Raw genomic sequence first — 253,525 nt, 5'->3', positions numbered from 1 at the left:
CAGATGATCAAAACACAGAAATCCCCTCTATTAAAGTATTCCTTTCAAAAGCAGACAGGAAACTGCTGGCTCCAAGGCACTTTCTCTTCAAGGCTTTTTGAATGTTTAGCCCAGATCATCCCTCATGGAACTGACAGCTCATTGAAAACTTAACCCAAGTAAAACACAATTAGCCAAATTGGTAAAAATTGGCTTATCCCAAGTGAGACTATATTCCAAATTGCATTAAACTGAGTGAAGAGGAGGCAGTTTTCCTCTGATGAAAACTATCTGCAGTGGAATTGCTCCTGATGGAAAGTGTCCACATGCAGAGGAGCCCTCAGAACTGCATCAGGAATTAATGCTGCACCCTCTGTCACAGAGGTTCTTCCCAGGACCCAAGGAATGAGAACATTATCTGAAGAGCTCCTCAGTTCACAGGTGCCTCGTGTTCTCTCAGCTGCTCACACACCTTTTCACATGTGCTTTCTTTGAGCAGAGCCAGCACAACTCTGCAGCCTGCAAAGGACCCACTCAGCTCTCACTTCAGCCAACCAAAGTGGGCTCATACATTTCTGGTTTTCTCTTTGATAGAATCATGGGATCCCCAAATGGCTTGGGCTGGGAGGGACCTTCAAGGTCAAGCCATTCCAAAAGCCTGCCATGGCCACACCTTCCACCAGAACAGGTTGCTCAGTGAGAATTTTTAAATTCTATGTGAAGTCATTTCCGAAAACTAATTGGATTTCTCTTTCTGGCTGAGAAATCACCAGGCCCAACAGCAGAAGAGCTGAACCAGTCTGGCCCCCCAGCTGAAATGCAGTGTCACCAAGGTGCTCATTCCTCAGCCAAGTGCTGGAACCCTCCGGTGAGCTCCAACACAGCCCACACACCATTCAGAGAGAGGTCAAACGTGTTCATGGATTCAATCTCATCACTCCATTCTCTTTATCTTTCCCCTCCCTGATATTTTCCTTGATGTTTGTTTCCAGTATTTTTCCACCCCAAAGCCTTATCAGCCCTTTGTTTCTTTTTTTGAATATTCCATTCTGGCTCTCCTTTGCCACCGGTGACACTCTCAGTTTCCTTCCTTTGTTATCACAGATCGACTGGGTAAACTACAGAGACTCAGCTTTGTGGCCCATTTGGAATGGGCATTCAGGTTTTCCAAAGTCTGGCAAAGGTCTCTGCCTGTCTGGGAGTCCTGATAATGACCCTCCAGTGCTGTTTTTGAACACTTGACCATATGAGGGTATTTTAAAGCATCATTATGGCTTGATAGTTCCTCTCCAGGTCAGGAGATTTTCTTGCTCTACAAATTGTCTTCTTCTGGACTATGGATGTTTCTGCTTAGAGCCATCTCAGGAGGCTGAAGTCATCCATCCCTGGGGGTGTTTGAGGCCAGGCTGGATGGGGTTTGGAGCAGCCTGAGCTAGTGGAAGGTGTCCCTGCCCAGGGCCAGGGCTGGCATGAGATGAGCTTTAAGGTCCCTTCCAGCCCAAACCATCCTGTGGTTCTATGATTGAAAAGTAGCTTTAGTCACCAAACTGGCTGTTACCTGTGCCTTGCCCTTCCTGACAGCCACTCTCCTGTTAAAATGGTGTGTCAGATCCAGTGGCTCCTGGTTTGTGTTTGAAAATCATTTGTTGTGAATGGCCATTTGTGGGTTCTAACACAGGTTGCTCCTTTTTGTTTTTGTGACTGGAAATGGTCCCTTAAAGTGATTCTGAGCACATGAATTCAAAACCCTTGTGGGAGTAAGGACTCCAAGCAATGTTTCATGGCATTTGTGCAAGTTGCCCTCCCCTCAGTGTTTCTCAGAGTACAACCTCTTTTCCTTTCTTACATTAATCAGTAATCCTTGACTTTTTCATTTTAATTTCCATTTCCATTGCCTGAATGAGGCCTTTCTGGGGCCTTCCTATCCTGATGGGATTCATGTACAAGAGATTCTTAATGGTTCCAATTTATTCCTTTACTTACTTGTTAAAAATTAAAAAATATCCAAACCCAACATCCTCTGAAAACAGTTAAATTTGAAACTCATTATTTGGATTAAGTCCAAGCAAATCTCAACCCTACAGCAGCTTTAGCTGCAGGTTTCCAAAGGATTACTTAATTTATAAGCTTTGCAGGGTCTCTCAGATCTGAGTTATTATTTTGGCTTTTGAAAGTTCCTTGGCAGATGCCCAACTGTTGGGAAGTGTCATTCTGAATTCTGTTTAATTCATTTGTTTGTCTAAATCATTTCTGAGAAGTTTATCTCATGGATCTAAGCATTCCACAGAGAAAAATCCAGCTGCGATAGAAATCATTAGGATAATGAAAGAAATCTTGTTGGTCCAGTGGAAGTTCTTCTCTGTAATCACCTTCAGGTGGAGCAACCAGCTGCCTCCCAGGGCTTTGGAGCTTCAAGGCATTGCTATGGAGAAAAACTGAGAGGGAGGAGGTTTAGAGTAGATATTAGCAAGAAATTTTTAATTATAAGGGTGGGGAGGCCCTGCCACAGATTTCCCGGAGAAGTTGTGGCTGCTCCATCCCTGGAAGTGTCCAAGCACAGATTTCCCAGAGAAGTTGTGGCTGCTCCATCCCTGGAAGTGTCCAAGGCCAGGTTGGAGCAACCTGGGCTAGTGGAAGGTGTCCCTGTCCATGGCAGGGGGTTGGAATGAGATGGTCTTTAAGGCCCCTTCCAACCCAAACCATTCTGTGAGTCTGTGAAACCTGTACCCAAGAAGCTGCACTGTCAGACCCATCTTTGTTGCCCTTGAGCACTGTGCAGCAGGAGTGGATTCACAGAAACCCTTTGCCTTTGTAAGATGTGTTCAGAGGGTAAAGCAGCAGGGCCTGACACAAAATGCAGTTTATTCTTCTGTTCTGGCAAATATTCACGAGACAATTTTTACACATTACTCTAAGTCTTGCTCATCAGGGTACCATCTGCCAGCAACTCATACACTGGGGTTTTGCAGCCCTCTAAGCTGCAAGGATAAGTTCCCACCTCCCAGACACTGCAGACTAAACAGCAGATAAGAGCCTGTGGATGGACTTCCCGAGGGGAGCACCGGGAACCGATGACACAGCGTGGCTGGCTCGTGCTGGAGCTCAGCAGCAGCCTGGCCCTGATAACAGCCAGCTCTGCAGGAGGCTGTGGACAAGGGCAAGGCTCACGTCAGGGCTCATGGAAAGGTCACAACACGTTCAAATCATTACAAGCAAAAAATAGGGTTTTTTTTAATATATTCCCTTCTTCCTATCAGTTTTGCTGGAGAATGAATTGGTTCCATGCTCACCGTATTATCAGCCCCACTTTCCATCTCAGGAGTCAGAGCAAACAGATGCCTGGTGGGTCAGGTCTGACCTTACTCACAGCCTTAATCCCTAGACTAACTCAATGACCAGCCTGGGCAGCACAAGGGAGGCAGGTGGTGACTGTCCCTCCTCCCTGCCACTCTCTGCTGTCACACTGGAGCAGATCCCTGGGCCTTTTTCATCTCACCTGTGCAGCTGCAAGCCTGGACTATATGGACCATTTGCAAGGAGCTGCTCTGTTTGCTTTGGGGGCACATGAGCTCCTCCCCACGGGCTCAGCTGCTGCTGCCAACGAGGGCAGGATTAACCCTGGCTCTGGCCCTGTGAGAGCTGTAACCTCTTTGTGGCACCGTGACCGATGGGCGGCAGTTGAGAAAATAAAAAGGAATATTGGCATAATATTGTAAGCAGAAGATGAGATTACAAGCCATCTGCCTTTTCTGTAAGCCTAATTGTTCCCATTATGGGATTAAACTGATTGATTTCCCGTCAGAAACGGTGCCTGGAAGAACAAAGTTGAAACCTCTGGTCTAGTGTGAGTCACGTCACTGAGCAGCTAAACACTGGGATTTTGTTGCTTTTTTTTCTTGTGAAATCATGACAGATGTCAGCTGTTGGTACAAACAGATTTGGCACATTTTTAGTGTTGTTATTTCACACAGTAGAGTCCAAGTGATTGTACCTATCCAGCAGAGGAGGTCCCCAGCCTTTCTTGGGGATTTCAATATTCAGTGTTCATCCCTACTCTTGACCCTGTTTATAGTGATACTTCCTTTTTTGGGTGTTGTACAGCTCCAGAATGCAGATAACTGGAGAAAATTAAGCTGAATGTTCTCAATTTCTGCAGGTCAAGGAGAGTTTGCCTTTTATCATTCAGAGATAAGTACAAAAAACTAAGTCTTTTTGAAAGGCTGAGTTCCACAGATGCTGATTAGGGCTCAGTCATCACGAAGGTTTCTGTAGGTGGGTTTCACAGAAGCTTTCCCATCCACTTTAGCCTTAAACTGATAGGGACAGAGGGACAACAGTACAGTAAAAAATGGGGCTAAGCCTTGTGATATCCTATCCCAGTATGTTCTGCCAGGATTGGTGCAGCCCAATCCATCAGCTGCTGTCCCACCCCGTGCTAAGGCATTCCTGCTGTGCTGAGGGTGTCCCACACACTGCCTGGGGAGAATCCAGAGGGAGCAGCCCTTTCCCAGGATGAGCCTGCACTCTGCACAGCGTGAACTGCCTGGGAAGAACACAGCAAAGCTGAGGGAACCTCTCAGGGTGTGAGAGCAGGACTGAGGCACAGAGCTCAGCTCTGGGGGCAGATACTTTCTCCCTCAACTCAGGCCATTCTGCATCAATTCCAGGACTTTTGCAGAAGTGTTACAGAGGCACAAGCATCTGCTCCCACCCAGTGATGCACAGTCATGTCAGTTCTCAGGAAAGGAAGGGAACACCCCCTGCAATGACATGGAAAACGCAGTACATGTTTGGGGGTGTTTATGCTGCAGGAGACAGTTGTGTTTAACAATCTGACCTCTCCCAATTTCCTGAGTTCATCTGGTTGCCAGAGAAGGATTTCCAAGAATCTTTTGAAAAATATTGTGCTTGAACTTTGAGGTGAATGACTATGAGGAGTAAGAAATGAAGAAACTCAGTAATACCAAATAAAGAAACTCCCTCCTGATGTCATGGGCTTTAGCTCAGCCCTTATTTTTTGGTTACTGTACAGAAACAAACAGTCTAAGACTTCCTCTCACTGCTTACAGGCCAAAATTAAGATGCTTTGGTGTCCAAATCCTACTGTTTCTGAGAGTGAGTCTCACAGGCACCAAGTGAGACCAAAAGCAGACAAATAACATACAAATATAATTTTAAAGATTACCATAACAATTCAAGATTGGTCTTTTGGATTAATCTGTCTTGTCTTAGTTGTCTCTTAATATTCCCAAAGTTTGCACTTGTGCTCCCGGATTACAGAAATGTAACAGCACAAATTCCAAACCCTGAACACGGGCAGGGACTTTACTGAGGAGGCAAAAAAAATCAATGTCACTGCCAATATTTATATTCTAGCACATAAGCAGGAATTCATAAATGCTTGCAGGAATGTAACATATCAACCTCCTCAAACAGCCATATCCTGTTTCTTTGTTTCCTTTTCTGCCTTTGCAGTGACTGTTGCTACAACACCATCCATCACTGCTCCTCCATGTGCCAGGCCCTGCGGCTGCTGCTCCACACCTGCCCCCTCAGCTCTGGGCTGGCTGCGTCTCCCCGGGGTTGGCATTGCAGGGTGTGGGTGCCCATCCTTGGGAGCTGCAGCTGTGTGGGTGAGGAGGTGATGCCCTCCTGTTCCCCAGCACCCCTCCCGTGCCTGCTGGGCTGGTTGCATGAATAGCTTCCAGTCATGAGAGATGGGTTGTAACAGGTTTGGTCGCAGGGCATTTGTGCCAATGGTTAAATGGGCACGGTCTGGGCTGAGCCTGAGAACAGGATGGCTGCAGCCAGAGGGTGGCACACAATGACATCCTCTTATCACTCTCTGTAACTCCCTGAAAAGAGGTTGTAGCCAGGTGGGGATTGGTCTCTCTCTCAGATAAGCAGCAGTAGGACAAGAGGGCACAGGCTTAAGCTCTGCCAGGGGAGGTTTAGGTTGGATATCAGAAAGAAATTCTTTACAGAGAGAGTGCTCAGGCATTGGCATGGGCTGCCCAGAGAGGGGGTGGATTCCCCATCCCTGGAGGTGTTTGAGACTGGATGTGGCACTGAGTGCCCTGGGCTGGTGATCACAGTGGGGCTGGATCAAGGGCTGGACTTGATGATGTCAGAGGTCTCTTCCAACCCAGCTGACTCTATGATTCTGTGATTCTATAATCCCTGCTCAGAGAAGTTCAAGCACATCTTTTCACTGGCATTATTATGTTTCTGACATGTAATTATGTGGCTCATCAGCTGCAGACTCCTGATGCTGAAGAAGCTCCTCTGATCTCTCCAGAACATTGCCCCAAGATATTTCCTGGAGTGTATTCCTTGAAAAAACTCATTCCCCACAAATGGTGGTTGAATTTTCCTTTTCCCCTCATTCCAAGCTTGGAGTTACAGGGATGTGGAAAAGCTGAGTTTGAAATAAACCTTTAAAGTATTTTGAAGGATTTGTCATTACTCAGAGAAATAGATCTGACATTCACTGGAGTGCAAGGAAGTGGAGAGAATGAAACAGGTTAATCAGAAGCTTCATTGGCCAGGCCAAAGTTCTGCCTTTGGCTGCATCTGGGCAACTCATTTAGGCTGAGGGTGTGTCACATGATCTGGAGTTTAAATAACATGAATGATATTTAAGAACCTGCAAGGCTGTTAGGGACTTTTTTTACAAAACCTTATTAACAGCATTGAAAACTTCAGTCCAAGATTCAGTGATGTCAAAAGAAAAGCTCCCACCAGTGATGACAGGAAGGTTGATTCAATTAACAGCTTGGATATTACCCCAAGTGTCCAGTGAGCATTAGGATAACCAGGGATTCCACCTGAAAAAGAGTCAGATCTCACTATTTCTTTTTCAACATGCAGCCTGCTGTGTTCTTCAGCCTTTTTCTGCCTTTCTTAGGAAAGGGTGTGACCTGACTATGGAAGAAAATGCCTTATGTTTGAAAAAAAACCCAAAAATCACTTAAAATCCAAGGAGCACGGAAAGCAAATGTTATTAACATTGAAGTATTTGTCTGACTCAAGCACAGTATTACCTTGTGATAATAAATATGTCTGTACTTTAATTTATTATTAAGAAAATAGTTCCCATCTGCTTCTCCAACCAAGACATTTAAGGGCCTTCTGCAAACCCCAGCTCGGAATTTGTCCTCACACACGGGATGAAGGATGTTTAACAAATAAGTGAGACTGTGGCATCAAAGGGTTAAACAACCAACTCCAAGACAAACAGTCATGCTAGAAATTGTACCCAACCTTCCAAACTGCTCTCCTGTGGTTTGTGCAAAAGATGGATGTGTCTGAAAAACCCATTGGGGTCTGAGAGTCCCCTTCTGGCCCATCAATTGTCCTGTAGTCCACCTGGATGCAGAAGTTAATGGTATTCCACAAAAAATGTTTCTTCTATTAAAGATACCACCAAAATAACACTTGCTTGCTGAAGAATATGATATTTTATGAATGTTTAGGCTTGCAAGGTGAGGTGTCACCAGATCAAACAGATCCAAGCAATTCTGATGCTCATAAAATGGGCAGGAAGGATGAATCATTCAGGCTTTTTAATTCCTTCATGTCTCTTTGAAGATTTAATGTGAGGGGGGTTGGACTGGCTTTAAATCTTCCCAGTACTCATTATTTTTTCTCAGCAACCCCCTGTCCTTGTGTGGATGGTCCTGCTGAGCCTGGGCAGTGGGTGCCCTGCCCTGCAGCCCCATGCCATGGCCTCAGCCTGCCTGGCCCCAGGAAAACCTCCCCAGGCCCAAGTCCCATCATTTTTCTTTAGTTCACCCCAGGAACCACTCACTGCTTCCTTCAATATCTTCATTTCAGCACTACTTTTAAAACCATCAGTGTCACTGCTGAGGGAGAGAGAACACAAATAGTTGGCCCAGGTGGATATTTACTTTTCTGTTTTCAGGGATGTGGAGTGAGTTGTGCCTGTTTGGAATGTCTCAGGAGAAGCATGAATTGTTTAAACATGTGTTCAAGGAAGCTTTTTAGTTTATGGGTCCCCAGGTATTTTTCCAAGTTGTGCTTTTGTAGAATTTCCCTAATAGGTGCACTATTGTTCTTCTAAAAGAGACTGAAAAAATAATTCAGGGCAGAAGGAGTATTGCAGACCACACTTTTGAGAGGAAGTGAAATTGCTGAGTTAGAGCAGGGGCAGCCCAGCCCAGCTCCAGCCCCGGCCCTGCCTGGCTCCTGGGCAGGCTCAGACCAGCCATGCTGCAGACACAGACATCCCTCCAGGACAGGGTCAGGTTAGATTAGGTACAAGGAAGGAATCCTTCCCTGGGAGGGTGGGCAGGCCCTGGCACAGGTGCCCAGAGCAGCTGTGGCTGCCCCAGCCCTGGGAGTGTCCCAGGCCAGGTTGGACGGGGCTTGGAGCACCCTGGGCTGGTGGGAGGTGTCCCTGCCCATGGCAGGGGTGTTGGACCTTTAAAAGTCCCTTCCAACCCAAATCATTCCATGATTCCATGAAGAAGAGATGTATAATGCACTTGAAATGCCACAGAAACCTCGAGTGTCTTGGTGGTTCCTAAACTGAAGCTGGGATGGAGCAGACACGTAGCTGAGTGAACAGCAGAGGTTTCTCTGCATCCTGCAGTCAGGGAGCATCAACTGCTGGTGACTCATTTGGAAATGATTTGTTGGCAGCTTGTCCCCAGCCAGCACTCAGCCTCCATCCCACTGCTCCCACAGACCCCCAGCTGTGTGGGGCAGGGATGAAATCCAGCTGACAGGAACAGATACCGGGGGAAACATCCCTAAGAGTTTCTGATTCTGTGAGGGTTTGACAACGGAAATAGTGGAAGTCCCTTTGCTGAACTTGGCAAAATCTTTGGACTGTGCTGTCAGGAAAATACTCTTCACTGAATGAGTGATGCAGCTTATTAAGTTTTTTCTCTATTTTTGTGACTCTGAAGACAGAAACAATGAGTAAGAGGCCCTTACAGCCGGTGTCCAACTCAACAGTTACATCATGCTGAGGGAAGCACGTTTTTTCATTCCCTTTGGACAACCAAACGTGGTATTTTTAGTCCTGAGTTTTCTCCTCTGTAATGATGTGAGGTTCCTGTGAGCTCATCCATTGGGTCACCCACTGTACAAAGCTAAAAAGAGACAAAATTGCACATCACATCATGTCTGAGCCTCTGCTTGAGGCAGGAGGAGACTTTGGCTGCTGAATCCATTACACCCCAGCAGAGGAGCAGGAAGGACACAGAACCCAAACAAACCACAGAGCCTGATTCTGGTTTGAACTGAACTCCTGTTAATTTATCTCCATTTATGGAGTATTTGTAGTTAGACAGAATATTAAGCTACTTTATGGCTGCTTCATTTGAGAGGAAATATGTGATCACCTAAACAAATACCAAACCCCACAAATTACACCCAGGTGGCACATTTATTGTCCATGTTTTTAGAAGCCTTTTTTCCATAATCCTCCTCGTGGGCAGCTGATCAGCCAGGCTGGACCCCTGGCTGGTGTCAGCCTGCCTGGCTGTGCCCGATGTGTTCATCTCTGCTGTTTTGTGCCAACCAGTTTTTCGTCATCTCTTTTCATGTTCTGGTGTCCAAGACCAGCTTGGAGCAACCTGGGCTAGTGAAAGGTGTCCCTGCTCATGGCAGGGAGTTGGAATGAGGTGAGCTTTGAAGCTCCTTCCCACCCAAACCATCCTATGATTCTCTGTAGCCGAATATCTCCACTTCTCCCAGTTCCCATTCCCAGAGTTATGTAACTCCGCTATAAGGCTTTATCAGGAGAATTTTTTCTGTCTCCTGTTTTTTCCTCTCATAAGCAGCCAAATCACATTCACCTAAAGCTTTCTATGCAAGAAACTTAAGTAATTTCCTTTGAACATTCATGTGAGGCTTGCTAGTGTAAAAAGAAATCTGGTTCTCTCCCATTGCCCTTCCGAGGCACTTCCTGCACATTCCTGGCTGGAGTGTCAGGGGGAAATGCAGGTGCCTCAACCTTTGGCTCCTGGCACCCATCACCGTGGGAGAACACAAGGGTGAAGCTGTGGGCCTTCCCAGCATGGAAAGCTTGAAGCTTCTAATTATAGATGCTAAACACTCTAAAGTAAATTATTGTTTTATATAGATCTATAAAACGTGTATGTTCAATGCCTGATGCACAGTGAACCAGCATCGCCTTGGGGACTTCCCAAATGACTGCTGTGCCCTGTCATGCAGGGGGACACTTCCATGGTGCTTTGTCTAAAACTTGGGGTTTCCTTGCTGGACGTGTGGCCCCCCATCAGCTGATCCAGTCACTGAAGGCAACAGGATGTTTTCGGTGGATGTGCACAGGCAGACACGAGTTCCAGGTGGTTTGTCCTGCACAGATGCCCCCAGTTAGTTTTGGGGGGCAGGAAAGACCTTTCTGCACTTTTGGAGGTTCCTGAGAGGGAGGTTTCTAAGTGAGGCTGGAGCCTAAATGGGATTTACTATTGCTGACTGCACTGAGGGGCCCCTGAAGACTTTGTGTATTGGCTCCAGTCCCAGCCACGTGAGCGCTGCCGTCAGTGTGGCTTTTCGGGGCTGGCCAGGAGGAGGAATGGGCTGCTGGCGATATTTCCCAGGCATTTGCTTTATAGTCACTGAAGACAGAGTGTATTTGGTTTCTAATGAAACAGGGATGTTTCTCAGCACAATGAAGTTCTTGCCCTTGTTTTGCTTTCTGTAGTCCAGCACTACGTGACATATAAAACCACCCCATTTGTTTTCTATTGCCTGGAAGTAAATTCCCCAGTCAGACCTCCACTGAGCAGATACTATCAGGGAGGCCAGCCCTGCTCCCACATTCCTGTGTCCCTGGACCCCCAGCCCTGCTTTATCTTGCTGCAGAGTGTTAGAACTGGGGTGATGTGGGTGCACTCATGCAGCATCCACCCTTGCAGGCACAGCACACAGATCCTGACATGGTGTATCCACAGGAATGTGTCACTGTTGTGTCACAGCACGTGTTTAGTCCTAATTTCCATGGGCCTTTTTCAGCCAGATACTCCCTGCACTCCATCCCTCAGTACAGCTGGATGTGTAAATGCCTTTAACAGTTCTGAGTGAGTGCAAATGCATTTGCTTTGCTGAAAATGGTGCTTCATCTCCTCCAGAAGCAAAACATACCTATATCATAAACCAGGATATAATAAATAGTAAATCATGTGGTGGGGGTGTGCAGGATACTGTGGGTTGGACCTTTTAGTGTAAGGAGATGTTTTTGTGGCAGTAGTTCCTGTTTCTGTAGCTCAGAGACCTGGGGTTGTTCAGTTTGGAGAAGAGAAAGCTCCAGGGAAAGCCCATTGAGGCCTGACAGTACTTAAAGGATGTTTAATAAGGAGAGGTAGAGTGACTCTTTATGCAGGCAGATAATGGTAGGACAAGGGGGAATGGTTTAAAATTAAAAGAGGAGAGATTTAAACTAGACATTAGGAAGAAATCCTTCCCTGTGAGGGTGGGCAGTCCCTGGCACAGGGTGCCCAGAGAAGCTGTGGCTGCCCCAGCCCTGGGAGTGTCCAAGGCCAGGGTGGAGCAACCAGGAACAGTGAAAGGTGTCCCTGCCCATGGCAGGGGGTGGGACTGTACGATCTTTAAGGTCCCTTCCACCCCAAACCATTCCATGATTCAATAACTGTCCATCTGTGGGGCTGGGCTGATGGTGGAGCTGTAGGTTGTGTTTTGTCCCTGGGACAGCTCTGTGGCCCCTGGTCTGCCCCTCTGATCCAGTTGCAGTCCTGACCTGTCTTCCTGCCCTCCTGGGTTGTCCCTCCAGCCAGCACAGAGCTGGTCCCAGGTAGGAACTGCCATGTCCCCCCTCCTGGTGTCTCCAGGGCTAATGGGTGCAGTCTGGAAATCCTGCTGTGAGATGCAAAGAACTGTTTTCCAGGTTGCAAAGCCGAGATGTGCAGAAGTGAAGTGAGCTGATAGAGGTCTTTGGGAACAAAAGCACAGTCCATGCCTTTCAGATTGCAACCCTGTGAGTTCACCCAAACCCACCCTCCTGCTCCCCCCCTCCCTCCGATGGTAGCGGTGCCCCGGGGAGCTGGCACTGCCACAGGAGGAGCAGCAGGAGCCAGCCCAGGAGGGCACTGCCGCAGGAGGAGCAGCAGGAGCCAGCCCAGGAGGGCACTGCCACAGGAGGAGCAGCAGGAGCCAGCCCAGGAGGGCACTGCCACAGGAGGAGCAGCAGGAGCCAGCCCAGGAGGGCACTGCCGCAGGAGGAGCAGCAGGAGCCAGCCCAGGAGGGCACTGTCACAGGAGGAGCAGCAGGAGCCAGCCCAGGAGGGCACTGCCACAGGAGGAGCAGCAGGAGCCAGCCCAGGAGGGCACTGCCACAGGAGGAGCAGCAGGAGCCAGCCCAGGAGGGCACTGCCACAGGAGGAGCAGCAGGAGCCAGCCCAGGAGGGCACCCCTGCAGGGGCTGGAGGCTCTCGCTGCTCTCCCAGCTGGGTGTTTCCCAAGCACACAGGGAATCCAGCCCACCAGGGTGGGTGTTTCCACGTCAATCCTGCTGGCCAGAGCTCAGGCTGTGCTGGGTCTCCATCTCCTTCGGTGTCTGGAAGTCACGTTAGGAGCACCTGCTTCTCTTCACGGACAATAACTAGCACAGCCCCACATTTCTGCTGCATTTAATGAAGGAATTACTCCCTACAGGACTGAGTACAAAATTCCTGTGTTGTTAAAGATGTGCCAACATTTTATTCACAAGTCTTTGGTTCCCACTGAAGTGAGTGGAAAGATGGCTTTTAACTTGCTGTGGCTGTGCTGGGGCCCAAAACTGAGTTCACTTCAGGATAACCTCGAGGAAACCTGTTGTTTTCTAAATATGGAAGAAATTATATATTCCATTTGCTGTGATTTCCAGGGGAAAAAAAATATAAAGATTTTTTTTTTAGCTTTAGGCTTTTTGCTTTTATGCTCTAGGACCAGAGGCTCACAAATGCTGGTCTTCACTGTTGGTGTAGTGCTACTATTAATAGCAACCTGACCAGGAACAAGAATTTGATCCTGTTAAGAAAATGTGTTACACAACTCTGTGTATTTTGTGTATCTCGAGTTGAACCCAGCCAGTCTTGATAAACTTGAGTTTGACTACTGAATATACTGTTGTAATTGAATTCTCAGGGCAGCAGCAAAGCTCTACAGAATCTGGGTTCCTAATAGATTTAAATAAATGTTTCATTAAAATGAATGGATCTTCACCTTGGATGTATTTTATTTTACTTTTGAAATAGGCTCTGAGTATCATAAGAATTTACTCTTCATTTATTTATTCCTTGAGCCCAACCTCAAATTTCCCCCCTTTTGTCTGTGTGACTGTAGCCAAAAGGGACATTACAAATCTCAGGCTGCAGCATTTTGGGAGTCAGTCTGTTTTTACGACAGAAGACAAGTTAGGGTTACCACTGGGGTTGTTTATATGGAATCCTGTTAATTAATTGCCAAAGATATGCTTTACAGCACTTGGTTGTTACGGGCTGTGCTTGCCCTGGCTACACAGGGTTATTTCCAGCTGCTGCCTCTCCTTCCCTTCCAGCTGTTCCCAGCGCTGTGTCCTGGCATGAAATGCATGGAGGCATTTTAGCCAGACCCCAAATTCCTGTCAGCACCTTCACGGTGGTTGCAGCTGTGAGTCCTGGATGGGAGAACAGCCCTGGGGGGCTGGAGCCAGCGGTGCCCTCCTGGGCTGCTCCTGCCTGGGGGCACCACGGGGAGCTGCCCCTCTGCTGCCCTTCCCTGATGCTGCAAAGGGAGTCCCTCCAGCTCCTGGGAGCAGCCTCTCTGCTTGCCTCAGTCTGGAGAGCACCTCTGCTAATGAAGCTCTGCCAATTTGTCTCAGCTCGGCTGCTGCCCCACACGTTGACTCATTGCTAATTGTTTATTTGAGGAAATCAGTGGTGGTTCTTAAATGGGGATTTTTAGTGACACAGACAATGCAGGAGTGGATTCTTGAGAGTGTATCCATTTCACCCAGCACTCCAGCCACAGCAGAGAGGAGAGGCCCAGACAAGGACCACGATCAAAGAGCATGTCCATCTGCAGGGAACACAAGCAGGTTCCTAAAAGGAGCCCAATGGGTGCACCAGTGTGGATGGGATGGGCTGGGGAGGGCAAAGGTGCAGTGGGTCCTGGCTGCTTGTTGTGAGAGAGCAGGGAACACATCCTCACTTGTCACCACCTCCCTCCAGGCTTACCATCCCTGTCTGAACATCCCTGCAGTTTGATTGCTGGCTCTGCTGCAAATATGCCCCTCTACAAACAGCTCCACACAGCCAGGCTGCCCCGTGCTGTGCCAAGAGCAGGGTGGTAGAGCAGGAGCTGGGGCAAGTCACAGCCCCTGGCCCTGCCTACTCCTCCATCCCCCTGTGGGACACGAGGCTTCCTCCTCACAGAGTCATGGAATGATTGGGATTGGAAGGGACCTTAAAGACAATCTTGTTCCAAACCCCGTGCCATGGGCAGGAACACCTTCCACCAGCCCAGGTTACTCCAAGCCCCATCCAACCTGGCCTTGGACACTTCCAGCAATGGGGCAGCCACAGCTTCTCTGGGGACCCTGTGCCAGGGCCTGCCCACCCTTACAAGGAAGTGTTTATTTCCAGTATTTAATCTAAACCCACCCTCCATCAGCCAATTCCTCTTGTCCTGTCACTCCAGGCCCTTGTCCACAGTCCCTCTCCAGCTCTCTTGGAGCCCCTTTAGGCACTGGCAGAGCCTTCTCTTCTCCAGGCTGAACAACCCCAGTTGTCTCAGCCTGACCCCACAACAGGGGTGTTGCAGCCCTCTGAGCACCTTTGTAGCCTCCTCTGGACCTGCTCAACAGGTCCATGTCCCTCTCATGCTGGAATGATCAACATATGTGTTCTTGACTTCATCCTCTGCAGGAGCAGGGTGAGGTTTTCCCTTCTTCAGCCCTGCACCCCAGTAATCCCCAGCAGCTCTCCCTGGGGCTGCTCCCTGCTTTGTTTTCCAAACTTCTCTTTAATAAATTCAGGAGAATTTATAGAGGCAGAAATGCACTTGACTCTCCCTCCAGGCAATTCATGCAAACTTAGGAGTGCTGGGACCTTATTTCTGGTCTCTGGGGTGGACAGCAGATGTGAGCAGGGACTTCAAGCTCTCCTGATAATTTAGTGTAATAATGGGGTTAGCAAGGACCAAATGGCTAACTTGGTTGTGATTGAAAATAATCATCCTGCCAGATCATTGCCATGAAAACTCTAAGAGCAGTGAAAACAGACTGGTCTGGAATGAAACCCACTCATTGTATCAGAATGACCATAACATCTTGTGCCTATTCACTGCCAAGTATGTTGGCTTTGGGGTTATTCGACAGAAGATGGCCTCAACTGCTCTCTGCTGCTTGGCACCATGTCAAGAGGACATGGAAAACAGGGAATCCTCCCTATTCCACAGGCTTTTAGAAAGGATGTGAAAAAAAGGAAAAGAAAGTCAGCATAGGATACTTATTATAATAGTACTAATTACACAAGCAAGAAATTTGATGGATTTTGTGTGATTTTTGTTTCCTGGCCACAAAGGGGAATTTTTTTTTTGTGGGATAGTGTGTTCATAAAACCTCTCTGCTGTTTAACCCTTTGACCTCTGCATTACCCCAGCTGTGGCTGGGATGACAGATGTACATCCATGCACTCAAAGTTGTGAGGTTAAAAGGAAAAGTGACTCATCCAATATGAAACCCCCAGGCAAAAAATCCCTTCAGATGGAGAGAGGTGTCAGAGCAGCAGCTGAATTTTGGCCATTTGCTGAACTGACTGAGGCTCAGTGCTGTGCATCCAGGGCTGCTTTGGGGTGCACTCCCTGGACTAACTCCTCAGAAACACAAGTGCTCACCTCTGTTGAGAATAGCTGGGGGCAAATGAATCAGCAGCTGCACAAGTCCTGCCAGGACACACAGCATGGCACTGGAGCAGGAGCAGAGCTTGATGTGAGAGGACTGAAGGAACCCTTCTGCTGTGCCTGCTGGGGGAGAGGCCCCAGCTGGTGAGGATGTGAGTCATGCAAGCCATTCCATTTTAGTGCAGAGACATGAAGTAAATGGCCTTTGACAGCCTGTCACTGGCAATTCTACTTTTTGGCACACTGGGCATAATCTCTTCATTTCTGTGGTTTGTAACTAATGTTTGAAATCAGGCTTTTCCTGTGCTTTTGGTTTAAAAAAGATCCTCCTTTATTTTTGGAGAGCAAGAGTGGCATTTATGACTCTCTCTGTGTAAATCAGTTTTACAATAGCCACTCTGAGTACATCTTCATCCTCTGGGTCACAGTCCTGTGCTGGGGATATGTCATGTAATAACCCATCCACAAGGATGCCTGTGGTGGAGGGAGCAGCTTGAACTGCAGAACTATCCCAGGACAGGTATTTGGCATTTTGGATGCTGTAATGAACAGACTGGAAACAGAACTGTAACAGTAGAGCTGACCACCATCACTTCCATCTGGTTTACACCCTTTAATCCCTTGCTTTTGGTGCTCTTTCCTGACGTCAGGCAGTTCTCAGCTGCCTGAGCAGCCTTGAGTGACTCTGGGCTTTGGTACCACTGCACGAGAAGTCAAATGGGTCCATCCAGCTTCGTGTTGGTTGTTGGATCTAAAGCTGATCCTTCAATTTGGTGCTGTGTTTGCTCCAACACTCTCAGAATTCTTGCCTGCCCCCGTGCTTGGATCCCCTCTTTGGTCACAGAGCCCTCTGTTCCAGGCAGAGGGGAAATTGCATGATCATATGGAAAATACCAATAATGTTGTTGAGTTTTGTTGCCATGGGAACGGGAGCTGGAACCAGAATTCCAGCACATGGGAGGGCGGAAGGGCTGCCTGTTGTGAAGGATGCCCAGAATTCTGCCTTTGAACAATGACATGGAAAAAGAATGAGACACAAAAGGCCAAGAGCTGCTCTGTGGGTTAGTCTTCTGTTTCTTTTGACCTTTAACTATAAATTGTCCCTCTCATGACTGTCTCATAAGATAATCTTACATTGTATGTGAATTTTCATGTGCTTGCTCTAATAAACGGGGCGATGTATTCCACTCTTTCTGTGTGACTTCCTGTGAGTAGAACACTTCACTGAGAGATGAAAGATTCCATTTGCCTTCAGCCCAAATAAATATCTTGTGTTAACATACGAATGCACGAGTGTCTGCAGGCTGCACCCAGATGTCAGCCAGGATGGCTTTTCATCTCCCAGTCTGATCACTGGGCTGTTTTTATTTAGGAATAAGTAGGAGTCAAAGAGGAGCTGAATAATTCTGTGGTTAGTGAGCACATCTGGAGCTGTAAAAAGGCCAGGTCACAGAGGAGCAGGAAGGTCAAAGTGCACTGTATGTGTCCTGCAGACAGCAGGAATCTGCTGAGCTCGTGGTGCTGGTGCAGGTACTTGAAATAACCAGTGCTGGCAGAACTGGGCTCAGTGTCACACCCAGCTCCAGATCCAATGTCTTTCGTTCCCAAAGTCCTTTTCCACCACTGTTATTCTGATGTAATTAGAACAAAATTATGGACTTCTGCAGCTTTGCAGTGAGGCCACAATGAGGAGCCAATTCCCATAATTTCTTTCTTGTGTCATTTCCACCTGCACAAGTGAGAGGCAGGAGACAGCAAGGACTTCATGCTCCAGTTCAGCTGCCATTCCAGCTGTGCCAAGGCACAGGAAACACCCAGCATGAACTGGGCTCCCAACAAGGCCCTGACGAACCCTCAAAATTACTGCTTCCTCAAAGCTGGTGGGAATTTGGTCTTCTTCTGGTGTACAACATGCACATCTGTGATGTGTCACCAGAGTGCACAGCCAAACATATCCACGGAGCAGGAGGAACACGGAGAGAGCAGGAGGAGCAGAGTCCAAGGCAGGGTGGGCTGAGCACACCGTGGCTCCCTCAGGTCTGAGTGGGCAGCCCTGACGGTGGCACTGGGCAAGTGCCAGCCTGGCTGGGTCAGGTTATCACCATGGCAGCCCCAGGGAGCAGGTTATGGATGGGCAGCTGGGCAGTGTCACGTGCAGGCCACTGTCCACAGGAGCCCTGAGAATGTTTGAAAAAATGGTGTAGGGAGGTTGTGTTAAACACATTGCCCAGCTGACAGTGTCTGCTCAGGACTGGCTGCATTCCTGCTGTGTGTTTAACCTGTTCATTGCCCTTTGCACTGTGTGCATGTGCTGGCTTTCAGGAGCTGGCTTAAATTTCTTCTTGCCTTTGTCTCTCAAGAAGGTTTTCATCCCTGGAGGTTCTGCCCTCTCCCAAGGGATGGAGGTTGTGTGCAGAGTGTGTGTTTCAGGCTCTGCTGGTGTTGTGCAGGTGGCCAGTGGTGGCCACGCTCCACGAGGGGAGGGAAGGTCTGACCCAGGGCAGGGAGCAGAGGGTCCCCCAGGCTCAGACAGCTCCAGGATGCACACAGAGGGTTTGTAGGCAATCCCATTCCTTCTCCCTTTGCATTATTCCTCCCTACTTCCTTCACAACCTCCTCCCACAGCCAACCCAAACCCAAGGGCAGGAGGAGGAGGGAGAGGGGCTGGTGGTCAATTCACAGTCAAAAGAGGGACAGGGACACAGAGGAATGTCCAGGCTCTAAAAGGATGAACTTTGGTGTCTATTCACTTTGCCTTCCTTGAGAAACTGTCTCTAAGACTATGAAAAGAAATAGTCCTGCTGTGTCTTAATTGTTTTTTCAGTCAGCACAGTCTGTGATGCAACTCCTGGCTGGGTGGTGTGACTAATGCTGACTTCCTGCTCACCTGAGTTCCTACCCAGAAAACGACTATGCTAATTTAAGTAAATTAATCTAGAAACAGGCTCTTTCAGGCCGCACAGTTTCTGTAGGTCCCTGGGGAGTGAGTGCCAAGTGGGAGCTCATTCTTTCCTGCTCCTTGTTTCTTGGCCACCCTGTTAGAGTGGTGACAAAGGCTGCATTTAGCAGGAGCTGTGGCAGCATCTGATGCCATCCAGATACCACTCTGCTTGTGCCAGTGAGTCCCAGAGGCTGTCACAAACCCTCCCTTCATGGCCAGCAGATTTCCCTTTCAGCTAAATCAGATTAATCCAAAATAATTCTGCCAAGATGAGAATAACCCTGGCATTACCCACTGTTATTGATCCCATCAATTCCATGTTTCACCATCAAGATGCCAAGTCAGTCACTGGCCTGTACGTGTGAATGTTTAATGCTTTTAAGGATAAACCCAAGATCCTCAGGTTTTGCAGAACACAATTCCATTCTTTTACTTTAAAATAAGCATGGCACACATCCTAAGTACAAAAAATACCTATTGATTTCCAGCTGGGCTATAACAGAACTTTTGGAACTGTTAAATCCTCTTTCTAAATTTTGGGCCAGTTACTTTGGTAGTGCCCAACCAAGTGCTGGTATCAGGTTAAAAATCCATCAGATAAAGCTTTGTGAAATACATTTCCTACATGAGTAGCCACAACATGCTGGCAGAATGTGAATTTTTATTTCAGTCTGATGTGAGGCAACAAGTACTTGAGTGTTACCCAGTTCTGCTTCCTTGGCTGGCCCAGACTCATCCCTTCGAGGGAACAGCCGTGTTACCACAGCCCTGCGGAGCCGGCACAGCTGCGGGGAAATGGGGCTATTCTGAGCACCTACAGCGAGGACAATGTTCATTATTTTAATGTTAATTTTCATCCATGGAGGCTTTTAGGCTGGAAATGGGCATGAAGGGCTAGAGAAAGCATCCAGCCCCTGCAGGGAGCGAACGATCCGGTTCATCCCGGCTCTGTGCATCCCTGTCCGGGCTCGGCGTGCTCCCTCCCGGCCGCTCCGGGAAGCGCAGCCCGGCGGGGCGCGGGCAGGGCGGGCACACGGGCTGGGCATCGTTAATTAAAGCTGCCCGAAGGGAAAAACGGCGGTTTATTGCCCTGGGGAGAGGGTGGGTGGGCAGCTGGGCAGCAGCCAGGGCCTGGGGGAGAACAGCTACAACACCTTCCTGCTGGGGAGTGAACGCAGCTGGAACACGGGGGGAGGACAATGCCCAGGGGTGCCAGGGGAGCTGGGCAGCAGAACAGGTGAGGACAATTCCCAGGGATGCCAGGGGAGCTGGGCAGCAGCACTGGGTGAGGACAATGCCCAAGGGTGCCAGGGGAGCTGGGCAGCAGGACAGGTGAGGACAATTCCCAGGGATGCCAGGGGAGCTGGGCAGCAGGACAGGTGAGGACAATGCCCAGGGGTGCCAGGGGAGCTGGGCAGCAGCACTGGGTGAGGACAATGCCCAGGGGTGCCAGGGGAGCTGGGCAGCAGCACTGGGTGAGGACAATGCCCAGGGGTGCCAGGGGAGCTGGGCAGCAGGACAGGTGAGGACAATGCCCAGGGATGCCAGGGGAGCTGTGCAGCAATGTTGGTACAACACAACACCAGTCACCTTAGAAGCCACATGCTTGCCTTCAGAAATAAACTCCTGTGAAATAAACAGGTAAACCTGCCCCAGTGAGGCATGAGAAGTCACTTTGCACAAACTGCTCAGAGTTCCAGAAGGGATTGGGCAATGCCCTCAGGCACACGGTGGGATTGTTGGGGTGCCCCGTGCAGGGTCAGCAGTTGGACTCAATCAGCCCTGTGGGTCCTTTCCAGCTCAGGATATTCTATGACTCTAAGGGAATGTCCCAACAGCCCAAGAGTGTCCTTTAATTTTCTGCAGCAAAATGATGCCAGGAAGTGATGTGGAAAGGGCAGCTCGAGGCATGTGAGGCCCTGCTGGGAGCTGGGCAGCTGTGCCCACACTGCCAGCCTGCCCTGGCCACCAGCTGCCCATGGGCAGAGTGTGCACTGGGGTTAAACCCACAGCAGCAGAGCTGGGCCACAGGCTGCATCCTGCCCAAAAACCAAGCACAAAAACTATCTTTGCCCAGGGTAAGACATTTCATTTTGGGCTTCTCGAAGTCATTACAGGGACAGCTTGTTAGGCCACAATACCAGGGTCATCTCCACAGCTAATTAAAAAGAGCTTCATCTCTTGGAGCCTGAAACTTTGCTAATTAGAGTCTTTCTTCTGAATTTTTAGAGGGTTGTAATTTGTGTGATTACCTTGTGACAAGTTTGCTCTGTCACACCCACACATCCAATATAAACAAGATTGAGCAGGCTGGGAAGGTGAAAGAAGACTTATTTTATGGTCTTTTAATGTGTTTCTTGAACTAGAAATGAGAAAATATAGTGTAATTTTCTTCTGAATTTCCATCCAGCTCTAGACAAGTGAGAAAGCCAAGGGGTATTTTTTATGTTTATAACAGGTATTGTTATCAGCCTTTTGGTTGTATCAATACACATTTTCAAAACATATTATTTATGAAGCTTTAAGTCTTCATTAACCAGAATAACTCAGCTCACTAATAGCTAAATAGAGCTGAAGCAAAGACATTTAACAAAGAATAGACTAGGAAATAAAACCACACATTTATAGCATTGCAAGAATATCAGGCATTATGAAAATGCCTATGTAGAACCCTGGAACCTGTTCAAATGTCAGAAGTTGTTAAATGCATATACTCTTTACAGACATGCAATTGCATTTCTTGCAGTCACAGTTTAAATCTCTTGCCTGTCTACTTGTTTTCCTCTTTTTGTTGATGACTTTCTAATGTAAGGGAAGAGCCCAGCTCATCCTGATTGATGCTCTTGGGTTTATTCACATGTGCTTAGGAAATGAGGAGCTGAGTGGTGCTTCCACACGTGCTATTTACTGTAGGACCAGTCACTGTGGGAGAAGTCTCTGCCTCCTGCCCCTCCCTGGGTCACACCAGGAATGGACTGCCTTGTGTGTCCTGTCACAGGCACAGCAAGGGAAGGTGTTTGCTCTGGAATAACCCCAGCAAGTGAATGGTGTGACTTGACCTATGGAATTGGAGCATGAGCCTATGTAGAGGATGTGTTTTCCCCTTCCAGCAATTGCAGTGAAAATAGTTCACTGCCTTATTTAATACTTCTACATAATGTCCATGCTCAGGCATTCACTGTTTACTTCTGCTGAGTATACAGTGCACACACTGTGCCTCTTCTTCTGCCTGGGAAGGAATAAAGATCTACTGTTCAAGTCAGCCAAATATTTTTCAAATGGAGTGATGTGCCAGAAAGGATTTCAGGAACTCCAGAAGTTAACAATTCCACCACTGCATTTTGCTGGGCAGATGTTGCTGCTCAGATGAAGGATCAGGACTGACACTGCCAGGGCTGCCCTGCTCCAGCACTGAAATGGGAATTCAGGGAAGATCCTTTGCAGGAGCAGCTCCAGAACAGACAGGAAAGGAGGGACCTCTGGGAAAAAGACTGACCCTGTTCCCTTCTGGCCTGGGTCTCTGTGCATGAACCACAAATGATACAAAACACAAATGAAGGGATGTTCTGGGAGAATGATGAGAAGTTAAAGGACTAAGTGCTCTGCAGTTGAAGAAAAACATGTTCCCTTTGCTTGCTGGCAGGCCTGGAGGTCGTGAGTCTGTCAGAGCAGAGCTTACACCTGTGATGGGTCAAATCCAGGAAGGTGCTGCCATCCTCCCTAGGACCTCAGTTCTGAGGTTGCAGAATCTCAGCACAAAGCTAATAATGAGCCCCCTGCATGAGCATTTTCCATCAGCTGCATTTCCCTTCCCAGGTGTCTATAAAACAAGTTTTGTGCAAAGACAGGATGTGACAAGCCAGCACAGGCTGATGCTGGATGAGCAAGGACGTGGGGCTGAGAGTGCTGGAGCCAGTCAGAAGTGAAACCACAGAGCCTGCAGCAGGATTGGCCCAGGCTGGTGTCTCTACTAGAAAAAAACCAACCAACCAAACAAACAGATGTGGTCACCCTTTCCTCATTTGAGGAATCTCTTCTGGATAAATAAACCTCAGTTCCATGTGGAAAACCCACACACATAGCAGGAGCTATGCCCAGCAGATGATTGCACCTAAAGTTTAGTGACTGCAAATTACCCTCTCTCCAGAGAGAAAGATTTCATCCAGATCTGACTTCAGCCTGGTCCAATATGGAGGTTTTTTTAAGGTCTGTTTCTTCATCCACTAATTAGTAGCCTAAATAAAATAAAAGTTGAGGGGGTTTTGTGGGTTTTTTTCATGGTTTTGTAATGCCTTTCCCCCATATTTCTTAACTACATATTTCCCTAAACCTAAAAAGACTAATGTGACTGGCTGGCCTTTCCTATTTCTGGATTTGATTTACACTGGAGTCTGTGAAGGAATGACTCACAGGGCCCTTACATTGGCTGCTCAGCCTTGTACAGAATCTGTGTTCAAATCCAGGGCATGCAGAGCAAGGGCCCCCAGTGCAGCGTGGGATGACCCAGTCCTCTTCCACATTCCCTCCTGGACTTTATTCCACACCAAAATGTGCTTCTCCTCCACAAACCTGAGTTACAGGTGTCTCAAGGTTAAATCCCTTGCAGGTTGCTCTCTGAGCTTCAGCAGGGCTGATCTGGCTGTGCCACTTCAAAGCTTGTACTTCTGTCAGTTGGCACTGAGAATCTCTGCTGTGTGGGGAACTCCGAGGTCTGAAGGGCAGTGCTGGCAGGTGCCTGCTTGCCATCCACCCAGGTACATTCCACATCACTCCCACACTGTGACACAGGGAGGAGGGAATGTGTCTTTCTGCAGAAATCAGCATCTTCCTCAGGCTCCAGCCACTTGCAGAATTTCCTTCTTAGTTCAAGCAGAGAACACAGGGTGATTCATCATTCCTGCCAGCCAAGTTTACAAAAGGGTTTATTCAGTTGCTGAGGCAGGGGACAAATTTTGATTAAAAAGCATAAAACGTGGATATGTTTTAAAAATGTTTCAGCCTGCACAGTGCCTTTGCATCCAAATGACAGAGTCCACAGTCCCTCAGAGGTGTCCACACCAACTGCCCATGGGCAGATTTCAGAGCAGAATATCAGAACATCATTTACAAAACCTGCCTCGCTCCCTACAAGCCCCTCAGATGCAATTCACATCCCTACATCCCCTGGCTCTTTTGGGCATCCCTGAACAATTTGGCAAATCTAATTAAAACGTGCAGTGTCATTTTAAATAAGAAGGGGAGAATGTGTATCTTTTCCCCTCCCTGCAGTCAGACACCTCTAATTCAGTATGGATGCACTTGAACAGTTTGAAATCAGCCACTCAGGCAAGTACTAGTTATTTCTGTGTTTGCAGAAGTTTAAATGACCTTGTGAACGTGCAGCTGGGCACGGCTCAGGGTGGTGCCAGACCAGCCTCCACCGCACCATAATTGCGTTGAACAGGAACACGAACCGTCGGGTTCCTCCCCGGGCTGATCCTCCCAGCGCTCCCGGTGAATGCAGGTTCAGTCACCCAGCCCTGGCACAGGCACAGCTGGAGGTCCCCTGGCACAGACACAGACACACTCGGTGTGACAGACCTTCTCCCTCTGAATCCTGTGCGTTTATCTCACGCTGAGTCTCGTCGAGATTATCAGCAGCAGAATTTAAGGCATAAATTTCATCCTTTCACTTCTCTGGTTGCACTTTAGTGTCCTCAAGGGGCGCAGCCTTGAATAACACTGAGTTATTCATGACTGCCCCCAGCTCCCAGTGCTCTCAGCTCAGCTGCACAAGCACCAGGGTGGCTCAGGGCCCCACAGGACTGAGCTCCCAAACCAGGATAAGGGCTAAGAGCCTTTTGCCCATCCAGAAAAACCCTGGCACAAGTCAGACTGCTCAGGAGACCTTCAGAGCAGGAGTTTGCAGCCAAGGTCTTCTCTGAGTTTTGCCAGAGGACAAAGAGTGGTACAGCTGACACCTCAGTGTTTCACACACTGTGGGATTTTAGCCTGTGCAGGGCAGCTCTGTGCAGAGACACCTGAGCCAGCCTGAGCTGACAGCTGGACAAATTTACCTACAATCCAGAGAGCAGACACCCAGCAGAGAGCAGGGGGAGCTTGTGGAGCTGTGGGTGGGCTGTGTGTGTGCAGCTGCTCTGTGGATGTGCAGTGACCTGGTGCAGCTTCTGGTTGCCACTGTGCACAGTGTGTTATTCCAAAAGGAAACTGCAGCCAACTCTGTGGTGATCTGTGCATGTCCAGCCTTGCAGCCTTTTCCCAGTGTTTGGCCAGTCTTGCATCTTGGTCCCACCTTCTCCTTATAATGGAGACGTTTCTCTGATGCTCAGAGGGTTTGATTCAGGATGGCTTCCTGACAAATGCTCAGGGATTCTGCTATCAGGAAATGCTCTGTGATGTTGCTGTCAGCTGGGTGTCAGACAGTGCCAAGCCCAGGGCTGCAGCTGGGGCAGAAGACTCAATCCCCCTCCATACCTCATTTTCCCACCTCAAACCCCCCCCTGCTTTGTATTTCCTTTGGTACACCGAATCCTCAGCTTGTGAGATCCATCTGTGCACATGCTAAAGGAAGACTGATTATTAAATGATGCTTCATCAGACAGCATCTCCACAGCCTGGCAGCATCTTTTAGCTATGGCTGAAGTAAAGACACCAGTCAGATTTTTGGCTGGATCCTTGCACAGCAGACTGGATGCTGGCATGCCTTGGCTTTTGGCTTCTATCCTTGCTCTTCTAGGATCTCATGTGATTATTTTTTCATTCATGAAAAACAAAGGAAGAGCAACAGACACACAGCTAAATTTAGAATTTGTTCATGTACGAGGCCTTTTTACACATGTACTTCTTAGCTACAGTTTCAGGGAGAAACCTGAGCTATGCTGAGGTCAGAAAGAGTTCTGTTATCCAGACACATCCCTGACTCCTCCGTTCTGACTCAGTGCTTTGTTTTATGGGAAACACTATATGGCACAATGTAAGTGCTCTTTAGATAGTTGTAATATTTCCTTTGCTACAGTCTCAGACAAACCCTTGTAATGTGAGAGACTAGAGGGCATCCAAAAATACTTGTGTGTGCATCCAGCAGCCAAGCTCTCTGCAAAGGGACTTTTACTCCACTTTTAAGCAACATAAGGGCGTGAAACACGCACAGGATGTTTGATTCTCCTGGTTTTAAAGCAGATCTTCATGTCATAGCTCTCCAGGCTGAGTTGTTCCTCTCACATATTCTCAGTCCTCTCTCTGCCTGCAGTTGTGCAGGTTTGGTTTTGCCCTTCTTGAATACATCAACACTGTCACCATTGCCAATGGGCTCAGACTTGTCCAGCAGTGGGTCCCTCTTGGCCCCACTGGCACTGCCTCCACTGAACATGGGGGAAGCTTCCAGAAGCTTCTCACAGAAGCCACCCCTGTAGCTTCCCACTTCCAAAACCTTACCATGCAAACCCAACACACTTCTACAAACATATTGTCAGTCCTTTTCACTAAAACACAGGAAAAAGAAATCTATTTCTCCATAACATAAGAGCAAAAACTCTATAATAAAAATAGGTTTAAAAAGAAGCATCAGAACTAAGGAATCTGGCTCTGAATCATGTCATTGTCTCTGAAGACTTAATGGTGCTTTTACAGTCTCTAAAATGTGCTAATATCTTCAGTGCCATCCCAGCTTGCTTCTCTCATTGACAGTAATGAAATCTTTTCTAAATATGTGATGGAAATTAACCTCGCCCTGATAAATGGTGTTGTACAAAGTGTATGTACTTGTAACATATGGAGCTGTGTTAGGATGTTTCACTGACAGGACAGCTGGACCCTTTTATTTTGGTTTATGATATTAGCAGTTGCTAAAAGCATCACTGAAATTACACCCTTATGTTAGATATTTATTTCCATATTTTCCACTTTCCTTATGGATTCTGGTATGGTGAGTCATCCCCCAAAACTTGCTTTTTCAGTTGTGTTTTGCTAGATCTCTGTCTGGGGAATGGACTTGTGATGGAGTCAATTCAGAAGGCAAGAGCTTGCTCTTGGTGTCTTGCATGTCTGATTCGCTTTCTGGTTGCATTTATTATTGCAAAGATGTTGTTTTTGGCAAAGGCACCCACGGTGATTGGGGATGCGGATGGTCGCTCCGTGTTGGTGTGAACGCTGGTTTGTGGAGGGGAAACACTGGGAATGCTGATGGTCGCTCTGTATTGGTGTGAATACTGATGTGTGGAGAGGAAGCACAATAGGTCAGACGTTCTGGAGAGCTGGGCTGGGGAATGTTCTTCTCCAGCACCGGCTCCACGCCCCGAGCTGTGCCGTGACCGCGGCGGGTCCGGCTGCTCTGCCCTCGGCGGAGCCCACGGGGAGCCCCCCGCTGGCACGGCCCCGTCACCCTCCGTCACTCCCTTCATTTCCATCCTTTTCCTCCTCCCACGAGCCCCCTGGGGCTCACCAGGAGCTGCGGACCCCGCCGTGGTGTGCGCGGTGCCGGGGCCGCCGGAGCAGCGAGCCCGCCGGGAGGGCGCCCAGCCCGGGCGGGCCGTGCCAGCGCTCGGGCAGGGGCTCCTGCGGCGTTCGGTGCCTTCTGGATGCGCTTCCAGCGGGGAACAGCCACGGTCACCGCCGTGCGGGGTGCTCGGGGTGCGCCGGCACCGCGGCGGGCGGGGCTTCGGACGGGGCGGCCGCTCAACTGGGGCGGGGCCGGGGCGGCTGGAAGGGCCGGGCAGCTTCTAGAAACGGGACTGACCGGCAGCGTCTGGAAACGGGACCGGCGGCGGCACCGGGGGACAGGGGTGAGCGCAGCGGGGACGAGACAGGAGCGGAGCGGGGGCGAGACAGGAGCGCAGCGGGGACGGGCTGAGCCGCGGGGATGGGGGGACCCGCGCGGGGCTGAGGGGAGTGGGACAGGAGGCTGAGCGGGGACAGGGTGCTGAGCCGTGGGGACAGGGTGCTGAGCCGGGCTGGGTCGAGCCCATACCGGCGCTGAGGGGCGCGAACCCCCCTGGGGGCAGTGCCCGGTCCCGCAGCCCCCCAGAGGCCGTGCCCGGGGCAGGCTCGGGGCTGCCGAGCGGGTCCAGCCGTGCGGAGGCGCCGTCAGTGCCCATCGGGCCCCGGGGAGCGCCCGCTCCGGTGGGTCCGGCCCCAGGGGGGAAGGGGCATCGCGGAGCGGCGCGGGGTGTTTGTGAGCGTGTTGGCCGTCCCGCGGTTACAAACCCCGTGGAAGGGCTGGTTCCCCCCTCCCTGCCCCCTGGGTTTGACAGGGCTGGTGTGCCCAGCTGGGTGTGCCAGCTGCGGTAGCTCTGGTTGACCCCTGCCTGCCGCAGGCTCGCACAGCCCAAGCGGTGCCTGGAGCTCCGTGAAGGTGTTCAAACCCCACCTGTGCTGCTCACGTCTCCTTTGGTTGTACTCTGATCCCGCTTTCCTAAAAGCCCGTCCCGGTGTTCGGCAGAGCTGGGGACGAGCCGCGGAGCGCCCCGTGCGGTGCAGCCACCCCAGGCTGTGCCACCCCAGGCTGTGCCACCCCAGGCTGTGCCAGGGCAGCGGGCTGAGGACAGAGATGAAGGCACTGCCTCCGTGTTAGCGCAGCTCAGCTGGGGCACAGCAGCCCGTTATGTCACGGTAATGCAAAACATGCCTTTGACCAGACAGGAGTGATTTTATTTCAGGCAGCAAAGAATGTCCTTGTAACCTGGAAGCAGGGAGGGTGTGTAAATAGACTATTTTTGGAGCTGTCTGACTTTGTGATGTTTGGTGTTCGTAGCCCGTAATCCCTCCTCTTCCTCAGTAGTAAATACTTAAGGTGGGCTTCCCCAGAAGACATTTTTTAACAAAACCTCTTTCTCTTTAATTTCATAGGTGCTCTGGGAGGGTGGAGCTGAGCTGAAAGGCCACTGCAGCCATCTTTGCCAGGGTAATACTTCATCTTTCTGGCATTAAGGACTTGGAAATAATCCCACAGGTATGCTGTGGATATACATAGCAACCAAGAAGTGCCCCTCACATTTCACAAGCAGAGCATTATTCTGTGTTTGTGAACTGGCTTTGCTGTGACACCAACAGACGCCAATGTGGCTTCTTGCTAATGCCATAATTCCTTGAGATTCAGTTTTTTAATGTGGCTAATCATCCTTTGGGAAGCAGTGCAGGAATTGTGTACTTCGAAGGCAGTAACAGCAGAGGGAGCAGGGTTTACCAGTCAGTATAAGAAGTTTTTCAGTCGAGGTTTAAGTCAGGAATTCAATCTGTTTATAATTTTCATGTTGTGCACATTGGCAAACTTCCAAAGAAGCAAGCTGTAAACATAGATGTTTTTCCTATGACTAGTTCTGATGTCTGTGTATGGTTTTCTATATGTCAGAGACATGGGAATGTGGAGTGTGGAAAGGGGGCACGTTAGAACAGAGTCAACCCCCACACCTCTGAGGCAATGTCTGATTTTAATTAAATTGCTGATATTAACTGGAAGAAACAGTTCAATGACAGTAGACCTTTTAATATTAAAAACTCCTCAACCTTATTTCTGAACAGGAAGATATTTTTAATGCTATGTGGGATCAAGTGGCAGTTTATGTTGAGTATGATGATATACTAAAGTTCTGGGCTTTGCACAGTAAAATACTAATGTGGGAAAAATAAGCTGTACTGGAAAAAGAGCATGGAGTCTCACTGTCTTCATTGACAGTGTGGGATTTGACTCCAGGCTGCTTCATATGGGCAGAGCTTGCAGAGTAAGAGGAAGGTGGATTTGCTGTGCCATAGACTGGCATCAATTTTATGGTCTACTGGAGTGTGGAAGAAACACTGTGTGCTATGGCATTAAAAACTATGGGGAGCTAATCAAGATGATTATGGCTCCTAAGACTGTTGTAATTTATTTTATGTTAGAAGAAATGCCTGCTGTTGTGCATGAATGTGCTTAATGTGAATGTCCTTAATGCTTGCAAATGAGCAACTTTTCCTCGTTTTCTTATACTTGCCTTGAAAAACACAAGGCAATTGTAATGTATTATTTGCCAGGCAATTGTAATTGTTTTCAGACACACATTAAATCCTGTGTAAAGAAAGGTGGTGATGTTGGCCCAAGCTGCTGCTTTGAGCAGTAAAGCCAATGTGCAGTGGGAGAAGGAGCTGGGAAGCAATTACTGTATGAGGAAGAGAGAACTCACTTGTGAGGAGGTTCCCACTATTGCAAGGAGCAATGCCTGGTGTGTCCCTGGGTAGGACTGAGGGCTGAGTGTGTGCTGCTCTGACAGGGAGGTGACTCCTGACCTGAGGTCCAAACTACAACAGCAGGGTCTTGGTGGGGCTCTGGGAGGTGTTTAAATCAAGAGCTCTTTGGGTCACAGGAGGGGTTGAACACTGGAGTGAGTTCATGTGGATAATGAATTTCAGCTCTGAGTTACTTGTCTCAGAGTCTTCAGGCAATGGTGTAGGGTTTTTTCTTAGCATAAAATTAATCTTTTCTTAGTATTTAATAATTTCTAAATAGTTTTATAGCTGCTATTATGTGTCAGGCTAAATCTGCAAGACTTGAAATACTGCTACAAGCTGGATGGTTTTATGGCTACTTTTCTTGATTGGTATTGAGAGAAGCTCTTCATTGACATCATCTTGGAAATCTGTTTACAATTAAGCCTGTCCTTTGGCTCTGTGTAAGCAGTCTTGAAGTTTTTTGTCTGTACCATTTCCCACTCTGATTAGCCTTATCTGCAGCCACCAATACTGATAGCAGGTTTTTGCCTACTTTTGAAGCTCCACTGTTTGTGGAGGGAGAAGGGATGGATCCATCTGTGCCACCAGCTCACTCCTCCTTGCTGTGTCTGCAGGCAGTAACACAGGGTGGAACACACTGGTGTTTGGAGGAGCCCCAAACAGACCTGTCTTCTCCAAGAGTCTGACCTCAAATTACTGTTTGAGGATGGCCCATATTCAGAGCCTGGCGTGTGGGCTTCAGTTGTGTGTGCACCAGGAACTCTTCTGTGGCCTGAGGTGACCCTGAAGTGGTGATTTGCTTGTTAGATTTCACTGTGATATTTTAAATTTAGATACATGTGGAAGCAGCTGGGTTTGGAGTGATTTTCCAGGTGTCTTTAATAGCACAGGCAAGCACAGAGGAAGAGACAGGCTGTAACCTTTACTTGTGCCATCAGGTTGTACATTGTATTCTGGTAGTGTGGGAAAAGGACATTTTAATCATATTTTGATGGTATCTAGCTGTGATACTTTGTGTCACAAGCTTTTACTCTGTACCACCCTCTCGGTCTGTAAGAATGGAAGCAAACCAGGGAACAGTAGTCTGCCTTAATTTCTTGCAAGAAACCAGTGCTGTGTGCTCTGAAGAAAAAATTCCCTTCACCTGGCCCTTGGAGAGAGAGGTGACTTTGGTGGTCGCAGTTTGGAGCAGCTTCATCACATTCCAGTTCCACAGCTTCCCTAGGGAAGCCCCACAACAAAGGGAGTGCTGTCACCTCTAAATGTGGAGGAGAAGACTGTGGGTTTTATTCTGTAATTCATGTGATCAAAATGTGTTTTCATATACAGTACAGGTCACACTCTGGCCTGATTTACCTCAATAAAGAGTGTTATTTTTATTCTTTACATTAGACAGACTGATCTTATGTTGGTTCCATTTAATTTCATTCTTCTGCATGAGAAGTCTGCAAGTTGGGAGCCCGGATGAAGGACTTGCTTCTCTAGTCCCTGTTCTTAGTTATGCTGTCAGGCTACTGGAGGACTCTTGTTCTATGGTGAATAAAGGAGGCTGCAGCATATCAGGTTGATCAGAAGTTGAGTTCTAAAGGCACTGGATGGGTAATAGGTATTTGTTTCCCCTTCTGACCTGAAAAAAGTCCTCCCTTCTGGCTCCTGGGAGCTGGATTGAGTCTCCTATGACTGGGTATTGAATTCCAGGTGGTAAGAACTGATAACCCTGGTACATGTGCAAGCAGCTTTCCTTTTATAGGTGACATCTTTGCTTTTGTATCATATTCATTACGAGTTTTTAGAGAGCTTATTTAATAAAGAATTCAGTCTGACTTGTGAAGAAAAATCCATCCTGGTCTATTTTGTCTAGAAGAACCTTTTTTCTTCTGCCAGTGCTCCCTGGAGCCTGACAGCACTCTTCCCAGTGGGAGCAATGATTCATTAGGGTACTGCACTGTACAGAAGTGAGGAAAAAACCCAGGGACATAGGCAGTAATTGTCCTACACAGGCTTATTATTATTGAATAAAACAGACTGGCTTTATAAACATTTGTCTGCATTACTGAGGCAGGGGCTGCTCATGCCCCCTGTGCCCCTCTTGCCCTCTCTGTTGGCAGCTGGCTCAGCTGGGGTGGGGTGGGCAGGGCAGGCATACGTGTGTCTGTGCACACACACTCCTGCTGTCCAAGACTGCGGTTATTCAGCCTCCTGTAATTCATTATTTGTGCTGGTTTTCCCAGGAACAGCTGTGAAAAGAATGTGTACAAACAATCTGCAAAGCCTGCAGCCAGGTGTCCTGCTTGTTCAGCAAGAGCTGCTTTCTATGTTTACTGAAGTTTCTGTTTATTGACTCAAGTACAACTGAGTAGGATGGTAAAGCTGTTAAATATCTGCTATAAAGACAAGCTGCTAGCTGGAGTAAGTGCACTTCTTGGCAGATATCCCCAGCCATGAGAGAACATGGTGGGGAGGTGCAGCAGAGTGTAGACTTGTGTTGTTTTAACTGGAAAATTCCCTTGTAATTGTTCTTCCAGGCTTTCTGTTGTGCATCCAAAAACCCTCTCCATTAAATGATGACAGGCAATGCAGATGGACAGACAAGGCTTAATATATCCAAATTAATGTACTTCCCAAGTGTTCCTGACTTGCTGGGCTTTCTGCTACATCACTTATTGTGGCTTGTAGTATTGGCAGAGCTCTGCATGGTACTATTCTCTCAGCTTTACTCAGTTCTCAGATTACCCATGTACCAGTTCTGAACTAACTTAAACAAGCAGTTTGGGAATATGTGGTTTGCAGTGGGGTGAGAAACAGAAGAGAGAAAGGAGAAACTTATTATGATGCTGTGAGACACTTTCCTGCTTACTCATGCTTGCAAACTGTTGTGGTGAATGTTTGATGCCTTGTGTAGTCTTGTAAAGCAATCAAAAGAATAATTTAACAACAATCATCTTGCCATGTGGTAATACACAGCAGAGGACAGAGCTACTTCTGATGTTCTTGGTGATGGTGGTGTCACTGCTGGTGTGTTTGGTGTTTGTGTCCCTGGCCCTGGTGAGCTCAGCTGAGGGTGAGGGTTTCTGCTGTGCTGTGGGCTTTAAAATCCCAGAAGGAAAAAGCAATATCCACTTTTCATCTTTTGCCTCATGTCATGCAGGCAGATGCCTGGACCCCAAGGGAACAACGAGCTGGAGTATTCCAGAATTATTTTAATGTGTTTGTATTTGCTGCATTGCTTGAAATTTTAGGATATTCCATGTATTTTCCCTCCTCACCTTCATTCCCCATTCTCATCAGATGTGATTCTATTTTGGCCCAAATAGCTGCATTTTTGCTGCATTTGATTGAAGTTTGTGAGGGGTCTTTTCCAGCCACATTTACCTGGTTACATTGGGTAGGAAAAAGGACAAATTGCTTCTTGAATGAAGCTGAGGAGTTGTCACCCTTCCCTTGGGCACTGTGCAGGGTGTTCCCAGGGTGTGGAGTGGGACAGCTGAGCTCCTGCACGAGGCTGTGCTGCTGTTCCTGCTCTGTGAACAGGCAGCTCTGCAGGGAGCTGTGGGCACATCTGAGGGCAGTGCCAGCACCTCACCATGTCCCTGGGAATGGTGATCCTGGCCATCAGGTCTCCCAGGAGGCTCCTCTGTGCACCCCTGGCATCCCTTGCTTCGCTTGCCCCTGCCTGCTCAGACTGGCTCTCCCTCCCAGCTCCCTCAGGCTGTGCTTTTGGAAGCAGAACACTCTGCTTTCAGCCTCCATCTCCAGGGGCTGGGTTTCTAAACTGGCACAGCCTTTGAAATACAGAAGTCATCAGGGCTGTGCCCAGAGGCCAATATGCTGAGATGATGCATCTTGAATAAACAGAGCTGGAAATTTCACTTTTAATGTTTCCAACCATTGCTGTCACTTCTATGCTACAAAACACTCTGTTTCTCTGTTTGGCTTTCTGACTGTTTGTGTTTCTAGACAGGTTTTATATAACTGAGTTTTATAGCATGCTGTAAGTCTGACCATTTAATTTAGACTTATTATTATTGGAATATAATACGATTTTGTGAGTCTCATATTTTCCAGCTTTAGTTATGTGTGACATGGAAGACATTGAGCTGCTCTTGCAAAATAGCTTGTTCTCACTGTCCCAGTGGACAATATATTGCTTCCATGACTTCTCTCATGTGGGCTTTCCAGTGCCTTTCATGTAAATCCCAAAGAGTATACACGATAGCATTTGAGACTGTTAAGTAACAGCTTCTGTGGCTGAAGACTTTTTTTAAGCCTCACTAATTAGAGTTCAGTCTTTCAAGGACATAAATAATTTTCATGAGGGTAAAATGGCTGAAGATTGTTTTCTCACAAGTTAGTTAATTATTTTTATTCTTCCTTTTAATTTGTTACAGGTTTGAGCTCTCTGGAAGATGAAGCCCTGGCTGCAGTTGTTCTTCACCTGTGCTTTGATGTGGCCCACAGGAGCAGAGTTCTTCACCTCCATAGGTAAGCAAAGAACCAGTGCTTGATGTTGTGATGTAGTTAATTGATTTGCCTGCACTGTTAAAATTGACAGTTTAAGCAGTTTTCTTCCTGTGGCTCTGCCAAACACTGTCTGCATTAGGAAAAGCTGCTCTTCTGCAACATCAGGGCAATTTGTTTGCAGTTGGGTAACTTAGCACACTGTGACCAACAGGGTACAAGTTTCTCTGGGGCCTCTGTCAGTAAAACAAAATGGGGCCTGTATTCTATTAGGAATTGTTGGGTATCTTGAACATAGCACCACTTTATGAGAAAAAGCTTAGTCCTGAATTTGATTTATGAAAAGAATTTAAGTGATAAATATGTGAAATATGTTTTTTCACAGGAGCTGAAATCTCCTGTTTTCTCAAAAAGATGGAGTTGGGTGTCAGGAGGAAAAATTAATAACCCCCTTACCTTGTGTGTTTTGTTAGGGCTGAGTAAATCCTGGGGAATTCACGCTATTTTAAATCCTAAAAATAAATCGATTTTAATGACAATTTAGTTCCTCTGTTCTAATAGCTGTGATACAATCATGTGTGATTATGGTAGAGCCTCAAAATAAGCTCAGACTGAGTTTTCTGCTGTTACTTGGTCTAATGTGTTCCCTTGGAGCCGTCTGGGGACTTCCTGTGCACTGGGGCATTAGAGGCTGATTAACCACCCCTGGCTGTTCTCCAGAGGATTCTTTGAGCCAGTGGAGCTGTGCTGCTGAATGGCAGAGCTCAGGACTCCTGGTGGGTTATTCTGCCCCACTGTGGAGCTGCTCAGCCAGAGCCAGAGCTGGGGTTCAGTGCCAGCCTCCTCATGTGCCCCTGCCTGGCTGAACATTTAACTACATGTGTTCATTTGCTTCTCATTAAATAGCCTTCTATATACAAAGTTTCCATGAAGGATCACCTTTTCTTTACTCCTACCTGTTTCTGAACCTTTCCTAACTCTGCAAATAGCACAGCCTGCTGCCTGGTATCTGCTTAATCATGCCTCATTAATAATTACCCTGGAATGCTGAAGCTAAAGCTGTGGCTGCATTTATAAATCTCAGCCAAGTTTGTCATAGCAATTAGGACAGACATGTTAGCAATTTCCACTAATACTTATCAGGAGAGAGTGTGTGTGTCAGTCTATGAACATTAGTCTGGAATTCCTCTGTACTTAATGTTAGGTTGTGTTTCCACAGTTACCCATCTTGTAAAGCTGTAAGTTTAAATGATGCCAGTGTTAGCTTAATAATTAGGGTGACCTAATCTGTATCCATGTGTAGAACAGATGCTTTGGCAACTATTTGGATCTTTTGTTGCTTTGACTCAATAGCTGTATGAATATCAAACCTTTATTTTGATTATCTTGCACACACTTGTAGTACTAAAAGGCAATGGGAGGGTCAGGCAAAGCCACGTGAGCCACTGAAACTGGGATTTTACAAGCCCTGGAAGGATTTGAATGCCAAACCTGCATGTCTGAGAGCTTTTGTGGTTTACAGTCATTGAAGTGCACACCCTCAATTTGTCTGTTCTTTGTGGTGGTTTTCATAGCCCTAGAGCATTAAAGTTTTGTCTTCTGTGCACTTGGAACTCATTGCTTTTTTAGGCCTGATGAACCTTTGCTCCTGCTCTCTTTTTAGGTCAAATGACAGACCTGATTTATGCAGAGAAAGACTTGGTACAGTCTCTAAAGGAATATATCCGAGCAGAAGAGAACAAGCTCTCCCAGATTAGAAGGTAGGGGAGCAGGTTTGTATAGTGAAGGGTGACACAATGGCTCATCTGTGTTCAATCACACCCCACCTTTCTGTCACTGCTCTCTGCTGTTGGTATTTCCTCAGTAGATGGTCACAGTGAGACCACAGGTGCTAACTTGGTTTCATTTATGCCCATAAACCTGCAAGGAGGGATTCCTGCTGCAGAGATCATTTGGAATTTGCTTCTTTAGAAGCAGTGGTTTGCTGGGCTCCTGCTTTGCTGGGTCCTTGTGCCATCACAGAGCTGCTGTGGAGAGGACACAGGTCACATCAGAGGAGTTTGTCACATGAGCTGAATGCCTCTGTGTGCCAGTGCTCTGTGCCACCCATTTCATGCCACCAGCCCTGCTTACAACAGCACAGTGTGCCAGTGGCTGTGTAGTGGTGCATACTGAGCCCTTGGATTCATTCTCATGTTGGCTCTGCCCTCAGACACCTCTCAGGGGCACCTCTCCTGCCTTGTTCTCTGCAGTTGTTGACCTGCCTGTGGCACATCTCTGACCTCGTCCTGATTGCTTCGATCACTTGAAAGGCTTTTGCTGACAACTGATATTTTCTGTGTCCCTTAGGAAAATTGTTAATGCTTATCTAGCCAAAACCAATGTGTAGTAGGGTGTGACACTAGGATAGGCTAAATGAGGTCCAGGTCCAGAAGAGCTGAGTGCTTTCCAAAGAATTTTGGAATTCCAGGCTGTATGTGTCAATCTGATCTCCCTTTAGGAGTGTAGGGTGAGGATGGGGCAATGGAGCAGTGAAATGAAAGGAATTCTGGTTGCATATACACAAAATGTTCTTTTCTTGAAAAGCTGCCCTTTGGAGGAAAAGCAGACTCCTCTTTAAGTGCTGATAAAAACAGTGTCTTTTTGTTCTCTATATAAACTGGTGTTTTTAAGACTCATTGCAAGTGAGATGCTTACCTGCTGTAGGAAGGTTTAAAATGGTAAGCAGGGGAATAATTTCCTTTTAAAAGGGACTATTCTAATTTTTAAAAATCCACTTTATGCTTCTGGAGTTGAAAGGTTGAAAGCTGGTTTTGATCTGGGTGTGTAATTAGAATGACTTCAGAAGAAAGATGTGCATTCATGAATTGTTCTCAGGCTGAAGTGCACACTTCTCATTCCAGTTGGGCTGAAAAAATGGATGTACTGACCAGCAAATCAACGTCTGACCCAGAGGGGTACCTGGCACACCCTGTGAATGCGTACAAGCTCGTCAAGCGTTTGAATACTGACTGGCTGCAATTGGAAAACCTGGTTCTGCAGGACACAACCAACGGTAGGGAGGTCCAGGGAGGCAGCCCTGGGACAGCTGCATATCCCCTGCTCTGCTGGAAAACCACAAGCTCAGCTGGGGTTTAAATATTATTGCCAAGTTTGTTTGGAACAAACTGGTGACTGGCCTTTTGTGTACTGGTAGCCAAAGGAGTGGAAGTTGCCACTGAAACACATCTCAGTGAAGACTCAAAGAAACTTTTGCCTGTTTTATTTGGGGAAAAGAGAGAACAGGATATGTGAAAGTTGTCAGCTGTGGTGGCAACTGTTGAGCACTGTGTTCCTTTATTTATAAACTACTTCATCTGCTTTCCCAGTCTGTTCCTTCTTTTGTTGATCACCGTTTTTTGACCATGTTGATCAATAGATAAGATTAAGAATCAAATAAGTCCCATACTGAATTGGTGAAGGAATTTTTATCATTAGGAGCTGCAGGTACCATAGTCAGTCTGTTGATAACAGAGCAATTGTATATTATCCTGTTAACTTACCCTTCTGAATCAAGTGCTTGCAATACTAATCCTTGAGTTTGCATCATATTGTCAGTGTCTGGCTGAATTTGCTTCTATAGCTTTTTGGGGATTTTAAGAGGTTTATTTTTCCTGGACTCCTTGAAAGTGAGGGAGAGGTGGCAATGTTTTTCAGGCAGGACATTGCATGTTTTCCCTTTCTGCTCAGCATATGCTAAAGTTTAGGTGCTTGGAAGTTTTTCCAGCCAAGACTTTTATTGCCTTTTGGAATAGTCATCCTTGATGGAAATAAAAGACTCAATTCTTTTGAGTACTTCTGCCACTAATTCTTATTCTAAAGGCTTCCTTTTATAGTTTTTCTTGCTGCATGAGTGGAAATGGTTGGGTGGTTTTCCTTCAGCTGATGGCTCCCAGTTCTGCCCAACCAACCTGCTGTGTAACCTTGATATGTAGTGCAGTTAATTGGTTTATTTCTGAATGTCACCTGGTTTTACTTGTCAGGTTTAAGCCTCTCACTGGGTAAGGTCCTACCCTGCTGAGGGGATCCTGGATCAGTGTGTCTGTCCCTTGAACTGAGATCTGAAAAGCTCTGATGGCTTTACAGGTTGGAGTACAGAATTGGAGGTCATTGACCTTCTACAATCTACAATTGCCTCTGTGGATACTGCAAGAGAACTAATGAAAACCATTAAGCCTACAGGAAAATTAAGGACATTAGATGCACATTGTACTTCAGTAATTCTGTAACACAAGAAAACTGATGGGTTTAGTTACTTATCTCTTATCTTTTGTTCATTAACTGTATTTCTTAAAATGGGGCAGAAAACAATGTGTTTATAACTCGTGAGCCTAATAAGAGGCTTTAAATCTGGGTTATTTGAATCTCTATTCCCAAGCCCAAGCAGATGTTTCCTCTTCTGTGTTAATCTGGTACTGATACTTATTCAAGCTGTGCAAGTAACATCTTTCCCTTTTACTGCAAAGGCTTTATTGCAAATCTTACAATTCAGCGTCAGTTTTTCCCCACTGAGGAAGATGAGACTGGAGCTGCCAAGGCTCTGATGCGTCTGCAGGACACCTACAAACTGGATGCTGAAACTCTCTCTCGAGGCAACTTGCCAGGTAAGGGCACCACAGTCTCCTCTGCTTTAACAAAGTGGTAACATCCTCAAATTCTCTCCAAAAACCCTTTAGGAAATGGGGATTAGCAGTTTTTACCACAGATGTTTTAGAAGGAATAGTGAGACAGTGGGATGTCTTGGTAGCTGAGACCTGATAAGTGTTTGTTGCTGCTGCTAATGAGAGACTTACTGAAACAGGTTTTGGTTACTCCCAACATGCTGTTTGCAAACTGAATAGGCTTTGTTAGAGGGTGGGTACATGAGCTGACACTGCTTTTAGTTATTATATGTCAGTTTTTAATAAACTTAGTTTTAAGTCTTATTTGTACACCTGCTGAGCTGGAGCAACTGGAAATCAGTGCAGTTACAGTCAAATGGATACCCAGTTTGTCTAAATAACCATCAGCTTCTTATGCACAAATGCAGATCTCCAGTAAAGAGGAACAAGCTGACTCTGTGTAGTGAGGCTTCTCTGACCTCCTAACAGTGTTAATCTGCAGGTTTGGTGAACTCTCTTAAGATGTTAGTCTGCTCTGCCTCTGTCTGTAACACAAAACACAACAGCTGAGCACTGTAATTTTGTTAAACTTTTCTTGGTTTCCAAAGGAATCAATTAGAATAGAATTAGGGTAGAATTTTCTCTTTAATTCTGAAGGTGATCATTTTCTTACTGAACCTAAAATATTGCCAAAGCCTTTTTTTAGAAGCATTTTTGGGTGATAAAAGTATGTATTTACAGACATTCCTCAATGTGCCCCATGCCTTTGAAGGCACAGGTGTTTCTGTGTGGATTGCTCAAAGCTGTCTTTTTGTTTTTAGGAACAAAGTACAGATCCACGTTGACAGTGGGGGACTGCTTTGGGATGGGCAGGACAGCCTACAACGATGGGGACTATTATCACACCGTGCTGTGGATGGAGCAGGCCTTGAAACAGCACGACGAGGGCGAGGACACGGCGGTCAGCAAGGTGGAGATCCTGGACTATCTCAGCTATGCTGTGTTCCAGTTTGGGGACCTGCACAGAGCCATGGAGCTCACCAGGCGCCTGATATCCCTCGGTGAGAACAAAAGGCACCTTTTCTGGCTGGGGAGTGTTGCCAGCAGCAGAGCTGAGAACTGTTGGGCCCAAACACGTGGGTGAGCTGACTGGAAGGAGACCCTGGCAGGTGACTGAGGATAAATGTGGGTCCTGGAAAAACAACGGTGTATTTATACATGAAGGATCCTTAACAAGCTGTCTCCTGGTCCGTGTTGTTGTTACCCAAAGCCCCAGAGTGTCTGACTGCAGTACCTGTGTGCTCAGACACTGTGCTTGGTAATGCTTAAAGCCTTGCTTGTCTCAAGAGGACATTGAGGCTACCACAGGCTTGGGCACAGTGCTGCACCTTCTCTAAAGTCCTGCTGATTTCACATACTCCTTTTTATTCCTCAGTGCAGGTGCTTTTTCATGCCAGAAGAATACTTTGCCTGAGATCTTGTTTATTTCTGAATACTCAGGACAGATTGAGTTTCTTAAAACCTGCTTTTATTTCTGGGCTGTTTCTAGCTTTCCCTTGAGTAAACCAATAATCATTGCTTCCTATCCAGCTTTGCCTGCTTCCTGCATTGGAAAGGTCTGTCCTCCTCAATTAGTCCTAACATTCACTGTGTTATGTATTTGTTGGGTTTTCTAATGAGCTGTGGCTCTTAGTTTCAATGTCAGCAGCATCCTGAGCGTGGGTGAAACCTTCCTATTGAAAAAGATGTACTAGCCTAATTTCTGCAGACATTAGAATCCTTAGATTAAAGCTTATGAGAATGTGGATATATGTTGAGTGTAGCTCCCTCTGCAGTGGGGTTCAGCACTGACAGCAGACTGCAAATCCTTATCAGCAGCAAACAGTGGAGCAGATTTGGCATTCCTGCTTGGGAGCAGCAGCTGCCTCTGCTCTGGGCTCAGCTGCCACTGTCAGCCTGTGCTCTAATGAGTGGTGACTGCAGTGACCTTTGGGGTTGGGGCCACTACATAAACACAGTAAGCCTGGGAGGGTGAGAAGGGAAGGAATCTGTTCCAGTGTCCAGAAACATCCCTGAACAGGTTCCTTCTCAGTTCTGGGGGGTAAAGATCTGTTGATGTCTGATTCATCCCAACATCATTCATAAATCACTAATGATGTGTCCAGAGATGCTGGTGATCCAGGATACCTCCCAGATAAACCTGGGGCAGCCAGAAATGGATGCTGTAGGTGGGCTGTAAGGTGGTAACACCTCAGAGCTTCCCAAGCTGGGGGAAGTCTCTGGGGCTGAAGGGTGGCTGGACCCCAGCAGAGTCCCTGGTTAAAGTGTGCCTGTGCAGTGTGGGTGAGGAGGGCTGGCCTGATCCCTGCTGGTGAGCTCTGTGATCTGCTTATCTGGGGTAGAATTGGGCAGAAAAGTCGAGAGAAAAGAAGGAATGTGAAGACCAAACACTTCTAATCTTTTTTTCTTGGAATACAAGTTTTGTGATGGGTTCTTCCAGAAAAGATTCTTTTGCACACTGTGCCTGCCTTTCCTCTGCAATGACAAGCTTCCCAGTGCTGACTTTCAGAGCAGGCTGGAGCCTGATAATTAGTTTAGGAAGGGAAGAATTGTTGCTGCTGTCTTGATTCAAAGACTTGTATGTGCTGACAGTTCCTGAGGCTGCAAAACTCAGTGGTTCTCTCTGCTTTTCTCCCACTGAAGACAGCACTCACGAGAGAGCAGGCAGCAACCTGCGGTACTTTGAGAAGCTGCTGGAGAAGGAAAGAGAGGAGGAGGAGAAGGAAAAGTCAGTAAACAACACTGGGACAACGACAGAAGCAGTGGTGCAAAGTGGAGCCTATGAGAGGCCCCTTGACTACTTGCCAGAGCGTGATATCTATGAGGCCCTTTGCAGAGGTGAAGGGGTGAAAATGGTAAGAGAAAGACAAGAATTTCCTGCCTGTGCTGCCTTTGCATAAGGCTGGTCAAGCTTGGTGGGACAAGTTAAGTTTTTCCTTCTGTAAAGATGCTTTTAGAAAAAATGAAATGTAGTTTGTCCAGGGTGAGATTTGTGCCTTATGTTTTGATTTCTCCATCTTTAGCTCTTAATCCTAGACACACAAACAGCTCTCAGCTGTACCTCTTAAAGGTGTGGAAAATTGATTCTCCTCAGGCTGCTCAGCTCTTTCAAAGCCAGGTGTACAGATACACAAGGAGGCTTTTTCCCCTGAGAGCTGGTTATGCTTTGCCACATATATGGAATCACATTATTCCTTCTCTTTTGCAGCTTTAGGACAAGTCCTTCTGTGGTGACTCTTTTGACGAGCCAGTCTTCTGTGCCTCACAACAAACACAACTTTAATTCTTGGTGCAGGGAAAAGAATCAATTTATTCAATCTGCACAGTCTAAATTAAAAGAACCAGGGGTTTTTTTACAGCTGGCTGTTTTTGTAGTTCTTTCTCAATCTCTGACCTCTTAGGATTTAATTCCCCTAAAGGTTGGTGTTTCAGAGGTTGCTCAGTGGTACCTTGAGTGGAATATCTTGGGTTTTATTTGCAGTAAATTGCAGAATCACTCCTGCTTACCTCATACCTGCTGGTCAGCTGGTGGCTTTTACAGTGTTTGTGAAATGAAGCTCATTTTTCTTGTCTTGTCTTACCTGTTTTAACTTCATGAAGTGTTTGAGCAAACAGTGCTTTGTTTGGCGTTTTGTTTCAGACTCCTCGAAGGCAAAAAAGGCTGTTTTGTAGGTACCATGATGGAAACAGGAACCCTCATCTGCTCATAGCTCCCTTCAAGGAGGAAGATGAGTGGGACAGCCCTCATATTGTAAGATACTATGATGTCATGTCTGATGAAGAAATTGAGAAAATCAAAGAACTAGCTAAGCCAAGGGTAAGTTTCCCTTTTTCCATCTCACTGATGGCTGCTAATTCCATGCTTTAATCTCTGTTAGCAAAGCCTAGGCAAAGGATTTGAAAGCTCTGGTTTCACACTACAGATGGTACACTGCAGCTGTGAGCCTCAGGGGAACCATTCCCAAAGTGCCTGGTGATGTAGGACCAGAAAGCCCAGGCTCCTGCAGGTATTTATGCATTGTTGCACTTCATTATGCAAAGCTCTCAGTAAATGGCTTAGAAAGCTTTTAAGAAATGAAGGACTGGACCTGAAAAGGTGGATGGCAAAGTGACTTAGTGATAACAGTAGATGTGCAATATGCCTCAAGTCTGCCTTTTGAGATGGAGCCAGACTTGAGTGGAATTTGGAAAGCCCAATCCTCAACAGAAGTGGGAAGGAAAAATAGGGATTTTTTTAACTTGTCCTGGAAAAATATGTAGAAGTTGTTCTTTTGCTTAGAGTGTCCTGGAATCCACTGCTTCTGTTCTAAGCCATTACCTGTCATGCAGTGTGAGTTCTGGTGACTCTGTGTACAATAAAGAAGCAGTTACCTGGTACAAGGCTAGTAATTATCTCATCTGGTTTTTCTGAAGGTGAACTTTCCTCCCTGTCACCTGTCTGGCAGCAGAAGGTTGGCAGTGTGACATCAGCAGTAGTTGCTACACCTTAGTTTTTCTGTCAGGTGTCAGAAGCAAGTAAAGCTGAACACTTCTTGGGTTATACAGGAATGGTTCAGTTTTGCACTCCTTAGGTTACTGCTTTGAAATATGCTACTAAAATTCCAGTGAAGAATTAGCCTCCTATATGTATTTCTCAGTGCAAGCCTAAAGAGTTAGATTGAGAAACTGATGCTTCCCAAGAACATAAATAATTTGGGATGTTTGTGAAGCTGAACTCCTGTGACTCCCAGCCAGCTCTGGGAGTGTTGGCAGAACACTCCTGTCCCGGGGAGGACTCTCACCTCCATAAATGGAGACTTTTTCCTATTACATCATACTATAAAACTTCAAGAGCTTCAGATAAAATGGAAGCATTCACACTGAGCATATCACTTAATCTATTTTATCAAATAAAGAGCTTTCTACAGACAGCTTTGTTTTTCCTTTTTATTCAGAGTTTTATGGGAAATCTTAAGTCTTGCTCACTGAGTTTTGCTTGTATTACTAATGTCAGAGGAATTTTTCATATAATCTATATAGTGTAGAACTAGGATCAGTCCCTGTAAGAGCAGGTAAATACTACAGTCTTAATTGTCAGAAACTTTTCAATTAAAAAAGCAATCATTTCATGAGGGTTTTTTTTGAGTCTGTTTATAGCTCAGCTGCAGGAGTAGCTTTAAATTCTGTGATACTGCTGAAAAAATGGAAAGTGCAGGTCCTGTGATGAGATGGCCCTTAATAAACACAGCTTAATTTTTGCCAGGAGATTTTAGTTAGTAATTATGGAAGCTTTCAGACAGAACTCTGAAGTGGTATTTTAGTTTTAGGCTCAGAAAGATGAGCATTTTCTTTATTCTAAAATGCATTTGCAAGAAATTTCTACTTTTGAGTCGCAGCAGTTTAACATTATCTGCACTTCACACTTGCCAATCCTTTTTGTAGAGAAACATCTGTATGTGATTGGGAGTAGCTGCAGTCAAGTGAGGTTTGCATGCTTGCTTTGCAAAATGCAATCACTGTTACTCCTCTTCCAAAAACTGGTTCCAGCTTTTCAGGCAATCCATCAGAGCTGACTGGGGAGGGTCAAGAAAATTCTTCACTGTGTTATAGCACTGAGACAGGTCTGCCATCAAAGTATGAGGACCTTATTCCCAAAATTCTGAATGTCACCTGCAACCCAGGCATGTCTGAAAAGACAAAAATATGGCCTGGAGAGGAGGGGGGGACATGAATATCTTGGTGCTGTGGAGTTCCAGCAATGCAGAATTTCAGCAGGAAAAGCCAAGGGAATTCTTGCTAAACTAAACACAGACTCTGACAGGAAAACTGGATGAGGCTTCTGACCAATGCAATGTGTTCAAAGCCCAGCAAATAAATGCCTGGAGTAAGCTGATTTCTCCACCCTGAGAGAGGAAGCCTCACATTTATCACATTTATACCAACTGAGGTATAGATTGGATGTCTTAAATGAAGGAGCTTTCCTATCAGAGCAAATAGGGAATAGTATCAGTGTAGTCAGGCTTATTTTAGTTCTGACCTATTTAGATCAAATGTGAGGTGCAGAAATCAAGCAAGTGTATACAAGCTTGAAAATGGCAGCAAAATGAAAAGTTTGGGAAGCAAAATTATATCCCCAAAGCTGTGCTTCACTGTACAAGGGAAGAACAACATGCAGGCAGCCTGGCTCATCTGTTATGATTTATGGAGGAGAAATCTGGAACAAAATAACAGTGAGTCAGAGTTACAGCAGCAGCTGTGCCAAGAACTCTTGTATAGGGACAGGACAGCTGACATGGATTGTAAAGCTGGCTGCAGACTTACTTGAGGAAAAATGAAGGAAATAATGACTGCATGCTCCAAAGAAGATGCAAATAAAAAGGCTTTCTGTGACCTATAATTGAGTGGAAGGAAGGAGGCATGATTGAGGGTGTTTGTGGTTTGCAGGAGTTAAATTTAAATGTGGTCTGAGCTTACAGTCAAAGAAAGGAGAGTCTCAGTTCTTGTTCTCAGCTGCAAGTATGAAACCAAAGTGACTGGGGTGTTGTTAGCAGTCCTCTGTCACTGACACCACAGCACCAAACCTCAGCAATTTTGCCAAGTTCCAGATTTTTCCTACAAATCTGGTGATGTGGCCTAAATGTGATGATAAACTCAGTGTATAAAATGTGCTGGTGAGCTGTGCTTGTGCAGAGGTGTCTTCATCATGTACTAACACATCTCCAGCTGTCTCTGAACTGGATGTTCCAGGCATCTTCAGCTGGAAAATCTGAGCATGGGAATGTTGAGAGTTGCCCTCAGGAGTTTTCTACCACTGTGGGTTTGCCTGCCCCATAATTTGTAACTCATTCTGTAAAAGTTTTCACTTGTTATTTTTCACTTGAGGATGAGTTTGGGTATTTAGTCCACATGAGGATGAGGCTGATTAAAGTGATGGAGTCTCCAGTGGTGTTCTCTTTGCCAGGAACTTGGGCTGTATGTGTTGTTAGCATTTGTTGTTGCCTCTTGCTGATATTGACTCCAGCTGTTTTAAAAAGTGCCTTCAGAACCTGCTCAGCAACAGCTCATGGATTTAATGGATTCATGGCCTGTGCAGTCAGCCAGACTCTTTTTCCAGGATCAAATGCAGGTGCTGGATTGCACTTGTGTTTCTGCATGAACTGTTTGAGCATGAAATCAGAGCAAACTCTGGGCTGGAGCTCTAACTTTCATCCAGTGACATATTGAAGTTGGACAAATCAGGGTTTGATTTTGGTTGAGATGAGGTTAAAACAAATTTCCATCCTGTAGTTGATGTGTTTCTTCCCCCTTGGGATTTTTTTTGGCACAGCTGGCACGAGCCACAGTACGTGATCCCAAAACTGGTGTCCTTACAGTGGCAAGCTACAGGGTGTCCAAGAGGTAAGAGAAGAGTTCAGCTTTAAGGTTTTTGTGCTTAACAGCTGAAAACTCGAACTGCTTTGCATGTAACCAAAGCTTCCCCAAGAAATGCATGGAAAATGCCCCTTTTGGCCATCTAACTGAGGGCAGGAGACTCCTTCTGCCTTGGGAAATGTGTTCTTGTGGTTGCTATTCCAAAATGATGTTTCTGTCCTTTCCTTGTCCTAGCTCCTGGCTGGAGGAAGATGATGATCCTGTTGTGGCCAAGGTGAATCAAAGGATGCAGCAGATCACGGGGTTAACAGTGAAAACAGCTGAGCTGCTGCAGGTGGGTACAGTGGCCTCATCCTGGTGGAATGAGCTGCTGGTCAGGGAGCTCTGGGGCAGGTGGATGTTTCCCCTGTGTGTGCTCGGCAGAGAAGGGCAGAGATAGCAAAGAAATGGAAGATAACTTTGTGAAGGGATCTGGGATTTGCCAGTTTGCTTTGAGGAAAATGCCTGTTGTTTGTTTTCAATGCTGTAAAAGCTGAACCTCCTTCCTCTTGGAACCTTTCAAAGACCCAAGTATTTGTCCCAGTCCTGCTGTAGTCTCACAGGAACTCTGATCACTGGCTGTTGGGGAGAGGAAGGAGAGTAACAGTGGTACAGCAGTGCCAGAACAGCTGTGCCCTGTTTGCTGCTCATCTCCCTCCAAGCCATGTGAGTTCCTTTCTCAGAGATGATTAAAGTACTGTTGATTACAGGCTATCCACAGGAACCAGGGAATTTGTAAGGATCTGGGAGATGTTCAGTGCAGCCTCAGAGCAGTTAAATAATTTGTTGTGTGAAGGTCAGTTAAAGTAAGCAAGGGGATGCTTTTAAGCTGCTTTGAGCCTTCTGTGCTCCTGGAGGGGCACGTGTTGTAACAGATCATCCAGGAGTGCCACAGAATCTAATTCTCAGCTGCCTTCTCTTCAGGGGAGGGAAGCAAGAATGTGGTGAAACTATTGCTGCTAATTCAGGATAAACAGGCTGCTTTAGTGATAAGTAGAAACCCTTAAACTACGAAAGGGAAAAAGCACTTCAGTTGTTTCTCACTTTCGGCAATCTAGAAAGAGATGAAGTGTGCTATAGATAACCATCTTGCCACAAAGTGCTTTTTCTCATGAGCATGTTTTGGATTTCTGAGAGCAAATGCATTCAGCAGCAGTGCCTTGCAGTTCAGTGCATGTTTGTGCTTCCTTCCATGCTGTAGGTTGCCAACTATGGAATGGGAGGGCAGTACGAGCCACACTTTGATTTTTCCAGGGTAAGATCACACATACAATTATTTCTTAGAGACATGGGGAAGGGGAAACTGTTTGGTTTGGGCAAAAACTGTTGAAACAGTTTTTTGTTAAAGCATTTAATGTGTAGGCCTGTGCATGGATGGATTCTAACTTCTGAAAAGCCTTTGTGCTGCCTTCTCTGCTCAGAGTTCAAGGGAACAATGAACAGATCCTGCTGCATATCTTTGTGACCTGGATTCCTTGCACAGTATAGACAGGAAAAGAGTCATGCAGCACTTGAATGTGCTCTTTCCATTGCTTCATTTGTAAACTGAGGTCTGTGAGCCCTGGGTTCCCAGTTTGCCTTGTTCCATGAGGCTCCTGAGCTCAACAGGGTTGTCCAAATCCTGTTTTGCTGGATGTTTTAAAACATTCTGCAGGGGTTGGTTGAGGAGGAGAGATCCTTCCCCTTCCTTCCAAACAAGTGGCCATTATGGAAATCCTCATGGGTTGTACAGCCTTTCTGGCAAAAGCCTTATTGTGACTGCAGTTCTGGGGTCTGAAGAGGGTATTATGATCCTAGTTTTTAGCATTTGGACTCTGTCCTGATGGACACCAGGAGGGATTTCTTCACAGAAAGGGTGATTAAACATTGGGAAGGGTGTGGACTCACTGTCCCTGGAGCTGTTCAACGATGTGGCACTCAGTGCCTTGGTCTGGTTGACAAGGTGGTGTTGGGTCAAAGGTTGGACTTGATGATCTCAGGTCTTTTCTAACCTCACTGATTCGGAGTTTATGGGTTGGTGTTGAGGACAGTGCTCCAGGAGCAGGTGGATGTGCTGGATCCACACCAGGCACTAGAGGGCTCTACCTGGCAGAGAACAGCTCTGGTTTGCTCCAAGTAGGGAGAAAAGAACAGATTAGTAATTACTCTGAACCAGTTCATGAACTTGCTGATCAGACTGCAGCACTGTGGTGACTGGTAGATTCCAATATATACCCATCTGATGCCTTGGTTTCTGTGGCATTTCAATGGAATTCAGACTGTCCCGGTGGCTGCACCTGGTAGAAGGGATTGCTGCAGCCAGAGCACAGAACCCAGTCACTGAGTGCAGAACTGAAGCCACCCAACTTAGCACTGTTTAAAAACTAAAAATTAAACAATCCTGGGTTTCAGCAGTGTGGAAGCTCAGATTCGTTAGCTTTGGCTCAGAGAGAGAATGTTCCTGTTAACGCGACTGCTTCGTTTCCTGAGTCAGGCAAATGCTCTTAAATTCTCTTCAAAGCCTTTGAACTCCAGGACCTCAGGCATCAAGTTGGCCAGTGTGGACTTCACTGCTGGAACAGGGAGCTGGGGCAGAGCTCCACTTGGCCCATGACCTTGGCTGCCTTGTCAGCTGAGATGAGGCAGAGCCGGATGGGTCCTGCAGGCTCTCTGTGCATCACAGATTCTCAGTGTTGAAACAGAGGGGCTGCTGTGTGTGCCCAGCTCCTGGGCACCCCTGCAGCTTTTTGTTCCCTCACAGTCCTCAAATAGGGGCATTTCAATAGTTGCATATTGCAACTCAAAGATTTTATTAATTGTTCAAGTTAGAGATTTTTTTTTTTTTTGTATCTCAGTGCTCCTACATTGTCTCTTTTGGGTTGACTTTGCATGTACAAGAGTCTTGGGGATTTTATGAATCCACTTCAGGAAAGACCTCTTATTTCTTAAAATATGCTTCAAGTAAATTGAAATATCTTGGAGACAGTGGCTGCTGTTTTCCTTGCTGTTTGTCCTTTTAAATACTGATTTTTTTTCTTTTCTTTAAAAGTTAAATATTGTTTTTCTGTGTAAGAATTCACTTTAAGGTCTCCTGACTGAAATGACTTCCTGACTATTAGCAATGTAAATGTACTTTTAATTTAGAGAGACACTGGTAGTCTAGATGTTCCTTCTGCTTCTAAACGGCACCAGTGAGATCTCCTCCTTCAACAAATGAAACTCAATGTTTCTTACAGATTAAAGACAGTTTGATCTTTTTGATGTGGTCCTTAATGCTAGAGAGGCAACCACCTGAAAGAAGTTCTTTATTGCTCCTCTACAGTCTGGTCTGCTGGCAAAAAATGCACTTTCTCTTCTCATGGCACTATTTCTTTTGAGTTGCTGCATTTGAGAGAACCTTTGTTATCTAGAGCCCACTGAAGATTAGTTTTTGCATTCAGCAGAGTTGCTGACTTTGGATCAGTGCCCAGAACAGTGGCCTGTTGTTAACCTGACTTGGGTACCATCTGTGCCACTGAAGGCGTTGCTGCTCCTCTGCCCTCGAACTGCTCCAGTGCAGCTTCTCCTTGTGGCCTCTGTGCATGCAGCTGTGTGCCCTGGCTGCAGCTTGGGATGGCTTCCTGTTGCCCTGTGTGAACTGTCCCCTTTCTACTCCAGCTGTGAACTGGGCTGAAGGATGTGTGCAGCTCTCCCTGCAGCTCGGGGTGAGCCTGTGTGGAACTGGGGTTAAAGTTGTTGTCTGTTGCAGCGCCCCTTTGACAGCACACTCAAATCGGAAGGAAATAGGCTAGCGACGTTTCTTAACTATGTAAGTACCTCTGTCTGTCTGCTGGCTGGGAGCTTGAAATTTGCAGTTATTCTCATTTAATTTTATAGAAAGATGAGCCAGATGCTTTCAAGCGGTTAGGGACTGGAAATCGTGTGGCCACTTTTTTAAACTATGTAAGTATGATGATCCTTTTTGCCTTGAGCATCACTTTAGCAGCATCTTGTTTGCAGCTTGTGCAGTTGGGTGTTTGTAGAGAAATCCTGGCATCTGGAAGTGGGGGGTTCATTATTCTTGCAGCATCAGGTGCTGTCCCATCTGAATTGATAGAATTCAGGGGAGTATTTATCCTCAGAGCAGAAAATTTGAATGTAGGACCCATCTTCCCCTTTTGGCCACTCTCCTGTGGAATCCTTTACTTAGTTTGGTTCCATGGGGAAGAGGAGAATTGGGCTTATTTCTCTGAGGCAAATGTATGGGCTCCTCATGTGGGGTGCTGCTGGAGAACTGGACAATCAGCCACATAATGTGGGACAGTCCAGCTCTTGCCCCACTGTTTGATGCCATGGTCTGTCACCTCCTCAGCTGCACAGCAAAGCCACAGTGGCTCTGGCACAGCAGCTGCTCCAACAAGGGCAGGAGACAGAGCTGATAAACTGGGTGACAAGTGCAGAATGGACAGCTCCCTGTTGCCTGCATTATCCAGCCCACAGACCATGTACACTGGCATCCTAAACATCACTGCTCACGGTGGCCTCAGGTCTTCACAGCAGTCTCCTGACTGTATTTTATCTATCCACATAAACTCACTATATGATTTGCATCATCCAGTCTTCTGTGTTTAACTTCTGAGTGATACAACTTTAAATTTAAAAGTCTGTGATGATAAATTTATGGCAGAGCTGGTGTTTTGAGTGTGAAATACTGCTCAAAACAGAACAGAAATTAGATTTGTTGAGGGGAGGAAATCTCTGAAACAAGAATTGGAGAAAGGTCTCTGTGAAATCTGCCACAAAGAGGTTTTCATTTTAAAGTTGACTGCATCTGTATTTTGTTTGCTTCTCAGAATTCTGGACAAGCCTTGATTTACAGGGATTTATACACCCTTTATTCTCTGCCAGTTGTACATGGTCAGAGGCACTTTGCCCTTGTTTGCCCCATGTCAAACCCATCATACAGGTACCAACACCCTGACTAAAGAGAGTGGTTGTGTTGCTAAGACACAGGTGTGAACTTGTAAAGTTACATACACACACTTTCTGGTTGGAAGGGACAAAAACCTGTGTACCTGTGGCATCTTGTGCCCTTTTATTGTAGGTACCAGCCAGGAGGACACCAGAGTGATAATAACATCTGCTGTAAACAGAAATCCAAGTTACAATAGAGAGGCTGGGGGCTTGGGGAGTGTATTGATAGGAGTTTTTAAATTTAATGAGAGCTGGATCTGACTCATTTGTTTCTTTTAGTCAGAATGTGACCCAAAACTTACTGAAATCAATGGGAAGATTTTCTGTTTTTAATGGGAGTGTTTCCAGGAACTTCAGTGGGGTTTGGGTCAAGTCTAGAATTTATAGTGCATCCATTGCTAGTGATGGATTCAGTACAGTTAAATTCATGCCAGTGTGGAAGGGCAAAGCATGAAGATAAATGCTTTTCTTTAGAGTCTCAACACTGTAGGTGTTAAAGCTTGAGCTGCATAAAGCAGTTGTGGCATAACATTGCTGGTGAACAGCATAGAAACAGTGCAGAAAGTGAGGTTTTCTAATAGTTTGTGTAGTTTCTGAAGTGGTTGACCAAGATGCATAACTAAATAATGAAAATGAGTTCCAAAGGCATGGTTTCAATTTATGAGGAAACATGTGGTTTAACAGACACTTGTTTTCCTAATTGGGTCATAAACTGCAGTGAAATTCTTGAAACCAACTTACTCTGGAGTCCTCTCCTTTGTTCTGGAGTATTCTGAGCTTATTTACTCTGCAGGCACACAACTGCTAGGGGCTGGTTGAAACAGATTATGTATTATCTAGACATATATAATCTGTACAGAAATCTTCAGCTGAAATAAAATTCTTCAGTAACAGGTGCTGCTCCCTCTGGAGCTGGTGCTGGTGGAAGCTCATCCTTTCTCACCAGTGTTCCTTTTAGGGGTGCAAGTGGAAATCTCAGGCCTTGGGGTGAGCAGCTTGTGGGACTGCACGTGTAAAAAGCCTTTAAATGGACAGTTTGTGGGTTTGTTTTCTCAGATGAGTGATGTAGAAGCTGGAGGAGCTACAGTATTCCCAGATTTTGGGGCAGCAATATGGCCCAAGAAGGTAAAGCCTGTTTGTGTTTTGGTTGGTTTCTTCTCTCTCCAGTTACTGTCTCTCCCTCCCGTGTTGAACTCAGGTGATGTGACAAAGTGCTCTTTGCTGCTGATCTTGCAGACTAAAGGGCATCTCCCTTTCTTTGTAATGTGTAAAGGGAACAGTTTCTCTGTACAGCTGTTTTTAACTAAATAAACCTGTGTTCAGGTGGAACTCCTCTGTACTCTGAGCACAGCTGAGTTGGAGTGGTGGGACCAAGGGTTTGCATGTGCTGTTGGTGGTGACCTGTTAAGGTGCTCCCTAAGAGCCTGTAGCTGAATTCAGAGCCATCCCCCTCCCCTGACTGTGACCTGCCTTGTTACATTCACTGGGTTCTGATTAATCCACCTCTGATTTCACTTTGCAGGGCACAGCAGTGTTTTGGTACAACCTGTACAGAAGTGGTGAGGGGGATTACAGAACAAGGCATGCAGCTTGTCCAGTACTAGTGGGGTGCAAATGGGGTAAGTGATTCTCCTTTAGAAACAAAACCTGAGAGAAGACTCATGTGTTTGCAAAGCTGGGGATATACTGACCCCTTATAACAGCAGTTAATAACTACCAGAGTCATTTGGCCATAATGAAATTTCCCACCATAATCTCAGTGTTATGCAGCTGCATCATTCAGCTGTAGCTTTTCTAGGGAGTTTGTTTTGTGTCAATGACAGCACAAAGTGTAAGGATGTCCCTGGCTTTGTGTAGTGTGTCAGCATCAAGATAACTTGAATAATCATTTAGACAGAATCAGGTCTGTTCTTACAAAATTTGTGCATAGTTTTAACTGCCAAAGGGTGAGAGCTCCTTGTAAGGTGGATGGGAATGTCTGAACACTGCTAAGAATTTCTGCTTACTGCTGAAAGCTTCTCAAGGTCCATGTCCTCCATCCCCATCCCTGCCTTCCCCAGGCCCCAAGGTGTCCATGCTGCCCTGTCAGTGATACCAGACACAGAATGCTCTGGTACTCTTGGCTTGGGCAGTTGGGAAGATCCTTTCTGCCCTCTGCATCTTTCTGTGTCTTTCCCCTGGGGTGATTAGAGAACTCCAAGCATGATCCTCAGACTGAGAGATGAGATTTTACTTTGTGGAACCATCTGGGTTGTGGTGATACTCACACCATGTATGTGGTGACAACTAATTCCACTTCCTTATTTCCACAGTTTCAAACAAATGGTTTCACGAACGAGGAAATGAATTCTTAAGACCTTGTGGGAGAACAGAAGTTGACTGAACCCCAGCCTGCTGCAGGCCTTTCCCTCCTTTTCTACTGTTTTGTTTCAATTCATTTCTAAGAAATGATCCATCTTTTTTCTCCAAGAGTCCTGGCACTTTACACATAAAGGACAACAAAATATGTAACACCTGTGAAAGAAAGTAAATGGCATTGTACACATCCTTGTGTTTTGGGTGCTGTTGTTTCCATGTCCCCCTGCCTTCCTCCCCCCAGTCTTCCTCTGCAGTGGTGCAAACAGTGCTGTGGGCAATTCAGCATATTTGGGTGCTTGGTCTTGTGCCTTTTGTACCTCAGAAGATTTAGGTGTTAAATATTTCTTCAAACCAAAGTTGTTTGGGTTTTTTTTAAAGTTTTGTGTACATGTTAATTTTATTGTATTTCTATGGATCACAAGTTTTGAAACAAAAATAAATGTTCTTTCCATAAAGTGATTCTCTGTCTGGTGTCCTTAATGTGCTTCAGTGCTTGGTTTTGGGGAACAGTGGGCCTCTACTTTTTGCTTCGTTGCCCTTTCCCTATAGAAAATACATCTTGACTTTGGTCAGTTTTTTATTTACACTCCAGCATGCAAGACAGAACTCTGAAGCTGGAAAGGTTCAATTTGTGTATTGAAATTAAAATGTGTCCTGGGAGCAGGAGAGCTGCACATTTTGTCCCAAAGCAACTGTGGCCTCAGTATTTTACACTTATGAGAAGCCTTTTCCTGTTGTGTTAATTCTGTTGTTGGGTACATCTATTTTTAATGCCATGCAACAGTCTGAAGCTTTTCAAGATAGTTGACTGACAATCCTTGATTGTAAAATCAGAAATCTGATGCTCAAATAGTGCTTTTTTAGCACAGGAGCAGCTGAACTCAACCCCTCTGGAAGTCAGGAGGATGAGCTGCCAGCAAGTCTTGATCTGCTTTTGTAGGCTGGAGGGAGGTTTTGGTCTTGCCCTTCAGACAGGCTGGGAACAATCCTGCCCTTTGCTTCTCCTTTGCCTGTTTGCTCTTCTACCATGTGAGAAATGGCCACAAGCCAACACGTGGAGGACAGAAAGGAAGTTCCGTTCCTGGATTACTTCAGAAGAAAAGACAGTTAATTGCTGGGGGGTGGGGAAAAAGAAGGAAAATGATGGAGAAATAGGCAAGTGTTTCAGAAAGGTCGTTGATACCAGACTGTTGTACTGATGTGTGGCTGTGCAGGTGCATTGCCTTTGGATCTCTCCCTGGCCATGTGTGGGTTAGGGATGATTCCATGGGAATATGGGTGACTGCAGGAGAACTGAAAGCCAAAATTGGTGATGGTTTTACAGCCTTAAATTACTCCTTAAAGATGAGCTTGGGCATTAGTTAATACACCAACACATGTAATTGGTTTGAGAAAATGAAAGGAACTTTAATTGCACTGAAACATCCAGTTGCAATCAGGATTGTCATATCCCAGTGTTTGCCTTGTTCTTCACTGCCCTGTGTTGTGCAAAGGCTGAAGGAGGAAAGGCTGGGGCAGGGCTGGGCAGGGTTAGAGGCAGAGCACCTGCTGCCCTCCCAGGAGAGCCCTGTGGAACAGAGCCCTTGTACATGGTAGGTATGAGAGATGTCATCAATTTATTCTGTCAGTAATAAAGCAATGGAAGTCAGCAATATTGTTTTATGTGCCCCTGAACTTTATATGAATTTAAGGGTTATTGCTTCATTGAGATGCAACATGCAATTGTCTGTGTTCACTCAAGTTTTAATTTTTCCCCAACTTATTGAAGAGAGAGGTCTTGGATTGTCCAGGCAGAGACTTGCTGAGCTTCACTTACTGAAATGAGAATTTAATCTTGTAGATAAGCTCTGTGTGAATAGTTACAGCAGGTGGCTATAGGAATTGCAATGTTTTTTCCTAAAATCTGTAATGAGCTGGCACAGCAGAGCTCAATAGCTGCTCTCAAACCTCCCCAGGCACTCCTTTGCTTGCCATGAATTTTGTGGTTGCTGGCTGGCTGCTCAGAATATTTCACTATTGACCTCCAGTTTTCTTAGTAAAATCTCTCAGCATAACAGGAACTTGGGAAATAAGGAGCTTTGCTTATAACAAGGCATTCAATCTATGACAGTCTTAGGGATGTGAAGAAGAGCTGATGGTGAGCCAAAGCCACACTCTGGTTGGAACAGTTTGGGTTTCAGGGCGAGGAAGAGGAACCTACTTAGACTTTCTGTCAACGTGGTGTGTTGACCCATAAAGTTCACACTGGGACTCTGGCCAAGCACTGCACATCCCACTGCTGAAACAGCCCAGTTGGCTGGGAACTACTGTTGTTAACTGTGTGTTATCATGCTGAACTTTTAAAGATAATCTGGGTTTTGCTTGTTTTCTCTGGGAAAAATCCAATCCTATTTTCTGAGTTCTCTTCCACCTTGCTCCCATCTAAAGTAGGGGGTGATGAGAGTGAATGCAGAACTGTTTGAATTCTAAACTGCTTGCAGTGCTGTGAGAAGGATTTGCTTACTGCTAGTCTGAGCTGAAGAGTAATAGATAGTAAAACCAGTAATTGGAGAGAAAAGAGCATATGTGGCTCGTGGGATTCAGGAACCTCCCAGGCGTGTTTGTCTCGTCTGGCAGATGATTATCCCTATTCTGCCTCCTCTCATTTGTGGAAGATGACAAGAATATGGCAGTTAGCTTAAAATTGAGCCTATGGGATAGTCCTTAGACCTAAAAGAAAGCCTGATTTGTTCCAGCATTTGAAACTTCTTTCTCTGTGTGGGCACAGGGAACTCCTGCCAGTGTAAGGCAAGTACTTCAGTCTTGTGGAGAATGAATTGGTTTGTCTCCTGACCTCCTGTGGACTGTTCTTTATTTCACAGGGGTTAAGCACCAAGCACAGATCCAGGCACTGCAAAGGCTGACTGGGCCAGTGGCTGCCAGACACTTTGAAGAGCTTTGGGCCTTTTCAGAGCCCAGCTGATGGAGTTTGATGGAAAGGAGATCTGCAAGGCCCTGCCCTGCCCGACAGGTACTGGAGGAGGCAGACCCCATGTGAGATCTCATGGATAGATGGGCTCTTATCATGGCTTGTGTAGTCATAAACAGAATAACTACCCCCAGCCCATGCCAGTAATCCACATCCAGCTCAAGTATGTGGTTTCTTCACCCCTGGCCTGAATGCTGCTGTGTGGATATGGGCTGTGTCACTGAGCTGTTACACAGCCCTCCAGAGGGCTGAGGAACTGACCCAAAATACTCATGTTCAGCTGCAAGACTCAGTGAAGTGCTTATCATTTTGTCTGCATTAGAAGTGACTTCTCTTTCCTGATATAGTGAAAAAACATGTGAAAATCAATAATCTAATCACCTTGGAGGGGAAAACTGGCATCCAGGCTGAAATGTGGAGAAAGGGTCTGCCTGAGATGGGTGTGGGAGGCTGTGCAAGCCAGGGCAGAGAACAACTGGGATCCTCTGCTTACACAGGGGCTCTGTTTATAAGACATGAGACAGTTCTGTATCTTGGCTGGCCTATAAAACTCCTAATGTGGGTCCTTTCTCAGTGATGCCAAGTTTTATGAGATGATGGTGATGGATGTGTGTGTCAAAGGCAGCCTAGGACAGAGCTGTCCTCCAAACCTCTTCCTTCTGCTTTTCTGTACCCAGGGGTGGTGCTGGGGGTGGCCCAGCACAGCAAGAGTTCCTCTGGCCCAGGTGACAGGAATCCCTGTCAGGGATTCCAGAAAGGGCCACAGCCTGACAGCTGTGAGCTCTAGTGATGGGAATTTAAAGAGACCAATTTCACATGTTTAGTCTTGAGTGTGTCTCATCCTGAAGGGAAAGGGATGCCTGGGCTGGTGAGGATGTGTTTGTTTAACCAGAACTTGTCCTCGTAGTGGTTCAGATAATCCCTTCCCAACTCCTGTGGTTACTGCTGCTATTCTCCCTTCAGGGAGGGTTGTCTCCTGTCCCTCTGAGGTGGAGATGAAACTTTGTGTGGTTGCTGATTATTTAGGGCCTCGGGACACTCCATCACTCCTTACAGATGCAGATAATGCTGTCAGTGTCTATATCTGAATAGACTGATGTACCACATTGCACATAGAGACATAATGGGACCTGATGAACTCTCTGAATCTTCTCTGCTTGTCTGGGCAGGGGTGGGGTGACTCACCCAGCCATGGTCCCTGAGGTTCAGCAATCCTCTGACCACGTCCATGTGCAGACCTGGACAAAGTCTCCGAAGTGACTCATCGCCTGGAAGAGGAGGTGGCTGAGCCTGGTACTCATCCCACCTTCTGGAGAAGATGAGTTGGGCCCATGGGACTTGTTCCTCTGGCCACAGAGCAGTTGTGAGTGGTTTGGTTTGAGCGTGGCAGCCACAGCCAGGTGTGAGCATCCACCACGTGTGCTCCAGGTGCATACCAGCCCTGGTGGCACCACTGAGCTCTCTGCAGAGGGTGCAGCCACTGCTGCTGCAGCACAGGCTGGCAGGGAGGGCTCACCCAGCCACAGTATGGCCTTGCCCATTTCTGCATTGATTTCTTCCACTTCAGTCTTGAGTGAGTGCAGACAAATGAAATGTTTCTGACTCAGTGAGGTGTGTGAGTCTGTGAGCCCTAACATGATGTGTGGCCTCAGGCTGTCACGTCCTTACAACTGTTAATTTATTCATGCTCTCAGCTCTCACTTTTCTCCCACAAAACACACGTGTGGGGGCAATACTACAAAACATGCCACCCACCCCTGCCAGCAGGAGGCAGGGGGTTGCTGGGGAATATCACCCTGCCCATACAGAGACAAGTCTGGCTCTTGCAGGTGTCCTCTTTTCCCTTGCAGAGGTTTCATCTGCTTCCAGCATGGCTTTCCCTGTCTCCTCTAGCAGCTGGGAACACGTGCTCTTGTGCTGGATGTTCTGGCTGCAATTGGGTTCCACCCCCTCTGCAGCTCAGCCTTTCCTGGTGGTTGCTCCAGCTCAGCATTAGGAGGAGGGAGCTGTTTCAAATTAGCAGACAGAGTCTGAGATCATCGAGCTCTTATTCATGTAGTTTTACCCTTGGCAAAATAAATGATGGAAAGCTCTTACCAAGCCCATTGGCCCAGTTGAGGCTCTGCTCACTGACCAACCTCCCCCATGGACACCCCGCAGAAGAGCCAGCTGGGCACAGCAGCCTGGTCTGTTACACTCCTGGACACGGTCACTGAGTGGAAATGTCCTCCTGTGTAACTTTCAGGCAAGAAAAGGTTTGTCCTCCTGTGTCACATTCAAGCAAGAAAGGGTTTGTCCATCACACAGATCATAAAGAAACAATTTCTATATTAATGTGTTGCCTAGAAATTCAGTTTGCTCCGTGACTCAGGTTTGTACCTGAGTAAGACTCCACCATGTGACTTGTTACACGCTCCCAGCTTTGAATCTTCCCTCCTGCAAGAGCCCCTCTGCCTGTGGCAGAAAAGCACCTTGAGTCAGAAGCTTTGCACAGGCTGCATTGCTGCGGTTTTCATCTCTGTGTTTGCTCTGAGTAAATGATATCTTGGATTTTCAAGACAACCAGCGTGGGTTTATTCACAGGAAAGAGGAAATGGCGGGCTGGAGTTGGTTTTGAAGCCGTGCACAGGAAACCTCTGTACAACTCTGGGTGCATGTCAGGGTGCAGGGGAGCAGCGAGTGCCGCGGGCTGGGCTGGCTGAGCACAGACACCTCTCACAGCAGTGAGTGGTGAGAGGGGCTCTGAGCTGCTGAGCACTCCCCAGAACCCTCAGCAGCACCCTCAGGAGCAGAGTCAGTGCCAGTGGGAGCTTTTCCATGAGCTCAGAGTAATATTCACATCTCCCAGTGGCCCCAGACAGCTGAAGCAAACAAAAGCATTGAGGAGAATCAGCCCAGTGAGTACCAGACCTGTTCCTGCAATAACTTTGTAAGGAGAAGAGCTCAGCACATCCTCTCCCAACTCTCCTTGCCCTGTTTCCTCTGCCCACCTCGATGGCTGCTGCTGGTGCTGGTCATGTTTGTGTCTTGGGCTCTGAGCCACTAGAGTTGATCTTTCTGGCAATTCATGAGCCTTTTGCAAAGGCAGGAGGAGGAAAAGCATTTAATTATCTCAATGATTCTGTGAATAACACCAGACTGTGGGAAATCTGGGGGCCAACAGTGGCACGTCCCTTCTGGGTTGGAATGCAGAATGGTAGACCTGCAAGACACAATGTGGGCAAAGAGAAATGGGGTCAGGGTGTTTGCATGCCCAACTCACCCAAAATACACAGCCAGGCTGCTCAAGCAGGGAGCTGCTGGCCTTGGGAGTGCACCAGCAATCAGACCCTGCTTGGCTCTCACCTGATGCTCCCTGAACTGCTGGGACAACCCCACACTGATGCCTTCAACAGTGGGATTTCTTTTGGTGGTAAACCCCTTTTTGTCCTATTTACTCCTTATCTTGTGAACTCACCAAACCAATGAGCAGACCCCAGATTTGCTCAGGTGCTTGCATGGTGAAGCCTTGGCTTTGTTGGTCGACAAAAGAATAGGAAAGCTCTTAGGAGGAAGTGATTTAATGACAAAATGCCATTTTTAACTCATGTCTGGGAAACCACAAACTTGAAGCTTCAAAGGGATCAGCAGCTCCTCACTAACCCTCACATGATCAGTGCCTCTTTTGACACTTGGCATTCACGTCTGCCAAGGTGCTGCTCTGACTGTGGTTGCACTTTCATGTCTTTCAGAAACAGCAGCTCCAAGTTCAGGAAATCAGAGGCATTTCTTGTACCCAGCTGGGAGGTTGGATTTTACAGCCCCAAATCTGGAGTAGGATTGGTGTTCTCAGGCTCTGCTGGATATTTTACCCCAAGGTTTGGCTTCACCTTCCAGCACTGCCCTGCTCTTGCATTCCTGGTGGGATGCTGCCAGGTGGGGTTTGCCTCACCCAGTGCCTCCTCAGGGACAGAGGAGGGATGCAGACACTGATGAGCTGTAGGGAACAGCCAAAAGCTTGGAAAACACCCTTCCCTCAATTAGATCAGAAAAGGCACCACCAGGATGGGATGAACAAATGCATAATAGTCCACCTAGTAATGAATAAACTCTTTCCTACCTTTTCATGGCTATTCAGTGGCACCCATCTGGTGGTTTTTACTGAAACAGCACAAAATTAATTGCAAGAGCTGAAAACAGAAAAAACAGGCCAGAGAGATTTTGTTTCTAAGAAACCACCACCAGGCACTAAATATTCTCTAAGAAAGAGCCAAGTACAACTCTGGGGATCAAGATACAGATAAAGGCAATTGCATCTCCCAGCCCATCAGTTCCGAGTGGGACAACTCAGCTCTTCTGAGTGTCAAGACCCAGGTGTGGGGCCAGTTGTGCAGCTGAGGGGACTGTGGGCTTGGACCACACCTGTGACCCAGCACCAAGCCCAGCAGGGCTGAGCAGCTGCACCCAAAGGCTCTGAAGGACTTGGGGGCTCAGTCCTGTGGACATGCCCAGAGTTATCCCAGCAGCATTTTGCTAATCCCACTTTTCTTCTAAATACTTGTCAGGTCCAGCCCCTCACGTGTCCTAGACACAGAGATGGCCAAGAAATCCCTTTCTCAAGGAAAGGATTTACCCAGACACACTTGTGTTGTCAGGAAAACTTCCTGAGCTGTTAATGCTTGACAGCCCCTGTTAGTTGGACACTTGAGTTTGCAATTTGGGTTTAATCCTATGGGAAATATTAATTTGAGAAATTCTGCCAAGACAGCACAGTCAAACACTTCCTCTTTGCCCAGGCTTGGCCCAAGCCATCTCTGGAGCCCCCCTCGTGTGTAGAGTGTCCCCTGCTCAGGGTCCTTTCTAAGTGCCACTGGGCTGTGCTCAGGCTGCCACGTTGCCACCAGCGTGGCCTGAGAGCTGGGCAGGGAACAGGGGGCTGATCCCATCCAGCTGGGCCAGCTGCTGGCCAGAGAGACTGGGGAGTGTGAGAAGGAACACTTGGAGCTTGGGAGGGAGGAATTAATGGAATTGTTCAGCTGGAAGGACCTGTAGAAATCATCGGGTCCAACTGCATGGCCACTCCAGGGCTGAATTGTTTCCTGGAAGCCAGCGTGGCTTTGTTTAAAGTACTTTCATCAAAACAAAACAGAATAAACAAACAAAAAAAAATACACCAAAAAACCACCACAACCCCCTCAAAACCAAACCAAACAACTTTAAAATATGCCAAGTATTATTAAAAACAAATTCCTTGTTACTATAATGCTAAGTTCTCTCTTGTGAGTGATGCTCATCCCTTGAGTGCCTTGGAGGAGCCTGAGCAGTGCTTGGCAGCAGGAGCAGTGGCCAGGACATCTTGGTGGCCCCAAACCATGTCCAGGGGAAAGGACAAAGTGACTGGTGTGAACTGCACAACTGATAAAGTTGTATTTCCACAGAACAAGCTGAAGTACCAAATAGTTGGGCTCAGTCTACACAGTAAGTTGATGCAATATCCCTGGGAGAGGGGCAGGTATGTCCAGGGCAAAGGGACAGAGGATGGAGAAGGAGCTTTCCAAGAAGCTGGCAAAGGAAGCTCTGATTTTCTCCAAGGGTTTGGTCCTGTCATTTCCCAGTCCTGCTGTTTGCTACAGACCAGCAGCTGTATTTCTAAGCTGGGCCAGGGTTTACATGTAGAAAATGGTACTAATATTCCATCAAAATCTGGTGGAAATTAAAATGGAATTTTATCATCAGGAGTTACTCTTCTGTTAACATGAAAGAAATCTGTGCCAGGTGTGAAACAGCACTTGTAGAAACTTCTGGGAACCAGCCTCAGTGTTTGCTGGAGTTGTGTGTGATGGTGGTGGTGTTTTAATGGGGGGCAGCTGTGCAGCTTCAGCAAGTGCCAATCAGGGGCAAAGCTTTTCCCCTGGCATGGATGAGCTCCAGCTGTGTGACCACTTGGCATGAGTTCAAATTGATCAACCAGAGCTTGAAGTGCCTTGCAAATAAAGAGTGCTGGCTGTGGGGTTAATGGTTAGAGCTCAGAGTTGTATCTTACTGCCTCTTCTCTCAAATAAAGAGATGCTGCTCTAACTGGAAAGCCACAGAAGCAGAAAGGCTGCTGGGTAGGGATGTGTTCTCTAGAACTGAGAGGCTCAGTGAGTAACAACTGGATAAAGGATGTTTCTGATGATTGATTTGAACCCTGATAACATTGCAAAATGAGAAGTGCATTTGAGCTTCTGGAAATGGGGTTACACTTTCTGCTGGATTGTCAGCCTGCAAACCAGACCTGAGCCTGCCCACCTGAGCCTGCCCTGTGTTTGCAGGGGATGGGAACCAGCTGGGCCCTGCATGACGCTGGGGGAGGCAGGACCCATCCTTGGGGTGCAGAGTCCCTCATCCAGGGGTATCCATCTCCAACCTTCCTTCATCTCAAGACCTGAAGTAAGCCCATTTGAATTTCACTTTGTGCTTTTGGGGAGTGAATTCTGGAGGGAGCAGGAAGCAGGGAGGGGGGCAGAGATGACCATGGCCTGTGCTCAGCCCCCACTGAGTCAACCACAGCCTTATCTCACCCCTCCATCTCAGGGAGGGAGGGAGGTCTCTCTCGGTCTATCACACCTCTCTCTGTTTTGCTTTCTAGCTTCCTCTATAACTTCTCTAAAGCTAAAATACTTTTAAAACCTCTCCCATCATAGGCAGCCAATGATCACAGGTGACAGTTCTGTGTAGCATCTTGGCAAGAAGAAAGAAGCAGTAAGGTAAGCTCGTTCCCCTGGTGTACTTTGGAAATCACCAGATGCATTCAGTGTCCTTCTGGCCACCAGGAAAACTGTTTGTACCTCTGGCTCCAGCTGTTGTATTTTTTCCACAATACATTTGAAATATGCAGTTTTGGGGAAGGGATATTTAAGTTCAGGAAGAGCAACCGTTATAGTGATAGGTCTGAATTTGCCAGCAGGTTCTGGAGTGGCTGTGGCTTTTCAGGGATCATGGGTGTGGATTTATGGAGAGTGGCTGCAAGTGGGCTGTGTCCCAAGGAGTGGGTCTGTGCTGGCTCAGCAGGGAGGTGGAGGGGCTGTGCCTCCTGCTTGTCTCTCTCCAGTCAGAGAGAACAGGGGTGATGCTGTCCCTGATAGGGGTGGGAGGCAGCGACGGGGCTTTCCCATTCCTTCTGTTGATTCATCTGCTCATGGGAGGTGGTTAAAGCACACTCAGACCCCTACAGAGTTCTGTCCTGGGCCCAAACCTTAGACCCTGCCATGAGGACAGAGTAGGAATGTTTAATTGCAAGTAATAAAAATTAAAAGCCGTTGCATTGAAGTGTAGCACAGACAAAATGTGCTCTGAGACACGCGAGCCCCGGTGCTTATGGAAGTTATTAGAGCTCAGATTGTGCTGCTGCCAAGAACATCAGATTCAGATTCCTTTTTTTTCCATTGCCTTTGAGAATACTCAGAGCATTGCACTTTAAAAGCTTCAGAGTCTGGATGAAGATTCAAATAACTTTGGAAATTGGATATAGAGAATTAGAGTTGGTTCAGGATTGTTTCTGACCAGACTTAGGTTGGGTTTCTGTAGGTCTTACATCTTTGGAAAAGAAATTCTTTTATACTTTTTACATAATGTTACTGTCTATGATAACCAGACTTACAGTCTAGAGATTACTGATGCATTGTTAACTCAAATGAATGATTTAATAATTGCCATTTCTTTCACTGACTTTTTTAATATTTTTAAAAATTATTTTCCATTCTGTCCTGTAATTAGGGCTATTATTATTAGAGAAGGTTATGGTTGGTTTCAATAGGAGTGGATTCTCTGCCCGCTACAGCTCACAGCATTTGTGACTCAAGGATGTGGCTAACAGCTCTTTGTGTCTCCATACACAACAAAAGAGAGTTTAAAATAGTTCAGCTATGACAGACAGACACTGTAGCCTCAGTGCCTGTTGTATTTCTCCACTCTGATAAAGTCATGGGAAGAATTTACATGCTGGAGGTCTCTGACCGTGTTTCCTTTGGGTCAAATCCTGTGTATGAGACTTGTGTGAGTCTTCTCTCTGATATAACTGAGAGCAGGAGGGCTCTGACAAGCAGCTTCAGTTGCTGGATGGTGTCAGGAGTCATCCTAAGTGATGTCTCTTCTGGTTTCTGTAGAAGTACTGGCATTAAGTACAACCTCCATCAGAGGATTTTTAAGTTTTGCCCAGCTTTGGTTGTTTTATCACAATCCATATGCCAATATCTTAAAAGACACAAGGGCACTGGGGTAGTATTTGGTTTTTTTGTTTGTAAGGTTCATTTGGTTGTTTCACCCTATAGAACTATGAGAAATAACTGGGCATGGCTTTGACCTTGAAGACTTTGTGTGAAAGGGAATTGTGTGTGTGTGAAACAAGTATGGAAAATGCTGTAAATGCAAAGTAAATGCCTTCACAAAGTTGGTGAGGAAAATGCTGCTTCCTACTCAATTGGAAAGGTCAAAATTTAATTCTAAACTGATTTCCTTTTCTGCATTTCCTTGATGCAAGGGCTGAAGGTAGATGTATGGAAAAGGAACATCTGTACAGAGGGAATGACCTGGACTTCAGAGTGGCTGTAGGAGGAGTGCAAGTAGGTGTTTGGGGGGTTTTCCCCCTCATTATGAACTTAAAAAATCAGATATGAGTCATGCTGGGGGTGCTACAGGACTTTCTCATCAAGTCATTGGGATACTAAGCCCAAATGTCATGGTCAGGATAGTGAAAGCTAAACTGAATTGCATTAAAGTGAAGCCTTGGAGGAGCTGCTGGAAACCCAACTGTGCCTCAGCCAACCTGACCACAGGTGGTGACAAAAAGATGTTCTCTAACAAGAACTCCTTAAAACAATGGACTCCTGCAGAATAAATGTCCTTCTGATGATAACACGACTCCTCTGCTGCCCATCCCAGTTCAAACACTGACTGGAGTAGCATCTCTGACCCTGTGAGATTCTGCAAAGTCCTTGCAGGGCTGTTTGAACAGGGCCAGGGCCAGTAAATGGTGCTGTTTGATCTCTCCTTTCCCACAGGGCTGGGCAGGAGCACTTTGTTCATCTCTAGGGTTTGTGAAACTAAACAAAGTGCACTTCAATTTCTCTCTTTTTTTTTTTTTGAACTGAGTTTTCCTCTGAAATGGGTGGGGCAGGGAGGTGCATCCCCTCAAAGAAAACCCTGGCACTGAGATCACAGATACACAACATCAAACAGTGACATCAAGAATGAAAACCATTGGAAGATACACAGTTTAAAAGTGGTTTGTTTAAGCTCAGTGTGTTTCAAAGTCCTCTGGAAGATAAGGTGGGGCTGAGTATATGAGCAAATTCAGGTATTACTCAGCAGCTGCTCTGAGTGGAAGGACAGTAGTTGGGTGCATTTACTGGATGTGCTGTGAATAATTCCAGGCCAGCAATTCAGCAGGTTTGGTTCTTTGTGTAGGTCCCATCCTTTCATGCACCCCCATGGAAACTCATCCTTCACCTGGCTGTGGAAACACAGCCCTGCAGGGCTCTGCTGCAATTCAGATCATGCCAGCTGGGACTTCAGTTGTTTTCATAGGCTTTGAGCTTTGCCCATTTGTCATTTCATTTCACTTTTCAAAGATCACGGCAATGTGAGGGTTTCCAAAGTGCTTATCTTGCTTAGGATGCAGAAAAATGCAGACAGCTACACCCAGACCTCTGCCACTGCCTCCACTGCTGCTTTTGCCTGGAGATGCCTGTTGGTTCAGGGCCTGCTGAGCATGACAAAAAACTCCTTATGTTTGGACTGAAGCATGAAAATATGCCAGAATTCTTTCTCCATGTGACTTATAAATGTTGTATCTCTTTCTTCCTCTTACCGCCATTTTATCAGCTGCAAAAATTGGTTCTGATGTTTCACTCTAGACTGGATTTTGATTAGTGATCAAATGATGATGGGGAAATGGTGCAAACCTTCTGGCTTGTGTGTCTCTATGAATTATGTCTGGTTTACATGTGTGATAAGTTGTATTTCCATGACAAGTCATTTCCATGATTGTCAGTGGCTTCAACACCAATCCTTGTCCAAAACTCACTGACCTGGGGTAGGCTGTGAGTAAAGTGTGGTGAAGTGTTTTAGCAGCAGCAAAGGTTTAAGCACCAAGATAAGACTCATCTTGCAGAGATATCTGCAATATTTCAGAGTTAAAAGAGGAACTGACAAGTCCATCGTGTTCCATCACCCAGTTCAAAGTCATGTCTCAGCCTTTTGCTGGGCTTAGAAAAACTAGAGATTCTTAACTGATATCAGCCAGATTGTGATACAGCTGGATTCTGATACATGCCAATCATCTTTTGACTCAATTTTATGGCAAATTTTAGTTCTGTCTGTATTTAGAGCAGTCTGGGTTCCCCCATCCACTCTAAGTCGTGTGGGCAAAACCCCTGAAGTCTGTGGTGCCTGGGAATGCTGTGATACCCCTGGGGATACAGTGGTACCCCTGGGTTGCTGCTGCCTGCACACCTGGAAACAGCATCAGCAACCCTTGGGAGACCCTCACCCGTGACCTCTTCCATCTGTTACACTGGTGGTGCTGGTGCAGACTGGGAGTACTGGTAAACCTGTGACCAGAATTGCCCTTAATCACTGCATTTGAAAAAAAACTTCCCTTTCAAATCTCAGCCTGAAGCTTTCACAAAAATAAAAAATATATACGAGAAAAACAGCAACTGACACCCAGTAGTGATTCACACAGAGATACAAGTTTTGTGCAAGGAATATTATGCCCTGTGTCTTTTTTAGAGCACATGATTCAGCACTGGTTTGGATCCAGGCAAAACCTGTATAAATGCTGAAAAACGTGTGAAAAAGGTAAAGCCAAAGCTATGCAATACAATGGGAGAGGACACAGAGTTTCAAGGTTTATTTGGTCAGGTTCATGTTAAAGCCCATTGTAAAGCACTAGAAACTAAAAGCAAGGACTGAGTGCTGGGGGTTGAAGCAGGGGGTGGGAATGGTGGGTGTCGGGGCTCTTCCATCCCCTGGGATTGTGCTGGAGCTCCCTGTCTGTGGCTCAGGGTTGGGGGTTCTGTCCCTTTGTGCAAAGCCCCCCCAGACATCCAGCCTTGCTACGAATTTCTGGTGACATAACACTTCAGACGTGATGAAAGCATGAAATAAGTGACAATACTTGGCCATGCTTGTTACACAAAGCTTTAATCGCTGTCTACAGTTTAAATTTGCCTGCTTGCATTAGCCAGCAAAGATTAGCATTAATTGGCATCAGAATATTTGCATTAATTAGCAAAGACACTGCCTTGTAACAGCCATATCTCCCCACCCAGCCCCACCTTCCTGGGCAGCTCTTCCCTAGCCCAAGCCTTGCTGGGATTTCCAGGAATTTTCACCGCAGTTGCATTTGCCACCCAGGTACAAACCCGGCTGGCTCCTCCCGGCACTGCCGCAGTCCAGCTTCTGGTTGACCCATCTCAAGAATTCTTTCAAACTCTCTTTAAATCGTGAGAACCTTCTTTTTGCCTTCTCTAAGCATTTTTGGTCTTTGGATGGAGATTTCTGTGAGAGAAGAGCAGATACTGATGTATGAGATAGAGAGGAATCCTGCCCAAACCAATCTTCTGTCCCCTTAATTTCTCTCTTTGTCTCTTCTGGATTCAAAAGGCAGATTTCTCTGTAGTATTCCTGGTCTGTGTGTTTTCTGCTATTAATTGTTCCTGAAGGACAAGCTGTGCAGATCATTATTAATTGCAGCTAATAATTAGTATTCATTACTGCAGGTCTACATGAACTATATCAATATGGTCTTCATAAGACCGAATTTGTGCATATCCTCCCTTGGGGCTGCAGCTGGTTAAAAATTAAAAATAAGCAATAATTTCTTTACTAAAAAATTTAAATGGTAGATCCCTGTTGTTAAAACCTCTGGATAAATTGATAATTACAAGAAAATATTGGACATTCAAATCAAAGGTAGAAGTTTACCTTCAAAATGTAGCAGGTTTTTTCCAGCCTTTTCATCCCTTGCTGCACTTTCTTCACACACTTCCATACAGGAATCTTTTGTAGCTCATGAATAAATATTTCGGTGTTATTATGTGCACAGCTCAGTCTCTAGGAGAAAAGGGGAAAATAAATAGTTCTAGTTTGCAACCAGAAAGCTTTTCTGTCTGAAAAGAACTGCTGGTAAATGATGCCAAGTATACCAGCTGCCATTTTTCTCTGGAAATACCTTCCTCTACGAAGTCATGTTGTAAGGACAGTCTTCATAACTATTATAGATGGAAACTTTGAAATAAAAGTGGTCCAGTTTCTGCCAATGGTGAATGTGACCACCTTGGGAATTTGATTCAGTTCCATGTAAATCAAAGAGTGATTCACTTGGTCTTTGCATTGGAAGTAGGACACTTAGAGAAAGCTACTTTAACCATTTTCTTTCTATTGCCAGTCATTTGGAGACCAGGCTTTGCAATCACAACAGAAACCTCTCTGGAAAAGCATTGAAAAGAACAGATAAAAACTGAGGTAAAATACTGTTTGTCTTTGGTAGCAGTTTGAATGGTTATGAGCCATATTCTCATAATCACTTAAAAATATGATATTGCATTGGTATTTTGGGTCAGCAATTACATCTACAGCAATTACAGGCTGCCTTTAATTGTCCTTGTACTTGCTGTGACAGGTTGTGCTCCAAGTTCCCTTTGGAGACTCTGACTGACAATAATAGAATGGCAAACAATGGGGTCTTACCTGTATGTGGAGTGGTGTGAAGTACTTCTCCTGGAAACAACAGAAATCCATTAGTCACAAATTAGAAATCATCTCAAAAAGTCAATCAGGTGTGAGGGAAGTGGAAAACTATTTACATAGATGGTCTCATTTTCAGCCTCAAGCAAACAAAGCATTTCATCAATTAGGGTGTATTTGGCCTCGTTCTGCAGATGAGGCACTTCCTTCAGAGGAAGAAAGTAGCTGGACACCCCAGAGCTCAGTAGCAGGAAGAACAAGTGAGAATGCATTTTAAAAGTGTTAATTTGGGAGCTTGACCCCTGTAACAGGCTTTGAATTCAAGCTCATCTCTCTTGGCGGGTACTAACCTGGCTTATATAGAAAAGCTGAGCAAGTGCAGGATGCGATTACCATCTTATCTCATTCATAAATCATTGAACTAGGAAAGCAACAACAACCTCATAAGTTGAATTAGCAGCATATCTGACTTGAGAAACTTTTCTGATTAAAGTTCTGGTGAACTTTCTAAAGCTGTAACTTCAGAGCAAAGCTTTGATGCCAAAGCCTCATGGGAGGGCACGGATGGGGCGTGAGAGAGTGGAAAAGGAGAACATTTTAATCATAAAATTGTAGAATCACAGACTGGTTTGGGTTGGAAGGAACCTTAAAGCTCATCTTGTTCCGACCCCCTGCCATGGACAGGGACACCTTCCACCAGCCCAGGTTGCTCAGAGCCCCATTCAACTTTGGACACTTCCAGGAATGGGGCAGTCACAGCTTCTCTGGGCAACCTGTGCCAGGGCCTGCCCACCCTCCCAGCCAAGAATTTCTTCCTAGCTCCTAATTTAACCCTACTCTCTGTGAGTTTGAAGCCATTGCCTATTGTCCTATCAGGTAAAACATCTGAGGAAACTTGAAGCAAGGCAGCCGAGATAAGAGCACATCTTATATTGCTGTAAATTTTTGCAGTTTAAAGATGTCAGCATGTCTGGAGGTGATGTCAGCATGTCTGAAGGTGATGTCAGCATGTCTGGAGGTGATGTCAGCATGTCTGGAGGTGATGTCAGCTGAGGATGGAGCCCACAGGACCCAACCACCCATCCCTGTGCACCTGCAGCCTGATGGGGGTGGGCACAAACATGTATGGCAGTGTTGCAAAACTGTGCTTTTCTTTACAAATATCTTTGACCTGAAAAGAAACAAAAGGCTGTTTGTTCATCGTAATTAGTAAGTGTGAGAGCTGACTCTTACCCTGGTATAATTAATTTGTACGACAGTGCTGTGCAAATGTGTGATCCCCGTTGGCAACTGCAGCTTCTCCTTCTTGGGGTGGAGGGAATGTTTGCTCCTCCATTAATGGTACCTGGGCCCTTATGGGACACTTCACAGAGGTAGTGAGGCAATTTTACACGGGGACAGCTTGGTACATGAGAAGGGCTGCAAGGACAGGGGCATGTTGTGTGGTGGTGTGTCAGGAGTGCTTTGGAGTGGCACCCCGGCATCCCCCGGGAGGGGAGCCAGGTGGCACCCCGGCATGCCCCGGGAGGGGAGCCAGGTGTCCCCCCGGCATCCCCCGGGAGGGGAGCCAGGTGTCCCCCCGGCATCCCCCGGGAGGGGAGCCAGGTGTCCCCCCGGCATCCCCCGGGAGGGGAGCCAGGTGTCCCCCCGGCATCCCCCGGGAGGGGAGCCAGGTGGGATCTCAGCATCCCACAGGAGGGGAGCCAAGGCTTCCCCAACTTTCAGAGCACTGTGGCTCTCCCAGCAAAATCAGCTCAGAGCAGAATAAACACACAAGTTCTCTCCCTTGCAGAGAACTCTCCGTTCAAAAGGGCGATTGCCAGAGCAGTTGCAGAGCCAGGACTATGCTAATGTGAAGGTAATGCACCTCTAAAGAAAAAAAGGCTAATTTGTTCCGTGCTAGGTGGCAATTAATATTTCAGTTAATGAAGTGTCATCAAGGGAGTTCTCAGAGAGAAGGTATTTCTGGCCACCAAGAAAAGGGAAATCACTAATCACCAGCCTCGGTGCCAACCATGGCTGGCAGTGCTGGGGGAGGTTTCATAACCTGCCCTGGGACCCCTGGGCTGCCTCCCCTGGCCCTGTGCTCAGAACAGCCCTGGCTCCAGCAGAGAGCTGGGAGGAAGTCCCTGTACAGTGCCAGAAGAAACATGCTTGGCAAGTGCTGTTTGGGAAGGGTGAGGGAAGGGTCAGACTCTCAGCTGGATCATGCCAGGACTGAGCTTTGCCAATACCCCCATCGAAGGGGGTCTGCTGCTCTGAGGGTCTCACCCTAAATATTTCCAGTATGGCCCAGTTCCTATTCTAAATCTGTATTTGATTTTTAGATATGGTATTTCGTAGAAAAGGTCTGATGAAGGGCAGAAGTGGCAGATGGGTTTTTCCAGGTTTGATGAGGGAAATTCTGTGTTGAGTCAGGGATATATTTCCCTCTACATAGTCTTCTAAATAATAATAATATAAATATTTGAGACTGGATGATGTTCTAAGTTCTTTGTCTGCATATGTTTTGGGTTGTCCCTACTTTAAAATACAAGTCTGTATGTTAACCATGGCCACTTTATTCACTGTTCATTTACTTGCTTTGCATATTAAAGAGGTTATTTATATTTTCTATACTACGTGAAAGGTTCTTGTAGCTCTTTCCAGCCCTCCTTTGGTTCTGCCCTCTGAGGAGAAGCCTGAATCATTCTCTCAAAGGGCAAAATTTTACTATGAAGCTGCTCTTGGTCCCTTGGTGTCCAAGCCCCCTCATTTCCCAACCAGGCTGTTAGGAGACCAAATAGCTTTAGGCTTTTGCAAGGTCTTTTCAACTGCCAATCTGAGGTAGATTGGATTACAATGAGTCACCGAGATCACAGATTACATGTACTGAACTAGTACACTGAAAGATGCACAACAGAAGGAAAAAACTAGCAAAGATATCTCTGTACTTTCTCCTGTGCAGATTTCAATACCTCTTAACACAAAGAAGCCCATTCTGCTCCCCATCCCTGGAGGTGGGAAAGATGAGGGAAGGACAGTGTCCTTTACCTTCTTCCACTTCTCTCTGGATCATTTGCCCCATAGAAAGCTGCTACCCAGAGGTTCAACCACCATAGAATCATAGAGTCAGCTGGGTTGGAAGAGACCTCTGAGATCATCAAGTCCAGCCCTTGATCCCATCTTACTCTGCAAGGGGATTTAATAACCAAACCCCTGAGCTGCAAAACACCATGTAGGGTCTATGTTCATCCAAGCCATTGGGCAAATTCTGACACCTCCTAAATCCATTTATTGAATCATTTTCACACCAGACACCATTTGGAACAGCGTGGCTCCTTTCAATCCTCTCCCCGCTGGAAAACATACCCTGACTTAATGTCAAGTAGGTTTAAAGCTGCTGGAGAGAAGCAGCGAGATGTTATCGATGGGTGATGCTCAGAGAGAGCAGCTCTCCGTGCACAGGATGCACCCTGGGGTGATGCTGCAGGGCCGGATGTCGGTACCGAGCCCCGGTGTCTGCACTGACTCCTGCTCAGGGCCAGCACTGTCTCACAAACTGTGGGGTATGACAGTTGTTTGACTTTTAACTCTTTCTGCAATGAGAGGAACATTCACTGTACTGTATTAAACCCTTTCAGTCTGTAGGTTTTTGGTAACAAAAAGTTGTTTCATGCCAAAGGTGCTCTAAACAGGACTGCTCATGTTTGTAAGCAGCTGAAGGATTTCCAAGTGAGTTGGCAGAGGCAGTTTGATAAGCTGGGATTAGCAGGCAGCACTCCAAATCCCCCAAAGTGTGAACATCCTGGGCATTAAAGCCTGGGAGCTGTACCCAAGGGGTGCCTTGTCAGTGGGTTAACAGGGCGCTGCGGGGGAACCTGAGAACCCAACCCTTTTTCAGGCTTGTTCGGAAAACAGCTGATCTGAGATCTTCCTTCACCTTTCTGTGACACTTCGGAGCTCTTTGATGTGATATTGAGAAATGATGATTAAAAGCCGGAGCGAATAAGCCGCAGGCAGCCCTCGCTCCTTTCCCCCCCGCCGCCTCCGGGTGCTGCAGGACGTGCCGCGGGCTGGGGCTGCCACCTACAGAGCAGTGACAGGCATGTCTTGGTCCCGTTCCTGGAGAAGAGGCACTTGCTCAACCTCAGCACATCCCGAGTGCGTGCAGTATCGGGAACAAGGTGGGGCTGCCCGCTCTGGGGCTCAGCCAAGCCCACGAGGTAAAAAAGTTGGCTGAGGAAGATGACTTGGATAGTAGAGATAGTGATTTTATTTGAATTTGAGCAAACAATTAGGAAGGCAGTGTCTGGGAGTAGCTGTGTCTGCTGTTCCCCAGGGATGGTGGTGGCTCAGTCTGTGCTCAGAGAACCATCATCACAGGGTCACAGAACCACAGACTGGTTGGGCTGGAAGGGACATTAAAGCCCATTTCCTTCCAACCCCCTGCCATGGGCAGGGACACCTTCCACCAGCCCGGGTTGCCCCAAGCCCTGTCCAACCTGGCCTTGGACATTTCCAGGGTGGGGCAACCAGAGCTTTTCAGAGCAGCCTGGCCACTGTCTCACTGTATTCCAACCTTCCTTCCTCACCATGACGGAGATCCACAGCATCTGCCCACAGTCCTGCCCACTGCTCTGCCTCCCTCTTAGAACACTTGTGCTAAGAAATATAAAACTTTATTTGGAAGGACACTGAGGCTTTTGCTGTGCTTTCCTCTCACATTCCCACGGGGTCATGGCCCTTCCCTCCTTGGAAGTTTGTTACTGTTCCTCTCTTTTGCCCCCAGTTCCAGAGGAGAGACTGGCTTTGGATTCAGCGTGTGGGATTGTGCTCCTGCTCTCCAAAGGGCTTTCAGCCCTTGAGCTGGAGGTCAATACCAACCCTTTCAGACCAGCTTTTCAGCTGGCTGCGTGCCAGTCTTGGGCTGATGGGACTAGAAGGTTCTCTCAGGTCCCTCACAAGGCTTGTCCTAATGGGCATTACAAGCTCCATCCCAAGGCACAGACACACCCAGTGTCACCCTCCTCCTGCCCTCTCACCACTTGCAGGATGAGCTGCTTTGACCTAAACCCACTGAAAGTGTTGAACCTCATTGTTTGGGGGTTTTTTTTTGCACTCTGTGTTTTTGTAGGTATTGTTTAACTTTTTTCTTCCTGACTATTTGGGGCAACAGAGAGAGAATGACTGAACTTATTGTTGGGTTGTGGTTTTTTTCATGTTCATGCAATGACTACTGTGCCTGCCTTCCCCCACACTCAAGAAACTCCTCTTCAGGTGTTGTTAAAAATATTGGCCAGTTTTTCAAACATGTGAGTTGCCTTAATCCCTGCAGATTCCAGCATGGATTTCCCTCCTCCCCAGCCTGCCCTTTCCTGCAGGCAGTGTGGGGTTTGGGGGATCCCACAGGCACACCATGACTTGCACAACCTCTGCACTCTGCTGAACTCTCCATGAATCATGGGCTTTAGGGAAATTCTTTGCAGGTGCCCAGTGATGCCTGCAAAAGTAGGTAGATGTGATGGGCTAGGCTTGGATTGCTTCCTAGAGGTGAAATTCCAGTGGGAGAAGCCCCTGGGAGGGAAAGGTGTGTGTCCAGCAATCCTGATGGTCCCTGAGAGTGCTGCTCCCTCATCCCAGCCCCAAAGAGAAAATTTTGCATTTTTCTGTAAGGGTGAATCTTCCTGAAATTAGAATATCCATTTGGGTGGAAAAGGGGCAATGCTGGAGGAAAATGCCCACTGTGAAGTGAGAGCAAAGAAAGCAACAAAATCCTGATGCATTATTGAAGTGCTACTTTTACTCAGATTTGGAAACACTACTGGTCTTAGGTGGTATCTGGACCTAAGGATGGTGATCCTTTACACAGCCTTGTCAACCACCTTTAGATTGTATAATCAACTTAGAGATTTCTGAATACAATACCCTGCCAACACTGTCCAGACCTCACTGGTAGGAGACATTGGTTGAATCAATCTAAATTGGTTTTTTTAGACAGACTATTTCTTAAATCATCATCAGCATTATGTTTGCATTATAAAGTGTAATCTATATATAATATATTGAAGAATATATTATACAATTTATAATTTTGTATCTAAAACATATCTCATAGATTTATTCTATATAATGCAATATATCTTTATATAAAAATATCTACAACTTTGAGGGATAGATGCCATTAAATAAAAAACACTTAGACTTACATCTTTGTGCAAGAAATTTATTTTGCATAGATTCTGTTAGAGTTTGGATACATTTCATAGAGTTCTGCACACAAATTTCCCACATATTTAACTGTGAAAGATGTCCAAGTCCTGTGCCAGCAGCACAGAGCTTTCAGGAGAACAGTCATGTTAACACAATTTGCACTTCACATTTTTCACATTTTATAATGATTGGCACTGCATTTGTGGCATAGTAACAGTCTCCAATTAAAAACTTAGGCAGAATTGGCAGAATTGCATCCTTTTACAAGGCTGACCCCTGGAAATGCCCTGGCAATGCCTCAGCCTCCCAAGGGGGGTGGCACTGATGGGCTGCCCCATGGGCTGGCCTTGCTCTGGCTCAGAGGGCACTTGGGTGATGCAACCCTGGGGCTCTGTGTGAGGGAAATAGTGAGAGCAGAGCCCAGACTGGATCCCCAGAGCAGCTCTTCACACACCACTACACAGCAGTCTCCTAAAGCAAATAGTTATTGCATTTAGTCATTTTAAAAATAAATAATTTGAGGTTTCTATAAATAAATAGAATAAATAAATAATAATAGAAATCTGAATAAATAACAGCTCCCAGTAGCCTTGATTGAAAGAGGATGTGCTGAGTTCAGGTCTCCTGGAAGGCTGGATGGGTGACTTGAACTTCTTTGAAGCTTACACTATGTCCTTTGGAAGGCCATTGTGACTCAGGAACCTTATGATATACTCCAAATTATCAAAAAATTTATATTCTTTCACTGCATTCCAGTGATGTTCCTTGAGGGCAGCCTGAAAGAAAAGGAGTTAAAAGAATCAGGACATTTGGTTCCTTGACTAGGTTTTTTTTCTTAATTATTAATTTAAAACTATGAAGACTCTGAGGAAGACATTGGGGTAGGAATTCCTGAGGAATGGGTTAGAAGTTGCACCTTGTGCAGCTGTTTCTCAGCAAGGGCAGCCTCAGGCTGGAGCACAGCTCTGGTGCCCACCTGCACTGGGGCATCTCTGCCAGGTGCTGGACCTTCTCTTGGCAAAGAGACACTGGGAAGACTGAGCAGAGCATCAGGGCCATGGCCAAGTGCCAGCTGCTGGCTGGAAGCTGCTCCCATTGCCATGGGACCAGGAGGTCTGGTCAGACACCTGTTTTCAGTGCCACCAGGACAACCCCCAGGATCCTCCATGGTCATCTGATCACCAAAAACTGAGCAGAGAATCAGCCCAACTCACCATCCACCCGGTGCACGACTGTTCATAAGTCTGGATTTTCTGCAGGTTCCCAATGAGCCGTTTCTGCTCCGCGCTCTCTTTGCTGCCTTTTAGGGTGCCAATGAATCCTTGCAGGAGGATGGTTACGTTCCCTCCCACCTCCGACATGTTGTTCTGGAATAACAAAGTTCAGCAATTTTGCCTTTTCTGTGCATTGTTGCTGGCACAGATTCCATCACATTACTCTAAACAAAATGCCTGCTATGAGAAATAATGTTGCACAGTAATGTGAAGCTGAAGTTATATAGTAAATTTGGCACTTCAGAGTAGGAAACCAACTCTGAGGCCACTGCTGAAGGCAGATGTTACCTTTAGAAGCTACGGAGGGAGCTTGTGGAGGTGGAACTGGGCAGGATTGGGCACTATTTGCTTTTTTATTGCCTCCTTAGTGCACTCAGGCAGTGATTCTGAGAAGCATCTCCATTCCCCAGCCCTGCTACCGTGCTTTGCTTCTCCTGAGCTTCCCCAGGAGATGTGCTGCTGATACCATTGCTGGGATTGGTCTCTTAACAACAAAAATTTTGTTCCCAAAAAGGCAGGGAAACAGCCTGTCCCTCGCTTTCCAATGGCAGTGAGGCACCTGCCTCCACCTGACTCTGGAAGATTTTCAGTTCTGGCTATCACCCTTGAAAAGGGACATAAGCAGTGCTGGCTGGGAGCCAGCTGTCCTACACCCTGCACTGGAGCCAGAGCCCCAAGCAGTGGGGTTTTGGGGAGATCTTTGCTTGGTAACTACGGGGGAGGACTCAGACTCGTCCTGGGGAGCAGAGCCTGGCACATCACCTGTCAGCACACACAAACCCAGCACAGTGCTCCCAAAGAGCCCATGGGTGGCTTGGCTGCCATCGGAGACCTGGCTTAAGAGCATAAGAGCTTGCAGCATCCTGAATGGGCTGCAACAGCTGCTTTCCCCATCCCTCTCAAATAGCAACCCTCCACCCCACAAGCACCCAGCACTGCCATGTGAGCCACAAGGGGAACTTACCAGAGGCATCGCTTCGTTGCTGGCCTGAAAGAGATTGATAAAATTCACATTAGCAGGTTCCCCACTAACACAAAAAGTCAGGCACGGGGCACAGAGAAAATGGACCAACCTTAGAGCGGAGGGTCTGCAGGTCGTGCATGGCCTCCCTGAAGAGGCCTATGCCAGGGCAGGCTGTTGGTGGTGGGAGGGCCATGGGGGACACCAGGCACAGCCCTGCACAGGACAGCACAACCCCGAGTAGGCACAGCATCGTGGCAAAGGGGCTGCTCTCCCCAACTTGGGCTGCCCGTGTCAGGCTCCAGGCTGCCTCTTATAGTGCTCTGGTGCAAGGAAATGATTAATGCCTTCCCACTAATCTGCCTAAACTGAAGGCGAGTAGTCACCTGTAGAATGGAAGCTGTTAGTTTCTTATCTGATTGAGGAAACTACATGTTTCTAAAATAAGGGCTCCCCCAGAAAAGTTCAGTGAGAGCTACGTAATTCGGATGTTTGAGCCCATTAAATGCTGAAGCATTTCAGTGAACTGATGTTGTCTAAAGATTGGTGCAAGTTAACCAAATATCTCTCCATGTTTGGCATATTTGATATTGCAATTGCACTAAATAATACCCTGACTTTGCTTAACTATTTCTCTGCCCTTTTTCTGTGTGCTTGTCATTAGAACCCCATGAATTACTCAATGGTACCATACTCAGCCATAAATGACAAATTTGAGAGCCCTCTCAGGACTGTGCAGTGCCAGTGCTGGAAAGAGGGACCAGCCAAGGGCTGCTGGGTCAGCTCAGCATTTTGGGAGGGGGGAGCAGTGCATGCCAGCTGTTCCTTTGCTGTTTTTTAAGGAGCATTTGTCCAGTTCCTGTGCTCTCCTGAGAAGGTTTAAACCATTTGGCTGGTATCTCATTGGACTTCATCTGGGGGAAGTTTGGGTGATGGGGTGCATCCCACTGATGGCAGAATTGCTCCTCAAGCTGTGAGTGGGCTCTGGGGACACCACGGTGGGTGCAGAGCATGCAGAGCCCTCTCCTACCCCCCAGCCCCACAGAGCCTGCTGGGGAGGAGAGTGGGGCTGCCCTGGTCCCTGCTGCACAGCTCCTCTGTGCTCACCCCAAGGAGAATGAACCCCGTGCCAGGATCACACCCGTAGGATGTTGGGTCTTTACTATCCCAAACCTCAGAATGTTTTGTTTGCATGTTTTTGTGCTAATTTAAATTTTGCTGTTTCAATACTGCAGGAGTTTTATTATGTATTTGACATTCTTTAGGTGCATTGGGTTTTCTTGCCCTTAAAGAATCCCAAGTGGTACATAGATCCGTTGACTTCTTTGTGCCCTTCCCCTGAGACAAGGGCAGGTGACCCACACATGCAGGTGCCATTCAAGCCCAGTTGCTGCTTTTCCCACTCTCGTGGCATTTTCCTACTGGTCCCTGAGCTGAAGTCTTACGGAAACACACATAACAACTCCACTGGTTTCCTTGAATGATATTATTTAAATCAGAAGACACTGTCATGTTAGCTACAAACCAAGTCTTGGAGATGCTGCTGGACACCCCTCTCCCCTGAGGAGGTTGTTTGATGAGCGAGGCATCTGCTGTTCCCCACAGCTCAGCCCTTGGGAGCCCTTGCTGGATGAGCTGCCCTGGAGCAGCAACCAGGAGAAGAGCAGACTGTGCTCCCTTGTCTGTGTGCCCCAGATCTGCTGGAATGGGAACTGGGGTGGTTCTCCTGTCTGGCTGGAGCCACACTGATATTCCCAATATTACCCTGTAAACAACAGATTGGTTTTACTCCAGAGCTGAGGTTAACCCACTGTGTGTTACCTTGGTGGAGCAGCATCCACTGGAATGGTGTCTTGTGATTTGCATCAATTTTGGTGGTGGGTAGTACCAGTCTCTGTGGTACACACATGGTCTCCTAGGAAAACCCTGTGATCCTTTAAGGAGTTCAAGGACAGTGTGGAGCCTTCCAGTGACACATCCTGGGAAGCAGAATTGCACTTGAGACTCAGGTGCTCACTCCCGTCTCTGCTGCCTTCCAGGGAATGGGTGGTGCCAGGACTTTGTGCATCCCTGACACTGCTGTGGCTGGGGAGGTCAAGTATGGTTCAAAGGGAAAGAATGGATTCTATGTATTGAATTATAGAACCACAGAATGGATTGGGCTGAAAGGCCCCTTAAAGGTCATTTCATTCCAACTCCCTGCACTGGGCTGGGTTGCTCAGAGCCCATCTAACCTTACCCTGCATGGGTGACTGTGTCTGGGGGTACCAGATATTGCAGCCAGATTCAAATGGCAGGGAGGAATTTCTTCCCTTGGAAGAGGCAGTTTGAGTTAGGGCTGCAGGTAAATGTATCAGTGAGCACTAAGGATTTTGCTTTTACCTTCAAAATCTCTAAAGACACGAGAGTCCCTGCAGAGAGGCCGGAAAGGAAAGGAGTGGGCAGGAAGGACTTTTACTGCTGGAAAAAACAGAATTGTGAAGTTGGGACTCCACCTTTTTCTTTTTATTCTTTTTATAGCCACTAATGACATGCAAATGCATTCTTAGATTGCAGCCAGGGTGGAAAAAAAAAGAAGAGGTGATAAAATCAGAAAGGAAGATGGAACTTGCGGTCACCTTGTGTGCGCACATCGATCACTGGTCTCGCACACTGACTCACTTGCAAATACTCACTCTGAGGTGAAACCACTGTGGCCACCCTGCTCCCCTCCTGGTCAGATCAGCATTTACCTTTTTTCCTGCTCTCTACTGAGGGGATGGATGCTACAGGAATCTGACAGGGACTTTCCAGCCAAGGCTCACGCAGCAAAACCTCTGTCCAACACCACCTCCACCGAAAAATCCGAGGAGAATTAGCGCTGATGAGACGGAAATCACTGGTATGATTTCACCTCTAGGCAGAGCCTTCTGAAACACTGTCATCACACATGGAATGAAATTAATGAACAGAAAATGGCCTGGCCCATTAGGAATTAACAAAGAGCTTAATACAAAATTAACTGAGAAACTGAAAAGATAACAGAAAATTAACTGAAAATTAACAGAAATGTTCATTTTTCTAAGCCTGGAGAGATGGTGGGCTTCAGTTTTATGAGCTGGGCTCTGTAACTAGAGTAGAAATCCTGGTGAGAAGTCTCAGGATAGCAATGGTACAGAGACTGCTCTTTCCCCATGAAGATTTGGAAACCTTCTGGTTCATCACCACCATAAGTGACCATTATATGATCATCACACCTGTAGAACTCCCTGGAGTGGAAGTTCAGGCAGCTGAAGGGTGACAGGAACATCTCTTGGGAGGCTTCCTGTTCTATCAGGGGAAAGCCAACAGTTTTGGCAATAGTTTTACTTATGACACTTCATCTCAAAGCTTTCTTCTTGCTGTCATTCTCTGTGAAAAGATTGATCAGTGCCTCTTTCCACTCCTCTGAATATTCTCACCACACACATGCCAAGTTCATCTCTGTGTTTTCTCACAACTTCGAAGTGTTTTGATTCCTCCCCAGGCATTTCCTCTGCCACATTTCTTGCTGGCAGCGGCATTTGCCCACCTCTGGGCAGACCAAACCATAAGGCTGCTCAGCCTCAATGGGCTCCCTCTCCCCTCCTTGTGTCTCTTCCACTTTGAATTGATCCTGAATGGGGAGGCTGAAATGATTTGAGGCTCCTTTACAGCACAGCAACGGCAGCAGCTCCCTTGGCACTGGAAGGAGTTAAGTGGTGTGGTACCTCTGTGGTCTGCCTCTGCAGAAAGGAGGAAGCCATGCCTGTCCCTGCTCTGCAAAGTGGCTTTAAATGCTGTTCAGAATCAGCAGAAACTGAGATCCTTGTCACTGGTGACTGTGCTTGGTTGGGCCATCTGCAGCAGATGTGCAGCTCTGCTCCCCAGCCCAAGGACATTCCTTTTGCATTTCGTGCTCTGGCTGTGGTTGCTGGCCTGGGAGCAGCTGTCTGGCCAGTGGGCTGTCATCCTTGGAGAGTGGCCCTTGGAGCAGGGGCCAAGTCAGGCTAATTGAAAAGCAGAGGCTGCACATTTTGAAATGGGCTCTGGAGGTGGAAAGGGTTTTTTTAATTAATCAAAAGGTATTCCCCATGGTTTGTATGACTTCCCCTGCAGCTCCTCACAAAAAAAAAATCCTGTGAGTCACAGAAGCCAACTCATTCTGCACATCCCTGGCCACCTGCCCTCTGATGCAGTCCCCTCATCTGTTGAGGCTCTGCCAAGGCCTCCCTGTCTGATGGGGGTCAGCAGGGCCTACCCTGTCTCCTTTCCCCTGCAAAGGGGAGCTTTAGGATTCATAGATAGAACTTTTGTAGCTACCCAGCTCTGGGAAAGCAAGATAAATCTCTCTGCTTGCTCTGAGACATGTCCTGGAGATCTACAGCAAATTACTTACGTTTCAGGCAAAATTAGAGATGTGTTAAGTTGTGGATTTCCATGTTGAATTCTAAGAACTGAGATGCCTGTTTGATCAGAAAAGGTTTCACAGGCAGTCTTGGTACCTCTCCAGCCCCAGCAATGGCAGGTTGGTGCTCATGGGACAATGTACAGAGAAAATAAAAGTCTTCCCTTATTTTTTGAAAGAAATTATGGTTACAGTTTTGTTTATCTTCCCATCCAGAGAGAGTAATTGCAAGACATTTCTGGATTGAGTTTATGTTGTAAACCCCATTCAAGCTCCCTCAGGACCTGGAAGCAGCCACCACTTTGCACCTCTCACATCTTCAAGCTGGAGCTTGTCACCCATGTGTGGTGGCCTTGGCAGTGGTTGAAAAGCATCCAAAGGACAACTATATTTAATGATGAGTCACTGCATTCTCAGTCACTCGTCTGAAACCAAGTGACACTGAGAGAAACACAAATGATCCATCCAAACAGTCTGTAATGGGTGTTTCAAAGCCTCACTCACTGACCTGATGAAATTTGGCTCTAGAGAGGTGGTAGCCAGAGAGAGACACTTAATTTTTCAGTTGCAAAGACATCATGTACTCATGAGGTAAAATAAAAGAGTGTTCCAAAGCCTATAAATGTGGGATCATATTCTGCAGAAAACAGAAACCGTTTGTGAATCCTGACAAGTGACTAAGAGAACTGGAGATGAAGAAGGAAGTAAAGTATCAACAGAAAATGAGTAATCGAATGTTTAACAAAAAAAGACAACAGGGGAATTACCCTTGTAGAGTATAAGCCCAGATTTAGCAGCTGATTGCTCCTTGGTGGAGTGATGCCACGGCTGATCTCTGTTTCCCTCATCCTCAGGGCCAGGCAGCGATGGCAAGGGAAGCAGTGCTGGGTCAGCAGGGCAAGAAGGATGGAGCATGGGACCAGCATTTCTGTGCCCAGGCTGCCTCCTGTCAGCTGTGTCCTGGTGTCCATGAAGGGGATCCTCTGGCAGGGAGCTCCCCTGCAGGCTGGGGCACAGCTGCCTCCCTTGTGGCTGCCCCACCACATCCCTCTGTGCAGGAGGAGCTCTCCCTGACCCTGTGGGGCTCTAGGACAGACACCCCTGGACCAAGCTGCAAAACACGGCCTCAAGATGTTGCTGTCTGTGCCAGAGTGGGGTGTGTTGTGTGTTCCACAAGTTTCCAGAGCCCTGTGTGTCTTGGCAAACCTTCCCCCAGCCTTGCTTAGGGTTGTGGCATGGGGCAACCATTAAGGATTTGGAGAGCATGTAGAAAAGTGTGGCTGGTCCTGCACAGGATGGACAGGCTTTTCCCACCTTGGAGAGCTCATCATGGAGCCCATGGGCAGGTATAGGCATGGGTTGTGCAGCCCAAAGGAGTTGGGCAAACCAGAGAGGCTCTGCTCTCCTGTCACTGTGTTGGGGAGATGGGTTTTACCAAGAGTAATTTCTTGCTTATCAAACGGGGAATGCTAAATATAACTCACACCTACAACTTCTAAAAGTAGAACAGGCCTTTGTGAACAGACCTTCCCTCACTGTGCCATCAGCTCCCTTGCCTTGTCCCCACAGAGCTGCTTTTCCTGCTGTGGTGTAAGAAATGCAACCATTTTTAATAAAAAGTCTACTTCCTATTGGATCAAGTCTGCAGCAGCCCTTGAGAGTCAAAGTCAGAGCTGAGACATCAAGGCATGTGTGCTTTGTTGTGCTGTGGTGATGCAAGATGCTTATCAGGGCTGTTCAGGCAGTGATGCAGCACTGAGGTCACCTGCTCAGACAGCAGTGCTTGGCACACCTGTGGTACTACTGCACTGCCTGCTCGAAACCAGGCATTCCCTGTCGCCTGTCTGGGGACAGCTTCTGGTCAGCTTAATGCCATCAGGTCATTCTGGAGCCTGTGAGGGAGCAGAGGTGGCGTCAGGACTCTTGGAAGCTCCAGCCAAATGGACTTTGCCCCTCACCAGGGCAAGGCTGTGAGGAGGAAGGGCTGTGCCATGAGGAGAGTGGGGCAGGGTGTTGCTGGCAACAGGGCTGGGAGGCTCCATCTGGAGCTGGAACCCCACTGTCTGCATCCCTCTGTCTGCATCCCCCTGTCTGCATCCCCCTGCCTGCATCCCCCTGTCTGCATCCCCCTGCCTGCATCCCCCTGTCTGCATCCCCCTGCCTGCATCCCCCTGCCTGCATCCCCCTGCCTACATCCCCCTGCCTGCATCCCCCTGCCTGCATCCCTCTGCCTGCATCCCTCTGCCTGCATCCCCGTCTTCATCCCTCTGCCTGCATCCCCCTGCCTGCATCCCTCTGCCTGCATCCCTCTGTCTGCATCCCTCTGCCTGCATCCCTCTGCCTGCCCCCTGTCAGGCACCAGAGCTCCCATCCCGTCCCGTCCCGTCCCGTCCCGTCCCGTCCCGTCCCGTCCCGTCCCGTCCCGTCCCGCCGCTCCGGTGCTTTCCCCACAGTCTGCTGCCCCGGCAACAGCTCCGGCTGCCTTTGCCCACGGCCAGCCCAGTGTTGACTTTGAGTTATTTCATGCTTCACTTTTCCCTCCTGTCTGTTTGTCAGAGTTTCCTGGACTGCCATGCCAAAAATGCTGAACCAGATTAATGTTTTCTACTTAAAACCCTGACATTCTTCTCCTTTCTGTATACCTGTGATTCAGAGACTTCTCATTTATCTGAAGTGTGAATTTAAAATTTAATGTAGAATATTTAAATGTAATTTAAAAGAATGTACCTGAAATATTAAACATCTCATTGCTAATACAAACTTTGAAATTCCATGGCAAGAAGGGTTTCTTCAGAGTGGTTCTTATTATTTCTTAAACTCTTACAAGACTGAACAAGCCAGAGCTCAGGAGCAGAGATTTTCCTGACTGTTTCAGCTGGACATTCACTCATTTCTCTGATTTCAGTAAACAGATTCAAGGTATGGTTTAATTTACAGGTTTCATAGTCCCTACAAAACTCAATACAAAGTGATGCACAGTGACCTTGCCCGTGGGGCCTGGGCACTCTGTGGTACCCAGGTATGGTTGTGGTGCCCGCCCCTGTCCAGGGCTGGTGGCTGTGCCCCTACTGGGAGGGGTTTGGGACTGCTGCCCCTGTGGCAGGGGATGAAGTCTGTCTGTCCAGCCTGCCTGGACTCTGTTACACACACACCATGTGCACAAGGGAGATGCTGTTTGAATGCAAAGCCACTGCTTTTATTTTGACCACTGGAAGTGTGAACCTGAAAACTGGGATGTCCTCTGCAGCGTGGGAGGGATGGGATGCCCACAGGAGCCAATCCCCCCTGCAGTGAGCTCTGTCCAGGGCCATCACACCATCAGCAGGACAAACCACATTTCTGGAGGTGTCTGCAAGGCATTCTGTGGTTGGATCCAGCAGTGCTTGCCATGGTGGCTGCATGTCTCTGGCTCTCTGGGCACTCATTCCTGCCCCAGCTGGGCTGCCCCCCATGCCCATCCTCTTGGCCAACACAGCTGCTTTTCAATTTCTCTGCGCTGGGAGCTCCTCACACCAGTGGAGGTGAGGGAACATTTCTCAGCTGTGACAAGTGAAAGCTCTTCTGCTTTTGCTGCACTGCAAATGGGGCAGCAACATGAGTCACCCCAGCTGGCAAGAGGGCACTTTGTCTCAAAAGCTCAAGCATGGCGTGACTCAATAAGGATGAGCTCAGGGCCAGGCTGGAGTGTGGGGCTCTGGTCCTTGGGAAGGGGCTGGGATAGGTGAGTGCAGGTGTAGGATGCTCGCCCTTATCTCCCCCATTCCTGGCATCATCCATATGTCTGTCCCACCTGGAAATCACACTCAACTCCTCTAAACAGCAGTAAACCCACTCACCCTTCACAAATAAAGCGCTCTTAATTCTGGAGGAATATTTGTTTATTTTCGTAAAGGTCCATTTACATTAACAGAGGGTTGCAAACATTTAGTAATGGATACGTAAGTACAGGTGGCATATGGCAGGTGTCCTTCCAAATCAGCCCATACAGGGACATTCTCCTTCATACTCTTTTATTAAACATTAACTTTTGGAATCTCAGCTGATAGCTTTACATCAGCACACACTTTGTGAGTAACTGCCATAGGAATGGCTACTTAAATATTTGGAACAACAAGAGTTGTCTGATTCAGTTCAATAGAATTCAGCTCACGTGGTAAAGGAAACACCTCGTATCAGCTGAGAAACTTGGAGGAAAAATAAACAAAGTCTCTTTGCTTTGTATTACCCAGTTTGGCTTGACTGGCATGGCATGGCTCTGCTTCCTCAAAAATAAAAGATGTAGTGGTTGAAGTTATCCTGGATCTGACGCTCGGAGAAGGAACGGAGGTGGGAGTTTGTAACTCAGATAAATCTTCCTCAGCCCAGGGATGGTCCAGGAGCCAAGGAGAAGGGAAGGTGCTGGGTGGCACCAATGGCCCCATCACTGTCCCACAGAGTGGCTTTGCCACAGCTCTGAGAGCCCTGGGACTGTGGCTTGTGACAGTGACAGAGAAATAGCGAGAGAGAAATAGCAAACCCCAAAGTCGACCCCCAGAGCTCCTCCTCACGCAGCATCACACAGCAGATTCCTAAAGCAAATACTTAAACACAGCAGCATCACAATAAATAAATCAAAATCTCCATAAACAAAATAAATACATAAATAAATAAATATTACATTTCCTTTCTGGTAAAAGGACATAAGTTAAAATAGTAAAACTATATAAAATATTTAGATATTTGTCTTTTAAAAAGCAGCATGTTTCAATCATTGTAGAGAACATGGCTGCTGTCATAACATCACTTTTTACACACATATATATATTTAAATTACTTATATATACACAAAGTGTCTCTCTCTATATAAATATTTTATGGTCATATTCCTGAGGATAAGTTAATTAAATCACATTTTGGGTGCAGTAGAGTTCAGGTTCTCCTGAGTTCTTCTTGAGTTTGCTGTAGTTGTTCTATTTAAGTGTCTTGAATTTTCTCTGAGAGCAACCTCAGGAACCTCTCCAGTGTGTTCAGGAAGTCATCCCAGGTCACATGTGCAGTCTCACATTCCTCATCCAGATCCTTCCAAAAAAAAGAGAACATAATTCAGCCATGCAACTTGAATGTCATATTTAAGCTTATGTGTATTTGATACATCCATTTTCTGAAGAATGCGCCATGTGAGCTGTGATATCCACAGTGTGTTTTGGGGAGCTGCTCCCTGGGCTCTCCAGGGCAGGGTGATGGGTGGTGGTGGGTGGTGTGTGCTGGTGGTTGATCACCTGGCAGCACCCAGAGCATGCCCTGAGCGCCTCTGCTGTCCCAGCTCACATTTGGGGGTTTTTCATACAATTATCTTTCTTGCAATTGAGATTACCACAGGAAAATGGGTCAGAGAGAGCTCCAGGAAAGCAAGAGGATGTATTTGCACCCTCCTTAATCATGCAGATTTTCAGAAGAGATTTGTAGTGCCCGCTGCAGGCAGCTCAGTGCCCTCCCAGCTGCCATGTCCTGTCACTGAACAGCCTGTGGGGAATGCTCTGCACAAAACCCAACTTACTTTGGGGAGGATGCTTTTGTAGATGCCAACTCTGGTCAGCTTTCTGGAGATGACTCTGCTGGGAGTGTTGAGAGTTGCCAAGGTGCTGGCAAAGGTTTTCAGGTGGCTGTGCATGCATCTCTCCAGCTGCAAAGATAGTGAGGGGTTATTGCAACACTAATCCCTGATAGCACATAAATAAAACATCATATCCCAGGAATTTTCAGACCCATGAAAAATAACAACCCACTGGAATTGTGTTTTTCCAAACAAAATCCCTCATTCTGCATTCAGCAATTTCTTGGATACCAAATTTAGGAAATCATGGGACAACCTATAATTTTCACTTAGAAACATGCCAGGGCCCAAAACCTCCCAACTGCTTCAGGTGGAAGTTGCAGGTGCCACTAGAAACTGGACATATAAAATTTGGTGGAGTTCAATACTGGAGACATTTGTTCCTTGAGGAAAAGGAAGACCAACCCTGCATTAAGGTTTCATGTCTTGCTATCATGTCTCCCTTGAAAATAGATCAGAATTGTCTTAGTGAAATACAAGTAATTATTGGTGCTGGTGTGAATTTTCAACTTTTCTCCCTGAAACTACGAGTGGCTGATGCCACTTGTCTTCTGTTCATTTTTAATAGTAGACTGGCTCCTATTCTTCACTGGTTCTCCTCAGTAGTGCATTTTTTTTTCACTGAACTGCAGGAAAACACAGCTCAGGGTATGAATGGGTCTGGATGGGACACTGACCAAATAGCCTGTTCTAAAACTAAGGCATCAGAGTGGATTTGTGAGGCTTCCAAGAAGATGCTGGTGCACACAGAAGACCTTTGCATACTGAAAGATCCATCAAAGGATTTTAGCATTGGCTTTCTGTAGGTTCTTGCTATAACTTTGCCTTTGCCTGAGTTTGTAGAGAACTGTTAGTGCTATCAGAGTTCTGAAGTGGGAGAGGAATTTGGGGACTTGAGACAATAATTTGGAATAGAAGAGTCTGGTCTCTTACCGTAGCATTCACGGTTACAACGCTGGGAACCTGCTCAAGAGAAAAGGAAGTCAGAAACTTCAGAACACAACCTGGAAAAGGAAGGCAGCCAGGGGGAAACTGCTGAAAATAAAGGAACTTACTGCATTAAAGTTTAGTCTCTTCATGTCTTGGAGAAGTTCTCGAATGATCAGTCCCACCAGGGTCCTGGCGCGCTCCTCCTGTGCCGAGCCCGCCCTGGGGCTGGCAGGGCTGGCGGGGCTGGGTGCCCGCAGCGGGGCTGAGCTGCCCAGCACCAGCACCCCCAGCCCCAGCAGAGCCACCACCTGCACCAGCATCGCTCCTCAGCTCTGCTCCTCAGCTGCTCAAGTGTGTGTGGCTCTGCCTCGGGCTCCTCTTATATACACAGTGCTGCAGGAAATGATTAATATCTCACCACAAACTCTTGCTGAGGAGGAGGCGGGGAAGAGTTACCTGAGCAATGGAATCTGCCCGTGATTTCAGTGAGTTAGTCTGTGTACTTTCTGCATCAAGAGCAGTTTTATAGACTCCATCTGAACCCCTTTGCAGTATGTTTCCAAGGTGAGCTGTACAAGGCTTTAGTGAGGGTAGACAGATAACCTGTATCCACCTGTGAAGTTACCAGAGCAGGTATTCACAGACTACACATGGGCTTATAAAGACAAGTGTGCTCATGGTTGTGGATTCTGGAGAACTCAATAGGGATTTATATGAGTTTGTCAGCACTTCCTAAAACTTAAATGTTGTTTAAAGAAAATGTATAGGTTTCCTCAGAAAACCAGGGTTATAGTGCTCAACACTGGAATATTTAAATTTTTTGAGAACTAGAACTACCTGAAATACCAGAACTATCCTGTAAAGTTTCTACAGTGAATTCTGTGCCTAACTCTGGAAATACATTGCAACTTGACTGAGTCAGGCCAGAGGTTCCATTGTGTTGGTCTTCTTAGGAAAAGCACTGTAGTCCCAGGGTAGGTTTCTCAGCTGTCTGTGGAGAAAACAACTTGAGTAGCAACTGAGAAAGTTTGTAACCAAACTCCATTTAATATCTGTGAAGCTACACAAGACACATTAATTATGAATATCAAGTGGAGAAATTTGGTAAAGAGTGATTCAGAAGTCTGGTGACCTGTGAATATAAAAAAGTCAGATTTCTCAAGAACAGCTGACCTCTGGGTTGCCTTAGAGGGATTACTATGGATGCTGAAGCCCTGGAAAAGAGAGTTAGATCAGCTTTACCCTGGAGAGAATGGCTGTGTCATCTCTCACTGATTTGGTCTTGGGCTACAAGTGGAGATGGGAACCAAGCAGTAGTTTTCCATGTTTTATTTAATGTTTGAATATTAACTCCTGGATTACTGAGGATGTGTTTGTGGGTGCTGGATCAGGTTATAGCCATCTCCTGGGAAGGCACAGGAACCCTCTGCTCAGTAATTTCCCCATGCCTGGCATACTCCAAGGGCCAGCAGTAGGAATACAAACTCTGCCACCCAGAAATTCTGTTAGGGTGTATTTTGGTCTTTAATGCAATATCACTAATGAAAATCCTGCCTATTGCTGGATGCAGACCAGATCCTTACAGCCAGGGCTGGGCATGACCTTGCAAGCTGATAATGAATTGTTTTGTGCCTGCTTGTTTGAGCAGTGATAGACTTTATACAGCAATTTCAGTTCTTTTCCCCTTGTTTGTTTATGCAAACACGCTCCAGTCTTGGGCAAAAAAATGTCAATAAATGTTTTTCTATTAACCAAAGCAGAATTCCAAAGGGCAAATTATTTTTTCAAAAAATATGTTATGTTTGACATGATCTGCTTTTGCTTTGCCCTCTGTATGTTTGTTATTGCTTTCTGGAAATGAAAGAGGTTATTAAATCAGGTTGTCCCTTGAGAAGGCTGTGCCATTATTCTGGATGGACCATGCTGAGTGATCTTCAAGGGAGGACAACACTCCCTTGCCCATGTGCAGGTGCTTTATCACCCACAGCTCCTTCTCAGTTTAGTTCCTGTATGATCAAGTATGTTTAAGTCACACTCAGTTTTGCATTTTTCCATCCCTCAGATGCATTTTTTTTAAATTCACTGAGCACATTCATCTCCTGAAAAGCCAATTCTATGATAACAATCTGCTTTTCTCCTGTTGTATTATCTGACCCTGCACCGTGACAAGCACTTTTGACACTGTGGATAGTCTTTAAGCAACGTGAAATAAGAGAGGAAAGGAGAAAGCAGATCTCAGAAGTCAGTGTTTTATCAGATCACACCATCAGTGAGCTTTCCTCCAGCCACCTCTTCCCCCGTATCTCTATGGTTCATCTCAGGGGTAGTTTCCAGCAATGAGCTATAGTTTCCTCATCATTTTACTAATTTTTCAGCCATGATTAATAATTCCTTCCACATTCCTTCAATAATCTATGACACTTGTGTGGTAATTCCCAGGAGTTTTAGCGCAGCTGTCAGGGTCACACATATTTCAGGATGAATTTTTCAGCCTCCTGGACATACTTTCACACCAAGGCAGGGGACAGGGTGTGCAGCGAGAGCTCAAGACTGGCTGAAAGCCAACCAACAAGTGTAAAATGGATTAGTAAGAACACTCCAAACACAGCAAGTGATTTACAACAGGCCAGAATAAAGCAGTTACTCACACAATCAGCTCCATCCTGCTGTCAGGGCACTTGCCAGAAACAACAGAAACCGGTGTTAAAATCTGAGATGATAATCTGAGATAAATGCCAGGACTATGACTTTTACAATTGCTTTATTGGATTCAGTCTAGAGCATCGGAGTGAGCAAATAGCTGTGCTGAGGAGGTGATGGAAAAACAGCGTTGCTGTCTGGTGGCAGCACCTCTGGTGGCAGCATCGCTGCGCTGAGGGGGCGGCACCGGGGAGAGGCTCCTGCGAGATGCTCAGCAGTGTTTCCAGGGATGTGCAGGGCAGGATAAACATCTGTCATGTCTCATATCTCCACAGCCTGCTAGTAGGTCCCACAGGGAGTGTGCACATTTATAAAATGGGAAGCAGGAAGAAAAAGAAATTGAAGAGAAAAAAAGCCAGAACTCTGCACCAGGCAAACGTAGCTGGTGTTTGTGATCCTCCAGTGCTGCTTGGGCACCTTGTGGGTGTGTTTGGCCATTTGCCTCCCTAAGTGCTGCACTTCATGCCTTGTCTTCCCAAGAATACGTCACACTCAATTCTCATCAGGATTGTCCCTGGTTAATGATTCAAGCAATTTATTGTTTCTTTTTTTTAATATATCATATCTGGGTCAGGAAACTGCCTGTGCAAACCACAGTGTGTTCCTTCTGTTTGATAGGAAATTGTCCACAATGATGAGACATTTCATCCTCTGCAGAGAATGTTTCAGACATTTCAACATTTCAGTCTCCAGCCCATCATGCCAGGCCCTGCCAGAGCCCAGCAATGCCTTCACCCTCACCCACATCCAGGAACAGTGTGAGGAACAGATTGTGTCAGCCCAAATCCATGTTGGCTATTTCAGAATGCCCCATCCCTGCAAACATTCCAGGCCAGGTTGGATGGGGCTCTGAGATACCTGTTCTGGTTGAAGATATCTCTGCTCATTACAGGGGGTTTGGACTAGATGACCTTTAAAGGTCCCTTCCAATGCAAACTGTTCTGTGCTGAATGAAAACTCATCAATCACCTCATTTTTAGCAGGAGACTGATGGAGAACTGGTTCCCAAATCCTCCCACAGCTCAAGCTGAACTGGTTGCTCTATAAGCTCTTCAGCTTTCTGTTAGTCCCAGGCTGTGTTTACCTTTTTCCACTCCCAGAAATTCCCACAGTCCTCTGGGTTTTCCAGGTTTGTCAGCAGTCATCCATGGCCACGCTGCAGAGAGCCTTAGGAGCTCAAAAACTTAATTGCATCATGTCCTGCAGACTCAGCTATGGTTGTCTTATTCAAATAGTTTCAGGGGGGGGATTTTTTCTGAAGACACCTCATGTGTTTTGTTGACCAGATCACCTACATACATCCTGGTTTACAGCAGCTTTGCTCCAAAGTTCTGCAATCGATGAGTAATAACAGCTGTGTGTTGGTGGCAAAGGAAGGGCCTCAGAAAGACAACCCAGTGACATGGTCAGCACAAAGGTTGTGCTCTACCAACACAGCTCAGAGTTTGGCCCATTTGATGTTTAGAATCTGTAGTTCAAGAACATCTCCCCAAAGCCTTAAACTTCAAACTGAACAGTGCTTTGCAAACCCATGAGCATCCAACCACTGTCCCAGCTGTGGCAATGTGTTAAACTACAGATTCCTTCCAAAAAATGTACAAGTCTGTTCTGAGAAACCTGCAAAAGCCTTTCTAGGAAACAGGGCACCTGTGGCAAGTGAGCTGTGCTGACCTATATTGGAGAGTGGTGCAGAGGAAGATTTCTGCACAGTCACTGGTGCCAGTGGCATCAGGGCAGGGGCTATTTCTGAGTGCTCAGGGTGGCCTGAAGGGGTGCCAAGGCCAAGAGGTTCTTTTGGCCATGGAGAACAGGGCTGGAGGCCACAGCCTGGGTCTTCTGCTATCCAACCATCCACTGCATTTAGACATGTCTGGGCAGGTTCACTCAGACAGTAACAACACAAACCACAACATCAGGTGTGTTGCATGGGTCAGGCTGGGTCTTCCCAGTGGGAGTCTGTCCTACTGGCACATAACCTTGAATCCTGTTGGGATCCCACTGCACCAGAACTGAGCCCCAAACAGGTTTGGCTCTTGCATGATTTGCACCCATGTGGACAAGAAGTAACTCAAGATATTTTGTGATAATCTGTGCAGTGACTGGAACAACTCATTTATTATCTCTGCTTTTCTTTTATTTTTTTCCTTTTTCTTTTTTTTTTTTTTCATTTTCAGCCTGACAATGAATTTGGTGCATTTGGCAGTGGCTGCAGAGAATGGGGAGTAGAGTGGGAGCTGTAAAAATATTTTCATGACATCAGTTGGAAATGCTGCACTGGCACTACGTGAATGAGAGACATCATCAATAGCACCAGGGGAGGAAAATGAGCCAACAATCATGATCTGGCCAGAAACACAGATCAGGGAATGTCCAGGAGGTCCACCTGGCAGACAAGAATGATTTAAGTACAACAAGTAGTTTGGGATTTTTGCACAGTAAACACAAAACATTTGAAATAGTTCATGACAGGCTGATGATCATCAGGCCATGGTCAACAAGGAGTGTAAAAATCAGCCCATTTTCCTCCCAGCCCCCTGTGATGTGTGACAGCCTCAGGCACTTGGGACTCAGGTGGTGGGAAGGGAGTGGAAACTCCTCGTTCCCAGTGGTAGAGAGCTGATGGTGCTCAGAAAACATGTGGTGGTTTCCATTTCAGAGGGAAACTGCCACCCATGCACAGTGACTGCAGAGAGAATGGAAAGGGAATTTTTACCAGTACTTGTGGATTTATATACAAATACCTTCAATGCAATGATCTTTCAAAGCCCAAGAAAGGAACTATCAGCATAAAACCACGGCTGCTGGCAAGGTCCTTGTAGCCAAGGGCTTTACCTGAGCATTTTTAGGGGTTTGTCTGGGATAAAAGGGACCTGGTGACAGATTTCAAAAATCCTGGTGACAGATTTCTCTTCTTGTCCGTGTAATGGATCCTTTCACCACTATTTGTTCCTATTGCTAAGAACTCCAAAGTTGAACACTCAAAAGCTTATCTGAAGGATGTTTTCCAAACTAAATAATTCTATAATTCCTAAGCAAGACAATCCCAAAATGAAGCCTGCTTATGTGACCATCCATCAGTGTCCTGTGCTGGGCTTTCAAACATTCTTTATTTATTTTGGTCTATTTTTCCCAAGAAATTTTGTTTAGGGTGGACCTTTCTTGGGCAGCAGTTTTCTTGTTGTAGCATTTTCTACATTTTAAGTGGTTGCTTTGCAACTTTAATAAACATTTCAGGTCATCTTTTCCTATGCAATGTTGGGGTTTTTTTCATCAAATAAACCAAACCCCAAAATCCCAAACAAAGTACCTTGAGGAGCTGCAGTGACACCGGAACTCAGTGAAGGCTCTATATAAGGCCACAGAGATTTCAAACAACAAGTCATTTCATGTTTTCAGTCTTACTAAGCAACTTTTTGAACTTGGTCCTAGTTTTAGAACCTACAGAACTGCCAACTTGAAGACGAGCTCCCAGTGAGAATGGAAAAGTTTGTCCTGGTGATTAAACATTGATAAGTCTGATGGGAAAAGAAAATGACAGGCAACACATGAGGCTTCCCAGGAAAGGTGAAAAGATGCAGGTTTTGGAAGTGCATTAGGAGAGGGCATCACCTCCAGCTTGGTAAAACCAACGGGATTCAGCACGATGGAAAAACCCCCTGTGGCTGTGTGGGAGCTGCTGATGAACCCCAACATCTTCCCAACAAAAACCTCAGAGGTTAAAGAGCCCCACATGGAGCTTGTGCAGCAAAGTGGCCGCAGGAAGCTCTGCTTGGAAGATTAATCACATCCTTTGGAAGTCTCTGACGTCTCCAAATCAGCTGAGAGGAACATCAGTGTTTAGAATTGCTATGTCATTTTTAAACAAACAAAAAGAGAGCCCATTTATTTCCAGGCCATTTCAAACAACCAGGGTATTTTTGCCTCTGTGTCTTGCAGAGTGCTTTTCCCACAGAGCCGTGGAGATGGCAGCACACAGTCCTGGTGGCATCCCCAAGGCTGCAGCAAAACTGTTGTGAAAACACAGAGCTGGGAAATCAAACGTGTCTCAGAGTCAGTTTATTCAGTGGAGAAAAACCCCCTGAGAGATTTCAGGTTGCTGTGAGAATTTCAGTCTGGTTTTCCACACCTGAGAACTGAGAAATAGGTTTCTAGATCTCATTTGATTGTCTAATAAACTCCTGCATTTCAATACCTCTTGGCCTTGGGAAAAGAGAAGTAGGTTGTGGGAGTCAGAGTGTTATTTTAAAGCAATCAGCAGACAGTGCCTGTACATTGTTAGCCAGAAGTGTCACAGGCAGCACAACTTGCTTTTTGCTCCTGTGCTGCTGCCTGGCAGCTCCAGCTGCTCCCTCTCTGCTCCTCTGCAAGGCAGCAGCAAACACAGCTCTCCAGGGAACAGCCTGACCTGCCTTTGGAGAAGATCCTGTGGCCTCTTGTGTGCTTAAAGGCAGCTGCTTTAACATTCAGAGGTGCTTTTAAAACACTGACATAAATGGAAAATAAAAGCCCCCTGGAAAGCAGAGCGTTGTGCCATGGAAAGCGGCACACTCAGCAGTGACTGAGCTGAGTTACCATCTCTCCTCCTGGGTGTAAAGAGTACAGCTCTGCAGAAATATTCCTCATGGCATTAATGGCATTAATTCTCTCTCTGCTGTACCTGGTGATGTGACATTTCCTGGGTGTGTGTCTGTGCTTGCCAACCACAGATTCCTGTGCCATCTTCTCCACCATCCACTCACCTTTGTGAGATCCTCCTCCAACGCCTCGTGCTCGGCTTCAGAGAGAACTTGGCTTCACTCCACACTTTCCTACACGACATCCACCTCCTTTCCCAGAGGATATTAAGCAATCCAGGTACTTGCTACTGCTAATTCTGGTTTTAAATGCTGAAACATGCTCTTATGAGTAATTAATTGTTTTATGTAATGGTTTTTCCCTTTGACTGAAGTGATCCTAACCTCTTATCTCTTTATTTGTGCATTCAGTTCTTAATCCATTCCTTCCAGCTAGGATTTGTTTCCATTACATCCATTTCATTAGATCATAGTGTGTATTTCACTCCCTTGCAAGAAATACTCTTTAATTCAAAGTATCAATGAAAAATCTACTATTTCACAGCTACTTTTGCTGTTACTCCAGTAAACTGAGTTTTCCACATGGAACAAACTTGGTGTTGATGCTTCTACAGCACTTCTGTGGTACCTGCCACATTCAGGTTCAGCTCTGGTGTTCATGCCTCTCATATCTCTTGGACTGGTTTTGGGGGGAGGTTTTTGAACAGTTTTCTAAAATCTTAACGTTAGTACTCTAAAATTTCCATGATTCATCAATTCTATCTCTTACTTAAGCCAATAGGCAGCTGGCAGCTGATCACAGCAAGGAGGCAAATGTCACCAAAAGCCCTGATAGGGCAGCTTAGAGAGATCCTTGTCTGCAGTGGAAGTGCTTGTTTAAAAGATGCTCCATTTGAGTACAAGCTAAGGATGGAAAATCATGAATAAATGTGTGAGATGATAGGCAGTAATGAGAAGTCACATAAAAAGCATCTCAGCCTGCACTCTCAGTGGGGCAAATTCTGCAGCTCTTTGACTTGTGATGCTTTTACTGGAGTTGACTCTGTCCCAGTTGTCTGAATGAGCTTCTGACAGCAGATGGCACCTTCCTCAAAACCAGGGGGCCGAAAGGGATGGCTACAGCAGAAACCAAGGCAGAAATCTCCCTGCCCTGCCCTGCCCTGCCCTGCCCTGCCCTGCCCTGCCCTGCTCTCCAGTCTGCTATCACTGACAAGGTCACATCGAGGATCAATGGCAAAATGTGGCCGTGAGGACATCTGTGCCCTCACACAGGCTGGGGAAGCAGAGTGCTTTACTGGAGCACTGACAGCCCCAAAGAGCTTGGATGCTTTATAAACAATAGGATTGACACTTCACTGGCTCAGGGAACAGTCTGGAGCTTTGCAGCCACTGCATAGCCCCAGTGCCCACACAGCACTGCCACGACCAGGCCAGCAACAGGTTCCCACTCAGCTGGTCCTGACACCCATCCCCAGGCTGGGCACGAAGGGAAGGGGAAGCACAGGTGGTTTAACAGCTGGTATAGAAACCATCATATTCTGGTGAATCCTCCAGCCAAAATCTGCATCAAAATTACTTCATATGCACAAGTTATCCTTTAAAACTGCACTGAAAGTTGAGGAATTCTGAGTTTTCATATGTGCCCAAGGTACTGGCTTTGTCCTTTACTTAAGTTAGAGGTTTGGCTCATGAGCCCCAAGCTGAGCACGATACTTGTACTTGTCCATTATCCGAATCCAAAGAGAAGAACTTCTGCCTAAGGAAAGCACAAAGGTCATTACAGTGTATATTTCTATTTATAGTTATAGGTTGAAGCTTTACTCCCAGTCTGATAAAAGTGTAACATAACTCCCTTCAACAGCATTAAGCTCTTCTGACCACAGCAGGAGTGTGACCAGAGCTTGCTGCCCTTTGTTGTCAGGATCCTTTTGGATCTGAGCTGTGTGTGCCCTCTGAGCCAGGAGAGGTTGAGCTGAATATCCCTTATTTGCTTTATGTGGTTTCAGCATAGCTGGCATGAAGAGTTATGGGATTAAGTGACTTCTGTCCAACTCTGATATTTTAATTTGTTCCAAAACAATTATAATAGAACTACTTTTTTCTTCTTTCTTGCTGTAACATGGGAAGAGTGGGTCTGGGATTTGGTTTTTTTCTCCAAAAAATCTCTTTTGCTTTGTTTTTACAGCTGGAGCCTCTGACTGGGCAGCAGCAGAGCAGCAGTGGCACTTGTGCTCTCCTCAGATAACCCAGACAGAGGGAGTTCAGAGAGTTCATGGTGATGAAAGGGCGTGAACAGAAACCAAAAGAACAAACTAGGTCATTATACCCCTTCTACTGTAATGTCTGTTGGTATTTTTGTATTCCCAAAATGAAATATGCTGGGTTTCCTAGTTGTTTTTTTTTCATAGTCAATCCATTGATTTTTCCTGTGAATACTTAAGTAGAGGTTTTGTCTCCAGTCTTTTCCTTATAGCCAGGATGGTTTTTGGTACTAAAGTCATTGATCTTAACCAATAGTCATGCTTAGCTTAAAATTTATGAAATTAATGAAACATATAAAAACTAGGCAGATTACTTGGTAGTCCAAAATTAAATTTTTTTTGTGTGTAGATATGTATTTATTGTGAAAGTTTAACAGATAAAAGACAGTTAATTAGTGCTATTACAGGACCATGTGAGCCCTTCCTTATGCCAGGTGTCTGGAGTCAAACATTAAGAGACAGCTCTTGAGGCAGAAAGTTTGGAACTGTCAGAGTCCTGAGGGCTCTAACAGGCTTTGATGGTCCCACCCAGCCTCACCTGGGCTCCTGCCCACACCCTTCCCGTGGGCACAGGAGACCATTTAAGCCCAGTCCCAGAGGTTTTTCCTTCCCCCTGTACTGCAGGAATGCAGATCTCCAGCTCAGCCACAGCCATGTCTGTGCTTGGTCGTGGTACTTATTGGCTGGTCACAGCCCCGAGGCTGACAGAGCTCAGGGACTGTTTGGATGATCCTCTGGGGCACAGGGTGTAGCTCTTGGGGTGTCCTGTGCAGGGCTGAGGGTTGGACTCGATGCTGCTTCTTAGTCCCTTCCAGCTCAGCATAATCTCTGATTCTGTGACTTGGGTCCCGATCTGTGGATGGACTCCCTGACATTGGATCTACCTCCTCCCCACACAGGTAACCCCTGATGGTCTGGGATCTTGGCTGACCCCAGTTGCCTCCTGGAGGCCTGTCCTGCTTGGCTGTGCCTGAATTCCATGGGACTGTCCTGGCTGAGAGGTGTGTTACTGTCCTTGACTCCAGCTCCCCGTGCCCTGGGGCTGTCAGCCCTCCCTGTGCCCTGACTGTAGCTGGACACTTGGCACTAAGGCAAGAGCATCCTGGTGGAGACACAGCTGAACTGAGAGCTGCTAGCAAATCAAAAGGCTCTGCCAGCTGATAGGAATAATATAAAAAGCTCGGAATGCTTTAGGCAACTTGGTAGTGATCAGAACTGTTTCTGCTGGCTTAAGGAATTGTTTATCTTTGACTTCAAAGGGTTGATTTTGTCCCTTTGCTTAGCCAAAGTATGTTTCTGTAAATCTTCAGGGTCAGGCAGGTATGGAGAGCTGGCACCCTGCAGCATGTCTGTGTGGCCATGAGCAATTAGCTGTGAGATGCAAAATGGATTTATTGTAATTGCAGTCCCACCTCTTCATCCTGATTTGGGCTGCCAGAGAGTGCTGGCCTGTGTGCTGCCCCTCTGGCAAATAAATCCTGAGCACACACACTGCTCAGGCAGAGGCCCAGGTTCATCTCTGTGAGATGGGAAGTATGAAGAGCAGCTGAGGGAGCGGGGAGGTTCAGCCTGGAGAAGAGGAGGGTCAGAGGGGACCTTTTCTCTCTACAGCTCTCTGAAGGGAAGCTGGAGTCAGTGAGGTTGGCCTCTTCTCCCACAGAATAAGTAGCAGGAAAAGGGGAAATGTTCTCAGGTTGCACGAGAGGAGACTTATATTGGATATAAGAAAAAATTTCTGCACTGGAAGGGTGGTCAGACACTGGCACAGCTGCCCAGGACAGTGGTGGAATTGTGATCCCTGGAGGGATTTAACAGATGTGTGGAGGTGGCACTTGGCGACATGGTTTAGTGGTGGCCTTGATGATTTTAGAGGCATTTACCACCTTAGAGGAGTCTGTGGTTCCAAGTGCAGGATGGATTTAATTATCTTCTCTTCCACAGGCAATAAAAATGAAATGGCAAAAGAAGAGGTTGGCGCTGAAGCAGAAGACAGGGAAGGAACAACTGCAGCTTCTGGGGTAACACATTAGTCACTGTCGCTATCTGTAATCCTGGTGGTGACACGGGATGCAGTGGGGAACCCATCACACCCGTCAGCCATTTCACGGGCCAAGGGACGGGCTGTTAATTAACGTAGGTAATTGCCGGGCCGCCGCTGTCCGTGGTGCTGGAGGCGCCGCGGGCAGTCCCGGCCAAGTGCTCTGGAACAGCCGAGCAGGGGCTCACCCGGTGGGAAGGACCTGGAGCCTCCCGGGGGATGTCAGGATAGGGAGGGCTCGGAATAGCTCAGAGAAAAGTGAAAGAAATCTGCAGGGCTCGATGGAAAAATAAATTGTTCTTCCTCAGGCAGGTTTTTTTAAATTTCAGGTTTAAAAAAAACTACCTTAATGTTTGTGAATTGCACTGGAAAAGTACCTTAACTCTTCCAACAGATATTTGCTCTGTCATAAATCTGTCAGATAAAATTTTAGAAAGTTAAAGTTAAGAAATGAACTCAGCTGAGATCCCCAGCCAGCCAATTCAGACTCACTTTCTTCCAGAATGTCATAATACAGGTAAAACAATGACCTCAACTGCAGGAAAAGCCATGACGAGAGAGTTCACACCCTCCCAGCTGTGGGGAAATCCAACTATCAGATGAGAAACCACAAACTTTGCATGTTTCACTCTTATCAAAAGACCTATTTCTAAACTGATAAGTTGCCAAAACCTTTTCATGCTCTTAGAACTGACAAACTGGGTGACTGCAGTGCATAAGGAACTGGCTGGATGGTCACACTCAGAGCTGTGGTCAATGGCTTGATGTCTGGGTGGAGACCAGTGGCGAGTGGTGTTCCTGAGGCTTCGGAAGGACAGCAGGGTTAGATGGGATACTGGGAAGAAATCCTTCCCTGTGAGGGTAGGCAGGCCCTGGCACAGGTGCCCAGAGAAGCTGTGGCTGCCCCAGCCCTGGGAGTGTCCCAGGCCAGGCTGGACAGGGCTTGGAGCAACCTGGGACAGTGAGAGGTGTCCCTGACCATGGCAGGGGGTTGGAACTGGGTGAGCTTTGAGGTCCCTTCCAACTCAAACCAGTCTGTGATTCCTGTTCTCCACAACTTGCTTTAAGGTAGATATAAAGGTCTGGGGCCTCTCTCTGCTGCTGGAAACAATGGGAGCTGGTTGAGCAGTCACCTCTGGGCTGAACTGAAATCCAAAGAAAAGATAAAGAAAACTCAAGCTGTAAATCAGCCTTCAAAACAAGGTAAATTTAAAAAAATAATCCTGTCAAGGTACAGAAAGGTAAAAGGTAGAGAAATCAAAAACCTTTGAATAATAACAAAAGGAAAAGGGGTTTCTTCTGACAAACAGAATGGGATATTTTGGAGCTGGGCATGCTGTGGTTTGATATGAAATGAACTCACCCGACCATGGGTAACATAAAGCTACAAAGAAACACTGAGAGATGATGGAAACAACTCAGACATCTTTGTGATTCACACAAAAGAAAAGCTGAAATATCATCCTGAATAGATATGGTTTTTACTTAGCAGATTCTTGCATTGATTCCATCAATAAATGCTGAATTTCACAAGCAAAGATTTCTCTTTTAAACATCATAATTCTGCAATGGAACCATAAATAGAAGACAAGGTTATCATTGTAAGAAACCAGAAGGGCAGATGGAGCTGCTACTGAAACGTGGGGGAGTGCTGAGTCACTCTGCATTAGTGCTGCCATAGTAACTATTTACCAGCTGGTTGGGAATGAGCAAAGACTGAAAAACCTGAAATAAAATTCAGGCAAGCCACAGCTTGAAATATGTTGCATATGCTTTTCAAAATATTAAACCTAAGGGAACAGTTCTGAAGCTTTTTTATATTAGTGTTACTTGGAAGAAACAGATTATATTGGACTACTGAATAGACACAGAAGTGCATTCAGGCAAGAAATAAACTGATTTCTTCCCTGTCAGGCTGATGTTGTTGTCTCTAATTGTGAGAGCAGGTAGGAGCCACTGTGGGTTTGTGTATTCTCAGTGAGGTGCTACAGTGCATGTTGTCTGTAACCCAGCCCAGGCTGTGATACAGCACAGAGGAGGGTTCTGGTAGTAACAGGTTTTGGGCTGAAATGGAAAACTGAACATAGTTTAGAGACATGTAAGCTCAGCTTCCTTAGCCAGTTTTTTTGGATGTTGTTCTCTGCTCTGATTATTAGGAAGATCACTGCTGGTCTGTGGCTGAAGGTCTGTCCTCTGCAGGAGAGGGAGTTCTGTGGTGTGGTGGCAGTTTGGGCACTTCTGAGAATTGTAAGATTCTGGTGTTTCTTAGCATGGAAAATTTCAGCATCAGGATGACAGGTGTGTGTCACTGGGACACTTCCAGAGGCAGAATCTCCATTACCATTATGCCAGGAAGTGAGAGCACTGGAACTGGCTGTTTCTGAGGTGTGGACAATTTCAGAAAACAGTAGCTGGGCCTTTTGATGGTCAGTTGGGCAAATTGGCTTCGGGCTGTAGTGTACAGAGAAGCAGAAAGCTATCAGAGGTCTTAAAGTCAAGAATCAGAGAAAGGTTTATGAGAACTTTGCAAAGAGGCAGGAAGTTTGTGGTGAAACCCAGGAAGTCACTTGTCTTTCTTTTAATCTGTGTAGAGCTTGGAGGAGCTGCTGCAGGAGCTGCTGAGGTCAGGAAAGCTCTGCTTTGCAGAGCAGAGGCAGACACCTTGTGGCTCCCCAGAGAAAGGGCATGGAGGGCCAGCTGGGATTTGTTGTGTCAGTGATCTCCCTCCTGTGTTAGAGGAGGAAAGGTGTTTTCAGGACTCATTGTGCAATAGTGTGTGCAAATCTCTTTGCTGTAAATCTATTGTGGAGCTTTGTTGTGTAAATCTACAGTGGAGCTCTGGGAGCTGGGACTCTTCAACCACTTTGTACTGGTCCCTCAACTTCCCTAAGGAAGTGTTATCTAAAAAGGTCCATCTCTTGAAAGATTGAGATCCTGAATCATAGAGTGGTTTGGGTTGGAAGGGACCTTTAAAGATCATATAGTACAAGCCCTCTGCTATGAACAGGGACATCTTCAACAAGATCAGGTTGCTCAGAGCCCTGTCCAACCTGGCCTTGAATATCTCTAGGACAACTTTTTTTGCTGTATCAGCTTCATATTGTCATTTCTAGTTAACAGGGGCTTTGAGGAGCCCAGAAAACCAGGGCTCAGGAAATGAAACTGGAGGTTCAGGGAGAAGTCTGGGCTTGCTTAGACACAGGAACTGTGGGATCTGGGTAGCCTGAAGGTGAGACATGCTAATGGTCTTGCAACACAAAATGTGCTGCAGGGAGGGAAATAAAAACCGATGTAGAAACTGTTTCTCTTTCTCAAAAAAGAGAAGGCTTTGGGAATAGGTTACAGATGCTTGTAAACAAAATAGATTGTGAAGTATTTAATAATCTATTTTACCCTTAACTAAAATAGATTGCAATAGATATGATTTTTCCCAGTCCTATTTTATAGCTGATATATTTGACTTTATGACACCCGAAGGTGTAGCTGAAGTCCCAGTTGCTTTAGAGGCATTTTCTGTGAGAACTGCAGTCTGAAGAACCAGATACAACCTTCTTTGCTTCTCAGCTCACTCGTGTGCTGATGATGGTTCTCTGCCTCGAGACCATGGATCCTGGAAGCCAAACAGCCCTTGAGTAAAATGGATGTGGCAATTTTATGACAGCTGTCAGGAATGTTCAGTGGAGACCCTAACACGAGTTACATCAGGTTGCATCAGCTGCTGGCCTTCTATACACAGGAAAGTTTAAGTCCTCATGTTGAATCAGAAGGAAACTAAATGGAGAAAAACGTTTGCCATGGAGTGGAAATTCTTAATTTTCATCTGCTTCGTTCTCACGAAAGCTTTTACCTCCTAAGGAAATGTGTGCCCTGTGCAGCTGTAATCACACCCAAACTAGTGCTAATTCCTGGTATGAGCAGGGAACTTTTACTGGTATATCTTGGCCTCATGTTCACAAAGAGTTAAACAGCAGCACATCCCAGCTTGGAGCAGGCGGCTCTGCCTGCTGTGCAGACCTGCCATGTTATCACTCAAAAGGCTGAATAAAAAGACAGCGCCTCTTCTCCCCCTTGGCACTCCTGTCCTGTTTACCCCACTGGCACTGAGGTTGCCAGAGGGATGCAAGACATGCTCTCACCACCGGTGCAGCCCTTCTAAAGTCTTTTTCTGCAAAGCCCTTCATGTACCATGGAGTTGGAGATGAGTTTTTCTACAACCAGCTTCAGGGAAGATGGAATCGCCAAGTACACAAATTTGCTCTTCTCCCCCTCTATTTAGTATCACGTGCACAGTTTGCCTGGGTTTTTTTGGTCTTTTTTTTTTTTTTCAAGTAGCCACTGAGTGTATGATGGTGAGACATTTAGAACCAATGCCGAGCCGTCTCTGCTGATGAAACTGTGTGTGTTTCAGCATCTCTGATGGTCTTTAGTCCCGCTGCTGTGCAGGTCACCGGTCAGCTGCAATTTCGTGGGCCAAAGGCGAAAATAACAGCCATAAGGGAGTAAGTTTCTGCCCTTTGCCTCTCTCCCTTCCCTGTCCGCTCCCGCCGCCGCTCACGGATCCGAGCGGACAGGGATGCTCTGCCGAGCGCCCGCGCACCGCTGGCAGCATCGCCCCTTTTAAGAGGAATCAGGAGGGCTCGGCAGGGATGGGGAGAGGAGGAGGGCTGCTAAAAACACCGCCCTCCGCCGGGGGAGCGGCGGGAGCGTGCGGGGCCCGGCGGGCCGGCCCGGGGGGTGCGCAGTGCGCGCCGCAGTGCGCGGAGCGGGGCGCAGGGACCGCGCCGCAGGGATGCTCGCCCCGCTCCTGGGCTCGGCGGGCTCCGGCTCTCTGCTGCTCGGTGAGTGCCCCCCGAACCGCCTCGCCACGGCGGCTTTGGCCCCTCCCGGCTGCCCCGGCTCCTCTCCCGCAGCGGGCGGGGAGCCCCGGCACGGCGAGCCCGGCCCGAACCCTCTGGAACGGCCTCTGGGCCCGCGATACAGCTGCCCCTCGCCCTCCCTGCTCCGCGATAAAGGGTATTCCGAGCGCCTGGAAGGGACGCGGCGGGAGGAGCGGCTGTGCCGCGGGCAGGGAGGATGCGCTGCGGGAGGTGTGCGGGGGAGAGCCGGCCTCGGGAGCCGCTGTGGCAGCGGAGCGGGCGGCTCAGAGCCGGGCATTACATAATTCCTATCGAATCGCCTTGGCCGTCTCTGGGTCCATCTCTGGTGAACTGGCCGGGGCACTTTGTCTGTGGTGGGCGTGTGAATCAGGGCAGCGCGCTCGGAGCGGGGTGTGCGCGTTGGAGTGTCGGGCAGAGTGTGATGCTGAATCCCATTGTTTTGTGGGCAGGCGGTGACGGTTCCAAGTGTGTCTGCATTAGGAAATTCTTGCAAGTCCGAAATAGGAGGATCTCTGTAAGGTATTCAAAGGTTCAGTTTGAATTGATCTGCTGTTCCAATTTGAAATCGAGTCCTTTGAACCTGTGTGAAGTGTCTTTCCTAAGGAAAGGTAATGTTCAATGTCTGTGCTATTTCCCCCTTTATGTATCAAAGAGCTTCCCTCTAAACAGGCAGACTTCCAAGGGGAGGAAGTACAAAGGGAAAGATGATTTTAAAAGACAGCACCTTGGCATCATTAGGTACATACTCAGAGGGGGAGTGTTGATAACGGAAAACATTGTAATTATTTATGTCCACGTCTACTTGCTATTTTTGATTATGAAAAAGGACGTTTCACGCTGAAGAAAAAAGATGGAAAAGGAACATAATACTGCTGGCCTAAATTTTGCCTCTGAAAATATCCTGGTGGCTCCCATTAAAGGCAGTGGCCTTACAGCTGTTTATATCAGCAGCTTGAATCAGCTGCTTTGTAACTGTAGAGAAACTCATGCAGTGAAATATGGCCCAGAGGGAATTCCATGGGTAAAGCAGAAAGGAGGACTCGGCTGGGAGGCTGTGGGCAAGTGTTTGTTACAGTATTTGGGGCCCCAAGACCCCTGGGACTGCTCTGAACCACATTACTGGCTGCACCAGGCTTGTTTATGACAACAGGAGGAGAACAGGACCCGCTGGGAACAGGTCTCCTGTGTGAGCTCCTCCCCTCAGGCCTCCACATCCACCCTGTGGTGTTGGTTCCTGTTCTCCACATCTCAGTGTGGCTCTGCTGCACCCAAACACCTCTCCCCTGGACATGTAGCAATCCCAAGTGTCTGTCCAGGTATGGCTCTAGCTCAGAGCTTCACTTAATGCTGTTGTGACTTTATTTTAGCATGGACATGACTTTAGCCCAATGTTTTCATCTACAGAATAGGTGCCCTTAAAAGATCAACAGGCTGTTACTGCCTTTTGCAGTGGCACTCTCAGCAGCAGCCAAGATGTGTGTCAACACAGGTCATCTCTGGGATGTGGATCCCACTGGAGAGCCAATGGGTCTGCCTGGCCCTGGAGCAGTGGCTGTTGCTCTTATGCCAGGTTCTGGTTTTCTGGTGGCCCCATCCCATCAGACACCACTCAGTGCTGCAAAGAAGTCACTTTGGCCGTGCTGATTTACTGAATAAGGAGCTCCTTGGCCACTACAGTCCAGTGCAGCATTCTTCTTTAATGTGAATTAATTTCTAGCATCACTAGAAATGTTTTAACAAGTTGCAAACAGGTCTGTAATATTCCCCTCAATGAAATACTGGTAGAAATCACTGAAAGACAGAGCTAATTATTTCCTAATGTGGAGTCTTGGATAGTCAGATGGATGCAGAGACTGGTATAGTAAACAAAACACAAACCTAACAACAAATTGCCCCAGGGATTTGCACATTGCTGGTTTGGTTGAAGCAGTACAAGGAGGACAAGGTTCCACTTCACCGTTTGAATCTCTGAGATCTCCTACTCTTCTGCTCTTCTCCTTCCTGTGACTGCAGCCCTGGCTGCCCACCCACCCTGTCAGTCCTGCCTTGCAGGCAGGAAGAGGAGGCTTTGCTTTCTGGCCTCCTGGCAGCACCTGGAGCCCTGGTGGGCACCTGTGCCCATATGTGGGGGCACGAGAAGGGAATTCTGCCATCAGTGTCCCTTCCCACAAGCACCAGAGCAATCCAAATATTTCTCAGTGCATGTTTGCAAAGGGAGCAGGAGGTTCATCTGGGGTCACAATATTCTTGTACAGTCTCACTCCTGATCCTGGCTCTCATGCTGTGACACAGGAGTCCTTGGTGATGCCAGTTCAGGTCTCTGGATAAGACACATTTCCTGCTGTGCTTTGTGTATGAAGCAGAGCAGATGCCTGAGGCTGCTCAGCCCGGCCCGTGGAGTGCAGGCTGCTGCACAAGAGGCAAAGCCCCTGCTATCTGATGAGGTATATTTAGTTGCTTTTATTCTCCATCCCTCTATTACTGCTCCACTTGAGCAGTTGCTCGATATCATCAAAAGGAAAGAGTAGATGTATTTGGATTTCTCTGCCCCCTCACAGCTCATAGCAATTTTTCTCTGCTGCTCTGGACTAATCTAGACATTTATGTGATTCTTGTTTCCATGCTACTATGGATATTACAAATATATTCAAGTAATAAAAAGAGGAGAGAAGCTTTGAAGACAGATGGTAAACTGAATTAACTGAATACCCACAGAAATAGGAAAGCTGACTTGGGAGAGGGCCAGGAACAAAGAAGTACAACATTCCATCAGTAAGGGTATAATTGGTGTTGTTTTGACGTCACCAAATGCTGCAGACCACCAGAGGGTTTAAACCTTTCATTATGAGTACATTTCTGAGAGCACTGTCAGAGAAATACCAGCATATTCCTTCATCACTGCACAGCAACCAGCAGGTGGATATGGAGGGAACTGGAGACAAGTCTGGGTGAGAGGAAGAAGAGATGGTGGGTAACATGACACAGTCGGTTACCTCTTAATGGGTGCACAGGATCCAGGGCAGTTCTTTTCCCATGGCCTTTTACTTGACTTGTTATAGTATTTCTTCATACAGACCCCCAAAAAATAACCTAATCACCCTCTTTCTGATCAGAAATGAACAGGAAAGAAAAACATCTATTAATACATCTTTCTGTTGTTGAGTGCTTTGTGCACGTTCTTTGGGGATGGGTCAATACAAGTACTGAGGTTTTTTTCCATCACTGCTATTTCTGTCTCTTGTGCTACCATGCAAAGCCAAGCCCTGCAGGTCCTTGGCACTGGGGACCCATCTGTCCCTGCTGCTGTCCCTGCAGGGCTGCGGGTGCCAGGGCAGGGACAGCTCGGGGCAGGGCCACCGCAGTGCTCTGCTCCTGCAGCTCAGCCTTGTCCCCTCTGGAGAAGGGAACGGTGTCCAAAGTGCTTCACCCTCTCTCTTCTTATCCCTTCTGAACAGGGGGCTTACAGAGCTCGGGAACCCAGAGAGCCTCTTACCCTGTGAAACCAGTCAAATGCAGTGAAGAAAGGTGTAACAGAGAGTGTGTGGCAATAAAATCCAGGTAAATGTGCTTGAAGTGTATCTGTAAACCCCACAAATCCCCAGCAGGAGCCTTCATGCTCCTTTCCACCCCCTCCTGCAGTTTGCTGTGACCATGCCTGGCTCTTCAGGGGCTTTTCTTCCCAGACATCCTGATTCAGAGTATTTGCAAATCCTTTTTGGAAACTCCAAGAAACTGAGTGTTGATACCGTGTGGTGTGACAGGTAAATGTTGTGCTGAGCGCAGATTGATTGGTATTGTGAACCACCGGGACCGACTGACAACAAGCCATTTACTGTGTCAACTCCTCCTTGCACTGTAAACATTGTCATGGAGCCTCGAAGGTGACCTGAGGCCGATGGGGAGCAGGTGAGGCCGGGGACTGGAGCTTTTGCCTCGTTCTGCTTCTCCCTTATGCTCTGTACAGAAGTAAAATTATAAATCTTTTGCCATTCTGCTGGAGACTGTGCTATGGAAAAAGAGAGAAAGAGTGAGACACTGAGATAAGCAGGGAATTTTAGTCAGGAAAGAGTTTCAAATCCACAGGGGTAGTTCAGCCCCTGGTGAGCTGGTCCCCAGCCCCCTGCTCAGCCATCCCTCACCACCTTTCACTCACTGCTTGGCTTTTCCAAGCAGTGATGGAGCTCCAGTGAGCAGCAGATGCTCTGGAAAAGTATGGCTGGAAATGCAGGCCCTGCCTGACATGGGCTGAGTCCGTGGCAAGGTTCTAGAAAGACCCCACAGTGATTCCCACAGAAACCCCAAATTAGCACTCACTGTCCCTCAAAGTCCCCTGTTAGCCACACAAGGGGCTTTTCTGTCTTCTGTGCTGTCTGGGATATTCCATTCTCAGACACATGGGAAAAGGATAAATCCAACCCCCTTGTCCAAGTCATTCTTTCTGCACCACAGGAAGAAAATGTCACTTGTCAAAAAAAAAAAGTGCATCATCCAGTGGAAATCACCATTTCACCAGGAAAACCCCAGCTGAGGGAGGAACAGCCTTTCTATTTAGAGCTGTGTGCCACGGTGTTGCAAGGCTGTGGCTCACATTTCCATTTGCTCATGAAGCAGCTGCGGTGGTGGAGATACAATCTCAGAAACGCCACACACGAACTGCACGAGGTGTTTCCACATCAGCACCACACAGAGACAGCAGTGCAGGAGGAGTTGGCTGCCTTGGGGCTCCACAGGGACCTGGGGCTTTTCAGTGGCTTTTCTCCCTGAGGTCACTTGGCCCAGGAGCAGCGATTCCAGATGTTGAGTTATTTGGAAAAACAACCACCCCATTAAAGAGTCTTTTATCTGCTTTGCCTGTAGCAAAGAACCTGTGAAAGTCCATTTCTAGTGGCCACATTCCAAGGGAGCCTTCACTGCTCTCACTGCTGAGGGTTTTGGTGATGGCAGGAAGGTGGGGAACACCAGTTCCACACCTGGGAATGGACACTTGGATGCTCCACTTGGACACCTGAGGCTGTGCTTTGAGCAGAGATGAAGGACACAAACGTCAAAGCTATCAGGCTGATCACAGTCACTGCAATGGACTTTCTTGTGCCAAAGGAGGCTTAGGGTGGGGGTTTGGAAAAGTTTCTTCATGGAAGGGGTGGTCAGGCATTGGAACAGGTTTTTGGAGTTGCCATTCCTGGAAGTGTTCAAAAGATAGGTAGAAGTGGCTCTTGGGGACATGGTTTAGTGGTCAGCTTGGCAGTGCTGGATTAACAGCTGGACTCGATGATCTTCAAAGGCTTTTCCAACCATAATAATTCTGATTCTGTGATTTCTGAGATGCATCTTTGGGTCCAGGAAGAGAAGTGCTGCAGTGGCAGGGACCTGGTGCGAGGTGTCACCTCAGCTGGCCCTTCCACAGAAGTTTGACTCTCCCTGCTGTAATCATATTTTCATTTGGGAAAGTTGTTCTAGAAACCTTTATCTTCAAAATCTTCCAAGTCACTGCTCAGATTTACTTATGACTAATCCAGATCCTGCTTATTTGGATGCCAATGTGCCATCTCAGCCAAACTATTCTGGTTTCACCCCAGATCACAGCACAGCCTCCTCTCTGGGACAGTTCCCCACAGGGCAGATCTCTGCCCCCATCCTGTCTGTGCCTGGAGCTGTGCCCTCTCTTCAGCCTGGCAGCTTTGAGCTTTGGGAAGGATGGGGTTTTCCTGCTGTGGAGAGCACAGTCAGTGCATGGATGGGTGCAGAGGGCACCGTGGCTCACCTTGGGCTGTTGCTTGAGTTGTCACTGGATGCAGAGCTGCACAGCCTTCCCTTCCTGGGCAAGCCACTCTGCTTGTTCACGGCTGAGAGTCAAAGGGGTGAGATGACCCCTCCTTCTCCCACCACTCATTAAGAAATTGAGGCTGAGTTGCCCCAACGCACGAGGCAGAGCAGCCCCTGGGCTGTGCCCACCCATGTGGGCAGTGATGGAGAAACAGGGGCCTCAGGGGAGGACCTGCACTCATCTCCTCATGGCAAGGTCAGAGCCACCCTCCCCTCTGCTCCAGGGCAACCACCAACTGCCTTCTCAGGGCTACCAAACCCCCCAAATCAGCTTCACCAGCCATACAGACGTTGCTGTGACCACGGGGGTGTCCCAGTCACGGCGAGATTGTCCCCAACAAGAGCTGCAGCAGGGAAAGCACCGAGGGGTTTGCTCAGCTGGGATTCTTTTTTTGTAAATTTGTCTCCAAGGGCAAGTATGAGCTGGTGAGCACAGGAATGAGCACTGAGATTGCTAAACTGATTTAATTTACTTTTTCTTTTTTTCCTCTTTGAGAAAGTATCTAGAAAAAGAGCCAATCATTCTGCTGTTGATTGAAGTGAGTTGGAAGCGATCTAAGCCAAGCTTGCACTGAAATTACAGAAGATGTGAGTGATGCACATTTAAATATCTTTTCTGCAGAGAACAGTACTTAGTACAAAAAGTGGAGAGAACATTATTTAGAGTTTGGTTCAAGATCCTTTGCAATGATGGAGAAAAAAAGACAAATATATTAAAATCTCTTTTGAAACGTTAAATACACTTTATTCAGTGTTTCAGGTAAACCAATTCTCCATAACTCCAGGTGATCTCATTCAGAATTTTCTTTTCTTTTGCAAAGTGTTAAATAACTTCTTGGAGCCAAGGGCAGCTTGTGAGCACCAGCTTGTGAAAGGTCACCCAAGTTGTGCCAGCGCCCTGATGTCCCTCCAGCCTTTGTTCCCTTTGTCTCCCTTGCAAACTCCATTCGTGCATCCACTGAGAAGGGACACCCCCCACCAGCCCAGGCTGCTCCAAGCTCTGTCCAACCTGCCCTTGGACACTCCCAGGGATGGGCCAGACACAGCTCCTCTGGGCACCTGTGCCAGGACCTGCCCACCCTCCCAGGGAACCAGCCGGGCTTTGAGGTGCCCGGGGAGCCATGCCCGGTGACCTCCTCCCTCTGCCCCCTTGGAATACCCGAGTCCTGGTTTTATTCTGCCTGAAAAGGGTTTTTTGTGCCGCCTCCTCTGGCCCTGCATCCCCCGCAGCTGAGAGGCTGCTGAGGGTGGTGTGATGCTCTGACCTGCCAACAACAATTCAGGGCTGTGTTTCCTTTCGGAAAAGGCATTTGCATACCCTCTATTCACTTATTTGGTTAAATACATTTGAAAAGGCAAAAGCTCTGGGTCATTGAGACCGAAGAATGAGCTGTCTGGGGGCCTCCCCCACCTTAACCCTTTGGAAACTTGCTCCAGTGCCTTGGAGAGACAAGGCTTAAAACATCCAGAGAAAGGGATTTAAAGGCGATTTTTGCAGCAGGGATGGGGAAGGAGACTGGAGGTGGGAAAAGCCCTGACAGAAGGCAGCAAAAAGGTGTCATATACCCCTGAACCGAAAACTTGCTTATGTGCAGCCATAGATGGACTTGGAGAGTTTGCAAAATTTAGCATGGACAGAAAGGTCTTCATGGGGACTTGAAAATACCTGTGAAAACAGGAGGGCAAAGCAAGTTACAGCAATGTCAGGGACAGGGGGGGCCAGGGTGCAGAATCAGCAATAACTGCCTAGAAACAAAAATACAAATAACCTATGGCTGCTTTGGTTAACAAAATAAATAAAGCCCCTGAAGCAACAACAAAGATCCTGAAACATAAACCGACTGTTTAAAAACATTCAAACAATGTAACCGCTTGTTATTACTGTCAGAGAAAAAGGTTTCAGCGAAGTGTTTAACTTGGAATATTTAAGGACATCTCAAATCACAGCCCAACCACAGGTTTCTCAAAAACCCTCCATGAGATGATGCCAAACCCCCCTTTGCCCTCATTTTCCAGCACAGTGCCAGGCTCTTGCTGGTGGGGGAACTGGGGCTGGGTGTGGGATGAGGTTGGGGTGTCTGGCAGGGGGTGCCAGCCCTGCTGATGTGCCAGGGTGCCAAAGGGACCCCCTTGGACCAGGCCAGGACACGGCCCCTGCCCATCACTGCACCCACCACTGCAACATGGAGACTCTGCTTCTGGGTGCCTGTAGAGTGTTTGGGGAATGACAGCTGGGAAGAGATGAATAAGCAGTGAATTCATCATCGTGGGGTTATTTTTGTTCCTTTGCCATCCATTGGCATCCCTGTGGTGTAAGGAAATTGAGGGCTAGAGGGAGACGAGGCAGAAACACTTGCCTGGTAGCCTCTTATTGATGTTCCTAATTATTGAATTAATCCTCTGTTTGTACCCTGTGCTTCCTTCCTGCTGCTCTTTGGAAGTGGTCAAAATATAGGCTGTGCAATCATAGAAACATAATATCTGCCCAAAAGACATAGAAAGGAAAAAGAGGCTGCTAAAAAGAAACACAAGGCAGTAAAGTTCCCCTGTCTTACATAACTTACATTATTTGAATTAGTGGTTGGTTCTTCTTTCTACTTGAGGCAGGATTTTCCATGGATGGGTCTTAAGGAATGTAGAGATACTGTTGGCAGATTTCTGTTCTGTAACTGAAGTTATTGCTCTGGTTTATGGGAATGTCCTGCAAGACAAAGCAGCAGTTTTTATTGAGTTCTCCTCAGAATTTTGGAGGGCCATGTGCCACTCTCCCATAGAGCCTTTTTCACTTTGTGTTTGGGAGCATTAAAAGCACTGGGATTCACTGACACACCTTTTTATTTTTTCCCCTGGACAAGTGAGGTCTCAGCTAAATCCCATAAAAGTCCTTTGAAATCTTTCCATTGATTTAATTGGCAGTTGGGTCTCACTGGGCTTTAGACTGAGCACTGAAGGTGAAGTCCAATTTCTTTTGTACTTGTATAAACATCCCTGCTACTTAATGCTCTAAGATAAGGGGAGCTTTGGGGCAGATTTCTACAGAAGCAGAGACACCCAAGTCCTGGTTTGATGCTCAAAGGGTTTGTGGCTCCTCTTGCCTTGGCTGGGTCCTGGGTGCTCAGCACCTCTGGGCTCAGCCCCACCAGCCCTCGGCCTCCTGTTCCTCAGGGCACAGCTCAAACCTCTGCAGGAGGACCTGAAAACAGACCTGACCTGTCCTCTGCACTCCCATTCCAAAGGATCTCACAGCGAATCCCTGTGTATGGAGAGCTGCGTGCTCCCCTCAGCTGCGAGTCCAAAAAAGGAGGTTGTGTTCTCAAAGAGCACTGTCCTGACCACTCTAATCACCTGGCAGAAATTGCTGGGCAAGGGGAAGCTTTAATTCAGTGTATTACTTAGCTATGGCCATGTCCTTTTTCCCTCAAGGTAGGCAGCCTTCATCCATCTTCCTTGCTTGTTCTCCCTCCTCCGTCTCTGGTGGTTGTTCCAGAGTGAGTCTGATGTTGTGTGTATGTGCAATGAAAGCAAACCCAGAGAAAGGGAATTACTGCTCAGGGTGTTCATGGAGGAGGTAAAAGGGACAGAGGATGTCCTGAAACATGTTTTACTGAACCCCTCCCCCTGTGCTGAGGGTATTATTGCCCACTGAGGAGTTAGTGGAGGTAGGCAAGACCAGCTCTTACCAGCAGGAGCTCAGGAGCCGCAGTAACTGGTTTTTAATCCAGTATTTATTTAAAATCAGTATTCCCTCCGTGCCCTTCGGGGCACTCCATCAAGGTGTGTTGTGTTTATGGGCTACAGGTACTGAAGCACCCAGCTAGCCCAGGGCTGCTCACACATCTGAAATATTTCCCTGACTCCAAAGTTTCTGACAAGCTCTGGCTCCCAAGGAACAAAGGGAGAGGCGTCTGAGCTGGTGAATTTGCTGAGGCCCCATTAAGCACCACTGTGATGTTGATTTGCACCTGCAGACCATTCAGTCTCCCTGCCCTACCCCAGCAATCTGATGAATTAAGTCTGATTGCAGAACACCCCCCATGTGAGCTAAAGGAGTGATATTTAACAAGCTTGCCTGAAATCTCATTAAATATTCTCTCCATTCATCAGAGTTAACTGTTCTTTGAGAATTCTCCATTATGCACGCCAACATCACAAGCACAGTTTAGGACAGGTCAGACAGAAACTTTATTAACTGTGGTAACAGTGAGTGTTCAGGCAGCTTCTCCCTCTCTGCTTCTCACTTTTCTGCCCAGTGATTGTACAGACCCAGGCTATACATAGTTCCAGGAAAAAATAGAGACTTGAGGAAAACAATCATTTCAGTGTTAATAAAGGCAGATATCCAACCCCTGGAGGGATGGACTCCTCAAGTTCTTCCTAACAGCCCGAGTTCTAAGAAGGAATTGAACAGAAAATGATGAACAGTAAATAACCAGAACTGAGTGGTGGTGATACGGACCGAGGGCTCTGGGGGGCCCAGGGTGGCACACTCTGTGTTATCTCTGCTCAGAAGTGGCCACTTGGAAGCCACCAGACACTGTTGGCTTTCGGTTGAAAGGAATGTTCTAGTTAGGAGAAATGTCTCAGCCAGACCTCTCAAATGTAAATATTAATAATTTACCAGGACAACTGAATTGCCAAGTTATGCTTTTGTTATTATAAGTGTGAATTAACAAAACCTGCTTTGGGCTCAAATGCCCTGGTTGTTTTGCTGGGTTCTCTTTTTTTTATATAAGTAACAAAATGAGGGTGATGTTTGCAATAGTTGTTCTCTTACTATTTTATTGATTCAGATGACTTATATTTATTCTACTCCATTATTACGGAATATTTTTGGTTGGAAGGGACCTTACAGGTCATCCAGTTCCAACCTCTCTGCCACCTCCTGCTCTCCCAGGTTGTTCCAAGCCCCATCCAACCTGCCCCTGGACACTCCCAGGGATGGGGCAGCCACAGCTTCTCTGGGCACCTGTGCCAGGGCCTGCCCACCCTCCCAGGGAAGAATTTCTTCCTAACATCTGATCTAACCCTGCCCTCTGTCAGGGAGAAGCCATTCCCCCTTGTCCTGTCACTGTCTGCCCTTACTCATCCTATAAAGTTTTTAATTCAGCAGACCAGGACTGGCAATGCAGAATGTCTCAGTGTCAGAAACTTTCTTTTAATGATGACTTTTTCCCAAAGAACAAAAAAGGAAAAAACCAAAAAGGCTGTTTTTAATTTTTAAATCAGCATTTGCAGGCAGGCTTTGCAGTTTTGCACCCAAAAGCCTTGCTTGGAGCCTGTGAAGTCTCCAGCACGACAGAGACGTGTGAAAACCCTGCAATATTCAGGAGTGAGGGGGTGGGTGGGTTTGTGCTCCCTGGCAGGCGCTCCCAGCGTCGGGACGCGGAGCCTCCAGAGCCTCAAGGGTTACAGCGGGCACCGCTGCGGCGCTAATACCGCCTAAGCCGATATTAGCCAAGCTTAACTTCTTTCAGCCGCTCGGGTGGGAGGGGACGGGCTGCAGTCAGCAGTTCTGTGCGGGACCGGCAGCGCAGAGCCCGGCCATGAGCTGAGCGGCACCGACGGCACGGCGAGTCCCGGCCCGTGTCCTGCTTTTTGGTGAGGGGCCGGGCGGGGTGTCCTGGTTTTTGGGGCAGAGCCCCGGCCATGAGCTGAGCGGCACCGGGGCACGGCGGACGGTGAGTCCTGGTGGGGTGTCCTGGTTTTGGGGGCTGAGCGGCACCGGGGCGCGGCGGACGGTGAGTCCTGCTGGGATGTTTGGTTTTTGGTGAGGAGCCGGGCAGAGGTGCCCTGGTTTTTGGCGAGCAGCCCGGCGTGTCCGGGGGCTGTGCCAGCCCGGGGGTCTACACCGCAGCCAGGCTCAGGGGACCCGCCGTGCCCAGCTCAGGGACCCCCAGGCCCCTCGGCGGGGGCTGCGCTGGCCACACTCCCGGGGGGATGTGGTGGAGCCGCGGGGCGGGGGAAACCGCACCAGCGCGTGGCTTGGGCAGTGCCCTGTTGTTTGGGGTGTTACCAACATCCTTGGAGGTCGAAAAGCTCCTGCCCAGCCCCGGCCGGAGCTCGCAGCGCTGGGACAGCGGCCCCGCCGGCCCCGCGTGTGCTGCGGGGCTCCAGGACGCGGGGACCCCCCGGGCACCTCCGGGCTCCTCGGGGAGGGCAGCTCTGCCTGCACCCGGCCACGCGTCGGGCAGGGTCACAGGCATGAGAGGGAGGCTGGGGCTGCCCCCGAGGGCTCTGCCCCGTCGGATTCATTCCCCCGGACTCCTGGCCCCACATAGGAGGGCTTGTTTCCCACAGCAGGAGCTCTGCAGAGCCCCACACACTTGTTTAGTTGTGGTTGACCTTGAATACTGTGTTGAGTTTTGGGCTCCTCACTCCCAGACGGCCACTGAGGTGATGGAGGGTGTCCGGAGAAGAGCAGGGGAGCTGGGGAAGGGTCTGGAGCACAAGTCTGATTGAGGAGTGGCTGGGGAAGCTCAACCTGAGAAAGTAGGCTCGGAGAGGACTTTATCTCTCTGCAACTATCTGAACGTGGGTGTGTGGCCAGGTAACGGGTGGTCTCTCCTGCCCAGTAACAAGTAGAGGGACAAGATGAAGTTGGGCTCAAGATGTGCCACGGGAGGTTGAGGCTGGATATTAAGAACAATTTCTTCACCAAAAGAATTGTCCAGCCCTGGAGCAGTGATGGAGTCACCATTCCTGGAGGGATTTAACAAACGTGCAGACTTGGGGATATGGTTTAGTGATGGGCCTGCCAGTGCTGGGAGAATGGCTGGACTCGATGATCTCAGAGGGCTTTTCCAGCCTAAACAGTTCTGGGATTTTGTGGCACCCTGCTGGTCTCCAGGCTTTCTGTGTATCGACTCAGCCCCCCAGACATCAGTGTAGGCTCTGCCTGAGGGATCTCCTGGTGCTGGTGACTGTGCCTTTGGCAAAGCCACAGCGGTGGGTGGTTGGAAGCGTTCGGTGTACTGGGGGATGTGGTTCCTAATTCAATGCTGTGCATTCACGCCTTCCTCAAGCGTGGAACCACGAGTGTGCTCCACCCACGTGGGGAGAGCCTGGTGGTGTGTTGGGTGTGGCTGCTGCTGAGGGTGTGTCCTGGTGTCAGAAACCTTACCCGGAGGGATGAAATCCCCACTTCGGATGCAGTGTGGTTTCTTGCTTGCCGAGTTGCATGGTGTGCCCATCCCTGGTGCATCCCATCCTGTGACATGCTGGGGCTGCCACAGGGGCCAAGGTTGTGAAGAGAATGGGAAGATGATGCTTTCAGTGGTTTCAGAAAGGCTCCTGGAGGGTGGAGGGTCCCTGCCTGCCCCTGGAGGTGTTCAGGGGGGTGGGTCAGGTGTGGCCTCTGGGTACAGGAGCCAGGGGGGCTCTGTGCAGCTCTGGGGCCTCCTTGCAGAATCTTCTGCACCAACCAGACGTAGCTATTTATGGTGTACCCGAGCAGTGAGAGCAGCCCCAAATGCCGTGGCCATTCTGCAGCATCAGTCTGGCTATACTGACCTCACGCAGGAGAGAAATGGGAAGCTGTGCTCCTTTAAAGGCACGGTGAAACTCGTGCACAGAAGAGATTATTTTGAGAAGCTCTGGCTGTTTGCAGGCAGCGTGTTTCGCGATGGCCGGAGGCTGCTGGCGCAGGGCCCGGGCAGACAGAGGGCACAGCAGGAGCCGGCAGGTCTGTGCAGCGGGCAGGGCTGCTGCATCCCGCCCATCCTGCCCCCACTGCCATCCCACTGCTGTCCCCCCACCTGCAGGGCAAGGGGGGAGTTGCTTTCCTCCGGTTTTTTTTGGCACAAGACCTGCCTCTTCATTTCCTTGCCCCTTATTGCGCTACGAGGATGCCAAATAACCCTTGAAGAACTTTCAGAGCCGCCTTTAGCTGCTGGTTTGTTTGGGGATAAAACCTGGTCCAGCCTCAGGCTGTCATGTTCCACGTGCACAGGGTCTGCATAAAACTCTGCTCTGTCCAGGTGTGCTTAATCTTTGGGGGCTCTCACTCCTTCCCATCTGCACAGACAGGGCCCTTTAGAAAAGCACTGTAAGTACAGGGGCAGGTTGGATGGAGCCCTGAGCAATCTGATCTGGTGGGGGCATCCCTGCCCGTGCTGTGGGGGAGGAGGAGGAACTGCATGATCTTTAAGTCCCTTTCAACTCAGACCATTCTGTGATTCTATGAACTTGCAGGGTGCTTGATTGGTGATTAACCTGGTATAATTATGGCCAGCTTACTGTAGTGAGGGATACCGTTGTATTTATTATAGCTGATGACCCTGCTGTTATTTTTTCTAAGCTCCTGTTGTCAATGTCGTTTTCTAGTTTGAGTTTCCAGTGGGACCGTTGTAACACTCTCCATGAGCATGTGTTTGACACGGGGCTGGCAGAGCCTTTCAGTCCTCTCCTTGTTCATTTAATTCTGCTTTTACTGCAGTGTCAGGTCAGTAACTGTTGGAGCTCTTCAGGCTGTAAGATTGGCTTAAAGAGAATTGCTCCTTGTAATAATAAAGGCAGTGGTTAGCTCTGATATGGCACAAGCTGGGAGGCCTCCATCCACCTCTTCTGTAGCAGCAAATGAAACTCTGTGGTGTGATCCTGCATGGGCAGCATCCTGCAGGCAGCAACAGGCCTAATTGCCAGGATGTTCCTGGCTGGAGGCAGTGCCAGGTGCAGTCTGGGCTGCTGAGCCCTGCTGTGTACACTTGCTGCATGACTGTTGGTATTGCAGAAGGCAGCACTGAATTGAAGTTTGACCAAGTAAGAGTTTTGGTCCAGTCTGAGCTGTCAGAGAAACAGTGAGGGCTAACACGTGGCTGGGAAAGTGGTGTACAAAACATTCCTCTTCTTCCCTGTCCTCTGCAGGACTCACTCTGAGCATGCCACTGTGTCATGTCTTAAGTGTTATGGAAGGTTTTCTGTTATGAGCTTGTTTAGGTTTCTGTGTCACGTGGGATGAAGCATTCCCAGGGCTGCCATGCTTGCCTGAATGCAATGGCTGGGCAGGGTGCTCAGAGTGTTGTTCAGAAGCCACCTTGTTCTGGTACTGCTGCCAAAAGAACCAGCAAAAATGAACCCAAAAAGGTTTGCAGCTGGATCAGCACCCCTGGTGCCTGCGAAAGGCAGGATGGGTGTGGGATGATGGAAGGGGCAGGTGGTCAGGAGGGCTCCTTGCACTGGCAGGACTTGCTGTGCCATCCAGGCATGGCCTGGGATGCAGGGGGGCATCGCAGCCTGCCAGGACTCCTCTGCAAGAGTGCTCCAGGTGTGGGGGACAGGTGACTGGTGGGTCAGGGAGTCATGCAGGGAGGGTATGGCCTTGCCATGGCACCAGGTTGCCATCTGGTCATGCCAGGTGGGGATTTGCTTGGAAATTCACCATTTTTTCTGGTGCTTTAGCAGGACAGTTTTGTGCCAACAGCCGTGTCCTGGGGGGAGCTCCACAGCCCTGTCCAGCACTGGTGTGGGTTGGGGTCACCCCATCCCACTGTGCAAGCAGCCAGCAGGAGTCACACCTGTGCAATATGTGCACACAGTGGGAGGGCAGACAGGGCCAGGATTGTCCCTTCAACCCTCCCCTATCACTGTGACCAGTCTCATATAGTGACCTGCAGATGCAGCCAAGGGCTGTGTGTGAATGGGCACAGAGAGCTGGGAGGTGGCACTGCAGGGACCTGCCTGTGTGTCTGTCCTTTCCAGCAGTGACCTGCTATGGGGACAGCAGAGCCAGCCCTCAATAGCCAGGGTAATGCATGCTCATGTACCTGCTTCTTCCTTCCCTGGGCATGCAAGGATGATAAACTTCATCCAAAATCTCCTTTCCTCCACCCAGCCTTGGGCAAGGGGCTTTGCACACTGAAATGGCCACAAAAGGCCTGGCTCTGGCACCTTCAGGTGGAGAGACTGAAAATGAGCCCTGCAATGAGCTGGAGATGGGAGTACATCCCACCTGGGCACACTGCAGGGTGTCCCCTTGTGGTCCCCACACCTCTGCACTTCCCAGCACTGATGCTGCTGCTGAATCTTCAGGGAACTGGGGCTCTTGGTAGGACCAAGGCCTCTGCAGACAGTGCAAAGGCTTCTTTAAATCCAATCAAGATTTAAAGGAAAGCATAAAAACTTGCCCTGGCAAGAAGCCATCAAGCTCTTTGCAGAGCACCTTCGTGTGTCTGCTCTGCCAAGCTGGCTGTCAGGGGTGCAGCTCCCTTCTCCCTCACCATTTTCTGCTTCTCTTTGTACTCTGCCCCAGATAACTATTTTTATGCCATTTTAAGCTGTTTGTTTGCTGCATGACACAGAGTATTCAAGAATCATGTAGTATATGGGACAATCAACCATAAATGCTGCTAAAAAATAAAAAAGCCCCAAACCCAACCTAAGAAACCTCCTTCAGAGGAGCTGAGGTTTACAACTAGATTTAGTCACCTCCATGGGATGCTGCCTGCAGGCCAAGGAAGCTCACAGGGAGGGATCAGGCTGTGGTTTTCCCAGACTTGCAGCCCCTGTGCTGGTTTTGGCACAGCTGTGTGAGCAGGTTCCACAGAGCTGCAGGCAAGAGGAGAAAGAGCCAGACAACCCCACAGCGTTGGGGTTTTGCTTTTCCTTCTCTGTGGGTTTTGTTTTAGGCCTGAGCCCACTCAGGATGAGCACAAAGCAGCCACACTGGCACAAGGGGAATGAGATAAATGTGGTGGGTGCAGAAATATCCCGTGTGGGTTTTGCCATCTCAACTCCATCCTCTGCAACCACAGCCTGAGGATTTTATCCTGGTCAGTGAAACCTCATGGCTCTGGCTCATGCTGGTGCCTGGATAACATTTTAAGGATGTTTCAGCAGTTGGAGGAGCTTTTTGTCACTGTGCCTTAGGCAACGGAGAGACTTCAGAGACAGCAGAGCTTTGAGATGCTGAGCTTTGTGCTTTTGGTAGGAAACTTAAAATGCCTGCACGAGCTTCCCAACGCTTTGTTATCCAGAGGAATGGCAGATCTGGACCAGGATCCCAGTCTTGGCTTTCCCGTACCCATGACTCCCAGTGACTTCTGAGTGCTGCTGCACTGCTCTCCTCGGGGCTGTGAAGGGTATTTTTAGGTTGGTCCACATCTGTGAGCTGTGCTGAGCGGGTGAGGAGGTGTGGGGTGGAGGATGAGGTATTCCAGGAGGATTTGGCAGCAGTGGTTGAATAGGGACCCGATGCAGAGGGTAAGGATGAGCTGATGGTGTGGTCCCTGCCTGGCTCCCAGCATGGGGCGTTTCCAGCCAGCTGGGGGGGTGGATTCTGCTCTCTGAAACATCACAAGTATCTAAAGCAAGATCTCTGCACAGCACTGAATTATTTATTGGATAATTTCTCTTGGCAAAGGATTGGTATGCTGTAGATATTTTAGATACTTTAAATACCTCTGTTTACGTGTAATTACTGGGCCCTTTCAGGACATTGAGCTCCTTGTTAGCATTTTCCCCTTTTTAGTGGATACTTGCAAAGATCTTGTGTTTTGCAAATGCGTTTCTCGGCAGGAGGGGGCAGAGGCCAGTGCTGCTCCTCCGGGTTGCCTGGAGATTCCCAGCCTTTGTCTGTGCCCTGCCTTTGGCGTTGGGGTGGTCAGGAGGCTGGAGGGTACTGTAGCAGCCTTTTCTCTGAGGCAGTTTTTCTGTAGTGAGTGAAACTGCTTGACTCTCCTAAAACAATCAGTGGTCCAAGTTTATACCAGAGCTTATACTACATTTATATACACACACCACTATTATATGCATATATATACACACATACAGATATACACACACACCAGATACCACATCCTGGTGCTGAACTGGTCCCTTTCATCCATCCCTGTCCTCTCCCTGCTCCTACAGTCACCAGAGGTCACAGGAAAGCACAGTTGGCCTCCCTGACATGAATTTTATTTGCCTTATTCCTCTCCAGCAGATCTGAGGCTTGACCCGGATACAAAGCCTTTTTCCACTGCAGATAACTCTGCCCTGCTGAGCAGGGATGGACAGCACTGGGAGGGGGTGGGTGGGGAGGGAGGGCATTGCCGTTGGCATCACTGCGGCCCCACATCTGCTCCCTGTGCCCCAGACACCCCATTCGGGGGGCACCGACCCCCAGCACAAAAGCAATTGGAGCTCAAGAGGCTTATGTACCATTGAAACCCTGTTCTTTGATAGTCTTGTTGGCAAAAGGCCAGTTTCACAGATTGGAAGGGTCTGATTCTCAGAGGAAAGGGAGGAGAATGTTCTTCAATAGTAAAAATAAATATAAAATTATAGGCTGCTTTTATTACATTTCTTGCTCCCTGGTGCTTCTCTGGCATCTGCTCCCCAGAGAAGTGCCACAGCCTCACAGGCACTGTGTGCCTTTCCTCCTTTCTTTGCTATCCATCCCCTCTCATCCCCTCTCATGTTGCCTGAGCTCTGGCATAATAATCAAAAAAAGCAATTTTATCCCTAAACTGGTTCTTTTTTGTTTGGTTTTTTTCCCTCTTTTTTCCCCCCCATTCCCTTTGCAATTGTGACTCCTTGAGTTATAGTGGAACCGTAGGCAGTGAGGACTGGGGATTGCATTTGTGGCTGCAGCACAACACTGTCTGTGGCTGGAGATCTCATTAGATCACTTGTTCCCATAAAAGCTATGGCAGTGTGAGCTCAGCCTGTTGTAGAGCAGCCAGTGTTCCCTCTGCTCACCTGAGCCTGACCCCAGCCCAGACTGCCCTCAGGATGGGAACTGAGGGCTCATCCAGCTTCTCATCCTCTGTGCCCACACAGGCCAAATTCTGGAGCTGCACAGCAAAGGCTGACTTGGCATCACCTCTCTGGTTTTAATTACAGCAGTGATTAGGAATTCACAGCCTGTGGTGTCCCAAGAGCTCCCTGGCCAAATTGGAGAAGGTCAGAGGTACCTGAACTGCATTTAGTGGCTCCTCCCAAGGTTGGTGTGCCCCTGTGTGCCTGCATGGAGCTTGGGAAAAAGGAGAAATGAGGATTGTACCCTGCAGGCAACACACAACATCCCCAAATGCCTCTGCCTGCACGGTCATGGCAGCCTCTGTGCATGTTTTCATAAAGATGTTAATTATTGCAGCAGCTTTCCTTTAAATTAGGAAATGGTTTCCAGTGAGGCAGCGTGACTGACAGTGCTGAGTGTCCCTGGGAATGCTGGTGCTCCCTTCCCCTCAGCAAATGGTGACTCTTGTAGTGACATTCATGACTGGAATCCCTGTCTCAAAGTCCCCTAAATCCCCTGTAGGGCACTGAGGATGGTTTTCTTCTTCAGGGAGTGGTGAGGGAGAATGATCCAAGTTTTGCTGGGTGCTCCCTTGTGCAAATCTCCTGTCACTGACCCCATTTCAGGAAAACAACTATAAATCTCAGGGTCTGGAGTCTGCAGAGAAAAAAGTTCAAAAATCTTACACTGTTTCTCTGGAGTGCAATCCCTCTAAATCTGCCTCTCTGGATCGAGATGTTTTAGATCCTGTAAATTCCATTTCCTCGGTGCAATGAGTGAGCAGCCAGTGCTGGAGTCAAGGACACAGATCTGTGCTGATTTCTGGCTGATGGGATGTTCCAGCCTGCTTTGAGAAGTGGAGGGTCCGTGGGCTCTGAGCCATCACGTGTCACTGGCTGCCCTTTGCGGTTCCCCACTACAAATAGTTAATTCTCTTAGACCTCCTGAAAAGCTGCTTATTGGGGTTTGGTTTAGTGCTATGAAGTCCAAAGCTTTTTTGAGGCTTCAATATAGGGATGGTAATGGGACACTTTGCCCATTTTCCAAGATAAAATGAATCCCCTGCCTCTTCCCTACCCTGCTGTGAATGAAGGGGGCAGGAGGGTACCGGTGTCCCAGAAGGAGTTGTTCTTCCCAAGCAGGCACTGAAGGGATGGTGGGAAGGATGTGATTGCATGGCTGCACAGAACTGGTCAAATTTTAATTGCATTATACAAACACCAGAGTCTGAGGCTGTTCCCACACTGGCTTATGTCACTGAAACCCCATTGACTGGAGTTACAGAATCACTTCCAGCAGGAAAAGATGAAAACCAAAGTGCACAATAGAGCCATTTGTTACCCAAATAAATAAATAAGCCCTGTCCCAGGGGTGATGGCTGGAACACAGACTGTGGGTGATTCAGAGCCCAGTGCCACTGCAGGAGCTCTGCTCACCCCGACCCAGGCTGGGAGGTTCCAAATCCCCAACTCTTAACCGTGGCTGTTTCCTCCTGGCAGCTCCGCAGCACTTCTTCCTTCCTCCAAAACACTTTCTTCTGTCCCTCCTTGCATATTTGTTTCTCTTTTCTTTGTCATGGGAATACTTGAGAAATCCGGTGCTAATGTGGGGTCCTGTTTGAATGAATGGAAATGTCCGTGTTTCCAGGTGCCACGTGCAGGGATGGATGCTGTGCCCTGCTCCCTTGTACCCAGGGCTGTTTGCTTGTGGGGAACATGCACTGCAGCAGGGAGGTGGATCCATTGAAGGCAACAAAAATGGGGCAGAAATGGGGCATAAAGGTGGAGGAAATGGTGGAGACCGTCGTGCCAGTGACCCTGAGCCCACGGTGAGGGCAGTGGCTGCTCGTTATGATGCTGCCTTGCTGCCAGGTTTAAAGTACTATTATTTGTTTTCTTGGTCGTATGAGAAATGTATTCCCAGGGGGTGTGACCATGAGGTGCTCACCTGCTTGTTTTGACCTAGAGGAGGAGGGGGCTGTGATCCAGGCACCCTGAGCCCTCGTTCTGCAGGTACAGTGCTCCCAAACACACCTGGGCCCCTTTCCTGGCCACCAGCCCAGGACAGCTTGTCTGCTCTGAGCAAATCAGGTGTGGGCCCATCGTGAATCATTTTGGAATGCAAAAATCAGGATTAACTGTTGCAAAGGGCAAATTGGGTGAGCTCTGTAGCACAAAAATGGAACGTGAGGTGAAATTGCAGCCCTGACTCTCATGATCCTTTGGATGGTGCTGTGAGCTCCAGATGTCTGAGGACACCCTGTAGCTGGAGAGATGTGAAGGTCCAGCCCTGCTTCCCCCAGGCACTCCCTGCAGCCAGGCAGGGCAGCAGCACGTTGATGTGGCCAAGCATCCCCAGGGCAGTGCTGTTCTCACAGGCACCTGCCCAGCTTTCCACTTTGAGCTTGGCTGCTCAGATGGATACCAAACAGCACTTACAGGCTGATGTTGAGACAGTAATTCCCAAGATTTCACTGTTACCAGCAAGCGTGGCAAACTGGGTGGCTGCCTTTGGTGGGACAGGCTGTTTCTGGGAGCAGACAGTCTTAAGTGGGACTTGCTGAAGTGCTTTTGCACAAATAGCCAATTCATGGTAAATGAATAGCTCCCTTGCTGAGCTCTCCCACTCTTTGTAGTGAAAGTGTGTTTGGCAGGCTGCTTCTCATGGGTTGGTGTGCAGAAACACTGAGGGGAGCAATCAGCACTCTGTCTCAGCTCACAGAATCCCAGAATGGTTTGGGTTGGAATGAAATTTAAAGTTCATCTCTTTCCACCCCCTGCCATGGGCAGGGACACCTTCCACTAGCCCAGGTTGCCCCAAGCCCTGTCCAACCTTTCCTTGAACACTTCCAGGAATGGGGAAACCACAGCTTCTCTGAGCAACTTGTGCCAGTGCCTCACCATCCTCACAGTTCTCCCTGAAATCATTGCAGCCACATAGTATTCTATTAGATTTCTGAAAAGGTGCTCAAAGCTCAGGAGAATGTTACCTCATGGGTGGGTATTGCCCAGTAACATCGTCTGGATGTGATCACTGGAGGAGCTCAACCATTCTGGCAGGGCTGGTCATGGTCCCAGGGGGTTTGCAGGGTCAGGAGCTCTTGGGAAGCAGAGGTGGCTGTGGGATGCTGGGCTGGCACTGGGGTGCAGCATCCCTCAGGATGGAGATGGCCTGGAACAAGGGCTCTGTGTCACTGTCCCCTCGCTGCTGCCCTCCACTGCTTCAGAGCCCAACAATGAGTGAGCTTAATTGTTTGTTATGGGTTTTTACTTGTACAAACTCATAAACCTCCTCCAGAGCCTCATGCGAGGAGTGTCCCCCGCCTTTGCTGCCTGGCCTGCACCAGCCCCAGCACTGGCTTGGCAAAAACACAGGAGAAGGCTGTGAGAGGGTAGCCCTGACCTTCAGGACAGCACAGCCCAGACGCTGTTCCCAGGAGGAAAAAAGCTGGTTTGTGTTAATGTTAGTGGTGCCATTGTGTGGGAAGTCCTGGCCCTGCCAGGGGAGCTCCACAAGCTGGAACAAGACCAGAGGGCAAGAGGAAAAGGGCTGCCTGGGCTCCTGTGGCTGGAAAACTTTTTTCTTTTAGACCTTGACTCCTGTAAAGTCATAAATAGAGCTGTGTGAAACCTTAACTGTTTGGATTCCCCCTGGGCAGCACCTGCTTGGCTCATCCCTCACAGGGCTGGCTGATAGTGGAGACTCCCCAGTGGGGAGTTGATACTGGACCATCTCTGTAAACAGGAGTTATTTAAAATGCTCCTTGTGTACTCAACACCCAGACAGGAGTCCCCTGAGGACAGCCATGACCTTGCACCCTGGAGCGGCCACCTGCCTGGCTCTCCCTCTCTGGTGGCTGTTTCTGTATGTGCAAAAGGCAAAAGCAAAGCAACCTGTTGTGGTGGTGTCTGGATTGATGCCCGACCTGCATCTTGCCCTTGGCTTTCCCAGGAGCAGGTTCTGCTCCACGAGCCCAGCACAACCAGACTGCTGGCAGCTGAAGGGAGTGAGCTGCAGACAGCAGAGTGTCACCATGCCCTGCTATAACCCTTGTCCCATCCTCTGTGTCCTGCCTGCACAGCCCTTCTCACAAACAAGAACAGGTTTCCCCTTTGCTTTTTGTTTCCACACTGTCCGAGCAGCTCAGGGGCTGGGGGGCCCAGCAGCCCCATGGTCTGCCAGGAGCTGAGCATCCAGCCCTACTCTTCTCCTTGGGGAATGTCCTGGTGCTTCTGCTTCCTGAGCGCCACCCATCTGCCCCGTGGTGGAGCACTCTGTGGGGTGCAGGGTGGGACCCTGTGCTGGTGTGCCCACAGCCTGATACCCCATCACCCCCTTATCCTCACTCAGCTGTGGCATCTTGTTTCTTGCAGAAAACAGTTAAATGATGAAATGAAACTGTTATGGCTTGACTCACCCATAATTTTCCCTGATGTAAATCATAAGGAACTCGAAGCTGAGAATGTGAAACTGGCATAGAGGAAGAAAGTGGTGTTTTGAGGGGTGTCTGCACTGTGTTCTTCACACACAGGCAACCTGGCTTTGTCCCACTCCACGGGAGCTGAGCGCTTGTGACTGGCACTGGTGCTCTGTCATGGCCGTGGCCACCATGCAGCCCTTTTCTGCTCAGGGAAGGCAGAGTGAGCTCCTGGCAGCCCTAAGGGGGCAGTTGTAGCTGGATCCTGGAGCTTGTCACAGCATCTCTCTGCTCCAGATAACTGCAGCTGCATCACCTCCTGTACTCGGTTGTCCTTTAGGAGTGACCTGTCTGCTCCTGCTCACCCTGCTGGGGATGTTTTCTCCTTTCTTTCCCATGTGCTGTTGTTGCTCAGTTAAGGCTGTTGCAGGCAGCCCACGGCTCAGCAGAGCAGTGTCTGTGATGGGGCGAGGGAAAGCGAGTCGTCCCCTTCCCAAGCTGTGCAGAGCCCTGTGCTGTCCATGTCCGTGTCCATGGCACAGCCTGGCCTGACCCAGCCCATCCTTCTGGCTCTTGCAGAGTTTGCCGTTTCGCTGGCGGAGAAGATGCAGGCTCAGGAGATCCTGCGGAGCCTTCGGCTGCCCGAGTTCGATGACCTCAGCCAGTTCTTCCGCAACCTGCCGGCCACGGCGCTGGTCGGCATCGGCGCCTTCGCCGCCGTCGTCGCCTACTGGTTTGCCAGCCGGCCCCGCGCGGTGCAGCCGCCCTGCGACCTGCGCATGCAGTCCCAGGAGGTCGAGGTGAGGCACTGGAGGGGCTGTTGAGACCATCCACTGGAGATCATGAAGCCATGGAATGGTTTGGGTTGGAAGGGACCTTAAAGCTCACCCAGTCCCACCCCCTGCCATGGACAAGGACACCTTCCACCAGCCCAGGTTACTCCAAACTCCATCCAACCTTTCCTTGGGCACTTCCAGGGATGGGGCAGCCACAGCTTCTCTGTGCACCCTGTGCCAGGGCCTGCCCACCCTCACAGGGAAGAATTTCTTCCCAATATGTCATCTAACCCTACTTTCTTTTGGTTTGAAGCCATTGCCTCTTGTTCTGTCACTATGTGCCCTTGTAAAATGTCCATCTCCAGCTCTTTCAAGGCTTTCTTCAGTTAAGTCTCCCAGAGCCTTCTCTTCTGCAGGATGAACAGCCCCAGCTTTCTCAGCCTTTCCTACAGGGGAGGTGTCCCATCCCTCTAATCACCTTCATGGCCTCCTCTGGACTCGCTCCAACAGGTCTACGTCCACAGAGGTTGCCAGGAAGGGCTTTTGTTTGGAGGGTTCTGCAACCTCTTCCTGAAATCAGCCATGTAAGGTGCTGTGCCAGGGATTATTTCACCCCCGAATTCACCTTTTTCTGAGAACTGGAAAACTAGAACGCAGTACATTAATTTATTCTCTTATATTTTCAGTAACATTTTAGTCTTAGCTTTTCTTAACCATCCATGGCCAAATATTAGAGGCACTGCTACTGCATGGGAAAAACCACGGAAAGGCAACAGCTGGTAAGACCAGATCAGCTGGCACCTTTCACATGAGTTTGGTCCTGCAAACTTTGTAATAGTAAGAAAAAGCAGACCTGAATCCCTGCATAGGGACTGAGGAGTTATTAATTTTCATGCCTGCAAAGGTTTTAAAGTTTAATGAAGCTGCTCTGGTTTAAAGAGCAGAAATATTTCTGAAAATTGTCTCCACTTAATTAAATATCTGAAAGTGGGATGAGAATTTTTGAAGTCTTTTGTGATGTTCCCTCTAAGACATTATTGTCTTTATTTCCAACAGCTTCTTAAAAGGAGGGGGAGAAATTTACATTTTTCAAGGCAGTTTTCCCTTGTGGTTTGGGCTTTAGCTGGACTTTCTTCTGGCTCCCAGTGCAGTCCCAGTTTGGTAACTCTCACCCTGGCTGTGTCCTCTGCCCACTCCCAAAACATCCCTGTGGAGCCCATGCACTGTGGCCTGTGCCTTGGTCTGTCCTTTGTGTTGGTCTGTCCCATGTGCCAGTCCTGGGGACCTGTGGAGTCCAGAGCAGTCACCCACCCCAGCACATCCCCACTCCATTACTTGCAGATCCATAATTCCTCCTTGAATCCCCTTGGGAAGTATCAGGGGTCTCCTGTGACAGTGAGCTGGGTCTGGTGTTCCTCCCTGGGCAGGTGGTTCTCCATCTCACTGGGGTGCCGAGGGAACGTCCCTCCTCTCCCATCCCTTTCTGGGGCAGGAGTGGGGTGGTGGCCACAGAGATCTCACGAGCATTGGGGAGTGTGATGGTTTGTGGTGGGGGTTTTCCATCACCCACCCTTGGGGCAGTGCTGACACCCGTGTCCCCTGGTGTCCCACAGGGCCTGGCCGGGGCGCGCCGCTCGGTGATCGGGGACAGCCCACAGCTGCTGACACACTACTACGATGATGCCAGGACCATGTACGAGGTCTTCAGGAGGGGATTCAGCATCTCTGGTGAGAGCCTGGTGGTGGGGAGGCCTTGGGGGAGAGGTGGGGACCAGGCAATGCACGTGTCCTCACCCCATGGGCGATGGCACCGCCAAAGAGCTCTCAAACACTTGTGAGACATCATTTCTCACTCCAAAAAGCCATGAGGACTCTTCCCTGCTCCATCATAACTGTTTCTGTGTCTGCTCTTTATGATGTTGTGCCTCATTGGACACAATAATTTCATGGTCAGGTTATTATTTTTGGTACCACCAAAAACCTCATTCCACCTCACAGGACAGGGGTAAGGAAATGACTCCATAGGTGTCTGGAGCAATGGATCTGTGCAGGTGGCTACAGTTAGCAAATTATTTAGACTTTTCAGATTTTCATCCTGTCACACAGTGCTGTGGGGTGTTTTACCCTCCTCCAGAGCAGGCTGGGCTAAAAATAGCAGTTTCCACTTGGAAGCATTTTAATCAAAAGGCAGTGGGAGGTGGTGTTGGGGATGAGAGCCCTCATCAGGCTCTAATGCCCACACGACCTCTGGAGAGGTGTGTTTTAATGAAGCTGTTTGGGGCAAACTGCTCCTGTCCCTCCTGGAGCTCAGGGGCGAGGACTGGAGCTCTTTGAGATCCAGCAGCTCCATTCCCATCAGCTGCACTTGTGTGTGTCATTTGTTGGGGTTTGCTGTGAGCGCTGCCCCAGGAGTAAGAGCCAACCTCCATAGCTGCAGATGTGCTCTTGGAGGGCTCTGCCACATGCCCACAGCGTGGCACTGGGCAGTGTGGTAACTCCTGGCACTGCCCCTGTAACTCATCATCTCTTTTTGTGTCTTCCAGAGAACGGCCCCTGCCTGGGGTTCAGGAAGCCCAAGCAGCCCTACCAGTGGCTGTCCTACAAGGAGGTGAGCTGGGGATGGCACCCCCATGTGTCCCCTCCCCTGCCTGACTGAAGAAGGGGTGTTGGGGTGCCCGTTGGTAACATAACTTGCTAGACCAGGAGGTTGTTCATGCACCATGTGAGGGTTCCTGGTGTCCCCACCTGGGCACATCCAGGTGTTCCATAGGCCAGGTGTTCTATAGGCCAGGTGTTCTATAGGCTCTCTGCCACGAGCCCACTGCTGACTGTGGCACCGGCATACTCGAGCCATGGGGCATTGCCAACCAGACACCAACAGCTAATCAACTAATGATGGCTCATGACAAGATAAAAATCAGACTTTCAGGTAGCAAATTTGAGAGCTTCCCTGTACAAGCCTTCTCTTAGTTTGGTATCACTTATGTTCCTCTTTCTTAATGCATTTTTTCCTCTCCCAATTCCAGGTGGCTGAAAGAGCAGAAGCTCTGGGTTCAGGCCTCCTGCAGCAGGGCTGCAAGCCATGCACAAAGCAGTTCATTGGGGTCTTCGCTCAAAACCGTCCAGAGGTGGGTTTAAGTTCAACGTGATGTTGCATTAATAATGTTCCTGACTTGTCAGCTTGTTCTCAGGTGTGTCAGATCTGATCCTATGGCCCCTTCTCACCTTTGTTGCTTCCATGTCCTCCTGCAGTGGATCATCTCCGAGCTGGCTTGCTACACCTACTCCATGGTGGTGGTTCCCCTCTATGACACCTTAGGTCCAGGAGCCATTCGGTACATTGTCAACACAGGTACAACCAAAATTGGTGTCATCTTCTCAGGAATCAGTTTTGCTGCTCAGAATGGTTCACTTTCTGCTTATAAAAGACAAGTGATCGTAGAATCCTAGAATGGTCTGGGTTGCAAGGGACATTAAAGCTCATCTCATCCCACCCCCTGCCGTGGGCAGAGACACCTTCCACTATGCCAGGTTATTCCAAGCCCTGTCCAACCTGGCCTTGGACATTCCCATTGTGATTGTACTCATTGAGTGTCTTGAAGTCATTTGGAGAGGTTCCTGGGGAGCTGTGTGTCCCTGTGCTGGGTCAGGGCTGCCTCTGCTGTGCCTCCCACGTGCCAGGCATGCATAGCCATGGATAGGGCTGCTCTGGATGTGGGAATTGCTCCACAGCCACCCACTCCTGTGCTGCTTCATATTTTGCCTCCTTGATTTTTATTCACGTGGGGAGCAATTTTAGTATTTTGAACCAAATCCCAGAATAATCATAGATGGCAGCTACAGCTTTGGTGTTGATGTAGGTTAGCTAAGATTGCAGGAATTTTTCAAGAGGGTTCTGGGATTTCTGATGTAGCCTGGAGTGACTACCAGAAGTGATGCAGCCTTTGCTATGAGCCAGAGTCTTGCATTAAAAAGATTTACTGCAAACTGCTTGTTTGGCTGCTTTTCTTCCCAGCTGACATTTCCACAGTCATTTGTGACAAGCCTGAAAAAGCCAGGATACTCCTCGACCATGTGGAGAGGAAAGAAACACCAGGCCTGAGCTCCATCATCCTCATGGACCCCTTTGAGAAGGAGCTGATGGAGAGAGGGAGGCGCTGCGGGGTTCGAATCCAGACCATGCAGGAGGTGGAGGTGAGTCTGCTCTCGCTCCTCTTTTACTACCTTTTGTAATTCCTGTAAAAAGACAGTAAAATATATGTGGACTTGTGAACCACGTGATAGGTTCAGTGTCTGGAGAGCACAAAAGAGCAGCTTGTGGCTGATAATACTGAGCTTGTGGCTGATCATACTGGTGTTTGGTGCAGTCGCCTCTTGGTGTTATTCCTTGTTCATCACAGAACCAACATTTCAGTCCTTTCTCCTCAAATACACTGTCAGCTGCTATTTAAGCCTCAGAAGAGGGTTGTTATTTGAGGTGCTGTCCTCCTACATGTAAGCCTACAGCCTCACACTTGTGTGAAACACCCTGGATCCAGCTCAGCCAACCCAAGCACTACTTGAAATCCAAGGATGGCTTTGCAGTTAAAGCAAGCAAGTCTGGATAGAAGAGATGACCTAAGTGCCAGCCACGAATTTTTCTGCTCCAGCTCTCACTCCCTTGGTGGTTTGCAGATTATTAGCAAGTGGGTTACACTGCAGAAATTAAAGTGGAAATGACTTTTGTTACTTTATTCTTTTCCAGGACCGTGGCCGTGAGAGTCGACACGTGCCTGTGGTGAGTCTTGGCATGTTGCTTTTCCCACTTACAACTGCAGCTGACTGTGTGACATTTATTGCACTGACAAGAGAGGGGAGGGAGGAGGTCCTGGCACCCTCTCCATGGAGGAAGCTGTGGAGGAGCACAGGGACTGTTGAGACAATCCACTGGAGATCATAGAACCATGGAACGGCCTGGCTTGGAAGGGACCTTAAAGCTCCTCAAGTCCCACCCCTTGCCATGGGCAGGGACACCTCCCACTCTCCCAGGTTTCTCCAAACCCCGTCCAACCTGACCTTGGACACTTCAGGGATGGGGCAGCCAAGGCTTCTCTGGACACCCTGTGCCAGGGCCTGCCCACCCTCACAGGGAAGAATGAGCAGTATTTGCTTCATTCCCTCCACCTGGGACATTCAGCTGAGACAGCTCCCCCCTGCTGGACACCTTCAGGGAACAGGAATGCAATGCCATTGCCAAGCCACCCTAATTCCAGTACCTGACCCAGGTGGCACAAGGGGAATGTCTCTGCACCCTTTGCTTTCTGCTGGGGTTTCTATCACTACTTAGCAGCACTTATCTGAGATGTTTTTGGAAAATTGCTTTGATATTTTTTACTGCCTGCTCCTACTTGTGCAAAACTCTCAAAAGCAGCTTCTGATGTTCAAGCTCTTTATTTAGTCATTTGTGACCCAAAATAGCACACTCATGGGGTGGTGCTGAGAATACAGGGCTGCTGCTGGAAATGGGAGCAATCAGCAGCTTTGCAATCCTGTCCCCTGTTGTGGACTTTTCAGAATTATCTGGTAATCAGTAAATTATCTCAAGTTTTCCGACACACTTACAGGTCTAGATGGTGTCTTTGAAAATGCTAACTGCAAGATGAATGTTCCCTCATGGTCTTCTCACCCCAAAGTATGCCCTTAGTGCAGCTGGAGCAACACATGAGGGAGGAATAGAGTCTGCATCAACTGAAGAAACCTGTTAAAAATGTTATATGACTGTCTTTATATTTGCTGAGAGGAATGAAAACTTTGTGGCAAAGCTAAAACATAAATAGTTTAATCTTTAGGTTTGCACAACAACAACAGTCTGTCTCACTGACCCTTCTGCATTTGATTCATGTGATTTTTGTATTCTCCTTGTGTATTTCCAGCCTCCTCGACCAGAAGATCTATCAATTGTCTGTTTTACTAGTGGCACTACAGGTAAAAGAGGCATTTTAATCTTGAAATGTTAGAATAGATTATGAAATGAATCATTAATCCCACCTCAATACTTGCAAACTTGCTGTTACACTGACATGGCAATGATACTTCTATGTACTTTAAATATTTAATATATGTATGCATATACATTTCTCCAGATAGCAAATTAAAAATAACACATTTCTTTTTCACTTGAATTCTCTTTGCCAGTACAGTTTTCCAGGTGTCTGGAAATGGGCCCATGTTTCTGCTTCCCATTTTACAGTAGTTGTGAAGCGCTTGGTTGATTTGTATTTATCTTCTATGAATGTTTGGAAAAAAACCCCAAAACTCTGAAATGTTGTTCTACAGCTTTCCATTCTGTGTATCCTAAGCACACTCATGTCCCCAAACTCTTCAAGGTCCTTGTCACCTGTCTCCTCTGCTTGGGTGTTGCCACTGGTGGTACCCGTGTGCCCCCAATAGTTGTGTGCCACTGGGACCCGTGTGCCACTGGGACCCCTGTGCCACTGGCCTCCTTTCCTTGGAGAGGAGCAGCACCATTTTCCTGCCTGTTCTTAGCAGGGGCAGTGCTCTCTTCCCTCTCCAGGTTTCATCAGTTTGCAGGAATTTCCTGCTGTTCAGAACTCACCCCTGTAACATCTCCCCGAAGGCTGCACAGGCAGATGCACGAGGGCATCACTGCTTGGGGAACAGCCTTTCCACTCACCTGTGGGGAAGGTCTGTGCTCCAGGGACTGCTGGAGCAGCTCTTGAGCTTGCCCTGTGCTCTCAGGATTGTCTAATGCTTGGTCCCACCCGAAAGCATCCTCGATGTGGCCTCTGCTCATTGGGCCAGCAGAAGATGGTGGGAGCTGCTGGTGCTGCCCAGCCTGAGCACAAGGGGCACCTTCATCTTCCACCTCCCAGAGAAGACTGTGCTGCAGACCAGGTAGGGAACTGCTTTATCAGCTCTAAGTACAAACTTGGGCTGTATTAAAGGGTTTGGGTATTTTATTTTTGTACATTGTTCTCAGTTTTGAGATCTGCACTGGAGAGTGCCCAGGGCAGAGCACTGAGGAAAGGAGCCTGTGGCTCTGCTGTGTCCCAGCTCTGGGAATTCCTGAATGGGAATGACTCAAGTCAGGAGGACATGGACATCACAGCCATGTCCAGGGGCAGTGCAAAGTGGCCTGGCACAGCTGGGAGCTGTAGGAAACGTGCCATGGATGCAGCAGGGCACGGGGTGTTTGAGTGCATTTTCAAGTGCAGAGTGATTATTTTTCAAGTCATGTTTTTGTTGATATTTTTATTTCTAAAGCAATTTTTATTTCTAAGCAATTCTGCATAGAGAAGGTTTTTTTAATTTTCTTTTTTATTTGCAAATGCAGTCATGGGTCAGTTACTGATCTTGTGCTTTTCTTAGAAACATGTCCAAAGTTACAGAAATAGGACAACCAGGGAGCTCATCTCCTTTCTTCCATCCAAACCTGAGATTTCAAATTTTGCAAATCTCTCAAATTGAACTCTCCCAGATCAATGCTTTGTGACCCACCAGCCCATGCTCTGCTGCTGCAGGACTTTGCATGTCACTCTCTGCCTTTTCCAGAGGTTGCATCAACACTCTGGTCTGTTTTCCCACATTGTCTTTCTTTTGGTGTAAAAGGCTTGAAGTTCTGAGTAGCCCATCATTTTTAGTGACCAGATTTAGGATTTTCTTCCAAAGGATGTCTTCTCTAGGGCTTTTGCAATTCTCAAGGGCTCTAAATATTTTTGTATAGTGTGAAAAAACCCCTCTGCTGTAGAATTTGCAACATGAAATTGTACAATTGGAAACAATTCCTCAGAAGTAGAGTTTAATGTTTGCTTTTCTTTGATAGGACCAGATGTCCCAGCACCTCCCCAGGGACAAGGGGGAGTCTGAGGTTGCTGAGCTCAGATGACAAGACCAATTTTCATGGTTGTGCCAAGAAACCATCAGCACTTGGAAGTGGGCCAGAGGCACACAGATGTTCCCAAACCATCAGGAAAAATTTTTCCTGCTGGCTACTGCAGAGAAGTCAACTGTCATTCCCTCAGGGATCCACCCATCACCAGTTGGATAAAAATCCCTTCCCAGCACTTTCTCCCAGCCTGGCAGTGCATGTTCTGTCTGCCAGAGCTCCCAGGGGGAGGAAAGTGCTTCCATCCCAAAATGCTGATGGATCACACCACGAAGGTAGTGCTGGAGCTGCTACTTGAAAGACCCATTTAGCAACGTGGAAAAGGTTCTTCTGGTGCTTCTGAGAACTATCAAACCAGCCTGGCAGCAAGATAAGGAGGAGCTGACAAGCATTTCCAGGCTATTAATGGATGAGATCACAGGACATCCATTCCAGAACAGGAGACTCACTGGGTCTGTCTTTATGAGGAAATTGAAACAAGACAAGCATTACGGACCTGGCATTGATTTTTTAAACAGAGCAGCAGCATCACTGCCAACCTTCTTCCCTCCAAGTGGTAATTCTGGGAAAGGGCTTGTAGAAAGGGACACCTGTTTTGCTGGGTTAACTCTTGAAACAGAACTACTAAGGAAGGTCAAAATTTACAGGAGTCCCCCAGCCCAAAAAGCTGCAGCTGCCCTGTGGCAGCGTGGTTGGTTCTGGTGAAGGCTCTCCTGACTCCAGCACTGCTGCTCTGCTCCAGCACCGTGTTCAGCACAGCCTGTCTGGGATGCAGAGCTGGAGTGGGAGGGATACAGAGGAAGGAGCCAGGATGTTCATGCTGCTTCCAGGCATGGCTTGGGCACTTAAACAGAGGTACTGAATCTGCATGAAAGGCAGAGGTGGAGTAAGGAAACGAGTCTGAGATCTGAGAAATCTTCTCATAGAATCACAGAATGGTTTGAGTTGGAAGAGACCTTAAAGCTCATCTCAGTCCACCCTCTGCCCTGGGCAGGGACACCTTCCACTAGCCCAGGTTGCTCCAAGCCCCATCCAACCTGGTCTTGGACACTTGAAAGCTTCCCAAAAAAATCTGAAGAGCTTTGTCAAGGTGCAGCTGCCAGGTCTGCCATTGAAACAGCTGGAGGGAGTTTCCAAACCAGTTCTCAGCACATCCGCTCCACCAGTGCCCACCCTGTGCAGTGCTGTGGGAGCACAGCTGCTCAGAGAGCTGCATGTTTGGCTTGGACTCAACCAGAACAACACAAGCAATTCCTGGGATTTGGTGTGTATTTACAACTGACATGGTTTGTGGAGTTCTCTTGAGGTCTGGATCCAGCTGTGGAAATAACCTGCCAGCCTGTTGGTCCAACATGTGAGGACAGGAGCAGTTGTGGCTGGCAGAGCTCTCAGCCCCACCTTCACCCCTGAGCTTTGGATGAGGACAACTGTAAGCAAGACCAAACCAGCCTCCTGTGCCCTGGTTCTTCTGCAGGTGTTTGGGACTGAACTACTCAAGGCACTTGGAACAGCAGATATGGATTTTCAGTGAAATATGTTAAAAATAGCCTGCTCTAGTGCAATAAATGTGTGCAACAATTCCTACTGCTGTTTGGGCCTGCCTTCAATTATTTGGGATGCTGAGCAGCAGCGATGTTGGTGATGCTGGCAGGGCACAGGGCTCAGTGCTGTGTGTGCCCGTGCCAGCGACACAGCCTGCGAAATGCTCTGAAGTGAGAGGATGAAACATATTTTCCTGTGCTGAAACAAATTCACAGAGCTCCACTGCCCCTTCCTAATCTGAGGAAGGCAGGATGCAATTCTGGCTGACCTACCATTCTGTTACTTTAGCTGTAGGAGCTTTGCCAGGCTGCCCATGCCCACAGTGCTGGGGCCATGTGGGGCACCCACAGGTGACTCTCCAATCTGCCTCCACAGGGAGCAGCAGGAGCTGCGTGGCAGTGGTGTGAGAATTAAAACAATCTGCTTAAGAACATGCTGCCCAGAGAGAGGGGCTGGCCCTGTAATCTTTATTCGAGCTGAGCTACACCTTCTTTTCAGAAATAACCCCTTGGAGGGTGATGAAAAGGGACAGTGCTGTGACAGGAGGACGTGCAGCGCCCTCTGTGCCACTGCTTTGGGTGCCTGGAGGCTCCAGCCTGTGTGTTTGCTGCTTAGCAAACCCTGGATTTTGGCATCCAGACAGGTAGGAAGTGCAAGAGGTGTCATGGTCAGCTGAGAAGAGAAAAGAGGGTGAAAAAGCAAATATTGATGGTAGGGAGGTGCCTGCCAGCAGCTCTGGGGCTTTGCTGGAACCCCGATGGATTTAGGGCTGGCTCCAAGACATTTCTCCTCTGCTGCTGACACTGTTAATGACTTCCTTTAATTGCAGACTCATAGGATCTTCTTGCAGCCTCATTTTTACCACGTTTTCTGCATTGTTCAGGTTATCTAGAATTCTGGCTAAGAGTGCAAAAGCCTTTTAAATGGTGTTTCTTGGTGTTCAAGATCATTCTTAATCAAAATCCAGATGAAATAAATCCTCCCTGGAGAGGCTGGAAGAGCCAGCCTGGTCTGATGCTTGTGCTTATCAAGTAACTCCATCTGAGCACTCTCAGACACTGCAGTTGGGCTATTTCTGCAGGAAACTGTTGTCTATAGTTTCCAATAGAAATATTTGTGTTTAGAGTATCATTTTCTTACATTTTGAGTGTTGTAGTAAGTGCTTTTGGTGCATGTTGTGACACAGAAATGATGATGATGAAAATTATGTAATTTTTAAATTTCAAGAAGACAATATTTTAACAATTTTTTTTTCTTTGAAATTCCCCCTGTGGCTCCTTTTTTAACCTGTCTCTCTGTTCCCTTTCAGGAAACCCCAAAGGTGCTATGCTGACCCATGGGAACGTGGTGGCGGATTTTTCAGGCTTTCTGAAAGTCACGGAGGTGAATACTCTGGGCTGGAGAACGTTGCCATGTGCACAGGGTGTGGGTTAAGCTGTGGCCCTGCACGGGCTGGAAATCATTCTGCAGATCAGAGCTGAAATTTCTCCTGCTCAGAGGGCCAAGTACCTGGGAATGGGAGCAAGGCTGAGCCTCCAGCACCGGAGGGCATTAAATCCCCTTTCCAGCTGTGGCTCCCAGGCTCTGGAGGGCACAATTGCTGAGAAGCAGTGCTGAGTTGTGTAAATCAATTAATCAACTTGTTCTGAAGAATTAGCAGAGCAGACAAGCCCTGTGCAGTTCCAACTGGTGCTTGAAGAGGAGTTCAGGGCCCACCTGTGCTTTTGTGTCCTGTTGTGCCCCACAATTCCTCATTAATTTGAAAGCTCCCTACATACAAAGTGGGTGTGTGTTTTATATATATTTATATTTAAGAACATACATGCTTTTTTACAAGAATGGTTAATTTCACTGATATTCCAGTGTATCTCAGTTTCTGTTATGCATATTTCTCAAAAAGCAAAGTAGTGGCCAAGTGACTTTTAATACGTTTCACACAATGTGTAAACTCTTGTTTAGAAACAATACAGGAAGCAGAATCACTTCACCACAACACAGTAAGGATTAAGAGTGTGTATAAATATAAATAGTCTAATTTTTGGGAGGAAACGGGCAATTATATAAAGTAGTGATGTGCACATTGGATGGTCAGATTGTTGATGTTGAAATCACTGCAGTCTTGCCACCTTAACCCTTGAACTTTCTGAGATTTGGTGGTGTAAAGAAACTCTGACATGTGATGTAGGAAATGCCACTGAGCTCCCGTGTTGCTGCCCTTGCAGGGCTGTGACTCCAGCACTGTGCAGTGTGGGGAGAGGCCAGGGCAGGGCTTTGCTGCAGGGAGCCCTCGAGCTCTCCGTGGTCCCAGAGGCACAAGTGAAAGCTGAGGCGGGGTCAGGTCTGAGCTTCAAGGGGCAGGAAGGTTTATTTTGGAAGAGAGCTAATTCAGAGCTGAGGGAACTTGGCTTCTTCCAGGACTGGCCCATAAAAACAGGTTTAGTGTTTGCTGAGGCAGTGGGACTCCTGGATTAATCTCAGAGGTATCAGGTTGAGACCAGAGTGTGGTGTGAGTGGTTGTAAATTGGACAGCTCCAGGCCCCAGAGTGTTGCAGGCAGAGGGTGAGTGCCTGGAGCTGATCCCCACGATTTGGGCAATGTCTGGCCACAGTAATGAAATTGGGCAAAGTGCAAAGCACTTGAGAGGAGGATAAGTTAATGAAATAAAATGAGAAGCCCTGTAGATTTGCTGTTTACATACTCTTCTGCCAGTTTTGCTTAGCTCAGTGATTTTTACAAATTGAGCATATTTTGAGGTGAGCCCAGAGCTTTATTAAAGGTTGTTCTCAAATGCCAAGAAGCTGTTTTGGTTTTTACAGTTAACTGGACAACTGTGCCAACTGTGAAATACTGTGCAATGTCATCATTTTTGTCTGATTTAAAACCAAGTTATTTTGTCTGGGCCCTTAAAGCAGGATGTGAAAACCCTGGTGATGTTAAAGGTTTTGCATTCCTGTGCTTGCAAAACACGAAGCCAAATTGTAATAACATATCAATAGACCTGCAGGCCCTAATGGGCTTCATTCAGACTGACAGGCAGAGGAGTATGAAAGGGGCTGCTGAAAACACCCATGTGGTCAGGGATGGTCGACTTCAGTAGGTGAGGGCTGGGAGGCCATACCCAAATCTACCAGTCCACATTTAACTTCAATCAAACATGCCCTGAGGGAGGAGCTCCTGTGTGTGCTCCAGCCTGTCCCAGCTCATGGGCTGTCGATCCCACCCGGGCAGTGGAGATGCAAAGTGGGTGTGAACTCTTAGTACTGTGAGCTGATAGATTTTTATGCCCATTTTCCCTGAACCACTGGCCTTGATGGAAGTTATTGGGTAGTCCACATTTCAGTTTTTCTAATCTGTAATATTATGGCAAGCCTTACCCTGGGAAATGCAGGTAGAAAGGCTGTTTTTTTTGGTGGGCTTGGGTTAGGTAAGGCTCCTGGGGCCTTTGGTTATTCCAGCCTGCAAGAGAGCGTTAAAAACCTGGCAAACTGAAGACTATTGTCAGTTATTTTCTTAATAATTTGTCCAACTTTCTCCTTCCCCACTGTGCCTGTCTGTGGGACAGTGACAATGCCTTTAAAATCACATTTTAATCACTTAAAATTATGAGAAACACTAACAGAAATAATTAATTTTTGCAGCTGAAAATGAAATCATTAGTTTTTCCACTATACTCTGATTTGAATCAGTGATTAACCAAAGAAAAAGAAAAAATCTTTAATTCTGACTCTAGTAATACTGTGATTCTCAGATGGGCTCTGTGCAATGTGGAACAGTGCTGCTCCTGCACAGCCCTGCTGGTGTCCTGGAGGCTCCTGCAGGTTGGCACTGGGATCCTGGAGGCTCCTGCAGGTTGGCACTGGGATCCTGGAGGCTCCTGCAGGTTGGCACTGGGACCCTGGAGGCTCAGGCAGGTTGGCACTGGGATCCTGGAGGCTCCTGCAGGCTGACACAGGGATCCTGGAGGCTCCTGCAGGTTGGCACTGGGATCCTGGAGGCTCCTGCAGGTTGGCACTGGGATCCTGGAGGCTCCTGCAGGTTGGCACTGGGATCCTGGAGGCTCCTGCAGGTTGGCACTGGGATCCTGGAGGCTCCTGCAGATTGACACAGGGATCCTGGAGGCTCCTGCAGGTTGACTCAGGGATCCTGGAGGCTCCTGCAGGTTGGCTCTGGGATCCTGGAGGCTCCTGCAGGTTGGCTCTGGGATCCTGGAGGCTCCTGCAGGTTGGCACAGGGATCCTGGAGGCTCCTGCAGGTTGGCACGGGGATCCTGGAGGCTCAGACAGGTTGGCTCTGGGATCCAGGAGGCTCAGACAGGTTGGCACTGGGATCCGGGAGGCTCAGACAGGTTGGCACTGGGACCCTGGAGGCTCCTGCAGGTTGGCACTGGGGTACTGGGGGCTTCTGCAGGTTGGCTCTGGGATCCTGGAGGCTCCTGCAGGTTGGCACAGGGATCCTGGAGGCTCCTGCAGGTTGGCACGGGGATCCTGGAGGCTCCTGCAGGTTGGCACCAGGATCCTGCTGGTCTGCACACGGCTGAGAGCACAGTTTGGGAGCTCAGCACCTCCAGGTAGAAAGCAGTGAATAAGAATTGGGTTCTGTGCCAGGGTGAGGCTCCCTTGCCAGCCTGAGCTGTGCAGGTGTGCTCTGCCCTCTGCCCTGGAGGCCTCTCCGTTGCCCTGTGTGTCCATCTCCGTGCTCTCTGCTCCTCCTGCTAACCCAGCTCCGCGACGCTGTGGCTTTAACGCTTCCCTGTGTCCGCCGCTCCCTCCTCTCTTGACAATCTTCACCCTATTGCTCCTCTGGTGCCATTTTTCTTTTTATTGTTTTATGACTTTCTTGTTGTCTTCCTGTCAGTGTTTCTTTCCTTTCTGTCTCCCATGCCCTTCACCTGCAGAAAGTGATCTTTCCGAGACAGGACGATGTGCTCATCTCCTTCCTGCCTCTGGCTCACATGTTTGAAAGAGTTATCCAGGTAAGAAACTGCCTGCACTGACGAGGCCTCGTGGGGCTCCTTGTGTTTTCTTCCAGAGTCAGTGGTCTCCTACTTGTGAGGATGTACACATTTCCTATTTGCCTTTAGCACACATGTTTGAGAGAATGGTACAGGTAAGGTGTTGGTGTCAGTGGAAATCATCTTTTTTTCCACACCAAAAAAAAATAAAATGAATAAAATACTAAATAACCAGTGATATCTTGTAGCACTAAAAAACTTGTACTCCAGAAGTGCCATGTGCATAACCCCAGGGCCCAGCTGCAGTCTCAGTGACATGGCTGTGAGTCCAGAGCCATTCCAGGAGAGTTTTCCAAGTTTTCCAGCTTATTCCTGGTTCAGAGACTGGAAAACAGCCCTTCAGCAATGAGCTACCTGCTCACTCAGCTGATGGTCACTGCTACCTGTGCAGTCTGGGGGGCAGCTTTTCAAAGCTCTTTAGGACGAGGTATCATGGGAGTCCAGACAATTTCGTGTCATTTTCTACATCAGCTAAAATAATTTTATTGCCTAAATAACCAGATGTGCAAAAAATCCCCACCCAGTTTGGCAGACACTGAAACAGAGGAACCTGAGATGATGGTGTGAGACATGTGATCCTCCTGGCAGGGTGTGTGGTGGGCACCCCTGGGGCCTGACCCTGGGGGATTGTGGCAGATCCAAGCACTAGTTCTTGGCAACCCACAGAGCTGACCTCAGTCTCTGTCTGGGGGAAAAAAAAAGGTGATAATTTTTGCTGCAGTTTTTGGATTAGGCAGGTCAGGTGAGACAACCACATCAGGTCTCCTGGCCTGAGGAACTGCAGACTCCAAACTGATCCAGGATGTGAAGGCTGGATCTGGATCCACTTGCAGCTCTGCTTTCTCAGGGGGGACTCTTTCAGGCTGAAAGCACATTTCTGGAGTCAGACAAGCATCTGAATATAAACCTCCCACTCCTTAGTAACATCTGTGCCAGAAATAATATATTTCTGCCCTGTTAAAAACCTCACAAATTGGAAGTGAAAGCCCATGAAAGATTTGGAGAATTACAGCACAGCCTTTCCCCACTTGCAAGGCAAGTCGGTCACTGTGCCAGCACTGCTGCTCTTTGCCAGCAAACCAGAATATAATTATTCAAAAGTCATCTAATGGGGGAGTGGAAAGAAATGAAAAACATTTGAAATGCCCTCGTTTTACAGGATGTTGCTGTACTGAAAGGAACAGCCTCCAAAGGATGTCCAGGTTTATCCTCCCTGCTGAAAATAGTTATTAATATAAAGATTTTTTTAAAAAGGGCTAAAAAGTCATTTTCAAAAGCATTCTGAACAGCAAGCACTGTGTCAGTGTCCCTAGTTTTAGCCACCATTATTATTTCCTGGAATTTACAGTTAAAATTGTACAGATACATTCTTTAAAGCTAAAAATTTCTAGTTGTTAATTCCCAATGAGCATTGTGATTATATTTTCTTTTTATTTTTTTAAAATTCCTGTGCAGTGTAAAGCACAGATTCAGCAGTGTGATGTTTATTAAACCCACATCACATGTATAAAATTCCTGTGGTTTCAGCTGCTGGAAACAGTCTGAACTCCCTGACAGAGCAGTGAGAGTGCTCCAGTTAGTACCACAGATGTTTAGGGGAGCCCAAAAAGACTTGGGTGTCTCTTGAGGAATTTTATAGTGGTTTAGTTATTTGGGGAAGACAAGCCCACCAAGGGGAGCTGAAGTTGTCAGTCTTCTCAGGAAGGCTGGGCCCAGCTCTGAGGATTCCTTCTCCTCCTTGCACTCCAAAGGCAGAGTAGCAATGCTGGTCTCCAAATGTCCTTCAGTGATAAAAGGCCAGTTTGATCCAGTCCATGACTGGTCCTCCACAGGGTTACTGGTTACCAGTTGGCTTGTGGCCAGCAGCCTCCCTGCCCATCCTGCACATCCAGCTCTGTTCTGATGGGGGTAAAGCACCTGCTTTCTTCCCAAGTACAGAACTTTGGATTTGTATTTGCCATACACGTCAGGCACCTTTTGTGAGGTGGGCTTTATTTCTGGGATACAGGATCAGGCACTCTGTTGCTAACGTAGTCTGTATTGTTGTATTTAAACAAAACTAAAGTATTAACATCTAAAATTTGCCTGCTGCTCAGTGTTTTACGATGTTTCTTAGTTTACATTTCTGTATTGACAGTAGGTGCTCATGCTGTGAGCTGCTGTGGGAGGGCTGGACTTCAGGGGAGTCCTGATCCAGAGTCTGACCACAGCTGGGACTTCTCCATCCCCACCTGCAGGGGCTCAGGGGAAATCCCTTCCAAAAGCTTTGATTCCTTGTTCTTCCAGAACAAGTGGCAAATTTGGTGGATGCTGAATTGCCAGCACTGAAAACACCCCAGAACTATCTGGATATTCAGTGCAAAATTTATTGTTATTCTATATATATTTCTAAAGTAGAAATAAGAGTAGAATTCCAGGACAGGTTCTTCCATGCTTGGGAGGGCTGCTGTGCTGTGGGAGCGAAAAGCCAAGGGGCTCCATGTGTTCCCTTCTGTCCCTGCAGTCTGTCGTGTACTGCCACGGAGGGCGGATCGGGTTCTTCCAGGGGGACATCCGCCTGCTCTCCGACGACATGAAGGCGCTGAGACCCACCATCTTCCCCGTGGTGCCACGGCTGCTCAACAGGATGTACGACAAGGTGAGCTGGGCTGGGCTCCTCCTGCAGCCAGAAAGTTTGTGTCCTTTGCTTAGGGGGAGGATTCCCGTAGTCATGGAGATTTCCCAGCAGATGACACTGTGTCTGCCTTACTGCAAACACATTCTCACCCTGTGTAACCTACACAGCTCCTCCAGTCTCTGAGTCTCTGTTATGATGATTTACACATACTCAGTTAGAATCACAAACTATTCTGAGTTGGAAGGGACCCACAAGGATCATCGAGTCCAACTGTCAAGTCAATGGCCCACACAGGGGATTGAACCCATGACCTTGGCATTATTACAGCCAAGTTTGAACCAACTGAGCTAATACACACACAGCTGTGTGAATATGAAATCCGTCTTTTTTAGCCTCTTACCCCATTCTCACTGAGCTTACCAGTGACATTTCTAGACACAAAGGATGTTTGACATCAGTCAAACCTGGCTGGCTGCACGAGGACTTTTTGTGCCCTTCAACCAGTTTTGAAACTTGGATCTCTCTTTCTGGTGGCAGCAACAGCTGAAAATCAGGAACTTCAAAAAGCCTGTGAGGATTTAGGCAGTGTAAATGTGAGGGTGACTTTTGGATTTAGAAATCCTTAAAACTAAGGTAAAGGTATTGCAAGCTATTTAAGACAGGCACGTCTGGCCATCATGCTAAATCTGTTTGATGAGCTGGGAATATTTATTCCTTCAGAAGACTTATCCTCTAAAGACAAGCTTAAGCACAAGCTACTGATTTAATTTTTCCCCAAGGTCGTCAGGACTGTTGGGTCAGGGGGTCTGGAGCCTCAACAGAGGGATGGGCACTGGGGGTTTCTTGTTAGTTGAGGTGTAGTTTGAGTTGGTACCTGATTAAGTTTAGGTCAGTGCAGCTCCTGTCACAGCCTCAGCCAGCACTGATACCTCCTCCAGTATCCACATTGCTCACTCCCTGTTGCTCAGATTTCATGACTTCACTGAATCCTATCATGGAAATCATATAGGAATAGCAACCCTCTCAGCCCAGTCAAAACCTGCACCACCATCCTGTGTTTTCCCCCAAAGGAACGGGATGTGCAATAGGGAACAGAGTGAAATGTGCTGCTCCTCTTCCCCACTCCCAAACCTCAGTGGAGCCGTGTTACCTGTGCTGCAGATGTAACTGTGCCCACCTGGTGGGTGGGCAAGGGCAGGAACAGGTGCTGATGTGCCACCCCTCACTCCTGCAGATCTTCAGCCAGGCTGACACGTCCCTCAAGCGCTGGATCCTGGAGTTTGCCGCGAGACGGAAAAAGGCTGAAGTTCGAAACGGCATCATTAGAAATGACAGTTTGTGGGATAAACTTTTCTTTAATAAAATACAGGTAAGTGATTTAAGAAGTGAGTCTGAAGTCAAAGAATTGTTTCTTCTAGCAATGACTGGTTTTTCACTAAGGGAGGTTTAGATATTAGGAAAAATTTCTTCATGGGAAGGGTTGTCAAGCACTGAACACTGCCCAGGACAGTGGTGGAGTCACCGTCCCTGAAAGTGCTCCAAAAATGTGTGGATGTGGCACTTGAGGACATGGTTTAGTGGTGAACATGGTGATTATGGTGCTGGGTTGACAGTTGGACTTGATGATGTTAAAGGTCTTTTCCAACTTTAACAATTCTGTGGTTCTGATTCCCTACAGTCAGGGTGGTCCTGCTGGCCTGAGGATGAACTCTGTTCTAGGCATAAAATTCAGGAAGGTGGGCATGAAGATCAGAGAGATGTTGCTTCAAAGTTTCCTGCAAAATCACTACAGATAGGATTGGATTTAGGATTGGGTTTCAGTTGGGCACATTCAAACCTGGGGTTTTTTCCTAGGAAAACAAGAATAAGAGTATAAAGAAAAATGCACACAAGATTCATAGTTTATCAAGGGGGGGAAGAAGAAGGCAGAATGCCCTGCTGTGTGCCACACATCTCAGTATAAGAAATAATTGAATTGGCTTTAAACCAGGTGTTTTGGGCTGTGCACTACTGCAGGTGGCTGTGATGAGTTCATTGTTTTAATCGGATGACTTCTCTGGAGAGATGCCACTTTATTTTTAACTGAAGAAACCGACTGTATTTGTGGGCTGTGGATTAGTTGTCCTCAGTGTGCAAAGACAGCAGAGTTCACCCAGCCAGGAGTGAGCCAGGCTGCATATTGATGCAGGGGCTGGTGAGAGAGGCAGACCCAGGCAGCTTTTGTGCTGGGTTTTCTTTTTCTCTTCTAGAATAAGGAAAAGGAAATGAAGGGGGAGGAGAAAGGCGTAAAATGGGACACAGGAATTGATGTAATACCCTCCAGAAATATTTGAAGGTCATCTGCCTTAAAAAAGGGACAGTATTACTTTAGAGGCAATTCATTAAAACCAATGAGGTGTCAATAAGCAAATAAAACTGGATGGCCTGGATGGAGAAATATTCTTTTTTTTTTTCCCAGCAGTTTCCAGAGCCAGGTCTGCAGCCTGCCCAGGCACAGCAGCCACAGGAGCTGAGGCTGAGCAGCCTGTCCTGCCAGAGATGTGGGGACTCCCTCCTCAGTACAATAACTGGGGTTTATCCCTAAGGAAAGCTTCAGAGCCAGTTTATATTTCCACATCACAGAATCATAGAATCACAGACTGGTTTGAGTTGGAAGAGACCTTGAAGATCATCTCGTTCCACCCCCTGCCATGGGCAGGAAATCTTCCACCTCTCTCCTAGAGAGAGCATTTTGTGCAAGCTCTGTGTAAGCAATGCTCACCCTGCTGCTGGTTTGGCCATCTCTGGTACCTTCTGATGATTTCTTTTGTTTCCTCCTGCTGCCAACCAGGCGAGTCTCGGGGGGTGTGTCCGCATGATCGTGACGGGAGCTGCGCCCGCCTCTCCGACCGTGCTGGGCTTCCTCCGCGCCGCCCTGGGGTGCCAGGTGGGCTCCTGTGGCTCTTTGGGTCTGCCCTGGGTGCCAGGTGGTCTCCTGTGGCTCTTTGGGGCCACCCTGGGGTGCCAGGTGGGCTCCTGTGGCTCTTTGGGGCTGCCCTGGGTGCCAGGTGGTCTCCTGTGGCTCTTTGGGGCTGCCCTGGGTGCCAGGTGGGTTCCTGTGGCTCTTTGGGGCTGCCCTGGGTGCCAGGTGGGCTCCTGTGGCTCTTTGGGGCTGCCCTGGGTGCCAGGTGGTCTCCTGTGGCTCTTTGGGGCCACCCTGGGGTGCCAGGTGGGCTCCTGTGGCTCTTTGGGTCTGCCCTGTGTGCCAGGTGGTCTCCTGTGGCTCTTCATGGCTGTTCATCCACTGGCAGTGAGAAAAGATGGGGGGTTTAGCAGAGGAGAGGGTTGGACCTTCAGAACTGCATTTGGGGCAGCTGTGCCAGGATGGACCCAACAGCTGTGGCAGGGCTTGGGCAGCCATTGGAGCCTGGTTGGGCTGCAGGAGAGGGCTGCTTTCATGGGGGGCATCTCCCAAAGAACCCCAGGGGCTCATCCCACCTGCCTCTCAGCACTAAATTGAGTATGTGCAATTAAACTTGTTTGTGCAAGTGCTGGGAACCTCATTACACCAGTTTTATCCTATATATATATGGAGAGAGATCATCTTCAGACATCAGTATAACCCACTTAAGATGTCCACTGCCTTATTTCTCTGTGGTTAGGAAGCCCAAGGTCTCATTCAAGAGCTTAAAATTTGGCAGAAAAAAATAAAAAGGTCTCTCAAAATGTCCCACAAAAACAGCTTTTGCCCCCAGTAATAAATTCCTCTCATAGAGTAGCATATTTCTTGACTCAAGGGCTAAGTGCTCAACTTGTCTTCTCGCCCTACAGAGCCCTGGCCAATCTTGGGCATGTAAAGGAAACTGTGTGAGCAGGAGGAGGCAGGGACAGTGTCCCTGTGGTGACTGTGCCCCTGGGCAGGGCAGCTGCAGGAGCAGCTCCCAGGGCTGGGCAGCAGAGGGCAGTGCTTGGGATTCCAGTCTGCAACTGGGAAATCTTCTATGCTCCTGTAAAGAGACCCATCTCTTTGCCAGGTTTATGAAGGGTATGGCCAAACAGAATGCACAGCTGGATGCACCTTTACAACTCCAGGTGACTGGACATCAGGTAATTATTTCTTCCCGTGTTTGCAGAAATAAAAGAAATGCACGTTTTTTTTTAGAAGATTCTGTACTGCAACATCAAGGCCAGGCTTGAATGGGGTTTGGAACAACCTGGGATAATTGAGGGTGTTCCTGCCCATGGCAGGGGGGTGGAACAAGATGAGCTTTAAGTCCTTTCCAACCCAAACCATTCCATGATCTTTGCAAACAGGTTTTACATCCAAAGAGGAGGTTTGGTTATTTAGCCTTAATAGTGCAAAACCTTAATCGAGGAAATTATTTCTATAAACAGACACAGCTCCTGCAAGAACATCCATCTACTACTATGCAAGTAACTATGAATAAAATGCTAATTATTGTTTATAGGAGAGATGACAAGTGACTTGATAACTTTGATTTCCAGGTCATGTAGGAGCCCCTTTGCCCTGTAACTTAATCAGATTGAAGGATGTGGAAGAACTGAATTATTTTGCTTCCAAAGGAGAAGGAGAGGTAGCAAATCACATTTTTATATCAAGTTCTCATTAGTTAACACTGTATGAAGTAGTTGTGTAGTTATTGAAGCAGTTTACCTTTGTCAGGTGCATGGTTGCTGATGTGTTCCATACTGCAGTCAGGAAAGGAAAATGGCAGTTTAGCCATAGAGCAGCAAAGCATTAATTAAAAAGGAGCTGTGGCAGTGCTTCCAGCCTGACTCCTTGAACAGCTAAGACTGAATTAATTAATTCAGCTAAAAAGAGCTGAATTGCTGTGATTTCTACATTGCTGTCATTTCTACACTGCACAGAAATTAAACTTATTTCAATAACTTTGTTATTTTTAACTGCAGATTGAATGCAAATCATCTTCAAGCAAATCAGTTTTGTAAACCCTACTTCATATTTCCATGAGCTTGAAAAAATCCATAGGTAGTTTTATAACCTGGCCTATTTTAGTTTCATAGAGCACAGTCATTAAACTACTTCCATTTTTGTGAGTTACTACTTAAACTGTATTTATAGCAGGATAAGAAAATAATTTGCCATCACCCCTGGCTGTTTTTCAGATCTGTGTGAAAGGACCCAACGTGTTCAAAGGTTACTTGAAAGATGAAGAGAGGACAGCCGAGGCGCTGGACCAGGAGGGGTGGCTGCACACGGGAGACATTGGCAAATGGTTACCTGTATGTACTGGGCAGGCTCTGATTCTCATGCCAGTTGGGTTATCCCATGTAAACTTCCAAGGACTGAACTTAATTTCCAAGCAGATCCCTCTTTACAAAGGATTAAGTTTATGTTTGGCAGAATAAGCTCGGTATAAAAGCACAACATGGAAGTGAAAGCTCTGTTAAAGGCAGACTCTTGCTGAGTCTTGATGGTTAAATAACCTCTCTGGGAATTCTCCTTTCTTTCTCCTCACAGAATGGGACTCTTAAAATTATTGATCGGAAAAAGCACATATTTAAACTTGCTCAGGGAGAATATATTGCACCAGAGAAGATAGAGAACATCTATATCCGCAGTGACCCCGTTGCCCAGATCTATGTCCATGGGGACAGCCTGCAGGTAAGGACAAGTCTGCAGAAACTCTTCTCTTTTGTGGACAGAAGACAGAGCGCTGGGCATGAATGAAGAAAGTGTGAGTGGATCACACCATAAGTCTCCTTGCTGCCAGCCAGGCAGGAGCTGAGCTGCTGCTGTGGCCCCGAGCAGCTCAGAGCACAATGTGGCCAAAGACCAAGCCTTTAAATTGGCTTTGGTGTCACCCTTTGGGGCTCTGGTGCTGTCCTTGCCATCATCTCTGTGGCAAGCCAGGCAAAGGCAAAGCCACTGCTGCCTTCCCACCACTGCCTGTTCCTTCTGACCAGCCCTGTCCCATTTATTTGCACATTTATACACACACAGAGCTTCTGAAACTCTGCAATTCATCCTCTGCATTCACTGCCCACAAACAGGAGCTTTCCCTTGGCATCAGAACTTGCCTGGGTCTTGTAGGGCTGTGAACTGCAGGTGACAAAATGACAGAGGTTATGTTTGCTCTGGCTTGTGCCTCTGAAAAACATGAGATATTAATGTGCAAGCACAACATAAACCCATCTGAGGGTGTTAAAATTGTTGGGAAATGCAGGAATAATCACAGAGAGCCCTTTTATCTGAGAAAAAGGCACAGATACCCAAATATACTCCACCATGACACGTTAACAAATTACTGGCATAATCAAACATGACGTGATAAACATGCAGAAATTCACCCAACTATGTATTCATTTCAATGTAGGACCTTGAATGTGGTTCAGCTTTTGCCTGCAACTCTCCTTCTCCTTCACCTGCAGGCCTTCCTGGTGGGAATTGTGGTGCCTGATGCTGAAGTGATGCCAGGCTGGGCAAAGAAAAGAGGGTTTGAGGGAACATATGCAGAACTCTGTAAAAATAAGGTTTGTATTTGCAGTGCAGATGCTCTTCTTGCTGTGGCATTATTTGTGCCCAGTGCTGGGTCTGGACAAGCATCTTTTCCTCACTGGAGATGCAGCAGGATTGTCCTGGATCCAGTGGTGGGTGCTCACTGGTGGCACCAGCTCTGGTGTGGGGGGCAGGGGTTTGTCTCACAGAGAACAAGAGCAGGAGGAGAGGTTGTGTTTGCTTAGATTTCTTAAATAAGACAAGACATCTAAATAAGATCTATCACTGGTCTTCTGTCTGGTGGCCAGTGACAGGACCTGAGGAAGCAGCATGAAGGTGTGCCAGGGCAGGGTCAGGTTGGATCTCAGGGAAAGGCTCTGCCCACAGAGGGTGGTGGGCACTGGCCAGGCTCCCCAGGGCAGTGGGCACAGCCCCAAGGCTGCCAGAGCTCCAGGAGGGTTTGAACAACACTCTCAGGCACAGGGTGGGATTGTTGGCACTGTCCTGTGCAGGGCCAGGAGCTGGACTAATGATCCTTGTGAGTCCCTTCCATCTCAGGACATTCTCTGATAAAGATCTCAGCCTTATTTACAGATGCTCTGTAATATTGAGCAACTGTTGGATCCCAGGAGGGAACTCTGATGCCACTGAACATCCCACTGGTGTCTGTGGGCAAGGATTCTGCATCACAGTTGGCAGATGGCTGAAGGATTATAAATTAAATAGCTGTGTCACAGAGCTGGTTTGAAAATAGGACTTGTCTTTTCATCCCAAGGAGACCGTTGATATCACTACACTTAACATTTAATGTTTGTACATTTCTTTATAGAATATTTCCTTATTATGTATTAACTGTCAGTGAGGCCTTGAACTTTACTCAGATGGACAATGTTTTTTGGTGGACAATGAGCAATAATTGCATGCAAGGTTGACTCTGACAGTTGATGAGGAATTTCTGTGTTTTAACCCAGGAACTGAAGCAAGCAATAATGGAAGACATGGTACGGTTAGGGAAGGAGAGTGGGCTCCACTCCTTTGAGCAGGTAAAATGAAACAACATGTCAATTTTTCTGTTTGTGTGGAAGGGGAATTTGTCAGCATTTATTATGTTACTACAAATCCTTGTTGCAGCTGCACGTGGTGGTTTTGGAAAGAGCTTTATTGCTGGCAAGTTGTGTTTGTTCCTCTGGACAAATGTATGTGCTGTGATTCTGCCTCCCACCCGTGCTTGAAATTTGAATTAAATTTAGTGAAAGTTTTGGGTGCAGAGGTCAAAATCTAAGTCAGGGGCATGGATAATCTCCAGACTGACAACAGGAGGTCAAGATAAACATCTGTAGGAGTCTGACTCTTCTGCCATGAAAAGCTCTGTTAGAAATTGGGTCACTAATTACCGCTCTTATACCTGACCTCTGAATGCTTCTGGTTTCTTTATTTTCAGTCTGGGCACTAATTCTTTCCTGGTGCTTGTGTAAATATTTCTGCAACAGAGCTACAAACACCTCAGGAGTGATCTGAAATCAACCATGGATTACATAACATTAAAACCACAGAAAAATTATCCACCCCATTTAAAAACGTCAAATGCTTATTTCTGTTAAAATAATGAACATTTAATTGTTACATATAATTAGCAAGGGCTTTTTTCTTTTATTTAGACTGTTTCTGGGTGATAATTCTGATGAGTAATTCACCCTATTGGAGTGGAGCAGAAGCATTGTTAAACATAGCCCTGTATTCTGCATTTCTCAGCTACCTATGCAAATGAAATGATAGCAAGAAATTAATTCTAAAAAATCAATATAAAGCACAGTTTGTAATGCACATAATTGTCTGTGCTCATAAATCTGCTTTGCCTCTGCCATGACTTTCACAGTATGAAATATGCTCAATAATCAATCTACCAGCAGTTTGCAATTAATAGTGAGGGGAAGCCTTGCCAGCTTCCTAAAAATTAGAATAAAATAATAATAGAATAGAATAAAAAATACATGTTTCAATTGTCAAAACTAAACAGCTTCCAAACTTCATCTCTGTTGCAATATGCAATCCTAAAACCAAACTCAGAGTCAGATATTGTAGCTCATGTTCCTGTGGCATGGGATCCTCCCCCAAAACAGAGGCACTGTGTTATCCCAGTCCTTGCCTGCAGCTTGGATCTCTGCTCGGAAACGACAACTCTGGCTTCTATAACCATCAGTTTCCAGGCTCTGAGAGCTGGGGCAGCAAGGGGGGAGCATTGTTAGCACAAATTCTGATTTTACAAAGGATGTCATGTGGGAGGACCTGGACCACGATTGCTTGCAGGGAAAAACGGATCATGTATCCAGTGGGAATAGAAAATGGATTTGCAGCCTTTATTCCTGCAACTCCCAGCTGAACAAACTGCAGAGCAGGCTGGCTTGGGGAACCACGGAAGCAGCAGATGGCTGGGGAATTTTGTCTTAAATCAGTGGGCTATGACCAGTCAGGCAGCAGTTTTGTGCTTTCTCCCACACCAGCAGGGGAAGGCAAAGCTCTCTCCCATCTGTGCCGCCAGGATTCCCGCTGTGCTCGGAGCCACAGCTCCAACAAGGGCAGCCTTGTGAAATGCTGCACAGGCTGGAGGATTTTAGAGCGCTGTAATTAGCTGAAATCCTCTTTGAACATGTTCATCGTGTCCATACTTCATGTCTGCAAAGCTTCATGATAATTTTGCAGGACTGACTCGGTGCTGTTTCCTTCTGCAGGGGGGTGAGGGGGTGTTCCCTGGCACGACTCCCTGCCCTTGCCCCCATCCCCTTCAGCTGTGTGGCACTGCAGGGGTGATGCCACACACAGTGACACTGTCCCTGCTGTGCTGCCTCGCTGTGCCTGGCCCTGGTTTCATACAGAAAAGAGGGTTATGTGCTTGTTTTCTTAGAGACCTCCCTTCTGTGGGCAGGGGAGGGAAATCCTGGGGGAGAGTGCCCTGGGCTCCAGGCACTGCCAGAGGGAAGGGCAGTGTAAAAAGGCACACACTTACTCAGTGGGATGCCTGTAGCCCTGGCTATAAATATATCCCTTTTTCATTTTAGGTCAAAGCCATTTACATTCACTCTGACATGTTCTCAGTACAAAACGGTTTGTTGACACCAACGTTAAAGGCGAAGAGACCAGAACTAAGAGATTACTTCAAAAAACAAATAGAAGAGCTATATTCAAGCATCTCCATCTGAAATCCTGGGAAGAATCTCCTGAGTAATGGACTTCATAGCAATATTAGAATAATACTCAAAAAGTACAGAGCCAGAACGACACTGCTGAAATGGATAAACAGCTGAATCTTATATATGAGCCTTTCATTGTTTTAGGATTTCACCACTAACCACATTTTTCCTTCTTTTTTCCATCAGGTGTGACACAGTTTCTTTTTTACTCTATGTACATGGTAGGGTACTACTAAGGGTTATGCTAAATTGCCACAGAACATACAGAAATTTCAATCTGTGACCAAGTAAATTATGGAAACTTATTAATAACTACAAACATTTCTAATTAAAATAGGAAAAATTTCAGGTATGTCTGTTAATGTTTGATTGTATATAACTTAATACATTAGAAACTAAATTATGGATAATTCAATAATGTGGTCTACCTCAAACAATCAGTGATTGATGGTGAAAGTCTATTTTCCATGATTTGGAACTTCAAGCTGGATATTGGTAAAATATATTAAGTGATAGTTTTTATATTTTCCAGGACACAAATGACATTGATTTGATTTAAACATTAATGACCTAACTAACAACCAGAATAGAAATAGGAAGGAATCTCCCACTATTTGTACTTAATAGACCTATTAATATATGACATCTAACGGATTAATGTTTCCCTGAATTGCAAGAACAGGGTAGAAGAGAATGGATAGAGTTCCTCTGTTTCCTTTCCATCCCAATGCAGTTTATCCATGGCATGCTGGTTCTGCACTGGGGCTCCCTCAGCCCAGTGCCCTCATGGACATCTGAACTGCTCAGACTGAGAAGGTTGCAAAGGCTCTGAGGAGGCTTTTGGGGGGAGTTCCCCACACTCCATGTGCTCCCAGGCCCTCATTGATTACTTTACATGCTGCTAATACTGTGTAATCCAGCTGGACTGACTCCCACTGAGAAACAGCTCTCAAGAAACGGAGCACAAGGAATGAGCTGTGATTCTGGATGGGGCTTGGCAGAAGGATCTGGGAAAGGGCCAGCCTGAGGTGCAGCAGTGGAGGGCACCCTTTGCCTGGCCATGGAGGGGAAAGGAATCCCACTCCCAAGGGCCCAGGGGTGGGTGAAGGGCTGTGTTAGCCAGCACTGTGCCAAGTGCCCCGGGATGGCAGAAAGCCCTGCTGAGGAAACATCTCTATGTTCACACATCTAAAACCATCAAGTCCCACTGGCATCACTTCCAGTGGCCTCTCTGGAATAAACAGCAAGTTGTCTGGATGAAACCTTGGATTTTCTGTGGTCATCAGAAAGGAGGTAAGTCCCACAAGGAACAGGAACAGACTCTGGAGCTCTCTCCTGATACAACGCACGGTACAAAACAGTGAGAAATCCTTCATGTCAAGTCGCTGGAATCCTTGGGCTGTCAATGGCTTCTTCCTGCTAAACAGGATCCCAAATATCTGTGTATTGTACTAGCTGCTGTTTGCTGCACCAGTGCATACCAGCATGGAGCTGTGCCTGCTAAAGCTTTGCTAGGACAGTGAGAGCACACTTACTTTTTTTCTCGTAAACTGGAATCCACTGTAGACTTTTGAAGCTAAAAGTTAAAATTGTTAATCTAAGTGGTCTCATTTTCTCCTCTGAATTTCCGTTGCATGCGTCCAAGTGAAAGAAACCGAATCCATGAGTTAGTGTTACACGAAGACTGATTTATTGCAGTGATTGCAGAACAAAATGATGCAAAGGAAACCATATCAGTAACACGATGACTCATAAAGAACGTGGCGATTTGGTTTATCAAACGTGCGAGTCTCTGTCTGAGTCCCTTTTTGTGCCCGATTCCTCGTGTGATTCCAGTGCAATGACTCATATCAGCCCAAAGTAAGAAATAGCTGAGCTCTGAGGGGGGCACACGTCCATTTTTCACCAACGTGCGCAGCAAGAGCATCCCTGGGGAATTTGCGTGGGCCACGTCTGCGGAGCACGGGAGTCACTGCATGAAATTTGGCTCTTCAGGTCAAGTCATAAAGGATTTCTATTTTGGCAGAGTGTAGTTCATCTCCTTTTTGTATCAGCCAAAAGACAGTCATTACATACGCAGGCTCCAGAGCAATGGAGAATTAAATTCAGTACAATTTCCTGTTTCAGTGCAACAGGGGTTTAAAATAAAAAAGCCCCAAGGCCTGGTCATCCCTGTAAGCAGAGAAAAGCTATTTTTTCACTGACCTTTTTCTACCAGTTGAATTTAATTTAGTTTTTTCCTAAGGTGATTTCAGGCTTTTCAAGACAATGAACTCTGTGTAAGTATAGAGGATTCCAGTATGAGTTTATTTACAGCTTAGACAGCTGTTGTTTTTACATATGTAATGCTGAAGAATATACCTGTATTCTTCTTTTGGTATTTGATGCAAAATGTCAGATGCATTAGAGCCAAAGATATGAACACTAAAGGAATAAGAAAGAAAATCTACAGACTTGGCCACACGAGGATGATGCAAAATCTGGGAGAAATTGTGTTGTCACACCAAAAGTGTGAACACTTTCAGAACTCGTGAAAAGTTACATAAATAAACTAAGAACTCTCTGTTATGCTTTCCTGTGTAATCAGATTTTCCTCTGCAGGTCCCTCTCTGTCATCACAGTGACCTGTAAGAGATTAACACTTGAAAGGCAGACGTGTGAGGCACGAGCTCCACACAGTCTTGCTTCCCTTCAAATCCCAGGAATATTTATTTTGCATTGAGCTTTCTTAAACTGAAACATTTCTTGTGACCACCAAGGAAAAATCCCCAGGGCTGTCCAACAACCAGTTGTTTGGTTGGCGTTTTTCCCCTCAAGATAATTATTACAAAATTATATTATTCATCTTATTTAAAGAGTGGAGACTCTTTTTGCAGTCAGAGTACTGCGCCCTTGGACATGTTAAACATGGGAGTTCTTCCTGAGCCTGGTGCTGCCTCTGGAATCACTGCAAGCCTGTCCCATATATAAAAACCAAAATAAAATACATTTTCCAGGAGGAAAATCTTGCTTAGTTACCTGTTTTTATGTTCTTTGCTCAGTGTATTGCACAGAGAAAATACCGTTCTGCCCAGACACACAAAATGTGAGCAGAAACCAGACCTGAGTCCTACCCCCACATGGGAGGAAATACATGGAATAATTATGTCCTAAAAGGCACATTTGCAGGTTAAAATGCTCGACGCACATCAGGTGAGAGAGACAGTGAGTTGTTGTTGGTAAAGTAACTTTTGCAGTCTGTCCTCACTGTTAGTCAGAATGTATCAGCATCAGCAAAGTCCAGTCTCATTTTTGCCATGATTATGAAATTCTCATGTATAACAAAATAATCTGATTTAATCTTCTGGAAATAAAAAATTAACTTAGATTTTTTTTTTTTTAGTTTTACATGTGTTAAAAGCACAAACTGCTGATCTATATGTAAATAAATGCTCCAAGATGAATGTAAACTGGGAAAGAATATACTATTTTTGCATGGTAATAGGTTACTTAAAGACCTCTTTGATGCCTTACAGAAAATTTGAAAAGCATTTTATTTAGAGGCAATTCTGTTGGTGCATGTTTTGTATCTTTAGTTCACTTTGGTTTTCTCTGGGGGCAAAAAAATCAGAATTATATCTTTATTTCTCCTTGGAATTAAAACTCTTCAGTATTTTGCACAGTTGGTGGTTTCCACACCACCTTTGCTCCTGTGAAATGATGAAGCTTTTCAGAGAAGAAATCTGGATGATTGTAGTCCGGGAGGGAAAACGTTTTAGATCCCTGGAATTGTACCAAAATAAAATGTTTTCTGAGGCATCTGGAGCCCCTTTAAGCCCTTCACTTCGTTTCAGCTTTTTGTTATGTATTTTGGCAAAGTAAAAGCAGCAAGCAAATGAGGTATTTTGGTGAGTGTTGCCTATTCTATTTTCAACTGAAAGTGAAGGGGGTTATAATATAATGTATACATTTGTGTAAAAAAATTAACTGTAATTAAAGATTTTTCAGTTTTGGTATATTAGCATGTATATCAAAGACTCATCTATGGAAACTTTTGTAAAGAACTAAATTCTCACCTTTCTCAAAACTACTCATGAGATTTTCCTGTGGACTGACATCCAATAAAAGCTCTTTTTTAAAATCTGTTGCTCCTCCAGCCACACTCTGTTCTCACCATCAGAAGTTGTTCAGGACTGTGCCCAGACTAATGTAAAATAATAAATGATGTAAAATCAAATAACGACCAAAGGAATATTGGAACTGGAGATTGATTTTAGCAATCTCCTACGAAAACAATGTTGCAAAGTTCTCTGAAGATGCAGCAGTCCTTCTGTAATGGTTCATCTTTTTTTATTTTCAGTAATAATATAACCAAATGTATATGCTTGTTTAATATGAATTGACAATTGGGAATGCATAGTATTTTTTCAGACTATGTGTCTAAACCAATAAAGTTTCAAAGCATTTGGGCTCTATCCTGGTTTTTGTGTGCACTTCCATCTCCTTTTCCTTGGAAATCTGGGAATTCCTGGAAGTGTCCAAGGCCATGTTGGACAGGGCTTGGAGCAACCTGGGGCAGTGGAAAGTGTCCCTGGGTGGGCTTTGAGGTCCTTCCAACCCAGTCCTGTGGTTCTGAGTTTTCTTCATTGCAGGACAAATTTGAGCAGTGAGGTTGCTGCTCTCTGTGAACTTGAGCTGAAACGCTGATCAGTGAGGGGAGGAACACACGGGATTTATTGACTCTGTTTTCATACACGATTTTCTTCACTCAGAGCCAGGTGGGACCCTGGCACGGATTGTCCAGAGCAGCTCTGGCTGCGCCATCCTGGGAGCGCTCTGGGCTGGGATGGAGGGTTTGGGAGAGGCTTGGACAGAGCCAGGTGTGCCATGGCTGGAATGGAGGGGCTTGGAATGGCCAGGGCAGAGCCAGGTGTGCCATGGCTGGGCTGGAATGGCCAGGACAGAGCCAGGTGTGCCATGGCTGGGCTGGAATGGCCAGGACAGAGCCAGGTGTGCCATGGCTGGAATGGAATGGCTTGGAATGGCCAGGACAGAGCCAGGTGTGCCATGGCTGGGCTAGAATGGCTTGGAATGGCCAGGACAGAGCCAGGTGTGACATGGCCAGGCTGGAATGACTTGGAATGGCCAGGGCAGAGCCAGGTGTGCCATGGCCAGGCTGAAATGGCTTGAAATGGCCAGGGCAGAGCCAGGTGTGCCATGGCCAGGCTGAAATGGCTTGAAATGGCCAGGACAGGGCCAGGTGTGCCATGGCTGGAATGGAATGGCCAGGACAGAGCCAGGTGTGCCACGGCCGGGCCGGAGGGGCTCTGGCAGCATAGGAGGGTCCTCGCCCAAGGCCGGGCACAGGGAATGGTCCCTGCCACGCGCGGTTGCGGGGCCGCCCCGCGCATGCGGGCTGGGGGCAAGGGGGCGGGACCGGGTGTGAGGGGAGGCCGTGGGTGTGCGGGGCAGGGGCGGCTCTCCCGGGCCAGCCCAGGGTGTGCGGGGCAGGGCCGGCTCTCCCGGGCCAGCCCAGGGTGTGCGGGGCGGCCTCGGCTCCCCTGGCCGGCCATGGAGCGCGGCCGCGCCCCCCGCCCCGCGAAGGCTCCGCGGCACAAACGCGCCGCGTCCCCCCTGCCCGAGGCGGCCCCGCCGCGCCGCACCCGCCCCGCACACGGCCCCGCACACACGTGTCGCCGGAGCCTGTTCGGCCGCGGGCCCAACCCCGCCGGTGAGCGCGGGGCGGGACGGGAGAGAGACTGAGCCCCGAGCCCGGCCGGGTGCGGGGCAGGCCCCGGGGTGCGGGATGCGCTCTGGATGCGGGGCAGGCCCCGGGGTGCGGGATGTGCTCTGGGTGCGGGGCAGGCCCCGGGGTGCGGGATGTGCTCTGGGTGCGGGGCAGGCCCCGGGGGTGCGGGATGCGCTCTGGATGCGGGGCAGGCCCCGGGGTGCGGGATGTGCTCTGGGTGCGGGGCAGGCCCCGGGGGTGCGGGATGTGCTCTGGGTGCGGGGCAGGCCCCGGGGGTGCGGGATGTGCTCTGGGTGCGGGGCAGGCCCCGGGGGTGCGGGATGTGCTCTGGGTGCGGGGCAGGCCCCGGGGTGCGGGATGTGCTCTGGGTGCGGGGCAGGCCCCGGGGGTGCGGGATGTGCTCTGGGTGCGGGGCAGGCCCCGGGGTGCGGGATGTGCTCTGGGTGCGGGGCAGGCCCCGGGGTGCGGGATGTGCTCTGGGCCCGGGGTAGGATCCGGGGTGCCGTGACAGGCCCCGGGGTGCGGGATGTGCTTTGGGTGCGGGGCAGGCCCCGGGGGTGCGGGATGTGCTCTGGGTGCGGGGCAGGCCCCGGGGGTGCGGGATGTGCTCTGGGCCCGGGGCAGGCCCCGGGTTGCGGGATGTGCTCTGGGTGCGGGGCAGGCTTTGAGGTGCCGTGACAGGCCCTGGGGGTGCAGGATGTGCTCTGGGGATGCAGGGCCTGCTCTGGAGGTGCAGGGCAGACCTTGGGGTGCGGGTTGTGCTCTCAGGGGGTGCGGGACAGGCCCTGGGAGTGCTGGGAAGAGTTTGGGTAAAAATAATAAAGCAAATTTGTGATAATAGAGTCAAAAAGTATGGATGTGGAAGGGGGAAACAGCTAATGGTGCCTTATTAGAAATAATTACCTAAATTCTAATATTGAAATTATCATTACTGAACTACTTACTTTTCCTCTAGGTATGAAGAAAAAGTTCAGTGCGAAATCCCTGCCAAAAATTAAAGAAAACGCTGAACTCACTGGAGAGATCCCTTCATGCAGCCAAAGGTCTGTTAGAACTCATTCAATCACACCATTATCAACATTAGCTGATCAATTTTATTATGTTGCCATGTGGGTGGCTCTTGTGGCTGTGCAGTCTGAATTATCAGTACACTGATGTTTGTCAGGCTATTTATGGGCACCTCATAAAGCCATTTTGTAGTCATTGCCTGCCTGTAAAACAGAGCAGCTCTGTGGTAGAACTTTGTTCTGTTCTTCAACTGCAGCAATCCAGTGAATGTCAGAGAAACAACAGACCTGAAAGAGAAAGAAGAGGAATCAGAAGAGAGCAGTGTACGAGGGAAGGTGAGAATCCTGCCCTGCAAATGGGACAGGCTAAATTGTTTTCCTGCATTTGTGCGTGTGCACACTTTTCTCAGGCTGAAAACCTGTAATCTTTCTGGAGTTGGGTTCATTTCTCCCACCAGTTTACCTTTAAACCAACACTCTGTGAATAGCAAGTTTAAGTGGTGAAGTACCAGACAATGAGTTTCTAATCATCTGCTGGCTTAGAGGACATTTAATTGCATTTCTTTATCTACATCAAGTTTTCTCATGTTGTTTGTATTGGTCATTTAATTTCAGGAATTCTCAACAGTCAACTTTGAAAGTAAAGAAATTATGAAAACTGGTGAAGTGACTTCAAGTGAGTATAATGGGAATACATTATATTATTAAATATGCTTTTATAACTATATAAAACTAAAGGTAAAAATAATTATATAATTTTTTTTTCTCTGACAGTACTGGTCTTTTCCTGGTTCTGACTGTGATACTAAAAGTAAATGTTTTGAGACCCCTGGCTGGGTTTCTGCCTCCCAGTGCAGGATGTGCCCTGGGGGTCACATGGATGGGTTGTGGGCAGCACACCCAGACCTGCAGGACCTCAGACAGTCTCGAGCCCGGCCTGCTGGACACCACATGGCCTTGGGTTTGTCACTGACAGCACTAGTTGTGGATATGAGTTCTTCAGTTTACTGAAACCTACATTTTAAATGCTTGTGACTGAATAGTCTGTGCTTTTGAAAACAAACCTGGGGAAGAATCACCCTGTCAGAAGCATCAGGTATGTCTTGAGCAGGGAAGGTGTCTCCTCTCAGCTTGTGGTGGTGGAGATTTGGCTTCAGGATGCCCTTTGTTTGCTTCTTTAACTGTGTTATGACTCAGGATAAGATACTGACTTGACAGTATTTACCTCATCACAGAAATGAAACTTAGATAAGGAAATCCTGATGGTTTCTACAAGATGGTGTTTTCTTTTAGTCACCTTTTCTTTGTCTCTTTCTTTAGGTACTGGAATGACTCTTCCCACAGGAGTTTCAACCTTTTTCTTTGAGTGTTTAAGTGTGGAGTCAATTACAGATTTTAGCAATACTAATGACAGCCTGAACAGCTGCTCATCCCCTGAAACATTCAGAGATGATAATTCAGGTGAGACTTCTGGGGGTTTTTGAGCTTTATTTCATGTAAAAAATGTGGAGAGACTGTAGCCAGTAAAAAGACTGGTGGCCTCTCTTGTGATTCCCCAGGTCACATCTTTGCAATAAGCCAAACATGGAATCTCTGTATCTGCGCCTCCAATCTGGTGTGAATCAGGTCCTGGGGTAATTTCAATCATACTTTGAACTTCAAGTATTCACTGTTGATACAACCTGTTTATTGGGGGTGACCCACAGATGTGCTTTGAGTCAAATTCCTTGCAAACCTTTCTGCAGCTGTTTGAGCCAAGACAACTAAGCTTTCACTTAGTTCCTGTCCTGCAAATGTGATTGCATTGTTTGGTCACAAATGTAATAACTCGATGAATTTCAGCATAAGAAGCCTACACTTTTATTTTTTATGTGCAGAAAGAACTGATTTTCACTCTGTGGCCCTTGGCAAGTACTACAAGAACTCTACTCTACTGGACTCCAGCAAAGCAGTGACCATAGATAAGATACCACAGATCTCAAATCTTTCAGCAATATTAGGTAATTCTCTTCTGTAGTACTTCAGGATACATACATAAATAAATTTCATTCTGGTGTAAGGAACCTGTATTAAATATGTAATGATCATTTTATATAAGGCCTGTGTGCATGACAGGGAGCAGCTCCCTGCTCGTGGTCTGTGTTTGCTTCTAATATTGTACTTTAGAAGTTGGTTTGCACTAACACATGGTCTGGTCTAAGCTGTCTTAGGTTTTTCATTTGAAGTTTAGCTTTTATGTTTGTTTTTTTTTAGAACCTGTACCAAAGGATCTTCAAGACCAGTGCAGTAGAAGGTAATCTGTACAGCAGACTCTTTGATGCACCTAAATGTTCAGGTTTTTCTCTTTTGAATGCCACTTAAAAGAAAGGCCAGTATGAATATAACCTCTGCTCCTGAAAATACTTCTGTGGAGTTTCAGCTTCCTGTGTCCTCACTAACTTTGAAATTGGTGCATTAAGGCAGGGAAGAGTTTGCCTTACAGACTTCTGGTTTGGCCTCACAGCTGTGGGAATTCAATAACTCAGTGAAAGATTTTATGGAAAGGGAAGGTGACATTTATTTACAAAATCCCCAAATAAGTTGCTTTTATCCAACTGCACTAATTGTGTCAGATTCCCTTGAGTCTCAGGCAGCAAGAGGGGTGTGCCCAGCTGTGGGGCCAGGCTGGCTGTGCAGTGCAGAGTATGGAGGGTACCTGCTGTCAGGTGGGTCTTAAATTGCAGGTATCCTCAGGATAAGCTCTGGGACTTGATAAACTATCAAATAACTATAAGATGTGATGAAGAACCTCCTTAAAAATATTTTTAAAATAAGCTTTCTCCCTTTTCACTCAGCCTGTAGGATTTCTTTATTAATAATTTTTTTTAGTGCTAACATTCTTTGAGAACAATTGTTCACTTCTTTTTTCCCTCTCCTAGGAAGAGACCATCAAATTGCAATTTCACTTCTTCAGCATTCAGCGTTTCAACTACTGTGGCAGGTAAAACACGACCTGAAGCAATTGCACTCTTTGTGGGAACAGGATAGTCCACCCAAACTTCCATGATGGCACAGTATCTAAACAGGCTTCCATGGGATCCTTTGTCCCCCAGCACAGACTAAGCTCAGTTGTGTTGAGAGGAAAATGTGTAAATTGAAAAATCTTTCCTTTAAATAAGACTTGGTTCTAATTAACTTAGAAAACAAAAGCAACCAACCATCCAAAGTCTCAAACCCTGCATTTTTCTATTTAATCACCCATGATGCTCAATGAAAAGTGGCATTTCTTATTTAACTTACCCAGGAACAGAACTGTTGGTGTCATGCTCTTTACCTGAGCTTCTGTCACACCAGTCCCTGATGTAACTGATCTGTGACTGGAGCAGTTCTGGCTGAGGCCCAGAGGTACCACATAATGTCCCCTGCTTGATTTGGAGTGTAACAGCAGCAGAAGTTGCCACTGGCAAAGACTTGTGTGATTCTGCGGGTCTCTACTCCCACAGTGTGTGTGTCCAGCAGTAAATAGCCAAGGGAACATCAGATCCATAAGCATCCCTGTTTCCTTCAGGAGTGGGAGAGGAGTAAAGAGTCCTGATGGTGGGGAGAGGGAGATGAGGACTCTGTTGAAGGGACACACTCTGTTAAATGGGTGGCTTTGGAATTACTCCTCTAGGAAAACCATCCTGTAAGACATGGGGTGGAGAGTAGCTGTGGTCTTTATCTCGAAGTTAATGAATTTGTTGGAAATTTGTCACAGGAAAAAAGCTCTGTAAAATTACAGCTGCAAGAGAGAGAACTCCAGACCTAAAAAGTGGTATGCGCTCTCCTTCACCGGTAGGACCGGAAAGCAAGGTGAAAGATCCTTATCACTCAGCCAGGTTTTAACACAAATGACTTCCTCCTTCCTTGTATGGGTGGAAAACTCCATCTAGAGGAGTAGTAGTTCCTCCTGCACTTGTGAGAGAGGTGCCTGCAGCCAGGGCAGAGAGACAGGGGTAACCTGCATTTCACTCTTGATGCAGTAACAGTCACAGACACCCCAAGCTCTCTGTGTTTTCAGACTGGCTTTGCCAGGGGTACTGAGTCAGAGTGTAGAGCTTGACTATGACAGGGGGACTCTTTTTTAGAGCTTACCAGGCTGTAGAGATTCACTTTGTAATCTGAAATGTAATTGTTTCACTCTTTAGCCTGCCAAACGAAGTGCCAAATACAAAAGGCTGAAGGGTAAGAAAAAAGAAGACAGTTGTAATCCATCAGAAGCAAGTTCATCATCATTCAGGCAACGTGATGCCCCAGGAAACACCTCAGCCAGAGCAGGGGGGTTGGCAGCAGAAGTTGTGCCAAACAAAGTTGTGCCAAACAAAGTTGTGCCAACCAAAATTGTGCCAACCAAATCAACAGATTCTGTGCTGGTGAGTATTCCCATCGTGCCCTGCTGATTAGCAGTGGCATACAATGAGAAACCAGAGTTCTGAATTGTGAGAGAAGTTACAGTTAAATAGGAAGAGTTGCAGGAATTGTCACACCTGCAATGTCTGTGCTGCTTCGTCTTAGTTTTGGAGAGCACAAGACACAAAAAAAGGTGAGTGACAGGAATTTAATACTTAAATCTGAAGAATTATTAGTAATTCCAAATGGAGTTGTTACAGTATTGTGTACTAGGGGAATATTGCAGGATTAATAATAAACAGCAAAGAATTTGAATCCGATACTGAGCTTTGTTTTTGTTTAGCAAACAGCTTCCACCATGCTGGTCACTGAGGAAGACAAAGCCCCAGAAAGTCCTGGTAATGTTCAGCTTGCACAGCTGGATGTGAGTATCTATTCCAATGCTTTTTTTTATGATTCAAACCAAAGAAATCATTCCTTGTGGCACATCCCAGTTCTGGCAATACATGTTACTATGCAAATTGCACAGCAAACTGTGACAAATTCTATTAGCTGGATGATTAAAAAGCCTCCAAACAACCCAACCTGGAAATCTGTTTTGTATTTTTACAACATCTTCTAATGTAAACCCAGCACTAGTAGCCTTACTTGCACAACCCCTTCTATCAAATTTGATGTTTAATTGCCAGTTAGAATTCTTTGGCAGTGCAGGTAGTACAGTACTGCCACTTGTCTCTGCACACTTGAGTTAATGCAGACTAGAGTAATAAATAGAGACCATCAGAGTCTTGTTGGAGTCCTAAATCATTTTTGAAGCAATAGAACATCTTTTGCATGAGCCAACAAGCATTAGCCAGTCCGAATTGTTGGAAGTTACTTAACTGGGCAGTTATTCCTGTATATTTTGTATTTGATGCAGCTGTAGCTTGGCTTGTTGCCAGCATGTAAAGCCTCATCTGGGGTAGGCCTGTTCTTCAATACCACAGGTCCCTATGTAAATTCAGGAGAAATTGTTCTGGCATTTCTGAGCTCAGAAAAAGAAATTACTCCTCAAAGTCCAGAAGAAAAGAATATTTTTAAGGTTCTAATTTCATTGCAATTTTGACATTCTGGTATGTGGTGTACTATATATTTAAGCCTTACAGTATTGAAACAGCTAAAGAGAATGTGTCAGCTTTGAAGCTTTCCATCACCTTTTACAATAGCATATTAAGTGTACACAAGTAGTCTTAAATATTTCATAGTGACATCCTCGAAATCTCCAAAGTCATCTCTAATTTTCCCAGAAGAAAGCTCAAAGACTATTTCTTGAGTGGCAATAGCTGTGTGAATGAAAGGTCATTTAATCTTTCCAGCCCCTGTGTGACAGAAAAGAGACCTGCTCCATTGTTAGATTGTCACCAGTCCGGAAGCCTTCCAGGCCCCAGCCAGTTCCAGTTCAGAGTCAGGAGTGGTGCTGTCCTGGAGGAGTGCCTGAAGGTGAGAGGATAAACACTTGGCTCACTCTCAGATGGCAGCTGGTTAGTTGAGTGTTTAAAGCTTGGTTGTTGGTTTTTTTTTTGATGTCAGAATACCTTGAAAAAACACAAGGCTAAAAAGAGGAAAAGATGCAGAAAACTTGAAATTTCTGATTTAACAGTGTTCCTGTGCAAAGGTGCACTAACTGCACTTACATTTTCTCCTCCAAGGATCTCCAGCATAGGAATTAATATAGGCTATATCATAATTAAGTCCAGAAGGTGCTTGAGGTAACTCTGGGAATATCTGTGCCTCTTTAAATTCCTCCTAAAGTAACTTGTTGCCCAGAGCAGCTGTGGCTGCCCCATCCCTGGAAGTGTCCAAGGCCAGGTTGGTTGGACAGGGCTTGGAGCACCCTGGGCTGGTGAGAGATGTCCCTGCCCATGGCAGGGGGTGGGGCTTTAAGGTCCCTTTCAACCCAAACCATTCAGTGGTTCTATGATTCTAAACACAACTCTGAGGTTTCCCTGCTGGTTTGGAGATTCCCAAGAAAATATACCTGCAGTAAATTATTATCCTGCCTTTATTCCTAGGGTAAATGTGACTTGAGCTCTCAGTCACTGCTGTGGTTTGTGTCGTGCTCAGTATTCCCATCCCCACTTAAAGTAGTTCAAATTATCAGTTATGTTTTTCTTTAAAAATTACCAGTTTCCCTTAAGGTTTCTGTTCTTTTCTCCTGAAACCCTTAACACAGGGGAAGCTCCTTTCCTCACTTCCTAGATTTTTGTTAAACAAAAATGAGAACTGTGAACCAAACTGTCTGATCACTGACTGCCACAGAGGTAAAACCCCCTCCCTTTCCCACCTCGGTGAAGTTTCTCGGTGTGCCACTGGATGGCACATGTCTTCCGAAGTTAAAAGTAGTTCCTTCCTCACAATGTCTGCAAGTTTTCTGCAAGCTGTATGTCATTTATTCTGTTTTAATGCAATACAGAGATACTGCCTAAGTGTGACAGCTTTCAGAAGTACTGAATAAACACAGATTTCCATTTTCAGTCTCTCAGGTCCAAATACTCCCCTACTTTATCCTCAATGGACTTACATGCAGCACCTGGAATGCAGGGAAGGGCTTTTAAGTGTGTGCATATATTAATTAATGACACTCATCTGATGCTTCTGTGCAGATCAAAGAACTGGGATGCTGGGCCATGTGTCCAGGCAAACTGTGGTAATACAGAACACAGGTTGTACTTGGTAATCACAAATCAGCAAGTGGTGTTGTCAGAACAAAAGTTTGGCTTTGTTAGTGCTTCTCTAGAGGATTGGGAATTACACTGCCTGTGGTGGATGTTCCATTCTCTCCTGAAGGAGTCTTGCAGATGTTGCTGGGTTTCATTAGGAATGTACATACACTCACAACTTTTGTTCTCTGCCCACTTGCAAATGACCTGTGAGATCCAGGTTCCTGCAAACAAATGACAGCATGGATATCCAGTGAACATCTAAACAGCTGGTCAGATCATTGAGCTTTCTCTTACACTTGAGAATGTGCCACTTCACTGTTATTTATTTATCACTTTTTTTTTCCCCAGACACTGTTAGAAGTACCAAAACTTGGACCTGCTGTAGAGAGAGATGAAGATTTCTGGGTCTCAGCAGGAGTCAACAGAAGAAATGACTGTCTTGTTGCTGTGTCAGGGTGGTGAAACAGAACTGACTGGTGATTAATGGCTATATGTTTTTCCATTCCTGCATACATGTTGTTTGAGTTGGTATTATGTGTTCAGTAAGCTTGTACTTTACTCAAGCACTCAATATTAAATTATTTTGTGCAGCAACTAGATCCTATTCTGGGCATTATTCTGCCAGGACTCCATAAAGATGATTCTTCAGTTTGTTTAGACATTTAGAAAGCATGACTGAAGAACAGCAGACCAAATTGCATGAATGGAGTTATATTTTTGGTTCTTGCTCTGCCAAGTTTCCTGGTTTTCTCCTGTAGCATTAGCATCTCAAGTTGTGACCTCTGTTTAAGTGTTAATACTATTTGTGAAGGCAGCTGCATGTGCTGGGGGTGGGTGTGAAAGCATTCAGGTACTCTCAGGGACCCAGAAGTCAACAGTGTGCTGCCATTAAACTGTCTGAATGCTTCTATCTGCAGCACTGTGGAGGTGCAGGACTGTGTTGTGCTGGAACTTGCTTTCTAACCATGAATACAGGCCATCATTACCCTGCTGTCACTGGGAGCACTGTCACCATTCTGGGCACATCCCTGCCCAGCCAGTGTCATCTCAGAGTCCTCCCTGTCTCATGTCAGGTATTCTGTAATATCACACCTCACTGTCACTGTCTCTTCTGGTGGCTTCACACTTGGTCACAGAGGAAGTCGATGCCCTCCATGAAGACAAGGGCAGGAAAGGCCCTTTTACAGCTGAACTGGCTGAAGAGCTGGGTATTTGCACTCTGGATTTGCAGGTTACTGCTCACACCATGCCCACAGAAGTTACTTTCCCAGTGCTTCCAGTTAAGCCTGTGGGGTGTTCATTCATAAATGTCATTCTTGGTGTGCCAAGTGCCTCGGGAAATACTGTCAAGAGCACAGTTTTTTCCAGTTGAATTCACTGCAGGCTCAAGTAACTTGGATCCCTACACAGCTCTCACTACAATACTCTTTACTCAGATTTGTCTTTGGACAAAAAATAAGGGGAATTTATGTTTCAAAATGCCAGTGTGGCTTTCAAAAATCTGTTTCTCAGTGTTATCACCCTGGAAAATAGTTTTGTATTTCCAAAAGGGCCATGAAGACATACAAAATCCACAACTTTAGTTTGACTACATTTGGAAATACCTGTGAAAGTTCAAACCCTGAGCCTTTCCCCATTTCTCTGGGGTAGAAGGAAGTACAAATAAATGCTGCTGGATTAGTCCATGAACAAATATTGTATAAACAAACTATATGCCTGAAGGTCAAAAATTATACCATTAAGCTATTTTTCTTCTAAGCATGAGTAGAATGAGCTCTACCAATAACTCTTTGGAGTCCTCTCAGGTAGGCTTCTAATTATCAATATCCTGGTTCTTGCAAATACTGTCACCATTAACTGTGCAGGAATCCAGAGCCCCTGGGAGACAGAGATGTGTTCATTGATGTAGCTTTAACCAAAACTGAAAGTTACGTATCTAGTCAGTAAGTAAAGGATGGTCCAGAATAAAGATGTATTGATTGCAAGGGTATTCTGGAAGTCCTAGGAAAAACCACTTATTTTGCCCCAGACCATTTGGTAGTTTTGTTCAAGAGACAGATTAATACTGGCAAACTAATTGGAAAGTACAAGGGAAGGAAATACATCTAACTGGAGTTGGCTGTAGCAGCCTGAATGTTGCTGGGGTTTGCTTTTGTTTTTCTTGATGTGATGAGGCTGTATAGGAGGACAGAAATACCAGGAACCACAATCTCTTGTCCTTCCCTTCAGTTATGAAAGCTCTGCTTCTTATTTTCATCTTTTGCCTGACTCTCAGAGAAAGTGTAATTAATTACCAGGCTAGCTCTGCCCCGGGGAAGGAAATTCATTTTGAGGCTGAAACAATCTCTGTTCTTGTTCTGCTTTTCTCAAAGGGAAGGCCTTTGTCCATAGTTTGGTATTTGGCTGAAGAGACTACGTAAAATTTGATTCAGAGTGGAAACTGGCTCTTCCCTCTTGGTGGATAAAGATTGTGGGTCACAGCCAGTTAATGGTAGGACTGAGGGGGTTATTTGTGCACTGATTCAGGACAGGGGTCTGTTCAGTGTCACCAGGGCTGCCCTGTCATGCCCCAGACATGTTGAAGTCTTCATGGTTTGAGTGGAATTGCTTCCAGAGAGTCAGTCCATGCAAGATCCCTGATAATCCTTTATCACCAGGAGTTGTGCATGGCAGATGCATGCTGGGCAAATGTGTTGTACAGAAATCTAGAAGAGGTTTTTCATTAACACTGTTCAGTTATTTTTTTATCTGAAGTGCACTTCTAGGAGACTTTGACTCGGTGTTCAGAGATGATGGAAGATGTTTGTATATTGCACCAGAGTGCTACAGAGGGATATGTACAGGCTGGTGGAGGGTAAAGACATTGCATGCAAATGGTTCTGGTTTGGTTCATAATCTTTAGACACAGAAAGGAGAGGTTTGAGGCCCAAATCAGCATGTACTGAATGGGCACATAAGTTCATGTTCTTTGTGTAGGGATGAAAGTTTGCCTTCAGGGAGGTTTTTGTGAGAAAGTGGATGGTTAAATTTCTGTGCATCCTTTTTGTCTCACTGTCCATCCTCCCCTCCCTTGATTAAGGTCTGTCAGTCAGCCTATCACAATCAACTGCTCTTCATTTAGGAGTTTTGGAACAGGTTAATATTTACCTTTAAAGGGATTCTATTAGTTTGAATTGTAATGCATTTGAGAGTAGCTGAATCTTCCTTGCTCTAAGTTGTGAAATTACTGAAAGCTGGGTTACATATCCTGGCCAAAATTTTATTATTTTGTAGTGTTCCCTTGAGGACTTCTTACATTTGAGACTGTATTTACATGCCCATCTTAAAGCCAGGAGGCTTTTCCTTGATGAAAGAATGTAAAGATTGGTCCTATACAAATCTGTGAGACTCAGGTGTGTCTTCCATAGAGAACAGGGGGGAAAAGCTGCATATAAGCACTAATTTCTGTTTCCTGTTAAAATTATCTTCAGCTTCTGGTAGATGAAAACCAAAATTCCTACAGATGGGTGATTGTGAAGAATTGTGTAGATATGTCACACATGCACTAAATTTTATCTGCTTAATTTGATCTTACATCACAGGTTTAGTTTAATTCTATTTTGCAGGGAAAGCAGATGAGTCAGTCAGTTTTGTTAGTTCTTAATTAAACTTCCTAGCAGTATTGTATCTGAACAGTGAGTTATTGAAGGAGACTATTAACTGTTACCAAAGTTTCTATTTCACTTCAGCATTTACTAATAAAGAGTTTTGAAAAAAATCCACAGATCCTTCTGATTTTACAAAACCTGCCACACTTATTTTTTAGTTTTAATTTGTTTTGGATCGACTTGCTGGGCTTTATGTCCTAGATGCTGTTTTATGGCTGGAGATCTCACCTGCAGTGATGGCTTTGCCACCAAATACAAACGTTGCACCCTCCCCATGGGCTGTGCATTGAGCTCGTCTGAGCTGTGCCAGTCCAGCCGTGGGACCACCGCTGGGTGCTGGGGAGCAGAGGGGCAGGGGATGGGTTTGATGGGCTTTGGGGTAGGGGACGTCCCCTCTTTGCTGCCTCAGGAGCCTCCCCAGCAGGGTGTGCTGCCCCAGAGCAGGGTGTGCTGCACCAGGAGCCCCCCCAGCAGGGAATGCTGCACCAGAGCCCCCCGAGAAGGGTGTGCTGCCCCCCCAGCAGGGTGTGCTGCACCAGGGGCCCCCCCAGCAGGGAATGCTGCCCCCCCAGCAGGGAATGCTGCCCCCCCAGCAGGGAATGCTGCACCAGAGCCCCCCGAGAAGGGTGTGCTGCCCCCCCAGCAGGGTGTGCTGCACCAGGAGCCTCCCCAGCAGGGAATGCTGCCCCCCCAGCAGGGAATGCTGCACCAGAGCCCCCCCGAGAAGGGTGTGCTGCCCCAGAGCCGGGTGTGCTGCACCAGGAGCCTCCCCAGCAGGGAATGCTGCCCCCCCAGCAGGGAATGCTGCACCAGAGCCCCCCCGAGAAGGGTGTGCTGCCCCCCCAGCAGGGTGTGCTGCACCAGGAGCCCCCCCAGCAGGGAATGCTGCACCAGAGCCCCCCCGAGAAGGGTGTGCTGCCTCAGAGCAGGGTGTGCTGCACCAGGAGCCCCCCCAGCAGGGAATGCTGCACCAGAGCCCCCCGAGAAGGGTGTGCTGCCCCCCCAGCAGGGTGTGCTGCTGCTCCGCCGCCTCTCGCCGTGCTGGGGCTCCCGTCCTGCACTGCCGTCCGGGGCAGGGAAACACCCGGGCTTGTTCTCTCCGCCCCGGGGCCCCGCCGGCACCGACACCGGCCGTAGGAGCCGCCGGCAGGAGCGTGGAGGAGGGACCGGGAGGAGGGACCCGCAGGGCCCCCGGGCCGGCCGCGCTCGCCCCGCACGTGGGGCCGCCCCGCCGGGCCCGCCCCGCCCCTGCTGGCAGCGGCGGTGACTAATTCGTGTCATATGACTGTGACACGAATGGAGCGGGGCGGGCGGGACTAGAGCCGCGGCCGGGGCACGGCGCTGCGCGGAGCCCGGCGGGGGCAGCGGCGGCGCCCCAAGATGCCGCCCACCCTCTTCCAGAAGCTCTTCAACAAGAAGCACGGGCTCATCTCCCCGGCCAGGGACGCCCGCGATGACTGCGTGTTCAGGTGAGCGGGACGGGCCCCGAACTCCCGCGGGCCTGCCCGGGGCAGCGAGGGGTGCCCGGCCCGGCCCGAGCCCCGAGTCCCGCGTCCCGCACCGCCACGTCGGGGCCTCCCCCGCCGCCTCCCCATCTTCCCTGTTTCCCTTCCTTCCCTCCTTCCCTTCCTTCCCTCCTTCCCTTCCTTCCCTCCTTCCCTTCCTTCCCTCCTTCCCTTCCTTCCCTCCTTCCCTTCCTTCCCTCCTTCCCTTCCTTCTCTCCGTCCCTTCCTTCTCTCCGTCCCTTCCTTCTCTCCGTCCCTTCCTTCTCTCCGTCCCTTCCTTCTCTCCGTCCCTTCCTTCTCTCCGTCCCTTCCTTCTCTCCGTCCCTTCCTTCTCTCCTTCCCCTCTCTCCCCTCCCGCCGCCCCTCCGGGCCGTCTCCCGCAGCCCGCGGTGTGTCCCCTTCCCCCGGGCCGTGTGCGGGGATGCTGCGGGCCGGGCTGGGGCCGGGCCGGGTTGGGGTCCCCGTGGAGAAGCCTCAGGAACGGGCTGAAAACGTGAAGTTTTGGCCAAGAGAAGAGCCGCGGTTCTGGTGGAATTCGTCACGCTCTGGCCGCAGCTGCGCCGGGGAGGCGGGCGGGGCAAGGCAGGCTCGGGGAGCGGGGCAGGGACCCCCGAGTGGGGCAGGGAGTCTAGAGCAGGGCAGGGACCCCACGGGGGAGGGTGGCCGAGCTCGGGCTCCGTGCGGGGTCGGGCTGGTTTGCCCCGCACGGGTGGCTGCTGTGGCTCCGTGGCTGTCAGTGCTGCCCCTCGCGTGGGTGACTCGGGCGCGGTGCCGTGTCCCTGTCCCGGAGGGGACATCCCCGGCAGAGCGGTTTGGTTCCAAAGCGCAGTTTGCCACCTGGATGCAAATGCCATCTGGTTCCTTAGGGAAGGCTGTGCGCGCTCCTGGCAGTGTGGCAGAGCTCTCCTGCCACCCTCCGTGACAGGGGCAGCCTGCACGTGATGGGCTGCTCTGCACGGGGACATCTTTGCCTGGGGGGCTTCCCTCTCTGTGCTGGGACTCCCCTTTCAGCGGCACTGCTGAGCAGTTTACCTGGATAATGGTGCATTTAGCAGTTTACCTGGATAATGGTGCATTTAGCAGGTTAGTGGGTAACAGTGTATCTGCAGTTTATTCGGGTAACGAGGTATCTGCACTTACAAACATCAGTGTTTTCAAACAGTGTTGATGGCACTCTGCGAGCCCTCCTGCAGTCAGGACATGCTCCTGGGCGCTACAGCATCGCTGCTTGCTCACCCCTCTGCTACTCACTGTGAAGGTGGACCCTTTTCTTAATGATCTTCTCTGAGAAACAAAATGTTTATAAATAGTGTCAGTGTCATGTTATTTTCCAAATCATCTTAATCCTGGACCAGAGCCCTTGGTGGGGAAGGGGCAGTAGGACTGCTCTGTGTCATTGTCTTGCTTTAGTGCTGGGTTTGCCTGGAACTGGTGGTTAAAGCAACAGCTGCAGTGCAGGAATGGGGCTCACACCTGTGGTGGAGGGTGAAGGCAGAGCTGGGCTCACACCTGTGGTGGAGGGTGAAGGCAGAGCTGGGCTCACACCTGTGTTGAAAGGAGTGAGAGCAAGTGCTTGGCAAGGTCTGTGCTCCCCCTTGTTACCTGCATCTTTCTGTGGCAAACCAGGCCTGAACTTTAAAAAAGATGTCCCTCCATCTGCTCCTCCCTGCTCCGTTTGCATCCTGCTGTTTCACTTTGTGTTGTGAATTGTCAGCTGGTAACCAGTGGATTTGCTTTTGGGTTTTTTTGGTGCACCCACCGGTATAACTGCAGGGAGAGACTCTGGGCAGGGTGGGAGACCCAGCCCTGACTTAGGAGAGCCAAGTAGTATTTTTTGAAGACTAATGCAGATGCCTTCTAGGCACATTGCCCAACAGCTGCTTTCATTTTCCAAATGGGGATAAGTCTGCAGTTAAGATCATACATGGTGAGGATTATCAGTTCCTGCTGAAACTTTGGGATAATACACAAAATAAAGGCTGTTATTTGTGACAGCTCAGCCTTTAGACAGTGGGAACAAACACTCTGGAGTTCAGACTGTTCCTGGTTCCAGTGAACCTGAGTGCATCAGCCTCGTCAGTTCCACTGGGGCAAGGTGATACTTACCGGTTGAAACGTTATTATTTGTTTATATTCTAAATAACAACATTTTCCAAATATTTTGAACACTCTTTTTGCTGACCGTCTTCACTTTGAAAACCCAGTCCTCTTACTGAGGAGGTTTTTAGAGCAACCATAAAAATGCTTTCATGCTGTTACTATATTTTGTGAATAATATGTGTTTGGAGAGAAAAGCCCAAGTACTCCAGCAGTGACATCACTATAGCAGAATATTTAAGGATGCTTTTGATGCTCCTTTTTTTCCCCTATGAATATATTTTGCATTTTCATCAGTCTTACTGTGAACAGTTACTAATTCTACTTATCAGACCTTACACTGTTTCAAAAATGAAACAATACTTTCCAGGGGAAATGTATTTTGTTTGGTTATTGTTTTGTTTCTGGTGGGTTTTTTCTTCTTTTCTTTTTTTGTTTGTTTCCTGCCCAGAATGCTCTTTCTGTGGGTGTGTGAAATTTTGTGAGCCTGTGTCAAACCTCAACGAGCTGAGTGCTGAAGAAGGTGGCAGGTTTAGTTCTGTGAGCAGTAAGTCAGCAACTGTAAAATATTTGCTGAGGTGCCAGTTTGCCATTTATATATTTTTAAATATATATATGCAGTTTATTTTACAGAAGAAACCTTAGGAAATCACAATAGGTCCACTATTTAATAGTATTAATAGTATTTTAGCTCTTCACTTTAATCCAGGGCAGTTGACAGGCTTGGCCCATAGGCTGAAATCTCTCAGTGCAGCTGGACATTCACATGGTGAGCAAGAACATTCAAAATTTGAGTGGCAAAATCTGTTTACAAGAAACACAGAAACACCTGCAAGTATTCTAGGGAAGAGACAAGCCCTTAAATTCCAAGGTGTAGAGTACCTGCTGTCTACTGCAAATAATAATCACGTGAGTGGATTTTCCCCGAGGGAAACTTTTGCTATAAATAGGAGCTCTTGGCCATATTGTAGCATCTGGCACTGGTGGCTGCTGGTGACAGGAGAGCTCAGCCCAGGCTTGGGCTGTTACAGTTTGTAGGAATATAGAATTTCAGTAAGCAGTTTTCTAGAATTTTAGAATCAAAGTATTCCTGCTGTAAAAATACATAAAGCTCTTCTGACGGGCTCAGTAAATGAGTGAGAGGTTTCAGGCTCTGTGTCTTTGTTGTCAAGCTGTGTGGGCAGTGTTTGCAGTGGTAAATGCAGCTGCCAGGGCTGCAGAGGGTGTCTGCAGGTCAGGGTGTCTGCTGGGACCCTGGCTGGGCCTGGGGCACTGTCGCTGTGACAGAGGGACAGGGATGGGCTGGTCACACTGAGCTGGGGGACTTGCACATTCTGGGGCTGTGTGTAGGAGGGGAGCTCAGTGGGGCTTTTTCCATCTTCCGTGTAAAGTTCAAACTCTTGTTCCCTTTTATCTCTACACATCCTTCCCACCTCACTGGAGGACAAAGTGATTATTATCGAGGAGTTCTTTTTACACTAGAGCTCAATAAAAGCTTCAATGTCTCTTTTTTATTTTCATCTTGGAGCTCTGCAGAGCCCTCTCGCCCCAAGGGGGATTCCACTGATGTTTGCAAACTGTTTTGCTCTTGTTAAAGCACCTGTTGGAGAGGTACAGCTGTGTGCTGATTGTTCAAGCTTGACAGAACCCCTTCCAGTTTCGAGTCTTACCAACTCTGTGGGGTGTCTTTGGGCACATTCTCCCTTCAGGGCTTTGCTTTGGTTATCTGGGAACTTCTGAGAACGAGTGCAGTTTTTCAAGTGGGGAGATATGGGAATAAATAACTTTAAATGTTCTTTATTTACAGAGAAAGCCATTTTTGGAGATGAGCTTTCTTGGGGTCTCTGAGTAATTTGTGCTGCTCCTTTACTGAGGGAATAGTTTGGCAGGTTCCTGAGATAGGAAGGGCCTCAGGCTGACTGCAAAGGAGTATTTCCTGAAATCTGTCTAGGCAAGCATCCCCCATCAGCCCAGACTCTTTCTGTTCTCCGTGGCAGTGACTTTAAATGGTATTCTGAGATTTGTTTCCTTTCACATCATTTTTGGCAGCAGGATTCATCAAGGGAATTGCAATAAACCTGGAGCTGGAAATGGGGAGCTTCATACCAAGATGCTTCACGAGCCAGTTCCTCTGCAGAGCTATTGTTCTTGCACAGTAAAAATGCTGCTTGCTTTCTTACAGAGGCATAATTGCTTCTTGAACCAGAGGCTAATTTCTTGAAACAAAGTGCAAAGAGACTCAGGGACATTTAATAACATGTAATCAGGGACTTTTTAAAGTGGAGGCTGGACTCAGGTGAAAGAGGAATACGAAAGCTGTTTACTTGGATTTTCCAGTCAAAAGTGTTCCCCAGAAAACCACTTTTCTCTCAGCAGCAGGTGGCTTTGTGTCCAGCCCAGCTGAGCCCAGGGAAGCAGATCTCTTGCCAGGCTGTGTCAGTCCTGGTGAGCTGTGCAGCCAGCAAATTCCTGATCCAACAGCTCTGCCCAAGGCTCTCCAAAGCTGTTCCTCAGCAGTGCTGTCAGTGCACCAAGCCAGGCTGACCAAAACCTGCCATTAAAGAAATAGTGGGTACTGGTATTTGTTCATTTGTGGCATCCTGAAAGTTTTTTGCCAATATTTGTAAAACTCCTGGAATTCCACCGCCTCAAAATCATCTTTAAAAAGAGCTTTATCTGGACTTCATTTTGTAATAGCTCTAACTTTTCATCTTTTTAAGTTACCTGATGAATTTACAAAGCTTTTGTCTCATAATTTTTAAGTCTATTCAAAGTCTTAAACTTCTAAAATGTTATTGTGTTTTTATTAAGCTCATTTCTGCCCTTTAATGTCCTTTTAACTTTTGCTTTTTATAAAAACCCCCATCTCTAATATCTCTGGAAGAGTTTGCTTTTGGCTTTTTGGTTGCATTCATTAGTTTGAGTGTAGCAAGTTTTAATAAATACTTCACTTTGATTTATGTGCAGTTTTCTCTATTGCTATGATGACTTTGGCTTGTATTCTGAACTATATTGCTGTTTTCTAAAGTACTTCATTTTGCCAAATTCTGTTTTGCATTTCCTGTCATCTGAGCTTTTATGTACCTTCCAGTGCTTTAAGTCAACTTTCCTCTTGGAAGCAGAGACACACAAACCCCAAGGCTGCAGAAAGCACCTCTGGAGACAGGAGATAGTTGGCTGAAGGGGCCGCTCTCCAGGCCTTCCTTGCCACCACTCTACAGGCCTTCCAAGTGCTTCTCCAGATAGGAACGTGCTGCTGCTGAAACATCCAGCATGTCCTTGGAAATGAGGTGCCAGCTCTGGAAAAGGCAGTGCTGCCATCTGGGTCCGTGCAGGGGCTGAAGGAGCTGAGAATGGGAGGGGTGCCAGTTCATGTGGTGATTCTTTACTCGTATTACCAGATCCAAGGGAATTACCTTGGGTTGGTTGCCCAGCGTTTTAGGTGCATGCAAATGCAGAGAATGAGCAGATAATTTCAGAACTGTTGGGTGCTTGTGCCTACCTGGCTTTGTGCCTTGCACAGTTTTCCCCTGCCCTGGTGGGAGCTCACCCTGCCTGCCCCTCGCTTCGCCTCAGCTTCTTCCCACCCCCCTTGGGACAGGGAATGTGGAGTGGCAGAGCCCTCTGCTCCTTTCTCCACCGCCTTTTTAGGAGGAGGGAAAGTGCATTACAAAATGAGCTGACAGGTGAGGGGTCACCCTGGCTGCCTTTGCTGCTGGCACGTCCCGTGGTGGCTGGGATGTGGAGAGTGGCATCACGAGGTGGCCCAGGCTCTGGACATCACGAGGTCGGTGCTGCCAGCTCGGCTTCCTCCGGCGCGGCGCCGCTTCCCCACGGACGGGTAGTCTCAGGATAGCTGTGGTCTCCTGCCTCGCCAGGGCCCCTGGAACAGGCACCTTCTTGGTTCCCCTTCCAGCATTTCAGGTCCTTCTCTGAACCCCAGAGATCTTCCTGAGCAGAGGTTGGAGTATGTGAATCACCTCCATGTAGAGATATTTGAGTGGAAGTGCTTCTGTACACTTGGGTTACACTGGCAAGTGTTGTAAGATGTTTCAATGAACCTCAGGGTTCTGTTTTTACCCCTTCCTTCTCCAAGTGAGATCTTAGGACATGAGGATATACTAAAAGCATGAGGTCTGTGTACCTGTTTGTGCACTGCAGGGTCTCCTTTTCTGAAACAATTCCACCATTCGTTTTCAGGTGGCCGAAGGTGTGTTTACGTGTCTCATGTTACAATCCTTGCTGAGGCTGATGATCGGCTCCTGTGGCTGACAACGATTGTCCTCCTTGTGTTTTCAAAGGGCTTTATCCCTTGCTGTGTGTATGCTTGGAGTTAGCTCATGGTGACAGCTTGGATGCATCCAGGCTTCTGTTCTGGAATAAACTGGTCCAGAGTGACTTGGAGCCTGAAACTCGTGCTGTAATTCTGGCTGCGTGCGGGAGGTGACCACTTCAGACACGTGTTTTATGAGTGGAAAGTAACTCACGCAGTGGTTTCATGCTCAGGGGTTGTGTCCCCTCCCATTGCTACATCTGGAGCTGAGTGTCTGCAGGATCACATGGCCGTGAGTAACGCTGGGAAAAATGCAGAGCTCAGTTCGGCAGCAAATCCACAGCGTGGAGTCCAGAATTGGCCAAGAGCAGAGTTTGTCTCTGAGGACTTGAAAAATTTTGTGTTTGTGATATTAGATGAAGAACCTTAATCTATAAAATATCTACTGGAGGGGGAGGGAAAAGTTATGCCCATTAAAAACAGGGAGTAATTTTATTTACCCTAAAGGACTCAGTGCACTGGCTGCTCCAGCTTAGACTGAGGAGTGGCAGAATTCACACATGGGAAATACATTTGCACAGAATACACACGTGATTCTGTTGTGCCAAAGAAATGCGACCATAACCATTACATTCAAAAGGGGCAATCCCTACAGGACTAACCACTAATTTCTTACAATACCTGACCCAATGTGTTCTGCTCCACAGACGTGTGAATGGTTATTATGTAGTCTTTGTATGGGAAAGGATTTATTTGTTTTTGCAACAATGTGTTGTGCTGTTGCTTAGTGCTCAACCGAGGCTTTTAACTGTGGCAATTCTGCACATTGGTGTGAACGACCTTTTCTTCTCTGAAACTGATAGCTCTTGGAGATACTGTTATTCAGAACACAATGCACTGCAGAGAAACTTGTTCAAACACGTGAATTGCAGCACAAAATGTTCCACCAACTACATATACAGTACTAGGGGTGCACTCATGCAACGTGCATCTGCTTGTGAGATGTGCTTGTGTAAAGCTTTCTGTCTTTGAAAAACTAATTTCATAGTCGTTACCAAGCAGTTAAACCCTCGGACTTCAGCAGTTCAGCTGTATGTAAAAACTCTTTGTTTGTAACAGTCTTGTCTGATGGTTTTGGGGTGATAATCTGAGTATCCACCGGCTTTCATGTGTTACCTGTCTTTGAAACTGGCGCTGAAAGAAACTGCGATTGTGCAGAGGTGAAGGGCAGTCAATGAGAACCACCAGGGCTGGGTACCCCAGCCCCCTTCAGCCTGCCCAGAGCAGCCCTGCAGTGCCCTGTGGTGGGCTGTGCTGGGGGCGTGGGGATGGTCTGTCACACGCCACTGCTGCTGCTCCGTTTCTTCAGGGTCTTTCCACAACATCATCAGTGCTGATTTTGGCCTAAACTAAGCAAAGGACATCACAGAAACCATCGTGTTTCCTTTCTGTGGGTACTGAGCATGCCTTGCACGTTCATGGTGTTTGATGCTCCTCCAGATCTGTGTGTGCCTCACTCACAGAGACTTCAAATGTATTTTCCCTTGCTCCAGCCAAAATGTCAACAAAACATAGAACTTGTGCTAGTACCAAAACCCTCTACTCTTTCAGTTTGTGTGACATAGAGCTGGGAAGAAACAGGAGCCAAATTACAGTTCTCTGCCATCTGTTTTAGTTGATAAATGAAGAAACTTTGAGCACAGTTCAGCCCTGACTTCAGGTCCTGGCATTGTGCCTGTTTAAGCCAGAGCAGTATCTTCCCCCCAGTTCCTGTGTCATTTTCCACTCAGAGAGAGAGAGAAGGTAACTTGTTGCCTGAGCATTGCCCAGAGCAGCAGTTGCTTTGCTATTTGCCTTCTTATTTTGCTTTATTGTAGCCCCAGTAGTTCTGGAAATGGTGGTGAGTCCTGTGCTCCACTCAGTGATTTCTAAACCTTCTGGTCGACTCAGTTGTGTCTGGTGGAGGCTGTGAGAAGTTGGGGAAAGCTGAGTGTAATTTAGGGGAGGTGCCGTGGGTGCCGGTGGTGCCGTGGGTGCCGTGGGTGCTGTGGGTGCCGTGGGTGCCGTGGGTGCCGGTGGTGCCGTGGATGCTATGGGTGCCGTGGGTGCCATGGGTACCGTTGGTGCCGTGGGTGCCATGGGTGCCGTGGGTGCTATGGGTGCCGTTGGTGCCATGGGTGCCGTTGGTGCCTTGTCATCCTCCTCTTTCTGGGGGCCTGGCAGAAGGGCCCTGGGGACAGCCAGAGCATGGCTTGAAGGGTGATGTGGCTCCACAGTGTGCCCAGAGAACAGCTGCAGTGTGACCACAAGAAAGGCCAGTCCTGGACTGCTGGGAATACCAGACTATCAAAACCTCTGTCCGCTGAGTTGTGCCTTCTGGGGAGCACTGAAACACGCAGTGTCTGCTGCATCCCCCTGTCTGTCCTGTCCTGTGCGTGTCCCAGGGAAAGGCCAGGCCTCCCAAGCCAGCAGGCTTAGTTTGCCCTGTTTGGGGGAGTGATGGACGAGGTGGGACAGGCAGAGGGAAGCACATCACGTGTCAGCAGCTAATGGGAAATGAATGAGGATCCTGTTGGGTATTTTTGCACTCCCCTTCCTGCGCCCTGTGGAGCCCTAACTAGAAAACCTTCTTGACATTTGGAGAGTTGGCTGAGTGGTTTGTTTACTCATTTTCATGAAACTTGACAGCAGAAATGGATAGAAAAAGCTGGGTTGGTTCAGGTGTTAATGAGAGCTGAGTGTGGCTGATCAGCTGTGTGTTGGTGTGCAGGAACGGGCTGCACATCGGGGCGAGCGTGTTCTGGGTGAGTGACATTATCTGAGCATCCGAGAGGCTGTTAAAGAAGAAGCCTGCCAGAATTTTCTTGTTCCTACAGGAAAAATAACAGGACTACCCCTTAAGACAGAGTTAAAGAAATGCCTCAAATGTCAGGACAGTGAATTGGCTTACAGTGCTCAACTGTGTTTCTGTTCAAAAGCAGCCCAAACTCTGACATAAAACTTAAATAGTCAGACAGAAAAAGGTGGTTGGTTTTTTCAGTACTTAAACATATTTCAGCTGCTGTGAGTTACTGGAAATTACTCTACTTGCTTAGGAGAAAAGGAAATTGTTCTACTGACAGCATGGAGGGCTAAGAAGCTGTGAAAATGAGTATGGTGGTTTCTTGACTGCACGTATTTTCTAGTCAGCCAGGAGATGCTAATCACGAACTTCTAACCTCTTTTTTTCTCCCTCCAAAACAGACATAATGAAAAACTATAGAATAAAAAAAATCGAAGCAACTTTTAACTTCTTTTGAGACTAAAACAGAATTATATCTTTATATAAAGAAATGTTTATCAAACTTTTTTCAGATAAACAAAAATATGACTTTGGTATGAGATTAATTTAATTTACTTGCTTTAAATTTTAGTAGGTTTTTTCATAGTATCTTATGTGCAGTTGTCAACAAATGAATAATTTTGCTTAGCCTGAAAATGTCGCTATTTTGAAACATGTCACAGATTTTCTTTTTCAATTGAAGAATGCTCACATTGCTGCTGAATAGTTTCTGTTTTCGTGTGTTATGTAAGACTTTTTCTCACTTTGGGGTCAGAAGGTAAGACCCCAGGTGGGAGGTTTTTTGTTTTTTGGGGGGTTTGGTGGTGTTTTCCCCACCTGGATTTGTATTCATTTAAAGACTGTCAGTAGCCAGCAGGACAAATCAGTCAAATGACACTCAGAAGGTGACATTGGTCTCTGCCCCCATGCAAGACAGGTAAAATTCACAAATGGCAATTGTTCTTCTCTGTATGGGTAGAGAAAACAGAGGAAAAGAAAATGTACAGGGAACACCTGCATGGTGACAGTAAAGCAGAGGGGAGAGGGGTCCAGTGGGCTTTTGTTTGGATAACATGAATGATGACAGCTGCTAAGTACAGAACATGAAAGGCTGGAAATGCTGGGTGTGAAGTGAGTGTGGTGAATGTGAAGTGGTGACATTGGGAGTTGCCCTGTGTTCAGAAGTTACAAAGGTACCTGTGCAGGTGCAGCTGGAAGCAGTGGGATGGTGCTGCTGGGATTTAATACATACATTTTACAGAATTTAATGGTTTAATGGGCATGGTGGTATTTGGGCAAATGTTGGACTTACTGATCTTGGAGGGTTAGTCCAGCCTGAATGATCCTGTGATCCATTTTGCTTGGGATTCCTTGTTCCTCCTGATGTTCTCCCCCATTGTCACTGTCCCTGCTTGTGCTCTGCTTTGGAAACTCATGTTTACACACATGCACACACAGAGAGGAAGAAGAGGATTAAAGCCCAGCCCGCTTTCCCTTCCATTTTTCTGTTCTCAGTTTTGCCCTGTCTGAGCCCTGCTGTGGGTTCCCTGGGGGCTGTGCTGTCCCTGCTCCTCCTGCCCCAGCAGTGGGGCCCATCCTGCTTGGGGTTGGTGCTGTGGCACACCAAGTGACGTGCAGGAGAAGGGAAAAGGGAAATGAGGAGCCAAGGGAGTGATTACTTTGCCAACTGCTCCTTTCAGTATAAAATAAAAAAGAATCCAACAGAACAGCCCGGTCCAAAATGCCCTGGTGGCATCCCCAGCTGTTGCTGCCCAGCACGTGAGCCTTTCTTTGCTGCTGATTCAGGGGAATAAACAGCTTCATGTGGTGCTGTGGCTGGTTCCCAGCAGGATACCTGCAGCTCTCAGCTTCTTTGGGATCCCACATCCTTGGGCTGCTCCTGTGGACAGTGTGAGATCTGCTGGCAAGATTGGCTGGGAGTGTCTGCATTTGCCTTCTCATCCAATCCGTTACCGCTGGCAAAAAGGGGTTTATTGAACATCCACTAAATATACATATATAATCTTGATTAAGTACAGCCTCTCCCAGTGCAGCAATGTAAGTTTTATCAATTAATTCTGTTGATTCTGTGAGGCAGAGCTGGCTTGGACTGCATGTTCCAGCTCAATCCCATGATAAGCAAGGTGTGTGTTTGGAGTGAGTTTCTGTGCTGATACCCGGGGAGGGCACACCGAGCTGAACCTGCAGTTTCTTTATCACAGACAAAGATTTGAGCAGGAAGGAAAGCTCTGTGGACATGTAGGGACTGTGCTCAGCAGATGCTTGGAGCTTCCATGGATCTGTCCTGTGGGATTCTCAGCCATACTTGATGAGTTCAGTTGTTCTGCAGCGGAAAATCCCTCTAGATGGAGAGTTGTGTTGAAAAGCTTGGGCAGAGGCCAGTCCTACTCTGTATTTTCCATTCCTACCATTCTTGGAAACCCGAAACTGTGAGCATGTAGTGAGACTTAGAAAACTGAAGGGAACATTAGAAGACCTGAGGGTTCAGAGTTCCCTGTGGCAGTGAGCAAAGCACAGTAGAGCAAACCCAGTAAAGCACTTTGTTAGGCTTGGTTTAAAGGTTGAGCAGGTTTTGGCTGATAGCTGAAAACGTGCTTATGTGCTCCTCTGCTTTGGGGCTCCAAACTGTTCTGGTATCACAGTTTTAGTGCATTAGTTTGTGGCTGCTCCATTATTCTGTCAGTCTGTGTTTTTTAACCAATATTAAATGAAGTTGGATGGCCATGTGGCTTGTTCAAGCATCTGATTTTTATTTGTCCTCATGTCCTTATGAGTTACATAAAAGTGAAGTCAAGCAATGTCTTTAGTGTCTGCTCTATATAGATCTACCTGAAATAGTTTCAGGTCACCTTTGCATGCTTAATTTGGAAAACAGTTGAGCAGCATGACTCTTGCCTTGGAGAATTGAGCAGTCTGGGCTCCTCACAGTAGTCTTTGGGCTCTTCAATATCTGTGCAAATCAAGATCTCATCCCTTCTGCAAATTAAGTAGAGGCCTGTTTGACTTGTAGAGCCAGTAAGGGAGGGATGTTCAGTCAATGGGTTGGAGCCAAGAAAATTCTTCCCTCCTGAAAAGCAGCTGTAGGATAGATCCAATCCACTCCACCTAGATATTCATTAGTGTTATGTGGCAGATGTATTAAATCATTCTTAATTGTTTCTGGTTCAGAGCCTGGCAGCCTCCTTGCAATGCAGGGAACTGGGCGGTTGGTGGTTCTGAGGCTTCACTGAGGGGATGGGCTGGAGGCTCCTGGGCTGAGTGGTCACAAATGGAGGGAACCACTCTGTGCAGGAGGGTTGCAGAGTTGGGCCAGGCATTGCATTGGACGTTTGGAGGTGCTGGAGATGCTTGGATGGCATGTGACCAACCCCCTGGTGTCAGACAGCTGCTGATTCAGGGGGAGGATCTATCATTAGGGCTCGTGGGATGTCGGTGTGAATGAGCATCACGTACGGATGGGGCAGCCTGGGATTTCATTCCACAGATATTAATTTGTTATACGTGTTTGTACAATCATCCTCTTTAGTTTACAGTTGTTCTGTGTAACTGAGAAGGGGTTTTGGTGCAGTCTGAGGGGGCAGTAAGGCTGAGTCAGCACTCTGCTTAGGCATGTGCTCCAAGTCTGTGAGTGCTTTGGTTGCTCCCAGTGAAGCTGCTCATGTGCTTGGCATCAGGTGTGTGTTTTAAATAAGTTGTAAAATCTACACAAATGAGGAGGGTGAGACTGCAAACACGTGATGTTTAAAAGCAAAGGTTTAGGGTAGTATTCTTTGGGGAAAAAAGCTTTTGGCATTTAATCCATTTAGTGACACACTGAGTTTAAATGTCACCTTCATTGGAAAAATGATTGTCATCTGTTAATTTTATGTGACTGCCTTGATAAATGACCTGTTGACATACAGAGCTCAAGTTCACTTAGTCCTGTACAACCCCAGGCTCGACTGAGAGCAGCATTTTGGGATTATCCCCACGCCAAACCTCAGCTGAACTGAGGACATGCAAATAATTGTCCGCCAGCTTGTCCTGCTACAAACACACAGTTTGTGAAATTGGTTTACCATGTGCTGAAAATTTCTTTGATATTTTTAAAGCCTGTTCCTATGGCAACCAGACCCCATAACAGAAAAGCTTTGTGGTGCTAAGAAATTCAGTTAACAACAGGAATAAAGCCATAGCAAAATGGCTTGTATTCTTTTTTCCAAAAGCAAGCAAACCAACCCCAGTATCCCGAAGCAGCCTGGACCTGGATTAGCAGATGGAAGGGCACACCCTGCTCAGCCTGGCCAGGGAGCTCAGCCTTGGACACTCACACTGGTCCCAGCTCTGACAGTGGAGAACAATTAGGGAGTTCACAAGCATCTTCCTCGGAAATAATTCATGTCTTTTTTTTTTCCCTTTTTTTTTTTTAATACGGGAAGGCTGAAGTGATTTGATGATTTGGTTTATGGGCAAGGAAACACGAGTTTTGCTTCTCAGAACTGGATGTCCCCTTTGTGCTTTGCTAATACAGAAACTGGCAGAACAGGCATTACATTTTCTTTGACGTTGGGGCTTGCAGCCCTGTTTCCTTGTGTCTCATGACTGAGTGAATCAACACCTAATTAAACAGTCACATGAGGGACAGAGTAAAATGCTGCTCAGGCTCTGATCCCTGTGAATCTTTGGAGAATAACTACTTACATCTGTCTTCCTCCTCGTCCAAGGAACCCTGAACAGCTGCAGCTTTGCTTTTTTGTGATTTTTTTTTTCCAAGGGAAAGGATATCACATGAACCTCAGCTAAAGCAATGCTGCCTGTGCTGATAAATGAGACCTGGGGTAGGGGAGGAAGACTTGGAAGTACTCAACAAAATGTTGAGAAATTGGATTGATCTGAGTTTGTTCTGGGGATGACTTAGCTGAAAGCCTGGAGATACAGTCCTTGTGCCTTAGACACTGCTGGAAATTTAACCAAAAATGGGCAAGGAAGTTGGGAATGCTTGGACAAGGAAGTTGGGAATGGTCTGGGGGGATTCCTGAGATTTTTAGTATTAGTTGCAATTTTTTTGGTTGCATCTCGTTATGAAGGTCCACGACAATTGCTTTCCATCTCTGAGTGGCAAATACTTGTCTGGAGATTTATTGAGCTCTCAGTTATCCCTGGTCACAAGTGCAGGCACCTTAATCAATGCCAGGGCCGTGGCCTGCAGCCAAGGAATGCTCCGAGCCCCACGCTGCCCCAGCTGCATGACTTTCACCACCAAGGCAATATTTTTTCCCTGTATAAAACTCCCAAAACAAGTATTACAGGATGTTTTAATCAGCAAGAGCAGATGGTTCCCTGCAGCCTGACCCAGCAGCAGGTGCCAGGGGCTGCACCAGGTGCTTCCCAGGTGTGGCACTGCGGGTGCCAGAGGTTTGGGCACACCATGGAGTGGCATTTCCAGGCTGAAGGTCCCCACCAGGGCTTGTCCTGGCTGCCTCTGCCAGCCCAGGGGGTTCTGGGGTCCCTGGCAGGGACCCGCTGCCCCTGGGCACAGCATTGCCCACCCCAGCACAGCTCACAGGGTAAAAAGCATGACATAAATAATGCAGCTGTTTACATTCTTTTAGCCTGTGAAGAATCTTAGATACATCTGATTTAAAAAAAAAGCTTGTTTTGGTGTGTTTTCTGGGTGCAGAAATCGCAGCTGAAACACACCAGCAGTTTGGTTATGCACCTTGCAGCTTTTGTTTCAGTATCTCCTGAAACCATGTACTGAGAATCTCATTTTCCAGTGGTGCAAAAAGAATAAAACTGCCACAGTCCTTACAGTTTCTGGGAAGTGCATAAAATTAGAAGCCTTAAAAACACTAAGCTGAAGATAAATACAGGGAATTCAATGTTTGTCTGTTAAAAATATGAACAAGTTAGGAGTCCTCAACCAAAGTAATCTTGTTCCATCAGGAGTCATTCAAGGGTTTGTTGTTATTATTAATATTAGGGTTGACAGCAATAGTGGAGTTACAGTGATCCCTCTAGGATGTCTTCATTTTCATGGCAAGAGAGGCCTTGCAGTCAGCCTTGACTGTAATAAATCTGCTTTTCTCTTCATTGTCTCATCTCTTAATAGTCACGATCTCCAAAATAGAAAGCCTCAATTAACTGTTAAGTTCCCAAGCAAATTTTGGAGTTGATAAATCCAAGCTTGTGAGCTTGATCTTGTTCTGATGGGTTAGTTTTATGTGTGGGTTTCAGGACTGTCGAACCTGTCGTGACATCTCCAGGGCTGTGCAGCACAAAGGGGGGAGCACAGCCCTCCCCCCAGCCCTGCCCTGCCACACTGGGTAATTCTGGGGGCTTTTAGAGGGTTCTTTATTTCCAGCAGCTCTGTGTGTTCATCAAAAGCAGTTTGTATTGGAACTTTATTCTCCCCAACTTTTCATTAAACGCACACAATACTGAACTATTGACACTCTTTTAACGGCTGCAGCAGAAGATTGTGCTCTGCACACCCGAGTGCACACAATGAAGTAACTGTTTGGCAGGGGGAAAATGCCCTGTTGTCTTGCAGTACCAGTTGGTATTATGGAGGTTTGTTCCGTGTCTTATTTATAGTAGGTTGCGATTGGAAATGTGATACAAAACAAACACCGATGTTCCAGTGGCTCAGCCATGCATCAGATTTTTACTTTGATAGTTATTTTTATTTTCCACATCTTTTATCGTGACTTGAAAAATTACAGCAGTGAAGGGGCCGGTCAATCTGCTGAGGTCTCAGCTCTTAAAAGGGAGATAATGTTCCATGTCCTGCCCTCCAGGGATGCTCCCGGGCAGATTTGTAGTTATGCTGATGCTCCTTTACAGTGCTGGGAGAGACAGTTTATTCCAGTCATGAGACCTCGTGCTGGTGGTGAGAATCCTGTGAATGGAGAATGTACAACCTCTGCGTCTCTGCTGATTTCTTTTTTTTTTTTAATTGTGTATCAAAAGCACTTTTCTTAGTATTTAAAAATCTGGTTTCCTTTAAAGAAAAGGGGGCCCAAGTTCTGAAACTCCTGAGGGCTGTTTGCAGTGATCCTTTTCATTGTTTTGGTTCTTGCTCTTGTGTTTGTGTGTGCAGGTCTGTGTGTGCTCCAGGTGTGTGCAGGTCTGTGTGTGCTCCAGGTGTGTACAGGAGGTTCAAGCTTTAATCCCTCCACTCTTCCTCTCCAGCAGTGAGGAATTCAGTGAAATATTTTTTGCAGGGATACAAAAATGCACAGAAAGCCCTTTTTTTCACAAGTCTAGCTCAGTGGCAATCCTACTAAAGTATTTTGTAGAGAAATGATGTCCAAGTATTTCTAGTCGGATTTCAAATAAAATCCTAATTGGTTTTCTCTCTTTTTGTCTCGTGTGGCTTCCAGCTCCTACCTTTGTGCATTACTAAGCAATAAACATTTCTTGGCTCAGTTACTGGCTTTGTTGTGTGCACTCACAACACGTGTGAGGGAAGCCTTCCTTCAGGAGGAAGGCTGAAAAAACTCGTTAAGGCAGAGAAGACCAAAAATGAATCATTTCATTGCTTGTGAGGCTGCGGTTGGAGCAAACCCTGTTGTCTGCTCAGTTTAAAATCAGATGATTTATACCCAAAAGGTGCAGTAGCTTTAAACGTTTTCAGAAATGCCTTTGGATAAAATGAAGAGAGAGCTGGTGCTGTTTGGGTTTGAGGATGTGTTTGGCTCACGTGTGTTTAAGAATGTGCCACAGCCCCAGCTGGGCACAGGGCCCTGCAGAGTCCCCTGGGCTCTGGGCTGTTGGATGTGCTTGAACACCATCACCCACAACTTCCCCACCTGCAGCCAGGTGGGTGTGCATGGATTCTGAAATGCCTCCCTGGGAGGTGATGGGCTACAGCAGCAGCTGTTGATTGTTCTGGTTTTTGAACTTCAGTGCTTTTCTGATGCAGGGTAATATTACCACCTTTGTTTTTCAAGCTCGAATTTACACACATATAAAAATATAAAGCCTTTACCCTTTCAAAGAGATGCCTGGACAGACACCCAGAGAAGAGGATGGTGCATATCTCATCTTAGAGAGGCCTGGGTGTTTTCTTGGATATGGGAATGGTGCATGAACAAACACTGAGTACCTGAAGTCCTTCCTCAAGCAGTAAATATTCACTGATCTGGTTAAAGCACTGTTTACTCTCTGTACAACTTGAGTCTGTCTCTATTTGCAGAGAAATTCCTTCCAATATTTTTCCTGGTCAGTTGTTGGATGGAGGCTGGGTCTGCTTTCAAAGCACTTGTCTTTAATGCGCATCAGGTTACCCTGAGGTAAAATGGAAACCTTAGATGCTACTCCTGTAAATAAGTGTTTACATAATACATGGCACTGAACTTCTCAGCATTGCATCTCTCAGAAAAAAAGGTCACTTTTGACATCAGTAACCTTTAGAGAGTGGTGCCTTTGCCACACAGGTAAGGAAGGTTACTGTGCACAGCAGCACATTCCTTCGCTGGATGGAGGAGGTGGGAGAGGTCAGATGTTAATGCCTGCATTTCCCTAAGCCTGGCATGTTAAACTTTAAAGGCAAGACTTGGGTTTAGGTCATGGCTCTCCTGTAAACAGCACATGCCCAATTTTGCTCACGTGAGTAATTCCATTGAATTCCTTGGCACTAGTGGTGTATGACAAGCCAAGTCTGTAATGTTGTATGTGTTTGTGGGGTCAGGGCCTCAACTCTTCATTTCTAAATGAGAAACTTCCTGTAAAGCATTCATGGCAACAATAGATAATGGTTTTATCTCTTTAGTTTTGCTGCTTTTGTGTCAAAACACTTGCCCAGCACCAAACATAAAAACATTACCTTCCTATAAAACAGCAGCAAAACTGCTGTAGTGTCAATAGATTAAGAATTTCTCCCTGAACTCAGTCTAGGAGATGGGTAGCAGAAGAGGGAGCTTGGTGTTCTCCCGTGGAATCCATTCCACAGGGCAGACAACACCTGGACTCCTGGGATTGTTGGGTGTTGGGGGCCAGAGCCCATGATCAAGTGGAACAGGAGATCCTGATGGCAAATGCGTTTGTACTGCTTCTCTGTTTCAGATTATTGGCAAAACTTGTAGGGTTTCAGACACTGAAAAAACCCTGAAGTAGGAGTTACGATGTTGCAGCTTTCTGCTTTCATGTCTTAGTTGTGTTGATCCGAGGAATGCAGAATTGGTAGCACAAGTGATTAGCCCCACATTTGCCTCTGACAAGACTTTGATGGCTTTTGATGTGCGTTGCGTTTTTGGGTTGCCCAGTTCCTTCATCACCTTCCTGTGCATCTCTCATCCCTCCCCTGCCATTTAAGAGATGGAAGTTTGTTAAACAGCAGCTCCGTTGTGGTTTCTGGACAGCGGAGCACTGAGGGAGCCTTGTTTGCAGCCGTGGGGCTGCCCGGATGCTCCTTGGGGACATTATTGCACCTTTTTCGTTCGCCCCTCTATTGCCACTCAGTTGTCTCGCGTGTTCCCGATGTCTCCCGTGTAATATTAATGAGCCCTTGCCGAGCGTACAGTGCTGGCTTTGTTCGGGAGCGCTGGGGATGGAGAGAGAGGGCAGGGATGGGGCAAGGATGGATGGGGACCAGGGATGGGGAGAGAGAGGGCAGGGATGGGGAGAGAGAGGGCAGGGATGGATGGGGGAGAGGGCAGGAGTGGGGGAAGCGGACAGGGTTGGGGAGAGGGCAGGGATGGAGAGAGGTATAGTGGAGCGGGCAGGGATAGTGAAGCGGGCAGGGCTGGATGTGGGAACGGGCAGGGCTGGCTGGGGAGCGGGCAGGCATGGATGAGGAGCGGGCAGGGCTGGATGTGGGAACGGGCAGGGATTGCTGGGGAGCGGGCAGGGCTGGATGTGGGAACGGGCAGGGATTGCTGGGGAGCGGGCAGGCATGGATGAGGAGCGGGCAGGGCTGGATGTGGGAACGGGCAGGGATTGCTGGGGAGCGGGCAGAGCGGCTGGGGGCACCTCGCGAAGGGCCCTGCCCTGATTGCTGCGGGCATGGCGGGCGCAGGTGGCCCGCGGTGACGGGCGGTCACATGATGGTGGGGAGCGCCGGTGCGGGCGGTGCGGGCTGTGCTGCGAGCCGTGCGGGCTGCGAGCCGTGCGGCTGTGCGAGGTCCCGGCGCTGTGCGGACGGTGCGGGCAGTGCGAGGTCCCGGCGCTGTGCGGCTGGTGCGGGCTGTGCGAGGTCCCGGCGCTGTGCGGCTGGTGCGGGCTGTGAGCGGTGCGGGCTGTGCGGGGTCCCGGCGCTGTGCGGCTGGTGCGGGCTGTGCGGGGTCCCGGCGCGCTCCGCACCCCCGCGGCTCCCGGGGCGCCGTGGTGGGACGCAGACAGACGGACGGACGGACGGACGGACAGCAGCGTTCGGGCTCCCGCGGCCCCGCAGCCCAGAGTCGGCGGTGCGGGAGGGATGCGGGACCCAGCGCGGGGCACACCCCGCAGCCGCTGCCCCCAAGGTGGTTTCTGGGATGCTGTTGCTGGGATTAAGCGTTTCGCGCTGCAGCCTGGAGAGGCTTTTGTTTGAGTTAAATTCAGAGCTCTCGGTATGTCACCTGACAGTCTTGTGGTTTGGGATGAATATGGCTCATTGCTATTATTAACCTGAGTTGGCAGCCGGGCACAACAGGAGTTTAGAGGGATTTGCAAAAGTGGAACTGCTCGGGGGACAAAGATGCTTCCCAGGTACGGTCACTGCACAGTTCTTGAGATTATTTTAATTTTCTGAAAGCTTATTGTTTTCCCTCTGATGAAAATATTTCCTTTCCGGAGATGTGAGACTGTTAGAGATTTATTCTTTTTTTTATGATTCTTATTATAATTTCATGCTAAATGGCACGACTATTTTTTTTTGCCTGAATTGATTCTAACTGTTGTAATTTTGCAAAGGGAAGTGCAGCCTGCTTGAATAATGTCAAACATTGTTCAGTGCTAGTGAGTTGAACTGAGAGGAGCTGTGTGTGTCTTGCTTGTGTGTGGTTTTATTTAAAGCAGGTATTTCAAACGAGCATGGAGCTTGTGTGTGTATATGCAAATATTTGCATGCATATGTTTGCCTAAATCAGCTAAAAGCTGAGCAGGTGATTCTTAAAATGACGCAGGTGAAGTAATCACAAAAATATTTTATGAAATTGCTGATACTGATTGTAAATTCTGAAGTTGTGTGAATTGCCAAGTTACTCAACATGCTACACATCTTTAGCAAAACCTTCCTACCAACTTATTTTCAATATCACACTCCAGAGTATGATTGATGTGTTGACTAGGCTGCACCTAACCTGTAAATATTATGTCTTTTTGCCTGTGGAAAGGCATCTGGCTCATGTATTAGACTTTAGAGTATAAATTAGGTATCTTAATGAGAGTCAAGTGACTTGGGAATAAAAAATGAAAACAAACTAAAGTCAGCTTTACACTCAGCTAAAGAAAGGGGCATAGCCAGGGAGCTTGGAAGGCACTGAGGTCCTGGGCCAGGTTTATGGTACTGCCAGTGAGTACCTGGGTGATGCAGGCGGTGCCCACTGCTCGGTGTGTGCTCAGCATAAGCAGCACGAGTTTCCTGGAGCTCAAGAAGAGCAGCTATTCCAGGTGAGGATTGCTAAGCTGGTAAAAGACTGAGCCAGACTTAGAGGTGGAGCAGGGAGCTGACCTGCACAGGGCTGCGGTGCCCGGGGATGGGCCACCCTCCTGTGAGAAGGGAAAAGGGGAGGTTGGGATTTAATCTGTGTTAAAGCAACACACGTGTGATAAACCTGCAACGTGTCACCTCTGCGAGCAGCCCAGGGTGCCTGTCCCTGAGGTGATGCAGAGGGTCCCTGCTGTTCCACACTGCCCAGATTCTGATCCAGGGACTCCAGTGAAAGACCTGCCAAGGTCAGGGTGGCAGAGGGCAGTGTCACTCCTGTGCCACCCATCCCACCCTCTGGGCTCCTCCCTGGCCCGGGACGAGGCACCAGCCCTGCTTTTCTGTGCAGCATCAGCAAGTGCTCCCCACCAGTCACTCAGCCCTGATGTGACCTCAGCTCTCCTAAAGACAATTATCTTGCAAAATTTTTGCTAAGTATAGGCCCCGTGGTTTGTCTGCTTCAGGGATCTTCTTCCTCCTCACAGCCTTACTGTGTGTTATGTCACCAGCACTTAAACGGAGTATCTCTCTTAAAATGCCAACTTTGTAAATTGGAGGTGCTGCCTGGACTATCCTTGTCACGTAAATCCTGAGAAAGTTCTTTTGCATTGCAGGTGTTATTGCTAAAAAAATAAATAACCTGTCAGTGCCTCTAAAAAAAGATGGTCTTCAAAGCTGGAAACTTCATTAACATGCAGTTCTGCTTGGAATCCAGTTCTGGTTTTGTTGCTTACAAATTAGTTGTGCTCTTTCAGAGTGGTCTGTGCATCTGTTTTTGTATAATAATGGTCAAATAATAAGTGAATTATTGAAATGCAGTAGGGAAATAGCAAAATACATAAAATACCCTCCCTGTGTGTCCTGTGTACTCAACTTGTGTTGTATCAACTCAAAGGGAAAAGAAAAAAGAAAATCCAGTAACATGTAATAGAAATCTCCAGAAGAGTTTGGGCAGGAGGAGGAAATTCCATGTTGGAAAAGGCATCTCAGCATTGAGAGGAGTATGGCAGGATGGTTGGACTGGGCAGGGACCCTTTTCCTTCTGGATCTGATCACCCTTCCTTCCAACGAAGCACTGCAGGATCCTGTGCTGCTGGCTCTGGAGGTACAATGAGCCTGCCTGGATGTGGATGTGCATCTCCATGGAATGTGGGATAATCTGCATCTGGAATGCCAGTGCACTCAGTGGGACAGTCTCATACTCACGACATCAGCTCTCCAAGGCAGACACAGTCTCTGTCAGGCACTTGGGCAGAAGTTGGCTGGGCCTGAGCACCCCTGCAACAATGATAGTACATGGAGAGTCATCTGCAGGAGTGGAGATAAGCCCTGGAATCCCTGCCCTGTGTCCTGTGCTCAGCTAAGGAGCCTGTGAGGGGAGCACAGGGCAAGGTGGCCCCGCTGTCTGCTCTGCCTGGCTGTTCCTGTCACCCTCTAAAAAGGTGCTAACATGAAAACCACGCAGAACAGATAAGCTGGCATAAACTATAAATATCATTTGCGTAGATGCATTTAAAAATAGTTCCAAGTGATTCATCACCAGGCAGTTTTTATAACTATGGGTAACATGATGTAGGAAAACAATAGGTTGATAGTTTCAACTTACTTTTCCAATGTTTAGTCACATTCTGGTTTTGAGCAACTTCACTTTTTAGAAAACTCCTTTACAATTCCTGCTTGCTTGATATCTTGATCAGTTTGCTTCAGTTGCATTTCTTTAAGGCTTCTGAAGCATCTGTGTTTATTAAAAAGTTATTGGATACTATCTAAGCTGTGTTAATGTAAAATAATTTTAAAAGTCAAGTCTCAGGTAGGAGGAAAAATAATACTAAGCTAAACCTTTAATGTAACAAAGAAGTGCTGTTTGTGTTGGAAGTGGGAATGAGGAGGAAGGAATGTACTTGTATTCAACTACAGGGGAAAATCCTGTATCTTAATTGATGGAGGGGTAATGAAGGATTTCTCTGTCTGTTGTTTCATCCATTAAAACTTGCACAGAGTGAAAAAATACCAATTTACAGCCATTCAGTTCTTGCTGAGAAATGTTGATGGCAGTAACAAACTCCAGGAATTGGATACACAGGAAAATCCATCCTTGGAGAGCATTTGGATTGCCATGAATCTCCCAGTACAGGTGTCAGGAAGCATGTAATGGATTTGTAAATATAAGCTACAGGTAATATTCCTCATGATTGAAGGTAGAAAAGGCAGAGAAACAAAAGGAGTAAAGACATGAGGAGCTGAGCAGCAGTAGGGCTTAAGTGTGAACATGCATTAAAATATCATTTTTTAGGCCTTGATTTTGTTATTATTAGTTTCTTATAATTTCATCATTAATCACATGGAAGTTTTCCCTTCTGTCCCAGGTAATTCCTTTGTTTGCACTTTGTACTTGCACAGCCATCAGTGCAGGGGGGTTGGACCTCGTGCCCTGCAGAGATCCCTTCCAACCTTGCCCAGTCTGTCATGGTGTGAGGGCTGGATTTGTGGGATTCGTTTCTGAGACATCCCATACAGCATTTGTACATCAGTGGGTTTCTACCCCATAGAGGTATTTCTGAACATGCCATTGTAGAAGAGTCCCCACGTGTGGTGGAGATCCCCCCAGGAACACTGTCCTGCTCCAATGGAATTTGCTTTGGTTTTGTTTCTCTCTTGCTCCTTGAGCTCACAGCACTGTGTGCAAAACATCTTTCCACTGGTGAAAGATATTTGGGGTTGTGGGTTTTGGTTTTTGTATTTTTCTTTAATCAGTCTCAAGGAAAGATGAAAGAGTGGCAGATAGGTCATGCAGGGAAAAGTCCTCCTTAGGAAACTCATTTCCAGAGCAGCTGGGGAGATGGAGACTCACCTTTCATTAACATTGCCAGAATATTTGATTCTGCGTCTCCTGCTTTTCCTGTAAGAATCTCAAGAAAACATCAGTTAAATGTCAAAGTTAGTTTCCATTTATAAACAGCAGATCTAGGTCAGTTTTCATCTGCCTGCAGAGGAGCTCTGGAGTGCTGCCCTGTTATATTTGTTTGGAGATCGCTCCCTGCCTATTGCACGCAGGAATTTCTGCCTTTCTGGGGATAATCTGTCCAGATATCAAGCTTAAGGGTATTTTAAACCTGCTGACAACAAAGGCAGAGCTGCTGCCTGTCCTGCCTGCCCGGGGTGGTGGGCGAGTCGGAGGTGCCAGGCTGCCTCTGTTTACTGTCTGGCCAAATGAACTTTCCCCCAGCTCTCCGAAAGGCTCTTCTGGTTTGGGAAGTGGCCCACTCTTGCCAGGGAATGTTTCTGCAAGGCTGAAATGTGCTTAAGGATTCTATTATGTAACAGAGATAACGCTTCTTTGGAATGATCACAAATTATGATGGATAATAGCTCCTAAATGCTTGTCTAGAGAAAGTTAAAGTGTCATGTGAAGAAGCTGAGAAGTAAACAAGCTCTTGTTACCTTGATCAGATATGTTTCTGAATACAGCAAGAGTTTTATATTTAGCTTTCTCTCCTCTTAGTGTGTAATCTGCTCTTGGAGCTTTTTATAAGGCTTTCCTAAGATCTGGAACAGCTACTGCCCGTCTTTGCCAGTAATTTCAAAGTCAAATATCAGACTTGGTAGGTAATGGAAGACAAGCTTTTGTCTGAGTGTGAAAGAAATTCAGACACTTGCAAGGGTGGAGCAAGTGATGGCACCTTTTTGGCAAGCAGTTCATTGTTACTGTCACCCAGTGTCTGTATAGGAACCACAGTGGCCTATCTGGGGAAAAAATCTAGTTTGTAGACTTTCACTGATTTCACTGAAATACATGGATGCTGTTCCATCAGCAGAGCCCCCAGGAAATGTGCACTCAGCTCTAAGTTTGTCGCTGTGCTCGTGTTTTGGTACAGAATTTGCTCTTTGGTGTCTGCTCTTCGTTGTGGGCATGTCCCTCTGCTGGGGACTCATTGGCTTCGGGTGCCCAAATGAGAGGGTGGGCAGCTCTATGACCCCAAATCTAGACATCAAGTTATTTCAGCTTCAAGTTGCTCAAGGTATTTTGTTGTAATAAGTCGATTTTGACATTTGTTGCACACCGGCTTTTCTGCAGCTTCTGTTTTTCTCTCCTGTTGCTAAATGGTGGGGCTGGGCAGATTAGGAAATGGATTTCCTCTCTCAGGACACTGAGCAACTGTATGTCTTGATGCTTAGTTTCACCTCACTGGCACTACACCAGTTGTAAAGACTGTACCTGCACTTCTGATAGGCAGCGACAGCTTAGGTGATCAAACTGATTTTCTGCAATTATAGGAGTTGTTGGGTCATAATTCATCATTAGAATGTTTGTCACATAAGGTGTGAGTGCAGAGACAGAAACCTTTTGGGTGGTGAGTTAGAGCAGAGGAAAATTTCCCGTTGTCTTGGAGTCCAGCCTGTCGGGTTTACTCTAATACAGACCATGGGTGACTTTTTGCTGAAGTAAAAGTACAACTTCTTTGTGTAAAGTGGGAGCCCGAATCCTTTGTTAATGGCTGGAAAGTTCCAGCACCTTGTTCCTGCCTTCTTGGGGTTTCATGCTAATGCTCCTTGCCTAAAAGCCAAGGATAAGGAAGATGGAATTTCACTTGATTGAGGAAATGGCTCTTGAAGTAGCTGAAAGATGATTCCTGGTGGTTTCATGGATAGAGCAGGTGTCTTGTTTCCCATCTTCCAAGAACAGAGAAGGTACCAATGCAAATGGATTCCCCAGCCAGTGGACAGCAATGCTGGCTGGGCTTTAACGTGACTGCTGGCTTTTCAAATGGCAATTTAAGCTGATGGCCACAGGGCACCCTTCCAGGCAGGATGATGTCCTGGCTCTCAAGGCTGAGCCCTGCAGGTTCTCCCCTGCAGAGCTCCTCTGGAACAGCGGCACTGGGGAGGGCAGAGGCTCAGGAAAGCTCCTGCCCTTGTCATTAAATCAAAACCACTTTGGCAATAGGTGTGTTAGGACTGCTGACCATGGCCTTGAGTCACAGTGGCTCAAGTGGGGAGAACCATCCTGTGATTATTTTTCTTGGTGTTCTTTTGTCTTTAAACACAAAAGCTGAGTTCTTCTACGACTTTGATTTTAAAGAGCTGGAACTTGAAGCAAACACATCACGAGACAGAGCACAAGATCTATTAATGCTGCACACATCAGTTTATGTGGTTGTAGGGGATTGGAGGAGTTTATGACAGTGTAATTTGGCACATGTAGGGGAAAGAAGCAAAACAAAAGGGATAGTTCTGGCTACAGGATCAAAGGGGTTTGTGAAATGGCATTGCATTGGCTTGGCTTTATGTTTTAATCAAGTTGCATATACAGATAATGCAGAAATAACAGTGTAATAAAGAGTTGTGGTAATTGATCCTTCTGCTCTTTTGTTTGTTAATTAAAGCTGGCCTTTGCCCGAGTTTGACCCAAGTCAGATCCGACTGATCGTGTATCAGGACTGCGAACGAAGAGGACGGAATGTCTTGTTTGATTCCAGTGCTAAAAGGAAAATAGAGGATGTTTCAGTGTCGGTGAGTACTTTGCTGATTTCCATGTTTATAGGCTGAATTTTCAGATGGCCACTCGATAAAGCACATATGTTCTGCTTTATTCACATTGACATTTATCTGTGTTGTGTGCAGGGCTATATTTAAATGCCTGTGAAGTTGCAAATTATCCAGGCTTCAGTGGTTTCACTCTTACCAGCTTTAAATACTGTAGTGATCTCTTTATTGTGGGGCTCATCTACTCTCTGCTCCTTCAGTGAGAAGGGCTCCTTCCTGGGGCTGCAGCAAACAGTGCTGGGGGTTGAGGCAGGGCAGGAACTGGTATTTATGGGTTTGCTTTGGAGCTGTGGTGGGGTCTGCATTCATAATCACAAGGTCCTCCCAGTCCTGTGTGCTCTTGTGTCCTGTTTGTTTGGCTTTTGCCAATTGTTTGTATGCTTTGCTGACAGTTCTTTCACACAAAGTTACTTGAAAACTTTTCCTCTGTTTTTCATTTTGGCCTGGCTTGCATGGTAATCTATTAATTGAAACTGCAATGGTGCGGTCAGATGAGGATACTTCCTCCTGAGGGCTCTGGCCAGAAGATTCATTTCCAGCCACAGTGCTATTGTAAGTGCTGGTGTGAGGTTGGACAGCTTATTTTGCTGCTTTCAACTTCCTTTTTACCATCTCTAGAAGCATTCCCAAACCATTTTAAGCTCTGGAAGCACAAGGTGTGGTGTGAACTGAAATCTGTGATTCCAGTCGCTTTCCCCTGTAGGACCTGCTGAGGTCCTTCTGCCAGCAGGAGCACACAGAGCACTCACTCCCCCCAAGCCCTGGTTCTCCTGCTGGGTGTTGGAGTACAGCCAGAAGGTTGTTCACCCAGCTTTGCAGACTGTCCCAGCCTGTTGCTGGGAGCTGCCAGCCTGAGCTGCTCCTCACCCTGGTCCTGGGTGCTGCCTGGGTCCAATTTCCAAAACTCTGAGGTCAATTTGTGTCTATCAGGCACAAACTTCCAGGTTTCTCCATTGTTTACTCCAGTGCTTTTATAGCCATGAAACAATATCCTGATTTCTTAGTTCTTACAGAGAATTTGTGAAGTAGAAGTTTCACATGTGTTGAAAAAAATTGCATCTTTCTTTTTAATTTGAACTTGTTAGAATGGTTTTATTGGTTCCTGTTCTTCCCGGTGTACTTGCCAAGAAAACAGGATTTTAAAGACAAGAGATCTTTACAAGTGGTTTATTGGTATAAATTGCTGTCTGTGCTTATCACTATTACTTCATTAGTTATAAAGTATTACTTCATTAATAAAAAAGATGTGCAGTGTAAATCCTCTTGCCATATGGAATGAATTCCTTGAAAGCCTAAAGGCTCCTTAAGGTGGATATGAACTTGCACACTGAACTTGCAGACTTCACTGTTTTGGGTTATTTCAGAAAGATCATTGACTGTGGGAGCTCAGCAACAAGAGGATAAATGGCTGATAATGGAGCTGATGTGGTTCCATATTAATCTCTCCTTTCTTTCTCTGCTAAGGGAGAGGGAATCAGCTGCAGTCACCAACTCTGTGAAATGAATACATGAGACTGCTGGAGAAAAACTGTTCCCAGGGCATTTGAAAGACCCAGAACTCATCTCTAGGAGCTTGATATATTTCTTATTTTTCATGGTGTGAGGAGACTTTGAAAGAGGATATATTGAAGCATTTGCTTGCTGTGGTCCCTGCCTTCTGCAGCACTCAGATAATGTCATGTGAGGCAACACTTGTAAAACAAAACTTTGCAGGTAAAAACGTGCAGCAGAGTCCTCAGCTCGACCTGCTGTGTGCTCAGAACAGGCTTGTGCAGTCAGCAGGACACACTGGCCATTTGCAGGGAATTGCATTGTGTATTTTTCTCGCTCTTTATCGTGATTTTCATGACCAAAGACACACCCTGCCCATACAAAGCCAGATCTTGGCTCTAAGCACATTCCAAGACACCCTTGCCCTTTTGCAGCCAGCCTTGTGTGGGCTGGGCACACTCTCCCTGCTGAAAGGGTGTCTGTTCAGCACCCCACAAAAGCCTCTGCTTTCTGCATCTCTTCCCCCCAACATTTCCTGATGAGATTTATACCCCTGGGGAGGGTGGGGGCAGATCTGCAGGGGGGCCTGACAGTGGCCAGACTGTTCTGGTTGAAGTCTAATCAGTGTGATGTGGAGAACCAAGAGAGGGTTTCAGTTTGCTTTGGGTTGCTGTGCTCTTCAGTTCCCATTTTCTGTTGCTTATGAGACATGAAAGCAATTAGAATTTAAGAGTTGTGTGCCTGCAGCAAGGTGAGATATATTTTGGTGGGGTTTATATGTCTAATCTCTGCATATGTGTAGAGATTGTGTACAGTGGACCAAGGTTGAATGTGGCTCAGGCATTTGAATTCTATAAGGGAAGGTGTGGTTGCAAAATTCAAGGAGCCTCAGAGCAAACCTTTCCAGATGTTTCAAGAAATGAAACAGGAAGCTCTGACTTTTTGATGAGTGAAAACTACTGAGTTTGTGCTCACACCAAGCTGAGCTCTAATTAGTAAAGGTTCATCTTATCCATGAGGGAAATGGGACTGTAACACAAATAAGGACTTTGTGGTTTCACTGGATATTGAGCAGCCTCTTCCCATCTCCAGGGAAGCTCAAGGTTGGGTGAACAAGAATTTGGGAGGGTTTGCACAGCAGGACACCGAAGGCAGCTCAGAGTTTGCAGCGTGGCCATTGCTCAGGAGAATTCCTGCTTTGCCCAGGTCCTGCTGGAGTTAATCTTGGCCAGGGAAGCTGAACTGCAGGCTGGTGCCTGGGAGGGCTGGAAGCTGTTCCAGCACTGGGAATGTTGGCCCAGGGCTGTGCCAGGCACCTCCAGCGAGGGCAGGCAGAGCTCCACAGCTGTGGGTGCTTGGCATGGGGCAGGCAGAGAGATCCCCTTTGTGAGTCCTATACCTTTTTTGGTGCTGAGTACCAGAGGTCCTTCCCTGGTGTCCCATGGGCTGTGGATCAGCCAGGCTCTGGAAGCAGGGGGGGAAGGCTGCTGCCTCCCCAGCATCAGAAGACTGGATAACTCCCATGTCTGAGTTCTTCCAGGATATCCCAGCAGAGAGTGGCTGCCCTTTCCAGCCCTGTGATGACACCAGGTCATGAGCAAAGGGATCAGAACAGGCATTTGCACATGGAATGTACCAGGGCAGCGTGGTATGAGGAGCAGATATTTCTGATGCCTTTACTACACAGCCTCAGTCCCCTCCCAAACATCCACATCCTTTGGACTTTTGGGTATCAAAGTACTTCTAGGGGCAAGTTTGTGAGTTTGAGCCACTGTCTCCTTTAGAAAGTTATTTTTTTTGCTCCTCATACCAGTCAGTGTCTCGTTTCCAATGGCACTGTATTACTGGGTTTGCAGGTGATAGTGTTACAACCTGTGACTGGTTTCTAATGTGAGAGTCATTTCTGTGCTTGTCTGCTCCTTTTCCTCCAGCACCTCCCTCCATGCCAGCCCCATCCCCTCCCTGCACAGTGCCCTGCAGGGTCTCACCCACCCCCCATGGGCTGTTCCCAGCCAGGAGCTGTGTGTCAGCACAGCTGTGCTCCTCCCAGAGCTGTGCTCCTCCCAGAGCTGTGCTGCCAGCCCTGCTTCGAATTTCAAATGCACCTGGACAGGCAGCCCCTTTTCCCCACTGAGGAGCAGCACTGTGGGGCTGGCCATGCTGGGCTCAGCCTTTGCTTGGCTGCCCTGGCACTGCAGCTGGCACTGCTCTGCTGGGTGGCACTGAGCTGTGTCCCCATAAATGCCACTGTGCAAAGGCCAGCTGGAGGTTGAGGAGTTTGTCTCCAAGGGCTGGCAGTTGATTGGGATAAGGATGCCATGGGAATGGTGCCACGAGGGAGCATCTGGGAAGGGGAACCTTGTGTGACAGCAGGTGAAAAGAGTTCAGGGACAGGCATCAACTGCCTCCTTTGTTCTCCTTTTTGTGTTGTCCACTGGGGTTTTATGACCCACTGGTTACCATTTGGGATCTGGCTGAAACAAGTGCTGCTGGATGTGAGAGAGCTAAAAGATTTCCTAAGCCTAAAGGTCAGCCTAGAGGAAGGTGTGAAGTCCAGGGAGGAGGGAGTGGTGTCAAGGGACCATGAGGAAGAGGAGGGAGGAAGGGAAGGAAGAGCCAAACTGCACCATGCTGAGCAGGGCTTCGAGTTTTGGGGGAAAGACAAGGAGCAGAGAGAGGGACTTGTTGCCAGGACTCAGAGGCAAAAGGGGATTTTCAGAAGCAGCGTTGGGTTTGGTTTTTGAAGAAATGAAAGAGAAAGAGTGTCCTGGGATGCAGAATTTGAGACCTAGAGGTGCAGTGATGAATTGGGATTTGGGAACTGGAAAGTTCACTTTTCCATGTAACCTGGGAGTCTTTACATTCGGGATAATTTCACTAAAAGGTCACCTGATATTTGATCTCCTACAGCAACAATTTCCTTTACTGCAAATGTCAAATTTATCCCCAAGCAGAGAAGTGGCATGCTCTTTGAAACAAGCCAGGATTAGCCACGTGTTCTAATATACTTCAGCACTGGATAAATGTTGAACAGCAAATTGCTTTGAGGGATTAGTAATTGGATAGTGAGCCTTTTGCTTTTAGGTGAGTTGTGTGAAATGGAGCCTCTGGACTCTGTCTGGCTCTCGGGACAGGTTTCCAGTGAGCCAGGCTGAGCAGATGGATAAAGCTGTAAGCACAGAGATCAAGTCCCACCTTCTGAGCTCTGCTTGTTCTCTCTGAACAGAAATGGAAAAACACTGATGGGGTGGGGGAGCACGGGGATGTCTCCACTTCTTTCAGTGACCTCAGAGTAGCAGAGGAACTTGACAACTCTGCAAAGGGAGATTGCAGCACTTGGCAGCTGCATTTTAAGAGAGATACCTGATTTTTACAGCAACATTGAAGGGGAGGGATGAATGCCTGTCCAGATTACTCCCAAGTCCTAGGTGGATGCACACATTTAATTGCACCTTCAGACAAATGCATATTAATAGAACAAAAGAGTTAATTTATCTGTTTTGAAATAATTTCTCAGCTTTGCTGCAAAATCAGTTCTGGAAATGAGGTACAGAGCTCTTGAAGAGTAGCAACTTTGCTTGGAAATACAGATTTCTCTATCACTGCCACCACAATGGTATTTGAACACCTGCTATTTGGAGAGGTAGAAAAGAGGAAAGCATCTGATGACATTTCTCTTTCCTTCTGTCACTCCCAGCCCTGACACACCTACACAGTCTGATTCAGTTCAACACATCAGGCTCCTTTCAACTTTCTTATTATCCACAAACCACAGCCTGCCCAGCAGAAATTCCTCTTCCTCTTCACAGCACTGGGCATGTTTTTTTTCCACTCATTGAGGAGATTACTGACCTCGTGGCAAACAGTCAAAGGTCTTTGCTGACAGATGTGGAGAAAAGAGACTCCAGAAGAAGAACTGAGGAAGAAAATTCCTTTGTACCCCATCATACTATAAAGGCATTTTTCTCTAAGTTATCTTCAGAACCACCTGATAGGTCTCCAAGGCTTTCAGCAAACCGTGACCTCTAATGTAAGAACTGGGACTGCCAGGAGTCTTTGGAGCTGGGTGGTATCTGCAGTGAGCTGGCAGAGAGAGAGCAGAGAGCGTGGCCCCAGCAGGGAGAGCTGTGACAGCCAGGGCATCCTTCCAGCAGATGTTCTGCTCTCCAGCAAAGGAGGCCATTCCAGAGCACCCCAGCAGCACCTTGCCTGGGGATCTGATTGGATGCAACTATGTCTAATTGGAAGGAAAATTCACAACTTTGAAACTTTCCCTTGTACAGTTCTCAAATAATTAGGTTACCTTTTTATTTTTGGAAACCTGGCTTGAATATCTTTGGGCCATTATATTGGAATACAAGTAATCCCACTCCTTTGATGCATAATATCTTGAGATTTGTAGCATCTAAAATTTCACTGGCATTTGGAGTCAGAAATTACAGAGGAAAAGGATCACTGTGGGTACTTGATCTCATTGTCCCACAAGTTCTTTTAAGCACATGCTAAAATTGTAAAAGAGCAAACACCAAAATTCATCAGTGGTCTGTGTTTGAGGAGGGATTTACTGCTCACAAGGTTCTGGAAAGTGGTGGCTGAAAGTTCCTGACCTCCTTTAAAGACTCCTTGAAGGAGTTTTGGTTCATTAAGTTCCACTGCAAAGACCAAACAGCCATTTTCCTGGTTTGCTATTTAAATTAGGCAACTGCTACTTCAGGTTACCCAGTGGATCTGGGTAAAGCTGCTGTGCAGAAAAACACCCTGATAATGAGAATGAATGATTCAAAAGTAATTAATTTGCAAACTCAGCCTATTCTTTTTAATGCACAAAATGTTTTTTCTCTTGTAAAGCCATTAAGTGAATTTCTACAGTCTCAAGCTTAGTTCTAACTGCAACTTCTTAGAAGGAACTTTCAACATCTGATGGAAAATGCAAGCTGAAATGTGGTTTGCCTGCAAAAGCTGCTGTAACCCTGTGGATTGTATGTGGTTTTATCACATGATGCTTGCCTAGCCTAGGACATTGTTGTTTGTGTCAGAGATAAAATGCAATTCTGGTTCACGAGTTCCTACTGAAGTCATATGATGATCATTCACATGTTCCAGCCATTGTGCTCTGTGCTCAGGCCCCGGATCTGCCCAGCCAGGAGCAACTCTGCACATTGTAGGGATTCAGCTGCTCCCCACCCTGTGAGGGGAGGCTGCCCCAGGGTGCCAGCAAAGCACAGGCTCTGTGGACAGTGAGCACTCCCCTCCCTCTGCCTCGGAATTACTGATTTCTCTGCACATTTTCCCTTGAGGCTTTCTGTGGCAGCAGCTCCAAGGGAGCAGCAGTGCAGGCTGCCACGTGGGGCTCTGTAATCCTGGGCGTTTTCTGCTGCCTTGCTAAATCCCACAAACAATTAGGGCCAAATTCAAGTCACTTCTCCCTAAAAAAGTAACCTGGACAACCTAGGAGGGAGGAATGGGATTCCCACCATGCCCCTCATCAGAATCCATCCATAGCAGTAAGGCCAGTCAGCTCTTTGTGCATCGTTCCTGATTATTGAGCAGAGTCAGGGAATTACCACCCTGTGCCTTGGCTTTTTCACACTTTTTCTTTGTGCCTTTTCCTTTTTCTCATAGCTGTTAAAGATGAGGACTTATTCATGGTTTTGGATGAAAGGACAGCTTGTGGTGTGGGGCTGTGAGTCCAGAGATGGAGCTGTCACATCCAACAGCCCTTCTGTGTTTCCATCTGTCCCTTGGACCCTCCTTCCAGCAGGCTTTGCCTCCAGCTTGCTCTTGCTGGTTTGGTGATTGTGCAGGAAATGTTCATTGAGGAAGTCTTAGGGCAGGTTGGTATGGAATTCTGAGCAGTGTAGACTATTTCTGTCTCCTAGTTCTGCCCACCAGCAGATGTAAATAATGCCAACCTTCCGTGGGTGTGCTCAAGTGTAACGAGTGTGTGAAAAATACATTGAGATCTTTAGGTGAAGAGGGTTGGCAATGCCAGTGCTGGTGTAAACAGCATTAACTTCTGTGGATGCTGACTCTGCTGGGGATGCTGAGATTCACAAGGGAAATCAGAAATGTTTTTAAATAGTGAATGAAACGGCAGTGGAGCACCTCCTGTGCCAGTGATTGATAATGCTGCGTGTGGGGAGTGGACACAGGTCCTGCCCATCCTGTACATCAGTCCCAGCTCCATCTGGGTCCTTCAAACTCCCTTTTCTGCTCTGTTTTCTGTCTGAATCTTCATCAGAATTCACCCTTTGGATTGATTCTCCATAATTTTGTGAAACTTTTCTGGCTTCTCTCTAACACTGACTGTGTTTTCCATCTTTGTGCATTTTCAACCTCACAATTTCCTTGTACTGAAAACATGAGGAACATGTCACCTCTGTGCCACTCTTTGAAAAGACTGGGGGGCTTATACACAGGTGGGGAGAGATCTGCAAGAACCAGGATCTTTCCACTTATCCCTGTAACATGAATCTCCTGAATTCCATGTTCTTCTTGCTTGATTATTTATGGTGAACTGCTCATTCCGTGTGCCCATCACTGCTGTGGCACCTCCGCCCTGGCAGGCACAGCGGGCAAGGTGAAGACAGCTGGAAACACTTTGCTACCATCCTCTCTCCTAATTCTGGGTCTAAAAATGTAATTTGTAAAGCTTCAGAGATGGATGGCTACTTAGGAAAACAGAGTTGGAGAGACCTGGTGGCTCCTGACTAATTGGAACTAAAGGAGCTCAGCTTTCCTTTGTACAGCCAGGCTGCAAGAGACGTGGGTATATATTGTATTACCTGTTTTCCTGGGGCATGAGCCTTTCAGCTGCCAAATACCTAAACAGGTAAGTGCAATGCTGCTGACAGTGATGTCAGGTCGTGGGGCTTAGTGTGTCACATGTATTGTCTTTATTTCAGAAACTCTGCAGCGATGCTCAGGTGAGAGTGTTTGGGAAATGTTGCCAACTGAAGCCTGGAGGAGATAGCTCTTCTTCCTTGGATAGCTCCATCAATTCATCCTCCTCGTTCTCTGATCCAAAAGAACAATGCCCAAAATACCAGGTGAGTCACTTTTCCTTTTATTTTCTTTTTTCCTACATAATCCATGTCAAATACTAACAGCAGGTGAGGTACCAACTGTTTTAAAAAGCTTGAAGTGAGAGGCTGGTGGTGGAGAGCAGGTCAGTCAGAATGAGACTTTGGTTCTGACTCAGGAATGTTTGATGCTGGAGCTTTGGGTTTGAACAAGTCTAAAAGGAGCCAGCTGGTTCTCTCGGGCTGTGTCTTGAGTGGCAGCGATTTCTGCAGGGCATTGCTCGTGTCCCATGACCCAGGTGATAACCCCCAGTCTGTAGGGTCAGACGGGGCACAAATACCTTACCTTGGTGCAGATGAAGTGGTTTACTTTATTTTATTGCTAAAGGCCAGGGAAATAACAGAGAGACACTGTCCATAGGGACAGTCTGTGTAACAGCTTTATAACGAGGGATTCGGTGCACTTGAGTCCCGTTTTACGTAAGAGATTTTGACCATGAGAGTAGCAGAGTCATCTGACACGGATATATTTCTGTCATCTCTCCTTCCATGGATCACAAGTGTTTTATATTAAGCCACCCTAAAATAGAACTAAGCCCTTCCACTCTTTGTAATGAAGTAATTGTGTGTCTGAGGGAAGCTGCTATCTCCACAACCTGTTCTGAACTACAGTACTACTGATGTCTTAATCTCCCGTAGATAGAAAAGAAGAACCTTGCAGTGCTGACTCTCCCACTGTCACGTTAACTCCTGCTATATTTGGAGAGCTGTGTATTCTTGTTTTCCCTTTCTCATCACACTCTTTTCCACAGCTTTGGGAAGGTGGCTGAAGATCTGTTTTCCGTTCCTCCCTTCCTGGAAGGGCATTTAACTGTGGTTCTGAAAGGAAGAGACATTCCTGTCAGCAGCTCCCTCCCAGCACAGAGTCACCTCCTCCGTGCACTGTGTGCCCAAGGAAAACCCTGTCCCCCACTAGCCAGAAACTGCCTCTCCCCCTGGGCAGGCTCTGTCAACCAGTGGGCAGTGATATGAAAGGAAATTCATTTTAGTGGTTGGCATGACAGTGTATTGTAAAGCTGTGGAAAGTTTTCCCTTTCAAGTCTGCACTTCCTCATGGGTGTCACTCACTCAGAATCTCACTGAGTGGAACTGATGTGTGGCTACGTGACTGTGCCACAAACTTTCAGCTGAAGTTGGTCTTTCACAACATTTGTTGTAAACTATCTACTGCATTCATCAGACTCCTTCCAGGCTTCCCCAGCAAGTGAGCAGAGAACTATAAACACAGGAATTCTTTAATGCACAATAAAATCTTGTGTCAGGTATGCAGAGGGCCAGAGTAAGTTTGTCCAGACATCACTCAGCCTGGCATTTCCTACCTTCTCACTGCTCTGTCTGTAACCTCAGAGGTTACTTAATGTATTTGCAGTATTTATAAGTTCTTTTGTTTGGTTTTTTATAAAGCTGTAAAATGGAAGCTCAAATAATACCATGCTGTGGGACTTTTAAAACAGTTCTTTATGTTTTCCTGTTTAAATACACTTTGACTATAAATGAGCAACTTTGATTGCACTGTGGATACAGGGGGGTTGTTCCAGGCTTTCATCTTTGTAATTATGTCCCATCCAGATCCCTCAAAGCATGATGAAAATACATTAAGAGGAAGCTGGACATGACTCCAGGCTTGCCCACATTATTTGCACATTATGACACTGATGTTGCCCCTTGTGCTTGTCAGAGCCGACAGGACTGAAAGTCTTTCAGATTTGTTGATCACAACATTGAACATTTATTTCTTTACTGCATTTTTAGTTTTCAGATGCACTTAGTTATTGACAATATGTGCAGAAAGGGGAATATTAAATGCTGTAAATATATTCAGGAAAGTAACTTCCAGATCATGCAAATGTTGCTACCTCTACAATGCTGATGTGCAATCCCAAACACTTGTGGGTATTTTATGATCAGTTTTTATGTGAGCTCCTAACCATGACCTGGGGAGCTGGTTTGTGGCCAGGCTCTCAGTGCCTGAGGTTGGGCCCTTTTTGCCAGATGCTCCTTGGCTACTTTTTGTTTGAGTTTTTAATATTTAACCCCTTTCCTCAGTTGATTGCACACTCCTTTGGTCTCGAGTGACCTTTATTTTGCAGCATTAGAGACCCAAAGAGTGGAGCAGTAACGGTGTTTCCATATTAAATGCATTAAATGGGTGTCTTCTGTTTTGCATAATAAAATTATTGTTATTAAGTGTAGATGAAATGCCAGACTGAACAGGCCATGGGCACATCTTATCACGCTCTTTGCCTTCAGCACTGCTTGTCTGCCTTTCAAAGGAAAGGGAAACCCCTACAATTAAATTTGAAAGCAGTTGGTTTTCACTTTAATTTGGTTGCTCGACAAAGAAAATCAATACTTTAAGATCAAGTATTTTTCCTCAGCTTTAGAATTAGATTTTCACAACAGCAGAAAGTTGAAATCAAAACCAACCATCAAGGGCTTGACATTTAATCAGAATTGTGTCCTTCATTTGGAGATCTGCAACAGATTTAAAACCAACAATCACAGTGTGTGGCTGTAGCAATTTGCAGTGTTCCTAAGTCAAGATTTCATGATGCTGCCAAACCTGTCATTTCCTAGAGCCATTGACATCTGTGCTGGGATTTCCTTGGACCTGCTGGGTCATACTGACTGGGTTTAAACTGGTTTTCTAGTACTGCCTGCAGTGCACCTGGGCAGTGGGATGCCCTGGGAGGGAAGGATGGAATTTTCACCTGGGCAGTGGGATGCCCTGGGAGGGAAGGATGGAATTTTCACCTGGGCAGTGGGATGCCCTGGGAGGGAAGGATGGAATTTTCACCTGGGCAGTGGGATGTCCTGGGAGGGAAGGATGGAATTTTCACCTGGGCAGTGGGATGTCCTGGGAGGGAAGGATGGAATTTTCACCCGGGCAGTGGGATGTCCTGGGAGGGAAGGATGGAATTTTCACCTGGGCAGTGGGATGTCCTGGGAGGGAAGGATGGAATTTTCACCTGGGCAGTGGGATGTCCTGGGAGGGAAGGATGGAATTTTCACCTGGGCAGTGGGATGCCCTGGGAGGGAAGGATGGAATTTTCACCTGGGCAGTGGGATGTCCTGGGAGGGAAGGATGGAATTTTCACCTGGGCAGTGGGATGCCCTGGGAGGGAAGGATGGAATTTCAGTGAGGCCCAGCTAATGATGAGTTTTGCCCTGTCACTGAACACTGACAAACCTTGCAGTTGTATCCTCAGTTTTGTAACTGGTTGCTGCTTTTAGTCATTCTTGCAGGGATAGCAGATTTCAGAGGTTAATAGTATGGCTCTTAAAGTATCATCATCTTAATTGAGAGTGCTTGAGAAGAGCTAAAAATTGAGAAGTGTGATAAGTGTGTTGCCTTTTGGCTGATGAGCATTTCCTTGTTCCTGGCCCTGTTCTGCAGAGAGCGTGAGCAGGAACACCGAGTGGGATGCTCAGAGCCCTCCCTGCTGCTGGTGGGGATCTGTGTGGGGACACCCTGTCCTTGGCTCTGCTCTGGGCTCACTGTCTGACACTGGCACAGGGTGCCCAGAGAAGCTGTGGCTGCCTCATCCCTGCAAGTGTCCGAGGCCAGGTTGGAGCAACCTGATCTAATGGAAGGTGTCCCTGCCCATGGTGGGGATGGGATGGGATGAGCTTTAAAGTCCCTTCCAACCCAAACCATTCTATCACTCTATATTCCAATCCTATTTAGTGCTATGGGTGAGGATCCTGGTTGTTCAGAGCTTGGATAAGGAATATGGAGACCTGGCACTTAGCATTTGCCAAATACAGGGTTGTTTCTGTGACTGGTTTTAGGGATATTTTGGAAGGATTACTCCAAGGAAGTGGAGTGTTACCACACACCCTGAAGGAAATGTGTTGCTCTCCTGCCCAGTACCAAAGCTCTCCCCTGTGAACTGGCTGATCACCATATTTGAAGTCACTCAGGGCAAGGCACAAGTGGAGACCCAGCACTAACACTCTGCCAGCCCAGAGGTGAAACAGCCCTGGACTGAGGGACAGTCATTTCAGCCACTGAAAGTACACACATAAGATGACTGTCAGCAGAGCAGTCAGTCGTCTCCAGCTGACTGCCCTGAGTAATTTTTAATTTCAGGTTTTGTTTGCAGAGTTTGGCCTGGGCTGTGATGCAGCACAGTGACATTCCTCCTTGGCATTCAGCCTGTGTGCCTTACAGCAAGCCCTTGCCAGTGGAGGAGCAGGAATGGCACAACTTTAGCCTGGCATCTCCACGCTGCAGCTCTTTGCTGGTACCATCCCTGAAGCACCAGGGAAAGATTCATCCCATAAAAGTACCATCCAAGGAGAAGTTCTGAATCAGTGTTTGTCAAGGGAACACTGGTCCAGCTTGGCTCCAATGCACAGTCTGTCTAAGACCTCCAGTGAACTGGTGACTTTTCTTGTGAAGGAGAGACAAGGTTTAGGTTTAGTGGTTTTTATTCAGCAAGGTGTGTTATCTCATTCTTAAAGCATCAGTCCCCTGGCTTGTGGTTGGAATCTGCTTCCCCTCACCCAGATGGATTAGGTTTGTTGGCTGGTTTTAGTGGTTGAGCTCACAGCCAAAATGATCACTTTCTGTGCCAGCATTATCCTCATTAAACTGTTCAACTTGGTGTGTTCAGCAGTGTTCAAGCAAGATCTTTTGAATGTTCATCTTTTAAATAAAGAATATTTCCCTCTCTTTTTTGCTCCCTTAATAGAAGTGTGCTTCTAAAATGCTTAAAACCCAACGCTGGTGGGTTTGTTTCTTGCAGGGCTCTCGCTGCTCCTCAGATGCCAACATGCTTGGAGAGATGATGTTTGGCTCTGTGGCCATGAGCTACAAGGGCTCCACACTGAAAATCCACCAGATCCGGTAAGATGAGTCTCCTGCTGATGCTTTCAGAAAGTTCACTCCTTAGTGCTCCCACCTCCTGAACTGAGGGGCACAAGTGCAGGGGAAAAGGCTTTCTGTGTTTGCTTTAAGTTATTCTGATGTCACTTTTGAAACAAAAGGCCATTGTGTTGTGTTAAGGTCTATAAAATCTTGAGGGATGTGAGATGGAAAGCAAAGCCTGTCTTGGCACTGTTTCTGACTGAGTTCTCCCCTCCTGTCTGTCCCCAGCTCCCCTCCCCAGCTGATGCTCAGCAAGGTGTTCACAGCCCGCACTGGCAGCAGCATCTACGGCAGCCTCAACACGTGAGTCCCCTCCAGGTGTAGCTATTGCACGTGCAGGGGAACGTAAGAACACTCAGCACTTGTTTGGGACCCTCCAGATTCTTTCTCTAAAAAAATAACTTCTTGTTCCATCTGTCAGTAGTGTCCTCACCTTCCCCACACGTTGCCTTCACCCCAGTTTGCTGTAAGTGAATGGACTGTTCCCTCAGTGCCGATATGGGGAAGTTTGATACTGTGAGGTGCAGAAGTGCCTGCAGCCTGGGGAATTCAGTCCAAGGTGAAGAAAAAGGTGTCACAAAACTACCTGGCTCCAGGGGGTTCCACATTTAGTTTTGTGTGTGTGTTAACTGCCCCACCTGAGAACGTGGCTGAGGCTCTGAAAGCCCTTCCTGTGTTCTTACCTCCTCTGTTCCACTCAGGCTATAATGAACCAACACTCTGTTCTACTGAAATGCAGATCACTGGTTTTGTTGTGCGTTTTGTATTTGTTACAGGTTGCAGGACAGTCTTGAGTTCATTAATCAAGACAGCAATACATTAAAGCCTGACCACAGTACAATTATGAACGGACTTCTCGGGAATATAGGTAATTACAAACATTTTATTTGCTGATATCTTTAATTGAGGAATCATAGATTCTAGAATATGCAAGTCTTTTAAATAGAATCAAATAGAAAAAAGCTAAAGATGTAATAGAAAATTAATGTTGGTGGAGTTTGGAGGAGAATGAATCAGCCTGTTCTGGGAACCAGCACTAGTTCAGTATACACAGCTCTATATGTGTATTAAAATTCATAACAGAAATTCTTAGGTATACTTAAGTCCAAAACCAGAAAATGTTGGAAAATAACGTTCTGTAGAACTTGCTCAGCAGCACATCTCTGGTCAGGCAGGGTTGATTCTGCCTGGCTCAGTTCCCTGGTTTTATTTTCGTTAATAATTCCCACTCTGCTCTGTACTCTGCCCACCTGAGCACGTGTGGCACCTCTTTCCTTCCAGTCTCAGCTAACCTGGCACAGCTGGGCTGCAGCTTTGGGTCACACTGGACAGAGAATCTTTGTGCTCTCCTCTTCCTGCCCATGGAAGTCAGGCAGTGATGGGAAGCCATCTGGCACCCTCAGGTCTCAGCCTCTGTGGAAGAGCTGTGGGTGGAGGCTCCATGAACATTGGATAACAAAGAGGGGAAGGTCTTGGCTCTTCCCTTTGGGAACTGTTGAGATGATAGCACAGATATTGGGCTTCAGTGCTTGGTTGTCCAGCAGCAGCAGCTGATCCAAGGCTCTGCAGCACATCCTCCTTTTCCCTTCATTTTGAGAGTTGACTCTCCAAGCAAATGTCTCTTGTAGATGGAATAAGGGGCTTCCCTTTACAATTGCTTTCCAGAATATTGCTGTATGTAAAATATGCTTTTATAGGGTTGGAAGTGAGGAGTGGATTTGATGACTGTGTTATTCTTAACTGGGTTTCTGACTTTGATGTGGTCCTAACTCTTGGGTGTGTTTCCTTCTCTCTTTCACACTGACTTTGATAAGACTGCTCCTAGGCATGGGCTTAAATGCTTTTCAGGCTCATGAGCTGTATATCTGATCAAAATCATTGCCAATGATCCATTTATAAGGGAAGCCAATTAAAGTTGCAAGAACCTTTTATCTATTAAATGTTTCCTGAATTCACTAAGTCAGGAAAGTTAAAAAGATGGCATTTTTTTCTTAATATTCAGTATTCCTTTTAGACTTCAGTTGTGATTTTTCACAGTGAATGAGGTGCTTGATCTAAGAGAGAGGAGATCACTTCATCTGGTGTTTGTTGGGGTTTGCTGTGGTTTGTGCTTGGCAAAGTTTGCTGTATCCCCATAGAGGTCTGAACTGCAAGTTCAGTTCAGATGCTGCAGCTCTTGGGAGAGGACTCGATGTGGTTTGGGAGTGCAGGGCTGGGCACCTCGAGCAGGGGTGTGTGCCAAGGAGCACGAGGTTGCCTGAAAGCAGAGGATGCTGAAGTTTTCTTTGTGATTGAGCTGCACAAGTTTTTCTACAGTGTTTGTTTACAGTTCCCATTTGAGCACAGAGGGAACCCTGGGTAAAGGAGGGAAAGGAGTTAATCTGTAACTGCAGCATTTCTGACTGTGCTCAGCAGCCCCTGAGTCACCTGTGACAGGAGAAGGGTCTATGTGTTTTGGTTGGGAACTGTTTACAATGTGCTTTTTTTAGATATGCTGGTTGAAAAAAAAAGCAGCCCTGGTCATGTGTTCCTTTAATGAGTGAAGGCCTGAGAAAATGGAAGGGAGCTCTGAGGTGCAGCTTCATGTTTTGTGTAATCAGAAAACTCTGAGTGGGCATCAGCTTCAAATGTAGGAGAGAGACTGGCAATTAACTCATTAAAGTGCTTTTCCTGGCTCTGTGTACAGAAAATACCCCGTTTTATTGGTATTTCTACAATCCAGTATTACTTTTAAAATGAACTACTGAGACTGCTAACATTTATTTTCTATATGATCATTTCACTCCACTGATGTACTGACTGTTCTCAGACCAGCTACTTCAGCCTGTAATTTCCTGTTGGTTGTACTAAGAAGAATTCCTGCCTGCCTTCTCCCCCTTCCTCCCCCTCCTCTTCAGCCCCAGTGTTCCCAGCCACCCCACCAGTGGGGATGTTAAAACAAACATTATACTCCATGATGAATCTCCTGTTTGTGATCAAGTTAGGCTTTGAGCCTGCATAAATTAATCATTTTTCAACCTTAAAGAAAAAGCCCTTTTGAAAAGCCTCCTCCTTCCATGGGAGACAGTGGAAAGCTGGGTCTATTATTTCACTTCTGTGAGCCCTGTGAGGCTTTTCCCCTCACCCAGCGCTGCTGTTCAGCCCCAGAGCTGTTCCCCTGCCTTTGTGTTCCTCCTGCCTCCTCCTGCCCTGGCCCCCTCCCTCCCTCCCTGGGACTGTGCTGCTTCACTAACCCGTTCTCTCCTGTGTATTTTACATTTGCCATGTAGGTCTTTCGCAGCTTTGCAGCCCCAGAAGGGCATTCTCAGAGCAAGGTCCGCTCCGCCTCATCCGGAGCGCCTCTTTCTTTGCAGGTTTGCAGTGTGCTGTGTGCTGGGGGCTAGTCTAGCTGGGGACACCCTGGGGGTTGTAGTTCAGCCCTGGAAATAAGATTCCTTTTTCTTTTTTTATTTTTATTTATTTTTTTTAATACAAAATGCACAGTGATGTTTGCTCTCTTACCTTTTTGGATACAATCCTTAAATCCCCAGAGGACAACAGGCATTTAATAGTCCTCTTTGGGGTTGTGTGTGTTGTTTCACTTTGGAAACTTATATATTTAAAATATGGATGTCATATTTATGGAAATTATATTTCCCAATGCTGTCAAGCTGTTTTGTTCTGGACTAGTTTCAACCAAACTGTAAAAACTAAAGCTAACCTACATTCACTCAAAATGGATATTTCTTGCTTTCAGTGGCTGGGTCTTATTTCCATGGCTGAGTAGCTTTATTTCACACACATATATGTAAAACAGATCACATTTGAAGACCATTGAGCCTGAGGCACTTTTGATCTTGTGTATATGTAGACTGAATCTGGACAGCTTATGGCTTAGCTGAACAATCCTTGCTCTCTTCAAGACAGCATTGCAAATCCTTTTGAAATTACACACATAATACCTGAGAAAGCTGGTATATGAATGAAGTTGTGCTTATTTTGGGGTTTGGTGAATTTTTGTCTATACACTGGGTACTACCAATGTGACCAACATCCTCTTGGTGCATTAAAATTTCATTGAAAACTACCTATGTAAAGAAACAAAGTGTACTAGTTTCAGGTTGCCCTAAAATAGGTGCATGGACTTGAGAAAAACACATACAGGCTTCCCAGATGAGTGTTTTGGCTTGTTCAGCTAAGCAGCCTTTCTTGGTGATGGCCTTGTGTGGTGCTGTTGATCTGAATTAATGAGCATGTTTTTGTTTCGTTAATTACATGGAGATCTGCAAACAAGAAAGGAGCTGTATATTCCCCTGCTAATTGGTATTCCTTGTTTTACAGTTCATAGCAACCCTATGGATATGCCTGGGAGGGAGCAGAATGAGGACAGAGACAGCGGGATAGCAAGATCTGGTAATGGCAGTTCGTGTGTTAACCCTGTAGACTCCAAAGCCACTCAGTAATATTTGTCTCTGGGATCTCTGCACATCATCAAATAGTGCAGAAATGGGGCTGTTCTGGCTTGTTCTGTGTGACATCAGTGTCACCTGCCTGTACCTGTACAGGTGGTGCACTGGGCACCTCACAGGTAACCTGACAGCGGTGCCGTGTATTGAAGGCAGATTGAATATTGAACTGAGCTTGCAGCATTTCTCAACAATACTGGCTGTCATCTGCTTTCCTAGTCAGGGAGGCCACTCTGGATGGCCCTGAGCAGCCTGGACTAGTGCAAGATTCCCTCCCCATGGCAGGGGGTTGGAATGAGGTGAGATTTAAGGACCTTCCAACCCAACCACCTGTGATTTTGTGATTCTGTGACAGTGACACTAAATCAAGAATTCACTTCCACAACATCCCTCTCCTCCCCCCACACTCAGGAGGTGGGGCATTTGGGTTAGGATTGGAAGGGCTGTTAGAGGATGTGATCAACATTACTACTTTCCACAGAGAATTTATTTCCCAATACTTGGGTTGCTGAGCAAGGTGCAGCCTGTGTGTGTTCCTTATTATGTAAAACTGCAGGACTGTCCCACCCTTGTAGTGCTTGTATGGCTCGTTAATGTCATTATAAACTGGTTATTTTTAGATAAGAAACACAGATAAAAAAAAAGAGAAGTCACTTGAGAAGCAACACCAGTGTATCCTGGGGCTTCATTTAGTTGCTTGTGTGATTTTCCAAATGCTCTTCCTTCTGGAGAGGTTTTTCATTTGTTCCTGTTGTTCTTGCAGCCTCTCTCAGCAGCCTGCTGATCACCCCGTTCCCGTCCCCGGGCTCCTCGCTGAACAAGAGCTGTGCCAGCAGTTACCAGCGGCGTTGGCGGCGCAGCCAGACGACCAGCCTGGAGAACGGGGTCTTCCCTCGATGGTGAGCTGGGAACTGCAATCCTGCTTGCTGCCCATACATTTCCCCCCCTTGTCAGCTTGATTCTGCTCCTGCATGTGTACATCTGTGCTTGCTGGTGCTTCCCGTGGGGTGTTTGCAGAGGTGTAAGTCAGGCTGATCTTTTTTAGTCTGTTTTCCTCATGCAGCTCGTTGTTTTGCACTGACTGGGAAGCCTTCAGCAACATGTAAATCTGTAGGCTGTATTTTTGAGGATAAGAAGCCCTAAAATCCTACTCAAAACACAAATTCTTGGCAGAGATTGGAGAGAACTAGAATACCATATTCTGATCCCACAAACACTTTGAATCCGGTTCCAGCTTCTGTGACTGCAGGATCAATTAATGGTTGCTTGTAAAAAATCATAAAGTGGATGTTATCAAAGGTGATGATTTGACAACACATGCGAACAAAAGGTGCTTGTTGAAGTTAAATGTTGAAGAACTGAATTACTCAGGAAGCCAAGGTACAACTTTGAGCAGTGGATTACGTGAACTTTCTCTTTTTTTCATGCTCCAAGGTCCATGGATGAAAGCTTCAACTTGTCAGATGACAGCTCTGGTCCAAGCCCAGGAATTGTTAGGAAGAAGAAGATAGCAATTGGCGTTATTTTTTCACTCTCAAGAGATGAAGATGAAAACAACAAATTTAACGAGTTCTTCTTCTCCCACTTCCCTCTTTTTGAGAGTCACATGAACAAACTGAAGAGTGCAATAGAACAGGTAAGAATGGTCACTTGGGATTCTTGCCCTTGTACTGCTGTGTTCCCCCAGCCCTGTCTAATAGAATTCCTGACTCCTGTTGCTCGTTATAAAGTGTGGGATGGACTTGCTGATGGGTGTAGGAATTGCATCACTGCAGTCAAAACTGTGACCCCTTTTATGCCTTAACTGATGAAATGTGCAGAAGCAGCAGAAGCTGCTGATGTGCCTCAGATAGGAAAGCTGCCACTTGTACCATCATTTTATCACTTAAAAAGCCTCTTGGCCTGCCCAGTTGCATGGAAGAACAAGTCAAGCACATGACTTTGCTTTCCATTTTCTGTGCTCCTGCAGCTCTGTGTAACTCGTGTTTGATGCTTGTTCCAGGCTATGAAGATGAGCCGGCGCTCGGCCGACGCCAGCCAGCGCAGCTTGGCCTACAACAGGATCGTGGATGCCCTCAATGAGTTCAGGTGAGCTGTGTGTCCCCTGCCTTTTGTGTCTGTTCCTTCAAAGGCAGAGCCTCCTTTAGAAGGACCTTCTAAGTGCAGGATAACTTAACTTACAATGCCTAAAGTCTTCTGCAAAAGTAAGTGCAGGAAGGGATTGGTGATACCAAGCCATCCTGACTTGTCTGTGTCTTTAGATTTTGTGTGTATCTCTCAGGGCCTGGTGTGAAAAGGACACATGATCAATGTTTTCTCTGCTTTGGATGGTAATGGAGCTGCCAGTGACCTCTTAAATTGCCTTTTGTGGCCCACTGAGAGGGGGAAGAGGCTTGCAAAGCCATGTTTGGGAAACCCACCTCAGTGTGTGTTTTCCTGATGAGTGAGCAGAGCTCACCCTGCTCCAAGTTGTGCTCTGAGGGTGTTTCAGATACCCAGGGAGGAAGAAGGAGAGCTGTCTTTTCCCACAGTAAAATGCAGTGCTGTAATCTCTGGCTGTCAGTACCTGCAGAGCCTCTCTGTTCAGCAGTTAATACACAAAGTAACACAGATAAGCACATCCCTGGCATTTAGCTGTATTTTCTTTCCATAGTTGAAGTCATGGGGAGGGAATTAAGATGAAATCCATCTGTTTCAAGTGATTCATCTCCTCTCAGAGGGGAGTGGCAGGGTCCTTCCTTTTACAACCACTGCAGAGCGACGTTTTAAAGACATTATTGAAGACAGTGCTGTGATGTTATAAAAAGAAAATCCTGACATCAGGGTGTATTTTGCTAACAGTGAAGGATCCTGAGGACTCACTTACTTTTCTGCAATTCCATTACTACCTGAATGCCAGGGATTAGGTGGTGCTGCAGGATGAAGGCACAGGGTATTTTTGATTTTTTTCAGAAGCTCCAGGCAGTCACAAGGAAGGGCAGAGGATATGTTCTGTAGGGACAGGAGGCAGGAAGAGGGAGCACGTGGTGAGAGGTTGATGGGATCAGCTGTGCCAAGAGAGGGAGCAGAGGGAGCTCGTGACTGGGAGCTGCTGATCCTGCCCAGGGGCTCCAGACGAGTTCAGCAACTCGGAGCAGCCGCTGTGGTTCCTCTGCTCCTCCAGCTCTGCTCTGCCTCTCCTCCCTGCCCTCTCCCTGAGCCATTTCTCTGCCTTCCCACCCTCTGTTAACATCACCTGCCCAGCTGTTTGCCCAAATCTTCCCCCAAAACATTCCCCCTAAGATACGTTCAGCAGACTTTGCCCGTTCCCCTTTGTCCTTCCAAGTTAAACAGTTCCAGAGAGCTGGGGAGGGGCACCTATCCCGAGTCAGGAGTAGGAATAGTAACCCTGAAAACACCTATCCCAAGTCAATGATAGGGATAATAACCCTGAAAACACAAGCCAAGTGCCCTGCACTGGCTGCTCCTCCTGCAGTGCTGAGCTGGGGTGGGATGAGGGAGGTTCCTGTGGACAGGCTGAGGAGGGAAGGGCAGCCTGGCACTCCCCTGCTCACCAGGAGCTGGGATCATTCCCGTGACAGGCCATTGCATAACCAGCACTGGGAGCATGTGTCCAACCACCAGCTTTATGCAGAGGTTTCCATGGTGATATAAATATTACTCCTTAATAGTGTAACGAGGTAAATTAAATGCAGTTTAATTTCATGGAAATGAATTTCCTGGGGCAGCAGCCTTTGGCAATTCTGGGGTTTGCTGGTTTTTTTTTAAGAGATTGCATTCAGAGGTGGGCAGCAGCTGGTGCCCCCAGCCTGGGCAGGGTCCTTGTCAGGACCATGTCACCCCCCTTTCTGTGACAGGAAAGAGCCCCTTGCCTTTCAAAGCAGTGCAGGATGTGTCTGGTAAGAAGCAAGAGGCACATTTAAATACTGAAGGCTGGATGCAAAGATGTTTGGCACTGGTTCAACAAACCCATTTAGGACACTATTATCTCTTCAGGCGTCTGCTTTCCCACTGAAGTCACGGGGAAGTCAGGAGCCGAGTCCTTTGGTGAACCTGAGACTTGTGTTGGTTCCTGCCCTCTTAGCAAACTGTGCTGGAGGGGAGAAGGGTGCTGACTTCAGTGGGTTGGTGATGCTAAAATGTAATCCCGTGCTCGTTTAACTCATTGCAGTCTGGTTTGTTTGGGGATGGATCTAAAGGAGACTCTTTTTTGTTTGTTTTTCTTTAAACTCCCCATATTTTCAGAGGTGCTCCAGAGTAGCTGATGTGCACTCTGGTGATCAGAATGACCTCAGATCCGTGGGGCATGGGGGATGTGCTGCTGTGCTGGCCAGAGGGGAGCAGGGATGGTTGTTCCTGTGGGTCCTGCCACCCAGTCTTCCTCTGCAGGGAAGGGGCTGTGGTTGTACCTGCAAACAGGAATTTTAAGGAACTGGCTGCAGGGTCAGCAGACATTACCTGCTGGTACAGGAGGATAGAGGGGGAGAAGACAACACCATAGACCCTTGCTTTGCTGTTTCTGTCTCACCCAGGGTAAAACAAAGCTGCCTTCTCTGGAAGGTAAATGTGCCATCAATTTGCTGCCCAGCTCCAGGCTGACCCTCGCATCATTAGTCACTTTACAGCAATTTTTAATTTTCTGAAGCACTGATGGGTTTAGCTATTAACACCTGACCGAGAGGCTTAGAACTCTCTGTGCATGTCAGCTGTGCAGACACATGACTTAGAAAATAAGCTCCTGTACTTGCATAAACATTTCAGCTCCCCCAGTCCCCGGGGCCAGCGCAGCACATCGATAACAGATAATGCACTGACTAATACCTGTGTGGCACATAGGCAGGCTGGCAAGGAAACCCTGAGCACAGGCCTGGGGAAACACCTCCCTGCTTGCTGGCAGACAGATTTGATCCTATTTTCTGCCAGTAATTTTTAAGCAGCTTATTCTGCTGTGAACTGCCTGGTGCGCTGTGCTCGGCAGTGCCAGCATGGGCACGGAGTCACAGGGGCTCCCCTGCTCCTGCCCTGGCATTGCCTTTGTGTCCCTGCTCCCTCCTAAGGAAAGCTCATCTTTGGAAGGAAGGAAGGAGCATAGGGAGCAAATGTTTTTTTTTCTTTTCCCTTATGTTGTGGCTTCTAAACAGGAGGGCAGCTCTTGGGGTGCAGTGCTGGGGTCGGTGTGTTTGCCCTGGGGAGGAAGGGGTTGCATGGGATGCCCTCAGCCATGGGGAGCTGTCTGGCTCGTTGGGTTTGTGCAGCACCAGGGAGAGGTGTCTGGGACTGGCACTGAAGTCCGGGGTGGTTTGGAGTATGTGGGGGTGAGGCAGGAGCAGCCGTGCCGTGCCATCCTGCCTGCAGCAGCAGGGTGCTTGCCATGGTGCCATCTGTGCCCACTGGGGCAGACCCCAGAGGGCTCAGGGCTTCCTTTTCACTTGGCTGGGCTGGGCTTTGCTGCTCTCAGCCCTGTGGGATGGGAAGGTGTTTCCTGAGGGGCTCCCCCAGCCCTGTGCCCGGTGCTGCAGTGCTGGGGCTGAGCTGCCTGCAAGCTCCAGGCTGGAGTTCAGCCTCCCAGAGGCGTTTCCAAATATAAACCAATTTAAATGTACTGGAACCCTCAAAAGAGCAGAGTCTCTCATTAACTGCACTTCCCTCTCAGGCTGGTGTGTGGGAGGGAGGGGAGGGGGCTGCTGCTGCAGATGGCCAGGGCAGAGGGGCCAGCTGGGATTGTAATGCCGGTTGTGTTTTAAATCCAGTTCACCTCCCTGCAGTGTCTGGGGAGGGTTTCTTGTTTTTTATGTTCTGTTTTGTTTTCGTTTCTGCCCTTTGCTAACTGGCAGGAGAGCGTTTCCCTGGTGCCTGCAGAGCTGGGCAGCAGTTCATCCTTGCCCTTGGTCTCTGTGCCACTGCTGGCATGGAGGGTTCCCTGCACTGCAGTCACATGCCTGCTGGCCAGCAGCCAGGCAATCTGATCTGGCTCGCAGGAAACACTATCAGCTGCAGATGCAGCCAGGGTTACCAGAATAGTAAATAACGAATCACAAGACTCGGGCTATCTTTTCAACGAAAACAAATATTTTAATATGTTGGGTTTAGTATAGAGGTAGTTTCTTTTTTCAAAACAGCTGAGCTGCAAGAGGCTTGGCTTGGGTTAGTTTGCATAGGAAGGAGAAATAAGCTGTATTTTACATTAAATTGTGCTGTTTATCTTCAGCCTCTCAGGTCAGCTGTGTCTGGGGGCTGTAAGTTTTGAACTTGTTTTGAGCTTTGAAGTCCCTGGGCTTGGGGTTTCTCCTTTTCTTTGGACCTGTTTAATATCCATTCCAATTAATGAGCTGTGAACAGAAAGCTTTCCCTTAATAATCTCATCCCTAGTCCCAGCTGCTTCTGCAAAGGAATGACATCCCTGTGCCCCAAGCCCCTGCACTGCCAGAGACCCTCAAACACATGGTGTGGCAGTGCCAGTGCCCCACTGATGTCTGACCTGGCAGGGCTGCTGTGCCCAGGTCTGTCACCAGGCTGGGCTTTCCTGTCAGGAGGGGACCAGGAGCAGCTCTGGGGGGACCCAGCAGGCAGCAAAGCCTCTGGGGGCTGGGGAGTGCAAAGGTATCTCAGCTCTCCTCTCTCCAGCCCCCTGACTGCTCTGGTGTGCCCATCATGCCTGTGGCAGTGGAGGGTCTGAACTTCCATCCACACAGGGTTGATTTGGACTGTTGTGAGCACACAGAATGGATTTTGTATTTGATGAACACTGGTAGGAGAAACAAGGCAGAGAATGCCACTGCCCCCTCACCTCCTTCCCTCTGGAGCAGCCCCGTGACTTTGGCCGCCCTCTGGGGAGCTGCTCTGGGGGTCTCGTCACTGCCCACCATTCCTCTGCCAGGGGTCAGTCCCTCCTGCCCCAGAGCCCCCGTGCCAGGGCTGGGCTGTGCCACTGCTGACGTGCTGCTCTCGCTTCCTGGGAACTGCACTTCAAACCACAGAAGGTTTGGCAGCTGCTGCTCGAGTGTGTTTGCCTGCCTGGCGTGCACAGCCATGGCTTTCCTTCTGGAAGTGTCCATAAATTCTGAGACCAAGATATGCAGAGAGATCTTTATAAATCAGGGCTGGTACTGGGGATAATGGGGTATTGTAAATCTTTCTCTTGTAAAAGAAAAATACCTCATCTAGAAAAAGCAGTGCATTAGGTGGAAAGAAACTCGAATTGATCAGTCATTTCCCTTGTTCTTTTGGTTTTTTCCAGGCTTGCATTTTCACTTGTGATAAAAATACAGGTTCCCATAGTGTAGGCTTTGTGCTTAAAACTATAATTTAGTTTAGATTTTAGAAGAATTTAACAGCAATCTGAGGGGGTTTGATCTGGTATTTTACTGCAGAGCCAGATTTGTAATCATACATTTACTGTCCTCTGTAGAGTCAGAAAGGATGTGGGTGAGTGTGTAATTTGTGCAGCCCTGGAGTGACTTTGCCTCTCATACTCTCTATTTAAAGCCAAAGAGGTGAGCTGGTCCCTGCCCTACACATCCACACTTGGGTGGGTTTGGCCTGGAGATGCACCAGGTTTTAAAGCAAGGAGGAAGTTAAGGTATTTTTGTAAGTGAGGTACAGATAAACTTGTCCTAGTCATAAATAAAGCAGAAGTATGTTTTGAATGAAATGGAGAGAAAGCAGGGAGATAAGAGCAACAAGAAATCATTCCTCCTGCATGAGGGCAGAGCAGCTCCTGACTTGTGGCAGGGAGTGTTGCTGTGCTGGGGTCAGCTCAGGTGGGTGCAGGTTCAGCTCTCCGTGGGGAAGGGGAAATTCCTGCCGTTGAACACACAACGTGGTTGATGAGAGAAACTTCTGACAGAAGGGACAGCTGGATCTAAACGTTGCAGTGAATTCTTTAAGCTGGGGTGGGATCTCTGCCTTTGGGGTTTCTGTTCAGCCTGTTGGATGTTTTGGTTTTGTTTCCAGGACGACCATTTGCAACCTGTACACGATGCCGCGGGTCGGGGAGCCCGTGTGGCTCACCATGATGTCGGGCACCCCCGAGAAGAACCAGCTCTGCCACCGCTTCATGAAGGAGTTCACCTTCCTGATGGAGAACGCCTCCAAAAACCAGTACGGTGCAGCTGAGCTCTTACCTTACATATGGAATTAAGCCTTTTTATTTCCAAACAATTTTCAGATCGGTTGTTAAAATCCTGCTAATCAAAGAAGCAAAAGGCCATCCATAAATACCTTCTTTTTAGAACAAAAAAGAAGTAAGAAATAATCTCATTACATTTCTGCTTTCCCACAGTCCTCCAAGTCTTGGTAGAGGCTGAACATCTGAAACATGTCCATAGGAAGCATGTGATGGGTGTGGATGTCTGGAAGGGGCTGAACGTACCTTATGAAATGCTCTAATCTGCCTTTCAGGATCAGTTGTCATATGATGAGCAGGGTTAGACATTCAGGAAGAGCTGTTTCTGTAATACTGTCTGACCACAAATTGCTCTTAAACCTTAAATCATTATAAAATGCCCCTGAAGAACTGGTGTGCTCATTAGTGCTCACCTCTCTGGCCTCAGGCCCCAGCCCTGAGCTGGTGTTGAAAACCAGCAAAGAAGTTCCTGATAAAAACTGGGGAGAATCTGATAAATGTACTCTTTTGTCAACACTTCATCCCCTTCCCTCAGGGCATGAGTAGGGGAAGTTTTAAAAGCATTTGGCTCTACTGAGATCCTAAAACGAGCCCAAACAGGTGTTTTGGTGGGAATGGCACTGGCAGACCAGCTGTTTGCTGCAGTTTGGGGTGGCCTGAGGGAAGGGGCTGCTGCTCTGTCACCTCTTCTCTCCCAGATGGGAGGGTGACATTGGTCACTGTGGTCCACAGGGAGCAATGAGGGGTTCAAATGTACTTTCTTAAAATCAATTCCTGCTTCAGTGGAAGCTTTTTTCTTGGGCTTATCCCCTTGGATCCCTGCCATTCTGAGCCCTGTACATCTTGGTTACATTCAAATGCTCCTTTATTTGGGTCTGTTTGCTTTATTTGAAATATAGTAAGATTTACAGTGATAGAAGCAAGAGGAAAATTAATCTCTGTATCCTTTCCAATCCAGTTTTAAATCTCCTCTCCTCCTTTGGCTGTCTCCAGTGGGGAAGTGGCTGCATGGAAGCTGTAGGGTTCCTGATGCTTGGAAACTATTCAAATAACATTATTTTGAGCCTTTTGCCTCTTTTCCTCCCCATGCCTGGGCTGCTGAGGCCACCAGCACCATCTGTCGGCATGTGGAGGCTCCTGGCCCTGCTCCTGCCAGCAAGACTGACTGGGAAGGGAAGGGAAGGGAAGGGAAGTCTGTCTTCCCTCCTTGGAGCAGAAACCATCCATGCTCTGTCACTGCAATAAATCAGAGAGTTCACGTTTTTCAGAAGGGTTTTATGCCTTAATTCCTTAGCTAATGGAAAGTGTTCTGGCAGCACAAGGACACAGCTTCTCTGGCTGAGCTACAGAACTTTGGGGGATTTATTTTTGAAAGGAGCAGCCCTGTGTGCTGAAATGGCACAACAGTTCTGTGAAGGAACACAGCACCCAGCTGTCTTACAGGTTTGGTAGCAATAGCCCTCCTTCTCATCCACAGTCACAGATCTTGAGGATTTGGGATCTCCTTGGAGTCCAGAGGCCACACATTGACTCTGCTTTCTTGTAGTGAACCAAATAAGTTGGTTTTGAGATGTTTTACAACCTAAAACTTACAAAATAGGAAGTCTCAGAGTTATTGCCAAACAGGGGAACTGAGATGCCACAAAGTTGAAATACCTCATTTTACTTTAAATGTGGGTTCTAACAAAGAGCTTTGCAGAGGTGGGAGGGAGGGTCCAGCCACCTCTTCTCTCCCTGAAGAACCAAGACTGAAGGGATGATCTCTGCTGACTTTGTCAGGCTGTTTCTGCAATCCTTGATCCATGTAGGCTGTAGAGCTGCTGTCACTTTAACATCCTGAGTGTGTACCTGGAAGAAAACCCATGTTGAATTTTGCTTTCAGGTTTTTACCAGCTTTGCTGACTGCAGTGCTGACCAACCACCTGGCCTGGGTCCCCACAGTCATGCCCAATGGCCAGCCACCCATCAGGATCTTCCTGGAGAAGCATTCTTCCCAGAGTGTGGACATGCTGGCCAAAACCCACCCCTACAACCCTCTGTGGGCACAGCTTGGTACGTGGCAAACACCCCAACCCACCCAGCAGCTTTACATAAATGGGAATGTGTGGGGGGGGTTATCATGCTTGTTACTTCCCTTCCAGGTTAGTTATTTTTTAATTCAAAATGAGACAAAAAAGTGTATTTCAAGCTTGAAGGTGGTCACTGTGTTTTTCTATGTTTGTTCTAGTTTCTCAAGGCATTATCCATTGTAAAATGTTAGCCAAAAAGTAAAGCCCTCTTTAGTCATCTGTATTGGGTCCCTTAAGGTCACCTGCCCTAATGCTGATGGAGAGTTCCAGTTCTCCCCTGGTCCTCCATCTGGAAGGAAAATCCACTTTTAATTTTTTTAGATGCTGCCAAATAAGCCTCATTCTAGAAGGAGTAAATCGAGGAAATCCATCCTTTGATCAGAAAGGATCATACTCTTAATAAAATGGGTTGATGCAGAACAGGAAATCATGGCTTGGCAACCTCCTGGGAAGGTCTTGAAGCCCAATCAGTGTAGCTGGTGATACTGTCTGCTAATTGCCAGTAGAGAAGGGGAGATAAGGTCAGATTGTCCTGCTCTGCACACACACTGTCCTGGAATTTGGGTGGGGAAGGGAGAGTTTTGTGAGGTTGTCCTGTTCTGGTACAGGCAGGAATAGCCAAGGAGTTGGCGGGAAGACTTGATTTCAGAGCTCATGGGCCTTGAGGGACGTGCTGTGGTTAGAGTGGCCTTTCAGGCCTCTCGGACCCCTTGTCCCTCATGCCTGCAGTGCCCCAATACCTGCAGAACACACAGGCACTTCCCAGGTGACTCCAGAACAGCCCACCCAACCCACAGCAGAGCTCAGGGAGGGGAGGAGGAGGTTGGCTCCAGCCATGCACTTGCCATCCTCACTTTTTACCCTCATTCCTGGCATAGGTTTGTTTCTGTTACAGCTTTCCCCTGTGGGTAAAAGTTCAGCCCAGTTCCAGGCTCTCCAAGGGGGTTCGGCACAGATGCCTCCTCTCTCCCATGGCTATATAAGGATCCCAGGAGATGAGCCTCCAAAGCTGGAGTGAGGTGGTGGGAATGCTCCCTGATGTGGGAGATCAGATGTCCCCCTGACCAGTGGCTCCCCTTACAGGCGATACCAGCAGCATCTTTTGGATTGTCTCTATTGAAAACAAAATACAGCATAGCTGTCGTCACTCTGCTGCTTTAGGATTCCTCTGTCAGGCCTGGCCTTTGAAATCTGGCCCCAGCATGTGGCTCTTCGCAGAATAATTCATTGCAAAGATGCCAACTAATTGTGTGTCTCATCTCCTGTCCTAGGTGACCTGTATGGGGCCATCGGATCACCCGTGAGATTAGCGAAAACAGTCGTGGTTGGCAAAAGGCATGACCTGGTCCAGAGGTTGCTTTATTTCCTCACTTACTTCATCAGATGCTCTGAACTTCAGGAGACACATCTTCTAGAGAACGGGGAAGACGAGGCCATCGTCATGCCTGGCACTGTTATCACCACCACGCTGGAGAAGGGAGAGGTGGAAGAGTCTGAGTATGTGCTTGTCACGATGCACAAGAACAGAGGCAACCTGCTGCCCACGGAGCCCGAGGAGGCAAGAACTCCCAACTGCAGCTGTAAATACTGCAAATGTCCCGTCTCCCTGGCACAGAACATCGAAGGCGCTTCCCAGACAGAGAGGGAAGACACACAGAGCACTCCTAAGGTGGAGCTGGAAACCTCCTCAGGTGAGAACAGAACCATTGTTTCTGAGGACAGCCAGGAGGATGCTGCTGGTGGGACACAACCACGGCCATGCCTGGAGGCCAAAGTGGAGAGCGTGGTGAGCACGGGGTCGGCTCCTCCTGCGCCACGAGCGGGGCCGGAGCGGGGCCCGGAGGAGGCGCCGGAGCCGGGTGGGAGCGCGCGCAGCCCCGGCGGGGCCGTGGAGAAGAAGCCACCAGACAAGCTCTGCCGCGACGCCTTCGCCGCCGAGGCGCAGACCAAGGTGACGTTCCTCATCGGAGACTCCATGTCACCCGACTCAGACATCGAGCTGAGGAGTCAGGCAGTAGTGGAACAAATTGCCAGGCATCACAGCCCGCCAGCAGCGGAGGCAGCAGTGTCTGCTGATCAGAGCTGTGAAGCAAAACAAACTGTTGAGGACCAAAATAGAGACTGTGGGACAGCTGAACCCTTTCCTCAAGTTGCTGGTGAGCACCAGAGCTGGAACCCAAACCCGTACAGTGCTGAGAGCATGAGCCTCTTCGACGAGTATTTCACTGACGACAGTGCAGTTGAAACCCGGACTATTGATGTTATTCCAGGGCAAGCAGCTCCAGACCTTCTTGCTCACAACAGCAGTTTAGAGTTTCCTAAAACGCTGTGTGCAAAGGCTTGCAAAGCTCCTAGTGAATTTTGTAAATTCATGGACTCTGTTCGACAAGAGACCTACAAAAACTGCTTTAATGAGCAGGACCAAAGAGAGAAAATCTCTATTCGTGTCCCCCATGGGGACAGAGAGAACGTAGAGAAAAAAGTTGCCCCGGGAATTGATTGGGACATTCCAAGAAATGAGAGTTCAGACAGTGCTCTGGGTGACAGCGAAAGTGAGGACACAGGCCATGATCTGACTAGACTGGGCAGTAACTATTATGGAGGAGAGCAAGAAGACTGGGCAGAGGAATATGAGATTCCCTTCCCTGGGTAAGTATCGTTCAGCAGTAACAGCCTAAAAGAGATGGAGCCTCTTCTCATGTCACATGTTTGGAGGACTGTAGCCTAACTTGGCAGCAGGGTTGGAAAGTGTCTCCTGAATTTGCTGGTTGTTAAGGAATATGGAAGGATCAGTGGCCTGGAAAAAATTATTAATTGTGTGTTGTGATCTTGGCTTGTATTCTCTGCCTCCATGATGGGCTGACGCAAAAGCTGACTTTAAAAATGCTTGAATGGAGGTTAGAAGAGATATGATAAAAGTGGAAATGCAACCTCTCTGTGAGCTGAATTTGCTGTTTGCTGCTGTACATCTCTTTGATATGACTTTCTTGCAGGTCAAAATTAGTTGAAGTGAACTCTGTCCAGCCCAGTATTGCCAATTTTGGAAGATCCTTACTAGGAGGCTACTGTTCATCTTACGTCCCTGACTTTGTTTTGCAAGGAATAGGAAGTGATGAAAAGCTGAGGCACTGTTTGGTGTCAGATTTGTCTCATGCTGTGCAGGTAATTAAGCTATATTTGGTAAATGTATTTCTCACAGTAGGGAAAGGTAAATGTTTTTGAAGGTACAAACCTGCTGGAAGTGCAAATATTTACTGTCACAGCTTTCCCCAGTCCCAGGTCACCATTTTTTTCTCCTCTCTCTATTCATGTGTCTGAAAAACGTGGGTATTTCACTGCAAATCTGGAGCACAAAAGATGAGACTCCCCCTGAATCCAGCTGGAGGCTCATGCCCTGGGAAGATGGATCTGGGGCTAAGCCATAGAGGAATCATTGTCTCCTGTGGGCAGGGCAGGTGATGGTTGTGTGCCCACAGGGTGGGATGATGTTACACAAGCCCAAAAGCTGAGGCTGTGCATCTCTTCCTGGGCAGTTGTGCTGCAGAGGTGCAGGAGCTCCCTTGGCTCCCTCCTCTGTCCCTGCACGTCTCACCAAAGTGCTGCTGCTTGTGCAGCACAGCCTGTTCTCCACAGGGAGGCCACCAGGAGTGTTTAGTGCTTGGGGGTCATTTCTTCTTCAGGATTGTAGGCCATGTGTCCAATGGTGCTGGCTTCATTGGAAAAGGAGAAACCATGTAAAGATAATTGTCCAAAGGGGACTTGAGCTTCTCATGTGTGCTGGAGACAATCTCTTCTGCACAGAAGCTCTTCCCTTGATGAACTGGGGCGTGATTGGGAAGGGTGGTGTTTCCTACCCCTCTTAGTCCCCAGGAAAGGAGTGGAAAGCACTGAAAAGTGTGATTCTTCTCCTCTGGTTTATTCCCAAGGAAATGGGGTAAAATCTGTGCACAAAGTGGTGAGGAGCCTCTCTCCTGAGAGCCTCCAAAACATCCCTTTTGCATTGTTCTCAAATTAACAATGTGCCTCAGACCTGCGGCTTTTCCCCACATTGCTCCCTGAGTGGTTGTTCCAGGGGCTGGTTTAAGCCAAATGTTTAAGCCATTTGGGAAGTGCAATCGAATTTCAGGCAAGAGAAGCAGCAGTGTGAGGTGCCTGCTGCTGTGGGACAGATGTGGCTGAAACACAGCCTGACTGAGCAGGATTTTTTATGCTTCTTTTCAAGTAAAACAGTAACTGCATCCCAGTGCTCTGTGAGGTTCCTGTGGGACTCTTTGGAAGGAGGGGTTTCCTAACAGGCCAGCCAAAACAATGTGTTAGGGAAGGATGGTGGGTTTCCAAATACTGCGTTTTGCAAACCCTTTTTCACGGCTTGGGAGAGGCGCAGCACCAGCTGGAAGGAAAGGCAAGGCACGGGCTCGGTTCCTGACTCCCTCTGCTGGCCTCCCATGGAGGGAAACCAGTGACAACTGGGAGTGACCTCTCCTGGTTAGCACCGCCATGCTGAGCAGCAGGTTGGATTTTTGGTACTTTCAGTTTTAGAAGTTTAAAATACACTTTAGATATTTCAGAATCCTTGATATACCTGTCAGCCAGTGACACCCTTTCAAGCCTGGAAGAAAAAGTGAGATAGCCACTGTCCTTCTGATCCTGCCTGGCTCACAAACCCCTCTGGTTTTAATGGCTGGAGTGCACTGTGGGCACGTGGAAGTGCATTTGGGGGGAAGCAGTGTGTGGGGTGCCATCCTGCTGGCCAGGCTGCTGTCCTGCCCTCCAGGATGGTGATGTTCCATGAAAAGGCATTCTCAGGGTTGTGCTCTTCCCTCTCTGTCCCCAGCACCCTGTTCTGGATGAGCCCATTGCAGAGGCCGTTTGCATCATTGCAGACATGGACAAGTGGACGGTGCAAGTGGCCAGTAGCCAGAGGAGGATGATTGAGAACAAACTGGGGAAAGAAGTGTTGGTCTCCAGTCTCGTCTCCAACCTGCTCCATTCCACTCTTCAGCTTTATAAGCATAATTTATCTCCAAACTTTGTAAGTCTAATGGCAATCAAGAGGGTGATGGTTTTAAAGCACCCTTTCACTTCACAGCCTGAGGAGGTGTGAGGTTCTGCCGGGTGTTTGTATCTGTAGCCAGAGCATCCTCTGGGGTAGCTGTTTGAGCTGCCCATTGAAATGCCACTCTGTAATCAAAACAGCTGCCTCATTAATTCTGATTTAGTATGTAATCAAAGGCTTCTGCTCACAAGCAAGAGTCCTGCCAGTGAATATCTCGCCAAGACACGGCCACAGAACAGGCAGCAGATGTGTGGGGTCTGTGCTGTTCTGCTCTGAGGCTGGTTTGACTCAGTCAGTGCTGTCTTTTTCCTGACTCGACTCCCTTTGCTTTCTAGTGTGTGATGCACCTGGAGGATCGGCTGCAGGAGCTCTACTTCAAAAGCAAGATGCTGTCTGAGTATCTCAAGGGCCAGATGAGAGTCCACGTGAAGGAGCTGGGCGTGGTGCTGGGGTATGGTCACAAAGTCCCCCAAGCAGTGCTGCCCTCCCTGGGTGTCCTGGTGCCACCTCCTCTGCCTGGGCTTGTTCTGAGCACAGCGAAATGATTCCTAAATGGGACTGGAACTCATAAGTTCCCCATGGCCACAGGCTTCTCCTTAGCCATTGCTCCATCCCAAGGATCCCCCAGCCTGTCTGCCTTCCCTGTGGCAGGAAGATGGGCTCAGCACTCCAGAGCTTAGCAGACTCCCTCCTTAGCTGGTCAGTCATCACTGAACAACATGGGGCACCTGATTCCTCCAGGCTGACTTTCCCTATGTGACAGAAAACTCCCTCTGTATCGTGTAAGGCACATCATACCTCTCTGTGGGTGTGGGGCACAGGCAGAGGAGCTGTTTAAGGGGTGTTTATAGGAGGGCTCTGAGTGTCTTTCTGTGCAGAGGAGTGCAGGGTGAGCAGGAAGGCACGTGTGGTGCTGGAGCCGGGGGAGCAGCTGCAGCTGCCACTGCCTCAGCCTGGTCCTCTGCCCCTGTGCTGTGTCCCCACACTGTTCCTCCCTTTTCTGTGAGGTTAGGAAGGAACTTGGGTGTTCTCCTCCCTCCGTTTGTTTCCTCACCAGCTGGCTGGCCCTGTGAAAGCCCCCCAGACAGGTAGGTGGGAGCTGGGGTGGCACTGACGGTGTGTGAGCAGGCGCAGCTGGAGGGTGCTGGGAGCCGTCTGGCAGCTGCAGAGTGTGACCCATGGCCCAGTGCAGAGGCTGGGGCTGAGCAGGCCCTGTGGGTCCTGACACGTGTTCAGCACAGCAACATTTTGGGCTGGATTAAATGTGACTCTTCTGCTTCCTTCCAGGATTGAATCCAGCGACCTCCCTTTGCTGGCAGCTGTAGCGAGCACTCACTCTCCATACGTTGCCCAGATCCTACTTTAAAATGCCAGAGGCCACAGACTTTGACTTTTTGCCTCTCTGGAAACAACAGTGGAAGACAACTTGTTCTGGCTTCTTTCTCTTTGCAGCAATTAAAACAAACTGCTCGTTGAGCTGCAGCACCTCCATGTATGACTGCACAGTGTGCAAACAGTTGGAGACTTCTCCTCTCCCACTTGGCCATTTATAAAAAAAGGATAAAGAAACTGAGTAAGCCCGAGATTTCAGCCACAGAAAAGTGAAGATTTTGGCAAAGCTGAAGATCTGTGTTAATTAGCAGTTTCTGCACAATGGCTGACTGTGACTTACACTGGGGAATGGAGGAAGATGTGCTCTGAGAAACACACGATGCCATCACAGCACAGTGCTGGGAAAGCTGCAGCCCATGGCCTGGACAGGGGCACTCTGTGCTGGGTTAAGAGCTGGCTGGTGGCAGGGCCCAGAGGGTGCTGGTGAACGGGGCTGTGTCCAGCTGGTCACCAGTGGTGTCCCCCAGGGGCCAGTGCTGGGTCCAGCTTTGTTTAACATCTTTATCAATGATGTAGATGAGGGAATTGAGTCCATCATTAGCAGATTTGCAGACAACACCACGTTTGGAGGGAGTGTGGACCTGCTGGAGGGCAGGAGGGCTCTGCAGAGGGACCTGGACAGGCTGGAGGGATGGGCTGATTCCAATGGGATGAAGTTCAACAGGGCCAAGTGCAGGTCCTGCCCTTTGGCCACCACAATCCCTGCAGTGCTCCAGGCTGGGCACAGAGTGGCTGGAGAGCAGCCAGGCAGAGGGACCTGGGGGCTTGGTTTGACAGGAGGCTGAACATGAGCCAACAGTGTGCCCAGGTAGCCAAGAAGGCCAGTGGGATCCTGGCCTGGATCAGCAATAGTGTGGCCAGCAGGACCAGGGCAGTGACCCTTCCCCTGGACTCTGCCTTGGGGAGGCCACACCTTGAGTGTTGTGTTCAGTTCTGGGCCCCTCAGTTCAGGAAAGATGTTGAGGGGCTGGAGCGGGGCCAGAGAAGAGCAACGAGGCTGGAGAAGGGACTGGATGAGGCACTCAGTGCCATGATCTGGTAATCAAAGTGGGGTTGGATCAAGGGTTGGACTTGATGATGTGAGAGGTCTCTCCCAACCCAGCTGATTCTGTGATTCTGTCACCCATTGCCCCCTGAGCAGGAGAGCAGCTGCTGCCTCCAGCCCAGCTCCAGCAGATGAGGATCTCATTAGGGTCTGTAAAGCTCAAGCTGCGATGATTTGTAAACAACTTCTACTTCTTCATGTCAGAGTCCAATTCTGGATCCTCCCCAGAGGAAGAACGGGGCCTGGTTTGTTTTGTGAAAGGCTTATTAATGACAGTCAGCTCCAGAATTTATTTATGCTCATTCTCCTGGGAAGAGGGGACAGCAGAGGGGGACAGGGGGAGGGAGGAGGAGGCCAACAGACAAACTGGCGATGGAGATTCTTTCTTGGCTGGATGCTGTAACCAGTATTAAATGTTTATAATGTTTAAATGTTGCTTTATACTAAGTGATGCTTTTCTTCCACAACATAATCAAAATGTTAAAAACAAAAATAATCTAAAGAGAATGTTGGCTGAAATTTCCCCACGGGGTCCCCAGAATGACATGACAATTACCTCTAACTTTTTTATGACCTGTAATGTTCTTGCAACACCATATTCTTTTTACAGCAGTCAGTCAGTCAGCTATTGAAATAATGTACTAGAAATAATTGTACCAAAGCATTTGGGACAAAATGAGGAAACTATTACCCTTAATTGCTCAGGTAACTAATTGATACATTTTTTAAAACCATTCTACAAAAAAAAAAAAAAAAAGAACATTGATCACACCATAGTGTAGTAATATCCAAATTATTTTTAGAGAAATACACCCTTGCTGCAGATGACTCTAATCCCTTTTCTACTCACTCGTGTAATTACCAGCAGGAAATGTTGTTTATTTTATTCTCAGCATTTCTCTTTTACTCAGCCATCACTGGTTTGTCACTGTATATACAATAGTTGTATGAGTAGCTGATGGACCCAACCTGGTGTAAGTAATGTAAATAGACAGTGGGAGGTGGATTATGTTTTCAAAGGCTCTACTACCTCAGTTTAACTGGACACTTCATTCTAGGCTTTGCTTTGCATATTTGTCCTGGCAGCCAATTAATGTTGCTGATTTTTAGCTTCTGTTTTCATTGATTATGTTCAGTATATTGAGATTCCTGGATTATCCTCACAAGTAGGAGACACCTACTCACTCAGTCTATAAAAAATTCTATAAATAGTCATTCTGTTTGCAATAGTTTTCATTGTTTTCAATAGTACAACACGCCTGCTATTGTTGTGTGCAGAGTTATTTTAAATACAAATCTATTTTAACCATTTGATGAACTTGAAAACAGTAAGAGAGATCCCTGTCCCACCCCTGTCAGGAGCAGAGCTCTCCTCCCTTCCTCCTCTGGGGCCAGGATTCACCCAGAGTGGTTTTTCAGTGCTATTTGAAATCTGTCACTTAAAGCTCCGTTCCAGGGAAAGCTGCACAGCAAACCCAGCCCTGTGAGGAGGTGGCCCCAGGGAGAACACAGGCAGTGCCACTGGAAGCTGCTGTGCAGAGCATCCAACACTGACTTGCTGCTGGGGAGGAACTCGTGTCCAATGTGTGATCCAAGGATTTGTTTCTCCCCTGTTTTCCAAACGTCCTTTCCTTGCCACACAATCATATTACATCTGGTTTTTGGAACGAGCACCAAAGAGGGGCCTGGTTGTGTAAACACATTTCTAATGAAGTATAGGCTGAGCTCAGAGTATGGATGTTTAACTCCTTGCTGGGATGCAGGATGTGGGCAGCAGTTGTGCTGCTGAGCTGGACACAGCCTGGCAGGGGTGGCCTGGGCACTGCCAGGGCTGACAGTGAGGGGGCAGAGGGTGCAGCCCTTCCTGGGTGGGTGGGTTTGCCCACAGCAGGTGCCCCCAGCCCTGGCACCCCCAGGACTGCCCCTGCAGTGATCCCTGTGGGGGAGCTGCATCCCCCTCAGCCATCCCTGGGCAGAGCCTTGGGGTTGCTTTGAAACAGGTTTGACTCCCCAGAAAGGCCCTTTCACAGCCTGAAATTACCAGTAATGTGAGAGGAGAAGGAGGAGGTGGCTGTTGGGTGGCACCTTCTGTGCTGTCCTCTGCCCACCACTGCTCATTAATGGTGTTAATGATGTGTTTGGGCAGTTCCAGAGGAGCAGCCACAGATCTCACAGTGCCAGTCCCTCCCTCTGCCCCTCTTGGCACTACTGGGGGCAAAACACAACCAAAACCCTGGTGGGATGGCAGGTTTTCTGTGAGTTAACTGTTTTTGGGTACATGAACAATGTGGTACGTATGTCTGGTGGTTAAATAATACAAAAAGGGATTTTTACAGGTTATAGCATTGACTTTATAAAATATATCGCAATTGTTTTATGTGAATAGAAGACTAAAGTTTGATTTCTTTTTTCCACTGTTCCCAATCTCCATTATTAATATGTCTTAATTTTCTGGCTGAAACCTAAGTGTACTAGAAACACAAATTAGCAAATTTGGTTTTGTTGCAATTGGCAAACACTGGGCTGCTAAGAACAAAAAATTGTGTAAAAGAACAGATTTTACACTTTGCCTGTTTTCCCTATTAGTTCTTAGAGATGTTTTACGACAATTTTTTGCTTTCTCTAAATTATTTAGATGGTGGTACTTGTAAAATGCTGGGTGAAATGTACATACTTGTTATCTCTTCTGTTTTTGTATATATTTCCCAAGATGTTCACTTGTATTATAATAACCATTCCCAGTTTTAGGGGAAATTTGTGCAATAAATACAGTATGTCAGTTTACTTCTGGTACCTTTGTGTCCCTTTCTTATGTGGATGAGTGAACTGGAACCCTCTCTGCCTGACACCTGTCTCCTCTCCCCTGTCCATTTTGGGATGTGCCTTCTGGTACCTTGAGGTGTTGCCACCACTTAATTTGGGGTCTCGTGGAATTTATAGGAATTTGTGTTTCAAATAGGAATGTGTGTTTCAACTTGCTGTCCCTTCAGTTATAGATGTTGTTGGCCCCCAAAAGCAATAGTGAGACAGGAGGGAGGTCCTGACTTTGTGTGACAAGAGGCACAAGCAGAAACCCGTGGGCTTTGCACTGGTTTGTGTGTTCGTTCCTGCAGTGACCTGAAGCACTTTGTCACGTGAGTGTTTGCAATTCCTCTCGTACAAATCTTTCTCTTTGTGCCCATCTGCCTGGATGGGCCACTGCACAGGGATTGAGGTTACTGAGGAGCCTCTCTATGGTTTTATTAAATCTGAGTTCAAGTTGTGATAATTGCTGCCAAGAAGAGTGAAGGGATAACGACACAACAGGAAAAAGGATTAACTAAGGAAGACGTAGCAGATTGTACAAATGAGGCTTCGGAGCATCTTGGTTAAATCCAGTCCTGTGCTCCCAAAAGGGGAAAAAGAACAAGCAGGGGATGGAAACCTTTGCCTGAAGCAGCTGCATCTTCTATTTTTGATAATGGTTCTCGTGGTTTTCTGCCCAGGTGGGTCCCTTCCCCAGGTGCCCTGGGCACCCCTGAGGTGTGGGGCTGGCACGGGGGGCGGTGTTCCTGAGCCCTGTCCCTCGGTGTCCCCCAATTCTGTTCCTTGGTGTCCCCAATCCTTGTCCCTCGATGTCCCTGAGCCCTGTCCCTCGGTGTCCCCAATCCTTGTCCCTCAGTGTCCCCCAGCCCTGTCCCTCAGTGTCCCCCAGCCCTGTCCCTCGGTGTCCCCAATCCTTGTCCCTCAGTGTCCCCCAGCCCTGTCCCTCGGTGTCCCCCAGACCTGTCCCTCGGTGTCCCCCAGACCTGTCCCTCGGTGTCCCCCAGTTCTGTTCCTCGGTGTCCCCAATCCTTGTCCCTCGGTGTCCCCAGTCCTTGTCCCTCAGTGTCCCCCAGTTCTGTTCCTTGGTGTCCCCAATCCTTGTCCCTCAGTGTCCTCGAGCCCTGCCCCTCGGTGTCCCCCAGTTCTGTTCCTTGGTGTCCCCAGTCCTTGTCCCTCGGTGTCCCCCAGACCTGTCCCTCGGTGTCCCCCAGACCTGTCCCTCGGTGTCCCCCAGTTCTGTTCCTTGGTGTCCCTAGTCCTTGTCCTTTGGTGTCCCCCAGTCCTGTCCCTCGGTGTCCTTGAGCTCTGTCCCTCAGTGACCAGCTGTGGGCAGGGGACACTGCAGGTCCCACATGCAGCACAGCCAGGCAGGAGCCTTCTAGGATTTCCACTTGCACCTGCCAAGGCCTGTCCTGTCAAAGGCTGCCTGTGACCCGAGTGTTTGGTTTCATCTCTCAGAGGAATGAAAGCCCCAAGAGCCAACTCTGGGTTCTGTAACTGGTCCTGTAACACCACCATGAGCTGCCCCTGAGGGCAGGGAGGAATTGCTCACACTCTCATTCTCCATTCCCATCCCACCCAGCACTGTCCCACATGGCTCAGTGCTGGGTGTGGGGGAGTCAACATAAAAGCAAAGGCCACAGAATCCATTGATTTTTGATATTGATAATACAGGGATGTACTGCTGGCCTGGTGTTCCTGTGCCATGAGGGATGAGCCTGTGGTCCCACAGCAGTGCTGGGGGTGTGCAGGGGGCCAGGATCTGTGGCTGGAGATGCTCAGCTTTAGCTGGGAGGAGGGGAGGCTCTGCCAGGGGACTCTGGGGATGTGCCCTGGGCACTGTCAGACCTCCTGCAGTGCCTCTTGGGCCAAGTGCACCTGATAGGGCAGAGAATTCTGTGTTACCAGAGAAGATGGTCATGAGGTGTCCTCCTGATGGGGGTGGGAGGGTGGCTGGAGTCAGGTGTCTACGTGGGGGTTTGCAGCCATGATGTGAGCAGTAAATTCAGCAGTATAATCACTGCAGCATCCAGAAAATGCTGATGGTAATGCCCAGAATTGATTTTAACTCTCTAGCTAGACTGGGACATGGCAGCCAATGTTTTTTCTTGTATTGTTACTCCTTTTCTATAATTCTCTTAATTTCCCTGAAGCAAAAGGCAAAGCTAATTTAACTGTGCTGAGGCAGAGGCAGGAGGGAAGCCACAGGCACCAGGGTACCCCAGTGTCTCTCATCCCTTGCCTGATTCCCAGGGGCCTGCAGAAGACAGGATGATTATTTTCTGTGTGGCTTAGTGCAGAGTAACCACAGGATGAGTTCTGGATCCAGGGGTGGGAAGCAGCTTGCTGTGCTGGCTGCACGAAAGCAAAGAGCTCCTAAGAGCTCTCTCTGCTGAGCTGCTGTTGCTTTCTTCTCTCTGAAACATTTCTTGTTAAAAAAATATTGGCCTCGTAGCTGGAGGTAAAACGAGCAAAGAGCTGGAAAGACACGTGTTTTGTGTGTCTGTGCTGCAAGGAACATCTCTGTTTATGTGCTGCAGCCTTCACATTCTGTTCCAGCCAACCCCTCATTTATTCTGTGCTACAGGAGCAGTTACAGGCTCCACACAGCCCCTGCAGCCCTCCTGCCTTCCCTCTGTGCAATAACATCATGCAGGCTGTGGCTACAGGCAAACCTAAACACACCAGTGCTGGGGGTTGGAAGGTGTTGCTGTGCTGCTGGAGGTGCTGCTTTGCTGGAATCAACACTCAGTCGAAGAACGACAAGTTCAAATCCTGAGAGACCAGTCCAGGCTTTTGGGGCAGAATCAGACTCCCCAGCAGCAGAGGCTTTGCTTTGAAAGCCATCTGGCAGAGGAGCTGGAAGGTAAATGGGCTGTGCCCAGTGTGCCTGGTGGTTCCCCCAAAGGGTTGGTTAATTCTGCCCTTGCTGGGGTCAGTGGGAAGGAACAGACACTGCAGGACAGCTCAGCACAGAGATACAGGGGTGAGTGCCAACAGGGAGCATCCCATGGAGCTGTGGGTGCCCACGGGAACCCAGCTGAGGAGCTGGCATGAGGGGTCCTGTGTTGGAGGGGTGCTGTGACTCTCCTTCCCCTGAGGGACCACTGCTGGGCAGCGTTTCCTGCCTCAGCAGTGCCAGCTGGGCATCCTGCAGGGCTGGACTGAGGTGTGGCCTCTGGAAATGCACAGCCTCATGTAAAGTGTCACCCTCATGTCACCCACTTGTGTCTTGCTCAGGCCCTCTGCTCTCTGGCAGCTCATCTCCTCCTAGAAGCAGAGTAGCAGCTCCCATGTTACTCCCATGACTTTGTTTATTTTCATTACCAAAAATATTTGTACAGCGGCAGAACTTGATTTCTAAACCTCTGTGTGTTCCAGCTGTTTGTTCCCAGCTGGAGCTGGAGACATCTGCTCCGAGGGTGGGGATCCCTGCCTGGGCTCCTGCCCTCAGCTGTGCTCCCAGGAACCAGCTGTGCTCCCAGGAACCAGCTGTGCCAGGGCACGGAGAGCCCTCCATGCCAGTCACTGGTGGTCACGGCACAGCAGAGGAGGATGCAGAAGGAAGGCAGGTGACAGGTTTGGGATGTCAGTGCTAAGGAAAGGCTGTCTGGAGCCCAGCAGGAGTGGTTTGTGGTGAGGCATCTGAAGGGGGGCCCTGCATTGCCACCTCTGCCACGAGATCCTGTGCCCCATGTGAGCTCAGGGGACATCACACTGACATTGGTGTGTGTCAGTGGGACACCAGCGCTGGCCCCTCCTCTGCCCAGTACCTGCTGCTCAAAGCCTTGTGGGTTGAGCAATGGCCTTGGTGGCAGCAGCTCTGTGAGCAGGGCATCTCCTGCACCCAGATCCAGCCCCTGAGCACCCACAGGGTCACCCCAACCCAGGCTGGGGTGGGCACGGGGCTGAACACCCATCCCAGTGGGCTGTGGGTGAGGCTGGCAGTGTGGGCACTTCCCACTGGGATGTGGGGGCTCCAGGGGTGTCACAGACACCCATTGCTGTTCCAAGGCTGCTTCCCACTGGGATGTGGGGGCTCCAGGGGTGTCACAGACACCCATTGCTGTTCCAGGGCTGCTTCCCACTGGGATGTGGGGGCTCCAGGGGTATCACAGACACCCATTGCTGTTCCAAGGCTGCTTCCCACTGGGATGTGGGGGCTCCAGGGGTTGTCACAGACACCCATTGCTGTTCCAGGGCTGCTTCCCACTGGGATGTGGGTGCTTTCCACTGGGACGTGGGGTCTCCAGGGGTGCCACAGACACCACTGCTGTCCCAGGGCCAGGCTTCCCTGCAGCTCCATCCTGGAGCCTTGCAGGACACCCCAGCTGCAGGTGCCCAGCCCACCGAGGGCAAGGGGCAGGGACCCCGGGCAGAGCTGCCCTGCCAGGCAGCACCGACGAGGCTCCCGGGCAGCAGCTCCTCATTGCAACATCCCAAAGGAAGTATTTGGGCTGTAGGCTGGTCCCAGATTTCCAAAGCAGCACAGAGATAAGCAGATGCTGTGCCTGGCCAGGCCCCAGCTGCTGTGCCTGGCCAGGTCCCAGCAGGGAGAGTTGCTGCTGCTGGAGGGTCCTGGGATGATCCACCTCTCACTGCATGAACACCTTAGTGCTTTTTCTTTGCTGTGATCTTCCTTAAACACCTGTGACCCAGTTCCTTTGGTAACAGCTTTTCTGTAGGTGGAGCTTCTCAGAGATGAAGTTATAAACCAAGAAAAATCTTCAACTTTCATTATCCTGGGGCAGAGGGGGCAGGAGGGAAATGTCCTGCTCTGGCTCATCTTTTTGCCATGACAGAATCAGAACTTTGTATGAATGAGAGGGAGCCACTTCCTCCAGTGCAGGTCACTGGGGAGCCCCTCCCTGGGCCACTGGGTTTCAGCCCATAAAGACTTTATTTAATGCTGGTATTTTTGATTTGAAGGTTTCATCTGCCCTGTGCTTTCTAAACCACTGAGGGAGAGGAACTCTCTCCAAGCACCAGTGCCTTTGGCTGCTCCCACTGTTCACTTTCTGCCACTGTAACTGGAGTGTCTGTTTAATCTGGAACTCGCTTTGCCTTCCTCCTTAACTCCTTAGCACGAGATTTTGGTGGTGCTGGTAGGACAGACAGAGCTCTTTCCTTAAGGAAAAGCACTAAGGAGGCCCAGGGAGCCCTGCAGGTCACAGGCAGCCCAGCTATGCTGGAGCAATTGTGACCAGCACTGCCCTCATCATTTCCTTCTGCAGCAGGATGGGCTGAAGTCACAGCTCTGGGACACACAGATGTGTCACATCTCTGGGGGATGAGCTGAAGATGTTTTATCCCAGCCTGTTAAGGCAAAACAAGTGTTTTCCTTAAGTGGCATTGAAAATGAAAAAGGTGTTTCTTATGGAAGTGCACGTAGCCAGGCTGAGGAAGAGGGGGAGAGCATTTCCCTGAGAAATGACCTTCTCACTTCCCAAAGGTTCATGGTTTTTGTTTTCTTGGCTAATTGAAAAAATTTCTAGGATGTTTCCACTGGTGCCACCAAAAGAAGAGTGATTTATCAACAGCCCAGAGCCAGCACAGAGCACAGCAGTGACAGCACCTGGAGGCACAGCAAGTCCCTTGGTGGCCACTGGTGGGACCTCTCCTGAGCAAACACCCTCGTTTGGGGGCTCTGGGATGGGCATTGCAGAAGGTCACTGTGCCACAAAGGTGTTCCCAAACAGTGACTTCAGGGCAGAGGGTACACAGGGTTTGTGGGCTCGATTTTCCTGCCAGGGATGCTTTTCACTTGGGAGAACTTTGATGTGCTTGCAAAACTACATTCAGTAGTTTTTCTGTAATTACCTCCAAATTAAAGCCATGAGCAATTATAGCTTTCAATAGCTTAGTGAGTGCACTGAATCCTCAGAAATTAACTACCACATTTGCAAGGAGTTGATTTATTAATAGCAGCTGTAACTAGAAATCTTGTCTAATTTTGATCACTACCAAAAGAGATGGAAAACAAGGGCTCCTGTTTGCATGTATTAACTGTGTGACTGATAAAATCTGAGGGAGATATTCTGGGTGAACAAGAAAATTACAGCTGTGTTGCTTGTGCTGCAATAATTAACGATGGTGCATTTTATTCTCCAAAGCTGTTTTTCTTGTACAGTTCAACCAAAGGTCTTGATCTCTGTCATTCCACATGACATTGTTCTGAGGCTGCTCAGGCTGTAAAAGCCCTCAGCCTGGAGGGGAATTTATTTTCAAAATACAGCTTAAATCTCCAAACTATTTCTAAAATTATAGGTTAGTGAAAAGCAGGCTCTTCCCATGAGATACAGTTTTTTAAGAACTGTAGGCTTGAACTGGTTTGGAATCAAACCCAAGGGCTCTGTCCTGGGCTGGTGAGAACCCCCCTGGCTCTGGCAACTGCAGCTCTTCACAGCTGGGAATCCAGACACCCATTTTTAGGGGGAAAATAATCCTTAACCCAAATGCAGCTCTCCAGATCTGCTGTACTTGGCTGCTGCATCCTGTTTTTTCCCAGGCTGGCTGGCTGGGGGGCTGCTGGCCCTGCTGGATCTCAGAGTCCTGGGGCAGCCCATCCTTCCAGAGGAGTCACTGCAGGGTTTGTCCAGTGCAAGTCACCAGTCCCAGGAACACGAGGTGAATTCCTGCTTTTTCAGGATGGGCTCAGCAGAGGCAGGTTTGGAGGAAAAGGCTTCACTCAGCCCATGCCTGTCCTCTGCCTTCCTCACTTCCAGGCAAGGCATGGGAGCTCATTAGGCATTTCTAATTAATTTGTGATTTGCCTGTTTCCTGCTCAGGCTGTCACCCAAAGAGGCAGCTGAGCAGCATTGCTGGACCATGTGGTGGTCTCATTAGCTCAGTGAAGGAAACACTTTCCCAACAGAACCCTCATCCCCTCCTTGCCCACACTGTTCAAACTGAATGGTTTTAAACTAAAAGAGGTCAATTTAGGTGAGATATAAGGAAGGAGTTTTCTACAAGGAGGGTGGGCAGGCCCTGGCACAGGTTGGGCAGAGAAGCTGTGCCTGCCCCATCCCTGAAGTGTCCAGGGCCAGGCTGGATGGGGCTTGGAGCAACCTGGACTAGTGGAAGATGTCCCTGCCCATGGCAGGAGGTGGGATGAGGTGATCTCTAAGGTCCTTCCCACCCTTCCATCCTGTGATTCTGTGTCTTGCTCAGAGCTGTGTCTGCTGGGCCACTGTTGCTGGTGGGCTGTGCAGCAGGCACTGCACCCTCAGGTTTGGGTGTCCCTGACACCTGTCCCCACTCACAACCTCAGCAGACCCCAGGAGATGCCTTTACTGGTGATTCCCACCCTTTACTGGTGAATTCCATCCCAGGCTTCTGCTCTCCCTGCTCTCTCAATGTCTTACCACACTACCCTGCTTGCCATTTTTGATTGCAGATTCTTTACCATGTGTGTGCACATCCTACTTAAGACCACAACTGGTGGCCAAAGCTCTGAAAACAAATATTAGTCACTGAAACAGTTTGAAAGAAGACAGTGAGATATGTGCTGGTATCATCCATGGCTTTGGGCAGGCTGGTACAGCACCGAGAGTGTCCCCAGCAGCACAGAGGGCAGGCAGGGGCACTTGGAGGGCACCTCCACTCAGCTTTCCAGAGAAGTCCTGGTTTGCAGGCTCCAGCTGCACAGACATTCCATCTGCAGCTATTAACAATGACATTTCCTTGACAAGACTGTTCTTGATGTCAAGGTGTCTCTGGGAGTCCCTGTGCTTCCCACGGGCCGGGCCGGGCAGGTCACTGCAGGAATTCCATCATGTTCCCCTTTTTAATGGAAATTGCAGATACATTTCCAGACACAGCTCTGCCAACCCCCCTCTGTCACCTCCTCAGTGCTTTGGACTGAGGGATAGTTGTGTCTCAGCTTTCACCGAGGTGGAATGAAATCCCTAAAAGTCCAAAGAAACTCTGTCTGCCTCAATGGCATCACTGCTGTCCTACCTAAGAAATATTTTCCTGATTGTTAAATTCACAGTGTCACAGTGAGAAAGAGAAAACCCACCCGTCCATTCTCCCTCAGAGCACGACAATGACGTCCATGTGGGTAAGCAATGGGAGGTGAGTGGTGTTTGTGTGCTTAGGTGGCCTCTGCTTTGTTGGGCGGAGCCCTGAGCACACACTCGGTAATTGCATCACCCTCTGATTCATCCCATCATCTGACCTTCATCTCACTGCTGCTCTGCTTTTATTTCCTTTGCTCCCTGCAAGTTACAGGCAAGGAAACTCTTCCTGTGCTCCACACACAATGCTTCCTTTCAGGCAGGGAATGGTTGTGTTTTTAGCATTTAAAGAAACAACCAGTAGAAGCATCTCCTGGAAAAGCACAGGATGGAGCACCCCTTCCCTCTCCCCTCACATTTACCCCCCCAGACCACACACACCACTGGAGCTGCTGTACACTGGACAAGCCTCCCCTCCTGGGTGAAATCCCAGCCCCTTGGGGTGGGATGGTGGGGTTTGCAGTGAGGGTCCCTCTCTTGTTTGTGTATGGAGACATGAGCAGGTCTCCAAGAGGAGTTCAACCCTGCTGGCTCTGCCTGGGGCTGGACCTTCAGCTCTGGCTGGGGCTGGACCTTCAGCTCTGGCTGGGACTGGACCTCCAGCTCTGTCTGGTGCTGGACCTCCAGCTCTGGCTGGGGCTGGACCTCCAGCTCTGCCTGAGGCTGGACCTCCAGCTCTGGCTGGGGCTGGACCTCCAGCTCTGGCTGGTGCTGGACCTCCAGCTCTGGCTGGGGCTGGACCTCCAGCTCTGCCTGGGGCTGGACCTCCAGCTCTGCCTGGGGCTGGACCTCCAGCTCCTGCTCTGCCCAGCAAGGCCATTCCTCTGGGTCACACTCGTGTCCCTCCCCTGCAGCTGAGGAAGCACAGCCACGTCCCTCATGGCTCAGCTTTCTGATGCATGGAGGGAAAAGGGAGTCTGGTGATGGCTCAGCAGAAGCATCTCAGCTGTCCACTGCAGGAGAGCTTCTGGCTGGTGGGAAGAGGCCACCACAGGCTTTGGAACACTGCTGGGAATCAATATCCCCTGACACTGTGTGACGTACCAAGGGCAGGGGCTCCAGAAGGAAGGGAGGAAAACCACATTGGGTGGAAGAAGAGTCATCTGCAGATCTTTTGAAAGTTAAAAATAGTCCTGCTTTTGTCTGCAGAAGACAGTTTGTTCTGTTATGCTGCTGGCATCATGTGAGCAGCCCCAGCGCTTCTGCATTTGAAGGCTAAAGCTGACATGCTGAAAACAGGAACTTTCTGGATACTCCACATGCCTGAGATTTAATGGTTTCAGTGACTTGCCTGATATCATCTCTTCCATGTGGCTGTGCCTGGGTGGGGGAACCAAACATCTCATTAGCTCTGTAGGGTCATTAAAAGCCAGAGAAGACATCATAGGGAATAATGAGGACGTGTGACATCCCGCGAAGACAGATGATAAAAGCAGCCGCCTCTGCCAGCCAGTGATCCAAGGAGAGGGGACCCAGTTAACAGCGTGGAGGAGCTGAGGGCTTGGGAACTCACGTCAGCAGGAGCTGTTCATCCTTTCTTCATCAGAAAAATCAGACTGACAGCATCGAAATGTGACTAAAACGAGAGGATGATACAGGGAATTTTGGCCTACATAACTTTGCAATGAGTTCACTGAGAGCATTCCTGGCCTGGACTGAGCCTAAACTGTGCAAGAGTTCCTCATGATCAAATTATAGTTTATACACATACACAAAACCACAAACACACAGACCTGGAGCTTCCTACAAATGCACAAATTGCCTGCAAACAGTGGAAAGTTGATGTGATGCTGCTGAATTGTCGCTCTGGGCTCAGCTACAATAGCAAAGAACCCTGAGAGCAGCAGCAAGAGAACAGTAAGAAATGCAAGTCTTCCCCAGCCTTGGTCTCAGTTCAGCTGCTGTAAGAGTCCCTGTAGGATTTCACAAGTAAGTAGCATGTATTTGATTGCATAAAGCAGCGAAATCGTGTGTCAGGCATTTATTCCCAATTTCTTAATCTAGAAGATTGCCAGTTAAGAAAAAGTCTAGACTGTTGGCCTGTTCTTTGGCAGAAGAGAAGTTGTTTATTATTTTTTCACATGCTCAGAGAATTACTCCATTTACTTAAAAAGGGGGAGGACTGAAATCCTATTTACTCTAATCTTTATCATATTTGAACTGACTGCTCTCCGGAGGCATGTCCCGATCCTTTACTGGCTCGATGTTGTTGGCCCAAGTGTTGTCCACTGACAAATGCCACAGATGCACAGAATGGTCACATTGAGTTATGCAAGTGTTTGGCTTTCTGCCTCTGAAAATAACTGCTCAGGAGAAAAATACAAATCCCATTGCATGTTCTCTCTGGGTTATAACAGGTCACAGGCACAAAATCCCCGCTGTTTGTGAAATCTTCTTGCAGCTTAGAGTTGTACAACTTTTAATGACCCCAAGAAATTAATGAAAGAGACATTAAATGTTTGGAATAAGATATGTTGAATTGGTAAGTGATGCCAGATTACTGGTGGGGAGTTTTTCATGGCAAGAGTGTTCTCTCTCTTTGTTATTTCATTTTTAAGACTTTGTCTTTATCTGTGCCCAACCCATTCTTTTACCCACCCTCCACTTTCTGATGGGTTTTGGCAGGAGGTTTCCTACAGCAAATGAGAGAAAATCTTTCAGCTGAGGCTGTAACCTGTCTGTGGGAACAAAGAACATGCAAAGGGGCAGCCCCCAGACTCCAGACTGCCTCCTGTCAGAACAGGTTTCCCCCATTGTCCCCATCTGAGTTTTTTCAGACTTGAGCATGGACATCTGCCCACTGTTGCTGGATACCCCCAATATCTAGACAGGTCCATATGCTCTTCTGGGTTTGGCCAACAAAGTGCTGGGGCTGGAATCAAATATCTGTGGGTCGTGTGTAGTACAAATCAAACAGCAGCAGACAGACGAAAAATTGATAAAAGAGCCTGTTTTGTGGAGTGTGCATCTCTTTGGGACAAGAACTTGTGGTTTCCAGCAAACCAGCTGGTTTCTAGGTGGTATTTTATAATAATGTTGAATGTCTTTGTCAGTTCCTGTCCTGGTTTACCAGGCACTGTTGACAGTGTTGTACATCCACTACACCGTGCCTGGGGCAGGTTGGATGTTCCAGGGACTTGGCAGGAGTCCCTTCTGTCCTCATCCCACTCACTCTCACTTGTCAGGGCTTGGTACCTGCACCAGGGTGGTGGCAGGCCCAGGACAGACCCTTTCAAGTCACTCAGCAGTGGCAAGGGAGAAGAATGTCCTTCTCCAGACCTGTCTTCTCCCATCTGGACAAGGAAGGGAAGGCAGGAAGGTGGGAACACACATCAGAGTCACGGGACAGCCAGAGCTTTCAAGACAAACAGCCTGCACTGTCCTCACTGGCAGCTTCAGAGAGACTCTATCAATGCCTGTCTTTGTGCTCAGGGAAAACTGAGTCAATGAAAGGCAAATAACCCAGTTCCCTGCTTCCCTCTGCAGATTGCTCCTGACGTGGGAATTCCAGGTGTGTGACTGGCCAAGGATTCCCTGACACCACGGCAGGGTGAGATGTTCCCAACACACTGTGCACCCTGAAGCACAAAATTTTTGTTACTTCAGAATTTCCACCTGCCCTCCCTGAAGCCTTTCCCCTGGACATCCCATAAACTGCCCTCAGCTGAGAGATGTGCCCTTCAGGTGGGAGCTGAGAGTAGGAAATCCTGACTCTCTCCAGCCCAACCAAGGCTCAGGCTGCCCCAGGGAGCAGCTGGGGCTTGTCATTCCCTCTTTTCATGTTAAAACAATCCTAAAACCTTTCAGTGTTCAGGCTGACTGTCTTCCCAGTGCATTCACACCAGCACTCAGCACACCAGAGACCAGCACAGACTGGCAGGGGACAGGAAAAGCAAGGAAAGTCACCTCTGAAGGTAAAACATAAGTAGAGAAAGTGTTGAATCCCCAATTCAAAAGGTGTCAGGCTCCCCGTTGTTTTCAGTCTTGTTGATAAAGGCTGGAAAGTGTTTGACTGGCACAAGGAGCTCTGCAATTACCTGCACGTGGCTTTTACCTTCGGGAGGATTCTGTACGTGGAAGGAAAGCTGAGCTAGTCTTGAGTTAAAGAGAACAAAGATGGGGGTTTAGTTTAAAAAAATGTTATTATGATGCAGCAGAAAGAGATCTCACAGTTCTGATGCTTCTTCTCTACCTTTTACCATTATCTTTGCACTGAAGCTCTGGGAATACACAGAGTGGGGAATTTTGCCTCAGAAGGAGCAGAATTGGTGGTACAATACAAAATAACCCCTTTATTTTTGGTTTTGATTTTGCAAAAATGATTTGTTGTTTCAGATTTACTTCCAGACATGGAGATTTTGAGCCCCTGTTTTAGCCAGGAGATCCATGTCCTTATGTGGCTGCCTGAGCAGGGTTGTGCCATGGACAAAAATGTAACTTTCCTGCAAAAGGTGAACTCTCACAAAGCTCCTAATGATGCCTTTGCCTCCCTGATTTCAGACTTTTACTGAACCATCACAAACATGTTCCACGTGGGAGGTTCATCACCAGAATAAGCATATATGGTAAAATCATCTGAAGAGGTTCTTCCCACTGGGAATCCCAGAATATTTTGTTTTCCTCTAGTCAGGCAGAGAATTAACTTGTGTCTCTTCCTTGCGGTGTGTTAACCACATACTTGGCCAGGAGTTGTTGCCAAGGAAGTGCATGAATGTCCAAAGGGAATTCTTTTTCCAAAGCTAAGGAATCTAATCCAACAGCCTAACAGCCTCACTGGAGAAGGAGAGGAAGGAGATTGCCAGCCTGTAATGAAGCTCACACGAGAAACACACAGAACACAACAAAACACAAGTCAAAAATGTTTCAGTGCTCGTTGATCGTGAATCTTTCCTGGTGGGAGAGGTGAGGAAGTTGAGTATTACCCTGAGGAATCTGGGATGTGCACATGGTGGTTAAAGGCCTGAGATTAAAGGGCATCTTTGGGAGTGTCAGTGACCAGAACAATTGAGGGAACACGCTGGGAGGGGGAGATGCTCTCCCTCATCAGCTGCTCTGCCCAAACCCACGGGTGTTGGAAGCAGAAACATTTATTGGATCTCCTGAGACTGAAACTCACCCGGATCAACAGCAAAGCACCTTTGATTCTGTTATGTCAGTGTTCAGATACTGTTAGTTTCCAATTAAAAGAGATAACAATGATGCTGTATTTGGGCAATCCAGACAGAAGGGCAGCAGATTTCCCCCTCAGCACGGACAACCAGCGACCTGCTTGGCCACATCCTTTAATCCCAGCCCCGAAATTACTCACTTGTGAAAGCCTCTTAATTGTGTTTAACTACCTCGGCTTTACCACTGGGAGACGTTGGCAGGAACACCAGTCAGCACTTGGGATCGTGACTCTGATTCCATTGTTCTCCAGAAATTTGGGAAAGTGAACCCGACAGCTAAAACAGCCCCCGGAATAATTGCAGCCATTAGAGCCATTACCGACCCAAATTCAGGCGTTTGGGGAGTGAGGAAAGTCTCGTTTCACGGGCCAGTTGAGCCAAGCAATTACCTTGGACCGGCAGCTTCGGTTCCTGTGGAACAGCTCGGGCTCCCCGACTGCTCTGCCTGTGGGGTGTGTGCCAGAAATAGGGGAATTTGTGTGCAAAACTACAAGGAATTGTTGGGCTAACAACTTTATTCTCATGCTGAGTGTCCACTTGGGTGTTATGTTCATTGCAGGAATGCTGAGCAGCTGAACAGGAGAATCAGTTCCCTGCTTAAAAACAAATTAGGGCTTTAATCTTTGCAGATCTGTGAGAACTCTGACAGCACAGATGTCACCAAAATCTGGGGGCTTGTCTCATATTTACTTTTTTCCCAGCCACTGCACCTGGGGAGTATTGACTGGTCTGTTACATTATCTTTAAATATAAACTGATAAAGGAAAATTACTTGATTTGCTGTTACATTTCTTGTTGACCAAAAAGAGGAAAAAAATAAGAAAAAAAAGAGAATCTCTTAATAAAGAACAATTCATGCTTCAGTTCTTTTCTTTGCTTCTC

At 47.5% G+C, this 253,525-nt stretch overlaps 4 protein-coding genes across 18 annotated transcripts; all 4 read left to right on the top strand.

The window, feature by feature from the left end:
- Positions 1-27,486: 27,486 nt before the first annotated feature.
- P4HA2 (prolyl 4-hydroxylase subunit alpha 2) lies at positions 27,487-54,288 on the top strand. Of its 6 annotated transcripts, XM_071570090.1 has the most exons (17): positions 27,487-27,573; positions 28,637-28,739; positions 34,381-34,474; positions 36,114-36,210; positions 37,354-37,505; positions 38,956-39,093; positions 39,912-40,151; positions 41,794-42,005; positions 42,791-42,967; positions 46,457-46,527; positions 46,735-46,834; positions 47,741-47,794; positions 50,267-50,326; positions 50,395-50,460; positions 52,528-52,596; positions 52,994-53,090; positions 53,784-54,288. In XM_071570090.1, the coding sequence occupies exons 3-17, from the start codon at positions 34,399-34,401 to the stop codon at positions 53,852-53,854; spliced, it is 1,680 nt and encodes a 559-aa protein (XP_071426191.1). In that variant the 5' UTR covers positions 27,487-27,573; positions 28,637-28,739; positions 34,381-34,398; the 3' UTR covers positions 53,855-54,288. The 6 variants fall into 6 exon arrangements, with proteins under 6 accessions (XP_071426191.1, XP_071426187.1, XP_071426186.1 ...); XM_071570086.1 differs by lacking the exon at positions 50,267-50,326 and having other exon boundaries at positions 28,637-28,691; XM_071570085.1 differs by lacking the exon at positions 50,267-50,326.
- A 50,570-nt stretch (positions 54,289-104,858) lies between these two features.
- ACSL6 (acyl-CoA synthetase long chain family member 6) lies at positions 104,859-160,193 on the top strand. 7 transcript variants are annotated; one of them, XM_071570626.1, is made up of 22 exons: positions 105,197-105,274; positions 105,763-105,832; positions 128,851-129,071; positions 130,661-130,775; positions 131,591-131,655; positions 132,074-132,175; positions 132,300-132,399; positions 133,063-133,241; positions 133,792-133,824; positions 134,960-135,011; positions 139,784-139,857; positions 143,503-143,580; positions 145,989-146,123; positions 147,337-147,471; positions 148,933-149,028; positions 150,116-150,188; positions 150,588-150,676; positions 151,230-151,346; positions 151,585-151,728; positions 152,496-152,597; positions 153,534-153,605; positions 155,619-160,193. In XM_071570626.1, the coding sequence occupies exons 3-22, from the start codon at positions 128,877-128,879 to the stop codon at positions 155,757-155,759; spliced, it is 2,097 nt and encodes a 698-aa protein (XP_071426727.1). In that variant the 5' UTR covers positions 105,197-105,274; positions 105,763-105,832; positions 128,851-128,876; the 3' UTR covers positions 155,760-160,193. The 7 variants fall into 7 exon arrangements, with proteins under 7 accessions (XP_071426729.1, XP_071426724.1, XP_071426725.1 ...); XM_071570628.1 differs by lacking the exons at positions 105,197-105,274; positions 105,763-105,832 and adding an exon at positions 104,859-104,935; XM_071570623.1 differs by lacking the exon at positions 105,763-105,832 and having other exon boundaries at positions 105,143-105,274.
- Positions 160,194-161,181: 988 nt separating this feature from the next.
- On the top strand, positions 161,182-173,306 carry MEIKIN (meiotic kinetochore factor). 2 transcript variants are annotated; one of them, XM_071570405.1, is made up of 13 exons: positions 161,182-161,460; positions 162,434-162,521; positions 162,743-162,821; positions 163,101-163,161; positions 163,806-163,946; positions 164,363-164,485; positions 164,739-164,778; positions 165,404-165,465; positions 166,222-166,316; positions 166,652-166,876; positions 167,204-167,277; positions 168,209-168,332; positions 169,904-173,306. In XM_071570405.1, the coding sequence occupies exons 1-13, from the start codon at positions 161,301-161,303 to the stop codon at positions 170,015-170,017; spliced, it is 1,386 nt and encodes a 461-aa protein (XP_071426506.1). In that variant the 5' UTR covers positions 161,182-161,300; the 3' UTR covers positions 170,018-173,306. The 2 variants fall into 2 exon arrangements, with proteins under 2 accessions (XP_071426506.1, XP_071426507.1); XM_071570406.1 differs by having other exon boundaries at positions 167,197-167,277.
- Positions 173,307-174,493: 1,187 nt separating this feature from the next.
- Positions 174,494-239,436, top strand: FNIP1 (folliculin interacting protein 1). 3 transcript variants are annotated; one of them, XM_071569901.1, is made up of 18 exons: positions 174,494-174,671; positions 200,915-201,041; positions 209,471-209,614; positions 214,399-214,499; positions 214,749-214,823; positions 215,297-215,388; positions 217,790-217,873; positions 218,841-218,912; positions 219,729-219,864; positions 220,400-220,601; positions 220,968-221,053; positions 226,919-227,065; positions 228,973-229,142; positions 230,431-231,808; positions 232,153-232,321; positions 233,994-234,191; positions 234,551-234,666; positions 235,503-239,436. In XM_071569901.1, exons 1-18 carry the CDS (start codon positions 174,583-174,585, stop codon positions 235,579-235,581), a joined length of 3,465 nt encoding a protein of 1,154 aa, XP_071426002.1. In that variant the 5' UTR covers positions 174,494-174,582; the 3' UTR covers positions 235,582-239,436. The 3 variants fall into 3 exon arrangements, with proteins under 3 accessions (XP_071426002.1, XP_071426004.1, XP_071426003.1); XM_071569902.1 differs by lacking the exon at positions 174,494-174,671 and adding an exon at positions 194,215-194,590; XM_071569903.1 differs by lacking the exon at positions 217,790-217,873.
- Positions 239,437-253,525: the final 14,089 nt, after the last annotated feature.

Source organism: Pithys albifrons, chromosome 15, assembly GCF_047495875.1.
Source record: "Pithys albifrons albifrons isolate INPA30051 chromosome 15, PitAlb_v1, whole genome shotgun sequence".
In the NCBI taxonomy this organism is placed as follows: Eukaryota; Metazoa; Chordata; class Aves; order Passeriformes; family Thamnophilidae; genus Pithys; species Pithys albifrons.
The sequence above is the reverse complement of the archived record's forward strand: the minus strand, read 5'-3'. Positions and strand labels throughout refer to the sequence as shown.

What these genes read in the sequence shown, in the direction of transcription:
- MEIKIN (XM_071570405.1), top strand. Translation starts at nt 161,301, where the DNA reads ATGGAGCGCGGCCGCGCCCCCCGCCCCGCGAAGGCTCCGCGGCACAAA. An exon ending in AGAGCAGTGTACGAGGGAAG is followed by an intron (nt 162,822 to 163,100) that starts GTGAGAATCCTG and finishes ATTTAATTTCAG; the next exon opens with GAATTCTCAACAGTCAACTT. An exon ending in CAAGACCAGTGCAGTAGAAG is followed by an intron (nt 164,779 to 165,403) that starts GTAATCTGTACA and finishes TCCCTCTCCTAG; the next exon opens with GAAGAGACCATCAAATTGCA.
- ACSL6 (XM_071570623.1), top strand. Translation starts at nt 105,226, where the DNA reads ATGCTCGCCCCGCTCCTGGGCTCGGCGGGCTCCGGCTCTCTGCTGCTC. An exon ending in GCGCCGCCCTGGGGTGCCAG is followed by an intron (nt 149,029 to 150,115) that starts GTGGGCTCCTGT and finishes TCTCTTTGCCAG; the next exon opens with GTTTATGAAGGGTATGGCCA. An exon ending in CAGAACTCTGTAAAAATAAG is followed by an intron (nt 152,598 to 153,533) that starts GTTTGTATTTGC and finishes GTTTTAACCCAG; the next exon opens with GAACTGAAGCAAGCAATAAT.
- FNIP1 (XM_071569901.1), top strand. Translation starts at nt 174,583, where the DNA reads ATGCCGCCCACCCTCTTCCAGAAGCTCTTCAACAAGAAGCACGGGCTC. An exon ending in CTGAAAATCCACCAGATCCG is followed by an intron (nt 214,500 to 214,748) that starts GTAAGATGAGTC and finishes GTCTGTCCCCAG; the next exon opens with CTCCCCTCCCCAGCTGATGC. An exon ending in ATCTACGGCAGCCTCAACAC is followed by an intron (nt 214,824 to 215,296) that starts GTGAGTCCCCTC and finishes TATTTGTTACAG; the next exon opens with GTTGCAGGACAGTCTTGAGT.
- P4HA2 (XM_071570090.1), top strand. Translation starts at nt 34,399, where the DNA reads ATGAAGCCCTGGCTGCAGTTGTTCTTCACCTGTGCTTTGATGTGGCCC. An exon ending in AGCTACAGGGTGTCCAAGAG is followed by an intron (nt 46,528 to 46,734) that starts GTAAGAGAAGAG and finishes TCCTTGTCCTAG; the next exon opens with CTCCTGGCTGGAGGAAGATG. An exon ending in TAGCGACGTTTCTTAACTAT is followed by an intron (nt 50,327 to 50,394) that starts GTAAGTACCTCT and finishes TTAATTTTATAG; the next exon opens with AAAGATGAGCCAGATGCTTT.